Source organism: Canis aureus, chromosome 28 (assembly GCF_053574225.1).
Source record: "Canis aureus isolate CA01 chromosome 28, VMU_Caureus_v.1.0, whole genome shotgun sequence".
Lineage (NCBI taxonomy): Eukaryota > Metazoa > Chordata > Mammalia > Carnivora > Canidae > Canis > Canis aureus.
Genome location: NC_135638.1, coordinates 127,472 through 414,405, shown reverse-complemented (window position 1 = coordinate 414,405; position 286,934 = coordinate 127,472). Strand labels below are relative to the sequence as shown.

The window sequence follows — 286,934 nt, the reverse complement described above, 5'->3', positions numbered from 1 at the left end:
CAGTGTGAAATACGAATGGAGATAAATCCAAATTCTACGTCAGAGCAAGGAGTTTGGGGAGATAGATAGAGGAAAACCTTGGCACAAAGTTTTAAAAACTTGGGCTAGGATAGAGAAAATCTAGACAGTATCCTGAGGTCACAAAGTTCTCAGGAACAAGGACAGGGTCCAGTGCACAGGGCAGCAAGTAGATGACTGGGTGAAGAGAACACTGCCAACATGGTAGACCAGAAGTTTGCAGACACATTCTTCCCCCAAAAAATAACTATTGGATAAAATAATAATTGTCTTTCTATAATACATGGCTTAATAAGGCAAAGTAAGGGAATTGCTCAGAGGTAAAAAAATGATAAAGCAAGAAATCTATAGAAGTAAGGAAACTCTGGGGCATGGCATTTCTGTGAAGGTATCTGCCAATTCCTATTTCCCTGGACCATGGTTTTTAATGAGCGGTGTGCATCTGGAGACCGAGGGGCGCTAGTGTAAGATATTAATTAACTTTGGCACATGTGAGCTATGATTTCTAAGGTCTCTACTGTTGGAATTGAAATAAAATGTATAGCCTCCAAACTAGTAGGGGTTGGGGGGGGGGGGAAGGAATGATGGGGGGGGGAGGAATCAACACAGAGAAAGGCAAGAAAGAAAAGGGGGAAAAGCCAAACCTAGAAAACAAAATTAACAAATAGAAAGCAAAACTTAGGATGGTATAAATGAATTTAATTTAATAGTAATAACAATCTTCATGAAGAAACTATACTGTCCAGTTGAGATTCAGACTGTTAGACTAGATTTTTAAAATTCAACTTTAAAAGTCTTCATAAGAGAAACATCTAAAAACATAAGGATCGAGGAAGAGTGCAAGTAAAATGATGGAAGAAGACATAATAGGGTAAAGAAAGAAGGTATGATTATATTAAATATTAGGAAAAGCTAACTTTAAGACAAAAAGCATTCCTAAAAATAAAGAGGATGACTTCAAATTAATAAAGATGCTCAATTTACCAGGAAGCTGTAATTCTAAATTTGTGTGCCCCAATAGTGTGAGTCTGAAATATATAAACAAAGAAATTGCTGGAACTACAAGAAGAAAAATCCAAAATCACAGAGGGACATTTTCACAGATCCCTCTCAAAATTGATAGCTCAAACAGATAATAAATCAGTTGGGTGTTAAAAGATTTGAAGAAACAAGCTTGATCTCACACATATATACAATACACAGAAAGCACATTATTTTCCACACATGAAAAAGAACATTTATAAAAATGGATAGTACAATAGGCCACAGAGAAAATTTCAGTAGGATAAAAAGAATCTGAAAAGATTCTCTCAGTAGATTGAAAAGAATCTGTATCATACAGCCTGCATTCTCTATAAGCTAAATTAGGAATCAGTAATGAAAAACTAAGGAAACCACCCCCATACTTTTATTTTATTTTAAAAGATTTTATTTATTTGTTCATGAGAGACACAGAGAGAAGCAGAGACACAGGCAGAGGGAGAAGCAGGCTCCCTGCAGGGAGCCCGATGCGGGATTTGATCCCAGGACCCCGGGATCATGACCTGATCTGAAGGCAGATGCTCTACTACTGAGCCCCCCAGGTACCCCACCCCCATGCTTTTAAAAATTAAAAAAAAAACACATTCTAACTCATGAGTCAAAGAAAAATTGGTGAATATTTCTTACTGATGATCATGAACTGGTGGTTAGAGCTGACGCAGCAGTAGGAAGGAGATTGTGGTCTTATTGCTTACACTGGAGACAGAGGGATGCAAAGCAATAAACTGAACATTCAACTCAAGATGTTAGAAAAAGAAAGGCAAATAAAGCCAAAGAAGGCAGAAGGAGGGGAACAATAAATATGAGTAGAAACCAATGGAAGAAAAACCAGTATATAGTAGAGAATGTTAAAAAAAATTGTCTTTTTTTTTCAAAAGACTAATAATACAACTGATAAAGTGCTGGAAAGACTGATGAATGAAAGAGAGAGAAGACACTGATAACTAATATGGAGAATTAAAAAAATGCATTCCTGTACATACAGACATAAACAGAGATAAAAACAGGATATAGCTGATAACTTTATGCTGATTATTTTAAATATTTGGCCAAAAATCACCCATTCCTAAAAAAATTATAATTTCCAAAGTTAATTCATGAAGAAATACAAAACCCTAATAGCTCAATAACCAGGGTAGAAATCAAATCATTTGTTAAAAATTTTAACATAAGCAAAGTATCAGACTTAGATGGTTTTGTACAGAGTTCTACAAAATAACCAGGAAATGAATCACTCTAATCTTACACAAACTATTCCAGAGTGTACAAAAGAAGGAACACCTGCCTTTTTATGAATCAGATGTATCCTTGATGCGAAAATGGATAGCCACAAACAGAAAAATGCAGCCTTTTAAAATGTATACTTTACAATTAGCAACAAAAGTATAAGCCTTGGAGAAAAGAAAACTAACAAACGGTATAGAAACTGTATTACATAACTTTAAAGATGCTATAGAAGACTTCAATAAATAGAGACATACCAACACACCATTTTCATGGATAAGAACACAATATCCTAATGTAAAGATGTGACTTCTCCCCAAATAGACATGTAGATTAACAGAATTTCAAAAAATAAAAAATAAAAAAAAACAGAATTTCCGTTCAATCTAAAAACACTTTTTTGTACAACTTTAAAATGATGCCAAACTTTATCTGAAAGAGCAGACATGAATAAGAAGACATTCCATGGGACACCTGAGTGGCTCAGTCGGTTAAGTATCTGTCTTCGGCCCAAGTCGTGATCCCGGAGTCCTGGGGTCGAGCCCCGTGCAGGCTCACTGCTCAGCGGGGAATCTGCTTCTCCCTCTCCCTCCGCCCCTTTCTGCTTGTGTTCTCTCTCTCACTCACTGTCTCTCCAAATAAATAAATAAAAATTTCTTAAGAAAAGAATAGTAAGACATTCCTGAAGGGGAAGGAAGAGAAAGTGAGAGGATTTGCTCTGTCGATTCCAAGAAATAGCAGTAGTAATTAAGACATTATTGTCTTGCCACAGGGATACACAGTACATTGGAATAGAATTATAAAGCCCCCCAAAATAAACCCACATACATAAGGAAATTTGATATGTGGCAAAATTGATACTGCAGATCAGTGGGGAAAGAGGTTATAATAGTCAATAAATTTGCTGAGACATGTGAAAAATAAAAATATAAGCCTACACTATACAAAAATAGTGAAAGAGAATAAAGGGGAAAGGAGAAAAAATGAGTGGGAAATATCAGAAAGGGAGACAGAACATGAAGACTCCTAACTCTGGGAAATGAACTAGGGGTGGTAGAAGGGGAGGAGGGCGGGGGGTGGGGGTGACTGGGTGGTGGGCACTGAGGGGCGCACTTGATGGGATGAGCATTGGGTGTTATTCTGTATGTTGGCAAATTGAACAGCAATAAAAACTAAATTAAAAAAAAAAGAAAAAATCAGTTTCAATTCTAAATGGATAAAGAAGTTAAAAATGAAAGGCAAGATTTTAAAAATTTTAAAATAGAACACCTGAGAATATTTTTATGATATTAGGGTAGGGGAGAACTTCTTAAACAAGATATAAAAAAGTGAAAATCATAAGAAAAGATTCATAAATTCAAGTACATTAAAAGTAAGAGCATCTATTCAGCAAAGCATGTGGTAAACAGAGTGAAAAGACCCAAAAGCTGGGAAATTATTTGTATAAACTTTGAGAAAGGATTGGTATCTAAAATATTTTAAGAATTCCTACAAATCTATAAAGAAAGACAAATCAATTGGAAAATGGGCAAAAGACATGAACAAGCATTTCACAAAAGAGAAAACATAAACGACCAAAAAATACATATATCAAAACATGTCAATCTCATTAATAATTTTAAAAATAAAAGCTAAAACCACAATGAGATAATATTTTATACCAAGGAGAATAGCAAATATCACCTTTACAATACCAAGTGCTAGAGAGGACGTGAAATAAGAGGAAGACTAATACAGTGACAGTGGAAGTACACGTTGAAAAGGGTTACGTTTTGGAATTGCATGATAAAATTAAACACACACATACTCTATAGCATAGCAATTCCATTCCCTTATCTAGAGGCCAGAGAGCAACATATAATAACAGAAAACCGGAAACAATCTGAATGTCCACCATCAGGAAAATGGATAAATACATGCAACGAAATAATGTACAGCAGTAAAAAAATGAAAATACTACAGCCATACACACTCAGTGGAAAAAGCAAGTCACAGGACTGTAGCTAGTGAATAGGTTTCCGAGGCAAAAGTGTTAAACAATAAATATTTATTTATTTATTTATTTATTTATTTATTTATTTATTTATTTATCTATTTATTTATAATGCCATATAAATATATAATAAAACTTTTTTTTTTTTTTTTTAAAGCAGGGAGTGGGTGCCTGATGCCTCAGTGGGTTAAGTGCCTGCCTTTGGCTCAGGTCATGATCCCAGGTCCTGGGATCGAGCCCCACATCGGGCTCCCTGCTCAGCAGGAGCCTGCTTCTCCCTCTCCTTCTGTCCCTCCCCCCTGCTTGTGCTCACTCTCTCTCTCTGTTTCTCTCAAGTAAATGAATAAAATATTTTTTAAAAAGCAAGGAGTGATTAACACACAAGCAGAAATGGGGAAGGGTGTACCTCTGGAGGAAATAAAGGATCTACAAGGGATGGGGGAATTCATAAAATGGGCCTCAAAGGCACCGGTAATATTTTCTTACATTGGATTGTGGACATATGCGTATTTTTTATGTCGTCACCCATCATGATATGCATTTATGTTCTCTGCAATCTTGTGTATGTGCAGTTTACAAGGAGACACCATGTATGTGAGTTAATAAGGCCAGATGGTAAAGAAGTGCAGGTGGAATCCGGACTGGACCCAGGGGGTTCTGAAGGATGACTGAGGGCCAGCGAAGACTCCCAGGTCCGGGGCCCATGTGGAAGCTAGAGGAAGGCTTCACTAGAGAGAGAAGGAAGCTCTCAGGTGGGGCAGAGATGCCTGCTGGTGCCTTGAGAGGTTACTGGGAAATGTCATGGGAAGTGTGTGAATGATTTGAAAAGAAAAGCTTGAGCAAGGGAGTACGGGCTTTCTTTTGCATCCAGGAAGGTACGTAACTTGCAATCTTACGGAGAACAAAAGCAGACATTGTCGTTTTGTAAATAAATAGGACATTCGTATCTGTTCCTTAAACAAAGAGAGATCCGTTTGCTTTAACGTGGCGTGGCCCAGAAGTAGGCAGTGCCGGGCCAGGGCCGCGGGCTGGCGTGCGTCCTAATCCAGGCTCCTGCCTTCCTACCCTGCCGGTTGCAGTGCGGCCTGTGCTGCTCCGGCCCGCTCGCCTACCTCCATGCAGCACGCGGGCATTTGCCAGCGACATAAAGGCCTTCCTTGGCCTCTCTCACCGCCTGCCACCAAATCCTGGTAGTATGAGTGCTGTCGCTTGGCCATGTCTTGCTGCCGGAGAGCCTGGGGAAGTAACGCTTCGGGCCCTGCAGCCGTGGAGCAGGAGCAGCGAGCTGGGGCAGGGGGAGGCTGGGGGGAGGCCGGGGGGAGGCCGGGGTTCCTATCAGCTGCTCGGCGCCTTGGCCCAAGCACTGAGAGTTTCCTCTGTTTCCCCAGGAGCCAGCCTGCTCGACGACCTCTACAGGTACTTCTCCTTCCATCACTCCGACGGAGACACCATGACCGCCTTGGATCCGAAGCAAATGAACGTGGCCGCCGCCGTTTGGGCTGTGGTCTCCTACGTCATCGCCGACATGGAGGAAATGCTGCCCAGGTCTTAGCAAGACGAGCAAGCCCTTTGGTCTCCTCCGGCCAGGAATGCTGGCTCCCACTTCAACTGACGGGCCCATCGGACCTGATCCGTTCCCAAAGCACAGGACTTTCTCATCCTTTCTGTTACCATCTTTCTTGATACTTTCCAAATTCTCTGTTTCTACAGGAAGAAATGATCCCCAACCCCACATCGAATCAAAATATGGTGGGGATCACGTGGGGACCTTTCTTTATACCATCCATAAAAACTTACGGCTTCTTCTTTGAAATTAAATACTGGATAAATGTCTGGAAGATCTCTGGGCTTTATGTGTGTATTAATAATCATTAAATCAAATGCAGTGACACCAATTTTTTATGTTATTTATTGAAGGAATAGAGGAATGCACAATTATAGTATGGTCTTAATTACATGTGCAGGGGCATTTGGCTTTCTAATTTGTACATTTTCATCTCATTAGAATTTTAAAAATGAAATGTGAATTTTTTTTTAATTAGCAGGAAAAAGATACCATTTGGAGATAAAAACCAAGTGTGTATAATCTAGTCGCCTTATTAAACATAAGTACTAAGGTCTATCACCCGGTAAATGATAGTATTTTACATTTATGTCTTATATATCTCACACACTATTTCTTGGAGTTGGGGCTTATTTCCATTTTTCTGTTGACATGGTTGAGACCCAGCGAGGCTAAATAATACTTATAGGGCCCATTAGAGTAAAAACATTGATCCTCTTCCACTCTGGGAATGACACCTACTCTTCTTCCACACACAATGCCTAGTATAAATTCTTTTTTTGATTTTTAGAAAGAAAAAAAAAATGTATTGTCAAGAGTTAAAGCAAATAAGAGAGCCAGACCAGAAGATAACCTAGACGCTGGAACTACCAGCGAGGGACCTTAACATAAATGCAATTGATACATTAAAGATATAGGACCACGTGTGTGAAGAGAAGGAGAATTGGAGGAGAGAGATGAAGACTGTAAAACCGAGTCAAATGCCAATGTTAAAATAAAAAGCATAATATCAGAGATGAAGCATTTCTTTGTTGGGTGCATTAGCAGACCGAACAAGGCTGAGGAAAGAATGAACAAACTTGAGAATAGGCCAATAAAAATTACCCAAACTAAAACACAAAGGGAAGAAATAGTGAACAACGAGCAAACAAGCACCAGAATGGAGCTCCCAAGAGTTGTGATCTAATATGTACGTGGTCCGATATACATGTGATTGGATATCAAGGGATCTAACACACATGTAATTGAATTTCCAGAAGGAGAAGCCAAAGTAGTAGTTTTATTCATGCCAATAATTAAAAGGATTGATGGACACAGTAGGTCTTTCATTTCTGGCAAGACAGCAAACTGGTACTTTGACCCTTACACTGAAAACCAAAAATTCTGGATACCATCTTAGAAATACTTTCTTAAATATATGAGCTTACTGGTTAAAAGGTAAAGAATGGTAAACAAACAAACAACAAAAAAAAAACACTAAGTAAAGGTAAGAACCAAGAAGGAGACACAGAACATTAAATCAATTTTCTCTTTGAGAAAATTTGCAGAAGATAGTGAACTTCCCTTCCATTTTCACTCCCTTTCAGGGCTCAGGGGACTGTACACAAATCCCAAATCCTGCCATACTGAGGATACTAGGGAACCCCCAATAAAATTGGCGCCTCAAAGGATTATACTTCAATACCGTGGTGAACTAAAGATAAATTTGAAGACTGCAGGGAAAATTAGTATTATTCAATAAGTGCTGAGTGGGAGTCTGAAGAAAATGATAAAGTTACAATAAATATGAACTCACAGGCGAAAGCAAAAAAATTTTAAAACAAAAACAAAGAACCATAACATTCTGAGCAAAAGCAAACTAAAACTAATTAATAATAATAATAATAATTAACCCACAATGTCCTCTGATGTTGGAATTTTTATTTTTTATTTTTTCTAAAGATTTATTTGAGAGGAATAGCATGTGTATCAAACACAGAGGGAGAGGGAGAGGTAGAAGCAGACTCCCCCCCTGAGCAGAGAGCCGGACATGGGGCTGGATCCCAGCACCCTGGGATCATGACCTGAGCCAAAGGCAGATGCTTAACTGACTGAGCCACCCAGGCATCCCTGATATTGGAATTCTTAGATTGAGAATTTTCTAGACTGTATTTTGTTTAAGAAAGTAAAAGAAGAGATTGAAAATTGAGTAACAGAGCACAGGGCTGTAACAAGTGAACAAGCATAGGGTAAAAAGAACCAAATAGAACTTCAAGAAATGTAAACAACTGTAAGTGGAATTAAAAAAATTGGAGGGCCAGTTTAACTGCTGATGAGAGAATTCATGAACTGAAAGAAGGATGGAGAAATTAATGAGAATTTAGCACAGAATGAAAAAGATACAGAAAACACGAATGAGAGATTAAGACATATGAAGGGTAGAGTTAGATCATCTAATATATATTTAATCAGGGTGGTAAAAAAAGAAAAAAGTAGGAAAAAGAGTTAATAAATGAGAGAAAATAATATAAGAATAAGAAGAAATGATAAAGTGAAAATCTTCCAGACATAATGAGAATTATCAGTTCACGAGTCAAGAGGCTCAGTGAATCCCAAAAAGAAGAGAAGAAAAGAGATCTACAGTAAGACCCGTCGTAGAGAAATGACAGACTATGAAAGAGAAGATCTTTGGGCCAAGAGAGAAGAGATGGACTATTTTTTTTTTTGTAAATTTATTTTTTATTGGTGTTCAATTTGCCAACATATAGAATAACCCCCAGTGCTCATCCCGTCCAGTGCCCCCCTCAGTGCCCATCACCCAGTCACCCCATCCCCCGCCCACCTCCCCTTCCCCCACCCCTAGTTCATTTCCCAGAGTCATGAGTCTCTCATGTTCTGTCTCCCTTTCTGATATTTCCCACTTATTTTTTCTCCTTTCCCCTTTATTCCCTTTCACTATTTCTTATATTCCCCAAATGAATGAGACCATATAACGTTTGTCCTTCTCCAGATTGACTGACATCACTCAGCACCATACCCTCCAGTTCCCTCCACGTCGAAGCAAATGGTGGGTATTTGTCGTTTCTAATGGCTGAGGAATATTCAAGATGGACTATTTTAAAAGGAAAAACAGCTAATAGCAGCTAACATCCCACAGCAGCCATGCAAACCAGAAGACACTGGAGAGAGAGCTTCCACACGCGAAGAGACCGCAATTACCAACCTGAAAACTCTACACTCTGCAAAACAGTCCTTCAAGAGGGAGAACAAAATAAGGATATTTTCAGGGAAACAAAAACGGAGCGCTTGCCACCAGCAGACCTTCGGTACAGGAAACGTGAAAACGTGAACTCCTAGCAGAACTAAACGGCCCTAGAGTGAAGACAAGAAATGAGGGGTCTGGCTCCGCACGAAGTCTATGCGCGATCTTCTAGGCCCCACCGCAGGCAGGGCTTTGCAGGGCCTCCCCGGGGAGAGCTGTCCTCCCCACGCAAGGCTTGGGGCGACCCGGAGCACTAGGGGAGCTGTGGTCACAGCCACAGGACCTCGGGGCCAGCTGTGCTCATGGACACCCCGACTCGCAGGCCCGCACCTCCATCCGGGGCCTCCTAGACTCAAACTCTCTGCTCCTACTGGGCTCTCCCCACTTCTGGCCATCTCCCACCCTCTTCCCTCTCTCACCCCCCCCCCCCAAGTCCCTCTTTGGCAGCAAGAGTCCCCTCCACCTGTGCTGACTCACCTGACTCTTACCTGGCACCTCTGTGGCGGGAAATGGAACACTGGGGGCAACTGGTGCCTATTTTCACCTCCCTTTTACACTGCGTAAGTGATAAAGGCGTGATCGTGAGCATCATTTTGGCTGGCCGTCCTAGTCGATCGCCTCAGTCTGGCAGCTCAGTGGAAATGAAGAGCAAAGAAAGTGGCAGACATTAAACAAAGACGAACTAAATAATACGATAATCTAGAATCTGAAAAAGAAAGAAGACACTGGGCTAGAATAGCTTGTGAATGAAAAGGGAAGTTACTGGAATTAGTGTTGCAAGGTCCTTCTGCTCTGGAAGAGAATAGAGGTACTGACTTTAGGTTTTGCTAAGTTGAATATAAAGGTTATGTTTTCTAGGGTAACCACAAAAAAAAAAAAAAAAAAAAAAAAGCAGAGGTAGAGTGTAAAACAGCAGAACCACCTCCCAAAAATGGAGTAAGGGGAAAAAAAGGCTCAATGAATTTGCCATCATATTCAGTGACCACAGTGGACTAATCAACTAAAAAAAAAAAACAAAAAACAAAAAACAAACAAAAACAAAAAACAAAAAAAACACAAGTTGGGGAAATAAGAAGCTACTTAATGAAATGAAGAAACGACCACCAAGTGACCCACGAGCCACAGAAGAAGTAATAATTGAAATTAAAACATTTCTGAAACTGAGTAATAGCAAACGCACACACACACACCCCAAAACCACCTTGATAACAGAACTTGCAAAATTCAGATTTAGGGGAGGCGGCGGGGACCCCCTGCAGGTCTGTGGCCCTCGCTCTGAGGCTCTCCCCTTGGCGGCTGTGTCCTGCCAACACCAAGAGCCTTCAGATCGCTCCCCTGGACTCACAGAGGCTGGGCTCCCCCTGGGCTCCCCTCTCTGGGCTGCAACCGGAAACCCTCAAAGCAGTGATCGGGGCCAGCATGGAGCCCCCCTCATTCATCCTCTGTCCCTTGGCACCATTGCCCTTCATGTTCCTGATGTCCACTCTCTTGTTTCAGACATTTTATTTGGAATTTTAATAGTTTGCTACCTAAAGACAAGGCTGGTCCTTGTTACTTCTGCCCGGTCGGAAGGGAGTGTCAGGTCAATCGTTTCTGTCCGACGTATGCAGCCACATTCATTTTATGTTTTGTACATTTTGATTCATTCTTTTCTCACTACTTGATTCCACTTTGGGAACGTGGATTCTCAGAGATTTCATGAACCGCACAAAGACTGGGATGAAAAATAAGTGGCATCTATGAACTATCAGAGCCATTGCCTATAGCCTAGAAATGGCTCTTAGGAAGGTGATTCTTATTACATCTCTTTGCCTTTCGCCAGAGAGTTGTTTATTTCCCTGGGAGGGGGGTACAAATAATTACATGGGGCCAAGTGGGAGTAGAATTGGCCCATTTTGTAACTGGCCCCCTTACTGCCACCTTGGGTCGGGAGACAACGTGAAGATGTGCAGGCAGGGAGGTGTGTTGGTGAGCGTGGTTATCAGCAGCACTAAGATAAGAGAAGTACAGAGGAGTTGGGAAAATGGAAGGTGGAAGAAGGGACATGAGAAAAAACTCACAACAACCCGCCTACCATAATTGCTTGGGTCGACCAGCAGCCTTGGAGCCTGGCACATGCCATTGAGTAGCTATAGCTATAGGATTTGATTTTGTTTCTTTTTAGTAGAATGACCTTATTTTCCATAAATCGTTGTAAAGGGAACTGTCCGTCCGAAAAGAAATGGTGTATCATTGGAGTTTCCTGCACATGGAGCAGCTCTCCAATTGGACTTCGGGGTCAAGTTGCTTTCCTGATTTGTTTGGCTGAGTAGACTTAAGTGAAAATTGAGAAACGAAACCCATTTAAACACTATACAGTGTGGAAAGGGTGAATTCCGCAAGAGAAAAAGGAGGGGATTCAGAGAGAGGAGGTTGATTGCTGATTTTGCCCTTGACATTGTTTTTTTTTTTTTTATACATTTATTTTTTATTGGTGTTCAATTTGCCAACATATAGAATAACACCCAGTGCTCATCCCGTCAAGTGCCGGGCACTGAGGTGGGCACTTGCCCTTGACATTGTTAAGATGCGGCTTCGAGGGTTCCGACGCGTCTGCCAATGATCTGGAGTTTAGGTTCCTGGGAGTGTTTCGCCTTCCTCGCGATAATTACACTAATGACACCGAGAGTGTTTTGAAAACCCCCGTGACTCTACACCGCATGCACTTCACCGCCACACAGTCCTATCGCTCCGTGTGCCCCCTTCATAATAATTCGAGATGCTCCCCATTGACCGCGAGGAAACACCAGACGGATCTTGATTCTCTGTCTCATGCAATAGGCCTTCTCCGTGTGTGTGCCCAGATGATTAATGCACTGCCATGTGATGATTAGCATAAAAATCTCATCACGAAATGAGATAGAAATGTTATCGCTAATTGCCGTTTGAAGTGAAGAATTTTTTTTGCAGAGAAATAAATGAGGCATGCCCACTTCTCAATTCTCTGTTAAACCAGAAAACTCAAGACTGTTTTTGGAGCAGAAAGAAATTACCTTTGAAGTTTTCTTTTTTTTTTTTACCCCCCTTTTGTCTCCCTTAGGTCCGCAGCTCAGCAAAGAAATGACAGAAAGCAAGTGTTGTTGACTTTAGTCCACAAAATGAGTTGGGCGAACTCGGTTCTCATCAAAGCGGGCCTTCCAGTCACTCAGTCACTCGACTCCGGGTGAAGACCTTCTCCCCAGACATTAAGGCCTCCCCGCGGCCCTGAGACTCATGTATTTGCAGCATAGCCTGAGAGCGCTCAAGTTCTTCAGAGAACCGGGGTTCTCGATGCCATGGTGGCCGTTCTGGGTCCGCCAAGCAGCCACACAACTATCCAGAGGGTGCAGGGCCCCTCAGAAAGCCTTGTTCTATTTTTCAGATTGGAAGGACCTTAGCTGGGCCTCAGATCTTGACGACAAAGCCACACCCTGGCCCAAATCGTTCTCCTAATCCGAAGTCCCAGCCAGTCTACCCCGCAACCGTAAGGGGCCGCGGATCGCCCCGAGATCGGCCTTGCCGCCCGAGTCCGCAGGAGCCTGATGGCCACCCCAGCCTGGGCCAACTGTCCTGCCGAGAGCCCCGGCGTCGTCTCACTTACCCTGCACTCAACGCAATGCCGTAGGCCCTGCTTTAGGCCCCGTGTCTGAGATGGGAGCACCGGGATGGGCCACCCGTACGTGGCCTTCCCCAGGGCATGGAGCTGCTAAGACGTGGCTGAAATGCAGAAAGTTCAAACCCGAATACCCCCCTCAGACGAACAAATTCTCTGGATAGCGTGCCTTCCAGCCGTCGCCGTGTAGACAGGTGGGGCCTGACGGGCACATTTCGGCGTCAAGGGGCCGCAGGCGGGTGTCCTCAGAGCCGTGCTCTGGCCCGGCAGGGAGAGGCCTTGTGCCGTCAGCGGCCCTGCGGGTCACGAACGCACCAACGGTGCATCTGCTGGGGGCTGCCGGGTGCTTCGCTCTCCGGCGTCCGCGTGGCACAGCCTGGCTCGCTCCACGCTTCGGGCTCCACGGAAGCGGTGCCCCTCGGGGCTCGCCCTGAGACGAGGCTGCATCCGGACACTGTGACGTGGACGCCGCCCGGAGCGTGACGACTCGAGGGGCAGAAACACGCCAGAGGAACAGACAATGTATTGACTCGTGGAACCTCTCCTCCTCCAGGCAGTAGACCCTGGCACTGACGACCTGCTGCTTCCCAGGAGTACTCAGCATTTTTTCCTGATTCTCATCGTGTCCCAATTCGTGGTTCTGAGGTTGCCCGGGCCATTCCCGACAGCTGGCCGCGGTGACGTACAGCCTCACTCGATACGCACCCTAGCAAATAATGGGTATTCTTCATAAGTTTGAGGCTCTGTTGATCGAGGCCTAACACTTTGGTGGGATTTTGAAGGTTTGTTTGGTTTTTTTTGAAGAAATTTATTTATTCATTTGAGAGAGAGAGCGAAAGCATGAGCAGGGGGAGAGGGAGAGAGAAGCAGGCTGACTCCCCGCTGAGCCAGGAGCCAGTGAGGGGCTGGATCCCAGGACCCGGAGGTCACGACCTGAGCCGAAGGCAGACGCTTCACCGTCGGAGCCACCGGGTGCCCCGGCTTAACACTTTGGAGATCTAATATCCCTAACTTAACATCAGCAACCACATGGACAGTCTATGTTAGAACTGCAAGTTGTTTTATTTTTGAAAAATTAATAATTATACTTATTATTAAAAATTATTATTTACTGTTTAAAATTATTTATTAAAAAGTAATAATTATAATTTTGTAAAATCAACATTTTAAAATGTAAATTAAAATGTTCACTCTATTTTTATTTAAAATATTGATATCTGTTCATTATAATTTGTATTTCCTTTTAATTCAAGAGTTAATTGTTCATTATTTTTAACTGTGGTAAAATACACATGAAATATACCACCTTAACCGTTTTTAAGTATACGTCTCCGCGGCATTAAGTACATCCACATTTTTGTGCAACCATCGTCACCGTCTATCTCCAGAATTCTTTTTATCTTACAAAACTGAAACTCTGTACCAACCAAACAATAATATCCGATTACTCCCAGGACTCCCAGCCCCTGGCAACTGCCCTTCGACCTTCTATCTCTATGACTCTGGCTCCTCCAGGGACCTCATATAAGTGAAATCATACAGTATTTGTCCTGCCTGGCTTTTCACGTGACATCCTCGAGGTCCATCCATGTTGTAGGATATGTCAGAAATTCCTTCCTTTTTGAGGCTGAACAGTGTTACACCGTATGTTTATACCCCATTGTGTTTCTCCATCAATATTGACAGACTTGGGTTTTTTACAGTTTGGGCCCATTGTCCTATGCACATTAGCATATAAATATCTCTTCCAGATTCCACTTAAACCTGCAAGCAGAGTTGCTGGATCACATGGTAATTCTATTTTTGATTTCGTGAGGAACCCCTCTACGATTTTCCACAGATTTTGCACCATTTTACTTTCCCAGCAACAGTGCACAATGGCTCTGATTTCTCCACGTCCTAACCAACACTTGTTATTTTCCCTCCTTTATTTTTTGTTTCTCTATTTTGTTTTTGTTTTGCATTGTTTTGTTTCTCTATTTTGTTTTTGTTTTGCATTGTTTTTTTTTCTCTATTTTGTTTTTGCTTTGTAGCCATGCTAATGGGTGTCAGATGGCATCTTATTGTGGTTTTGAGTTATATTTCCTTAATTATGAGTGATACTGGGCGTCTTTTTGTGCTTATTGGTCACTTAAGCACCAAGCATGGAGAAATGTCTGTTTACATCTTTTGCTCATTTATTAATCATGTTGTTTGGGTTTTGTGTTGAGTTATAAGAGTTCTTTATATATTCTCTATACCGCCCCCTTATCAGAAGTATGATTTTCAAATACTTTCTCTCATTGCATGGATTAACTTTTCACTCTTATTCACACTTTGATGCAGAGAATTTTTTTTTTATTCATGAGACAGAGAGAGAGAAAGAGAGAGAGAGAGAGGCAGGACACAACCAGGCTCCATGCAGGGAGCCCAACATGGGACTCTATCCCAAGTCTCTAGGATCACGTCCTGGGCTGCAGGCGGCACTAAACCGCTGAGCCACTCGGGCTGCCCAGAGAATTTTTTTTAATTTTGATGTAGTCCAGTTCATTTTTTTCTTTTGTTGCTTGTTCCTTTGGTGTCTTAGCCAAGAAACCATTGCCAAATCTATTGTCCTAAAGCTTTTCCCCTAAGTTTTTCTCAAAGAGTTTTATAGTTTTAACTTTCACATTTAGGTCTTTGATTCATTTTGAGGCAATTTTATATGGTGTAATGTAAGGGTCCAACTTTATTCTTTTAAGTATGAATACCCAGTTTTCCAACATTGGTTGAAAAGACTATCTTTTCTCCATTGAAGAGTCTGGGCACCCTTGTCAAAAATCATTCAACCATCTATAAGGGAGGGTTTGTTTCCAGATTCTTTTTCCTATTCCAGTGATCTACATGTTTGTCTTTATGCCAGTACCACGCTGTTTTGATTTACTGTAACCTTATAAGTTTTGAAATCAGTAAGTGTAAGACCTCCAACTTTGTTCCTCCAACTTTGTTCTTTTTCAAAATTGTTTAATTTGGGGTCCTTTGAGATTGCCTATGAATTTTAGGATGGATTTTTTTTTATCGCTGTGAAAAACAAACACTATTGAAATCTTGATAGGAATTGCACTGAATCTGTAGACCCCTTTGGGCACCATTGATATCGTAATAGCATCAGGTTTTCTAATCCACTAATAAGGGATGCTATCTTAGCTCAGGCTGCTCTAACAGAACGTCATGGACGGGGTGGCTTAAACAACAGATTTATTTCCCACAGATCTGCGGGCTGGGAAGTCTAGGATCAAGGTGCTGGCAGCTTCAGTCCCCGGAGAAGACCCTCCTCCTGCTTGTACACAGTCACCTTCACGGTGTGCGCTCACGTGGTTCTTCCTCTGTGTGTGCTCACTGGCGGCCTCATGTCTCTTCCACTCTTTAAAGGGCAATAACCCCATCACACACATTACAAATCTGATGATGTACGGCCCTGCTTGGAGCCCTTCCGTGGTGTCTCTTCACACCTGGGATAAACTTCATAATACAAAATCCTGCACGTTCTAACCATGACTTCCTTTCTAGGCTCAGTGCACATACTACTCTTCCTCTCTTCACTCTGGCCGCAATGCCTTTTTTTCCTCATTCTTTTAACATATCACTTCCTGTCCCCAAACCCCTGCACACATGGTTTCTTCTTAGGTTTTCTCCCTTTACCCTTTTTCTTTGTCTAGTCAACTCCTGCCTGCCTCCTGGGCTCATCTTTAAGATCTCTTCCTCTGAGATGCCTCCTTTGACTCTTTGGACTCAGTAGATCCCAATAATAATAAAAATTATAATTATTTTTATGGTTAAAAAAAAGACTAATGTCTATTGTTAGCCATCCAATAGGGGGAAGTAAACATTTCACATGTATTAATTCATTCCATTCTCCCAAAAGCACCTCCCTCCATTTTTTACAAATAAAGAAATCAACACTTAGACAAGTTAAGTCACTATCAGCAGGTGGAGGCAAGATTTTAGTCAAGGCTGTCTAACCCCAGAGCTTAGAGAGTTAGCCTCAACACTACGTTGGTTTTCTCCTTTAGGAACCCTCATTTATGATTTATTCACTTGTTCCATGTGTTTTTTTTAATAATAAATTTATTTTTTATTGGTGTTCAATTTGCCAACATACAGAATAACACCCAGTGCTCATCCCGTCAAGTGCCCCCCTCAGTGCCCGTCACCCAGTCACCCCCACCCCCCGCCCTCCTCCTCCCCTTCCACCACCCCTAGTCCGTTTCCCAGAGTCAGGAGTCTTCCATGTTCTGTCTCCCTTTCTAATCGTTCCACATGTTTATCAAGTCTCTATCGTGCGCCAGACGCCATGAAGCACTGGGGCGTGGAGGTGAACAGCAAGACAGATGAGGCCCCAATACTCAAGAAACCTGGTTCTACTGAAGGAGCAAGAACGGAAAAAGTAGACGTAAACAAATAAATGAAGAGGATCACTTCTGTGGACCTGAACAGGTGCTGTGACGAGGAATAAGTCGGGCAGGTCTGCTATTGACAGGAGGGGCTCCACGGTCTCTCTAGGGGGGGACGTTTGAGCTGAGTCTTGAAGGATGAGGGAGCAGAACCAGCTAACCGTGCTTTACCATCCCTTTTACCTTTCCTACGGTAATAGACCCTCTAAACTGTAGCTGGGCTGTGGTCTCCAGCCTACTTTGTAATTAGGTGTTGCCATGTGACTAAATTCTAAAGAAACTTTCAGGAAGTCTTCTTAAAGGGGGGGTCGGGGGGCAGGCATGTTCTTCCTCCCATCCTCCCATCCTCCTTCCTGTCGGAAGGCTGAAGTGCCAGGGGCAGGCTCGGACGGCGACGGGACCTTGAGAACGGAAGTCACACGTGCAGGGGAGCCAGCAGGAAGGACTGTGCGTCCCTGATGACGGGGCCCAGCCCTCGATGGACTCCCTCGGGTAAACTTTATGGAAGTAACACCTACTACACGGGGTGACTGGACGTGTTTGTGATTCTGAAGATCTAATAGTGCAGCTCATGAAGCGCAGACGGCGGGCTCCGTGCCCCAGCTGTCAGCCGCAGCAGTGACCGGCTAACATCCTCAGGAAGTCATCATGGGCCCTTTGGTTGACTCCGACTCCCAACGGCAGGAAATGGCTGGGTTTCGTCCTCCCTGCATGCCCTGGGAAGGTGTTTGGAAGGCATTTGCTGCGCCGGAAGGGCCACTCACTTGATCACATGGCACCTGCCAAACTGACACAGATAAAAAGTGCCACAATGCAGATCTCTGAGAAATGCCCCCAAGACGTACTAGCAATTTCACAAACACATTTAAAAGCTCACATAACACTTTCGATGTCCTTGATCTTTGCACTTCCAAAGGGTGGCTGAACAAACAGAAATCAGTCTTCTTTGAAACCTTCAAAGCAGTGAAAATGCCTAAACCAGTTTGTTGACTGTTCTCTGACTTCCAAAGGTCAGGGGAGGTTTTCTGTTTGTTCATCCCTCCTGATTGATGTTCATATTCTCTTCTAGGTACTTTTGTTCTAAAAACATTAAGTCGGTCGTTTGTTTGTTTTATGTGCAAGTTTGGATTTCCAGTAAAGGCTTGGCCAACTGTTTCTGAGGACTGAAAACGGCTCTTTTCAAAATAGTTGCATAAGCATTCTGTTAGGAAATGGTAAATAGAAGTCACCAGCACGGGGGTGCCTGGCGGGCTCAGCCCGTGGAGTACGCAACTCTTGATCTCGGGATTCTGAGTCTGAGCCCCACATTGTGTGTAGAGATCACCTAAAAATAACATCTTTAGAGAAAAAGCCACGGGGATCCCTGGGTGGCTCAGCGGTTTAGCACCTGCCTTTGGTCCAGGGCGTGGTCCTGGCGTCCTGGGGTCGAGTCCCGCGTCAAGCTCCCTGCATGGAGCTTGCTTCTTCCTCTGCCTCCAGTAGACCAGTAGGTTTTATGGATCACCCCACCCAGCTTGGGAGCCCCTCATCTGGGAAGACCCCTCCCTGCCTGCGAGAGCGCCCCTCCTCTGTACTCACACATTTCTCTGCGCTCGCTTCGGTCAGGACAGAGGCCACAGAGCAGCTTGGTTTAAAGTGCAGGACTGGGGCCAGACCACCTGGACTCGGAATCCCATCCCTTCCTCTTAGGGCTAAGTCATAGAGCCCCTCAGTGCCTCCACTTCCTTACATGCAAAATGCTAACCGCAGCTACCCGTGGGATGACTGTGAAGATTGAATGAGAAAAATCTATGAAATGTGCTAAGAGCGGTGCTTGGTACAAATGAAGTGTTATTTGTACCTATTATCATGATATTTGATGCATGAATGGCCTGTTTACTTGTCTGTCTTCACCACCAGATTAGGAAATCCTTGAGTCCCAGGACCTTGGCTTTTCTGTCTCTGTGTCTCAGGGCCCCACACATTGCCAGGACTCGGCGCCCACTCCTTGGGTGATGCTCCCTCTTACTCACCCTGTGGCTTGACGCGGTATCTGGAAATTAACTGGGTTGGAGGAGAGGCTTAGGCAAAACAGCGTGGGGTGGCGGCTTTAGAAAGAAGACCTTCCTGGAGCCACCGTGCTATGCCATAGGAAATGGAGCATCAGATGCCACGTACAGCCCGGAAGGCCAACGGGTCACCCAAGACTGGCTCCCGGAGGACATCTTCACATAGCAGCTCGGTGAACTTGGCTGGAGCTCGGCCAGGAGCCAGCTCACGGCCGTAGCCAACCCCTCCTGGCTTCATGTGGGTTAGCTTCCCTCAGTGTGATCCCTACCCAACTCGTCACTCCTACAGACAGAGCTGGAAGACGCCACACTCCTTGTGTGTCTTGTTTCAGGCTCTTGGAGTTTGTGTTCATTTGTGTAGTTGTTTTCGTTTTTATTTATTTATTTGGCTTTCCAGTAGGAATACTTTGTTAGCAAGGTGTCTGTTAGAAGGTCCTAATCTTTGTAGCCTCAGTAAAGGTGGGTTCAGTACAGATTCTCTACCTTTGGAGGCTTCCTAAGATCATCATCGTTCTCAGATTAGAAGCTCGCTCGAATGCGAGGTGCCCGGCTGGCTCAGTCGGTTAAGGGTCCGACTCTTCATTGTGGCTCAGGTCATAATCTCAGGGTTGTAAGACTGAACCCCATATTGGGCTCCACGCTGAGTGTGGATTCACTCTTTTCCTCTGCCTCTCCCATCTCTCTCTTTCTCTCTCTCACTGTCTAAAAATAAATAATAAATCAATTAATTAATAAAATAAAATAATAAAAAGTTCTTGAAATTCCAGCTAAGGGGATCCCTGGGTGGCTTGGAGGTTTAGCACCTGCCTTTGGCCCAGGGCGCGATCCTGGGGTCCCGGGATCGAATCCCACGTCGGGCTCCCTGCATGGAGCCTGCTTCTCCCTCCTCCTGTGTCTGGGCCTCTCTCTCTCTCTCTATGTGTATCATGAATCAAAAAAACAAAAAAACAACAACAAAAAATATAAATAAATAAATAAATAAATAAATAATAAATAAATCCAGCTAGCAGCAACCCACACTCCGATTTTCCCAGGAATTCCAAGGCGCACCATTTATAATCACAGAACACACCTAAATGGGAATGAATTTGATCTTCTTTGTTAAAATAAGAGTGAAGGGGAAGAGCAAGGAGATCAAACGCAGGTCCCGTGGGAGTATCCTCAGTGATAACGGCCCCTCCGATTAGCCTTCAAAGCAACTAGTAGGCGGCTGCTGTGCATAGAAAGACTCTTTAAAAATGCTTTGGTTTTGTGGGAAGAAGCCCTTGGGGTGAGTGACTGGCCCCCCTACACGGAACGTCCGCTGTAACGGGAGAGGCTGATTATGAGGAGGGCAACGTGGCCTGAGCCGCGGGGTTACGGGGCTGCAGGAGGGGGCCGATCCCGAGGCCACGTTTGTGCCAACGCCGTGTCCTGGACAGAGGCTGCCTGGGCGGCTGGTTCCAGGCCCGGGCGTGGCCCGTTGGGTTCACTACCTGGGGATTGTTGCCCACGGGTCATCACTTTGTGGCAGGGAAGGGAGAAGGAGCAAGAGGAAGGGCGAGCGAAATTTCTCATTCTATAAAACTAGGCGGGGGGGTGGGGGGACGGGGGGACGGGCACTGAGGGGGGCACTTGACGGGAGGAGCACTGGGGGTTATACTAGATGTCGGCAAATCGAGCTCCAATAAAAAAAATATACAAAAAAAATTAGGACCTTTGTGAAACTTCAAAAAGACTTTGGCGGGATTAGGAAGCAGGGGGGGACAACGTTTTCCCGATCTCGCTCCCCTTCCATCCATTCTGGATAATTCTGAACCGCGCTGTGCCTTAAAACACGCTCACATGGAGAAGCATCCGGTTTCCAGGAGACCGCATGAGATTTTTTTTCTTTGAGAAGTTCTTGAGGATGCAGTGCTGTGTTGTGAGTTAATGAGTTAATATATATAAAGGGCCTGGAGCAACATAAGTGCTCAAGAAAATCTTATCTCCAGCGAGGAAGCCAGGTCCCGGGCTGCCCCTGCCAACATTGTGAAGACAAACAGGGACTCCAGGTGGGCAAGATGTAGGAGCGCATCTCCAAAAGGGATGTTTTTTTTTTTTTTTTTTAAAGATTTTATTTATTTATTCATGAGAGACACAGAGAGAGAGAGAGAGAGAGAGGCAGAGACACAGGCAGAGGGAGAAGCAGGCTCCATGCAGGGAGCCTGACGTGGGATTCGATCCCGGGTCTCCAGGGTCATACCCTGGGCTGAAGGCGGCGCTAAACCGCTGAGCCACCCGGGCTGCCCCAAAAGGGATGTTTTGACGCGATTGTCCACACACCTCGGGTTCACCGGCACTGACGTACGTGCCGGCCCCAGGCAGCGCGTCTTCCTCGCCTTGCCTCCCCGTCCCACGGCGCGCGGGGTGTGTGGTCGCTGGTCCTGCAAATGTAGACACCGGGATTCGGCTCGCAGACACACCGAGGCCACCCGAGAGCACAGCCAGCGTCCGGACGCCTGTCTTGCCCGCCGGAGGTCATTTCCCGGCCTGGCCAGCTGCTGTCCACGTCGTCGTGAAGCATGAAGGCCTGTAGCTCGAGCGAAGGCAGGTTGACCGTCCACTCCTGAGCGTGACCCCCGTGTCCCCAGCTGCCGCCTACACGCGCCTGGAGCCCTTGCCCTGAGCTCCCAGCCCCGGGGGCCCAAGTAAGCAGGGACTTCGCGACCCCTGGTGACCCCGAGGCGGCCGCTGATATTCCATTTTGGTCACACGTGTCCGGTGCGGGTACGGAGGGAGACCTGCCCCCGTCTCACCTCCACGTGGTGCTGTCCCGTGAGGGCGCCCGCCTCCGGGCCCGGGCTGCAGGCCCCTATGAGCCCCAGCGAAGAGGTCAGTCTTCGACGTCAGGTCACCTCCGAGCCACGGTCAGGTCACCAGCATAGAAGGGTGCGTTCCCGCCGTCGCTCGCTCTCGCCCCTTAGCAGCATTCAGCCCAGGCTCCCTGGCCGCTCGGCCCTTTCCCAGCTGGCGGCGTCTACAGGGCCTGAGCCTGGGCTCTACCGGCAGCGCACGGTCCTGGAAGCCAGCGGGCCACTCTGGGCGCTTCCCTGGGCCTCCTGCCTCCACCGTCGCTTCTGCTCTTGGTGACAAGCAGGTGTCTTCCCTCATCCGTGTTGTGTGTTCTCCTCCGTGAGAATGGATTAAAATGTCCCCTACCTATTATTTTATATAAAGTACTTAAAACAATGCCTGGATCATAGAGGCTCTACGTGTGTGAATCCTGTTGTCATCCCTCTTCCCCAGGAACAACGGATAGCCACGAACCTCCTGGGGAGGCAGCCACGGCGAGGCCAGGCCCAGGACGCGGGTGTGCGGGCCGCTGCGCGATGACCGCGTGGGGAACGAAAGCATTCGGTGACACATCCGGGAGTCTCCTCCCCTAACTCACCTGTCTGGCTGTGTCCCGGGGAGGGGCGAGCTTCTGAGAACACTCAATTCTGCTAAATCAGTGAGCTTATGGTTTACCAAGAAATGTGTCGTTGTTATGAGGCATCTGAGCACCAAATGCTCATAATGTACTAAGTACACATAAGACTGCACATCACGAAGCGTTAAGGATACGTGATCACTTAATATTCACCTTAATATTCTCCTAATCTGGCGACTCTTGGCCGTAGGGTCCTGGGCCCAAGAAACTCAAATAGAATTGGCAGCTGCTCAACTGGCCAAGTGGGGAGAAGCATGTTGGCTCCTACAGCGCTTTAGTGACACAAGCATGTGACATTGGCCCAGGGCACCTGTCTGCGGGCCCCCGTGTCAGGGATCCCCAAGATCCAAGTTTCAGTGATTTGCTAAGACTCGCAGAACTCAGGAAAGCAGTTGAGTTCATGGTTACGATCTATCCGATTTAAGGGATACAGATTGAAATCAGCAGCAGCAGAAGGTGACGTATCACTGAGTCCGGGAGAGACTCGGCACGAGCTCCTAATCGTCCTCTCCCGGTGGGACTGTATGGACGACACTTAACTCTCCCGGCAGTGACGGGTAACATCACTTACGAGGAATTGCCAGGCAGGAAGTTCAAACAAGTGTCCAGAACTTTTATTGGACTTTAACTACTGAGACCCTGCTCTCTGGGGCTCCTCCTGGTAACACGGAGCCCAAGGCCCCTACTGTGAACCTCACGGTTAGCGTCAACTACTGGCAGGGCCAAGGGCCCAGGTAAACAAAGATACCCTTATCAGGCGGGCTGTTCCAAGGGCTCAAGGATGACCTCCTGGGAGCGAGTCCAGGACCAGTCCTTCCCTTGGAATGAACCGAGTCTGAGCACCCAAGCCCACTGAGTCAATCCTTTACTGCACAGTCCTCTTGCTCAAACCTCAGCTCTGGTCCTAGTAAGCACACTATTAGCAGGAAGAGCTGACATGGAGGACAGAGACTGGACCTGTGGACACATGTACCCCAGGATTCATGTAGTGTGGACCTTCTGCCCCCATTGCCCCCAAGTGCATTGACCCCGTCTTTCTCCTCTTGCATACTGCCATGCGTTTCCAATATATTTAATAAACCTTATGATGTGTTTTAATTTGTTCTTGGAGTCTTTCTGGGGTAGTTTGTCCAGTGACATATTTAGGGGCAACCATTTCATGTACTTGGAGACAATTTCCCATATGGCATGTCCTCCATCACCTGTCGGGGCGGGTGGAAAGGAGATGGGCCAGGCAGCTTCTGCAGACACACTACAGGAGCAAGCAAGACCAGTGCTTACGACAACGGTGGGATGCTGTGCATCAGGAACGGTAACGCAACCCATACAAGTAGGAAGGAGAGGAGGAGGAAGGCCACAAAGCGGATTTGTGAGAATATCCATGTGGCTGTTATCTTGCTGGTGGTGTCTAGCGCTGCTGACCTCCCCTTGCCTCTAGCTCCTATGCACTGAGTGCTCACTGTAGATCACGCACCGTGCCGAACACGCTAGATGAACTGGCTCATCTTCACAGTAGCCTAGGAGATCGCAAGTCTTTGTACCTTCACTGTTTTCTAGTTGAGTAAATTGAAGCACAGAGGGACTTGTGTGAGGTCAACAATGGAGCCAGAAATCAAATGCAGGAGACAAGGTTCACATCCTCAATCACTCGACTCTGCTTGGGCTCTGAGACTGGTTTGTCTTGGTCTCGGGACCTGGCACAGAGTAGATAGGACTCTTCCATTTACAAGTGACAGAAACCCAACTTGAAATGACTTAGATGAAATGGATTTGTATTCACTGACAAGCCTGGGAAATTCAAGGAATAGAACTGAAACAGCTGGGGACGACTGGGTGGCTCAGCGGTTGAGCGTCTGCCACACAGCCCCCTGAGCTCTGTGAGAGATTGCCTTTCCCAAGAGTTCCTGCCACACACGGAGTCACACTGACTCTGATTTGCCCAATTAACCCGGTCGCTGAGGCAAGGCGGTGGCCAGGCCGGGTGTATGCACTCCTGCCGCTGGCTGTGGGGCCCATTTCACCTGAGTCACATGGGTTTCAAAATGAAGGAAGGCGTTTTCTGAAAGGGAAATGAGGTTGTTGCCAGAAGGACAGTTCTGGGCAGGCCAAAGCCAACAATGTTCTCACAGCATTCAGTAAATGCATGAATATGGGATGGACATCCCCCTGCCCCCATCCCATATGGATAGATGATGGATGGACAGATGGATGGACATATTGATGGATGGACATATGGATGGATGGATGGATGGATGGATGGATGGATGGATGGATGATGGATGAACAGATGGACGGATAGATGGATGGATGGATGGATGGATGGACGGATGGACGGATGGATGGATAGGTGGATGGATGGATGGATGGATGGATGGATGATGGATGAACAGACGGACGATGGATGAATAGGTGGATGGATGGATGGACGGACGGACGGACGGATGGATGGATAGGTAGATGGATGGATGAATGGGTGGACAGCTGGATGGTTGGATAGGTGGATGGATGGATGGATGATGGATGAACAGACAGATGGATGGATGGACGGATGGATGGATGAATGGATGACAGGTGGATGGATGGATGGATGGATGGATGGATGGATGGATGGATGGACAGATGGACGGACAGATGAATGGATGGATAGCTGAATGGATGAATGGATGATGGATGGATGGACAGATGGACGGACAGATGGATGGACGGATGGATGGATGAATGAATGGACAGGTGGATGGATAGGTGGATGGATGGATGGATGATGGATGAACAGACAGACGGATGGATGGATGGACAGATGGATGGATGGATGGATGGATGGACAGATGGACGGACAGATGGATGGATGGATGGATGGATGGATGGATGGATGGATGGAGAGGTGGATGGATGGATGGATGGATGGATGGATGGATGGATGGAAAGATGGGTGGATGGATACAAAAATGCAATGCCCAAGGCAAGAGCCTCTATGAGACACTTATAAGAAAAATACTTTCTTACAGATCTGAACAGTGAAAGACGTCAAGTTTAGCAATTCCTTTCGTTCTTTTCCACCAAAGAGACACCAGGAGATTTGGGGGAAGTGGATGGAGGAAGAGTATTGAAAAATAGGTACACGAAACAAAGAATGAGAACATGGTGGGTATAATGGGGACAATGACAGTTTTACTAGGACGTGCGCAGCAAGCAGTGTAGCTTTCTGGTTGGTGCTTTCCCTGGTCTCTGCCTTTCTCTTGGTGCAGGAAGCAGGTTGCAGCTGTCTGGGCAGTTACAGCCCAGGGCCCAAAGCGGCGCATCCCACGTGCAGAGACGTCACCACAACGGGCTGGGCCTGCGGGATCCTCAGGGAATAGGAGCCTGCCCCACGGGCCTCAGAGTCTCTCTATCCGGAATTCCAGCCGTTCCCTAGGCTGTTCCTGAGGTTCCGTCCCACCCGGGGCCCCTCAAAGCTGCCACCTCGAGGGTGGATCTTCAGATGGGGCTTGGCAGGGCCAGCTGGGAGGGAGCTTGTGCTGCACAGAGACGACAGATTCCAGCAGCAGGTTCTGGAGAGAGAAAGGAGAGCACCCCCACGGTGCTCTCAACTGTTTGAGACACGGACGATGGCACCACGGACGATGGCACCTCAACTGTTTTTTGCAAGAGGGGCCCAGGGAGCCGTCAGCGTGTCGCAGCCCCACACCCTCATCTTTTTCACCGTGTTGCTCCATTTTCAGGGACCTGCACCTGTCTGGTCCACCGGCACCGGAAGTGGGCCCTGCAGCTGCCCCGGCTGCTCTCCCGGGCCCGCGACGGCTCTGACCCACGGCTAAGCAGACGTGCGTCCTCTGTGTCCACACCAGGGGCGTGTGGGGGCTGTTCCTGCCTCAAGGGGACGGAAGTGTATCCCCAACCCAGAGGTTTCCAAGCACCCAGGGCATGTGGGCACTTCATCCCGTGGCTCTGGGGGACCCGCACCCCGACCCCTTCCTCCCGCACCGGCCTCACACCCCCAGCTCCGGCCGCCGAGGCCTGAACGTAGGAGCAGGTCCTGATAATGGGACGGGATCGGCAACCAGAATCATACCGAACCCGAAATCCGAGGAAGGACGGAGCGAAGCGAAGTCACTTTAGCCAAGCGGGTGGGGGAGGCGCGGGCCGGGAGGGCAGGTCCCCACCGCAGCCCCCGCGGCCCAGACGGGGCGACCGCGCTGCTCCTTCCTGAGGGAGGCCTGGCCAGCGGGCCTGCGGAGCCCGGGCGCCCACCACCTCGTGCCGGGTCAAACCGACATTCCTAAGTGAATGCCCGATTGTACGTCTCCCCATACCACCCCCCCCACGCCACCTGGACCCAGCTCCCAGGGTCCAGGCATCAACACTCACAACTTCTCTCTTTAGAGCAAACATTTGAAAAGCAGCCAATTTCTCACATCCGGAAGCAGATGACCCGCCTTCCGGACTTGCCGGGCTCCAGTGTACGGCCCGGTCCCGGGCATCAGAAGTCAGTAGCTCGGACGTGTGACCAAGGCAGAGGCTGGGCTGGTTAAGGACCGAGGCCTCGCTGAGAATTTTGGATTCGAGGCAGGAAACGACACGTGATTCGAACACATGCCTACCTTTTCATTTTATTATTATTAAATTTGGGATTCAAATTCTCTCCAGTGTGCTCCCCTAAAGGAGAGGAAATCGCCGGAGCCCGAAGACCCAGATGTCAGCCGGGACACAGAGAAGTGGGGGTCTGCCGTCAGATCTCCGGCTGTCCTCCACAAAGGGAGCCGGTCGCGCTCCACCAGGCATCTTACTACCTGGAGGAGAATTTGTGAGAAAACTCTGACCCCTCGTCCCTCTATCCGTGAGAGACTAAGCGACGGCCGCTCTTTCTCCATCATACACCTTGATGCGTTGGGAACAGCCCTCCGGGGTGAGGCTCAGGGCCCTCGGCCTCCCTGGGGTCTGCCTCTGACTCGCCGAGCTCTTTCTGGAAGGTCCTGGGTGCCCGGGACCCACTTGCTCAGCCTTGCGGGCCTCATGTCCCCGTCTACACAGCGAGCCCAGACAGGACGGGCTCTGGGGCATCTCCACTCCGCCCGCTTCCATGCGAACCCCCCACTTTCAGTCTATGTTTCCATTAAGTGACGACCTATGAATGATCCAGAAGGAGGGGCCCAAGGGCGTGGACCTACCCTCCCCTGCCTCGGTAGCCGCACTGGTGCTGCTCCCTGTCCGTGGACGCTTCACGCATCCCTCGAGGGTCCACCTGCTGCCAATTCCCTCCGCTGGGCACAGCCCCCTGCCTTCCCTGCCTTCACCCTGGGGGCGCCTGGGTGGCTCAGGGGGTCGAGCAGCTGCCTCTGGCTCGGGTTGGGATCCCGGGGTCCTGGGGTCAGGCTCCATATTGGGGGTGGCGGGCGGGGGGAGCCTGCTTCTCCGTCTCTGCTGCTCCCCCTGCTTGTGCACACGTGCTCTCTCGCGCTCTCTCTGTTAAATAAATAAATAAGATCTTTAAAAGTAAATAAATTTTTAAAAATTAATAAAAATAAATAAATAAATAAATGTAAATAAATTTTAAAAAAATGCCCGTCTTCCCCTTGCCACACCGCCCGGTGGCAACCCCTCACTGGCCTGGTGAGCTCCCCCGGGCACTGGCACGGCCGCAGGCAGCAGGCCTGGTTCCGAGCTCCAGAGAGCAGGGCATCCCCCCGAGGCGGGCGTGCGAGCTGGGAGGCTCAAGGTCACACGGCAAAGGAGGTCACACGGCCTACGGAGCTCTCCCCAGAAAGCAACGAGGGAGGCCACGGAGAGGAGCAGGAGAAGCTCCTAGAAACAGCCTCAGGGGGGCTTCCAGAAGCTTCCATGAGGAGCCGGGGCCTGGGGAGCATGTTCTGCATGGCACGATCACGCCCCCCGTCGGACAGGCCAGGGCCCCGGCGTCACACTCAGGGAGCTTGCGGAGCGGGCCCCACCAGAGCCTCTGCCTGCGAATCTGGGGCTAACGTGATTGATCGATCGATTGATTGATTGACTTTTGTTCACTGCTGTATCTGCAGCCCCCAGAACAGCCCCAGGAACGCGACAGATGCCCAGGTGATGCGTGTTGAGTAAAGGGATGCCCGGGCGTATCGCATGCCCTGGGCGACGTGGCTGGTTTGAGCGACGTGGCACAAGCCCTCCGGGGCTGGGCCCAATCCCAGTTCTAGGGCTTTTGTTGAGAATGAGAAGGTCCTTTACTGATGAGAGTGGGTGACTTTGGGCGGGAATAAAGCTAAGGAGGAGGACGGGGCCACCAAGAGGCTGAGTGAGGGAAAGTATCCCGATGACACCGACCCTCCAGGTCCAGCTGCGGTTTTGTCCACGACCAGAGACAGTAAATTCCTGTCTCCCGAAGGAACGTCACAGTTGATCCTCTCAACAAGCCATAAATCGGCGGCGGCTACGACTCCTCCTCCGGCTTACGGGTGGATTGGGGCAGCCCCGGAGTCAGACGGCCAACAGCCCCAGTCAGGATTCTAACCCATAATCCTTTTTATGAAAAAAATGATAATTTCAGTGACTTTTCCCTCATGGACCCATGAACTCCAGACACGAAGGACACCTCAGATGCCCCAGGCCGTGCCGGGATGTCGCCGTGCCCCGCTGCTGGGTTTCGTACGCGAAGCCCGTCTCCAGGGGACGGGTGCTCAGGCCCAGGGTGCTTGCTGGAGCTTCGAGATGCCTGGTGGGGGGCACTCAGCTGGGTTCACCCCGACCTTCCCAGCCAGTTCCCGGCACACGCATGTGGATCAGGACCTCGGGGTCAGGCTGAGACCACGCTGTCCCCGCGGAGTTCGGCGGAGATTTGACGGGTTTCGGGACTCGTGCGCAGACAACGTCCGAGGCCCGAGAGACGCCTGTGCCTCAAGACCACATCCCGCTGCGGACCCGCAACGCTCACTCCCCGGAGGCTGGTGCTGAGTGCAGCCTGGACACACACAGGCGCTCGTGGTTTATTTATGAGGTTTTTATTTTTTATTTAAGTATTTTTTTAAAGATTTATTTTTATTTATTTATGATAGACGGAGAGAGAGAGAGAGAGAGAGAGGCAGAGACCCAGGCAGAGGGAGGAGCAGGCTCCGTGCAGGGAGCCCGACGCGGGACTCGATCCCGGGACTCCAGGATCACGCCCTGGGCCAAAGGCTGGCGCAAAACCGCTGAGCCACCCGGGGATTTATGAAGTTTTTAAAAACCGTGCCTTTAGGAAATGACTATGGACGCAGACGGGGGAAGAGGGTGTCCATAAAAAGCAAATATTAACATGATCCTAGTGAAAACTACGGTAGGATGTGAAGAGCAACCTCAGACACCACCGTGGGGGGATAATCAAAGACTCGAGTCAGGACGTAAAGGTTGATGCAGAGGCCGCCGTGCTCCGGGGGGTGAGGCTTTTACAGCGTCCTTCGTGGACTTGGAACCTGCCATTGGAATCGGAGCCATATTCACGGACTGTGACTTGGGGGCTGTTAATACTGGTGGTGACGATGATGATGACGACGATGCTGATGATGCTGAGCACGTCAGCGGGAATAAGCAACGGGTTGTAGGAGGGAACCCGCCGTCCGCGTATTGTCCAGCCTGGACACGGCCGTCCCCACAAGGCCGTGCAGCCACCGCAGCTGTCACAGATTACCCCAAACCTGGCATAAAACGATACCGAACACAGATTTATTCTCAAAGTTCCAGATGCCAGAAGTCTAGAATCCGGGTGTCCGAGGCCCACGTCCTGCATCTTCCAGCCTCTGGAGGCTGCCAGCATCCTCGGCCAGCAGCCACCGGCTACACCTCCACTCCACCGTCCCATCCCTCTGTCCCCTGCGAGTGTGACTCCTGCTCTGCCATTCTCACTCCAGGATCCCCAGTTCCCGCCCCCAGTATACCCGGTTCTCCACCGAGGATCCCCAGTTCCCCCCCCCAGGATGCCTGGTTCCCCCCAGTACACCTGGTTTTCCCCCGAGGACACCCAGTTCTCTCCCCAGGATCCTCAGTTCCCCCCCAGGATGCCTGGTTCCCCCCCAGTACACCCGGTTCTCCCCCAGGACACCTGGTTTTCCCCCAGGATGCTCGGTTCTCCCTGCAGTATACCCAGTTCTCCCCCAAGGACTCCTGGTTCTCCCCCCAGGATGCTCAGTTCCCCCCAATACACCCGGTTCCCCACATCAGGACGCCCAGTTCTCCCTCCAGTACACTAGATTCTCCCCACAGTACATCCAGGCCCCTCCAGGACTCCCTGTTCTCCCCCCAGGATGCCCAGTTTCCCTCCCAGGACACCTGGTCCTCCCCCAAGGATGCCTCGTTCCCCCTAGTACACCCAATCCTCCCCCCAAGATGCCTGGTCCTCCCCCCAGGATGCCAGGTTCTCCCCCCAGGATGCCCAGTTCCCCCCCAATACACCCAGTTCCCCACCTCAGGACTCCCAGTTCTCCCCCCAGTACACTAGGTTCTCCCCCCCCAATACATCCAGGCCCCCCCCCCAGGATGCCAGGTCCTCCCCCCAGGATGCCCAGGTCCCCCCCCATGCCCAGAGCCCCCAGAAGACGGCCCCCCGCAGCCCTGGAGCCATGACACAGGCTGTCCTAGGATGGCTGGGCCGCCCCCCCACCTCCCTTCCTCTGTGGGTGGCAGGCGCGGGACACGCCAGGGTGGACCCTTGCTGGGGGCTCCCCGGGCCACCCCAGTCCCCACGGGCTCGCCCCTGCCTTGCCCTCCCCTCCATGGCTCTAGTGGCTCTCCCCCCCAACTCTTGCACCCCTGGGCCCCTCAGGCTCCTGCTCGCCCCCCGCACCCCTGGCCCAGCCGCACCCCAGGCGCTCTCCGATGCCCGGATCAGCTGCCAGCCCTGGGACCTCGGCTCTAGGCTCAGCCTGGCTGCCCGCACCCCTGAGCCCCCGCACCCCCGAGCCCCCGAGTCCCCGAGCCCCCAGAGTGGGCAGCCCGCGTGCCCTGGCGCGCATCCCACAGGCCGGAGCCTCCCGCTTGCCGGTCGCCCCTCCTCACCCCTGGGTCAGCTCCTCCCGCCGGAAGCACGGACCCACGTCCTCCCGGGAGCTGGTCGAAGGCCGGGTCATGGTAAAAAGCAGGTTTCTCTCGCTATTTGGCTTGTTTCTCATTTTTTACCCACTTTCTCTCTCTCTCTCTCTAGAAAAGACTCCTTAAGGGCCTCCAGGACAATTTGCTTCCTTCTCCGCGTTTTGCCCATCTGCCTGCCCCCGCACCTTGCCGCCCTCTCCCTCCCCCACCCTTCCCCCTTATCCTCCCGGGAGAGGCTGCCAACGGCCCCAGAACAACTCCAGTCCGTCACTTGACCTCTTTGCCCTGCACTGAAGCCCGATGCGCCAGGCGGCTCCCCCGGGAACCTTCTGTCATCACTGGCCCCCCTTCCACTGTCGAGTCACAGTGCGGCCTCCTGAGCCAGCCCTTCCCGAGGCTGTCAGTACTTGCCTCTCTGCTCTCCGAGTCCCTTCCATTGAAGCGACAGCCCCTTGAACCCTGTCCGGGGCGGCTCAGTCTCCCTGGCTTGGGTGCCGTCGCCTCCATGGGTGACGAGCCCCTTTGCCCCGAGGGATCCATGACCTCAGTACGTATTGTCCCGCCACTGGGGTCTCTCCGAGTGTGGCCGTGGACTCGTGGCCAAGAGTAACGCTTGCTCATGTGGTTTAAAAAACACCACCGATGGGCTGCCCGGGGGGCTCAGTGGTTTAGGGTCACCTTCAGCCCAGGGTGTGACCCCGGGGTCCCGGTGTCTGCGGGCTCCCTGCATGGAGCCTGCTTCTCCCTCTGCCTGGGTCTCTGCCTCTCTCTCTCTCTCTCTCTTCTCTGTGCATTCTAATGAATAAATAAATAAAATATTATAAATAAATAAATAAATAAATAAATAAATAAATAAATAAACGCCGCTGAATATAAATAGCGATTTCAGTCACGGGGCATTTAATCCCACTTCCTCGGTGACCCCGACAGAACCCAAATTCCTAAGAAAAAGCCCTTGACCTGGGTGCTCAAAAGCGAGGTCGGTGTTTAACAGCCCCACTTTCCCAGGTCGTCTCCTACCAGGGAGTTAGGGGGTGAGGGGGTGTCTACGGCCATACCACCCTGAACGCGCTCGATCTCCTCTGATCTCGGAACCTAAGCAGGGTCGGGCCTGGTTAGTACTTGGATGGGAGGAGGTGAGGGGGTGAGGAAGGCCGCCGAAGGCCCGGGTGCTGCAGCCACACAACCCTGGTTTACGTCCCGGTCCCACCGTTATTTTAGCTCCTGATCCTGCGGAGGTTAAGCAGGTCCTCTGAACGTCCATTTCCCCAACTGTAAAGTGGGAGTTGATAAAAGTCTACCTTGCAGGTGGAGTAAGATTAAAAGAGGTGACGCGTATCTTATTTATGGGTCACCTGTGGAGAAGAGTATGGAGACCTTCACTCTAAGGGTGGATTTCAGGGTCTCTTCTTGAGGTTCCAGTAATGTCCACGGAGAACCTGATTCAGGACAGGCACGGAGTCGACACACCTCAATAGGAAGGGGGGCTAAAGCACGCCGGTCGACGTCCAAATTTTTCATTTAACAAAATATCCTCAACAAGGGTCTACAGACCCAATCTAGCCTGATACGAATTTTTGCATGGCCTGTTTTTTAGGTTTAAAAATGTCACTTAAAAAAACGGAAGAGGCAAAGAAAACAAAAAACAAAAACAAAAAAAACGGAAGAGTATTTTTGATACATTCGCATGAAATTCGAATTTCAGCGTCCATAAGTAAAATTTTATTAGAACTCAGCCGTTTACATGTTCGTTACGTGAACTTGTTTGTTCATATATGCGTCTATGACTGACTGCTTTCACACTACAGAGAGAGTCACTGTGACGGAGAGCATATGGGCCACAAAGCCTAAAATGTCTTCTATTTGGTCCTTTATAGAAAAAGTTTTCTTTTTTTTTTAAGATTTTATTTATTTATTCATGAGACACAGAGAGAGAGGCACAGACACAGGCAGAGGGAGAAGCAGGCTCCATGCAGGGAGCCCGACGTGGGACTCGATCCCAGGACCCCGGGGTCACGCCCTGGGTTGAAGGTGGCGCCAAACCGCTGAGCCACCCGGGCTGCCCTAGAGAAAATTTTCTAATCCCTGATCTAGATCATTGTCTGATTTAAGCTTTATTAACTCTAAGGGAATGTCTTCAATTACCTCCGTCATGGGAGTCTGTTAGCTGGGACAGTCGGAAAGCAGGAGCATAAAGCATAAAGCAGGCCGCGGCCCATACCACCGACGACTTAAGGAGGGCAACGTGACCCGGTACCATATCGGAGGGGAAATCTCGAGACCTAAATTACGCCAGAAACTGTGTCTTTGGGTCTTGGATAGTCCAGATCTTCCAAAGCCTGGCCCATTTCCATTTCTTTGCCTCCCCTCTGTTGACTGAGTGCCGTCCCCCAGCTGCCACGTAAACGCATTTGTCTCTTGGAATCTTCCTGCCAGCCCTGTGAGGTCAGAGCGTAGCAATCTCCATTTTATGGGCCAACAACTGAGGCTGAGAAAGGAAAATGGTACGTCCAGGGTGACCCAGCTCAGAAGCACGGAGGTACCGCTTTCTGTTGAGGCTCTGGCTTCACGAGCCCTGCGTCCTACCCAGTACACTCTGCTGCCTCACGTACGGGCTTCATTCCATGAAATGGAGAGTACAAGCACGTCTATTTTAACGTAAAGTCTGAGCTCTCATCTGTTTTTCACCCAACAAAACGTTTGGCGTGGGATGCGATGGCGTGGTGGTCGGATCTTCGGCACGGTTGGGTAATCACACTTATAACAGGGTAAATTGCTTGAGTGGAACCTTATCTCACATCTACAAGCGTGCACCATTTCTTCCAGGGGGTCCGATGACTAACGTCTCGCACGCTTGGGATTTGGAAACTTAAGCCTCAGAGTGAGCGGCTCAGGACCCTCCAAGTTGGACTGTGATGGGACTTGTCCCCTATTGGTGTTGCCACACAGTGGAAAGCATCACCAGGACTGGGCTGCATGTAGGAACTTCTGGTTGGGTGAGAGCACTTATCACAGACCAGTCACAGTCTAGGAAGCCGTGGGGACCTGGCCGTCCATTGGGTCAGACCCCTGTGCCACCCGCCTGAGAGCTCGGGAAGCTCACCTGTCACGGGCGGGCCCCCTGGGATGGGTGGGCCCAGGGGAGGGGGCAGAGGGATCTTTCCAACATTCCTCCAAAAAAAAATAAATAAATAAATAAAATAAATAAAATGAATAAAATAAAATAAAATAAAATAAAATAAAATAAAATAAAAATAAATAAAATAAAATAAAAATATAAAATAAAATAAAATAAAAGAGTAAAATAAAATAAAATAAAAAAGTAAAATAAAATAAAATAAAATAAAATAAAATAAAATAAAATAAAATAAAATAAAACAAATAAAACAAAACAAAACACTGGGCCTTATAAAGAACATGATTGTTTTTGGGTGGCAACTTAAAGTGAGATTTCAGGTTCTTAGGACATCCCGGTAAGAAGTCCACTTAGAACACTCAAAATCAACCGGGTGATGGGCATTAAGGGGGGCACGTGAGGTGGTGAGCACTGGGAGTTACTATACCCGACTGGTGAATTGTTGAAAACCACATCTGAAACTGATGATGTACTATATACTGGCTACTTGAATTTAAGTGAAAAAAGAAAGAACATTGAAAGTCATCTTTTAGTATAAACACTCCAAAAAAAATACATTTGAAAATTTTCTGTAAAAAATAAGCAGCATATTTTAATATTATAAAACTCATCAAACATTTAAAAAAAATGAGGTATGGGGCAGCCCCGGTGGCTCAGCGGTTTGGCGCGGCCTTCAGTCTGGGGCCTGATCCTGGAGACCCAGGATCGAGTCCCACGTGGGGCTCCCTGCATGGAGCCTGCTTCTCCCTCTGCCTGTGTCTCTCCCTCTCTCTCTCTCTCTCTGTCTCTCATGAATAAGTAAAATCTTAAAAAAAATGAGGTATAGAACTAGATACTAGGGAAGGGTATAGTCTCTTTTATAAAAGAAGTAGCACTAAATATATTTCAAACACAAATGTCAAAAAAGATTCCCCCCAAAACCAACAAACAAAAAACAAATAATTAACTAAAATAAACAGAGGTTGCTGGTCTATGCCTAACGGCCGACGTAGGCTCCTATCACAGACCAGGTTGAGGATAAACCATTTCCTCTAGTGCAGCATTTTGGGAGCAGTTGGGGACACAGACCAGGCTGACGGGAGGCTGAGGACCCCCGAGGAGGGAGGAGCCGGGGGTCCCGAATCTGAGAATCCCAGAGGAAAACAGGAGCACACAAATGGCAGGTGCGTCCGGGAGACAAAGCTTGGGCCACGCGCCTGTGAAAGGTTCATTCCATCTGGACTCGAGGTGCTCAAACCGTCTTTGCATGCCTTGATTTTAAAGTCCTTTCTCTTCTATAATTAATTTTAAAAAAAATAAAAAGCCCAACATGGTGACAACATGGCCAACACCCACCCCTGTTACGTGCGAGGCCTTGGCGTCATGCTGCCCTCGCACAGCTGCAGGGGTTTTGGCCGTGGTCATGCCCTGATGTGGGTACGACCCTCCGGGTGCAAGGCCACTTTAAGCAAATCCGCTTAGATCCTAAACAAATGTCACGAAACGAAGAGCAAGGAAAGGATCGACTGCAATTGTGTTTTGAGAATTTAAACTGAAAATCCTTAAAATTTCATTTCTTCTTAAACTGGACACTACATAGGTCATAACTAAGACTCTGAGCTAACTTTTGGGACCAGGTGAAGGGGGACTGGGCATGTTCGTCCTGACGGTGGCCTGAGGCCCCCGAGCAGAGGCAGGGCAGGGTCCAGCATCCTGTCCCAGGGCCTTTATCGCCCCTTCGCAGTCCAGCTTGGAGCCACCTCCTGCCACTTCCCCTCAAGTTCCTCCCGTTTCACTGATCCCTGAGCTTCCCTGCCCAACGCGCTTGTCCACGGCTCTGTGTGGGGTCCCAGCAGCTTCCAGTGGGGCCCCAGCAGCTCCCAGTGGGGTCCCAGCCTCCCCCCAGTGTGTGGTCCCAACACTCCCAGTGGGGTCCCAGCAGCTCCCAGTGTGTTGTCCCAGCAGCTCCCAGTGGGGTCCCAGAAGCTCCCAGTGTGTGGTCCCAGCACTCCCAGTGGGGTCCCAGCAGCTCCCAGTGTGTGGTCCCACCAGCTCCCAGTGTGGGGTCCAGCAGCTCCCAGTAAGATCCCAGCAGCTCCCATGGGGTCTCAGCAGCCCCCAGTGTGTGGTCCTACCAGCTCCCAGTCTGTGGACCCAGCAGCTTCCAGTGGGGTCCCAGCAGCTCCCAGTGAGGTCCCACCAGCCCCCAGTGGGGTCCCAGCAGATCCCATGGGGTCCCAGCAGCTCCCAGTGGAGTCCCAGCAGCTCCCAGTGGGGCCCCAGCAGATCCCATGGTGTCCCAGCAGCTCTCATGGGGTCCCAGCAGCTCCCAGTGGGGCCCCAGCAGATCCCATGGGGTCCCAGCAGCTCCCATGGGGTCCCAGCAGCTCCCAGTGGGGTCCCAGCAGCTCCCAGTGGGGTCCCAGCAGCTCCCATGGGGTCCTAGCAGCTCCCAGTGGGGTCCCAGCAGCTCCCAGTGGGGTCTCAGCACCTCCCAGTGGGTCCCAGCAGCTCCCAGTGTGGGGTCCAGCCCTCAGCATCACCCCCTCCAGTTCCATGCACATCAGAGCACGTGGTGGGTGTTTGTCCTTCCTGATGCCTGAGTCGCCCCACTGTGTGCGGACCACGTCTTCGTTATCCACCCTCTGCCCGTGGGCGCTGAGGCCCATCCGCAGTGTGGCTGCCGTGGACACTGCTGCGTGAACACGGGCTGCTCAGGTTTCTGCTGGCCCCTTGTCCGGAACCCGCCGTAATTGGCCTCGGTAGCCCCGCGGCCACCAGGGAGGCCGAGCCTCGGGTGCCCGGGCCATGCTGAGGCCGGAGCGGGGGGTGCAGGCTGCACAGGGCGTGGGGAGCGCCGCCCAGCCCCTCGGGGTGCGGCTCCCAGCCTCTGAGCTCCCCCGGAAGGCCCCGAAAAGCCGAGGGGCCGGGGAGGCCACCCCTTCCCAGCCTTGCCTGCATCTCCGTGGGCCGCGAGCTCAAAGCCCAGGAGGGGACGAGGCAGTGGCAGCGGGGCCGCACAGCAGAGGGGACCCCTGCGGCGCTCAGGGAATGGTGGCCGGAGCGCACCTGCCAGGCCACGCTGGGCCCCGGTCACCCGGCGCGGTGGGGTGCACGCTCTCCGAGGGACACCTCGACGGACGTCTGTCCCGCAGCTGGCCAGGCTCCAGGGGATGATGCCGACGGCGTGCGGGTAGCAGAGGCCCGGCGGGCGGAAGAGGCCCGGATCGGCCCCGCGGCAGGGGAGCGGCGACGTGGGGGGACAGGGCCATTGTCCTCGCCCCGCGTTGTGTTCGGGAAAATACACTCAGTTTTTTCATCATAATGACGTGTCTATGTTAACGAGCATCCGGTTATTTTTTAAAAGGACTAAGACCCGGTTAGGGAACTACTGAGGGCGTCTTACTTAGTCTTCAAGACGCTAAATACTGACAAGGTGCAGCCGCACAAATCGCTTGAGTGTGCAGGTGTCCTGAGGGCCTCGCGCCCGGGGCGGGGGGATCCCAGGGTGCTGGGGGGCCCGGGCGCGCGCCCTCCAGGGCTCCCCGGCCTGCCCGCCGGGGGCTGCAGTGACAGCGTCCCAGGCCTGCGGGGTCCCTCCCCGCACACTCACACCACTGTCTCCCGGTGAGCCCTCCACGCTCACCCCCACCTCCTCCCGCCCCCCTTCCAGCCTCGCTGTCCTCTTCCCCGTCACGGAGACCACCGAAACACCCAACCCCAAAGCCCTGGCACATTCAGCAGCCCCCCCGGCGCCCCCCTGCACCCCGAGCCCTCCTGTCCCCCCCACCCCAGCCCTCCTGCCCCCCTGCACCCTACATGCACCCCGAGCCCTCCTGTCCCCACACCCCAGCCCTCCTGCCCCCCTGTACCCTACAAGCACCCCGAGCCCTCCCACCTGCCCCCCACCTCCCTGCGCCCTCTCACCACACAGGCGCCTCGCTCCAGCTGCTGGCCTCTCTCCAGTGTTGCTCATTTTCACTCTTTACAGGAACTCTCCTGCTAGCACACACATGATCGGTTCCCCCAAAGTCTCTCTGTCCACCGCACCCCTGCTGCCCCACGGCCCTGCTCCCTCCTTCCCCAGCACAGGGAGCCCCCAGGAACTCCTGCCCCCAGGTGCATCTGCTGCTGGGGTCACATGTCTGCTACGCTGGGTTCCAGGGCCATCGAGTCGCTGCTCGTCCTTCTCCTTTAAAAGTCAGGGCGTCCTTTAGGGAGAATTCATTGTACGTCCCCTAAACGTGGGGTCACGGGGTCACTCCCACGGGGTCACTCCTGTGGCTTCTCTCTGTGCGCCCCCCCACCAGGTGCCCAGAACCTGCATCACCATGAGAAATCCCAGTCCCTGGGGCCTGACGGATCCCGATGTGCTTCTCTTCCCGAGGGCCTTCGCCATCTGTCCCCACGCCCCTGAGGGACCTCGGACCTGACAGCATTTTACCGTCTTCAAAGAACCATTACGAAAGATAAAACGCATCTTAACGTCATGTGCCAACTGTGCTCAAAAATAAAATAATAAGAGGGCAGCCCGGGGGGCTCAGCGGTTTAGCGCCACCTTCGGCCCAGGGCATGACCCCGGGGTCCTGGGATCGAATCCCACGTCGGGCTCCTGTGTGGAGCCTGCTCATCCCTCCGCCTGTGTCTCTGCCTCTTTCTCTGTGTCTCTCATGAATAAATAAACAAAATCTTAAAAAAATAATAATAATAAGATATTTGGACTCAGAAAGATGGACCCTCCTGGGGGTATTTCGACCCCTAAGAGCGCTGCCGTTTAATCCACAATTACGTCGTCGTGGATACATTTTTGTACTCAAAGTACTTTCTTGAACAAACTCCATTAAGTCAACTTAATTCCTTAATCAATTTTTTTAAGTAGCCCAGTTAAATCCTTTACAATTCTTTCTGCTTTTGTTGGTACTGAATCTCACAGAAGTGATTTTCCTGGGGATTGATGCTCCCCCGTAAAGCTCCGGCCGCTGACCGCGGCGCCTTGTTTGCACCGAAGGCCGGGATCCTGCCCTCTGTTCACCTTCCAGACGTCCTCTCCCCAGGCCAGCCCGGAATCTTCCATCCTACAGGTCTGCACCACGATCAGCCTTCGCTTCCACCCCCATCCCTGCCGGTGGCACCCAGTGGGACTCTCATCGCCCACGGAGAGAGGCTCCTGAGTGGCAGCGAAGCCTGGCGGCTGCGGCTCCTGCCCCATCGGGGCCAGAGGATGACCGGGGACTAGATACCCACGAGCCCTGAGATCAGCTCGTGTGCGTGAAACTGGGCAGGCGGCCGAGCCCAGCGTCCCCCAGAGGACAGGGCCCACGGGGACCCCTAGCGCAGGGCGCCCAGGCGCTGCCCGCAGGGCCCACCTTCCCGGACCCGGTGCTTCCACAGGGCAGGCCTCCGGGCTGAGCGGCCGTGCCCCCGGCTGGGCGGGCTCGGGGTCCACGTGCAGCCCGGGCTGTTTGTCCATCCGGCCACTCGCGGCCACTGGGGCTGCTGTCACCGCTTGGCTGCTGCCAACACGGGCGGCCTCGAGGACAGGCGCCGCTGGAGTGCAGGACGTGGCCCTGACACCGGCCACCACGGTCCCCGGCATCGGCTACGAGGAGGCAGCTCACAGGCGTCCGTCTCCACGGGAACAGAAGCACTGGTGGCTGCCGGAGCGAGGGGCACGGGCTGGGGCGCGGCTGCTTCATGGCGACGGGGTTTGCTCTCTGGGTCGGGGACCGGGAAGGGGTGGGGTGCTCAGCGCCGCTGGCTTTCAGAAAGTCAATGTTGTGTGACGTGAATTCAATGGCAATTCAAAAAATTCGTTTTTTGATTTTATTTATTTACTCATGACAGAGAGAGAGAGAGAGACAGAGACACAGGCAGAAGGAGCAGCAGGCTCCATGCAGGGAGCCCGACGCGGGACTCGATCCCGGGACACGAGATCACACCCTGGGCTGAAGGCGGTGCTAAACCGCTGGGCCACCCAGGCGTCCCCTCAATTCAAAAAACTCTAATGGCAGCAATTTGTGATTTCTCAGGATCCCCTGGTGTCCTCTGCACCTGCAGGAGGAGGGCGGGCGGGTACAGCCCCTCACCCGTCCCTGCGGCCGTGAAGCCCACGCCCACCGCGCTGTGCGCTCCTCGTCCCACCGCCCTCTGAGTGTGGGCTTGTCCGGCCGCAGGGGTCACTCAGGGTCCGGGGATGCAGCCTCGCCCCCCTCCTCGCCCTTCCCTCCTCCTCCCTCCCCCTCCCCCCAGCACCCTGTGGGTCTCACACAGCCCCCCACCGACCCCGTGACCCCCAGCAGGGGCAGGACACACGGTGGACCTGGCGCTCTCCTGGCTTTTCATCCCCCCGGGGAATGAGGGGCACGACAGTGGTGAGGCCGTCCCCGCATCAGGAGCAACATGCAGGTCAGTGGGGCCCCTGGGGGCTCAGCGGTTTCGCATCTGCCTTTGGTCCAGGTCGTCACCCCAGGGTCCAGGGATCAAGTCCCGCACGTCGGGTTCCCTGCATGGAGCCTGCTTCTCCCTCTGCCTGGGTCTCTGCCTCCCTTGATGTCTCTCATGAATAAATAAAATCTTAAAAAAAAAATGCAGATCAGTTGAGTAGCCACAAGAAGAATGTCTGTGATTGATCATAGAACATTAAATAACATCCCACAAGTCCACAGTGATAATAAAAACATGTTCCCCTTCGAAACCTTTAGAGGCGATTATTACACCAACTTCTGATTCCGAAAACAGATGATAAGAGGAATAAATGAAGCATCTACGTGGCCTTTCATGTAATGTGATGCTTGACGTTGTCGAATCACAAAGGAAAGGCCTTTCTTCATGCTGAGATGCATGAAGAAAGAGTTCACTGTTGACCATGAGAGTAAGGTCTTCCCTACGGGAAAACACCAGACAGCGTACGTAAAGGAAATGCCAAGACTAGGAAGTCGCTATCTTGTGACCCACGGTGAGATAACAGATGTGGACAAATGTCATCGACGCTGCTAAAACCTGGGGTGAAAGTTTAGGGAAGCGGTAGTTTCAGTGACTGCCTGCTGACTGGAAGGGCGGCGTGCCGTGGGACCAGCTGCCGCTGTGCCTTTGGACGTGGTGTGTTGTGAAGCCCCGGCCTCACCATTCCTTCTGCATCCTCAGTTCACAAGAAATACAGGAGACAGAGGAAAACGTTAAATGACACCAGGAAGATGCCATCAGAGGAAGCCAGAATCTGGGACACCCTATAAAACAATTGGCCTAACTTCTTCAGAAAGTCAGTGCCATGGGGGAAAAAAGTGAGGGGATTATTACGGTTTTAAAAATATTGAAAAGGCCACCGGATGAATGCCTGAACGTTATTCGATCTTGATGTTAAGACTGATATCGTAAGATGATTTGGGGAAGAGTGGAGGGATCTAAATACGGACTGGATGCCAGATGGCATTTGGGAACTGTGTCCTGCAGCCTGATGATGGTCTTATGTTTACGCAGGAGAAAATCCTTTTTTATGAAATGCACACTGAGTCTTTAGTGGTGGAGGGTCAAGCAATTTATTTTCAAATTGTCCGCCAAACAATTTGAAACAAGAGAGAAAAAAAAAAGTGGCACAAAGTCAAAAATCATTAAAGAATAGATACATGGGTAATCATGGTGCTCTGTCAACTTTAATGTGTATTGAAATTTTTCAGAATAAAAAATTTTGAAGTAAAACAGATGCAGGGTCAGGTGATGGGAGGCCTGTTATGAGAGTCTTAGGATTCTGGACCTTATTCCTGAAGGTTTTGAACGGGTGCTTGACAGGGTCACATCGCTGACGTCACATAAGTGAATGTGCTCTGCGAAGCATGACGTCACAGGGACGGGGGCCATCCTGTCTTCTATTTGTCAAAGCTCGGCTGAGACCAGGTCGACAGGAATTCAGGGCTGAGCCTCGGAGGGCACGTAAGTGGACACGCGACCAGAGAACCCGGTCGGCGTACGGAAGCACCAAGGGCTCAGGGGAATGAATCTTCGAGCGGGAGCGGGGCCCACAGAGGGCAACTGCGGCTGGAGAGGGTCCCGAAAGCAGAGGCGAAGAGGCGAAGAACGAGGAGACACGGGAACCACAGGTGGACAGGCCGGGCTCTCTGCTCTTTCTTGTCTGCGCATCGGCCCTGGGGACGCACCCAGGCCCAGGTCCCCAGCGGGGAGGGCAGGAGGTTCCCGGGGGGCCACCCAGGGGAGCGTGCACCTGCCTCGCCACCTGTCGCTGGGCCGACCGGAGGCAGGGAGGCCCGCGTGTGCAGGACAAGTCAGAGGCTGACCACGCGTCCAGCGCCCGAGTGGCTGTTCTCCTGTCAGGCCGGTGGGCCGGGTGCCCAGCGCTGCCAGGAGGGCCAGCGGGACCGGCGTGGACGTCAGATGACGGCTTTGGTAACGGCACTCAGCACGGAGGAGAGGGTCGGGGACTCAGGCTCGCCAGCAGCCCGGGCTTCGGCCCCACGTCGGGGCTGAGGCGCTTCCCTCTGCTCCCCGAGGGTCCAGAGCACTCGGCCACGGTGTGGACAGAGGACGGACGGAGTGGAGGCACCGGAGGCACCCGCACCCCGGACAAAACCTCCGAGGCTGAAACCTAGGAGGGCGCATGGGTCCGGGCTGTCGCTCAGCACTGTACTTCCGACGTCGGCGACAGAGCCTGGCACATCCTGGGGCGGGGTGGGGGGTGGCCGCGAACCCCAGACCTCACAGGGCCCCAAGGAACTGCGGCAGCCCTGGAGAGCAGGCGTGTGAGCAGAGCTGGGCGCCGCCCCACGGGGACGCGTGGGCCGAAGCAGAGGCCGCGCTCCGAGCCTTGCGCCCCACGGGTCGCTAATAGCAAGGCTCTGGGTGTTTCGGTTGTTTTGTTGTTTGACTGAAAGCATTCAGAATTAAGAGACGCTGCATCGAAATCCTGACTCCTGCCCACTCCCCTTCGCGGACGGCGCACCCGGGCCCGCCCCGGCCCACAGGACGGCTGCCCGCGACCCCGACGCCCACCCGCGCTCCCGGGCTCCCACGGCCCGCAGAGGCCCGCAGAGGCCCGCAGAGGAGCCCAGCCCTGCCATCCTGCTCCCACACCTCAGCCGCCGGGGCCCAGCGCGCAGCTTTCCGTGGAGTCACACGGCCCGTGACCCCTCGTGACGGCCGCCCCACGATCGAGGACGTGTCCTCACCAAACGTGGCCGACTTTGCAAATTCAACTACCGGGCCAGCCCTGAGGGAGTTGGCTGTAAACTGTTTTCCGCTCATTCATTCACCAGCATTTGAGCGCCCAGGACGCTCGGACCCCTCCTGGCCCTGAGCGCCGCACGGTTCCGGACTCGAGCCCTTGGCCGCGGGGACCAAGCTTGTTCTTGGGCCATTTAACGGCCCACTTCTCATTTCTCCCGACTACTTTCTGCTGAGCAGCGGTAGGTGGCACTTGGCTGCCTCCGCTGACGAAGGGCATCCACCTTCTCACGGCCGTTCCGCGCAGCGTCGGAGACCCCGGTTCTCGTCTGGCCACGCTACGGAACCGGCCCAACACCTCCACCTGGGCAGCGGCCGGCGCCCTGCTGCAGCTGCGTCTGCTGGGCACCGCTGCTCTACTGGACGCCCCCTCCTCGGCTCCTGAGAACAGTTCACAACCACCAGCACTGACATCACCTGCAATTGTGTCAGGTTCCGTGCCCGACGGGGGAATCAGAGGTCACAGTTTAACAGGATTCCTCACAAAATTCAGATGTCTTCTAAAATTTGAGCAGCACAGGATTTCCGCTAAAATCACCTGGGAAGGGCAGCCCGGGTGGCTCAGCGGTTTGGCACCGCCTTCAGCCCGGGGTGTGATCCTGGCGACCCAGGATAGAGTCCCACGTCGGGCTCCCTGCATGGAGCCTGCTTCTCCCTCCGCCTGTGTCTCTGCCTCTGTGTGTCTCCCATGAATATATAAATAAAATCTTTATAAATAAATTAATTAATTAATTAACCTGGAAAATTCATTAAATACAAGAACTCCCTGCCTTCCTCCCAGAACCAACCGCAGACCCTCAATGTCTGCTGAGGGCCTCGGAATAAGAATTTCATACATTGTCACGTGATGGCCTGTCACACAAGGCCCGAGACCAGGGCGTCACTCTTCAAGGCCAACGTATGCAGCCCCTCAACTACAGGCCTCAGCTTCACCTTCCAATTCTTTTTTTTTTTTAAATAAAAAATGTAACAGAGATACAGACCTTTATTTTTCCATCATGCATGGGAGCTTACAGCTATTTGTACTGTTTAGGAACAAAGGAATACTTGCATTATTACCAGGTTGTCAGATTACCACGTGAGACAACCAGTAACTGTTTTGGGGAGGTTATTTTCACAAAACACACAAACGATCTCCAAATCATACTTCCAAGACCAGTTATATTATGAGATCAGGACACGCGGATGATACGTCTAACACCCACAGAAGCCTCCATCTTTCACAGGCAAAAAGGACTGATATCCTGGTGAAGGGTCTCAAGTAAACAGCGTATCGTGTCGGTCTTTGAAAGATTTGCAACAGAACAGTCTCTCTCCTCTTGTGGATACAGGGGAAAGGGAGCATCTTTTCCTCTCTTTTTGAGACTCCCTGTTTATCCTGAAGACTTTCATTTCTAAGGCCCACTTCTGGAACTTCATTAGTTAACATTCAAAGCAAAACAGCAGACCTGATGTGATCATGACAGTGCACCCCACCACTATCACCACCACCGAGAGTCCCGATCTCCCAAAGGAGTCAAGGTTGAGCTGGCACAGTGTCGGACTTTCCATCAGTACAGGCGGGGAGAGGAAGATGCCAGGTTGATCATAATTGACATAGCCTCTCCATTTCTGTGCACGTCTGGAAACGTCCGTAATAAAGAGCAAAACATTACAAAAAAAAAAAAAAAGAAAAGAAAAAAGCAGACCGATACAGCTACATTTTCCCATTAGGCAAAAATGGGGTAAGTGGTTAAGATTTTACTTATGGCAAAATAAGCAGCATACAGCCTCAATCTTCCGCAGATGCAAGGCCACACCTAGAACAAAAGAGAAAGCATACAAAGTAACATTATTCCGTCTTGGATTTGTTCCTGTGATTTATAAAACCCACCAATGATGAGCTAATACTGGGACAAAACCGTGGGCAAACCCTCACTGAGGCGTGACACTGGCCCATGACCCCTTCCTCCCCCTCCTCACTCCCAGGAAGGTCCCTCCCCATCCTGCCTCACTGAGAGATGGGCCTCCTCTCCCGGAAGCTCCTCAAGGTTTCTATCTGCCTCTCCAGGCCCCTCCACTGCAGACTTGAGGCAAGGCCTCCCCCGCCCTTGGGGAACTCAGCACAAGGTCTCCCCTGAGGACAGGGAGGCTAGGGGGCGGGCGAGCGTGCTTACAGTCCTACGCCCCACCTCTAGGGATGCGAAGGAGAAAGAGGGCCAGCTCAGCTCTTGCGCTCCCTGGAAATGAGCCTGGTGAGGAGCCTTGTGATACACGACAGACTCTGCAAGCCCTGTCCCCACGCCCCCAGACCAAAGCCTGCTCCTAAGGGGACCTGAAGGTAGAAGCAAAGACAGCAAAGGACTGCTGAGAGGAGAAAGCTGGAGAGTGAAGGCCAGGCGGCCTCCGCCACAGGGGAGGAAACAGTAGGAGGCAACCGGATCTTAAGGGCAAAAAAAAAAAGAGGTAAAAAAGGTGGAACAGGGAACCCTGGTCCACAGCACTGCGGCCTTAGGGCTTAGAATTCCAGCACGCGTGTAGCATGAAAAGAATTTTCAACCTCAGAATTAGAGTGAACCCAGGACTCAGGCCCAAGGTCTGCCCACAGACCCACCTGGCCTCGCTTCGTCCGCCCTGTCAGCCCAGTGTGCGAGTGTGCACGCCAGGTCCCAGCTGTCGCGCTAGCTGTACGCAAAAAGCCCTGTTTTTTTCGGTTGTTCTCTCTTTCTGAGCTGTGGCAATATTGAACCGAAAAGGGACGGGAAAAGTGGAGGAAGGAGGAGGACAGGAAAGGAGAAAGGAAAGAAGGAAGAGAGGGAGTGAAGGAAGCGCAAGTGAGGTGTGAGATGAAGTAGACACAGGCTCAGGGACCAGGAACCTCTTCGCCAGCAACCTCACTGTAAGTCTCCGGTCACGGGCTCAGAAGGGACAAGTGGAGTCGACAGAGGGCCCCGGGCTGTACGTGGGTCTGGTCCCCACCCTCACCTGGAGCCACAGCACGATGACAGCGAGCACACGTCCACACACCCGCCCCCCAGTCTGCAGGCCAGGCTCCTGGAAGGCTGGGGAGGGTGGGTGTGTGCCTCATGCACGGGCAGGGTGCCTGGGTCCACGGGCAGTTCTCGAGGTCCTCGTTGACCCGGAGGCCAACTGGGGCCGACAGTGACCCAGACAGATCTCAACGGCCAGACAGAGATGGGGCATGGAACAGACCTCGACGAATGTTCATCAGAAGGGCCCGGAGGCAGGGAGAGACATGGTCCAGAACACGCGGCACACCGCTTCTCGCTCAGCCTCCTCCATGCCCGGCAGCCGGGGACCCCGCAGGGCAGCACAGGCCAAAATCAGAGATCCAGGAGGGGGCGGCAACTGGGCTGGCGACCCCACGGCTTTGGAACAATCAGTTTGGGCTGACGGCCGACACTGTGTGCATTGTGCAGCGGCAGCAGCAGCAACACCTGCCGCGGATGAGCACGGCCAGTGCCAACACGCAGCTCAGGGAGTCACCGGCCCTGAAGGAGCAGAGCTTGAGGACACACTCGCTGGTCCTCTTGGAGGATGGCTGAGTGTCCACGTTACAGACAGCTGGGAAGGGCCAGGGCCCAGCACACGGTCCAGGCAATGCGGACAAAAGGCCGCACACACTTGAGGCGGGTGCGCCTAACGTACAAACAGTAGGGGTGAGACCCTCTAACGCGGAGCACTGATGTGAAAAAGCACGAAGGCCACGAGGAGGTGAGAGCACATGGTCGCTTATACCCTATTCTTGTAACTAAAGTCCCGGGGGGGGGATGCAAGTGTGCGGAGGCCACCATGAAGACACGGCGGGCCGGGGGGCGGCCTGGTCAGTGAGGCGCAGGTCCGACGGGAGGTGGTGGGGACACTAGGGCAGGGTCAGATGGACTCGGGCGCCCCAGGCTTGGGTGCCTCGGGGTCCGGCCTCGCCGGGCCCGGCCTGCCCTCCTTCCCTTTCTCGGCCCGGGCCCCCTCGCTCATAAGGTAGTACTGCAGGGGGTTGGGCCACAGCTCCTCGTTGATGATCTCCACGATCTTGTCCGACTCGATGGAACTGTGGTTGGAAAACCACCCAAAGAAGCTGCGGCTGTTGTCCGGGCTCCCCTGGCTCAGGGACTGCAGGTCGTGCCCCGGCAGCCACTGGATGGGGGTGGAGCGGGACACCACCTGGCCCGAGGGCCCGCAGCCGTACTCCTTGATGAGCACCTTGTTCTGGAAGTAGGGGTTGCGGCCGAAGTAGAACTTGATCTTGTAGCCCAGCCTGGCCAGGCCGAGCTCCTCCACCTCCAGGCTGTTGAGGTAGCCGAGGGCCTCCCGGTCCTGGCTGTTGAGGAAGGACGACAGCTGCGGGTGGTTCTGGAAGGCGCGGCCCCAGAAGCCCGGGATGCTCTGGATGAGCAGGTTCCTGCGCTCCAGGTGATGCAGCCGCAGCTGCCCGAACTTGCGCGACAGGCGCAGGTAGGCCCGGTCGGCCTGCGCGTTCATGGTCTCCAGCTTCAGCTGCACCGTCTCCAGCGTGTCCATGCGGCCGCCGGGGCCCGCGCCCCCCGCGCCCCCCGCCTCCCCCGCGCCCGCCCCCGCCGCCCCCTCCCCCTCCCCGTCCGCCGCGCCCGCCCCGCCGTCCCCCGCCGCCCTCCGCGGCCTCCCCGCGGGCCCTCGCCGGCCGCCGCCGCGCGCACCGACCCTCGGCCTCGCCGCCCCCGCCCGGGCCCGCAGCGCGAGGCCGCAGTCCAGGGGCAGCGCGCAGGCCTCCGCCTCCGCCGCCTCCGCCTCCGCCGCTTCCGCCGCCGCCTCCGCCGCCGCCTCCGCCTCCGCCTCCTCCGCGGGCCGCGCCGGGACGTGCACCTGCAGCTGCGCCGCCGGGAGGTCCTCGCCGGGCCCGCGGCTCCGGGAAGGCTCCGGGGCGGCGGCGGGGGCGGGGGCGGCGCGGACTCGGCCTCGGCCGCGGCCTTTGCCCCGGCTCTTGGCGCGGGACGACCTCCTGCCGCGGCTGCGGCCGCTCATGCTGGCGCCGCGGCTCCCCCGACGCGCTGCCCGCCCGCGGCCCTCGCCATGGCAACCGTGACGTCACCGACGCACGCCCGGCTCGCGCGACGGCCCGCTGCGCGCCGATTGGCTCCCGCGCCGCAGCTGCGCACCGCCGACGCCCCGCCCCCGGAAGGCCCCCGCCCCCGGAAGGCCACGCCCCCGGCAGGCCCGACCGCGACCCGGCCCCGCCCCGCAGGCCACGCCCCCGGCAGGCCACGCCCCCGGCAGGCCACGCCCCCGGAAGTCCCCGCCCCCGGCAGGCCCGACCGCGACCCTGCCCCGCCCCCGCAGACCCCGCCCCCGGCAGGCCACGCCCCCAGTAGGCCCGACCGCGACCCGGCTCCGACCCCGCAGGCCACGCCCCCAGTAGGCCACGCCCCCGGCAGACCCCGCAGGCCACGCCCCCAGTAGGCCACGCCCCGGCAGACCCCGACCGCGACCCCGGCAGACCCCTTCCCTGGCAGACCCCGCCCCCGGCCCGACCGCGACCCCGGCCAGACCCAGGCCCGACCCAGGCCCAACCCGGGCCCGCCCCCGCCCCCGCCCCCGCCCCCGGCCCGCGACCCGACCCTGCCCCCGGCAGGCCACGCCCCCGGCAGACCGTGACCCGGGCCCGACCCAGGCCCCACCCAGGCCCAACCCGGGTCCGACCCTGCCCCCGGCCCGACCGTGACCTCGGCCCGACCCCGCCCCCGGCAGACCTTGCCCCCGCCCGGACCCCGCCCTGACCGCGACCCCCGCCCGCCCCGGCCCGACCGCGACCCCTGCCGTGGCACTTGCGGCCCGGGGCGTCGCGGAAAGCCCTGGCTGCGGCCCGCGCGGTGCCTGGGGACGGGGGCAGGGGCAGGGCCTGGTCCCTGCGCGGCGAGCGTCGCCCCCCCCCCCCCGGCGGTCGCAGTGGCTCCCTCTGCGCCCCAAGGACGACCCTGAGGCCGCGCAGGGCGGGACGAAGCCGGAACGCGGGCCTGGGGGCGCACAGCCCTGTCCCTCGGAAGCGGCTGGGCCCAGGCCTGTCCCTGCAGCTCCAGCTCCGAGGTCGGAGCTTTGCCTGTAGAATAGGCATTAGCGGGGCATCGTCCCTTGGGCCTGGGCGCACACCTGCTGCCTCGCCCCGGGCCCTCAGGGCGGCGGACCCCAGGGGACGCCCCGCCGATGTCCTGTAATCCAGTAGGACGGGACCGGTCAGAGCCCGCGAGCGGCAGGGGGAGGCCCTAGAAGCTTCCCGGACCTGCACGGGAACAGCCGGGCGACCTCTCTCGGTCCCAGAGGGACTTCCAGACCCTGGTGTCCCCGGCCAAGCGGCAGGACCTTGACGTCCTGAGACCCCTGGTGAGACCAAGAGCAGTAGGAGAGCCAGCGAAGACCCTACAGGCTCACCAAGAACGAGAAGGCCCTGGCACGCAGCTGACGGACAGGTAAGATCCAGAGCCCCTGGGAACCCAGCACCTCTTTACTCTTTTTTTATTATTATTACTTTATTTACGATAGACACAGAGAGAGAGGCAGAGACACAGGCAGAGGGAGAAGCAGGCTCCATGCACTGGGAGCCCGACGTGGGATTCGATCCCGGGTCTCCAGGATCGCGCCCTGGGCCAACGGCAGGCGCCAAACCGCTGAGCCCCCCAGGGGTCCCCAGCACATCTTTACACCTGTTGTCAGTGTGGCCTTGGAGACGGGCAGCCTGGCATCACCCGCAAGCTTGTTAAAAGCAGAGAATTTCAGGCCCCAGACCTGCTAAATCAGAAGTCGAATCTTAAACGAGGGCTCGGTGTATTGGTATCCACATTAAAGTTGAAATATAAAAAATAAAAATAAAAAGTTGAAATATAGGAGACAGGGGAAAGAGAGATCCTGTTGACCCCAGCCGGCCTCGCTTTGGGGCAGCCCCGTGCAAGTGACCTCTGACTCTCAAAGCCTCAGGGCCCCGCAAGGCTCCATATGATCTAGCACGTTCCCGCCTCCCGTTACCCAGCTCACCTCTCTGACCTCACCTTCTTGTCTCTCCCACTCCCTCCAGGTACCCTGGCCTCTTTGCTTCTCTTCAGACTCCCTGGTAAGCTCCTGCGTCAGGGCCTTTGCATTGGCTCTTCCTTGCACCTTACTTAAATGCTCTTCCCCCACGATACTTGGTCATCTTGGCTGGCTCCCTTCACACGTGGCTCGAGGGTCCCTTCTCAATGACTGTCCTCTTTAAAATTGCCACCCACCCCATCCGTCTTACCCTGGACTACTTTTTCTTTATTCCTTAGCACTTACTGCCTTTCCAGCACCTATACCAGTTATTTATCCCGTGTATTGTTTGTCTCTCCTCTGCAGAATGTCCCTTCCACAAGGGTAGGTATCTTTCTTTGGTTCATACGGGCCTGCAACAGTGTCTGATGCTAACGACGAGAACCAACCAAAATAGTGTTTGAAAAAAATGGGTTTATAAATTGTCTGAAATTCAGAATACCCCTGTATCCCCCACAGAAGCAATTTTATAGATGAAGGTTTTATACTCAGATCAACAAATGAAAACTTATTAAACTCATTTTTTAGGCTGAGAATCATCTTTTGGTATGAGCACCAGTCAGGGACAGTAGGTGGGGGGAAAATCTAGATTGATACATTTAAAAATTAAGTCAGGGGATGATGTACCTTGCTGGCCCAGTTGGTAGAGCATGTGACTCTTGATGTCAAAGTCATGAGTTTGGACCCCACATTGGGCTTGGGCCCTACATAAAATTATAAATAAATAAAGGGGTTCCTCTTTATAAAAAAAATAGGTTAGGGAAATTAATATTTGATTTAAAAGGGATTAATCCAAAGATTACCTTAAATTCTTGTTGAAGGACTTTTTCTTTAAGGTTTTATTCCTTTATTTGACAGAGAGAGAGAGAGAGCATAAGCAGGGGGTGTGGGAGAGGGAGAAGCAGGCTCCCCGCTGAGCAGCGGCTCATCCCAGGACCCCGAGATCACATTTTGTGAAAGATCACAAAATAAATGTGAATTTTCATTCAGGGGTATTCTGAATTTCAGAATGAACCGAAGGCAGGTGCTTAACCGACTGAACCACCCGGGTGCCCGGAAGGCCCTTCAGTCATCACTTTCTCCCAAGGCCTTCCATGCACACCCCAGACCACGGGAAGTAGTTCTGTCCTTGATCTCACAGAGAAGTGGCTAACTGTAATATTTATCTGGCAATTAGACATGCAGTTTCGTGCCAGTCCTTGTACAGAATTCCCTCTTAAACTAGATCACCACAGTCTGGAATTGTCTGTAGATCTCAGGAAAAAAAAACAAACAAACAAACATAAAAATCAGCTGAAGCAGTCACTTTCCCCCCTGCAAACTGCAGAGACTGGTGGGCTGGCCCGCTTCTCAGAGCGCTCCCTACTCTCCCAACCTCCGTTATCAGGAGCCTTACTCCTGCATCAGCAGCTGCGTCATTTACTGCTCACCCGTGGTTAAACCCCTGAAGGTTAATGTAGACCAGGCCCCTGGGAACGCTGTTTATTATGCCTTGAACCTGTTTTCATCATGGCAAAGCGATAAGCATCAGGTGAAGGGAAACCAATGTGAGACTAACACTTGATGTAAAGCTCCTCCTCTGGTCCGGGTCACCCAGCCCACATGGCTTCTGTATTTAAGAGGCAGGTCCATGCAGTTGAACTGAACTGTCGATCTTCTTCTCAGGTATTAATATTTAACTGCATACAAGACTATACAGCTTGAGTTCCCTACTAAGCAGTAAACCGTGTAAGCATAAAGACTGTGTCTCTTTTACCCCCCAAAGCGGTTAGCACGGGCCTTGCACAGACTCGTAATGTTACTGAAAGTTCACATTTATTTTGTACTTTATACAATGTCGTGTTCTAATTCACTTAATCCCCTCAACCACCTCAGGGGCAGGTGCAGTCATTGCTCCCTTCTTAGACAAGAGGCTACTGCTATACAAAAAGGTTCAATAGCTAATTAAGTGGCTTTAACCCCGGCAATCAGATTCCAGCACCCACACTCTTTTTTTTTTTTTTTTAATTTTTTTTTATTTATTTATGATAGTCACAGAGAGAGAGAGAGAGAGGCAGAGACACAGGCAGAGGGAGAAGCAGGCTCCATGCACCGGGAGCCTGATGTGGGATTCGATCCCGGGTCTCCAGGATCGCGCCCTGGGCCAAAGGCAGGCGCCAAACCGCTGCGCCACCCAGGGATCCCCAGCACCCACACTCTTAACCACTTCTCCATGATGTAAAATTCTCATTCGGGGGATTAAAATATCAAACTCTCTCTAGTGGGTAAAAAAATACCTTTCAATGTCCAGTGTAAAATCATGCATATACATACGTGTTCTTACACATGCAAACATAATACATATGTACACCAGTTACTCAGGAGTCATTTTTCTGTGGGGCATTTACCCGGTGTGGTGAGAGACTCAACATAAGTGAGTTTCATTTCGACAGTCCATGTTGGGAATAAAACATCTCCATTTGCACTGCATTTATCAGGAGCATTCTGTGAATATCATGAAAGAGAAGTTTACTATCGTGAACTCAGAAATCTGGAAATTTTGCCCTTTTCTCAATAATTAGGGGCTTAAACACATGATAATACAAGCACTTAATTGTTTTTTTTTTTAATGTGATATATCATCATTTGTAAATTTTATTAAAAATCTGTAAAAACAGGGGATCCCTGGGTGGCGCAGCGGTTTAGCGCCTGCCTTTGGCCCAGGGTGCAATCCTGGAGTCCCGGGATCGAGTCCCACGTCAGGCTCCCTGCATGGAGCCTGCTTCTCCCTCTGCCTGTGTCTCTGCCTCTCTCTCTCTGTCTCTATCATGAACAAATAAATAAATAAATCTTTAAAAAAAAATCTGTAAAAACACTTTTCAAAATATTGAAGTAATTAGCGTTCACTTTTGTTCTCTAGAAATTGTACTTTCTCCATTCCTTTTAAGGTCTGTTTTCCTTGAATCACAGAAATTAGCAAGCTGGGAAAAAGACATTCCAGTTGGATCCAGTGATCCAACCTATTCCACCACCAAGAGACTAACATTCCCCACAGTTTCTCCCATAGAACTTTAAAATCCCAGACTTGACATTTTTAGCCACAGTGATTTTTGTCTTTCCCTGAGGAGATAGTTTGAAGCTCTTAAATGGCAGTAAGTCTTGCTTACTCTATGGAATTTTGCCAGCTAACCCTCCCACGTTATGGAGGATCATGGAAAAGAAGGGGTTGACATAGGGAATATTTTCACAGCCCAGGAGGGAGAGAAAAATCTGCTTCTTATGGTAAATTTCAAAAGCTATTTAAGGTTAATATCTTTAGAAATGTGCCTAGATTCTTTCCAGTTCCTCCCCAAAGAGCAAAATTTTATACTAGACCACCTAAGTCATTCAGTTCGTATCATATAAGTAGCTGTAAAATATTTTAAAATATTGACAAATGTATTCTTACTTCTTGGCATTTCCTTTTTACCCTACATCTTCACCATTAAAATTAGATCTTTAGGCTAAACGCTTTTATCCTAGAAAGAGAAAGGTGCTGAAGAATCCAGCAAGAGCCGAATTCAGCAAGTCAAATTCTTCACTTTGAATTTCAAACTAAGCTCTTGAGAGGGGAAGATATAATGGTACTGAAACAGAAAAAAAAAAATAGCTCTTCAAAGGGAAATCCTGGAGCACTAAGTGCATAGAGTTTATAACATAAAACAAGGAGGAAAAACATGTGATGATGGGTAAGCCATATCTCCACCACACAGAGGCAATGAGAACTTGTTCTGAGCTGGGTTTGAGGGTGTTGGAGAAAATTTAGAGAGTGTATAGCTGGTGCAGGATCTCGAGAAAAGGATTCTCACAGTTGCCCCTCCACAGATCAGAACCTTTGGGGAATTGGTAGAGACCATCCTCCTAGAAAAGACAGACATCTGAGAGTGGGGAAGGCTAGCTCCTAACTTGAAAACTGGAACCCAGACAAGAAATCCTACGAGGGCATCTTTCATCGCAGGGTAGCGAGGAGAGTAGAAAAATATGTACGGAGTGTTAACTTTAAAAATAAAACTGCCAGTTATTTTGCAAGCAAAAAAAAAAGGGGGGGGGTATTCAGGAATAGCAGAGAATTGTAATTCAGAACGTGGAAGCTATAGCAAAACTATAGGCAAGTTCAGAGAACAAAGGAGAGGAGAGGGGGAATCGGGAGGGGCTGTTACAAACAAGTCCACTGGAGTAAACTGGGAGTTTGAAGTGTGGTGGCTTTTCATTGGCTGGGTTGTTACTGGGCAAGAAGAAAACCTCCTTCCTCCCACTAACATAGCATGGACTTGGCAAGGTGTGAGTCTTCCTGTTGCATTTGCAGTTGTCAACAGGCGGTAGGGCATACAGGCTCCCCTTCTGGCCTCCTGACTTTATAGAAGACTTCTTTTCTTTTTTTTTTTTCAGATTTTATTTATGGGAGAGGGAGTATGGGCATGGGGGAGGGGGAGGGGCAGAGACAGAGGGAGAAGCAGAGTCCCCCCCTTCCACGGAGCAGGGAGCCCAATGTAGGACTCGATCCCAGGACCCTGAGATCATGACCTGAGCCGAAGGCAGACGCTCAACCGACTGAGCCACCCAGGCACCCCACAAGGTTTCCTTTATCTTCACAAGGTTAAGTGCTGCCAGAGGCATTTCTGCAGTGGCCCGTCCCACCCTCCAGCCACCCTCCTCTCCATCTCTCCCAGCCTCAGAATAGAGTGCAAGAGCAGCCATACACTTACCCACGTTTAGTGGAGAGAGGTGTGGAGGTTGGTTATGAGCATTTGGGGAATTTAAATGGGCTGCGTGTTGTTGGCAGAGATGCCGAGTAAAGGACTTGGGGATTAGAAACCGTGAGGGGCACCTTCGTCGGTGGATACTATGGGAGCAGAGGCAGACTTCAGACTCCAGGCAGGTCCAGCTGAGCCCCAGCAGACACCCGCAGAGACTGAAGACGAGATTCACACCAGAACCTCCTCAGCCCTGGAGAGACAAAAAGAGGAACAGGGAATATCCTACATGATTAAGTATTTACCTAAAAGAAACTGGAATTTTGGATGTCAAGTTACCAGGTCTCTTGAATTGCCCTGTTTAAGTTATCTGAACTTTATGAGCTGCTGCAACCATGGAAATTCATACTCAACTACAATAGTGTTAACTAGTCCAGACCCAGAACCTAATGGGTTTAGTCATGCAACTCCAAAGCTGGAGAAACTTAACAGACAGGATTTTAAAACTCTTTAGAAAATAAGTGACATTGATACTTTTATTTTTTTTTATTTTTTATTTTTTGACATTGATACTTTTAGAAAAAAATAGCAGGTATTGAAAGAAGGCCTCGTAAGACATGGTTGTGACTATAAAAATTATTAAATCCATGAAACTCCAGTCACCAAATATGAACATTTTCACTACACTTTAGGGAGGGCCCCTAAAGCAAAACTAAGTGCTCTCCAAGAAAGTCTCTCATTAATTGGTTACGGGTTGAATGTAGAGCTGTGGGTGCACCCCATTTCTTGCAGTTACTGCTTTTAATATGCGACTTCATAACTTACCACACGCTTCAGTTTTTCCCCGGTTGGGCCGCCCTATGCAAGCCGTTGTCGCCAAACAGAAGAGAAGCTCCACGAGTTGCAAACGCCAGACTTGCCTTATATGCCCGGTGTGTAAGCTGCACAGCGCCTTCTCCTTGCATTGCCCCACAGCCATTCCAGTACCGAGCCACCCTCCCTTCCCAAACCCAAACAAGGTGCCTCTGAGCCAGCGCCGTCTCATGTGGTGCAGTGCGGAGAACGGTGGGATGCAAGGTCCCTCTCTGCGCACTCAGGAATGTTTTGTTCGTGCCACGCCCTTAGTTGTCTTCATCTCAGTTCTCCCCTTTCCCGTATAGACACACAGACACACCGTTAACATCCGTACCCCTCCTTCTTTCCCAACAACACGGTAATAATTCAGAAATGTTCTAGAAAACGAGGTGAAGCTGGTAGATTTTCACTTGGGAGACAAATTGGGAGGAAAATATTCCAACGGGACCTGGATATGAATCTTGGCGTATCCCAGGAAAAAGTCATTGACAAAGGGCAACATGGAAAACCCAACACCGGAACTCCCTACACTTCATATAACCTAAGACCCTGCATGGTTTGCAGGAGGTCCTGAGATTGAAGAAGGACAGTATCTTCACGGAGGATGACCAGAGCCTGCATGGAGGTAGGGTCCCTGGGATGGAGGCGGGGAGAGAACCCTCTCACGGCCCCCAGCACGTCTCCCACACCAGATGAGTAACTGTGGTAGTGAGAGGAACCAACTAGAGACCACCCCCCCCATTTTATCAAACAAGCCATAAATCTTCATGGAGCTAGGAATTTACACCAGAGACCTGGGGGAAATGAACAAAGATAAAATTAAATAGAATTTTAAATGAATGGGCAAGCACTGTGTGGTTAAAATGTTCAATTTTATGTTGTAATCAACTAGTGCCCATAACATGGGGTTTTGTTGTTTCGTTTCCCTTTACCCGAGCCAGTTTTACCGCAGATACTCCGTGCCCTCTGGAATACCCACCTCGGTTATTCATTCTGTCTGTGTAATATCTGATAGCAGCAAGACATTTTAAAAAACACTTAAAATTAATAAATGGTCAAGATAAAGATCAAAGGCAAATTAAGAACAAGAAAATTAAGAACAAAACAAACAGAATGAAGTATCCAGGTGTGCCCCATTCCTGGGTGCGTGCTGTACCTGCGGGAGGCTGCCCACGTGTGTGATTCTGGCCTTCAGCCCACAGTGCAGAGAAGTCAGATGTGGCGTCGCCTTTATAACATTTGCAATGCTTAAAAAAACAGCAACAACATGAGAAAACGGATTCTCAGAGGAAACCCATTTGTTCACAACACTGAATCCAGGAAGGAACATGGGGCCTGCAAGGGCCAGGGCCATGTTCGCGGCGGCCCAGCACCCGGGCAGGTCTCTAGCCCCGTCCGCAAGGGCAGGCGAGCGGGACGCAGAGCCACTCCGGAAGAGCAGCTCGTGGTGGGCCAGGTCCAAAGCTGTGGTGGCTTCGTGCAAGGAAATGGGGTTCTTAGAATTCAGGGGAGACGGTGGACATGCACCGCGAAGCCGGCCCTGCAGGCGGAGCCTTCTCCAGCTGGTGCAGAAGCTGGTGCTGGGCCAGGGCCGCGATCGCACCGGGACGGGCACCGGGACGGGCTGCCGAGCTCCACGGTGGGTAGGCCTGCCACCAGGCGCCCATGAGGCTTCCCCGGGAGCCCCCCCCCCCAGGTCTTCATCCATCTCTGTCTCCATCGCTTTCCTTTCTTGGCCCCCCGCCGCACATCACTGCGCTTGGAGAAACCATATGGTTGCCTTTGAACACTATTCCCCGCTTCGGGTCCTCTCCTAGTCTCACACTCAGAGTTGAGTCCTCCGGGACTTCTGTTGTGTTGCCTTGCGGAGTGCTCTAAGCCTCAGTTTCCCCATAGTGTGAGCTGGTTATGCAGGTCGGGCTCAGGCAGAGGACCAGGCAGCTGGTGACGGCGAGAGGCCAGCCCAGGGCGAGTCTGTGGGCAACTGAAGGGTGCGTGAGGCCCTGTCTCGGGCTGGCAGTTGCCACTTACCTCCAGTTGGTAGCAGCCGGGGGGAAATCTGCAATTTTATGTGAAATTTCTTAAAGATCCTGTGAGAACCAAATAAAATAACTCCACTTTTTAACCCCTGTTCTACACCCTTATTTTTTTAAATTAAGTCTTTAAATGAAATTGTGAATGAACGTCTGGAAAATCACTTGAATTCGTCCAAAGAAGAGAGATGTTCATGGCTGTCAACGGACAGAAAGCTTTGAAAACACAAAGCAGCCGTAGGATCCCAAGCCGGGTCTATCCCGCACCATCAAGGCAAGCCCCGAGCTGATGGCAGCTCAGGGACAGCTGCTCCTCAAGGCAGGAACAAGTGAGGGCAAGATTTATATATATATTTTTTTTTTTCTTCCATTTTGAGCTTCCAAGAGGATGATCATTATTTTTAATTGGCTTTATTTTTTCAGGCACAGAACCCCATGCTCCCTCTAATTCCTTAATGCACGTAATTTAGACTTCAAGAACATTTTCATCTTCCTACAACAGGAAGGCTTTGCAAGACCAGCTCAGGGGCACATCGCTGCTGCTCGGGTCCCCCAGCAGCTGCTCCTCCAAATCTTCACGGGGCAACTAACACGCTTCTGACACGAACGGTAGACTTGAGTGACTAACTGTGTGCCTCCGGATTCTTTTCTCCTCCGCTTCTGAACACCCACACGTTGATCGGGTGGGCCATATGGCCTCTCTGATTCACACATTAGGACAATTAGGACACCAGCCAGTTAATTGCTCAAGCTGGCATTTTCATAACTAAAGCAAAACAAAACAAAAAAAGAAATCTGATGCTTTGTCTTCTTCAGGAAAAGCCAACTCCATCTGGTGTTGGGTATGATTCAGATATTAATTCATATAATATCTAGCTAAAAATGGGTATAAGACAGCCCTGTTTCGACAAAAATACCGAATGGAAGTCAACTACGTGGCCGTAAGTTTTCCCCCGCAGAATCCAGACTGGAGCGTAATGGTAGAAATCTAACACGGGGATCGTGAGCACACTGTCGGTGCCAGGATTGTATACACACCTGTGCCGGCCCCTGGACAGCAACCGGACCACCCTTCCCTAGCACCAGGTATCAGAGAGGAGGGGAGTTTAGAGGTGGGGGATGGGGCAGGTGGCTCACAGCTGTGACCCCTACAGTGATGGGGGGACGCTCCAGGTACAAGGCCAGGTATTAAGAAATCGAAAGGACTTATTTTCCGGCACCAGGACTCGTAGAGGGCACCCCTCCCATACTGCAACCCTACTCTAACAGTAAAAATAATAAAGCTAATCAGCATGGTGTGCTTGAGGAGAGTTCTGGAAAGTTGTCTACTCCCAGCCTGGACTCCGAGTTGGGAGCCAAGGAGATGCAAAAAAAGTAGCACTCTGAGCACAGAACTATTGTTTTCTTTAGACCAGAGAGAGAATAGTTACTGTTTTGTGACTAGACCTATGAACTCTAGCTGGAGGGGTCAGGAAGTTTCCACTTCCCACGTGACTCATTCTCCCACCCCAGGCAGGAGCAATGGAGGAACCAAGGACCCCTGAAGCAGAGATCGTCCTGGAAATGACAGCACACTGAGCGGGCTTCTTCCAGAAGGGTTAGAAGCATAACGGAGACCCCTGAAGCACCCGCACAGCCTACCCACCACGGGGGGGGGTGAGCTGAAATTTTTTGCCAAGTGCCTGTGGCAGAGATGACCAGTACTTCTCTTGTCTCTTGTCTGCCATCACTAAAACCAATAAAAAGGAAACTGGAATGGATATTCCTAAAAAATTAAAACTAGCACTACCCTGTGATCCAGTAATTCCTCTACTGGTTATTTACCCAAGAATACGAAACCCGTAATTCGAAAGGATATATGTGTTCCCGTGTTTATCACAGCATTGTTTGCGACGGCCAAGATTCGGAAGCAACCCGAGTGCCCATCGATGGGTGAATGGCTGAAGAAGGCCTGATATGTGGAATATTACTCAACCATAAAAAAGAATGAATTGCCATTTGCAACAACATGGTTGGAGCTGGAGAGTATTAATTACGCTAAGGGAGATAAGTCAGAGGAAGACAAGTTCCGTATGGTCTCACTGATAAGTGGAGCGTGAGAAACAAATGGACAAAGGGAAAAAAAGACAAAGCAAGAAACAGACTCTTCATTATGGAGAATAAACATGGTCCCCAGAGGGGCGGCTGGTGGGAGGGTGGGAGGGTGGGTGGGGATGGGTGATGGGGCTTCAGCAGGGCTCTCCTGATGAGCACTGAGTAATGCATAGAATTGCTGAGTCACTGCACTGTACACCTGACACTAATATAACACCGTGTGTTAAGTGCACTTGAATTTAAAAAGAAAGGAATTTACAAAGTAAAAATCTGTCTAAAATATCTAAAAGAAGCAAACAACAACAATCAATTCTCCCTGTTTAGGATCAAACGAGATTTCAGCAACCAATGATGGTAAAAAAAAAAAAAAAAAAAAATTACTGCCATATGCCCCATGTATTACTCTAGTAAATGAGTTCTTTCATCATCAAGAGAGTTTATGTTTATATGACATTCTCTTGATGATGAAAGAATTCACTTACTAGAAGGGAATTCTGGAAAAAAAGTCATGTTAAGAATCATGCTGGCGTAATTCACATTTATCTACGGATCTGGCCTTCTGGCCTCAATTTTATCATTTAGTAGGGACTGGAAAGTATTACAAACCACCCCTGAAACTACACAAAGTGAACAAAAGTATAACATGCCATTTTAAAAATTATCATAGAGAATTCCTTTTATGACTTGAAACTATGCATGTGGGATTGATAGGGCGGGCTCATGTGAGATGGGGGAGGGAACTAGCAAGAAAGCATGGCCCCAGGCAGGGGCCTAATTTATGAGTCAGCACGCTTTGGGATCTAAAGAAATCCTACCCAAACCGTTATGATTTTGGACTCAGGAAAATGAGACGACCTGCTGACAAGAAGCAGCAACGCAGAAACAACAGAAAAAGGCAGTTGGGCCTGAATTTGTTTCCTATTGATGCTACAACAAGTCACCACACACTCAGCGGCCTAGCAAAACAGAAATGTATTATTTTACAGTTTTGTAGGTCACAGTGGACTGAACTCCAGGTAGTGAAGGTCTGTGCTCCTAGCGGAGGCCGGAGAGAACACTCGGTCCGACGGCTTCTCCGTCTGCGGGAGGCTGTCTGCATTCCTTGGCTCTTCCAGCCAGTGGCTGGATCACCCCTAACTCTGCTCCCATCCTCGCGTCTCCTTCTCTCACCTACTCTCCAGACTCCCTCTTTTGCCTATAAAACCCCTTGTGATTGCATCAGTCCTACCTGGACCATTTGGGATAAATTCCCGTCTCTAAAGCCCTTCACTTAATCACACCTGCAAAGTCCCTTTTGCTATAGAGGGTGACAGACTCATCGACAGGTCCTGGGGATTGAGATGCGGACACTACAGGGACCGTAGTTCTTCCAACGTAGAGCCATAAAGGCTGATTTAAAAATTAAGTGTTAGGGGATCCCTGGGTGGCTCAGCAGTTTGGGGCCTACCTTCGGCCCCAGGTGCAATCCTGGAGTCTCAGGATCGAGTCCCACGTCGGGCTCCCGGCGTGAAGCCTGCTTCTCCCTCTGCCTGTGTCTCTGCCTCTTTCCCTCTGTGTGTCTATCATAAATAAATAAATAAATAAATAAATAAATAAATAAATAAATAAATAAACAAACAAACAAATAAATCTTCAAAAAAAATTAAGTGTTAAAAGAAGACTTACGACCAATTACCCTGCTCCATCATCGTTCATCTCTTTCATGTGCACCCATATTTTTTATTCCTGTGCCCTAAATATATTTTATAATAATAACAGGTAACATGTATCAAGTGTTTTCTAAGTACTGGGTACTGCGCTAAGCACTGTGCTTGAATTTTTGTATTTAATCCAACAACCCAGTGAGATAAGGGCCGTTCCTGTTCCCATTTCACGAATGAGAAAACGGAGGCTCTGAGAGATTACGTGATTTGTCTTCGGTCCCACGGCTGAAATTCAGGGCCAGGTCCGCATGGCCCCGAAGCCAAAGAAACGATGCAGCTGGAGCGAGGCTTCGAGCGCACAGGTCTGCGCCTACCCCGTGTCCGCCTGGGGCCTGCTGCCCTGTCACATCCCGCTCGTCCGGAGGCCCAGGCGGTGTGGGATATTGCCCCTTTCAGACGTGGCCCCTCGTTAGCGGAGAGAAAAGCGGCGCAGTAGAGCTTCATATGGACTTTCAGAGCGTTATCGTTGACTACGTTGAACGTCCTCGCGGTCAGGAGCTCGTAACCTGTCACTAAACAGGGTGGCAACTATGTGCAAAGAATAAATCAGTGTATAAAAGCTTCGGGTGCAGCGCTGCACCGTTCCTTGAGGATGAGAGGAAAAGTGCTGGTCTGTCCACACGGCCAGGACGCCCTGGACGTCCCTCGGGGCCCGCTCTCCTCTGCAGGCCGCCGCACAGCTGGGCCGCGGACGGAACTCACCCGCATGGAGGGACGGACGGTCTCTGATGCTGCAACGCTGCTCCAGGTGCTTCGGGCACCTCACCCTGACCGTCGGAGAGAACGCTGTGTCCCCCGGGGTGGCTGTCCGGTGCTGGGAGCTTGTCTCCACGGGCATAGACTCCCTCCGAGGAGCACTTGGGGAAGACTGGGAGACCCGGAAGTCCTCGCTCATCCAAACCTCCAAGGCCGCTAATCCAGGTGAAGAACACTGTCCTCTGAGCTGTTAGGACCGAGGATTGGGAGTGATGATTACAGCGTGTGCGGTGGCCCCGCAGTGCCGTAGGGAGCCATCGAGGCTCAGTGAAGCCGGCTCAGAGGTGGCTGGACGATGGGACCCACAGCACAGTCACCCTCACCTCCGTGGGCCTTGGTGCAAGGGCTGGGCCGAGGGTCAGAAAAGGGGCTTTTGGGGGTGAGCCTCCACCTGGAAGAAGAAAGAGAAGAGTTCCCTTTGCTCACATCTGTTCACAGAGGCTCCAGTTAGTATTCCAGAAGGTTCTCAGGCCAAGTGTGCATTCATTCCCCCTGAGGTTGTAAGCGGCTCTGTCCCAGGCCTACTCCTGGGAGGATGGAGCTGGATGATGGGACATCCCAGCGGGAAGCTGAGGACGGGGTAACAGGAGGGAGGACGGAGGAGGAAGGCAGCCTGGGCCAGGGGAGGAGTGGGGACGAGAGCATCTGTGAGGGGCTTGTCCTCAAGCCAGGAGGGTGGGCAGGTGGCCGGGTGGCCGAGCCGCGGGGCTCCAAGCACCCGGATGCCACCTCCGCTACCTGCCCCTAGCGCCCTGGGGCCCAGCCTGCGCGTAGGGCCGCCAGCAGCAGGTCTAAGCACCTGGTGCCAACGCGGAGACGCCACCGCACAGCCGTGAGGACTCAAAAAGAAAGAAGCTTGAAAGCTCACCTTTTAGCTCCATCTTCAATGTCTGGGCGAGGACTGAGGATCCTGGCTGAGGGCTTGCCCAGGGTCGTGAGGAGGCAGGAGAAAGTTGGACCCAGGCCGGACTCTGTCCCTCCTGGCAGCAGCTTGGCCCCGATCCCCGCGGGGGGACAGCCGTTGGCTGCGGACGAGAGGAGGGACCTGGAGCTGCAGCAGCACCGCGTGCCTGGGGCGCCCCACCCGGGGTGCTGGGCCCGGCCAGGACCTCCCGCCCCTCCGACCCCTTGAAATGCCCCCCGCCCGGGCGTCAGGGCGCTGCTGCCTCTCGCAGGTGGGCGGGCTTGGCACGTTGCGGGGACAGGACCGTGCCGAGGCCCAGCCGCTTCGGCTTAAGTGACCAGCACATCTGGGACCTGGAAGGAGTCCAGCTGCGCGTTACAGAAAAGTCTGCGGTGGAAACAGAGCCAAGCGACACACAGCTGGAAACCGTGGAGTTAGGAGTGAGGTGGAGACGCAATCCAAGAAGAGGGAGAGAAGAAACGGGAAGGGAGGGAGACGCGTCAACAGGGATTTCTGCGTCCAGGAGGCTCCGAGTTACAGTGGCTGGGAAACAGCCGTGGAGTAGGGCCGTTGAACAAGAGCAACCCTACAGAAACGACGGTTGGCACTAACTGACCCCGAAGCGGAGGCTGAGCAGGGCTGGGAGGCTCGGCCGCTGGACTCCGCAGCCTCGGATGGGTCTGTTGGGCCGCGTCCTCCCGTCTGAGTCTCTGCGTGGCCTTGTGGTGGGCCTGGCGGAGGGGCTCGGGCCGCCCTGGTGAGGGAAGACCTTGGGAAGCCTAGTGGGTTCCCAGGCCCCGGGGCAGCCCCGGCTGGACACGCCTGCTTCAGACATGCAGGGGATGAAAGGGGAGGCCAGGGATGGGGAGGAGGAGGGGGAGGAGGAGAGGGAGGAGGGGGAGGAAGGGAAGGAGGAGGAGGGGGAGGAAGGGGAGGGGGAGGAGGAGAGGGAGGAGGGAGAAGGGGAGGAAGGAGGGGGAGGGGAAGGAGGAGGGAGAGGGGGAGGAGGGAAGGGGGAGGGAGAGGGGGAGGAAGGAAGGGGGAGGGGAAGGGGGAGGGAGACAAAGGGGAGGGGGAGGAGGGGGAGGAGGGGGATGTGCACAGACATCTCCCTTCCGGGCGCAGAGGCCCGGGCAGGTGACCCAGCAGCAGGAGCCAGCAGTGGCTGCGGGGGGAGCCCCCCTAACACCTGCACCCCCGGGCCGGAGGCCAAAGCTCCAGTGACGTCACTGGGCAGAGGAGAGGACCTTGAAGTAAAGGGGAAATCAGGACAAAAAGAAGAGAGAGAGAAAAGACTGTTCTCCCTACTACTGTGACCTCCGGGGATAACAAACGCCCCAGATGGAGCCTCATGGAGCCGCGGGGACGCCGCCCTCTAGGCAGAGCCGAGTGAACGAGGTTCCCCGGCCTCCCGCGCCCCCAGCCTGGTCCTGGCGGGGAAGCAGGGACCCCGGGCTCGGTGTCGCCCCCTGAGCCTTGTCATTTGCAGTCAGGCCGACGACTGGCAGGACGGGCGCCCGGCGACTCTTGGCGGGCCGGGGATACCGAGCGCCGTGCACTCACAGGGATCCGAGGGGACAGGTGACTTTCTTGGGTCTCAGGGAAACACTGTGACTGGCAGCAACTCCGTTTGAAGACCTCTTACTGACTGGATCGCACGCGGGACTCATCGCAGATGCCCAGTCCCAGGCCCGCGGTCCCACTGTCCAGCCGCCGCGGTACCACGGCGGCGATGCTGACGCCCGCGACCACCATGGCTCAGGGAACAGGGTTAGAAACAGGCACGATTCGGTTTCGAGCTATGCAAGGTGTTAAGAGCTTTGTTCGCTTAGTCAAGAAATGGTCATGGAGTCCTTTCTCAGGACCGCGCGTTAGGCCAGCAGCGGGCGAGGTCGTGGCAGGTGACACCCTGGCCCAGGTTCTGCAGCCAGCGGGGGGAAATGCTGTGAATTCTGTTCAAAGTTAATTTCTCGGAGTACCAGTCAATTCTAGGAAGGAGAGGAGAAGGCTGCGCAGCACCGGACATGTCCCCTCCCCCAAAATAACCATAGTATTGAGAAAAATTCTTAATTTTGTGGCTTTTTTTTTTTTTAGATTTTTTAATTTATTCATGAGAGGGAGAGAGAGGCTCCATGCAGGGAGCCCAATGCAGGACTCGATCCCGGGACTCCAGCATCACAGCCTGGGCTGAAGGCAGGAGCTAAACGGCTGAGCCCCGCAGGGATCATTTCAAGCACATGGAAGCTGCATAAGCAGAGGTGAGAAGGAATTCTTTCTTGCAGCCTAAAATCTCCGGTAGAAAGACCCCAAACCTACATGGTATTTTGGAGACGACGGTGGCCTGGGGAGGTTGAATTCAGTGGAAGGCACGTGTCCTGGGAGCATCTCGTAATTCACGATCGGTCCGATTCCGTCCTGAGGGCCGACCGAGGGTTGGGGAGGGCGCCCTGCTGCTGCTGTGGAATTCTGTGGTTCCTGGCCCGGTTTTTGGCTTGGTTTGGGGATCTTCCCGCTCCCTGCAGGGAGTCGATCCATGGTTTTGAATCAGCAAGTCCCCCTGCCTCTGGCTTCCAGCCAGTCCTACCCGTGGGCAGCACCTGCGGGGAGGCAGGGACATGGAAAAGAGAGTTAGGGTACCGACTCCTGGGGGCCCACCTGCTGGGCCGCACTGCTCAGCGGGGTCCCCGGCTGAAGGCCCGAGCCCCCGAGGGCGGCCGTCCCCATTCTCCTGTCCCTGCAGGTCTCCCTGCACCCTGCCCACACCTCTGTAAACAGTCCTTTCATCCGTCTCAAGTGAGCTATCCATTTCCCACTGGGAACACGACAAATGAGGGGAATTTACATTATCCAAAATGTGGAACCTAAAGGGAGGCTTTGCTATTATTTTCATATTGCACGATCTCAAATTCGCATGAAAAAGTAACAAATCTCAAAAGATCCACAGGCCGGTCTGCATCAGTAGCAGGGTCGAGTCAAGGTTTATAGCAACCTGCCTTCGATATCCCTCTCGAGCTTGAACTATTATCCTTCACGACTTTGGGGACCTTCCTTTTCTGCTTTACTTTGAGCTTAAAAAGCGGATGTTGTGTTGTTCAGTAACAATCCCTCGCACCTCAGCTTCGTTAACTCCCTGGCGGAAGGATGAGCAGGATTAACGGGCAGCGCATCAAGGCCGTCATCCCTCTGCCTTTCAGTCACTGGAACTCCATTCCCAGGCAACGATGATCCCTGAAATATTCAGCAACGGGCACGTGACAGCCCTTCTTCTTCCACTGCGGCAACGCACGGGGTTTGATTTTTATTTGGCTTGATTTCATCATTTCAGCCCCTCTTGTTGGGTCGCCGATTCAGGACTAGGCAGTTTGGCTTCCACTACGGCTCAGCAAAGCCAAAGCCAACGGTTCAGCCGTGGGGCAAACGGGTGTCTGTCACCAAGAACCATACACATGGGCCGATTTATGGACACGACCCATCATTTCGGCATTTCTCACCTCCATCTGGAACTCCCTACTCATCCCACTCATTCCTACCCATTTCCACTGCATTGTTTGCAAGGGAATGCATCCTGGACGCATAGCAGGAAAGGGAAGCCAACAATCTCGTGAGATTCGTGTCCAAGGAATATGGATTTAAATCAAAAGGCAGGGACGGGCAGCGGCCCACCTCCTAAGGGGTGCGGGGCCCAGGATGAGAGCACTGCCTCTGGGTCACATCTGCATTCCCATCCTAGTTCCACCTCCTATTACTCGCATGACGTGGGCTAGTTGCTTAGTCTGACTCTTCCTTTGCTTCTCTGTGGATATTACTGATACCTAGCTCAGTGGCTATCCTGGAAATTAAGTGAAATAATGGCAGCGAAGCTCTTAGCCTCGGGTTTGCCCTGAGTCTGTTACCTACACAAACTCCGGCCGTCGCCTTACGCTTCAAGGCGACGCTCCCAAAGGGAGGTTGGTTTCGGTAATGAATATGTCAAGGGGAATAGAAGCCGTTGTTGCAGAAGAATATTCCGTCTTCCTGGATTTAGATAAAACAGATCAAAGAATCCCCCTCCCCACCTCGAAATGCTCATTGAAATCATTATCAACCCAAGAGTTAAGAAGGCAATTTAAGAGGCGTAATCGTGGAGACAGGTTTGCTCCGTAAATCAAGGAGGAACTGGACTGGTCGTCAACATATGCGTTTGTCCTTTTGTCTAAACAGGAACAGAGAGAAAGACCAATGAAAGCAGATGGGCGGCTTGAGCAAGAGGGAAAGGAAGGTCTCCTTAGGGACACAACTGGGGTTTTAGACACAAGGTAGTGGGTTTAAAGGGAATAAGACACGCCCAGACCTAGGTGCTCGCAAAGAGAAGATTAGGAGGAAGAGCCAGCCCTCCCCGCGCCTGCTCAGGGATCCCGGGTTTGGAAAGCATCGCGAGCCGTCCTCTTCCAACTCTCGGAAGAGAGTCCCTGGTAAGAGCGACCGGACACACGACGGGCAGGAGGTGGTGGCCCATCTGCTGGAGGGTGACGGCGATTGTGGACGTACTGAGAGGGGAAGGTCCGTGGGTGAATTAGTGGGTGGGTTTGTGGGTGGAACCATCCTTGTGGGTAAAGATGCAGATAAAGGCCTGTGACGGGAAAGAACGTGGCCAGGAAACCCATGGAAAGACCCAATGGAGAGGAGGCCTCTTACAAAGAAGCAAAGCGGGACCAAAACACAGATGAGGTGCAGGCCTCGGGCTGTGGGTCTGATGGAGCTGCGCCTCCCGGGTTGGACTGCGCCGCTCCCGGAACCAGTGAGGTGGGATGAAGCGAGTGAAGACGGAAAACTTCTTCTAGAACAGGGCAGGCCGGCAAGAGCCTCATCTCTGACTTCCCAGGCCTCAGCGTGGGGAGCTCCCAAGGCAGGGTCCGAAGGGGTGTAGTAGAAAAGCAGTCCCAAAATGTCTGAGTTTCAGTCGATTCCCCGGGAGAGAAATACACGTCGGATGGGGCGTGGTGCCTGGGGCCTGACGAGGAGGAGGAATGCTGCGACGTCCACCGCTCGGGGGGCAAGGGCCCGGCCGCTCGCCCTTCCAGAAGAGAAGAGGCGACCCTTTCGGTGTTGTCTAGTCCTTCCTTAGACTTACTCAACCAGGGGAATTCGGGTTGGATGAATTCACTTGAAGACCCAGAAGGAGAGGCCTTGAGGGAACCGCCCCTCCCCGGCCTGCTGCTGCCCCTCCTCCTGTCCCTGGGCCCTGCGCACCCCGCTGCGTGCCCCCTCCCTGCCGCCCCTCTGCACCCGGCCCTCCGGGCGCTCTGCGGGACCTGAGCCACGCGCGGCAGCTCGACACTTGGAACACAGCCCTTCTGCGCTGCCATTTGCTGTCAGATTAAAACACACACTGGATTTTGAAGACTCGGCATGAGAATGAAAGTAAAATATCTCACTAATCATTTTTATTCCGATTACCCGTTCAGACGATAATCTCTAATATGTTGGGTTAAATACATCAAAATCAACTCTACCTGTTGCTTCTATGTCTTCCAATGGGGCTACTAGAAATTTCCAAATGACAGAGGTGGTTGACATTACGTCTCTAGTACAAGTGCCCTGGGTCCCAGGCATCCCGCTCCCTCCTCTGCCTCAGGTGCCCCTCGGCACCCGGATCAACCCGACTTTCCTTCTTCGGAACAAGCACGTCTCAACCACGTGCTCCAGTGTTCTTAGCCGAAGACTTGTTTGATGAGTGAACCGTCCTCTTACGGTGCCAGGGGTTGACCACGTGTAGGCCCGGCTCTCCACGCGTGCTCATGAGACGCCTGCCATGTGTAGAGATTGTGCTTAAGCCAAGCAGGTGTCCTGGGAAGCGTAAGGCAGCTCTGCCGTCCAGCCGCTAACAACCGAGGTGGGCATCACCCCTCGATCAGAATAATCTGCAATGTTGGCGTATCTCCGTACTTTCCCAGGGCGACGGATCGCACAGCAATTCTAGGCCCAACGGCAGAATGGCGGGCCCTGCATCGTGATCACAGCGGGATTTTCATGGAGGCTTCCGACGCCTACCGCTTACGTCCATGTGCTTCTGACCCACCGCATTATCAAGCCCTTGAAGACTTTTTTTGTTTTTCCCCTCCCTGGCAAGAAATACAGGACATACTTTTCTTTGGCGTAGGTGGCGCCGCGAAGGGAGGTAAATGACTTGAGCCAACTTACAACATTTAAAACAAAATGTCGAGACACCTTCTGCTTGTTTGCTTCTGTTTAAAGAGGGAGAAATCTGGGGGGCTCTGCTTCTCCTGGGCCATCCCGCAACCTCTTCTCCATTTCTTCCCGCAGGAAAAAACAGCAAAACCAATTAAACGGGACGGAGGCTGGAGGGAGGAGGTACTCCTGGGGAAGTGGCTCTTCTTTCATTGAGGAAGCCAATCATGGTGGTGGAAGAAGCCAACGATAACTTCACTTATAAATTGCACACCCTGGCCACGTGGTTCTTAGCACAGATTAGGGACGGGGTTTAGTTTCGATTCTCTTTCTTCTGAATTTGATCATTTTGAAAGAGGAACGTCTTTCCCGAAGCATTCCGTATCTGCAGCCCAGACGTTTCTGCTCATTCTGCGTACAGAGTGGCCTTTTGGACACAAATGCCCCCAAGAGATCGCAATAGACTGAAAATGGCCATGTTTATCCCAAAATGTTTATTTCCTCCGTCCTTCTATAGACACTATAGTCCATTTCCTTTCCTACCGTTTTTTTTTTATCTCAAAGAAAGCAAGTTTTATCATTTGAAAGTATCTCGTGCCGTAAAAGCAGATCAATATTAAAACAAGGGCATAATCATACAGATCAGTCTCAGGCAACAGATGCGGGATTTAGGGTAGAGAAAAATGAGACCTTTGCCACCACCGTGATCAACTGCAAAGAACAAAGGAAGCAGAGCCCAGCTTCAGGGCGGGGACCTCCCCGCGGGCTCTGTGCCCTGGGCCCGGGCTCCCTCCGTCCGCAGGCGGGAAGGGCTTGACTCTCTGCCTTCAGCCGCCAGAGTGAAGTGTGAGTCCCCGGCTCTGATTATGGTAAATCGTGGGTGTATTTTCCACGTCAGCTGTGGCTCCACCCCCACCGTCACATGCCCCCTTGTATTCATGGACACACTCTCCCCTCTGCCCAACGCCCTTCTCCTGCCAGCACCACCACCCTGCCCCCGCAGCCGCTCCTGCCAGCCGCATGCCCCCACCTCCCTACTCCAGCGGGAGCCCCTCTGAGGACACTTCCCCGACCAGCCTCCCAGCCACCTGCACCGGGCCCCCCTCATGTCCTTTGCACAGATCCCACTTTGGCACTTGCTCGTTTGTTTATTATTTGCCTGTAGGTCTGCCTCCTCCCTGGATGGTAAACCCTTGAGATAAGAAACTGGATCTTACTTAAAATGGTACCTATAGGGCCTAGCACAGAGCTAGCAATGCTCAGCCTGTGTTTTTTTGAATGAACACATGCCCTTATGGGCTCAGGGTGATGATGGGAACCGAGGATGATTGGACAAAACCCCTTCCTTACGGAGTCCAGAGTATCAAAAAGGTGCACACACCTGGCTTCACGATGGAGCGCGTGATGGTTAAGCTCTAGACCGGGAGGGGCAGCTCTGCGGCATTGCAGAGCCAGGAGCCCATCTGGAATACCAGCCCCAGCACAATGTGAACGCCCATCCCTTCATCCCGTAGGTGGTCGTGGTGGGCTGATGCCGATGTAGGGGCTGCAGGCACATCAGAGAATTAAAGTCTGGAGCACCTGGGTGGCTCAGTTGGGCAAGCATCTGAGTCTTGATCTCAGCTCACTTCTTGATCTCGGGGTCGGGAGTTCAACGCTGGATGTGGAGCCTACTTTAAAAAAAAAAAAAAAAACAGGGATCCCTGGGTGGTGCAGCGGTTTGGCCCCTGCCTTTGGCCCAGGGCGGGATCCTGGAGACCCGGGATCGAATCCCACGTCGGGCTCCCGGTGCATGGAGCCTGCTTCTCCCTCTGCCTGTGTCTCTGCCTCTCTCTCTCTCTCTCTGTAAGACTATCATAAATAAATAAAAATTTAAAAAAAACAGACAAAATTTGATGCCCTCATGAAACAGGAGACAGACCAACAAGTTCAAACAACCCCGAAGAAAGCAAGAGATGCCACCGAAGGCCGAGCACGCGGGCAGGTAGTGTGGTGGGGACGCTCGCACGCCGGAGAACAGTCATCAGGCAGATCATCACGCAGACGAGCTCCTCGGCCCTTGAGACCCAACGAGAAAGACTGGAATGAGACGAGTCTCCCTCAACCTCCTCGACTCCTCCAAAGCACACACCCTCCTCACGCCTGGGGCCTCTTCTCCCTCCACCCACCCAGGCCTTCAGGGTGCGGCCCGGCCTCCTCCTCCCTGGGGAGGCAGCATCTCCGAGCCGCTGCTCCTGCTTCCCAGTGTCCTCGTCCTCGGGAGAGGCCGTCTCTAATGTGATGCACCATAGAATCACTGGGGACGCTGATGCCTGCCCCCCCCAGCCCAGGCCCCGGCCGGCACAGCCACACACCCATTAAACCACATTCCCGGGGACTGAGACCTGCAGACTGGCACAGCCAGGTTGAGAGCTCACAACTCACACGGGTCCCCGCACCGTCGCCTTCCATGTCCCCGGCCACAGCACAAGCCCCGGCCTACCGTCCCCTCCCCCCGGGAGTGCGTTCCATTCCCTAAGACCCCCTGGGTTTTCTCAGGGACCATCTCACTTGGCATTTCTCCAGATCCTGACACTCTTGCCCCTTCTCTTCTCTTGAAGCGACCTTCCCCCGGCTTCCAGTGTCCCATCGTCACCCCCGTGCTCTGGTTGGTGCCTCTTTGACTCCTTTGTCCCACTTTCCTTACCTTTTCCTCCTTTTTGCTTCTACGGTGCGGGTGTTTCCAAAGAAGCATCTCAGCTCAGTCTGCGCACCATGCGCCCACCACGAGGCTCGGCGGCATCCCTCTGCTGAGGACCCCCGATCTGTCCAGGCGAGACCCCTCCCCAGAGCACACGGTCTCGGCTCTGCCTGCCTAGACGCCCACCAGTTGGCCTTTCCCCCCCCTGGGTCGCCCCCGCCCACGTTTACCCCGGCCCAGTCTGCAGCCGGCTCTGCAGCCCCTGCCCCCGCCACCCCGTCTCTCATCTGGACTATCCCACGCATCCTGTTTCGTCCCAAACCCCCTAACCTGTACCTCGCTATAAAACACAAATCCAAGAGCCACCCCGGGCGCCCCAGATTGTGTCGGGACACAATGCGGTTTGGCTGGTGGCCCACGAGGTCCCGCATCCCCCCCCCCCTCCCCGTCTTGCCGCAGCCCTACTGAAGCGCTCGTGCTTCCTCAGATGAGGCCCGGCTGGAGGCCCAGAGTCCCTCCCAGACCCACCTCTTTGTCTGGTGACGTCTCTTGCATTCTTCTCAGGACTCCACTCAGAACCCGCTTCAGGAAGCCTCTCGTACCAGTCAGGATGCTTTCAGCTTCAAGCTAGAGATTCAAGACGGTAAGACGCAGGCTTGGAATCCTCCTGGCAGGCCATGCACCGCAGGCAGCCCCCGAGCAAGTTAATTCAGCAGCCTGCCCATGTCCGCGCCGTCGGCGGCCTCCTCCGTGCCTCGGCTTTCCCCACGTGGTCTCACACCGCAGGCCTCGACTCGGAACATCAGATCCACACGAAACCACATCCAAAGGCAGAAAGAAATAACAGCTTCCCCCTGCCCCCCACCCCAGGACATCTTTTATCAGAGAGGGAAATCCCTCCCAGCAGACTCTCCCGCTGGGCCCATTAGGGGGGTCTAGGCTCCTCGCTCCCCCTGGAGAAATCCTTGGCAAAGGAGAAGCATTGCTATGGTTTCCGTGTGACTGGGGGACGGGGGAGCCCCTCTTCTTTGAATACATTCTTCCTCTTCTTAAGCAAGTTCCCATCGACAAGGATGAGCGGGGACATGGCCGAGGGATAGGCTGTCAACGGCGTCAGCCATGCGCTCTCTCCTCGCGTCCCTCCTCGCCACGGCCTCACCCCTGTGCCCAGCGCCTTCGAGTACTCGGCCTTTGGGCTTTCCCAGCTGTCCCGTAGTGCTGGTTCACCTACCGGCCCCTACACCCGCCTCCGTGCGGCTTATTCCTCTCTGAGTCTGCAGCACGCAGCAAGGCCGAGTGCAGAGCGCCAGTGAAAGCTATTGCTTGAGTGTTTCAGTGGTTGAATTAGTGGCATGTTCTAGAACTGTGCTTGTGTCAATGCTAGTAATTTGACCCATCTGTGGAGCGATGGTTTGCCCATATGAAGAGACTTACACGTGACCGCACAGTTTGTACCTTTAGCTGCATGTAATTTTTTTTTTTTTTTTGGTTTTGTGACTTAGTCCTCTGCAGCATCAACCAAATGACTACTTTCTTCCTTAAATAGAGTTGATGTTTCTGGATCTCCAAAGGACCATACTGGTGTTGAGCCGTTTTCTTTTTTTTTTTTTTTTTCCCTCTTGCGCCATTAAGCGTCTGCCAAGCCAGCGTAGATCAACACCATCTATCGGCGTCCCAGCCTCAGAACGGAACTCCAGAGGCAGGGCTTCCTCTTCTGGGTCAAGGTGACCCGTAACTTGCATCTTCTTCGTGCTAACCCTCGGTCCGCACAGCTGCAGCGTCTCTGTGACATGGTCAGCGGCTTCTCGCCCTGTGCCTTAGCAAATATTTATTGAGGGGATTAGTGAATGAATCATCTGACTCGCGTGTAATCTTCAAAAACAGCCATAGCAGACAAGAGTCTTATTTAAGAGGTGTCTGCCTCAGCTCAAACAGCTTTAAGAATCACCAAATTAGCAGCTTTTATCCACGTTGACACTCCGTTCTCAAACTAATTACCTGCTTATGCAACTGACCTTATGAAGGGCTGTTGACACCTCCTTAAGTTGTCTTTGGAAATCAGAATTGAACCCAAAAACAATTATGATCTTGCCAGGTTCAAAAACTGCCATTTTGACACGGCCAGAATCTCCCCATTGAATTCAGAAATCGGATTCAAACCCTAAAGTCGGGAAAAGAAGGGATGCGAATCAAACCAGCAGAGGAATAATGAACAGAAACAGCCATTGGTTAACTTAGGCACGGAAATAAGAATAGAAGTGTCCACGGAAGCACACACCGCCACTATTCTATCATAGAATGAACGTTAGCTGGTTGATGGAAATTTTGCTTTTGACGTTTATATGGACAATGGTTCCTTAGCAAAAAGAACTGCAGAGCACTGTCACGCCAATGTCCCATGTGACAATAAGCATCATCCCTTCAGCAGAAGTCACCGCTAGCGTCCTAGACCGTCCCTTCAGAGCAATCAGACATCAAACAGGGTATCCTATTAGACGTTAGGGTCCATGAAAGCAAAGTCATGGCATCATGGTGTCACGGCCCAGACTGCCAGGCAGGGGTACCTTCCGTCACGGGGCCCACGGGCAGGACTTGTCGGAGGATCACAGAGACCACGATGGCAACGTAACCAGAGGCCCGGTAACTCCTGCTGGAATGGAGCAGCGTCCTCACGACAACATGCTCAGGCACAGCCTCCAAACTTCAGCAGTCAGAAATGGGGCTCCTTGGGCCCAGGATTCGGCCTGGGAACGAAGGAACAGAGCTCCCAGCAAACGTGGCCCTGTCACAACAAACCAAGGGCCGATCCTGGCTCACCGGGCCATAAATTCCTGGGGAGCAGGAACAGCTCGGTGGTGACAATATTATTCATAAATAATATTCAGGTTTGGGCTGACTCTGCAATGCACATTCATAAAATCATCAAGTGAAGGTGAGCTTTAGAATCTGTTTAATCCAAAACTCCTCATTTCACTAAAGAGAAATCAAATTGGTTTTGTTTTGTTTAAAGACTTTATTTATTTATTCATGAGACACAGAGAGAGGCAGAGACACAGCAGAGGGAGAAGCAGGCTCCAGGCAGGGAGCCCGACGCGGGACTCGATCCCAGGACCTCAGGTCACGACCTGAGCCTAAGGCAGATGCTCAACCGCTGAGCCCCCCAGGCGTCCTGAAGAAATCAAGTTTTAAAGATGGGAAGGGCAAGACCCTTCCCACACAGTTTTGGACTCCATATGCTCTGATTAACTCTTCATACAATAACAATTGTGTAATCTTTTCTAAAGAGAAAAAAAAATTCAGCGTTTTAGCAAAAAATATTTTTTCTCAACATTTATTAATGGTATAGAAAAGTTACTTTCAGCTTCATAAGTTATTGTATTGAGCTGCATGCTTGTGCAATGAATTACTCTTATGCTGCACAGTGAATCAGAGACGAATCTGGGTCGGGCTTTTGTTCAGGGAAACACGTCTCGTCGGGCTGCTGCTTGCATGCTGTTTCCTCTGCAACCAGCAGGCTTCCTCAGAACCGGATAGATCAGATGCACAAAAGCACAATCTGATATGCGTGCAGAAAACACAACTTCACATTCAGGATGGGCTCAGCATTTGTAGGACACGCAGGAATTCAGGCTAAATTCTATTTTTTGAGGCTTTCCGTCATAATATGAAAGACTGTAAGGGCTGTTTATCCGTGTCCACGCTACCTTCCCAAGTACGTTTCCGACAGCAGAGAACTTCCCTTCTGACGAAGATGATTAGCACAGAATTCTCCAACTACAGTTTTATCCATCCATGATTCAAAGAATGCTTCGCAGCCTTGCACTGGGTACGCTTGGAGCCTTGCGTCTCTTGAGCTCCTCCTAGTTCCAGAGTGGGAGCTGGGGCCTCGTGCAGAACGTCAGCGCCTCCGGCCCCCACCCCGTGTCACTTCACTGCGTCAGCACAGTGAGTGGGAGACTTCCAGGAAGTCCTTTGCGGGGGGGGGGAGCTAACACCAGCCCAACTATAGGTTCAGGGGGCTGGAAACCACGTACATCCCACTAAACCACACTCGGATACGTCCTCGTTAACCTCTGTCCTGTCAGCGGGATCCCACGGAGTTCACAGCTGTGATGAAGTCACCTGACCCAAGACGACAGGCAAAAGACAGTGGTCTTAATTTATTGTGGTTAAAACACTATTTAAAATATTTTTACAAACACAGTCATGGGAACATAGAGCTGGTGACCCCATGAGGGGCCCTTGAAGCTTTATGACCTTCGCGCTCCTTGTGACCTCTGTATCCTCCTGGAAGAGGCATAGTGAATCATAGTAATTAACTTTCTAATGTTAGAACTTCACATTTTGTGGATAATTACAGCTTATTCATGATATATTATTAAATTTCACATTGCTGAGTTAAGTCTGCTAATATTTTTGTGTAGAATGTATCTGTGTTCATAAATGACACTGTATTAATTTGCATTTCTTGTACCATCCTTGCCAAGTTTGGTATTAAGACAGGTTACATTCGCATGTTCTGGAATAATTTTTATAAAATTGACCTTTTTGTTCCTCGAATGTTTGATATCACTTAGCAAAACTGCCTGGAGCTGGATTATTTTTTTTTTTGTAGGGATATTTCCTGTTATTTGACTATTTTTATTGATTATGGAACTATTTACATTTTCTATTTCCTCTTGAATCAGTTTTGGGGTTTTATATTTTTCTAGGATTTTCAATTTTATCTAATTTTTTTTTCAATTCGTTGGCATTAAGTTGTTCAAAAGATGGTATTTTCTTTTTAATATATCCAGTTATGTTTTTTACATTTTTACATTACATGATTTTTACATTTACGTTAGAAAGTCAGTTACTATCGTTAACTTGTGCCTCCTCTTTCTCTCTCTCTCTTTTTAAAGATTTTACTTATTTATTCATGAGAGACACAGAGAGAGAGAGGCTGAGACCCAGGCAGAGGGAGAAGCAGGATACACGCAGGGAGCCCGACGTGGGACTCGATCCCGGGACTCCAGGATCACGCCCTCCTCTCTCTCTCTTTTATTAATCTTGCAGAGAATGTCAATTTTATTAGTCTTAAAAACAAAACTTTTGCTTTGTGGATCTTCTTGATTATGTGTTCATTTCCTGCGTTAATCTTTGTTGTTTCCTTCTACTTTCTTTGAGTTTATTTCACTCCTCTTTTTTAACTTCTTAAGAAGAATACTTAATTCACTAATGTTCTACCATAATTATTATCTGACTATCCTCCAGATGACAAAGGCATAAGAATTAGAAATAAAGGTATCCTGACAATATGATCATGTAGAAAATACAAAAGAATGTACCTATCAATTATTAAGTGACTAAGTGGATTTAGTCTGATTGTTAGATAAATATGCCAAGATCAATCTAAAAAAACAAGTTATATTTCCAAATACTTGCAAGAAATGATTAGAAAATGTATTCTTTTTAAAAATATGATTCCTGTGCTTGCTTCGGCAGCACATATACTAAAATTGGAACGATACAGAGAAGATTAAGCATGGCCCCTGCGCAAGGATGACACGTAAAAATATGATTCCTAAACTAGTTTCAAAATCCTCCAATATCTGTAAATTTAACAAATATGCACAAAGCATTACTGATGAGAAATTTTAAAGACCTAAGCAAAGTAAAGAACTCTTACCCACTGATCAGGGTTACCCGCTTATGTTTATACCACTGTGGGTGGAAAATAAACTTGTACTAAGGCGATGAAATTCAGAGATTTATTTGTTATAAGTATTTTGGCTAAAAATGCATGCCAGTGTGACATGACTTTCTCAATTCAAAGAGTTTTAATTAAAAATCATCCTCTCTTTCTTCAGCCTTAACTCTGCTCTTTTCAGAAGCCGAGGGGCTTTCCCGTCTGCTAGGCCTCAGGGATAGCTTGGATTAAATTGGCCCCAAGACCACTTTCAAGTCTAAGGCAGGGAGCCCTGGCAAGAACACCCCTTTCATCGTCTCTCTGTCCTGATTCTCTAAAGCAGTTTTATTAAGGGGCAGAATGTCAAAGATAAATCTGCCACGCTTGCCCATCGGTGCTTCTTAGAATATCTACTCTAACCTCAGCTTCTGGTGAGTGGTCCTTCCCCTCCCCCAGCAAGTGAGCAAGTACCCAAATCTAGTTGATTTATTGGTTTGTCAGGGACGAGTCAGATCCTGGGGCTGGAAGATCATCGAGATCTGTTTTTAACCACATTCAGGCTGATAAGTAAACAGGGAAACCAATCTTTAATGAAGCCAGAGAGTGGTGCTCCTAACCAGAGAGAGCACTTGGAGTGGGGGAGTGTGAGGCCTGGCTATCTTTCCCAGAACGGAGTCCCATGAGACCCTTCCGGGCTTCTAATGAATTCCTTCTTGTTTATGCTAATTTGGATCGGCTTCTGTTGTTTGTAATAAATAGATGGAGACAGAGTGTTGTGACAGTAGTCAGCCAGGAGTCTGAAGAAGACATGGGGCCTGTCTTCTCTCAGTTATCCTTCTGTCAAAGTGTAATTCCCAAAATATTAAAAACCTGATTTTCATATAGATAAGTAAGCACATGTCAGAGTTTTATTTAGTTCATTAATGAGGGAACCAGGAAGATGGCAATGCTGGATCAGAAGAGAAAATGAGAAAATAGGACTTCTGTCGTCAGTGGGGGAAGCAAGGAGAGCTGAGGTAAGATTCCAAAATCAGATGCAAAACTGGTTTATAGCCAAGAAGGCAGTAAAACCATAATATTTAGGGTTGTCCTTTCTATCTGGGCAGGAAATAAAATCGTCACCATCTTGCTAGTATTGTACAAGGTCTGAGCCCAAATCAACGGTACAAACTATGTTGCATTCCCATAGAGAGGGAGAGGACCCTTGGGCAAACTGCTCCGATCAGTGCTTCCCAGACTATATGAAAAGACAGACTTCTGGGCCCTGCTCCTAGAAATTTTGATTTAGTAGGTCTTGGGCTTGGCCTGAGAATTCGCATTTTAGCAAGTTCCCAGGTGACATTGCTAGTCAGCAAACTACATTTTAAGTAGCATGACTAGATGACATCAAAAGGTCATGAAATAACCCTTTTGCTTATTACTAAGGTTTGACTAGGTTTTCTCAAACCTCCACCCTGCGTTCCCAAGAGAGCTAAACCTCTGGATGAAGAAAAGCAAAGCGAGGCAGACAGTTCTGAGTCCAAAACTGAGTGTAGGACTGAGATGAGCACAGTGAGGTCATAGAGGGGAGTCGTGTTTCCCTGCGCTAGGTAGGTCTCAGTAGCACAGACCCGCAGGCAGGCACTTGCAACCCCCCCCCCACCGCCCCCCCCCCCCCCCCCCGAGCTCCCATCTGCACCTTTGGTTTTATTGCAACACAAGGAAAAGCTTATTCAAGCCACACCAGCCAGTGACAAAGAAGAAGAATCTAAAGAAAGAGGCAGAAAGCAAATTCCTTTTAAAATCAGGAACTCTGCTGGCCTCGGCTGCCTTCCCAGGAGGTCTCAGTAGCACTAAAAGGAAGTGCTAGAGGAGAGAAGACAGTCGCCTTCTCCCGAGGCAGCAGTCCTGAGCTCACTGCAACAGCCCCTTCTTACCCTTCTGGCTCCAGGAGATCAGGTTGCCAGAGAAATCACAGGGCGCTTGACTACATTTGAATTTCAAATAAATAACAATTTTTAATGTAAGTATGTCTCAGATATTTCACGGGACATATTTATACTCCAAAAAAAAAAAAAACACACATTTTTTAAATCTGATTTAACTGGGTATTTATTTGCTGTATTTGGTGTATTGGTATTTTTTTTAAATTTTTATTTATTTATGATAGTCACACAGAGAGAGAGAGAGAGGCAGAGACCCAGGCAGAGACCCAGGCAGAGGGAGAAGCAGGCTCCATGCAGGGAGCCCGACGCGGGACTCGATCCCAGGACCCCGGGGTCACACCCTGGGCCGAGGGCAGACAATCTACCACGGAGCCACTCAGGCGCCCAAATTATTACATTTTTGCTGAACTAGGCCCTAGTTGCGCAGCAGTGTCACTCGGCAACTTTTTCAAAGATGACGTTTGTTTAGAAAAACTGGCGTATTTCACTGACGCTCCCCGTATTCCCACAAAGCACTTTTGAAACCGCGGAGGCTTGTCAGCAGGACGCCCCACACCCAGGGGTGCCAAAGGTCTCCTCGGCCCTGGAGGCCACTGCAAGCGGTCGCTGTACCTGGCGAATACACCTGCTGCCTAGGGCGTCAAGGAGAGCGTCCCCGTGAAACTGCCCGGTGCGACAGGACGGGGGACGCTACGCCCCTCCCGCCTCAAACTTTTCACGTTTAACTTCCTAAAAGGGAAATCGGAGCCTTAAAGGAAAATACCCGGACGACAAATCCACTCCATCTTCCAAACCCCGATTCGGTGATTGAGCCCGGCCCGGCGGGTCCGCAGGATGAGCCGTCGGCGCTCACCCGTTCACACGGAGGGAGGAGTCGTGGACCCCGGGTGCTCGGCCCTCGTGCGGCCGTCGGACTCTGTGAGAACGTCTTGGGTCGAGTGTGAAAGCGCGTCCCCGATGTCCTCCCCACAGTCACGTCTGCGTGACCTAGATTTCAGCCGCGACCCCAGGTGGACCGTCCACCTGTACGTGCGGGTCGGGCCCACGCGTGTCCCCCGGTGGCTTTAGGATCCCCGGGCAAGCGCAGCCGACTCATCCCACCATCTCCAGCTGAAATTATGATTCTTACTGTTCAGAGCTGTTTCAGCGTTGCCCTGGGGGACGAACCTCAAAGACCCTACGGGGTAGTGCACTTTACCTACAAAGCAAGGACGGGATGTTCCGTGGGATGGCTTGTGTGCATGGTGCAGGCAGCACCGGGTGGAATGAGAGTGCCTGTGCCTACCGGGGGGATGAGTCATGCCCTCAGGCCACCCCGAACCCTCCAGGAGAGCGAGAAGGTCGCCACCTTCACACAGGCTGGGGCGGGGGGGGGGGGGGGGGCAGGCTGCGCAGCCGGGGGCGGCGTTCAAGGCCGCAGCACGGAGCCAGCAGCTTGGAACTGCGACAGCATCATCGTGTCCTGAAGCTTCCCGCCACCCGGCCTGTGCCTGCCACCTGCCCCGTTCCCGCCACCTGCCCCGTTCCCGCCACCAGGCCCCTTCCCACCACCCAGGCCCCCGGCGGGCGCTGCTCCTCACTTCCCTTTGTGATCCCGTCTCCTCACCGTCCCCCCAACCCACCGCCGCAGGTGCACCCGGGAACTCCACACGCACTTGCACTTCGCTCCAGGAAAGTGCATCCCCAGCTCTCCTCACCACACCCCTGCCCCCCAGCAGTCCCGAACCACTCAGGTTCTCAGCTCAGCGAGCACAGGCCGCTTCCCTCCAGCAGATCTCTGCACCTTCACATCCTCAGGCTCCAAACCCGTGGGTCCATCCCCCCTTCGGTCAACCTGGGGAGTCGGGTCCTTGAACAAATCTTGAGGCCACTGTGCCTTATCCTCAGGCCCTCTTGGCTCGTCCTTGCCCTCGCAGCCTTGCCTCTCTCTCTTCTCCCCCCAGGCCCTCCCGCGATGTCACCCGTAACCTTCAGTGTCCTGCAAAGGGCCTGCCCGTGAGAAACCCCCCTCCACGCACCCCGGGCCACTCTGCCCACAGCCGCTCCCCTCGACCTGCCCTGAAAGTGGCTCCACAAGTGACACTCATGGGGCACTGAGCTCTCCAGACGCCACGTGCTTTACACACATGACCCAGCAGCCCAGCAGGGGGATTCGCTTAGTTCCAGGGTCTCACTGGAGGGACACGCGAGGCTCCTGGACACACGTGACTTTCCCATTCGTGCGACCTGACCTGACCTCGGCCGCTGCACGTGGGACCGCCCCTGCCTCGCTGGCGGCCGAGCTACTAAGGCGGCGCCTCCCGCCGGGACCGTGCCCCGGGGGAGGGGGGCAGCGTGGTTAGCACCCCCAGTGCCGAGCACCCAGCGTGGGGCCCTCACGCCGCGCTCACGTAGGCCGGGCCATGTTTTGGGGTCCAGGAAACCCCAGGTCAAGGTGCCAACCCGTTCCGTCCTCAGGAAGACTCTCCTCCTGGCTGGGAGGCGCCTGCTGCACCCCAGACACCGCGCTGGATCCCGCAAACTCAACCAGCCCAAGCCGCTGCCGCCACGGAGAGGCGGAAAGACAGGGAAGGAAAATAGGTGCTGGGGGTGCTACAGGACCACGGGGAGGTAGGCGCTGCTAAGAGGAGCGGAGGTGGGACGGGATGGGCCTCGGAGGGGGATGAGCGGCGTCCACGCGGCCTCGTGCACCTGGAACTGATGACGCTCTGTGTTAACTGCGCTGGGATTAAAGTCCCAAAGACTTAATTTAAAAAATAAATACAAGAATAGTAGAGTGAGGGCTGTTGCTTTGCCCAGGGTGGCGGTGTGTGGGGGCGGAGGGCGCAGGCGGGGCGGGCAGTGCGCTGGCCCAGGCGGGTGTCCCCCCCGCCCCACCCCGTGCCCCGGGCCTAAGGGGACGCTGCTGGGCCGCCCGGGGCGCTCGGTCTAACAGCCCGCGGGGTGGGTCGGTCCAAACCGGGACGTTAAGTCAGCAAACGCGCGCTTCCGTGATGATCACCAACATCGAGCACTGCAGACGCCGCTGCCTGGAGCTGCACGAGGGACAGGAGCAGGAGGGGGGGCGGCTCCGGAGCCCCACGTGGCGCAGCCCCCAGGCCTGGGAGAGGCGGGGCGGGGACCCAGGACGGTGCCTCAGGGCAGGGACGTGACATGTGGGGTGACCTCAAGACCTGAGACAAGGAGGGAGTCATCCCCTGCATCGGCCAGTGTAGACGGAGGGCGGGTGGAGTGACGAGGCGTGGGAGCCGGGGGGCAGACTGGGGAGAGAACAGGTGAACCAGTGGACACAGCCAGTGGCCGCCCCTGCAGGAGGGCCCCGGGTGAAGCCGCCCGGAGGACGCGGGGACGCTCGAGGTGCCGCAGCGGGGCCAGCCCTCGGCTGGGGGAGGGCTGGGGGGGCCTGACCCCGAGGCTTCGGAGGTGGGGCCGTGGGGGCAGGCCTGGGGGCAGGTCCAGGGAGAGGAAGTGGGGGTCCGTGCGGGGCCGGGGCTCAAAGCCGCGGTGCTGCTTCCGGCCTGGGTTGTCCTGTTTCCTACCGTCCGTCTGTCTGCCACAGGCTCCCGCCCCGGCCTGGCCCCTGAGCACCTGCTCCTCTGACCAAGGGCACCAACCTGAGCTCACGTGCGCGATGAGACTCACTGCCAGCACCAGGGAGGTGGGTGGGCGGGTGACCGTGGGGGACGGTGTGGTGGCTGTGCCATACCTGTCCTCACCTGTCCTTACCTGGCCTCACCTGGCCTCACCTGGCTGCACTTGGCCCCACCTGGCTGCTCCTGGCCTTACCTGACTGCACCTGGCTGCACTTGGCCTTGCCTGGCTCCTCCTGGCCTCACTTGACCCCTCTTGGCCTCACCTACCATCACCTGGCCTCATCTGCTCTAACCTGTCCTCACCTGGCCCCACTTGGCCTCACCTGGCCCCACCTAGCCCCACCTGCCCCCACTTGGCCCCACCTGCCCTCACCTGGCCTCACCTGGCCCCACTTGGCCCCATGTGTCCTCACCAGGCCCTGCCTGCCCTCACCTGGCCTCACCTGGCTTCATCTGGCCCCATCTGCCCTCACCTGGCCCCACCTGGCCCCACTTGACCCCACCTGCCCTCACCTGGCCCCACCTAGCCCCACCTGCCCTCACCTGGTCCCACCTGCCCTCACCTGGCCCCACCTGCCCTCTCCTGGCCCCACCTGGCCCCACCTGCCCTCACCTGCCCTCACCTGGCCCCACCTGCCCTCACCTGACCCCACCTGCCCTCACCTGGTCCCACCTGCCCTCACCTGGCCCCACCTGCCCTCTCCTGGCCCCACCTGGCCCCACCTGCCCTCACCTGCCCTCACCTGGCCCCACCTGCCCTCACCTGACCCCACCTGCCCTCACCTGGCCCCACCTGCCCTCACCTGGTCCCACCTGCCCTCACCTGGCCCCACCTGCCCTCACCTGCCCTCACCTGGCCCCACCTGCCCTCACCTGCCCTCACCTGGCCCCACCTGCCCTCACCTGCCCTCACCTGGCCCCACCTGCCCTCACCTGCCCTCACCTGACCCCACCTGCCCTCACCTGGCCCCACCTGCCCTCACCTGGCCTCACCTGGCCCCACCTGCCCTCACCTAGCCTCACCCGGCCCCACCTGGCCCAGCAGTCAGGGCCCCTCAGGGCTCCGGCAGCAAATAAAATCCCTGAGCGTTATTCCCAGTGAACACACCCACAGGGCCTGCAGCGGGGAGCCGGGGAGCCGCCGCCGGAGGCCCCCGTGTTATTCGCCTTCTCTCCCGAGGGATCGTGGGCAGGGACTGTGCCTCCCAGCGCGTCCCGGCCCCTCTGCCCCCATGAGCCCCTGACGCCCTGACACCTGCCGCTTTGCCTCTTCTCCCTGGAAGTTCCTCCTGAGGCTTCAAGGTGCGGGTCGAACGCCACCTCCTCTTGGAAGCCCTCCTTGGGCAGCGGCTCGGCCCTCGGCCCGGGGGCTTCTCCCTCAGCCCTCCCGTCCGCCCTGGTGAGGTGGCGGCGCCGGGGCTCACCTGCCCTGGGTGCTCCTGGCCTCACCTGCCCTCACCCTGCCCCGCACCCCCACCCCTTCCCCAGGCCTCAAGTCCGCTCACCTTCAGGCTCCTGCTTAGGCCCGGCCCTCCCGGCCCCTGCGCCCCCCGCACCCCATCTCAGTCCCCGGTGTCCTCCCGGCCGGGGTCCCTCACCTGCATGTCCCCCGCCCGGCTCCCGCCCCCGGCCCGCCCCCAGCACAGCCACCCACACCGGAGCCTGCGCATCCATCTCCCGTCACCCGACATTGCGTGTGAACCTCCCCGTTCCCCGACAGCTGAGGAAGACACACCAGGTCGCCGCCACCCCCCGGTCGGAGCCCCGGTTTGGAGGAGTGTGCGGCCCCCGGGAGGGCCGGGTGCCCCCAGGGCTGAGGCTGCCCCCGCCCGAGGGGGGCCCCGCGCGGACCATCCCCAGCCCCGTCCCTGCGGTGAGGCAGCGAAGGAGCCGGGGGTCCCCGAGACTTCCCTTAGCCCTGGTGGAGGCCGGGCCCTCGGCGGCTGCAGCGCGGCGGCCCCTCCCCGGCCCAGCTGGTGGTGGCCGAGGGGTCCCACGAGAAGACGCAACGAACTTGGCGACGCTTCTCAGCACGTTTTATTTCAGTCCATAAACGACCCGTGCGTGTGTTTTCAAGACGGCCATTCCCGAACGTGGCCGCCCGTCGTGCACACGTGCCGCGAGGCCGCGCTGCTCCCAGGCTGCGGAGGACGGTTCCACGGTGAGCCGTCCACATGCCGCCCCCGTGTGTCCCCGCGATGGGGACAGCGGGGTCTGGCGGGGGGAGAGTGGGACGCACGAGACCCAGAGGGCGGCCCCTTCCCCCATCTCGGTGGCTGACGGGGTCCCGCTGGCCCTCGAGGCCCGGGGTCCCTTGTCTACAGGACTTGTGAGCGGCACGTGGGACTCGCCACGGCCCCCCAGCCTGGGCTCCGACTTGACGGGTCTGGGGACGTGATGGGTGTCGGGGGTTTGCAAGGCCCCTTGGGTGACTGCAGGCCGCAGTGGGGTGGGAGCCAGCGCCGCCGGACGAGGGTTGTGCCCACGAGGCCCAAGGAGCAGGGCCCGACTCGGGCCACCGCCCCCGGTGCAGGCCCTGCCCAGAGGAGCCCACGGTCTCGGCCCGACGCCCCGCACAGCCGCCCCGCCAGGCCACAGTGGGCGCAGGTCTCCGCCGGTCGGCGTCAGCGGGGCCTCTGGTCCCGGCTCTAAATCTCCGGGATTCTGGGACCCCCGGAGCACCGAGACCCAAGACGGAGCACGGGGTTCTCGAGCGACCGGGGCCCCGGCTGTGGTGCCGACACGGAGGAGCCGACCCGGCGGGGGAGCTGGGGGAGCCCGGGCTTGGGCCGTGGCCGGTCTTCTGCGGCGGAGGCCAGGCCGAGCCCCTGGCAGGCGGTGATGCGGGAACTGGCCCTTCGGGGGCAGAGAGTCTAACCCAACGACAACAGGAGAAAATAATTAAGGGCGTCGCGCCCAAGTCTGTCGGAAGTTCCCTGACATAATGGGACTTTCTGGGCTTGAAACACCGTTTCCCGAAGTTTCTTTTGCTCGGTGTGTTCTGTTTCCGGAGACGAGCGCCGTGGCCTGTAGGTGACGCCGCAGCCGGGCGCGGGAATAAGGGAAAGGTTTGACCTTCCGTGTCGGCCTGACGTGGTCCTGGGCGCTCCGTGGCTCTAAGCACAGGAGCGCGTGCCCGGAACGGCAGATCGTGACCGACAACGTCCTTAACGGAGTGACGAGAACCCGTGGGCTTTCTCACTTTAAAAGTCTGCAGCGTTGGGCGAGGATTGCCAAGGCAGGGATTCTAGACATCCATGTCTCCGAGGCCCCGCAGGCGGTCACTTCGGACCCGGGCTTTTCCTGGTTCGATTCATTTTAGGGAAGAGAAACTGCACGGTCTGGGCCCCTCGCTCGGCTCCGCTGGGGACGCGTCGGCATCACTGGGGCCCTAAGACACCGGCTCTCGGCCTCGGCTGCGCTGGACGATCACCTGAGAAGCTTCACGAAACCGTGGACGCCCGGGCCCCATGCATAGGGGCTGCCCGGAGCGTCGGATGGACTCGGGCTCGAGGGCAGCCTGGGCATCGGGCGTGCCAGCGTCCGCAGCTGGAGCGGCTCTCAGGGCGCGGTGCCCAGGACCAGGGCTCAGGAGGCCGTCGTCCTTACAAGGAGGGGGTGGCGGCGGCGCAAGCGGGACCAGGCTCTTCACCCTCCAGTGCTGGGCCATCCCTGCCCCCTATTCGGCCAGCGCAGAATTAGGAACCAGGAGGGAGGGAAGTCCGGGAGAAAGAGCGATGAACAAGCCCAGCACCGTGAGCTGCACCGCGGTCCGGAGGGCACCCCCCGCCCCGTGCACTCTCCTTGGGACCTTCCAGCTGGAAGCCAAGGTCCTGGGTTGCAGCACTTGGGGCCTAGACTCAGAAAATGCAATTCTTGGGTCCCGCGGGGTCAGAAATCCTTACAGAGAGAGCGAGAGAGGGAGCTGCAGTCTTCACTGGCTCCTCGGCCGACGAGGGTCCCCACCCGGAGAGGAACCGGTGCCCGCGCTGAGAACGGGGGCCGAGGGAACGGAATAAACTCGAAAACCTGGAAACTGGCGACGGGCGTGTTTGTTTATATTCTGCCCCCAGAACAGGGAGGCCTTTGAACGTCTCCTCTGCTCAGAGCGTCTGTTTTCCACATGTCCCAACGGTGCGTAAAGGGAAAGAGGAAAAGGGAGAAAGGGATTTTAAGAAGCACGGGCCATAAAGCCCCGTTGGCCAAACAACCCCCGTGCCCGGTGCCAGACATTTACCTTTCACGTAGTCCCAGCAGCTTGGAATGAAAAACCCTGACCTATAAACATCGCTTTATGGGTAACAGTCCCAGAGGCAAGCTCGATGGCATAATTCCGCCATCATCGGGGAACTGTGTTTTCCAGAACCAGCACCGAGTTCATTTAAAATAAACGACCAGTTTGTGGAATTCGTGCCACGCAGGATGCGGAGTCATTTCACGCAGGAAAGGTAGATGCTTAACGGAGCGGGGAAACCTACACCGGGCTGACACCTGTTTCATACAAAAATTCTGGGCTTTCTACAAACGTATCACTGAGTTGCAAATATTTTTTATTTGGGGCCGGGGGGGGGGGGGGGGGAGCTGCGCTTTTGCTCTATAAACAACCGAGGTTGTGAAGGCCTTCGAGAGAGTTTTCTTGATTTGGAAGCAATCCGACATGCCGCTGTTGGGTCTGACTCCGATCCCCGCTTTTTTAAAGATTTTTAAAATTTATTCATGAGAGACACGGGCAGAGGGAGAAGCAGGCTCCCTGCGGGGAGCCCCATGCAGGACTCGATCCCAGGACCCCGGGGTCACGCCCTGGGCCAAAGGCAGATGCTCAACCTCTGAACCCCCGGGTGCCCCCACCTCTGACCCCTGTAAGCATCTCGAGAGCAATGAGGTCTCCCAAGTATCCAGGTTCCCACCGACCCTAAAAGCCGCATCGCTCAGGCAATCCAGTTCAGCCAAAGGCAAATCCATGCAATAGGGCTCTGCATTATCTTCCCTCAGTTGATTTGCCCCCTGGGCTGTGGCTCCCATGGGGCGGGTCCCCCCATAACTCCAGGGCTGTCCTCCCCTGCTGCAGGGGTGTCCCCAGGCGCCACCCCTGCTGCACCCCCCCCGGCGGAGTCCCCTCCTGTGGGCCCCCCACATCCTGCCCCAAGCTCACCCCGTGCACGTGCGATGCCCCCATGGCCTCTGGGACTGCAGGTGCCCTGGGCCCGCCTCCCTGCGCCCGTGGGTCGGAGGCTCCTGCACCAGGCGCGGCCACACCGCGGGCTCTGACACGCAGGGGGAGGCTGGACCTGCAGAGCATCAGTGCCCGCGGGGGACATGTGAGCCCCCTCCGCCAGGGGCCCCTTCCCGCCTCTGTGGGGAGCCTGCCTGGGGACGGGGCGCCCACCTCGGGAACCCAGAGCGACCCCCCCGACGGTGCCCCAACCTGGGAGCCGTGTCCTGCAGGCAAGGGGTGGAGACCCTTGGTGGCCCCGGTCGTGGGCTCTGCCTGGAAGGAGGACAGGATGGAGGCCCACCCAGCAACCCCCCCAGGTCGTGGGGCGCACCCAGTCTCCCCCGGCCTCCCCCTGCACCTTGGGGAGGAGCAGCAGGAAGCGGGCGGTGCTCCTGGGCAGGAGGGAACGTCGTTTCCAGTATCAACGCGTCTCTGCCGAAAACCAGTGGCAAAGGCACCAGCTTCCTTGTCGACCTGAGGTCTTTCGCCCAACAGCTGTGGTTCCCCCTTGGGGGGTGAGGGGCGCCCAAATGTGAAGGGAGCGGGCCCTCTTCCCACCGCGCCCACGCAGCCCCCGGCTGGAGCACCCAGCACCCCGGGCAGGAGGCCGTGCAGCCCCCCCACCCCGCCAGGCCAGGCCGCCCCCGCCTCCCGCACCCCTGCCCCGGCCTCACCGGGAAGAGCGTCCCCTGCGCTGGGCTCACTGATGGGGGGAAGGCGGTGGGAAGCCTCGCTGTGCTGGGACAGCAGGAGCCCTGCCCCGCGTGTCCCCTGTCCCCAGTCCCCAGCCGCACCTCTGCACATGGGTGTCAGGGGCCTGAGCACAGGCCGGCCTAGATCTCCTAAATCAGGAGACTCTGGAGTCACTCTCTTACTGTGTGTGTACGTGTGCATGTGTGTATATCTGTGAGAGGGTGTGTGTGTGTGTGTGTGTGTGAGTGGGCATGTGTGTAGGTGCCCGTACATGCATGTGTGCGGGTATGTGTACATGTATTGTGCAGCTGTGTGTAGGCGCACATGCATGTATGTGCAGGTATGTGTACATGTGTGTGCCTACATGCATGCATGTGGGTGTGTGGCTGTGTGTTGATGCAAGTGTATAGGTATGCATGCATGTATGTATGTAGGTGTGTACATGCATGTGTAGGTGTGAGTACCTGTATGTGTGCAGCTGTGTGTGGATGCATGCGTGTAGGTGTGTGTACGTGTGTGGGTGTGCGTGCATGTATGTGTGCAGCTGTGTGTGCCTGTGTAGGTGTGTACACGCATGTGTAGTTGTGCCTACATGTATGGATGTAGGTGTGCCTACATGTATGCGTGTGGGTGTGCATACACGTGTGCGTGTAGCTGCGTGTCCGTGTCCTACACTCCCCTGCTCTTCCACCGCCATCAGACTCCCTGCTTCCTGCCCCCAAACGGCTGCTCTGTCTACGGGGAGACAGTTTCTAGAGCATCGACAACCTGGGTTGGGCCTGGACTGCTCGCCTTGGCCATGTGCCGCTTTCATGACCTTGACAATATGTGCCCTGTGCCTCAGTTTCCTCGTCTGCAAGCCTGGCAGTTGAACCATTGTCTTCATGTCATTGGAGCGGAGCCCAGCGTGCCACACAAGCTGTAAGTGTCCGCCGCTGTCGGCACTAGTGGCGCTCACGATCCTCCGAGTCAGGGGCCCGGTGAGAAGACGGCTCAGGGCCCGTGGGGGCTCCCCTCTCCCTCCTGCCTCACGCTTGCCGCAGGGGTGACGGGAAACCGGGGCCTGGGCTCCTCGCAGCCCCGAGGGCGGAGTGTGGGGCAAACGCAAAATAGTCCGAGGCCCCAGGTCCCCACGGCGGGTCTCACCCGAGCTTCCCCGAGGTTTCCGCGGGCGCACGTCTTAATAAAGCAGCTCTTTGCTCTCATTTGTCTCCTGCTCTCGATCCCTCAGAAGCCTGGGGGCCAGACAGGGGCTGCAGGCGGAGGTCAGGTCGGGCGTCCCCGGGGCCTGGCCGCAAGATCAGCAGAGAAGCAGCAGGGGCACCGCTTGTGCACCACGGGCCGGGCGCCGGCAAACCTCCCTGGACTCGTGGGCACCAGGAGAGCTTATGGTCTCACAGGTAAGACCATTTCTCCCGGGGGGGGGCGGGTGTCTAACCTTAGCAAGACTCAGAATCCCCGGGAGGGCTTGTTAAAGCGCAGATGGTCGGCCCCAACCTCACCTTTCAGGATCCTGCAGGCCTGGGGCCTAAGACTTTGCGTCTCTAACCACTCCCAGTGGTGGTGACGATGCCGGTCTGAGAACCACGGTCCGAGCCACCTGCCTCCTGTGGTGTGGACGGGCACGCAGAGCACCGGGTAGACACCTGCCTGCACTTCGGGGGTCTCCACGGTGCTGCAGCCCCACAGAACTCCACAGGGGCACGTGTAAGAGCCAGAAAGCGAGGGTCCACACCACTGACTTTAGGTATTTAAAACAAAATTCTGAGGCCACCCCCGGGCTCAGGTACACATACACGCTGGGAATCCGGGAAAAGGCCTGCAGGGAGGGACCTAGAAGCAGCCCCATGAAATTTGCACAAGGAATTTCAGCGTCCCGGGTTCTCAAAGTTCAGTCTAGACAGAGTACGTCTTCCTAGATCCGTGGACTCGGACTCCTTGCCGGGGGGGAGGTAGAAAAGCCCGGAAGGATGCCCTCCAGAGCTCAGGGCAGCAGTGGGAGAGGTGTGGGCGGGTGACCTGGCACGGAGCCGGAGGTTTTCCAGAAGTCGCCGCATGTCCTGGTTTCGGGGTGGGGAGGTGGGGAGAAGCAAGGACGGGTGGTCCTTGGGCAGGGGCCTCGGGACTGACTCGGCCCACTCACCCCACCCGTCACTCTCCGACCCAGGAACCTCAGCCAAGACACCTGGCTGCCCAGTGGCCCCGGGAGAGCGGAGACGGTCGCTGCCCCCCAGGACCTCGTGAGGGTTCACCGAGGCAGGCGGCGGGGCACCTGGCATTCCCTCGGCTGGGAGCCTTCGCTCTGCCCCCAGCCCTCTGACCCGCCCGTGGGACCCCCCTCCCCCGGAGTACCCTGGCCCCACCATCGGCCGGTGCCTTGCCCGGCTGCGAGCTCCGGCTCCCCACCAGGCCCCAGGCGAGGCCAGCAGCTCGCGGGGACACGTGGGGCCCAGGAGGGGCTGCAGGAGGTGGGCCTCACAGGAGCAGGGCCTGGGGGCTGCTAGTGGGGAACCTGCACTTCCCGGGGGCTCCATGCACCTCCGTGAGCACCTGTGGGCTGCACGGCCCTCCCTGAGGCCACGGCCGAGGAACCTGAGCCTGTGACCCAGAGCACGGCCGCCCGCCCTGGGGACCCCAAGGGGCCATCGCTGAGGGCGCCCCCCCCACAGACCCCCAGGGGCCAGCGCTCAGGTCCCCCATGGACCTCACATGGCTGCAGCACCCCCAGGCCTGGACGCCCCCCGCTCACTCGCCCCCAGAGCCATGACGGGAGCAAAGCACCTGAGCTCTTGGCTCAGAAACCCAGTGTCTTTCCTTGTGTGGGGCGCACGGGACAGTGCACGGGACCCCTCCCGACCTCCATGGACCATTCCAGTGACCCGTGCGCGAGGCGTGGGGTCTGTCTCCGACTTAGACCCCGCGTGGCCAGGAGGGGGCTGCCCTGTGGACAGGGTGTCCCGTGGGTCAGGGTGTCCCGTGGGGCTGCCGTCGCGTCAGTCCCTGTGTGTCCGTGTCTCACACGTCTGCACGTCGCTTCCTCGAGGCTCCGGGCCCCTCCCGAGCCGCCGAGGGTGGGCGTTAGCCCCCGATGCTGGGCAGAGGTGCCACCTGTCACTGCCTAGGGCGGCGAGGCAGCTGGCTACCCCTGCGGGACGGACGTCCTGGGAGGAAAGCCTCAATAGGGGGGCGTCAGGCTTCTCGACAGCTGGGCTTGTGCTCCAGCCACAGGGTATCAGAAGCAGTGACTCCCGGGTCTCGCTGCAGGGCATCCCCACGGGGTCGCCGCAGTCCCGTACCTCGGGCCCACCCTCCCCAGGGCTCTAATCCAGTTACCCTGGGGTGCGGCCAGACCACGGCAATTGTTTTGGGCTGCGCCGGGCGACTCCGACGCGCGGCCGGGGCTGAGGCCCAGCAAGGCGAGGACCCCCTCCCTGATCCGTGTTCCATCCCTCTGGGGTCGGGCGACCCGGGAGCCGGGACGGGCTGGGCGAGCGGCGCCTCTGCCTCCAGCGGTTGGGGCCAGTCACCGCCCGGTCGTGAGCCCCGGGGAAGGCGCCCGGAGTACATGGGGGCGAAGGGATGAAGGATTGGCTTGGGTCATCTCCTTCCCCAGGAGCCCACTTGGAGACCCCGCAGGAGCCGCGGGGTTCGCACTCCTCTCCTTGAGGACCTGCAACGGCGACGGAGACGAGAGGGCTCCAGAGGCCGGTCCCTGCCGCTCTCCTCCAGTGCCCGAAGTGTCCCCTCCCGCCCGCCTTCCCCCGCCCTCCCCGCCGAGGCCCCCTTCCCAGCCAGGCTGCACCGCTCTGCTCCCGTGGCCCCAAGTCCTCCGTTTCCCCCACGGGGTGGGAGCCGGTCTGCGCTCCAGCCCACGCTCCGGGTCCTCAGCACCAAGAGCCCGCGTGTCAGTCACCTCTGCACCGCGCTGGCCCCTACCCTGGTGCCCCCGGATGACCCGCCCTCAGCAGGCATTTACCCAATAGGTACGGATTGCCAGAAGCGTCTCCAGAAGTCTCATTTATCGTGCTGCTCCCGGGGGGGAAACACTTGACGCTTGAGCTTCTCGGAGAGCCTTTCAGATCCACTCGGACACTTTGGCTGGAGACTCTTCTTAGGCCTGAACAGGATCAGAAGACTCCCTGCGGACGCGCTCGCGTTACTTATGTTCACTGAGACAGCGGTCCAGGGTCCCAAGTGGCTCCCTTCCAGCCGCCGCGACTCATCTGACATTTCAGAATAAAGCAAACATCCCTCCTAAGGAAGAAAAAGAAAAATCCTAAAGTCGCTCTTTAGGGACCTTAGGGTTCTTGGGGAAGAAGGAAAAAGGGAAAAAAAAAACCAAACAGGGGCAGGTGGGCTCCACTGGTCAACAGTGAAAGACAGACAGTCGTTGCAAACAACAGCTTTTAATGATAAAACCTAAAGAAAGGGGAGGAGGGCGGGGTGTGGGAGTGAATGGGTGACGGGCACTGGGGGTTATTCTATATGTTAGTAAATTGAACACCAATAAAAAATAAATTAAAAAAAAAAAGAAAAGAAAAGATGCTTTCCAGACGCCGAGTCGTTCTTCAGTGGCACGAGACTGTCCGTCTCCAGGGAGCCTGGAGGACGCGGCGGAGAACAGGCAAAGGACGTCGCCGCCAGACACATTTCCTGCTTTTTTAAAACTGTAAAGACGCAGCCGAACACTCCGCCTCCCGGGCAAGAGTCACGTGAGGTGTGGGCACGTTTGCGGGGTCGGGGTCGACAGATCCATGGTATTCTCGTTGTGAAACCCACACAACCGCCAGGAACAGCTGGCACCTTACGCACGTTTCCTGGGCCCCGTGTCCCTCCGGAGCCGCGGGAACCCCCGGGAGGAACAGGAGTCGCGACCCGCCTTCCACCGAGCACGGAGCTGGGGCGCTGGTTCCGGGAGGACAAGGGGCCAAGGGCCGCCTCGTGGTCGTGGCCGGGGTCACGCGCGGGGACTCACCAGCCTCACGTGGCGACAGGCTCCTCCACCGTAGGAGGACGTGGTCCCGCCCGCGGGGCTCCCCGAGGACTGGACGGACCCTCAGCGGGTGGCAGCTGCTCACATTAGCCCGAGCTTCGCACACGAGCAAGAGCACAGCACCTGCCGCCAATGCCCCGCGGCTACGGCTTCTGGCTAAACGCACAGCCTAGTGTGAAAACATCTGCGGTCCCTCTCCGGCCGGGAATAAACACTAATTTCTTTTTTTTTTTTTAAGATTTTTATTTATTCGTGAGAAACATCCAGAGAGAGAGAGAGAAACAGAGGCACAGGCAGAGGGAGAAGCAGGCTCCATGCAGGGAGCCCGACACGGGACTCGGTCCCAGGACCCGGGGTCACGCCCTGGGCCAAAGGCAGGTGCTGAACCGCTGGGCCACCCGGGGATCCCCGATTTTTACCTTTAACAACCCCTCGTCCTCAGCAGCTGGACGTGAGGGATCTTTAACACCTTCCGCCCAGTTGGCAGAATCGGACGCATCTCTTTGGGATCGGAATGAATTTGGGGAGAGCGCTTTCCTTTCATTACAGACTCCAACAGCTCGGAATGTGTAACAGGCGAGGGAATCACGTTGGAAATCAAAGCGCTTCCACCAGGCTTGGCCCCTCTGACTCCCCGAGAAGAGCAGAACTAAGTCCTTCCTTCGTTTTCAGAAAACACGTGGGTGCTCGTCCTTCACGAAGGATTCCGGTTCATATCAGTTTATTAACCAGCATTCTTCTCAGTGGCTCGGGTGCTCTGTCCTCGCGTGTGCACCACGAGGCTCGGCCTCCCCCGACAGCCACTGGGGTGGGCGCGCAGGGGCAGAGGCTGACGGGAAGGTGGGTCGGGGAGCCAGGGGCCGGCAGGGGGGCCACGTGGGGGGCCGGGAGAGGCAGGCGCCGGGGATTCCCAGGCCCCACGTGTCCAGAGAAGGAGCAACAAGATGAGAAGGTAATGCCTCCCCTTGGAGATATTCTCAAGAAATACAGTAACTGGGGATCCCCGGGTGGTTCAGAGGTTTGGCGTCTGCCTTTGGCCCAGGGCGTGACCCTGGAGACCCGGGATCGAATCCCACGTTGGGCTCCCGGTGCATGGAGCCTGCTTCTCCCTCTGCCTGTGTCTCTGCCTCTTTCTCTCTCTCTCTGGGTCTTTCATAAATAAATAAATAAAATCTTTAAAAATAAATAAATAAATACAGTAACTGAGCCCGACTAGATGACTGACGAGATAAAGGTGGACCTGCCGACAGCCCGAGTCAACGCAGGGGATGGAAGCGTTGGGACGTGGGAAGGCTTGAAGGGCTCTGGTGGGTTCCCACGAGCGCCTGCGGGGTGGAGAGCCCCGGGGTGCCCAGGCCGTGCCTGGCTGCCTCACATGCTCGTGGAAACCCGGAGTGGGGCCGGCCCCGTTTCCCTGTGGGGCGCTCTGCACACGCAGCGGCATCCACGAGGTCAGCGGCTTTGAGCCCGGGGCTCAGAAGAAACCGTCTTGCAGAAAGCAGCCCTGGCGCCGCTCAGCGTCCTCGGCCCTTCCGGCTCCCGCATCTTGGCTTGGGCTTCTCGGGCCCCATGGCGCTCACCAGGAGGGGGGTAACCGGTGTGTGAAGCCCTGGGAGGTGGGGTCCAAGGAGGAAGGCGACCCACACGGAGCCGCCACGGGAAAGAGGGAACAGATGGTTTCCTGAGGGTGGGCTCGGGCACTGAGGAAGGTGTTGGTCGAAATGCTCTGCAGCCCCGTCCTCCTCTGGAACCCACGTCCCAGCAAACGTAGCTCAAAGCAGACACGGAGAGTCGGAGTACCTCGGTGGCCAACGCCACAGGCTGCAGCCTCGGAGCTGGTGCGTTCCCGGCTCTGCCCTAGGCCCGCGGCGTGGCCCCGGACTCCCCCGGCATCCATCTGGCTTCTTTATCTGCAAAATGCGACCGACGCCCGCTCTTACCTCGAGGACCACCATGAGCGCTAGATGCGAGAAGTGTAGGTTTCTGCTATTATCTTAGCCTGGCCCCAATATCTGACTTATGTAGGTTTTGCATTGGGCACAAAACACAATTTATCTTATCGTCGCTAGACTGCAAAACGCGACAGTAGACGTCAGGCTGACTTGCACGAGCCCGCTTACCTTTCCGGGCAGCTCTCCCCCCCTTAGAGACTTTGGAGTTCCCTGATATGCCGAAGTTCTCTTGGGGAAAGCGGCGTCTGAATAAGTATTTATGGTTGATCGTTCACTTCTGGAGCAACTACGGGGTACCGCAGCCGGAGCTACGTACTCTGGTGTGGGTGCGGGATAGAAAAATAAATCAGACGCGGGCCTTGCCCTCAGGAAACTCAACCTTGGGAAGAGGATGGAAGATTGATGGGTACTTTTTTTTTTTTCACAAAAGGACCAGTCCACGTCCACTCATTAGTTAATATTTTGGGGGTAAATGTCCACCCCTTGTTATAGTTTGAATTATGTTCCCCCCCAAAAAATGTTAGAGGCCTAATCCCCAGTCCCTAAGAATATGACCTTATTTGGAGATAGGGTATGTAATAAGACGTAAGCAAGTTAAAATGAGGTCATTAGGGTGAACCCTAATGCAATGTGACTGGGGTCCTTATTAAAAAAAGGAGAAATTTATACCAGAGAAAGATACAGAGGGAGGACGGCATATGAAGATGAAGGCAGAGGTCGGGGTGATGCTCCTGCGAGCCAAGGATTGCCAAAGATTGGCGGCAAACCACTAGCAGCCAAGAGAGAGGCGAGGACACGTTCTGTCCTTGGCCTCCCAGAAGGAACCAGCCCCGTCGACACCTTGGTCTCAGACTTGGAGCCTCCGGACTGTGAGGCGGGCCCTCCTGTTAAGGCTTCCGTTGGTGGTACTTCGTTGCTGCTGCCCTGCGCCAGGTCTCTGCGAGGCATTTGGGGAGATACCAAGTAAGAGGCGCAGAGAAAAGATTCGCATTTGGTCGTCACACAGTGTGATGTGATAATAAGATGAACAAGGGGGATCCCTGGGGGGCTCGGAGGTTTGGCGCCACCTTCAGCCCAGGGCGCGATCCTGGGGTCCCGAGATCGAGTCCCGTGTCGGGCTCCCTGCATGGAGCCTGCTTCTCCCTCTGCCTGGGTCTCTGCTTCTCTCTCTCCCTCTCTATGTCTATCATGAATAAATAAAATCTAAAAAAAATAAATAAATAAGCACATTAAACAGGGGAGCCCAGCGGCTCCGTCAGTTAAGCGTCTGCCTTTGCCTCAGGTCGTGATCCCAGAGTCCTAGGATCCAGCCCTACATCAGGCTCCCTGCTCAGTGGGGGCATCCGCTGGATCTCCGTCTCCGTCAGCCTCTCCCCTCACTCGTGCTCTGTCTCAAATAAATAAATAAAATCTTAAAAAATAAAGAAGCACATAAGCAAATAAACACAGTTTCAAATAGAGCAATGAGGAAACTAGGATAAGTTCCATGGGACAGAAGATGCCAGTGCTGGTCAAGGAAGGCCTCTCGGAGGAGGTGGTATTTTTGCTCGACTCCAAAATTATGAGGGAGCTGGCGACGCGAGGATCTAGGGGAGACTTCCAAGCCCAGCATGCATGATCCCCAACGTGGGGGTGAGTTTGGGATTTTAAGAAACAGGAAGAACGAGGGCACGGCTGGAGGCAAGGGCCGGTCCTCAGGGTCCCCCAGGCCTCCTGAAGACGCTTGCATTTATTCTGACTGCAATGAAGCCGGCAGGAGTGAGCCTTGTAGTGAGAGGATATAGGTGACGTGACTAATCCGTGACCGTGCACGAGTGGACGTCGGAGGCGGAGTTAGGGGTGTCGTGGTGGAGCCGGCAGTGGACGAGGTGACTTGTCCTGGCAGGCGCCGCGGGGACCGTGAGGAGCCGTGGAACTGGGGACGTTCCCTCCAGGGAGAATTGCAGGCCTGGCGTGCTTGATGATGGTACTTGAGGCTGCGTAAGGGGTCAGCCCAGGGGGCGGCGGGGGAGGAGCAAGTTTGGTGGGAGCGGAGTAGGTGGGAAGCTCTATTTTGAATGCTTTATTTTTTATTTTATTTTATTTTATTTTTTAATTTAATTTTATTTTATTTTTATTTTGAATGTTTTAATTTTAATTTTACCCAGGGGACAGCCGAGTGGAGACTTCTGCTCTACGCACCCAGCGTTAGGAAGCATCCCGTCGTGTCTACTCGGTTATAACCAGTCTTATCTACGGGCCACTGACAACTAATTTATTCTTGACTTTCGAGCATTCATCATCACAAGTCCTGATGGTCTCAGCGCAGTAAACACTTGTCCTGCCTGAACATTCCTGCCGCTTGCTCCTCCTCCAAGTCATCGAGTCGGGTCACTACCCAGAAGGTCTCTGGCTGCTGCAGAACCGGAGGCACAGGCTCCCCACCCAACAGCTGGGGTTGAATCCTGGGGCAGCAGCAGATAATTTCTTGCTTTCAGAATTCAGAGAAAAGGCCTATGGAGCAGGAGGCTGGCCCAGGGGTGGACCAAGAAGCCCGTCAAGGCGGCCGGAGGGAGTGGGTCACCAATAGCCGGCAGAGAGGAGGGCCCCCCCGCAGCTTGACACCTCCGTGGCCTTCGCGCCTCCGAGGGGAGCCAAGCGCCCTGGGAAGCAGAATGCAAACTCTCACTCGTAAGCTCCCCCTTTTTAAAAAGTCTAAGAAATCGACCCGTACGTTGTGGAAAATCCTGCGTCACGGGCCAGGGAAAGCCTAACACTGGGCTTCGTCAGGCTGGAAGCAGGGACAGACCATTAAGGGAAACGCAACCGTGCACCGTGCGCACAGCTGCCCCAGTGAGCTGGTCCGCCAGCTCGGCTCCCCTCCCTCTTCCCAGTCCTCGTTCCCTCTCGCTTCCTTCCCCGTCTTTCCCGCTCACCTGCATTGGTTCCTCTTTCTTCAGGAGAGGCTCGGTGCACGCACTTGACGCCTTTCTGAGTGTCCGCCGCGGAGCCGTCGCACTGTCTCCCGCTGGGGGGCCTGTGCTGCTCGGCGGCAGGACCGGGCACGGGGCTCCTTCCACGACCGGGGGCCTCGCGCACACCTGCTGGCTCCCGAGGGACCGACAGACAGCATCTCTGCTCTCCGCCGGGCTCCGAAGCAGCCTGGGGGCAAACACAGACTCTGCAGAAAGGATGAAGATGTCACCTCGACACAAACGGAAGGCTCTGTCGGAGGACGTGGCGCCGGCCTGCGTCGGCAGCAGGTGCAGCTGGGACGTAGGCTTCTCCTGGGACACCAACCCGTTAGGACTTTGCTCATAACCAAGAGCAAATGAGACACCGGCCCCTAGTTAGCGGCCTAGCGATCAAGTGTGAGCCTCCTTTTTTTAAAAATTTTTTTATTTATTTTTTATCGGTATTCAATTTGGCAACATATAGCATAGCACCCAGTGCTCATCCCATCAAGTGCCCCCCTCAGTGCCCGTCACCCAGTCACTCCAACCCCCTGCCCTCCTCCCCTTCCACCACCCCTAGTCCGTTTCCCAGAGTTACGAGTCTCTCATGTTCTGTCTCCCTTTCTGTTATTTCCCTTTTTGGGGAAGAACGACATAGGAGTGGAGGGGGCAGGGTGTTCCCGTGCTCAGGAGGAGCCGCCAAGCCTGGAGAGCAGGTGCTCCCCCTCTCCGTGCCCTGCAGCAAGAAGAGGCTCAGCCAGGTGGACTCCTGATCTCCTCCCCCCCCCAAAAAAAATGACACTAAAGGCAAAATTGTAGGCATCAGTGGAGGAGAGGTTTGTGCAAGGTTTTGGACAGTTGCCTCCTCCTGCGTGAGACTAGCACACCTGTCATCTCACTATTGGGTAGCCCGTCACTCTCAGAAACCTCCCGGGGGGCACTAGATGGCATTTGGAACCAAGCTCGACCACTTCTTCCCCAAACTCTCATCAGGTCTCAATGTCCTATGAGACCAAGCCTAAACACTTCAGGCTGGTATGACATAATCAGCTTATTTTCCCCAATATTCATTTTCTCCCTCTTGCTTTTTTTTTTTTTTTAAATACAACCTTCACCCCCCAAACCTGCCGCTGAGGTTTAACGGGGCACAGGCCTGCTCAGCAAACGACGGTTTTTCCCAGCTTCCCACGTGGCCACTTCTAGCCTGTGGGATATGAGGCACCGTGGGCAACATCCGATCTCCCCCTTTAGGGAAAACCATGTGCCCTCAGCCCGGAAGGGAGACGTGGTGGAGGTAAAGCAGCTTGCACCCGGCAGCCGGCATCTCAGGGGGCAGCGGTTCAGTAAGGTGGAAGGAACGCGGGTCCTTAGATGACTTGTGGAGTAGAGCCAGTTGCTCCTTTGGGCCTCCTACCAGTGTAGACATTTACGCGATTTAGAACTCACCCTTCTACTCTGCTTCCTGCTAAAATGACCAAGCGAATAGACCACTACCGGCACGTTAGCCTCTATGATTTCCACTCACCGTCCTCCCGTTTCCCTGCCCAGCCCTCTGGGAACCTGCAGACGTGCTCCTGAGCTTGACACGTGCATCCTTGCTCTGTGCCCCCAAGAAGTTTGCACGGGGGATGCCCTCATCACCTCTTCTTCCTCTGCCCGGGCTCCCCCATGCATCGAGGTCCAATTCACACTCACTTCATTTTACCCGTTTAACAGATAATGATTAAATCCCTACTCTGTGTCAATCACTGGGTGATTCTCACCTACAATTTAAGGGCGGTTGTTGCAAAACGTCAGTTACTACGTGCAACTCACCTGCCCCACAGATCCCAAGTCCCCATGTGGACCTCCTGCCACGGGCCCCGCTCACCATATTGACTCCTGGTCAACGGCATCCAAATTAGGTCTCAAAGCGTTTCTTACGCAGCAGGGAATTTGACTCTTTGGGCCTTTGTTCCCAGTTCCTGGAAGGTAGCCTCTAAATCCTTGAAACCTCCCAAGTGACGAGGTGTCTTTGTTATTCATGGTGAGCTGTGACAGTCTATGTTACCCGTGTGACTCGTGGTGGGCCTATTTAGATCTAAACATCTTGTGCTAACGCCTGCCTCTGGACTGGCACCAGCCATGCCGGAAGGACCCAGTGTGATTAGAGGTTTGACGCTTTGAGCTACGTGATAGCAGCCTGGCCTCTGGCGAAGGAAGGGAGCAGAAAATTGAGTTCCATCATGTGGCCAATGATTCAATCAATTACGCTTATATGTCAAGCCCCTGATAAAAACTCCAGACACCAACCCTTGGATAAGCTTGGTGGACCACGCCCTGTGCGTTTCCTTCGTTGATGTACTTCCTGGGAAGGCGATGCGTTCTGACTCCACGGGGAGAGAACATGGGAGGTTTGCCTTTGGAACCTCCCAGATCCCACCCCATGTGTCTCTTCTTCTGGCTTGTTCGAATTTGTATCCTCTTTGCTATTAAAAAAAAAAAAAACTCATAATCCTTTATTGCATTTCCTGAGTTCTCTCAGCAGTTCTAGCAAATTATCAAACCTGAAGGGGTAGAGCGACCCCCTATATTCGTAGCACTTGATCAGAAATGAGCTTGGTGTCTGGATCCCCGGACTCGCACCTGGTACCTGAAGTGAAGGCGGTCTTGTGCAGGGCTGTGCCTTTAGCCCGTAACGTTAGATTTGGGAGTGGTTAGAAGCAGAAGTCAGCATAGCATTCTTCCCTTGGGCTGGAATCTGAATTACCCAACTGTGTGCTGTATTCGCTCAACCAATGAGCAAAACTACCCTGAGCATTGGCTACGTGTCATTGAATTGGGGGCTGAGTAAAAATAGATGAATTAATTCCAATCCCTGCCTTCAAGGGACCTGGAATCTAGCACAGAAGGAAGTTGTAAATGTATGATAACTCTTCATAGAACCACGTGCAATGGGTACCATCAAAGGGAGGATCAAGGGCGGCCCCAGTGGCCCAGCGGTTAGCGCCGCCTTCAGCCCAGGGCATGATCCTGGGTCCCGGGATCAAGTCCCACGTCGGGCTCCCTGCATGGAGCCTGCTTCTCCCTCTGCCTGTGTCTCTGCCTCTCTCTCTCTCTCTCTCTCTGTGTGTGTGTGTCTCATGAATAAATAAATGTTTTTTTTAAAAAAAGGGAGGATCCATTATAACACGTGGAAAGAGAGGAGTCCAAGAGAATTTCATAAAAGAAGGGGACCTCTGAGCTGGCTCTTGAAAGAAAGATAAGCGTCTGCTTCAGGGACAAAGAGAAAAGGGTCCACTATCCCACAGGAAGTGCACGTGCAAAGGTGCAGCATGGTCAGGCCCACCTAAGCTCATTCCTATCATCAGAGCACAACGTGGCAGGTGAAGAGGGGAGTCGAAGGTAGTAGGTCCGGGGAGGTAGGAAGCAGCTTTCTGTTCCATGCTAAGCAGCTTGAACTTTACCCTGAAACTTTCCCAAAGTGCAGCCGAGGGCCCAACTAGAAGTGAGTAATTTTCAACAAGGAAGCTATTCTGAGAATGACCCTAACAAGTGATAAGAAGAACTTGCATGGACTTGCATTTGAAAGCCTGTCTTCCAGTACCCAGGAAAAGTGACCTAGGTTACTCAGATCAACTTGCCCGCCAAAATCAAAGACAAATGGTGGATAAAATGTAAAAATAAAAACAACTTAAAAGCATTAAAGACCTGAAAAGACATGAGGAACTTCCTGGCTGATGATTTTTGGATGAAATCCTGTAACCAGAAGAAGGCTAGGCCAAAAATGAGACCTACAAAAAAAAAAAAAAAAAACACTTGAGATTTGGGGGTCTTTGCCACTAAAACAAGTGTCTACACTCAGGTCACCAGGAGAGAGACAGACCTAGAGAGACAGGGTCCGGCTCAAGCCCACCGAGGGGGAGGTGTCCTGGGAGACATTTCCCCCACTGAACTCAGGCCCAAAAGGACAGACACCACACTTGATTTTTGCCAAAAGGCCTAGAAATGAAACTAAGGCCCAAAAGGGCCGTACTCTCAATGCAGAGCAATCCAATCTCCCCAGAACCTCTGAAAACATCACAAAAGGGCTGTTTTGGTGATAAACAAAAGGGGAGAGAGAAAAGAGAAAAATGAGGAAAAGCATCTGTTCTCGGACACCTGGGGGGCTCAGTGGTTGAGCATCTGCCCTCGGCCCAAGACGTGACCCCGGGGTCCTGGAATCGAGTCCTGTGTCGGGCTCCCCGCACGGAACCTGCTTCTCCCTCTGCCTGTGTGTCTGCCTCTCTCTCTCTCTGTGTCTCTCATGAGTAAATAAATAAAATCTTAAAAAAAAAAAAAAAGGAAAACAAGACAACCTGAACATAAACTGGAACGATCAAAAATCACAGACCATAGAAACAGACCCACACAGACTTTCGGCAATGGAATCATCAGACTCAAACTCATTTTTAAAACATGACAAACCAAAAAAAAATTTAAAAATAAAAAAATGAATAAAAAAATAAAAAATAAAATAAAACATGACAAACATGAAAATAGATGAACTTCCAAAATAAAAGAAATACAAGGACGAAAAATACGATCCCTGAACAGTGGTATCTGACTGCATCTTGGACGTATCAGGAAAGAAAATAGCGAGCGGAAAGAAACTTTGGACATTTTTCGGGGTCATGAGGAATCTCATTTTCCAGGATTTTGGGGCAAAATCATTTTCTCGTCTCTCAATGGCATTGGGTGAAGTGTCACGGGCTGGGCTGTTCTTTACAGAGCCTGTTGGATAATTATTACCTCCGTTTCCTTGCGGAGGCCGCGGCTCTCGAGATGTTTGCCGGGTGGTTGGCTGCCCTCGAATCTTTGCTGCGCAGCTCAAAGAGCGCCGCGGTTCATTTTCCCATTAAGGAGCCGCGCAGCCTTGACATTCGACCCAGGCCTCTGAAAGACTGAACATTTGCCGTCTCTGGCAGGTGGACTTATCAGCAGGTGCTTGATGAGTGCCTACGAGGTCAATTTGATAATCGTTCCCTTTTTGATGAAAAGCCAGCATTCTTTTGTTTCTCCGCATCCCCCCCATCCTGTGTCTGGGGTGCTGCACGGGTACGGAAGTCAACGACCCTCCTCCCAGCCCCATATGGCACCTGCAAGGCTGGGGAGATTTATCTGAAGTTTCCAGAAGCAAAATCACGGTAAAGACCTTTTCGTCCTTCGTGAATTAAAGCTCGACTAACTCTTTTTTGGAGATGGAGCCAACCCTCTGGGAGCTGCCGCGGAACCCTACAGAGCTGGAGGCGGCGGGAGAGTCTCTTTGAAGGGAAAGGCAGAGCGTGGGCACCTTTCATCCTCCCAGTTGTCCAGAAGCCAGAGCTCTTGGCCACACGGGGGGAGAGCGCCCGGAGCTGGGGGAAACGCACGGTTGCCAGTGCGACATGTCCACGGTCCAGGAAAGGCGAGGAGACGCGGCCACGTGGGTGAGTGACCGTTCGTGACAAAACCGGCCCCGGAGCCCGGGCTTCTGGACGTAACGGCCCACGCTGAGCACCCACGAGCCCGTCTCGGCCCGGCTTCCCGGCGCCCACCAGCCCGCAGGTCCTGCTGCGACGACAGGGGACAGGGCCTCACCCCCTTGACCGGGACGGCAGAAGCGGCCCGGGGCCTGCGCCGAGCCCTGGCAGGGGCGTGAGGTGGGCGGCAAAGCCCGCGTCACAGCTGCGGGCTCCAGGCCCCGAGCCCGAGGCCACACGGCCGGCCGGCAAGGACTCCGGACGCAGCCCCACCGCGTCTGACCCCGGCCCGCTCACCTTCGCGTTCCACGGCCTCCCACGACTATTCCCGAGCTTCCTACTTGGACCCCGGGCGTATTCTCTTTCCATCTCAAACCGCCCTGCGCTCTGGAGCCAGGTAATCTTGACACCAGCCTGTGACCACGTCCCTCCCTTCCTCGAAGCCACTCGAGAGTGTCCACCACCTGCTCCGACCCGTGTGTCCAGCCTCGGCCCCAGCACCGGCCTCGCCGGTCTGCGGACGTGTCCCACTCCTGCAGTGCCCGCCCTGCCGTTCCCTCTCCCTCAGAACACCCGCACCGATCCCTTTCTTTCCTCACCACTAATTGAACACCTCCTGATTTCTCCCCAAGATTCATCACCAAGAGGCAGTATGGCTCAGTGGGTAAAGCACGGCCTGGAACAAGGTAACTGATTAGCTACGTGACCTTGGGCAACTTTCTCAACCTATCTGAGCCTCGATTTCCCAAATCATACAATGAGGATCCTTCTGGCTCATATCTAGAAGACGGTTGAAACACTTAAATTACTTCATACGTAGGAAACGCGTGGAACAGAGTAATAGCTGCATGAGCAGGAGCCAGCCCCAGCAGGATGAACAGGCGCCAAGCCCCGGGCTTGTTGCCGGGACACGGAAATGCATGGATCACAGCCCAGTAAGCGAGGGGGGCACGACCGCCAGGAATCACCACCCGGCGCCGAGGGCTGGAACACGGGCAGGTACAGAGGGCGCGGAGAGGGCTGCGTGATGGAGGGGGTAAGGGCTCTGCGAAGAAATGACGCTTCGTTGCAGAATTCAAGACGTGTAGCCCTTGGCACCTACTCCTTGTGGCATCAGAACAAATAGGGCACAACACGCGGGACCGCAGGGAGGCCCAGGGGCTGGCACGTGATGCTGGTGAGCCGACAGCACACGCTCCACCGCTGAGCCCCGGGCGATGCCAAACACCCAGAGAGGAGAGGAAAACAGGCAGAGGCAAAGGAAGCAGAAAAACCCACTTCGCCACATTCTACCCCGAACCGTCAGCCACGGCCCAGATGCCGTGCCTGGTCTTCGGGCAGTTTGGCACTGCAGTGATTAAGACAATTCTCTGCTTTTCCCCATTCCCTGAGCATCCTCAAAATAAATCCCAAAACCCCCTGAGCAAGTGGCTTCCTTGCTTCCTGAATGAGAGCAGCGTGGCAGGGACGTGTCCTTCCTGCGCAGCTAGAGGTCACGCTCCACGGGTGCTTCCTCGGGGGGCAGAAAAGCAAGAAACAACCCAACGTGTGCAGACGGCTTCCAGGGCTCTCAGGGAGGGGACGCTGAGCGGGAAAGGACCAGCTTCCAGGCACCAATCCGGGCCTTACCCTGACATTAGGGGGCTCCCTTTAAGAGATTAGGAGACAGTATCAGGCCGAGCTCAAGAGTGCTGGGTCATACGTGACTTCACCCAAGGAGCCGCTGTCACCATCCGGGGGAGATTCAAAGTATTCGGGATTCCCGGGAACTCTCTGTAGCAATGACCCACCCTCTGGACCAGAAAGGAAATCAGCTTTCGGGGAACACTCACTGGCCAAGGAGGTCGACAGAACTGAGACGAGTCACATAGTCCAGTGTCCACCGGAGGCCCCCACACAGCGACCCGCCCAACAGTCACTTCCCGAGGAGGCACAGGAGGAAGGCCCGGGGCTGGGAGGCCCGTCCTGAGAGCGGCTGTGACCTGGGACGTGGGGTCTCCAGGATCCGGGGAGTGACGGCTGCAGCGGCATCCTGGGGGCCCCGCGGGTTCACCCTCCTGCCTCTACTCCCCACGGCCGAGCCGTCAAAGCCTCCAGAAGCCTGCGCTTCAGCGATGCCCCGGAGCCACGGACACAGGAGGCTGCAATGAGAGGCCGGGAGGGAGGGACCGTGGGGCTGCTGGGAGGGTGCAGGCCGTGGGGTGGGGAGCACAGCAGGGAGGGCGCAGGCCGTGGGGTGGGGAGCACAGCGGGGAGGGCGCAGGCCGTGGGGTCACAGGGAGCACAGCGGGGAGGGCGCAGGCCGCGGGGTCACAGGGAGCACAGCAGGGAGGGCGCAGGCCGTGGGGTCACAGGGAGCACAGCGGGGAAGGTGCAGGCTGCGGGGTCACGGGGAGCACAGTAGGGAGGGCGCAGGCCGCGGGGTCACAGGGAGCACAGCAGGGAGGGCGCAGGCCGTGGGGTGGGGAGCACAGCAGGGAGGGCGCAGGCTGCGGGGTCACAGGGAGCACAGCAGGGAGGGCGCAGGCCGTGGGGTCACAGGGAGCACAGCGGGGAAGGCGCAGGCTGCGGGGTCACGGGGAGCACAGCAGGGAGGGTGCAGGTCGTGGGGTCACGGGGAGCACAACAGGGAGGGCGCAGGCTGTGGGGTGGGGAGCACCCAGGGAGGGCGCAGGGCCTCGGAAGCCGCTTCCCAGCACCAACCGCAAGTGGCCGCAGCCCCTTTGCTTCTGTTCCTACAGGCGGAGCCCTGCCAAGTGCCATCAGGTTCCCACCGGACTTCTCTGTAAGGACATGATTGCTAAGCCCCAGCCAAGGGCAAATTGGCTTGGGGACATATTGGATACAGGGAGGGGCAGAGGGCGGGTGCCCGGCCTGCGCTCTCCCGCTGTCCTCAGGTCCCGTCTAGTCTCCCTTCCACGTCAGCTCTTCCCAGTTTCCAGCCTTTGTTTCTGCTTCATGGTCTCCATGTCTCCTCGCCCTCTCCTGCTACCTGGAGCATGATCCAGAAGGTTCTCTCCTTTGCTACAGCCGGTGGCTTGTGGGGAAGAGGGAGGGGGCAATGAGACACCCTCAGGGTGTTGGGTACTTACTGTCGCATCAGCCACTCGGAGCTATTTAATGACCGATAGGTCCCTACGAGGGTTTCCCAGCTTGAGAGCAAGAGAAGCAGCCCCTGACGTGCAGGAACTGCCTGGTTCGGTCGCCAGGCCGGGGTTGCTAGGAGCACCCCCCCCCCCACCCCGCACACAGCAAGGCCTTGTGGACTGTGAACGATTCCATGGAAAACCAGAATCAGACGGGGCCACCCTGCCCGTGGGAGGCCAGAGCAAAACCAAGACAGCCCACGAGCGTGTCGGAGAACGCACAGAGATGTGAACGTCGTCCGAGGCACAAACGCAACCCAGCAGCCCCACTGCACAACCAGCCTCCCTCCTCGCCCGGGTTACGTCCCCGAGTGCGCTCCAGGAACTCCAGCATTATCTTCCCTTTCAGCCAACACAAGGGAAAAGGCTTAAAGCCAGCAGAAAACCTATGAGCGGCCCTGCGCCCCGTGGTGCCCGGCTGCGCCCCTGAGGCCCGGCTGGATGCCCCGCAGCGAGGCAGCTGGAGAGTCCGGAGAAGAGCTTGGCATCCGCTCTGTGGTCGTTAAAGGGGCTACGGTTACGGGGAGAACTGAGCCACTATGACCAACAAACCTCAAATTCCGGGGACTCGGGGGCGTAAAGGTTGCTTTCTCTGCCCAGGGACATTGCAGCGTGGGTGCTCCTGGCGAGCTCCCCTCCCCACGATGACTTCCGTCCCCGGCTCACACCCCGACCACCAGTTAGGACACCTGACATCCTGCTGCTCGGCCGCAGCCCGGCCCACTGAGTTAGCATCTGGGGGGCAGCTGGAGTTCTTAGAGCTTTTCAGATGATTCCCCCGGACCGCAAGGCTGAAGCCACTTCCCCAGAGCTCCCGAGTCCCCCGTGACCAGCCGTGAAGGCACTCGGGCCCCCTAGAGCCCGGCACCTGTCTGCCCACGCGGCATCCCTGGGGACTTGCCCCACAGCCCCTCACGTGTGCAGGGGCCGGAAACGCATCCCCGCCTGGCATGTCTCCGCCCAGCGACATTCCCGCACCAGGAAGGAGGCAGGGGCCATCTGGATGGTCGGCTGTGCTCCATCGGGCAGTGGCATGTGCGAGGGGCTCACAGGAGGAGGAGAAGGGGAGAAGGAGGAGTGGAGGAGGGGAGAGGGGAGAAGGGGGAGGGGAGGAGGGGAGGAGGAGACAAGGGGAGGAGGGGAGGAGGCGAGGGGCTGCGGCTGCCCAGTCCCCCGGCCCTGCTGCACCTGCAGCCGCGCTCCCGCGTCCTCCCCCCCCCCCACCCCGGGCTCCCTGCCCTCCTCCCTCCCCCCCACTGGGGTTTTGTGTGGGGTTTGGGCTTCACTTCTGTGGTTTTCGGGAGGCAGACCGTCCGCGAGCAAGCCGCTGTGCCTGACGTGATACTCGGGGAGGCGAGCCGGACCCGACCCTGCGGGCAGGACAGTGGGGAACCTCGGCAGCAGGAGGCTTGGTGCAGCCTTTCTACGTTAAATCACAGGTGCTGGGACCCGCTGCCCGCGTGCCCAAGGACGGTGCCCTGGACGCCTCACCCAGCTCGCGGACGGTCCCTGGTTTGGAAACTGAACCTCCTGGGATGTCATTTGCTCGGAGACGGTTGTGGGCCCTACGAGTCCCGGGTGACATCGCCCCGGAGAAGAGGGATTCGGCCGCAGAGCCCCGCACGGGAGGGCGGGTGGGTGGGCGACGAGCGTCAGAGCCTGGAGCACCCTGACCCCAACCTCGGGCCTGCAGCCTCCAGGGTGCTGTTGGGGCGGCCCGGGAAGGCCCACAGCCCCGGAGACCAAGGACGGCCACCGTGCATCCGGGCGGCCCGACTCCACTCACCCTGGGCTCCAGGCCGTCCCCTGAGCCTGAGTGGGGACCCCTGGCCCTGAGGGCCTTTTTCATTCAAACGCTCCTCAGTCTTCCTCCTTTTAGCATCTGCTGGACCCTGGAGCCGTAAAAGCGATGCCAGGCCGCGGTCAGCGTCCTCCCCAAGCCTCACGCACACTCGTGTCAGGGAAAACTCGATCTTCACGCGTCCTTCCGGCGAGCGTGGTGCCCACTGCCCCCGGCTACGGCCCGGCGACAAAACCCGTTGGGGCCCCGCGGGATTTACCTTCGCTCCTACGGGGACCTGACACTTTATTCCTTAAACTACTCCCTGGAACACATTCCTAAATCATTGCTTTCCACCCGGTCGGGCCTGGTTTTCATTGCTGAGTTTCAGCTGGAATGGCTTTCATAATGAATTCCTTTTTTTTTTTTTTCTACATTAAAACCTCCGCCTCCTGAACGTTTAAAAGGGAAATTCAGGCCCTTTTTTTTCGTCGGGCCGTTTATCACAGCTCGCAAGTCCTCAAATCCATTTCCTTTGGAAAAGGTTTGTCTTTCTATGACAGGCGTATAAAAAGGCTTCATTACGGGTTCTCTGGGCATCAGAGCTGCTCCGCCCGGAGATAAAAGGGAATTCATTTTCTGGATTTTCCTTGAATGTCAGCGCCATCGTTCCCCTTCCATCATCGGAGCTCTCCCCCCGGGAGGAGCGGGAGGGAGGGAGGCTTGGAGTCAATACACAGCATCGAGCCCCATTATTGACAAACAGGAATATCAAAAAAACCCAAACAACATCTGAGTTCACAGGAAAGAGGCTGTGAGGACAGAGACGGCCTCTACGGGGTCTAACAGCGGGCGAGCCCGGGGTCCCCGCCACCTCCCGCGCTGCAGAACCGCACCAGCACCCCCTCCAGGAGCCGCAGCCGAGCTTCCCGGGCTTCGATGAGTCTGCAAGTCCCCCGGGCATCTGGTCAACATGCAGGCTTGCCCCCAGGTTGCGGGGCCGGGCCTGGGACTCTGCACCTGAGTGGCAGGTGCTCTAGGTCAGGGCGACCCTGCTGGTGGCCGGGCCGTGGAGCTAGAAGCAGCGCGTTCGGGCTGCGGGGAAGCTTTACTTCGCTTGCCCCCTTGGGCTGGATTTGCCTGCAAATCGCCCCAGCATCACACCCCCGGGGCGCAGTTTCTCGCTAGTTTGTGCCCACACCGGGACCCACGGCGGCCGGCCCGTCAGAAGGGCGGCGGGAGGCCACGCCGGAGACTGACCACAGCCAGCGCCTGTGGAGGCTGCAGACGCGAGTCAAGGTGCCGTGTGCAGGGGCCTCCCCCCGCCCGGAGACTCGGAGCGCCTCGCCTCTGCACAGGGAGCTGCTGCGGGGGTAGCAGAATCTGCAGGCGGCCCGGGCACCGCGGGCCCCGCAACGTCTACCACTTGGGAGCATCAGAAATGGCACAACGGAAGCAACAAGGCGCCGCCCTGACGCCAGAGGCTGCCAAGATGGTCCAAAGTGGAAAGGGCGCTCGCGAGCTCCCACGACGTGGCCCGGTGGCTCCCCGTAGGGGCTTGGTGGAAGCTCGAACGGAAGCGCACGGCGGCCGCTACACAACAGGTGCATGAGCCGGGCCCCCGAGTCCCCCCACCCGGGGAAACCCAGCGGGCTTGAGGAAATGTGGGTGACATCTGCTTCCGGGGCCGGGCCCGGGGCCCAGGGCAACGCACGAATGGAATCCTTGCAAGGCCACGCTTGTGACCAGGAAAATAGCTCGGATGCAGGTAGTAAGGCTTCCAAGCACGTTTGCATCCTCTGGTCTCGGCCGCCTCTCACTTCCTCAGCCCCCGAGACGGCCAATCCCCCCAACAACTAAGCCTCGTATGGGGACAGGGAACTGGGGGAAGGAACCAGCGGTTTAGTATCAGCAGCAGCATCCGAGGAGCTGTGTGAGCTCAAGTGATGTCCCATAAGGGATAAAGGATCTAATCAGCCCCGTTCCATCCTGCCCGACCAAAGACACGCTCATACCCTCTGTCCCCGAAGCGACCACCCTGGCCCAGGGCCTGAGCCTCTCTGTTGTCTTGAGATGCTGCTTTCCCCGACGTCTACATTCCACTGGTTGCTTGTTCCCCTTTTCTTGCCTGAAAAAGGTGGACCCTAATATTGGTAACTGGAACCTGGGGACACAGAAGAGCCCGAAGGTCCCTCCTTGCTTTCCTTGCTTACGTACCACCACAGCCCCGCTAAGCCGATACGCTCTCCCCGCACACACCTGTACCCACAGGCTTCCCACCCCACAGGCCCAGGGCGGCGAGATGCTCAGAGCAGCAAGACACAGGTACGGCGGGGGAATTCCCTGCGGTGGGGGAGGCGGGCAACCTCCGCGCTACCCCGGAGTGGCCCACGTGACGGCGAGAAGCCGCACATTTTGCACGGTGTGGACGTGCTCGCAGCCAGTTACGCGAGACCCTAGATCAGCCTTTCTGAAAACGGGTGTAGGTCCCTTGCTAGCGCTTTAGTCACTCTGATGGCACCTGTAGCAGCTCAAGCCCGGCTGATGCTGATGCTTCGTCGACACCACCACACCAGCTCCATCACCCTAGTGGTGAGCTGTGCCTCAACTTCCCCTTCTGCAAGATGGGAATGAACAGAACTGACCTCATAGTGTTGTTAAGAAAGTACGTGAATAAAGCATGGAAGAGACCGAGAGCGATTCCTGGCATGTAGTAGGTGCTCAATAAATGCTGCTGTGCCTCCCACTGCTAGGAGACGAGGTGGTGCAGCAGTTAGCAGCAAAGGCCGAGGCTGGGTATGTAATCCCATCTCCACTAACCATCGGCAAGGTATCGGGTCTGTCCCTCGGTCGTCTCACCTACGAGATGGGGAGAACAGTGACCTGGCCCCAGGGGTGTTCAAAGGCTACGGGGGATAATCCTGGGAAGCGCTGAGCTCCCGGGAGCCGACACCCGGTGTGCACGTTCACTACCCCGCTCTTCCTGCTGCCCCACACCTGTAGGGAGACAGGAGCTCCCTCGCGAGCTTCGAACCATCTGCCATCAACCGACACCGGCGCCAGCACCCTGGAGCGCATCGCTCGGCCTGGGCACCTGCCCCTTCCTACCAGTCAGAGGTTGGCCTGCTAGTCCCGGTGAGGACGAGAGGCACAGTCGCTCTCTGCAGCTGCACGGCGGGCCCTGCTCCGCCCCAGGCAGAGGCCGTTGTCCGGGGGAGACGCCACTCTCTGGGGTCTCGAGAAGCCTTCAGGGAGGAGGAGGGGCCTTGAAAGCAGGTCCCGGGGGCTCCTGGGGGCTCCGGGGTGGAGCGTCTGCCTTCGGCTCGGGTCGTGACCCCGGGGTCCCGGGATCGAGCCCCACGTCGGGGTCCCTGCGGGGAGCCTGCCTCTCCCTCTGCCTCTCCCTCTGCACATGCTCTCGCTCTCATAAATTAATTAATTAATTAATCTGTTTTACAAAGCACTTGACTGGATGAGCCCTGGGTGTTACACTATATGTTGGCAAATCGAACCCCAATAAAAAGAATATACGAAAAAGTAATAATATAAATAATCAATGGAACAAAGCCATTGGCCAGGCGAGCAGGCCTCCCTCCGACAGCCGACAGCCGGCTTACAGGGAAGCAAAGGCAGAAGGGGCCAGGACTAAATCCCATGCGTCCTGTCAGCCTCCCCTCGTCCCGCCCCTCGTGAGCTCCTTCCTAAAACCAGCCAAAGCTCGCACTTCCCTGCGACAATGCCGTGCCTGTGGGCACCCCGCTGGGCGGCAAGGCACAGGCTCCTGGCTGGTGGGCCCCCCCCCTCCGCAGGCCGTCGAGCCACAGCCTCTCATTCTGCGCAGGCCTCTCTGCTCGGCTTCCCTGTGACCGCGGCCCTTCGTCCCTCGTCAGCTGTGCTGAGCACCTGCTGCACACCAGGCTCCGGAGATCCAAGGGGCCCGTCCCGACCCCAGGGCGTGCTGTGCTGGTAACCAACCCTCCCAGCGTCACAGCCCGCACTTTGCAGCCTTTGCCAGATTCCGCGATGCATAAGGTATTGTCACCACAGTCGATCCAAGCTGTAGACGACGGGCCCTGTCCGTCAGCTCCGGCCCCCGTGACGGTCGGCAATCTCCCTTCTGGTACCAGCGGGTCCAGGACCACCCCGGGACCTCACAGCTGAGCCAGGGAGACCAGCCGCCCCTCGGAATACGTGGGCAGCCACGGGGAGCAGAGGCAGACTCGACCCGCAGAGTCTGGTCAAGGGAAAGCGGAAAAGAAAGATCACGAACTTCAGCCACCGGAGGAGGAGGGAGCTTAAGGTTTTCAATGTCCCACCAGATCCTAAGCACAGACTGCTTTCATTTTTTTCTTTTTTTTTTTTTGCTTTTGTTTTTTCTGTATCTCCCTGGTCGCGTCTTTCAGCGGACTCCCCCGCGTATGACATTCGTATACATCACAGCGATTAACTTGAGATTTTGAAGCAAAGGGAATTCATGGAAGTCAACGCTCGCCTCCTTTTCCTGGTGACCATCCAAGTGGTTTCCAGATTTCACAAAAGGAAACCTTGCCGTTGCTAACTGCGCCCTGAAAACTCGTTTTATTATTTTGACTTCGGTTTTAATTAACTGTACATATGGCTGCTTGCTCATTAGGGTCAGATGGCCCAGCTGGGGACGGATCTTCATGGCATCTGGGCTGCGTTAGCGTGTGCCTTTGGGATTTGGGTCTCTGACAAGAGTTCGTGAAGGAGAAATTCGGGAAAGGTTACAAACTCAGGTGCCAAAAGCAACTGCATTGGCTCCTCCACAGTGAGAGCAAAGGAACAAAGAACCATAGAGGAAAGGTCCAAGGGAACAAACCAACTTGCCGTGAAGCAGAGTTTGATCGAGGACCAGTCAAGCTCCCTGGGGAGCCGGATGGGGGCTGGCGCATCTGCTGGTTTGAAGAGTTGGCAATTTCCAAAATAAGAATTCAATGACACGCCACCAAGTCCAAGAGCAGCGAATGCCAGTGGCCTGGAAAACACCGCTGCCCAGAGATGCAAGTTTTGTTTGTGTTACTGCTGACTCTCGTGTTTTTAATGCAAAGCCCAAAAATCACTTAGTGGAAAAAAACAGTTTTGTGACCCTGGTGGGCCCCACGCTCTTGCCGCCTTCCAAAGAGCCTTCCCTCCCGGAAGGTGTACGTCTCCCTGTATTTATTCAGAGTGTATATCAGGTCAGTTTGTTGTTGTTCAGTTATTTGATCAGGTCAGTTGAGGGGGAAAACCCACCAATCCACTATTGGTCTTGAGCATGTAAACAACATGGTTGAGTCACCACGTTTCCAGCGCGGCTAAAGCATCTGGAATGAAGGCGCCACTCCAGAACATACGTAAGAAAGGAGAAAACGGGAAAATAACGTGATTTGCAAAAGCCTCTAGCATCCCGAAACATCGATTATAAAACGCCAATCAAGTTCTCTTTGGTTCCGTCACGGAAAATGAATAATTCTTTACCAGTGGCTCCCAAACCCAGCCCTTCCCTTTCAATAAAAATCTTTGCGTGAACTCCCTTAAATTCAAATTTTCTACGACATAAATACATCATCAGATTGCTCCGCGGGCCCCACAGACATATCCTTAGTAGCAAGAGACAGTGCAACGAACATCACATTTACAATAAGTTTGAGCGAAAAAGTCAGTGGCATAGAGACCCCATAAAACACCAAAAATCTCCCTGAATTCATTAGCATGTACTCTACTAAGTAGCAAGGTTAATAATACGCATCGGATCGTATATATCACTTGCATCCTAGTTACTTCCAAAAGTACTTGAAGTGGTAAAGACATCACACACATACACTTTTCAATCATTAAAGGTAAAATATCAAAAACATTTACTTGGGAGGAGGAAGATTATTACACCAGCAACCAAGGCTAAAGCAAGTCACCGTAACTGAATCCTAAATTTTGTTTGATTTTTCTAGTAGCAAACAGAAAATTTGGTGAATTATATAATCGTCACTCATTAAAAGAGAAATAAAGTTTTTCCCCTGGTGCTAAAATCTAAGAGGAAGTCGTCACATGAGGCTCAGGTAAGGGCCATATAGTAAGAAGCGACTCTTCAAACAGTTTCAAGGATGGGAGTACATACCTCATGAGCGCGTTTCCCGTATTTGACCCCAAGGTCTGGTGCTGGGCCGGGACCCCGCTCGGGCCTGTGCCCGGAGCAGGAAGCCGCCGCCACCCCGGTAGCTGGGTCTCTCCTGCTGCGTCTGATGCACAGAGAGCCTGGAGAACCGAGGGCACTGGCTGCTCCTGAGGCGTGTTAGGGTCCCCCTGTCGAGCGTGACCTCGCAGCCCAGACGCAGCCATAGAGCACGGCAGGTCTACACCCTCTGGGCCCCAGGTCAGGCCTAAGCTGTCAGCGGCGGGATCACGGGGAGCATGACGCCGGGTGGCCTGAGGCTCCAGGAGCAGAGCCAAGGACCCCAGCCTGGTCCCTGCCCTGCCCTGCGGGGGGGCCCGAGGCACACGTTCAGAGCTCAGAGCTCAAGGGTCCACACCTCCTGACTCCGTCAATGGGCTCGGAGTGTGTCTGCAGCTTCCCGGGTGTGTGCAGCCTTAAGTGGCGACTCCCTGCAGGTGACATTCTAGGTCCCTGCCCCTTCACCCAGGAAGGTGAATTAAAGGGCGCTGCTGCTTCATCTATGGAAAGAAATGTGGCTTCCGGAGCAGGTCAGCGCCAGAGCTCCCAGGCCTCCAGCAGCTCTGCCCGCTGGCCCTGACACACTGAAGTCACCTGAAGCCCCCGAGCTCTAACATGAAGGACAAAACAAACAACTTGGGCCCCAGAGAAATATTTAAGAGGAAGCATTTCCAGGGTTCCTTCTTGGGAGGCAGGAGGGGGCCTGCACACCCCCCTTGGGTACATGTCTGACTCCCGCAGCCCTGCTCCCTGGCCGGGCCCAGCGAGGATGGATAGGGCGATGAGTTCATCCTAGACATCTCCAGGATAGTCCATCGAAATGTTGAAAATCGTCAGCTCAGAACATCAATTTTGATTTGGAAGAACCAACAGAAGATAAAAAGAAAAAGATGAAAGTAATTAATGACGTCTTCTGGGAACAGGCAGCTGGGTGTGAGTCTGGCCCCCAGGTCTGCTGGACGGTGGAGCTTTCTGGGTCCTGTGCCTTTGTTTCCTCACTTGTGAAACACGGTGAGCAGAGCACCTCCCTGGAGGTCACGGGTCTTACATGAAGTGGCTGCGGTGACCAGGGAGCACCCAGGTGCAGGGCTCGTTACCGTCCCTCCTCTGGGCGCCACGCTCCTCACCTTCCAGTCACTTTGTTCTCAGACGTGACACTTAGGCGTTGTCTTTGGGAAAAGGTGCCCCGGGAAGGGGGTGCCACTGACACGGTGACATGAGCCTATCCGGGGGCCAACTGCACGGCGGTGAAAGGCTCAGGTTCCAAGAGGTTGGTCAAGGTTGAAAAGCCATTTTGTGACAGCCAGGCTCCAAATGCCCAACCAAACATCCTGCAGACGGGGCGAGAACATCTGTTCTAAAAATACAAATGAAAACACTAATAAACCCATTTGAAAACGGCCTTCTGTTCCTTTGTTCTTTGCACACTCACTATTACAGGGCTGGTGCCCCGTGAGCTGGCTTCCGGGGAACGTCTCTAACTTCCCAGTGAAGTCCACTGCGAGCCCAGAGCGGAGGCCTTCGGGCGTCTGAGCCGCTGACAGGGCAGCTGGTGCTGGGGTCCCCGGGGCAGCAGGTGCGCCGAGCCTCTGGGCTTCCCCGGGCCACGTGGCCGGCCAAGTGCCAGGACTAAGGACCCTTGGGCGCAGCCCCGAGTGAAGCCCCTGGGGGCCTGTGGAAGCACCCCAGGCCTCACCCGCAGGTGGGATAGCGCGGGGGCCGGTGCTTAACCCACCGCTCGGTTTCTTAGGGTTGAGGCCCCGTTGCCCACACGTCCGTGCTGTTTGTCGGCTACCTTGGGCCTCAGTGTCTCCTGTCCACCTCCCTTCCCCATATTCCCCCTGACACACCCCTGCACCTCCCAGGTCAACCCCTTGCCCTCGAATCCCTGTCTTGGGGTCTGTCTCGGGGGAAGCCAAGCAAAGGCAGCCTCTCTTCCTTAGGAAGAAATCTAAACTGTCTGGAGAGCAGCTAAGCCCCAGTCTTTCTCCCTTCTGCCCGCGGATTTGCCAAACTGTAGGACCGTGCGGGACCGCAGCCCAGGCACGGGAAGCCTCCAGTGGGTGGGTGATGAAACCCCAGGGCCGCCCCGCAGGAGGCAGCCTCCCTGTCCGTGGACACTGCCGGGGGCGGGGGGGAGGGAGAAGGAGGTCGTGCTCGCCCCTCGGTGCCCCCTCCAGCCCCGCCGGCCACATGGCCTCCGCCCAAGCAGCAGAGCTCCCGGGATGAGCACGGCCGCGCAGTTAGGTCCTCGCTCTCCCCGAATTTCAATAGGAACGCAGAAGTTTTATTTTTAACTGTGCAGAAAGGCATCGCCATGGTAACATAATGAACTCCAAGAGCAATTTGATTGATTGATGATGTGCTGGCGAAGGAGGATTGACATGAAAGGCAGAGGAAAAAAATCATCCAGCTTTATGACCCTGGGCTGCCTTTATAGATCCCGGGTACTAGACGCTAAGAGTAAATGATAATCTACTTATCCCTATGCAAAGGGAAACACCGATTTTTCTTACTCTGGTCCTCAAAGGAAAGTGATAAAGAAAGAAGCTGGTGAGCTGACCCTCAGAGAAGTGAGCTGCTCTCATTAATGTAGGGGCCGGGGACCAACGCAGCTGAAGGCACATGGTATTTGCCAGGCCGGCGCAGCAGTGGCCGGGTGCCCGCCAGCAGGTGCCCGGGGAGCCCTCCGCCCCTCCCGGCCCCTCCCGGGCCCCCACGCAAATCCCGTCCAACCATCCTCTCCTTGACTCTTGCCCTTAGTGGAGGGGGTAACACATTTGAAATAATCCTGTAAGTATTTTCCCTCTTAAAGAAATTCCACGCCTTTCCTTCCAGCCCAGACACCGTCTGGGGTCCAGGGAAGAGAAAGGAGATGGCCAGCAGGGAAGGAGGAGGACGGGACCCAGGAGCTGTTCCCATCCGACAGGGAAGGGACGGTGGCAAGCTTTTCCTGGTAGGGGGGAGAAAGTTCTAGAGCAGCAATTCTCAGAATGGTCTGGATCTTCCTGTGGGCCCTCGAGATCCTTCCCGGGGGCCACGGTCAAGGCTAACTTCATGGGGCGCCCGGGTGGCTCAGTCCGTGAAGGGTCTGGCTCTTGGTTTCGGCTCAAGTCGTGATCCCAGGGCCGTGAGATCGAGCCCCACGTCATGCTCCATGCTCAGCGCGGAGTCTGCTTGAGATTCTCTCTCTCCCTCTCCACCCCCACTCCTCCTCTTGCTCATACTCACAATCTCTAAAATAAATAAATATTTTCTTTTTTAAAAAAAGCTATTTTCATGATCCTGCTAAGACACTGCCTTTTTCACTCTCGCTCTGTCGCAAAGGTACAGTTGTTTTTAAATGGAGCAATGACATTTTTAAATTTCTAATACAGGACATATCAGTAGATACAGATCTTCCTCGACTTTCAATATAGTTATGTCCCAATAAGCCCATTGAAAGTTGAAAATGTCATACGTCAAAAACGTGTTGAGTACGCCTAACCTGCTGAACGTCACAGCCTGGGAAGAGAACAGAGGAGAAGCCGGAAGAAACTCTCTAGGAAGATTGTACTTTAAGTCAGTTATATGTTAATTAAGGACTGTTTTATTTATGCTGCAGAGACCAAGTTTCTAGATTTGGGCAAAAAAAAATTTTTTTTAAGATTTTATTTATCGGGACCCCTGGATGGCTCAGTGGTGGAGCATCTGCCTTCGGCCCAGGCCGTGACCCCAGGGTCCTAGGATCAAGTCCCACATCGGGCTCCCTGCATGGAGCCTGCTTCTCCCTCTGCCTGTGTCTCTGCCTCTCTCTGTGTCTCATGATATCACGACCTGAGCCGAAAGCAGACGCCCAACTGCTGAGCCACCCAGGTGCCTCACTTTGGGCAAATTTAAACTGTGTTTTTTTTTTTTCCACATCATTTGAAATTGTTGTTCTCAGCAACATGAGATCAACCGGGGGTGGGGAGTGTTTATATTTTGACTCCGACTAGATGTTTTTTTTCTCTATTCCTTTCCTATTAAAAAAAAAAAAAAAACACCTTTCCCTTTACCAATGTTTTCCTTCCACTTTTTCCTTCTCCATCCCTCCCCACTCTTCCTCTGCCTCCTTCTCTCTCGTCCATCACTCTTTTTCCTTGCTCTCTGCCCTGAGTTGCTGGTAACCCAAACCCACACCCAGCAGAATTAGCAGCTGTTTCCTTACTGTGGGCATACTACAGTTCCCCAGGACCTTTGCACGGAGGATTTCATGTCATCCTCACAGTGACCTCTTCAAGGTCATGCTTGCTAGTCTACTGCTGCTCAGAGTAATTAGAAAATTTGCCCAAGACACGCAACTGGTTCTGTGTCAGGGCCAGGATTCTAATAGGTGTGGTGCGCTTTGGATTCTTTGGTCCATGGGGTATCTGTGGGTCACCAAAGACCTCCCTGGTGATCTCCCACATGAGTCCTTAATTCATGTGATGCTCCCTCCAACCAGCCGCTCATGACCACCTTCAGCAGGCCACTCCAAAGATCCTGTCGTCCAGGATCCTGACACCCCTCCAGGTGACCCTCTTAAGCAGAGTCTCTAAAATCTCTCCAGGCTGTGGTCTACCCGGGCTCTGTTGGAAATACACATCCTTGCCCTACAAACTCATCATGCAGGCCACCCCCTGGGCTGCCACTTTTCTTTGCTCTGTCATCAGATCAGCTGGCCCCGAGTCTTCTGGCCTTTAGGTTTTCTTGTGTGTGTCCAGCACCGGCCTCTGAATCCCATAGTCTCCAGAGCTGTCATGCCCCCCCTTCCAAGTCTTCCCTTCTACAAAAGCAATATCATCAGTTACTTTAATAATTCTTACAAGATGTGCTTTCAAGGCTGCATCAGTGAGTATTGCTGACAAACCAAAGTCAATAATTTAAGAAACAGCCCTTTTCTTTTAATTTTTTTTTTATTTTTTGTTTATTTATGATAGTCACAGAGAGAGAGAGAGGCAGAGACACAGGCAGAGGAAGAAGCAGGCTCCATGCACCAGGAGCCCGATGTGGGATTCGATCCCGGGTCTCCAGGATCGCGCCCTGGGCCAAAGGCAGGCGCCAAACCGCTGCACCACCCAGGGATCCCGAAACAGCCCTTTTCTATAGCTCACGGGTCTAAGGGTCGGCTGGGTCACTCACTTATCTGGGCTTAGCTAATCTGAGCTGAGCTCATATATATATATCGGCAGCCATGTGTCAGGTTAGCATGGGGCTGGTTGGTCTGATATTCTCCTCTTCAGGGGGGGAAGGGAGCAGTTGGCTTTCTCAGCGTTGAGCAGAATGGCCTGAGTTTGCTTGTGTGGCAGAGGCATGATTCTAAGAAAAAGCATGAAAATGTCCAGGGGCTCATGAAGTCTAGGCTCAGAGCAGTTTCTACACAGGCCAAAGCAAATCCCAAGGCTTGACTCAAGGCATGGAGACATAGAGTTGACCTCTCGATAGGAGGAGCCACGTGGTCAAATTGCAAAAAGGATGGAAACGGGGAAGAGGTTGAAAGAGATTGGGGACGTTTTTGTGATTAATCTGTCACACAGGCAATTTTCTGTACTGGTCTTTACAACGAGCTCTGGCTCATGTGGGTCTCACTTAGTCCTGTTTCTATTAGTCTAGGCTAAGATGGACATTAATGTGTAAGGGAAGCCACACAGAAAAGTTCTGACTAGCACCGATGTTAGTGTTGACTCGTTTCTTTGCCCCATCTCCTGGTACTGCTAAATCACCTGAACCCACGTCGCAGATTCCTGGACTCCCAGTTCAAACCTTTGCATATATAACAGAGGAAAAACAAGCTTTCTTCCTCTACCCTCTTAGATTCAGTAGCTGGGGACTGCAAAGTAATAAAAGGCAGATTTTTTTTTAATTTTTTTAAATTTTTATTTATTTATGATAGTCACAGAGAGAGAGAGAGAGAGAGAGGCAGAGGGAGAAGCAGGCTCCATGCACTGGGAGCCCAATGTGGGATTCGATCCTGGGTCTCCAGGATCGCGCCCTGGGCCAAAGGCAGGCGCCAAACCGCTGCGCCACCCAGGGATCCCAAAAGGCAGATTTAATAGGAGAAAAGGAATATGTATTTTTTAATGTTGATTTTTTTTTTAATGTTACATGCATGGGAGGTTCATAGAACAGAAGTGAAAATCCTCAAAAAGTAATTGGACTCAGAAGCTTATATACAATTTTAACAAAGGTTGAAAAGTTGCAGAAAAGTGAGTAGGCAAAGGGCTCCTAGGGGTGGTAAATTATGGAAAGGTAAATAAATACATGGGAAACTTAGTGATATTAAAAGGGTTTTTTAGTAAGGTTTGTTACGCAGACTTGAGTCGGTGTCCTCTCCACAGAGAATTTTCTAGAATAATTAAGAATAGTTCTCCTCTTTCTAATACAGGAGAGGGGGACTGTTTTTACAAATGGGATTTTCTGTTACCTTTATAAAAGGTATTTTTAAGGATCCCAGGGTGGTGCAGCAGTTGAGCGCCTGCCCTCGGCCCAGGGCATGATCCTAGAGACCCGGGATCAAGTCCCGTGTCAGGCTCCCTGCATGGAGCCTGCTTCTCCCTCTGCCTATGTCTCTGCCTCTCTCGCTTTCTGTGTCTATCATGAAAAAATAAATAAAATCTTTTAAAAAAAAAAAGGTACTTTTAGACAGAAATGGAGAGGGCAGAGAGTTCCTCCTGAGTCTGATGTTTCCTAATTGCTTTCAGCTCTAAATATCCTTTATGTCAAATTGGCATGTCCTGGGGTGGATATTCTGATCCCCTCCACATATACCCCTGCTAAATTTCATCTTGCCAATTTAAGCTCCTATCTTTGTCCCCTGGAATCCTTCAGATTTCTTGGTTGAGAAGCCTGAAAATGTCATCCAGGCTATTTCCTGCCAGAAAGTCCAGAAGATCGGGGTCTGATTAAACCTGAAAATTCTGACTCAACTCAGCAGCTCCGTTCACACTTATGAGACCCTCTGACCCAGGGCAGCTCCAAGAGGAAGGAGAATCCACAGCAACGGGCTCTGCAGTTGGTGGTGAGAGAATTCTAGTCCCCGTAGAAAGACCTTCCTTATCCAGAGCAAACCTCTACGACCAAATCCAGATGTGTGGGGAGGTCCGTCCAGCAGGCCCTGTGGACACAGCCTGAGATGATTCACAAGGCCATGCCAGAGGAAAGAAAGGAAATCAAAGAGCAGGGACAGTGAAGAAATAAATCAAAAGGAAGAAATCAGAAAAAGAAGGAGAAATCAGCCCATGATAAAACTTATTTTTGTGAAGGGGAAAAATAGGTTGGGTTATGAGACCATGGAAAGGAGTGAGAGTATCTCCAATGCATTTCCGGCCCATCTGTTAGGGCCGAAGGCTATTGCGCATTTGGCGACCACTCCAGGGGGCCCTCCTAACTGCAGCCCCAGCAGGTGGATGCGTAAGGGTAAGGCTATGGGACCAACTGGGCGGATGGGCCGGATCTGGAGGCCTCTGGGGGCCACTCCCACCTCTCCTCTAAGGAAACCGGTCACTAGTCCAGCCCCACAAGAGCGCATCCTAAGGACCAAAGGTCCAGACCACACGGAACTGAAATGGCCTCTCATGGGGAGACCGGTAGGGATCGCAGCTGCCGGCGTGGACGTAGGGGCCCCTAGTGGACGAAGACCCACGCGGCCTGCACGGATTGGCCCCGTTGGGCACCCAGCCCGGCGCTGACCCGAGGGCTGATGGGCCACCACCCGTCTCCGGGCCGCAGAGCCCTGCTGGCCTCCGTGGGCCTCGGACTGGAGAAGACGCGTGCTCTGTGCAGGCTGAGCGATCTCGGGGAAAGGGCTGGAAGGACGAGAGGCCGCTCGGGACGCCTGCAGAGCTCTGCACTCGCAGCCTGGAGGCCGAGGGGAGCGCGCTGCCAGGAGCCGGGTGTCCCCGTCCTGTGACAGCTGCCGGCCACCGACTGCAGGCCAGGGCCACCGAGCACCTACCGCCCCAGGGTCCTGGAGGCCGGAGGTCAGCTCCGTCAGGGGCGGCCGCCCAGACACCAAGTACAATTCGTCCTCCACTGCTCGCTTCCGGGGCTGCTGCAAACCCTCGGCGGCCTACGGCACAACAGACGTGGGGAAGGCTCACAGGTTAGTAAGCCGAGGGGGAGACACCTCCCTAACGATGAAGCATCCACATAAAATGCCTTGAACAGCAGCGTGCACAGGGGTGTGCCCACGTGGTTGGGCCACGCCGAAGATAGGAAGCTGGACGGAGCATCACTTTCACTCCAGCAACATGAAAAACTTGGATAAACTGAAAAAATCATAGTATGTTTTGAACCCTTCGGAGAGCCAAGGCCTCAGCACAGCCAAGGAGCATGAAATCCAAGGGAAGGAAGCCCGTCCAAAGAGACGGCCTATGAGCCTTGGCTCCCCTGGAGCTCTCGGCTTGGGGCAGGCCAGCCCCCAGACGAACGGGTCGGAATCCAGCTAAGAGCCCTTTGCTCTCTTCCAGTTTTATCGAGACGTAACTGCCAAACAGCACTGTGTAAGTTTAAGGTATCCATCAAGACGACTATGCATTACAGTGCATGTAAATATTTGAAAGTTGCTAAGAGAGTAGATCCTAAAAGTTCTCATCACAAGGGGGGAAGAAAGTGTGGATGTTAACTTATTGGGGCAAAATCTTTAACAAGTTGCTAACAGCCAAACTGTGGGCTTCCCTGAATGTGTGGACTCCTGGGAAGCTGCAGCCTCAAAGGGAGCCTCTCTCACTGGCTGGCTCCTCTCTGCAGATGCCCACCTCGTGGCAGAAGACCAAGAGGACGTAGGGACAGACCTGAAACCAGCGCAGCAGTTCTCCCAACAGACAGTTTTCTACAGCTTTGACTCTTAAAATAATAGTAAGGTGTCACATACATTTCATATATCTTTTTTTATGAATTTATTTTTTTATAAATTTATTTTTTATTGGTGTTCAATTTATTGAATCCGAATATATTCTTTTTATAAATTTATTTGTTATTGGTGTTCAATTTGCCAACATATAGAATAACACCCAGTGCTCATCCCGTCAAGTGCCCATCCTCAGTGCCCATCACCCAGTCACCCCCACCCCCCGCCCTCCTCCCCTTCCCCCACCCCTAGTTCGTTTCCCAGAGTTAGGAGTCTCTCATGTTCCGTCTCCCACCCTGATATTTTATTTATTTATTCATGAGAAACACACAGAGACAGAGACACAGGCAGAGGGAGAAGCAGGCTCCCTGCAGGGAGCCTGATGCGGGATCAGGACCTGAGCTGAAGGCAGCCGCTCAACTACTGAGCCCCCAGGCATCCTCTCTCCCAAATTAAAGAAATAAGTAAAACTAAATGAGATGTGGGGGGGAAATCCAAGACAGAACACAAAAAAAAGTGAAAAAATGGCTCTCGCTGTATTACAAATAAATAACCACATGGCAAGGGGTAGAGAAGACAAGAACCAACCTGAGTAAGTATGGAAAACAGCATCTTGACTGGACACCATAAAGCCAAAGAGAAGAGGAATGATGCCAAATGCTGAGACCTGAATGTCAAATGTATTTCTCCCAAAGGTGTGGGTTAGTGGTTCTGAAGCTCATCACACATGAACTAGAAGTGAATAACTAGGTTCCATACCAAAGGTCAGGAAAGCCAGACTTCTTCCCATGACAGAAAGAAAGAAGTTACAAGGAGAAAGGCTAAAATGAACACTCTGGTGTTGGATTGGGATCAGAGGTATCAGGATAAACTCAGTTTTTAATGTCTCTACGGATAGTTCCAGAAATAGAGCTGTGTGAGGATGCATGCGCTACAGTACACACCTGTGTCCTCTAGCCCAGGCTCCTGGGAGGGCGGAGAAGAAAGGACGTTGAGCAGCAAGCAGCTCACCTAGGGCCCAGATGTTTATTTCGAATGACCGTTTCTCCAATCCAAGGAACCCGGGTTCCTCGGAAGTGATTCTAGGACTTGGTCAGGGAAAGTACGTGAGATCAATATCTTGTGGGGGCAGATTAATGGGAATTGCTCAAGAACACATTGGGACTTGTCAAAAGAACACAAGAACTAGCCAAAAGGAGCCCAAAGAGCTAAAGATGGAACAACTTGAGCAACAAAACAATGCCAGGATTAGATTTTAATTAGTAGAATAAAATAAATATAAAAAAATAATAATAAATAAATATCCATGTGTCCATGCTGAAATAACTAAATAGGAAGTAGGGACACTTCTTCTCCTATAAAATAGAACCCCAATAAAAAATATACAAAAAATAATAATAAAATAGTATTCCATAAATGTTGAGAAGAGAGAAATGAAAAAAAAAATCCCTACTTGGTAAAAAACAAACAAACAAACAAACAAAAACACAGTAAAAACTGCTGTATCCATGATCCATTTACAAATGCTAAAATTGCTGGGTGAAATTTGAAGGGAACAGGGATATTCTCATAGTCTCAAAATAGCTACTCAAGACATTTATTAACTGAAAGGGAAAGACAATCTTAGAAGGAAAAAGCTCATCAGACACCACGTTAAGGTGGTCAAGGTTGGCAGCACCAGTAGTAGGATTTATTGACATCACAAACCTCTTGATATGCACGGAGGATGCAATATCATTTTTTTTTTGGTACTTTTGACAGGAATACACAACTTCATTCCTTTTTTTTTCCAATATGTATTTATTTATGTGTGAGAGAGAAGGGGAGAAAGAGCACATGCAGGGGGAGGAGCAGTGGGAGAGACAAACACATTCCATGCAGAGCATGGAGCCCAGTGTGGGACCTGATCCCATGACTCTGAGAACGTGACCGGAGCCAAAAACCAAGAGTCCGACACCTAACCGACTAAACCTCGCGGGTGCCCCACAACTAATTGTAATTGTGAGAAATCATCAGGGAGACCAAACAAAGGAACAGCCTACAGCACAACTGACCAAGAGCCAAGGTTCTGAAACACAAGGATAGTCTGAGGAACCATCGTGGTTCATGGGAGATGAAGAAAAAATAACCACAAAATGCAAAATGGGATTCTAAGTAGACTCCAGCACCAGAGAAAGGATATTAGTAGGAAAAGTAGAGAAACTCTAATAGGATCGAATAAGATCTTTGAAACAAAATGTTTTTTTAAAAAACAGAATCTGATGAAAAATAAGGGCAAAATATTTGAACACTCCCTCGCTAAAATAAACTCATGAAAAGGTGTTCAACGTTATGCATCGTTAAGGAAACGCAAATTAAAACCACATTGAGATACACACGTACTAGAGTAGCTAAAATAAAGAGACTAATAATGTCAGGTGCTAGTGAGGATGTGGAGACACGGCCTCTCATACATTTCTGGTGGGAAGACACGTGGGTAATCAGGGCATCTGGGTGGCTCCGTCGGCTGAGGGGACAACTTTTGGTCTCAGCTCGGGTCTTGATCTTACAGTCATGTGTTTGAGCCCCACGTTGGGCTCCATTTCAGGTATAGAACCTACTTTTAAAAATAAAAATAAAAAAAGTAGTCTTTTTGGAAAATAAAAGTGACGTATACATTTAGCATATGACCTAGGGATCCCACTCCTAGGTATTTACCAAAGAAAAATGTATGTTTGCCCAAAAACCTATTTGCAAGTGCTTATAAAGGTCTTATTTGTAATAGTCCCAAACTGAAAGCAAACATAATGTCCTCATCCAGTGACCGGATGAATAAACCCTGGCACATCCACATCCAGGAGGTCCTGGGAATGGTTGTGAAAGCTGGTTCTTGGAGGATTTTTCAAAAAATGACAGGAATCAATTACACACACACACAGCTAGACCTCAGAGGATGAGAAAACGCACGTCCTGGCAGTTCTCACTGAGTTACCCTTTCTGGGCCTTATGGGATCCATCCTTTATGGGATCCCAGAAGTGTCTCCTCCCTTGACCGCCCTCCCTCTGCCCCATCTCTGCCTCCAGGTCTAGACTTCTCTCTTCCGACACCTGCAAGGTCAAGACCAAGGATCGTCAAGGTGCCTTCCTGGTCCCCCGTGGGATGGGGGCGGGCTTCTCGGTTACCTCAGAGTGGATCCAGAAGAGAGGCAAGTAATATTGTTCCTAGAATAACTTCATGCGTTCAATTAGACATTTGTTGAGTACTGACTGTGTGCCAGGCAGTGGGGAAACAAAAAAAATTAATAAAAAAATTATATCTGCTAAAACAGACAAGATTCCTGTCCTAATGAATAATGACAATAACTTTTAAAAAGAAAAAAAAAAAAAAGACAAGAATCATCATGTTCTCCCTTGAGCAACGTGAGGGCCTCAGGGGAAAGAGATAAATTGAGTGGTTGCTTGCTCTTCTTCAAATATGATGCCTGCTTATCTCCTTAGGACTCTTAATTTTTATTTTTGAGATTTCCAAGGTTCTTTCCAATTTTTAATTTTCTTTAAATAACCCGTAGAGGATTCTCTCAAATTACAAACCATATCGGATATGTTGAAGAATTTCTCTAATTTCTGGAAGGTATGAATAAGTTTTAATGATGACACCTCCCAGTTGGTAGGATTGGAAGATGTGAGGTGGAAAGATTCATTTTTCAATAAATACCCTGATAGGACTTGAAGTTTTACCATATGTGTGTACTACTTTCATAGTATGAATAATATTTAAAATTGTTTTTAAGTTTTCATCTTTCTGTGGCCCTAGGACAGGAACTGCTGTCACTAGCACTTTCTCTTAAATGTCAATTCATGAATCAAATCCCTCCAAAATACCTGACATTTGAAGAATGGTGGCTCAAGCAGAAATTCCATTTCTAGAAAATTATCCTGCAAAGGTAGTAGAGCATCTCAGTTTGGAATGTGGGCAGCAGAGTCAGACCTGGGTTTAAAACCTAGCTCTGCCACATTCTACCTGCCTGACCCTGAGCAAGTTACTTATCCTCAGTTTCTACTAATTCTTGCCTCAAACTCCTTCCTCATAGGCCTGTTAAGAGGATTAATTGAGATAATGCATATAAAGTTCTGAGCCCAGAGCCTAGCACAAAGGAAGTACCTAATAAATTATGGTAATTACTGTTATTAAAGGATTAATCACAGGAATGGCTAAATCATTAGTGCAGTGTAGTTGTTAGTCCTTGGAAAAATGCAACTTTCTACCACTAGTACACTAGGTAAATAAAATGTGATTTATCTGTACAATGAAATACACAGTTATTAAAATGAAGTCACAGAAGACTATTTAAAGGATAGAAACGTGATATTCGTGAAATACTGTGAAAACTAGTTGGAAAATAATACACGCAACACAGCTTTGAGTTTTAAATAATACAATATATGTAAATGCATGTGTTAAGAGAGAGGACAAAAAATCAACAATAAATGGCTTAGTCATTAATTCAATAGATACAGCACCTACCCTGTGCCAGGTCTAGAAATGTAAAAGTGAACAAAACAAACAAAAATAACTGCCCTCACAGAGCTTACCTTCTAGTGGGTGGAAACCCCAGCAAAAAGCGAAATTTAAAAGTGAAATATATAATTTATCTGATGGTGATAAGTGCTACATGGAAAACAAGCAAGGAAGACGGGGATTGGGAGTGGCCATAGTTGGAGGGAGACCTTTGGTGCTTCAACGAAAGTGTCCAGGAAAGTTCTCCCTAATTAGATGACAGCAGATTTGTGGTGCCAAGTTGGTGGAGGGAGCAAGTCATAAAGACATCGGAGAGAAGAGCAATTCAGATTGAAGCCATAGCGAGCAGCACGCTGGGAGCCTCGAGCAGGCCTGCCACGCTCAAGGACCAGCAGTCAAGCTGTTGTGAATGAAGTGAGCATAGGGCCAAGGGTAGGAGAGAGGGCGGGAGAGAAAGGACTGCGGGAGAAGCAGAAACCAGATCTTGTAGGGCCTTGGAAGCCACACAGAGAACTTTGGCTTTAATTCTAGGTGAAATAATAAGCCACTGCATGGCTTTGACCAAAAGAGCAACACAACCTGACATCTTTTAACTAGATCACGTGGGCTAATGTGTTAAAATAGATTGGAGGTACAGAAGCGTGGATATCAGTTAGAAAAATACTGTAATAATGCAGGAGAGAAATGATGGTGGTTTCGACCAAAGTGGTAACAGGAAGAGTGGCGCGGAGTAGTCAGATTCGAGATAGATTTTGAAGGTAGAGCCAATAGGATTTGCTGACAGATGGGATATAGAATAAAAAGGAAAGAGAAGTCAAGGATAAATCACGGATTTGGGGCGGGGGCACTAGAAGGGCAGAGTGAGCATTTCCTGAAGTGAGAAGACCACAGGAGGAACAGATTTAGGGGAGAAGATCAGAAATTCATGTTAAATATTACTTGGTTTAGCAACCAAGTAAAGATGTTGAAAAGGCTGTTGAATATATATGAGTGTGAAGTTCAGAGAAGGAGTCCATGGTCATCAGGTATGAAAAACATTTAAAGCCAAAGCCTATATTAGGATCATTACATTCAATCATTCAGGTTTTGCACAGCGCAGTTTCGATCACATGGCGTCTCCTATAATGAGGCAGTGCACGTACAGGGAAGCCACCTGTGGTGGCCCTGGGTAAAATCACCTAGAGGGAGAGTATAGATGGAGAGCAGATCTAAGGACTAAGCTCTGGGGGTCTCCCATACTTGACCGCCAGAGAGATGAAGTAGGATGAGCAAAAAAGCTGAGAAGACGTGACTAGTGAAGAAGAGGGGTCAGGAGACGTGGGGTCCCAGAAGTCAAGGGAAGAAAATGTATTAAGAAAGAGGAAATAATCAACAAATTCTTCTGAAAAGTCAAAGAAGAGGAAGGCTAAGAACCGACCATCGCAGTTCAATCTTTAGACCCAAGTAAACAGAAGACCTACCCCGGGCTCTAGACCTGGGGGTCCGCGTGCCTCGGAGTCTTCTTCCTGTGTTCGGGTCCAGCCAGGGCCGCCAGTGCCATCTGGGCACGGTGCCCCAGGTCTGATTCTTGAGCCCTAGTGACCACCAGAAGTGCCTCCCTTGACTTTTCTTGTCTCCTTTCAATGCCTGGGCCATTGGCCAGGGCCAGCAGTACCACCCAGACGGAAACCCCCAGTCTTGGACAGGGGCCAGCATAGATTCTGGTGTCTGTTTTCCCTCCATGGCATTCTTCGTTATCCTACCCCGCCTGTGGAATCCATCTGCTGCCCCAAAGAGCTCCAGGACCTATGCCTGTGGAGGGATTCTGGAGACCCAGAGCCAGGCCTCAGTTCCACGCATTCCTCCCACTCACCGGAGCGGATTCTTTTGCAGGATTATGCAAGATTAGGCCACTAGAGTGGTGCTGACGGGCTGATTTCGGATGACTCACATAAGATACAGGATAAATTCAGGGGTCCGGGCCACCAGTAGTCTAGGGCCAGCTCTTGGGCGTGTATGGGTCTGTATGACAACTCTCACTAGTCCGTGTTGCAACTACAGTCCCACCTCCAACTCACAGCAGGGAAGTGGTGACAGGTATCCTTTACCCTGTATGCCCCTGATACTGGTACCCAGGACCTCCATCCTATCCCTCTGCAGGCTCCATGTGTCAAGGAGTCCTCACAGGGGACATGCCTGTCTCTCCCAAGGGCCTCCAAGGCAGCTGCTCTACAGCACCAGTGGGCACCTCCAAGTGATGTCCTTTCTCGTCTCCAGTCACTGGCAATGTCACGCGCTCCCAAGTTGATCTTAAGTCATGTTGAGTCAGGGGCTTACGTGTGGGTCTGGGATGAGTGGGACCACTCTTCTCATTCTGCTCATGGGCCCCTCTCCTATCCTTCCTCCTGGGTGGCAGTGTGTGGGCAGGAATAGGGTCAATGTTGAAAGACATCACATCCTAGGAATGCACTGAGTACAACCTAAAGTGGTCAAGAGAAGACTGTGCTCTCCACTCATTCACTACACTTCTGAGCGGCAAATTTCACAGAACCAGAAAACAAAGGACAGTTCATATTTTCCTGCACGGTCTGCATTTGTGGTGGCGGCAGTGACGCACAGGAACCGTCTTTGAGAGCCCTCGGAAGGGAGCACCGGCAGGCAGCATAATGGATGATGCAGCTTTATGAGTAATAAGATAACCAGCGCTAAATAAATAGGATTAGGGAAATGCAGAGGCAAGAAGGTCGATCCTATCTTCACACAAGCACGTTCTGAAGGGCCGCAGCAAAGTAATTACACATAGCCTTGCTGCCGTTGCTTCTGACGGGAGATGTGAAACCAGGCAGAAGCCTCGGCCTGACAATCAAAAACACAAAGAAACGGTCCCTAGATCCGAACAGGAAGAGAAAGGGTGTCTGGACACTATGTAATCTCTTCATTTATGCTGATGGGACCAAAAATAAATACATAAGGACTTCTCTACCCATTACCCTAAAGTCCCCATCAACAAATAACTGTATGTCACATGGGCCCATGAATTCTGAAATACATCTTTTAATGAAAAGTTTTATATAGACAGAGCCCTCCCCCTAATTTTTTTTTGTAGTATCCTGAGTAGGTGAGAGCGTGGGAACTTATGGTAAAGTGGAAGTGCTATTCAGATGGAGCAGAGGAAAATTCATCCACCGAGGAGGCCAGGCAGGGCTATGGAACACAGACGCAATTAGGTGGGTAGAGATGGCAGTGGAAACATCTGGAAGTGTCCTCTTCTAAATGCTTTTATTGCTTTAGTGATAGGCAGCAAGCTGAGAGTAAGGATAGTGGAAGAGACTTGAAAAGGGAAAAATATGTGACGTAGCTCACTTGAGCAGCAGGAGCGTAAATGAGCCTGGAAAATGCAATGAGATTCCTCAGTGACAGGAAAGGCCCCCTTGGGGTTCGTGGTCGTGAGCTGAAAGGGGCTCCAGACGCCATGATCACGAGCTTTTCTCTATCCGAGGTCAGTTGAACCAACACACAATCAGCAGCGAGTTGGGTTTAAACAGAGTTTTGCCAAGAGAATATGATGAAGGAAGAAAAAGGAAATTAATTGTATTTGCAAGGGAGTGATATCATTTGGACCGTGGCTTCTAAGTATGGTAAGGAGGGAGGTGAAGACATGAGCGGGTTCAAAAGGCTTTGCAAAGAGAAAGGATCTGGGGCCTGTGCATGCCGGGGAGGGGGGGGGGGGCTGGAGAAGTTCTGCCCCTGAGATACCAGAGGGAGTAAAATGCAAGGAGAGAACATCAGAGAGGAATGCTTCAAAGTGACATGTAGATGTGCCATGGCTACTGGCAACGGTGAGGCCTAGGGCACGACCGGGAAGAGGAGGCCGAGCAAGGGTGGAGGACAAGGAAGTCAAGGAGCTGAGAGGGGAAGGTCCTGGAATAGCTGTTTACGTGACTACAGATCTACAGCAAGATCTAAGATTCCTAGCAAGAGTGGTTCTAGTCCTCGCGGAGAGTGTGACGTTGGCCGTGCTTCAAGGAATGAGGGTTGGGGAGAGGTAGGCTTGGAAGATGTCCACCACAGGAAAAATAGGGGTTACAATCTGGATTCAAAGCTACAGTTTTCAGGGAGAAGACACAAGAAGGATCTGGAAGCGGCAATGAAGAAAGACTAAGGAGGACATCCAACCCCTCTCTGTGTCCCGGGGAATGAAGAGTGTGGAAAAGGAAGCAGAGGGATCCAGAGGGGTCGGGGTTCAATGGGGGTAAAGGGAAACTTCAAAAAAGGCTGGAGAGTGGAGGCTGATGACTGGATGTATGCAATATTTGAGAATTTGGGGTTTAGGGGCAGGGACATTGAGTCAGAGAATGGGATGCAAAGAGCCCTAAGGACATTCGAGTCCTGGGGTAAGAAGGGGGGCCAGGTAGAGCGAGAGAAGTAGCTCCAGAGTGGTTCGTCCTGCCATCTCCAGGCAGGGAAGAGCAGAGAAAGCCATGGGAGCTGGAGGGGAGGCGGGGAACGGGGGTTTGCACCTGCCAGCGGACATGGAGACCGCGGGGAGCGGAGGCCTTACCTGCCACGTGTGGATTCCCAGAGCTCTTCATTACTCGTGGCCAAGGAAGTAATAGACAGAAATCTTGTTCTTTTTGGTCACCTGATTCTAAAATTTCTGTCGTAAAAGCATACCCCATTTGTGATAAGAATTTTTTTCTAACTGCAGGACTCTCCAGTTCTTTCACCTACTCTGTGACTTTGAATTACTCATTTTTAAGATGTTGAGATTGTCTCCATTTGTTTCCTAAAAATGAGAATAGAAGGTTCGAGTATTTCCTGTATCTACAAAACAGGAGAGTGCTCTATCACTCACATAGAAAAGGCTTCCACACGTGGTGTAAATCTACCCTCCTGAAACATTACCAGTTTGGCTTAGAATCAGGTCTTACCTTACTGTTACTAAAATATTTAACACCTAGGATTGACAATTTTCTACCCACTTTTTAAGTTTCTATTCTTTCTATTAACCCATGAAAGTCCAGATAATTGATGCAGAATAAGATCACAGAAAATAACCAGGAGAAAGCAATGGTTTTAATTCAATCAATCGTAGGGAGAAGGTTGTGGTAAGTCTCCCAGGTAACAATTTCTTTTTTTTCTTAAAATTTTTATCTATTTATTCATGAGAGACACACAGAGAGAGGCAGAGATACAGGCAGAGGGAGAAGCAGGCTCCATGCAGGGAGCCCGACGTGGGACTCGATCCCGGGTCCCCAGGATCACACCCTAGGCCAAGGGCAGACCCTCAACCACTGAGCCACCTGCCCTCCGCCCCCACCCCCCCGGCAGGTATCTATTTCCAGACACTGAAAATAATTCATTTCTGAGAAGCCAACAAAAGCCAATCCAAATTACGTCCAAAGCATTACAAGGTAGATCATTACCGCCACTAGGAGAGCTGTTCACGCAGCCCCCGCCCTGTTAAAATCAAAGAGCTAACGGCAAGAAGGTACATCGTGTTGCCCGGGCCCCTCGTGAATTCCTTCCCATCAAGAGAAACCCAACAACACTCCCATAAAACCCATTCCTGTATAACCAACAGACTATTCAACTCTCCACATTGCAAGAAAGACTTCGAAATGGGTCTTTAAGAATAAAATGTGTTTCGTGAAGAAGAAATTGGAATGGCCGTTTGGAGCATTGAAAGCCTGTATCTATCCAAGGCAATGGGAACGTCTCTTGGAATTACTTTCCCCTAAAATGTTCAGTCTTGCTGTTACATTTAAAAGAAAGAAAGAAGGCCTCTCAGCCCAGTACTTAGCAGCCCCCCCAAGCATTGAGTGACGACAGCAGTGAGGCCTCTGCCTGCATTGGCCTCCAGTGACCCAACAGTGGTCTCAGGCTGCGTGCCTTCTTTAAAAGGACCAACCTGAAAAAAAAAAAAAAAAAAAACCAAAAAAACAAAAAATAAGGACCAACCTGACTCCGCTACAATTCCTCTCTGACCCAAAGCTCATTAACCTAGACTCTTTATCAGATCTGTCTGTGCCTTAGGTCTAGCTTTAAAGAACAGTTTTCTGGGTCAGCAGATTATTTCCAATATTTCCTCTTTTCAGTTGCCCAAAATTCACAAACAGATGCAAACGGCAGGAAGATCACTGGGGACGGGACAGATGCCCATCTGTCTAATGAGATTTGGATGCTCAGCTTGGCTGCATTGTTGATTCTAGCCCCCATCCAGTTGGCCAGAGGTTACTTCCACAATATGTTTCTATTCCCTTATTTTGTTAAATTTAAAAGTATCAGAGAGGGAGCCCCTAATGCTTCCTCTGGAGTGAGGGCGATGCAGATCTTACCAGGAAGACTTATTCTTGACCCAGCTTAAAAGGTTTTTGTAGGCTCAGCATTGATGCATTTCCCCCCTAGATGTTTCCTCTTAGAGTTCAATCAACTATTTACCATCCCCCTGATATTTGTACTTCAAATACTTATGGACAGTCTATATATCCCCTCCTCATCCCTGTTTGGCTGCATTGTAAACATACCCAGCCATTTCGTTTCCTTCTCTTCCTGCCGCCCATCCTGCCCATACATATGCATGGTAAATCAGTATGCAAGTAGCTGTGGTTCCTTCTGAAAGTTCCGGTTATTTTTCAACAGCTTGTTACCATTTGGTGAGGTGCACTCGTGTTGGCTTGCCATTGCTGTGTAAGAAATGACCATAATAATATCTTCGCGTTTAACGTCAACCATTGTTTAACTGACACACCTGTGGATTGTCTGGGAGTCAGTGGATGGAGCCTGGGCCCCACAGGGTGATGTGGCCAGGATGCTTCAGCTGGCCTGCGTCTGCCCCACATGTCTTTTGCCCCCTCCTAGGACCAGAGGGTTAACTCAGGGTGCTCTCCTCATAGCAATGGAGGAGCTCAAACAGGAAAGCGGACGCACACAAGGCCTCTTAGCAATGGGGAACGGACACTCTACCGCTTCCATCTCTCTCTATTGACCAAGGCAAATCCCATGGCCCAACCCAAAGACAAGGGACAGGGAAGCATACTCCATCCTTTCAGTAGCGGAAACGACAAAGTCACATGGCAAATGGCATGGGTCCAGGAAAAGGTGAAGAATCAGGCCTCAGCTGCAATCTACCACACTGGCCAATGCTCTGAAACAACACACAACCTTCAGCCTAAGATGTGGTCACTCTCCATCTCCCCTTAAGTACCACAAAATATCTATCCAACTGACATTTTTAGCAGTGCTGCTAAGGATCATCCGAGATTGTAAGGGCTTCAAGTTCAATAGAACTTGATTTATAAAGTGCTAGCAGAGTGAGGATGGAGACTATTTAGGAGGAAAGCCTTAGGCCCTTCCAGAACCAAATCAGGATGATTGTTGGAGCACTGAGGAGCAATCAGTGTCATTCCAAACTCAGATGACGAGATAATAATGATAGGCACTTTTTTTGTTAAGTATCTTCTATGTTCTAGGTCACTTATATGTAGTCTTTTATTGATGGCCTCACTATAAACCTTCAAGGTGTTGTTATTACCACTTTCAAAGTCTGAAATTGGCTCTAATAGATTATGGAAATTGCCCAATATTACGTGGTTTTTAAATGAAGGAGATGAGTTTTAAACTCACATTGTTTCTAATTCCATTACCTATATTATACCCAATGCCTCCCACGAGATGAGGTTTAAAAATTCTCTTACTGCCTGTAATATATACACACACGCACACACACATGCAAGCTCACTACGTAATGAATTAAGGGGGAAGACCTCCAAGAAACATAGTTAAGTGAACAAAACAAGTTGCAAAACATATTACACAGTCCACTATCTTTGGGGTTTAAAAACAGGCAGGGGCTGAAGGTAGGAAGGAAGACAGTAAAAATCTGTGTTGGTATTCTCTTATCTGTGCGTGCAGAAACTCTAGAACAATGCACCGGAAACTAAGGATGGTGGTTACCTATGAGAAAGTGGAATGGAGACAAAGATGGGAGAGAGAATTTCATGGCTTATCCATTAATAAGATAAATAAAGATAAGTACATAAATATTAGGCCAGACCCATACTGCTGGAAATGAGACAGAAGGGTGAGATAAAGCTTTGGGGAGTTTTGTGTAACGTCTACAAAGCCTCATTAAAAGGGCGGCAATTTGGAGGGGCATTTAGATATCCCAACGGCCTTCCGTCCACTGTCAGACTATTATTTGAATAAGAAAAGGTATTGCGTAGACAACTCATCTAGAACAGTGTGAGGGACACTGACTTGGAGTTATTAAAGGGAAAATTGATGCCTCCCCTCTGTACTAGCAGGTGCTGGCCAGTCCTGGCTATATTTAGCCCCAAATTACATAGCCATTTTACTTGCTGCCTCGAATCCCTTTGCATTGCACTGTGGCAGATCCCCAGTTCTCTTTCTTCCTCCTTTGGAATTCTTCTTGCCAGATGCCCCTGCTTGAATTTTTTTCATTGAACTATGATTATGTATCAGTTCCTCCTATTTATAGCTCCTTGTTACCCATTCATTTTAATTATATCTCTTGAATCGGTGACTGTTTCCGTCATTTACAGATCATTGTTAAACATGGATTTAGTGTGGAATTTGGCTATAAAACTAAGTGAACATTTCTCTTTTTTTAAAGATTTTATTTGCTTATTTGAGAGAAAGAAAGTGAGAGAGAGAGAGAGAGAGAGAGCACAAGTAGGGGAAAGGAAGAAGCAGACTCCTCATCAATCAGGGAGCCCAATACGGGCTCCACCCCAGGACGCTGGGATCATGGCCTGAATCAAAGGCAGATGCTTAACCGACTGAGCCACCCAGGTGCCCCATAAAATTAAGTGAACATTTCTAACACAGGGTTTATATATATGTGTGTATATTTTTTTTTCATTTCAAAGTAATTACTTTAGGAGGCTATACCCAGAAACATTTAGGATATTATACTGAGAACTCTGTTTCCTTTGCCATGAAGTCAAGAACATGGTGATGCTCTTGCCATGTTCATCATTAAGACTCAGATCAGGGACGATCTCCCTCTGACAGCCTTTCTGGAATCCTCAGGTGTTTGTTCCCTATAATCCCATAGCTTCTGATCGGGGTGGATTATATTTTCCAAGGATGGTTGCAACAACATCCCTCACCCACCTCCCCATCCCGTTCAACAACCTTGACATTCCTTCCATTAGAAGAGGCTCTCTATTCCCTCTCCCTGAATTTGAGCAGGTTTATGACTAAGAGCAGAAGAGATGTTCTTGATCCTAGAGCTAAATCTTTAAAATTTTGCAGTTTCTTCCTGCCCCTAGAATTTATTCTTGGGGCCTGGCCATGAAACCCGAGCAGTCACAGGGAAGGGCCATGTATACGTAGTCTGGCTGACAAGCCCAGCTAAGGTCCCAGACATCAGCCAGCATCAACTACCAGACCTACAAGTGAGCAAAACTTCAGATGCTTCTAGCCTTCAGCTATCAGTTCACCTTCGGTCTTCAAGTCCTCCCGACTGACACTCACATTCAATGTCTCACATATTGAAACTGAGACAGGACGTCTATGTTTGTCCAGAATTCCTGGCCCACATAACAAAATGTTTGCTATTTTATGACACTAAGTTCAGGGTTTATAGTGCAGCCTTAGTATCTGAAATAGATTTTGCAAAGTGTTTTAAAGAATTATATCAGATATGACTTAAAAAGACAGAAAAAGGACGCCTTTGGCCTTTAAACTTCTATATATATGAAATCAGCTGAGAAAACCACTCAGTTGCAAACACCTGTGGTTTCTTACAGAAAATGAAGACAGCCCAAAGGTTGGAACTAAGAGCCAGGAGAACAGTTCCCAAGCAGTAGGACTGAGCATTAAATAAGGTACAGATAATAGGTGCCCAGATCAATTTCAAAATTGTTATGGACCAGTAACTGCTGCATGCTACTTATTTTTTTTTCCTTTTCAAATAAGAGTTCTATAACAGTTATCTAATGTTTGTACCACAAATGTACGGGGACAAATTGGATAGGGGGGGAGGGATGTGGATAACTGGTCTCCTTAATTCACTGATCTTCAGAGGAACCACACAAAAGGGGTTGCATCCACTCTGGATCAGATTTAATGATGAGATCTAGGACTTCAAGCTGATGCCATATGGGATGAGATTTGGAAGGGATGAGTGTGTTTTATGTGGGAGGAATATGAATTACTGTGGTAGATTGGATTTTCCAATCCCACATGTTCTTATAATTTGACTTTCACATTCCTCCCATTGAGAATGGTGTTTATGTTCCCTCTCCTTGAATCTGGAGTGGAGTGGGGCTTGTAAATGACACTGAATGACTTCCAAAGCTGGGTTCTAAAAGGCTAGGCAGCTCAGGCTGGCTCTCTTTGGGTCACTTGCTCTTGAAACCCAGAGAGCATGCTGGAAGGAAATTCAAGCAGCCACATGGAGGGGACACTTAGAGGTGTTTGGCTAACAGCCCCCCTGAGGTCCTAGCAGCCAGCCAGCATCAACCACAGGGTGTGTGATCAAGGTACCCTTCCAGACCCCAGCTGTTGAGTCACCCCAGCCTTTCAGTCTGCCCAGACACCACAGCACAGAGGTGCTGTACCCCTTTATGGATTCACGACCCACAAAAATCTGTGAGCACAGTAAAATGGTTGTTGTTTTCTGCCATCAAGATTGAGGTGGTATGTTATGCCTCAACAAAACTGGAACAGAGATCCCTGGGTGGCGCAGCGGTTTGGCGCCTGCCTTTGGCCCAGGGCCCGATCCTGAGGACCCGGGATCGAATCCCACGTCGGGCTCCCGGTGCATGGAGCCTGCTTCTCCCTCTGCCTGTGTCTCTGCCTCTCTCCCTCTCTCTGTGTGACTATCATAAATAAATAAAAAATTATAAAACAAAACAAAACAAAACTGGAACACCTACGAGGTCGCTGCCAGCTGTGGTAATCAGGCCTTAGACTCTGGCAATATGCTTAGATTTCAGTCCCAGGTTCATCCTTTACCCACTGTGTGATGGTGGCAAGTCCCCTAGATAATTATTAGGGCCTCATAGGTTCATCATAAGGGACCTATGGGATAATGCATATGAAGTGCAGTGCAAAGTAGGTACACAGCACTTACTGTTGAAATTATCTGACTTTCGTCTGTCTCTTCCACTAGACCATAAGTTCCTTGCCACCAGAAACTCTATCTTGCTCATCTATGTAGCTTAGTGCCTAGCCCAGTTCACTCAATAGATCATCTTAAATCTCAAATAATATGATGCATCCCAAAGCATTTTATCAAGTGGTAGACTGTTATGAAATTGTACAGTATAATCATATCTAAATAACTCCACTCTAGATTCATATCCACAGCACTTAATATGTGGTCAAGTATTTTCATACATATTATCACAAGTCATCTTCTTGGGGCACCTGGGGGGCTCAGGTGGTTAAGCATCTGCCTCCAGCTCAGGTCATGATCCCAGGGTCATCGGGCTGAGGATTGAGCCCTGGGTCATCAGGCTCCCTGGTCAGTGAGGAGTCTGCTTCTCTCTCTACCTCCACCCCTTCCCCCTCTCCTGCTCTTGCTTGCTCGCTCTCCCTCTCTTTCAAATAAAAAAAAGTCTTTTTAAAAAAGTCATCTTCTTTGCAACATTATAAATATTATTTTCACTTTACAAGTGAAGAAACTAAGACTCAAGAAAGGTAAGGACTAGCTGGACATCCCCAAATCACCAATGGGAGCTCAAACTCAGCCATGAGGACCCCACCCCCGTAGCACGTCTCTCAGCACTGAAGCTGACTCGGCTGGACTCTGCTGTCCTCTCCTGGGGCCCACCTTTCCAGTTTCTCCATCATACACAAAAAAAAAATGGTCAAAAATCATATGGAGGTCACACAAGTAAGTGAAAATGGTCTTTCTTTCCCTCCAAGACCAGACATGGCAATACAGTAATAAGCCCGGTCTTCTTGCCGGCCTTAGAAACTCTTCCAAAATGAAGGTTAGAAGGATATTTTAACCATTTTGGGTTAAATACCTGAAGGTGAAGAGACACTTATTTGCATGTATTACTTTAGGGTCGAGCCTCATATTTTCATTCTACTAAAGTGCTCTCTGTAACTATCACGCGTGGCCAAGAGGGAACACAGAGCTTTGGGCAGATATCCAGCAGCCTATGCCAGCAGCCTCGAGGAAAGCTAGGGAAGGCATTGAGGAAAAGGCAAGGAAAACATTTTGAACCACTTGTTGACTCATTTCATATTCAGTGCACGGCACTGCTACTGCCTTAAGTGGTGAATCCATCAAGAAAAGGGTATTCAAAATATATTCTAAATTGCAGTTTATGGAGGAGGGAGAGAGGGAGACTTCAAACAATTTAAGCAGGGTTTCTTCACACTGTTTTCATCTTGAAAACTATTTATATAAAAGAAATCCTAAATATTTTTTCCAGTACCTTGAAGAAAAATATTGTGACTATGTATAAAAGAGCTGGATTTCAGCCTCCCGAAAAACAATCCCTTCTCTCAGATAAAGTATGTTTTAATGAGCAAATTTCCTTTCATAAAGCGCTAACCTCTAGATGATTCTGAAAAGCTAGAAATAATTTTTTTTTAAATAGAATTCCCTCATTTTTCATGTAGTCGACAAACATTTGGAGAATGGATGCTAATGGCAGGTACCACCCCAGTTGCTGGAAATGAGTGATGAGTCCTGGAAACACCAGCTCTGCCTGCAGAGACTATAGACTAACAGAAAAGACAAACTGAGTGGTGATTGCACAACATGATGAGTGCCATGAAGGAAAAACAGAGGGGGTGGGGGACTGAATAGCAGGAAGATGCACGCCAGCCTGCAGAAGGATCTGAAGGACTTCCCCAAAAGGTGATATTTAAACTCAGATCAGGAGCCTCTGGGGGGCTCAGCGGTGCAGCACCTTCGGGCTGTGACCCCGGGGTCCTGGAATCGAGTCCCCCGTCGGACTCCCTGCAGGGAGCCTGCTTCTTCTGCCTGGGTCTCTGTGGGTCTCTCATGAATAAATAGTAAGACCTAAAATAATAATAATAATAAAATAATAATAATAATAGCTTTCCCTTCAGTCCTTCAGGTCCTGGGGGATTTCACATGTAATGTGAAGTCTCAGAATAAATTACTAACCCAAGCCTCATTTAAAAAAAAAAAAGAGAAAGAAAGAAAGAAAGAAAGAAAGAAAGAAAGAAAGAAAGAAAGAAAGAAAGAAAGAAAGAAAGAAAGAAGAAAAGCCCCTTGATAGTCTCTCTCATGGTACAAAACCAGCCGGTTCCCAGGCAGCTGTACCTGCACGAACCCCCGTTGTTTTGAAGACCAGCCCACACCCTGATGCTGCGGTCACTTTGCTTCTTTGAACCCAGATCAACTCCACATCCAACTGGGAGACCACAGTCAAGAGGCCATGGCGGTTGGGCCGTTCCCGTAAACCCGTCATCTGCTCACAGCATTTAAAGTCGCGCAGGTCCGGGGGGGCCGGGAGGGGGGGGGGCCGGAGAGCATGTGCTGGGCTAACCCCAGTGCCCAGTGTCCAAGGAATCACGGGCCATGGAGAAGCCAAGAGCTGGCTCCAGTTCTCGGCCACTGTCCTGGGGACGGCGGCGGCCACGTACGTGTAGAGGACTTTATTGTTCCCCAGACCACAGCTGACTTAGGAACAGGTTCTTCCAAGAGACGACCCGGGACACTGAGGACGTCGTGCATCCCCAGGCCAGCTTTTCCCGGAACATTCAACACAAGTGGATTGAAATCCTTCACATTCACGAGCTTCATGCAACCTCCCCGCTGGCGCGAGGCGGGAGCTGAGGCTGCTCTCGGCACAGCCTGAGGCCCAGACTCAGGGGGACACGCGTGATGTGAAACTGCGACAGCGTCTATTTCCACTAGAACCTGCTCCTGCCCCGCTCACAGCATCCGTGGCAGAAGCAGACACTCGGGCCCCACATTGGCACCTGGGAGCTTCCTGGACGTGCCCTCCTGGGTCAGGCCGGAGCAGCCCGGCCCAGGCCCCAGCAGGAGCCCCGCTGGTCAGGCCCGCCGAGCAGGTGCACCAGGTGGGCCCCAAGCAGAGGCCCCGACTTGCCCAGGACTCGGCTCCTGGCTCCGGGGGGGTGGGGGGGAGCCTGCACCTGCTGCGCCCCCCAGGGTGCCTGGCGAGGCCCAACAGTCCGCGACGGGACAGCGCTGTGGCAGCTCTGCTGTGGGCCCCCCACCTGTCCAGGCAGGTCCCTGTGCCCGGCCACCAGCTTCCGCCCCTCCGCGTGCCTGCCCCCCCGCCCCGGGTGGTAGGCAGCCCTGCCAAGGGACACGAGCGTCCCCGCATGTCCCAGACCAGCGGCAGGACCTCCCACTGGGGACCTTCCCCCCGGGCCCACCCGGCCGCATGGCCACCACCCTGGGAGCCCCCAGAGTCACCAGCGCGGGCCCGACAGAGGCTTGGGCCTGACGGCTCTGTGCTGCCTGGTGCTCACTCAGTAAAGCAGCCTGGTGACTCTAATGGTCACCACGGCTGCTTCGGGTGTTTGAATCACTGTTTTAGAGACTCACAAGCCAAACTCATAATAAGAATAACTAGACCCTGGGCGTTCACAGTGTCACCAGCGGGCGCTGCGCTCAGCTGAACGTGCATCGTCCCATCCGGTGTCAGAGGGACCTTCAGTGTCATCTCTGCAGAGAGGAGCTTCCTGGCTCATTGTGGCCTCAGGGACAATGGCACAGGACCCAGACTCGGCTGTGTCCAGCTCTGGGCTCCAGCGAGAAGGCCCCAGGACTCTGCTCTGCCTTCCCCTGAGGCCTGCTGCTTGCTACTTGCTGCTTGGTGCTTGGTGCTTGGTGCTTACTGCTTGCTGCTTGCTGCTTGGTGCTTGGTCCTTGGTGCTTTGTGCTTGGTGCTTCCTGCTTGGTGCTTGGTGCTCGGTGCTTGGTGCTTGGTGCTCGGTGCTTGGTGCTTGGTGCTCAGTGCTTGCTGATTGCTGCTTGCTGCTTGGTGCTTGGTGCTTCCTGCTTGGTGCTTCCCACTTGCTGCTTGGTAAATGAGCTGATTTTAACTGGGAAGAGGAGAGGTGAAGGAATTTTTCATGCCAGATGAACCTGAAATGCAAAAGCTGCCCGAGGCGCGTCGTTAGAGCACCTTTATTTCTCATTTTCCAAACGTACAGTTGCCCCGGGAATGCATTACCGTTGGGGGTTAATTTGGTATCGTGTTCCACGAAGCAGCTTTCTCTCATCTCAGATTTCGCGGTCCAAGGAGAAGTGCCAACGACGAAGTTTCAGGAAGGGGAGACCCAGGATCCCCAAGTCTGTCCCACTTCTAAGGAGCCCCCTCTTTTCTCTGCCTCCCTTCAGGCCACACAGCACGTCACATGCGGGGGGCTCGGGCCACCCACAAGCTAGAGAAGCTCTTGTCTTCTGTGTTTGATCAGAACGTGCTCTCGTGGAAATGTTGAGCGCTGGAGTGTTCTGTTTGGGCCCACAGAGCCCTGGGGGGGCGGGGGGGCCCGAGGTCCTCCTGGGGGCGAGCGGAGCCCATGGGGAGGGAAAGCAGGAGGGAGCTGAGGCTGCGTCCTGGCGGCTCCACCGCCACTTAGCGGGGCAAGGCGACTTGTATTTCCACGACCTGTTCCGCTTCCTACGAGCTGAGGTTTGACCCCTGGGCTGTCGCTCTGCTGAAAAGAAAGATTAGAAACCACTGAAAGCCACTGCTCGAGTTAAGAAGTCGGGCTTCAGACTCTATCCAGTTACCAGTCCTCAGAGAACTGAATGACAGGACGTGCGTCACCCCCAACGTGCACTGGGCCGGCTTGGGTGGTTCAGAGAGCACCACGGACCTGGCCGTGGACCCTGCCGTGGACCTCGCCCTGGACCTACCCATGGACCTGGCATGGACCTCGCCCTGGACTTCCACTGTGGACCTGGCATGGACCTCCCATGGACCTCGCCCTGGACCTCCCCGTGGACCTCCTCGTGGACCCGCCATAGACCTACCATGGACCTCCCCGTGGATCTCCCCGTGGATCTACTGTGGACCTTGCCCTGGAACTCACCCTGGACCTGTCCTGGACCTTGCTGTGGACCTCCCCATGGACCTCCCTGTGGGCCTTGCCCTGGACCTCCCTGTGAACCCACCATGGACCTCCCCATGGACCCTGCTGTGGACCCTGCTGTGGACCTCTCCGTGGACCTCACCTTGGACTTCCTGGTGGACCTACCGTGGCCCTCCCCCTGGACCTCCCCATGGACCTCTCAGTGGATCTGCCCTGGACCCGCCGTGAACCTCCCCCTGGACCTCTCCGTGGACCTCCCCGTGGACCTCCCCATGGACCTGCTCTGCACCCGCCATGGACGCGGTGCTCGGGGCGGCAGGTGCCCAGCGTGTGGGAGCTGCCCTGCCCGGCTTGCCCCTGCCCACAGGCCCACGCAGCGAGCCTGTGGGGAACTTGCGTGCACCCAGGGACAGTATGAAGGCCCCACACCCCGCTGGCCTCCTGTCCTCTGCGAGCCAGAGGCCTGGGCACAGAGGCCACTACACTTTGTTGGCACAGAAGGTTCTCCGTGAGGTCGAAAGCGGGAAGTTTAGTGCCAATTCTGTCATTGTTCTGACTCTAAAAGTGATCTTTGAAAAAGTAGCTGGCCTGGGGCCTCCGCCGGCCGCCCAGGTCTGCGGGGACAGAACGTCAATCGCTGTCCCAGCCAGGGGACCTCCTGCCACAGCGTGCGTGTCGCCGTCTGAGGGACGAGGCAGTGTGCAGGGCACACGCGCCTCCCTCTGGGAGACATGTTCTGGGGCCCAGGTTTTGAGGGCCGCCTCGGCCGCGTGCACCCCACCAGCCTCGCTGAGCCCGCTGCTGCCCTGTGGGGTAGCATCCACTCCCCACTCAGCCCACCTGGTGCTGAGCATCTCGGAGCATAAACCGCCACCTGCGAGGCGGGCTCCGTCCCCGCGTGAGTCACAGGGAGAAGCAGGAGCATGGTGTCCCCTCCCCCCCGTCATAGGATGCCCCACCTGGCCTCCCCCTTCCTTTAGCACTCGGTGTCCCTTTACTCCTGGTGACCTTTCTCTCCTTGGTGCCTTTAGCAATTTCCGGATATGCCTCTGGGCTTCTGTCCTGTTGTATTTTCAAAGATCCTTATGGGGACTGTATTTTCACTCCGCCGTCGCAGGTGTCCCGGCCATCAGGCCAAGCTCTTAATCGGGAGCAGGGCCCTGGGCAGCCAACGTGACCTCCGACCGCCATGCACCCTATTGCACCTCGCGAGCTGGTCCCCAGGATCTTGCAGGACGTACTCGGATCTTACGGTCCCTGCTTCTTCTAATGCCCTTGCGTCTCCAAGCATATATGAAAAAAAATCAGTTTAGGGGTCGTCTGTCGGCTACAAACGTCGGGTCTAAGGGTCAGCATCCTTCAGAAAACTCTCAGGGCTACGGCAGCCCTGGACCTGCCAGCCAACGTTCCCACCACAGCTTGCCCAGCCAGCCACCTTCTACCAAACTACGGGCCTCGTCAACGCAATGTCAGGGACGCTGCCCAGGGTGGGCCCAGTAAGCCCCTGGGCCCGGCATCCAGTGGACGGAGCTCTCGAAAAATCGCTATTCCTCTGCTCTGTAATGGAAACCGCATGAAGAGTCCTCCCCGCGCACAAGCACACCTGATAAGATTACACGGAGCGTCCACCAGGGGAACGGGGGGCACGCAGGTGCTCACCTCCTGCCACATGTCCTGCAGCATCCGTTTTAATGAAAAGATGAAGCTGACCAGGGCTGAAGTGCGGCCCGAACGCACGTGGATGACCGGCAGCTGTTCAAATACTGAAATACTTCACTATCAATTGGTAAGAAACCGTGTTTCCGTCGTGCCCCACCCCTGACATCAGGCCCCTCCTTGGGGACCCCTTATCCACCTCCCCAGGGTCAGCAACTAGAGGGGTAACACCTGGCGCAGCGGGAGCCTCCAGCACCTGAAGCCTGAACCACCGGGTAAGATCCGTTCCTACTGATGATCCAGCCCAGGAGTAATAAATATTTTGAGTATCACATTCCTGAACCACACTAATGTGTCAACTGACCACAAAAATCATGAAACTAGGGCAGCCCCGGGGGCGCAGCGGTTTAGCACCGCCTGCGGCCCAGGGCGTGATCCTGGAGACCCGGGATCGAGTCCCGCATCGGGCTCCCTGCATGGAGCCTGCTTCTCCCTCTGCCTCTCTCTCTCTCTCTCTGTGTCTCTATGAATAAATAAATAAAAATCTTTAAAATAAAAAAAAATCATGAAACTATAAAACCATAGTTTTAGTGGAATGTTATTTTATTCTCATCTTTAATTATTCAGTAAGTATTTATTAAGCACCCGCTGTGTGTGGAGCAGGGCACGGGCCTGCCTCTGGCAAGCTCGCGATCTAGTGATGAGACACTTCACTAAGTAAATAATTTCCTTTTTTTTTTTTTTTTTTAAGTAAATAATTTCGACTCCGTGTAGTAAGTGCCACTGTGGGGTGGGTAGGGCGGGCTGTGGGGGCTCAGAGGAGAGGACTCAGGCAGGTTTACAGGAGACGGTGATGGTGAAGGTGAGGCCTGGGAGCCTCAGAAGGCCGCGAGTGGGGGTGGGTGCAGGTGCGTCCTGGGAAGGGTGATGCAAGCAGATTTAACAAGCTGGCGGGGGGCCCCGAGGCCAAGGACAAGCAGGCAAGTTCAAGGAGCCACACACAGTTTTCAGTGGGACAGACGGATGCGTGACAAGAAACGAAGCCATGCGGTTGAGCTGAGGGACGACTTGCCGTTCCCATGTCACACTTGCCTTCAAGCGGGGGGCGAACTGCGGTCAGCTCTTCCTTCCTGGGTATCTCACGCTACGGCGGCCCCAAGCTGTATCCTAATCTCCCAAGGCTCTGCTGGGCGTCTCATCCCAGAGGCGGCTCGGGACGTCCACCAAGACGCCTGCACAGTCAAGGCGTCAGCTACGACCAGGTCGGGGTGCAGGGAGGGGTCGACCCAGCTCCTGGGGGAGACAGGGGCCCCATCAGGGCTCCTCCAGGCGGACGGCACCCCCACGGGCCTGTCGGACGCACACACCAACGACTGGTTGCAGGGACAGTTGTCGAGAAGGAGCTCAACAATGCCTCCGAGGTCCCTACTGGTCGTGACAACTCAACGGTCACCGCTTCCACTTACCAGTGATCCTTTTCATCTACACATTTTAAAGGGAAATGACCAAAAGCTAATGGTCTCCATTCTCCTTTCTTGTTTTTCAAAGCCTAGAAGGTGTGATAAGCTTTAAGGCTTGAGAGGGAGGAGTTCATGAGCGCTCTTCCACTATTTCCCCCTTTCCCTCGCCTCCTACCCTTTGCCTCCTGAACCATGTTGGCGCTCTCTCCTCCTTAGTTAGTTAGTTAGTTAGTTGGTTGGTTGGTTAGTTGGTTATTTATTTAGTTGGTTAGTTGGTTGGTCGGTTGGTCAGTTGGTCGGTTGGTCGGTTGGTTAGTTGGTTGGTTGGTTGGTTGGTTAGTTTGGTTGGTTGGTTGGTTGGTTGGTTGGTTGGTTGGTTAGTTGGTTGGTTGGTTAGTTAGTTACTTAGTTAGTTAGTTAGTTATTGAGTACCTGAGAGCTGGGGGCTCCAGGGGAAGGGGTAGAGGAAGAAGAGAGGGAAAATCCTGAGCAGGCTCCACACCCAGCGTGGACCTCGACTTGGGGCGCGACCTCAGGATCTTCAGATCACGACCTGAACTGAAAACGAGAGTCAGATGCTTCAGGGACTGAGCCACTCAGTTGCCCCTCCCCTTATTCTCAGGTGGCTGGTGTCCCGAAATTACCAACTCATCCCCAGTTTTCCCTTGACTTTTGTGGTTCTAACATTGAAAACCCCACATCTCCGGACACACATTTCCTACAACCGAGTCCCAGGCAACCTGGGACGATTTATGGTCCTTCTAATAAGAACTCCCCTTTAGGCTGGGAACATTTTGAGGGCAGTGGGACACTTCAGTCACTTTAGTTAGTTGTTAGTGGAGTTACTAGTTGCAAGAGAATTTCCAAATCCTTGATTTGAATCTAAAAAGGACAAACATTATATGTTCTCATTCATTTGGGGAATATAAATAATAGTGAAAGGGAATAGAAGGGAAGGGAGAAGAAATGGGTGGGAAATATCAGAAAGGGAGACAGAACATAAAGACTCCTAACTCTGGGAAACGAACTAGGGGTGGTGGAAGGGAAGGAGGGCAGGGGGTGGGGGTGAATGGGTGACGGGCACTGAGGGGGGCACTTGACGGGATGAGCACTGGGTGTTATTCTGTATGTTGGCAAATTGAACACCAATAAAAAATAAATTTATTATTTAAATAATAATAATAAATAAATAAATAAATAAATAAATAAATAAATAAATAAATATAAAAAGCACAAATCCACCAGGCGAAAAAGGCAGGAAAAGGGCATTCTAAGAAGGAACAACATATATGGAGACTCGGAGTTCACTCCCTCTCAGAGAACCAACAGGCCAAAGAGCAGCAGGAGAACCGAAGTGAGGAAACAGAAATTTCCAATTCTGGAGAGAGATTTTTTTCGGTAGCAAAAGAGCAGATCACAGCCCTATTCATATGCAAGTTGCGGATGCTGAGGAAGGAAGCCTTTGGACGGCAATTTAGATTAGCAGCGCTCTGCTCCGCTGCCATCCGCTGCTGTGAATAGTCAAGAATTCGCAGGACTTCCCACCAGCCCCAAAGGAGAATATGGCCTGGATCGGTCCTACCTCTTACACTCGTCCTGCGAGTTCCTACTGTTACCGCGAATACGTAGGAAGCCTGATGGGACTGACCCTCACCACGGGCTGCACGGGCAGCCCAAGGCTGTTATCTCTGACCTGGTGCCGGTGCACGAGCACCCGACTCGAGCGTCTTGCCTCCAGGGACTCAAGCAGCTAAGCTGATGAAACACCTGAATGTTATTCTGCAGAACTTGGACCCGTTTCTTCTCTCTTCCGACTCTTTGCTCTAAACAGCTGTTTTCCCCGCGGAAGCCTGACCTCACCAGCGGACCAGCAGCCGAGCCGTCCTATATGTAACCGAGCTCTTGGCTACGAGGACTCCGCGCCACGACCGTGGCTCCTTGACTGTCCCCATAAGCAAGCAGACGACACTAGCCTTCCTCTGTGTCACCACAGCTCACCAAAATAACTACCTGCCATCTGCACCCCACTGAATTGGGCTGGTTTTGTGTAGTGGGCACATTGGGTGCCTACCCAACACCCATTCTCCCCCGCCTTTTTTTTTCCTACTAAGACCATCTAATTTATTCATTTATTTATTTATTTACTTATTTATTTATTTTTAATTTATTTATTTATGCTACACCGTGCTTAGGTATAACACAGCCAAGTGCCTCCGGGAAGGGGGCCCCCTGCTGAGGACCATCCTACTGAGGACACTGCTGCTCCCTTGCAGGATTGGCCAGGGATTGCTAAGGAGATGTGAGTCGGCTAGGGACCCTCTCTATTCTTTTTTTTTTTTTTTAATTCCAGTTAATTAATTGAAATTCTCAGCAAAGAGCCACTGAAAGACCCTGTAGAAGGCTGTGCTGTGGCCACTTTGCTGGAGCTACGGCCAGGGCTGAGGATGGCAAGACAACGACGTAAGAACCAACCCCAGACCACGAGCTCCTGGCAGTGCTCTCCCTCTGAAGGACACTCCTCTTAGACACTTGCAAAGGATGATTTTTTGGGGAGTGTTGGAGGTACGAGGTAAAGGTCTTAGACTTTTTTTGTGGAATGAATTTTTCCCAGAATTTTTCCCACAATTCACTCCCTCACACTCCTTTCCATCTCTGCTGAAACGTTACCTCTTCAGAGAAGCCACATCCTCTGAAGGAGAGACTCTTGTCGCCCTGACATTTTCTATCTCCTTTTTCTGTCGTCCTGATCCATAGCATGGTCGATGCCTTACACTGTTTTACACGTCGATTTGTTTATTATCACTCTTTCCCCACTGGGATTTAAGCTCCATGGAGGCATTTTGTTCACTAAAAAAATCTTCAGTATAAGAAGCAGGCACGTACTAGGCACTCCAAAAATATTTATTTATTAAATCACTTAACCTTGAATCTTAAGGTCAAGGGACACTCAAATGGCAATGTGATTTTTAGCCAAAGAGGAACTTAATCCAGAGGCTTCCCGAAAACTTCTGAAAGGAGGAACGTCACAGTCATTGACACTTTCAACGTCGTCGCCTTTGGTTTTGAAGACAACGCCTCATGCATCCCTGAAATCCTTGTGTAAGATCCAGTCTCAGGCCGCTGATACCCTCAGGAGCCAGTGACCCCGAAAAGACAGGAGGTGATACAGGAAAACCAAAACTCACTACTAGTTGAAAAGAGTGGCTTTGGCCGTCGTACCGTCAGTTTGTAGAGCTTCCCTCACTCCCAATCATCCTGCAGGGAAATTACAGAAACGAACTCGGTTGCAAAGCAACAAAGGGCACTGCTGCGAGGGATCCGACTCCACGAAGTCATCCATTCGCTTATTCATGTATCCCGTCCACTCGGAAAACTTTCGTTGGGGGGACACCATGTGCCAGACTCTGCTAAGCTAAAATCCTTTCTTGAATGAGTAGCATTTGCTGTTGGTTTTGGGCCCGTGATGGTGGTCATCGCCATCCCACCACCATCATCTTCGTCATTATTCGTGCAGTGCCGGAAGCCCGTGAAGGCCACCTGGGGACCTTGGGCAAGTCATCCCCATGTCTGCACACTTATTTTTCCTACCGCGGGGAGAGACGATGACATTTATGAAGCAGTTTCACCTATGCGTCCTGGCGAGTTGTTCTAATAATTGACCTTTCTATCTTGGGACCATAGTATCTAAGTTACCTGAGTCACGGGGGTCAGGGTGGGGGACATTTGGGCTTGCATCAGAGATGCAACTCCATTCCCTACTTTGGCAATATTTTCCCACTGAGAGTTTAATCCTCAGAACTCTATGAGACCCTTAGGATGCTAATGGACAAGTGAACGGCTGCAGTGCATTAAATCCTCATATTTCTCCTAAGAACTTGAGCTGGGTAGCCACCAGTTTTTTTGTTTTGTTTTGTTTTGTTTTTGTTTGTTTATTTGTTTGTTTGTTTTTCCTGAGCTCAATGGTGCTTAATTTTTATTTGGGGAGACATAATAAAGAAGCAAATAAATCTTTTTTTAATAATAAATTTATTTTTTATTGGTTCAATTTGCCAACGTACAGAATAACACCCAGTACTCACCAGTTTTTAGCTTTTCACATCATCTTCCCAAATATATCACGATAAGACAGAAACTGCTTAGGAGCTAACAAGATGCTGACCACAATTCCATGCATTTAGAGAGAGTCCACTGATGACACCAGAGAGATTGGATAGTTAACTTTTGCAATATTTTCCAAAGACCTGTAAGAAGGTCTGACACCTTAAAAGACAAATGAGGAAAAAGAAGGATTTGCCTGTGCTAAAATTTTGGCAAAGAAACAACTGGAAGCTATCTCTGAGCCCATCCAACAACCGCCTTCCATCTGACCCTCGCCAAGGACTCCCTATATCTCCTTGGCACCTTGACTTCCTTCCAAGTATCTCTAGGACTTCCCTTCATTCCCCGAGTGGGCCCGTTGTCACCAGGAAGGTGTCAGCTTGATGCACTGGTTTCCTTGGGTGGTTGTAACAAATCACTACACACTGGGTGGCTTAACACAGCAGAAATTTATTCTCTCAAGTCTTAAGGACCAGATCAGGACATGAAGGCGTCAGTAGGGACACGTCCTCTTTGATCCCTTGAGGGAAGAATCGTTCCTTGCTTTTCTAGCTTCTGGTGGTTGCCAGCAATTCTGGGAATTCCTTGGATCATCGCTGCATCTGCAGTTTCTGCCCAGGCTTCACATGGTCATGCTCCCTCTGGGTAATCTCTTACCCAAACTCCCTTCTCCTTGAAGGACCAGTTGTTAGAATTGGGGCCCATTCCAATCCAGCGTGTGACCTCATCTTGACTACATCTGTAAAGACCCTATTTCCAGATAAGGTCACATTCGCAGGTACCAGGGGTTACGACTTCGATACATCATTTTGGAGAACACAGTCAACCCACAAAAATACCCCAACTCTGAATCTTCTAATCTGAGAAAAACCCCACAGACAGCATATAAACATGAGCCAGCACTTAGAACTCGCTGGGCCTCCCCCGTGAAACTGGAAGGACTCCTGTTTTCCTCAAAAGGCTTGTTTTAAGTTATAATGAAACTATGTTCTTCCTCCTTTCCCCCTTATTTCCTTCACTTCTTCCTTCTTTTTCTTCCCCTTCCTTTTCCCCTTCCTCTTTCTTTCCTTCATCTCTTCCTTTCCTCATTCTTCATAAATAGCTCTGAGTACTTACTATGTGTAACCCAGTGTCGGTGCCATGGAAGATAGAAAGATAAAGTGAGAGCCCCACGTTCAAAAAATTTGGATGTTGTAGGAAGATTCAACTGTACGTAAAAATCATCATGCGAGGCAGAAGGTGGTAATCACCATCACAAAGTCATAGACACAGGGACACAAAAACACGGAGAAAATAGTTCAACTCCTACTGGGGAGAATCAAGCAAGACCTGAGACCTTGATCTTGAGTGAGATCTAGGATTTGGATTTTCAGAGATTAGAAAAAGAATTTCCAGTTGAGCTGGGGGAGCAAAGATACAGAGACAAGAAAACATACGATGTATATACATTTCTCACTGTGTCAGGACCCACGTGTGTCATTGCTACAGATACATTTAAAAAGCTTTAATGAAGAAAAAAAAAGCTTTAATGGAGGGGCCCCCGGGGGCTCAGTGGTTGAGCGTCTGCCTTCGGCCCAGGCCGTGACCCCGGGGGCCCGGGATCGAGTCCCACGTCGGGCTCCCCACGGGAGCCTGCTTCTCCCTCTGCCTGTGTCTCTGCCTCTCTCTCTGTGTCTGTCTCATAAATAAATAAATAAAATCTTTTAAAAAAGAGAGAGAGAGAGATTGGAAATGAAGGCACCAAAAAGCTAACTACCAGTGATCATCTCTGGGAGGCAAAAATTTCCTTTGTCCTTTTATACGTTTTTCTCATTCCCTTCTAGCTCATGCATTATTTTTAATTAAGAAGAAAAAAGCTTTTTGTCTGGAAAGAATTTCAAATCACCTCAAAATAGTCATCAACAGAAAAAAAAAAAAAAAAAAAAGAAATCCTATCTTTCCAGATACAAAATGAGACTTGACTTGACGGAGCCGCCTCCCATCACGCAGCTATGACAGGGAGGAAGAGAGTGACCCTGAGGGGCAGCCCATCAATCAGTCAGTTCCTGCAGATGCAGCCTTTCAGGCTCTTCTTAAATGCAGAGCGGATTTAGGGTTTTCCCTTTAGGTGAGCAATGTCTGCCCTCTGCTGGTGATTCAAAAGTCATCAAAAGAGAGAGTTTCCCTTTCCCATCTTTGGAAGACAAAGTGATAAAGAGACAAGGTAGGTAGAACTCATCATTCGGATCTCAGAGGCGTCCATCCTGCTACTCTGGCCAGGTTTTCGAGTGAGTTAACCTGACCTGCACACTTCCTCATCAGAGAGATAAATTATTTGTTTGGGACCTGGAGCAAAGCCTGACCTCAGGCTGACTCCAAAGCATCTGTCCCCAGGTCAGAGCAATCAACTGGCAGAAAGGAGGGTAGCGGGAGCGGCCCCTGGGCAGCACCTGGGAGCGGGGTTTGCACAAAGTAACCTGCCCTGAGGGAATCAGAGGCGTCTCCCAATTCAAGAGAGTCGATGATGATTGTTTCTGAATTAGGCTGAATGGAGGGATAAGTTGAAACCACCATTTCTTGACTTCAACACTATGAGCTTTCCAGACTGTCTAGTTTGTGCTTATGGGACCGTCCCGTGTGTTGTAGATGCTTAGCGCCATCCCTCGCCTCTGCCCCGTAGATGCCAGCAGCATCCCCAGGCGCAGTGTGACAACCAAAATTATCTCCAGACATTGAGAAGTCCCCCAGGCGCCCTGCAGAGAGAGGGAGCAAAACCGCCCCCCTCTGAGGACCACTGCTTTAGATTAGACCGGCTTCTTTTCAAAACCATCACTCAGGGATCCCTAGGTGGCGCAGCGGTTTGGCGCCTGCCTTCGGCCTAGGGCGCGATCCTGGAGACCCGGGATCGAATCCCACATCGGGCTCCCAGTGCATGGAGCCTGCTTCTCCCTCTGCCTGTGTCTCTGCCTCTCTCTCTCTCTCTCTCTCTGTGACTATCATAAGTAAATAAAAAAAAAAAAAAAAACCCATCACTCAGGGGGTGGGGGTGACTGGGGGACGGGCACTGAGGGGGGCACTTGACGGGATGAGCACTGGGTGTTATTCTGTATGTTGGCAAATTGAACACCAATAAAAAATAAATTTATGGGCCTTGCTGAGGGTTTTTGCATCTGAGTTCATCGGGGATGTGAGTCTGTGGTTCTGCTTTTTGGTGGGGTCTTTGTCTGGTTTTGGAATCAAAGTAATTGTATACATGAACCCCATCTTCTTTATCCATTCATCTTTCGATGGACACTGAGGCTCCTCCCACAGTTTGGCTATTGTGGACATTGCGGCTGGAAACATCGGGGTGCAGGTGTCACGGGTCCCGGTGTTTCACTGCATCTGTGTCTTTGGGGTAAATCCCCAACCATGCAATTGCTGGGTCGTAGGGCAGGTCTATTTTTGACTCTTTGAGGAACCTCAAACTAGCAAAACTGCAACGGGAAGAAACAGAAAACCTGAACAGGACAATAACCTGAGAGAAAATTGAAGCAGTCACCAAATATCCCCCAAGATATTGGGAGAAGTCCAGGGCCAAATGGCTTCCCAGGGGAATCCTATCAAACGTTTAAAGAAGAAATAATACCTATTCTACTAAAGCTGCTCCGAAGGATAGAAAGGGATGGAATACTTCCAAACTTGTTTTCTGAGGCCAGCATTACTTTGATTCCGGGGCCGGACGGGGACCCCACCAAAAAGGAGAATTATAGACCCATGTCCCTGATGAGCTCAGATGCAAAAATTCTCAGCAAGGCACTGGGAACAGGATCAAACAGACCTTAAGAAGATTATTCACGAGAGGCGGGGCAAGATGGCGGGAGAGCAGGGTCCCCAAGTCACCTGTCCCCACCAAATTACCTAGATAACCTTCGAATCATCCTGAAAACCTAAGAATTCAGCCTGAGATTTAAAGAGGGAACAGCTGGAATGCTACAGTGAGAAGAGTTCAGGCTTCTATCAAGATTTTATTTACATATTCATGAGAGACACAAAGAGAAAGGCGGAGACAGAGGGAGAGGCACACTCCATGTGGGAAGCCGGATCTGGGACTCAATCCTAGGACCCCTGGATCACGACCTGAGCTGAATGCAGAAGCTCAACTGCCTAGCCACCCAGGTGCCCTGTTGGAAGGCATGCCAAGCATGGTCTCCACAGGACCTTGGGATGATGCCGACCCACACTGTGGAAGGTCACGGACAATCAGAGCTTTCTGCAGAGCACAAGGGGGCCCAGGAGGCTGCGGGGAACTGCTGACCTGATGCTTGGGGTGACACCTCCCAACAAACGGCTGGCGCCGAGATGGTGGTGGATGGCCTGCCAGCTAGTGTTCCTGAGAGCTTGGGGCAGACCGAAGGTTCCTCTTAGATTCCACAAGCACAACACCAAAGTGAAAAAGCAATGAACTGGACTTCATCAAAATTAAAAACTTACGCCAGCAAAAGTGTGACCAAACAAAAAAAATAAAATAAAATAAAATAAATAAATAAATTTATGAATTAGAAGAAAAATAAATAAATATGAGAACAAAGCAAAGCAGCCAAAAATGTAAAAAGGAATTTAATTCAGGCAAGAAAGAAACCAATAAAAATATCAGTAAATTAAAAAAAAAAAAAAACCATCACTCATATTGTGCACAAACAGCAAGGTTGGTGAGGACAGAGCGCCGGGAGCTCAAGGCTCTGCATCACCCTGGGCCAAGCCCCTGACCTCCTTGGACTTGGTTCTATCAATGTAATACACTGTTATCATGACTTTTAATTTGCAAGACTGCTTTTTGTTTCGTTAACAAAAACTCACCAATTTAGGCTGGTGGCCTGTGGTAAGGCCAGCGGGTGGACAGGTCAGAACGTGACATTACTGATCCGAGCATAAAGCGCCATTCAGATGTGCCTCTGTGACCAAATAAATGATGACTCTTTGGAAGATGGCACTTTAGGAAAGACCAAATAGAGGCCGACAACTCGATTCACATTTCTGAGATTCAAAAAACTCTGAAAACGTTTTTTCCTTCCCTTCCCTTCCCTTCCCTTCCCTTCCCTTCCCTTCCCTTCCCTTCCCTTCCCTTCCCTTCCCTTCCCTTCCCTCCCTCCCTTCCTTCCTTCCTTTCTATTTCTTTCTTTCTTTCTTCCTTTCTTCCTTCCTCTCTTCCTTTCTTCCTTTCTTCCCTTGTAATGCATTTGGCATCAAAATCTATATGGTGGAAAAACCTGCCCTGACCTGAATGAGGTTACTTATAATCTTCATTGATCCTACTGATTGTGAATATTCACATTTTTCTGCACAAATTTCAATGGATTTGGTCAAGGGGTGCTTCCCCAGACTGTGCTGGGGGCATTAGGTTATATGCAACACCCTTTACCTCTCTATATCCCAGAACAATCTGAAAGCCAAGATCACTTATGGCTCCAAGGGTCTGGATAAGGGACTGTGGACCTTGCACATGGAAACTTGCAGGGAAACAAGCAAGACAGAAGCTAATGCTTCTCCTCGGAAGCATTAATTCTCGGTGGTGTCTTGAAGCGTGCCAGGCAGACCGAGAGCATGAGCTCTGTGGGGAAGGACGGATATGTGAGAGGGCATGAAGGGTGTGAGTTTTGTCCTTTGATCAGCAGAAGTCGCCTGTCCAGAGACCCTGCTCACTATGTTCATTCATCGCCCGGGGAGGAGCAGACAACGCCTTCCTTCCCACAGGCTCCTGGTCGCAGATGTGACCCAGTCTCCCTCTGCAGCCCCTTGAGGCAGCCCCTGCTGGAAATGGTGTCCGCCTCTGGTTCCGTGCAGCAGGGACCCGCTTCAGGTCACCGAGGTGGACAGCCCCGGTCCACACTGTATTCGTGCTCATCCAGCCCAGCAACCTGGACCAAGATAAACAGCTCCTCAGTCCTTGGGACCTAGGCTCTCCTCTGAGTGTCTGTAGGAATTGAAGGGGATGCTTTCATCTGTGTCCAATGTGCAAGAGATTGTATCAAGACACGGATTAATCTGCCCAGAAAATGAGAAATTTATGGTAAATTCAAGTTTTGCAACCCCTAAAGGGGTTTCTGCTTTAAAAAATTTTAGTTGAAACCGGAGCTCACTGTCTCACTACCACCAACTTCAATCTCTCAGCCTTCAAAGGATTCGTTGCCTCCTTGACATGGTGCTTTACTCTCAGTTCTTTATTTGAAAATAATACATGTCGGGGGCGCCTGGGTGGCTCAGTTGGTGACGCATCGACCTTCAGCTCAGGTCATGATCTCAGGGTCCTGGGATGGAGCTCCGTGTCAGTCTTCCTGCTGTGCCTGCTTGTGCTCGCTCTCTCTCTCTCTGTCAAATACATAAATAAATTCTTAAAAAAAGAAAAAGGAAAAGAAAATATATGTTGAATCTATATTATGTGTTAAATGCTCTTCCGGGTGATGAGAATATACAGAAAAGTCATGGACCAAGAGGGGAGACATGGTAGACAACAGGCGACCCCGAGCACTTTGTGAACAAAAGTGATCTTTCATCTCCCCTAAGTTTGTGGACTAAAAGTTTGTGGTCAGCGAGGGGGGGCCTGCGGGCCAGCTGCACAGGCGTGTGATGACCCGGCCCATCCTGCTTTCTGCAGCAGCCGCGGGTTTGCCCTCAGCGCAGAGCCCGGCGACTCACGCAGCCCGCGACACTCGCCATATGGCCCCCAAGGAACAGGCTTCTCGATGCCTGGAGCTGCGGACAGGTGAAGGGCTGCAGCAGGGGAGCTGTGAGAGGAGATAAAGGCAGTGGCTGGCTCCAGCCCCTGAGAAGAGCAGCAAAGTGCAACGTTTAAGTAGGCATCCGGTCCAGCGGCCTCTCACAGAAAGTCCAATTTTAGGCTTAAACAGAATAAAGGTTTCATTTGTCCCACATAAAAGACACCAAGAGCTGGGCCAGTCCCATCGGGGGCCTCGTCCCCCTTCCCTCTCTGCTCCCCACCATCCTCAGCAGCAGAGCATCCTCCTCCACGTGGCCCCTGTCCAGCGTGGCTCGTGGCGCTCTGTCACATGCCTGTGACCCAGACCGAGAGAGGGGAGGCCAAGCAACCTGCAGCAATTCAACCCCCTTCGGGAAAATGTTGGAACCCCCCGTCTACGCTGCCGCTGCCGACCCACTGGCTGCCCGTCGCTATGAGGACGATGGCAATGTGGTCTCCCTCGGCACCCTTCTCTGAAGCCTTCGCGTTTTTCCCACTGAATCATCCACAGAAAGGTGGTTAGAAGCTAACGTGCTCCCGGCTGGGACGCCGGGCCTTGTACTGAATTTCCAAATGGACATTCTGAACAGTGCTCACGTAAGAAATGGGAAAATCCCTTCCCTCTTCTTGCTGTTAATGTACTTGTTCATTTCTCCAATATTGTGGGGCCTCTGCTGTGTCCTGGACACCATGCTCGCCCCTGAAGCCTTCTGGCTTTCTTTTCTTTCCTTTTATATATATCAGCATTTTTTTTTATTTCAGAAAACAGTGGAACAGAAGGAAACTTTTAAGGTTATCATCTAAAACAGTGAATTATTCCATGATTAATAGAGGTGAGTTTATTTTCCTTTATATATAAGTGTGTAACTGCTACCAGATGGTATATGTCTTCAGATAGTTTGTCCAAATCATTCGGGTTAAAGTGGCTTTGTGTTATTGTGAATATAAAGGGAATTTAAGATTTAAAAAAAAAAAAGATTTTTACTTATTCATGAGAGACAGAGAGAGAGAGGCAGGGACCCAGGCAGAGGGAGAAGCAGGCTCCATGCAGGGAGCCCGACGTGGGACTCAATCCCAAGACCCCAGGGTCACACCCTGGGCTGAAGGCAGATGCTCAACCACTGAGCACCCCAGGCGTCCCGAATTTAAGGCTTATAAAGGTGCTCACACACTATAACTATTTGTTAATGTTTCTCTCTCCCCCAGCAGACTATCTACTCTTTAAGAACTTCTTCATATTTGCTGACTACAGGTGCTTAATAGATGTTTAATGGAGGAATAAAAGAATGATCTTCCAACCTTCTGGCTGAGGATTCTCTGCCTTTATAACTGAGCTTGGTGACTGTTCCCTGTTCCCTTGAGACAGATGACAGAGATGCAGGTAATACTTAGATATGTGCAGGGTTTTACAATTTTTAAGTCTCTCACATACGTTAAAAAATAATGTTAAAGTTAAATTAATCCAAAAAAACACACCTTGGTGTATAGTGAATTTCCCTTTTACACTGAATGAAATTAGGAGAAGTCATCTCCTCCCTTCTAACAAGTCCACGAAATATTAGTCCTTAAATGCAGGGTTTGAAAGTGTGTATTTCAGGTGGGAGATGAAGCATCACTACCTGCTTCAACTGAAGAAAAACCAAGTGAAGAGTTTAAACAGCATCAAAGGCAACGCAAGTTGCAACTTGTAAAATATGTGAAGCAGTAGAATGCTTTCCGAAAAGAGGTGCAACACCACAGAAACAGTCCCTCCGAAATAACTCCGCTCACGGAGTAAGGGTCTATACTCCTGCAGAAAACCTGCTGGGGGACGCCTGGGTGGCTCAATGGTTGAGCCTCTGCCTTTGGCTCGGGTCGTGATCCCGGGGTCTTGGGATCGAGTCCCGCATCGGGCTCTGTGTATGGAGCCTGCTTCTCCCTCTGCCTGTGTCTCTTCTTCTCTCTGTGTCTCTCATGGGTAAATAAACAAACAAAATTTATAAGAGAGAGAGAGAGAAAAAAAAATCAAAGAGAAAGAAAAAAGAAAAAAAAACAAACCTGGAGCCACCAGAGGGTGCTCCACCAAAATCTAGAGGAACTGCGTCCATGAGCTCCCTATAGAGCACTCAGATTTTGCGGACTACTATGGGCCAGTCTCAAAGCTATCGCGGTTGCTTTCCCGACCAATTCTCCGTGAGCTGCTCCGTGGAAAAGCACTGTGTCTTCAGCCCTAGATTTCCAGATTGGGAGACCATTTCTTCCAGCCACTTGGGATTGCTGTTGCCTCATCCTGGAGTTCTATGTCAACTATAATCCCCTGCAGTAGTGAAACCTGTCCTGTTCTTGCATCTGCTCAGGAATACAGAAATTTATATATGGTTAATTAATGTTTCCCACTTCTCTCAAGTACACTGATGATGAATAAATCAGAACAATATGAGAATATATGAGGCTGTAACATTTAATTTAGCAATTAATAATTAAGATTAAGAGAACTGTTTGTCATTTAGAAACACCAGGATTAATCCTTTTAATTACCATCTGGATTTCTTTTAAATTATCTGATTTGTTTAATCCTTGTTTACTTTCATTTAGAAGCCCTCAAATTTCCCTAATTTTGCACACCAGATACTCAGCTAATCGCCTTAGTAGAAAACAAAACAAAATATGAAGGAATTTAGCACTGGAACCGCTCTAGTGGTGGAGAAAGCATGGAGAATGGGAGAGACCTACCTCTTGATCCACGTTAGCCACCTACTTCCTGCAGGACCCGGGGCAAGTCGCTTCCTGTCCCTCAGTTTCATCCCCTTTCTTTATAAAGGGAGAGAGCATGGATCACAGCAGGGGATTTTACTTTTAAGTGAACCCATTCTTCTGTAATGGAAAGAGAATATTCTATCAATATCCTGGCTCTAGAAAGATGGCAGGTGGGTCCCATTTGATTTCACCCAAGTGCTGAAGGTTCTTCCTTCCTCACTGCACCACCTCTGCAGGTCTCCAGAAATATGTCCCCTCATCAGTTGTCAGAATGCGAGTCATGCATGTGGGACACATGTTCCTATTCAAGTTGTGTACATGGACTAAGAGTCATGGGACCTGTCCCAAATATGCTCATTTACATGTTTTGGAAGGTGAATAGTGGATTAAGTGAGGGATTTATTTCTTTCATTTAACAAGGAAACTGAGTACAAGGCAAGCCAGCTCTAGTGTGGCCAAGGACTGGGCTCCTTCTACATCCCTGCCCCGCCGTCCTTAGCAAATGGTCACAGAGTATCTGGACATTTGCAGGCAACATGTCTCCATTTTAGGCAGAAAAGTGAGAGAAAGGAGAGGGCAAAGGGTTCATGCCAGCTGGTTTTCTCTAAGGCTTTCCTGGAAGCCTCATCCAGTGGAACATGGAAGCCTTTCATTCATATCTCATTGACTAAGAAACTGTCCACGTGGCCTTGAAGGAAGCCTAGGAATTTTTTTTGATAAACACATCACGACCCTGAACCAAGCTGGATATATAAAAGCAAGAGGAAAGAGGTGAATGGAAATTGAGTAGGCCACTAGCTATAGGTGCCACAGGAAGGAGACAGTATTGGCACACAGATGGAGGTCCTCACGCTATTCATTAGATGACATGCAGATAGTTGTCTAAGAGGAAGTCCTCACCAGACATCAAGAAATCCATTTCCAAGCTCCTCCTTGAAGGGGACATAGTGCTCACACCAATGGAGACCTGGCTTCCTTTGACATCCAGCATAGGTGAGCCATTCATCAATGGCTTAGGACTCACCCAGGCCCAATGACCTCCCTGCCTATTCATTCCCCTGCTACCTTTTCCTTGCTCCCATCTCTGAGAGTCTTTCCCAAGGCAGGAATCTTTGCCTTTCTTCGCTTCCCAAATCCCTATCCTACGCACAGAAATCTGCCTTTTCGGAAACCCAGATTTTTAAAATTTACAACCCAAGAATGCCTTCCCGTTTTGTCCCTCTGACTTCTCTGAGTCGTCTTTCTCCTAAGGCAATGGACACAGAAAGCCATGCTCACTGAATGGGTCAAGGACCCAAGGGTACAAGGAAATACCAGATGCAAAAACAATTTAAGTTTTAAAAAATCATTCCTCTGCTCATCATGGGAAATCTTACCCTTAAACCCAAAATGTAAAAGAGGTAAAAATTAGAGCCAATATGATTAAGGGGTGGATGGGATATGGGAGGACCTCAAGGCCTTCCTCATGAGGCCTGAGAGAAGTCAGTCAGGGAAAGCTTGAAGATTCACCAAATTGTAAAATCTCTACAGAATCTTCCATCTTGAATGTTCTACAATTCCATTTTAAGGGGCAAACTTTTAGTCCATTTTCCTAAAACTTGAGAATAATCCCACATAATAAATGTGACAGATGAAGTAAACAGTAATTAAGGTGGACATGGTCCCAGCCTTTCCTTGACCCTTACCCTACTCCTTGACCCATTTCCAGCTTTCCAGCTTCCCCACACTCTAAGCAGGGCTTTGTGATGAGGAACCAACATGGAAGAATGAGAAACAAGAGATGCCAGGTCACAAAGTTAAACATAGAAATAATATATGACCCCCCCTCCCAAAAAAAAGAAAGAAGGAAAAAAGATATAATATATAAGCCAGCAATTCCATACCTGGGATTATACCCAAAAGAATTTTAAAAAGATACTCAGATGTGCACTTGTACCTTCATGTTCACACCAGCACTAGTCACATTAGCCAAAGGTTAAAAAATATAAAATAAAATAAAATAAAATAAAATAAAATAAAATAAAATAAAATAAACAACCAAATGTCCATCAACAGATAAAGGGATAAACAAATCGCGGTAAATACATACAGTGGACCGTCATTCAGCCATCCAAATCGTGCTGGATGAACCTCGAAAACAGCATGGGCATTGGAAGAAACCAAACATAAAAGGCCACATAGTGTGCGATGTCACTGATGTAAGATGCCAGAGTAGGTGAATCACAGATATGGAAGCAGGTGGATGGGTGGTTGCCAGGCGCGGGGGAGGAGGATGGGGAGCGACTGCGTCACAGGTCAGGGTTTTCTCTTGGAAGGACAAAATGTTGGGGGACTAGATGTCATGGCTGCACTATCATGAGGTCATTAGATGCCACGGAGTTGTTCCCTTTAAAGTGGTTCATTTTATGTTTTGTGAATTTCACTTCCCTTTTTTAAAAATCAGTTTTCTAAAAAAGAGGAGGTAGCACTACGGGAGCACTCACAGGGAGGGCGTCGGGGGCGGTGGCTGAGGAAGGAACACGTGGGGGAGCACCGTGGGCACTTGCGGCCCTTCCCTCCCCTGAGGTCCAAGGAGGAGACCCCGGCACGGCCACAGTTAACACAAGCTCTGCGAACAGACTACTTGGTTTTAACCCCACTCCTGATACATACACACCGTGACCTGGGCTGTATCTCAGTTTCCTCCTCTGTAAGGCGGAGACTGTGACCCCTAACTCACGGGAAGGGTTAAAATGGTGAATGAGTTCATCCACGTAGAGCTCTTCGAAGAGCATGGACCACTACAAGCTCGCAGTGAACATCACCCAATGTTCTTTAGCCTTTTGGACTCATGGACCTTCTTCTTTGGCCAGACCATTCCAGAAATGAGCTGTGTCAGTTGTGCTTTATAAGTCATGTACCAATGTTTCCCTACTCTATGATTTTTTTTTTTAATGCAAACTGTAAATAGTACCACCTGCCCAGAAAGCTGTTTAGCTTCCTAGGGCTGATGTGACAAAGTAGCACCATCTGGTTGGCCTAGAATAACAGAAACCTACTCCCTCACAGTTCTGGAGGCTAGAAGTCAGAAAGCAAGGCATCGGCAGGGCCATGTTCCTTCCAAAGACTCTAGGGGATGATCTTTCCGCACTTCCAGGTTCTGGTGGCCCCAGGCTTTCCTTGGCTTGTGACAGCACGACTCCTGTCTTGCCTGGGTCTTCACGTGGCCGACTTCCTGTGTGTCTTCATATCAACTTCCTTTTCTATGTGTGTGTGTGTCCAAAATCCCCCCTTCTCCTAAGGACACCAGTCACATCGCAATAGGGCTCGCCCTCCTCCACTATGACCTCATCTTAACTAATTTCATCTGCAATGACCTTATTTCCAAATAAGGTCATTCTGAGGTTCTGAGGATTGGAACTTCAGTATATTACCTTGGGTTGCACAATCCAACCCATAACAAATCACTGTCGCTCTCCTGATGTGTTCATAAGCTCCACTGCCTTCCTTCTGTGGTCCATCCCAGGCCAGTTAGCTGCCGGAACAATCTTGAAGGAGCAAACGCTTTCCTCCTGCAGGCATATCTCCTATTTGATACACTGCACTTTGTACACTCTCTACAACGATTGGTCACGTTTGGCTCCTCTGCTAGTTCACGAACTCCCTAAGTGTTGGGACTGTATCATGTTCAACTCTGAAGAGTAAAAAAGTACCAACCAGAAGAGTACCTAGTGCCTGCATGGAAGCTTCAGCAGTTGAGGAAAGAAAGGAAGAAAGAAAAGAAGGAAAACAAGATTCAAATGTCCACTGGCTCAGCAGCCCCCACCTCCAAGTGACACCAGGCCCTCAGCTCCCCCCGCCCCTTCTCTGTTCCACCTTCTGTTTGTCCCAGTGCCCCCCTACTTTGCCTCCATCCAGGCTCTGCCCTGGACTGCCAATGGCTACTCTGACCGCAGACTGGAGGTAAAAGCTCTCTGTGATTCCTAAAAGACATGAACTTCTTCTGACCACTACAACCAAGACTGTGATGGCCTTAGAGTCCCAGCACCCTCCCTCACCAGGCCAGGACATGGAGGACACGGCTCCTCCCCTGATTACCAACAGTTCAGCCTAACGCCCGCATAAGGAATAGTTCTAAGCTCTATGAGCCTTGCTGGAGGCCGGGCGATCACATTCCGTTCCATTCTCCTCACCTGGGTCGGCTCACTGACAACTCACAGTAACCCAATGTGGTAGGAACTATTTATTGTTAACTCTACAGATGAGGAAACTGAGGCTTCGAGAAGTTGAATATCTTGGCCGCAGTCATAGCTGGTGAGCGTGGGGCCAAAATTTGACTCCAGGCAACCTAATGGCAAAAACATCCAAAACTTGGCAGTGGACAAAAAGGTGGCTGGCTGCCTTGTCAGTGTCATCCTGAACATGGTACAGACCCGCTCCACAATTATCCTGTCCTCCGGGGGTTTACTAGTGACTCACTCTTTACCACCGATTAGGGTCTACTACAACTTTGTGCGGGTAGATGTTAACTTGTACAAAGCTGAGAGTGACCTAAACCGTCCCTGACCCGCAGCAACGCAAGAGAGCTTCTCTCCAGTTGGAAAAGTTAACTCCAAAGGGGACAGCTCTAGCATCCCCTGGGAGACTAGCCCGTTTCCAACTACTGCAGCAGTCGATTCCAGCATCCTCTTTCAGTGACTATAAATCCTTCCATCTCAGCTGTAATCCTTTGAAGCAGGTTTACCACCCTGCTAGTTCCCTCATTAATGAGTTGATTAAATCTGTGACATATGTTCATTCTATACTTATATGAGAGTTGTGTTTATAATACACTGAAATTTTTACCTGGCACACCAAAGCCCCCAGGTTTACCCACTACACTAGAATGAATGAACGAACATTAAATCAGAAGATACATGTTCAACCTAAAAAAACTAAAAAACGAATGATAAAATAATAAAAAAAACGGTTTAAGAGAAAAGAAGATATATGGTGATTATGTTTAGTAAGGAGGTACAAACCACAATCAGAGCCTACTAGTCCCTGAAAGAGCAATGAGTAAACTGCTACAAAAGAGTATTGTTGGGGATCCCTGGGTGGCCCAGCGGTTTAGCGCCTGCCTTTGGCCCAGGGCGCGATCCTGGAGTCCCGGGATCAAGTCCCACGTCGGGCTCCCTGCATGGAGCCTGCTTCTCCCTCCTCCTGTGTCTGCCTCTCTCTCTCTCTCTCTCTCTCTCTCTCTGTGCCTATCATAAATAAATAAATATTTTTTTAAAAAAGTATTGTTGTACAAAGGAGTATTGCCGGCCTACTGTTCTCCATGTGCTAATTCCCCACAAAAACTGACTCTAGCCAGGACAGAGGCTGCTCGAGAATCCTGGCTGTTGGTTGCTTTGGGAACTTGGTGAAAGTGAGACAGACCTTTGGGACGAAGATTGGACCTTACCAAAGAGCCAGCCACTCCCAGGAGACTGATCTATGTGTCTCTTAAAGGGTGTGACCTCCTGGGGATTCTGCGAAGGGCAACAGATCCGTTGTACCAATAGCCCGGTTCAGCGCACACCAAGTACCCCAACTCAAGTCCACTAAGAGAAATTCATAAATGAAATAACTACGACACGGCGCATCATTGGAATGCATTGTCACTTGCAATATAGAAGCTGCTTAGTAAATATTTAACAAGTCAAAAACTTGCCCCCGATGCAGAGAAATCACTTCTGCGAAAAATAAAACCAAGCTGAACCAATTCCATTGAACATCTTTCAAAGCTATTAAAGTTATTTTCTTTATTTGGGGAAGGATTATGACACACATACTTAGTTCCAAGTCACTGCTAATAACTTGCTAATGGTGTCAATGGAGTTCTTAATTATACAAGAAAGACCATGAATGACCTATTTTTCAAGTGTTCAAAAATGGAAACATACATTAAAAACCCATTGCATTTTTCTGTGTTTCTTTTCTGGGGTCGTCATGAGCATTTACAGTTTCTATTTGTGAAAGGATTCCACGAGCACACCATTGGGTAAGGGCACCCCGAGGCAGTTTTAAGGGTCCGCGTGATCCAATATCGATAGGCTTCCCGAAATGAGGCACGAATGAGGAACATACTGACTTTTTCGAGGCATTCTTCTGAGTAGTGGGGATACAGCAGTAAACAAAACGCACGACGTGTCTTGCCATCTTGGAGTTCAGGTGCTACTAGGGAAAAACAAGACATGGAAAAATAAAACAGCAATGCACACAGTAAGATAGAGGGTGATGCATGCTGTGGAGAAGGAGCGGGGAAGAGGGAATCCCAGGCGGGGATTGGGAAGGAGCTTGGGATTGCAAATAGGATGGTCGAGGATGGCCTCACCAAGTACAGGCTTTAAGGACATGAGAGAGTCAGTGATAAGGTATCTGGGGAGAGCACATTCTAGGAAAAGAGCAAGGACGGCAGGCACCCAGAGGCAGCAGTGCAGCTGGTGTGTGTGCAGGGATAGTAAGAAAGTCCCTGGAGCCAATGGTATGAGTGAGGGAAAAGTTGTGAGGACTGGGATAGAGGGGGCGAGTAGACGGGGTTCAGTTTGGGGTAGAGGGCTGATCTGACCCCTGGGGGTCTTCCCAGGATCACCGGGCCGTGGATCCACAGGTTGAGAGGGGTCGGGGCAAAACACGAAGATGAGTTCCATCCCTGTGGCTGGAAAGCGCTCTTCCCAACCTCCATCACCTCCAAAGGTCAGGCCACTTGAAAACGTGTCCGTCACCTTGTAGTGACCAGTTTTAATCCCTGCTCTGTGAGAACATCAAAAAGGAGAGACGGGAAAATGAAGCTGGACATGAGAGTTCTAGTTTCCCAGGAAACAAGAAAAAATAAAATTGCAATCTGCATTTTTTGACAGAGAAATCGAGTGGACTCAAGTCTCCTTAGGAAGAAAAAAAGCTAATGTTAGTGAGTTAAAAATAACAATGCAATACAGAGTGTGCTGGAATAATTAGCCTTGGAAAGGGGTTGCCCCACTGATCTCATTACATTTCCTCAGATGACTTTCCCAAGCTGTGGCAGGTGAGTAATAGGAAGCTGCTGGATGGCCAGGCACAATGGTCTGGTTTTAAAAACCTGTAATTTAATATTGAAATAAACGGCAGAGCCCCAAAACGTCAAGACCAATCAGATGATAGTTAAAGAAAGCGACATGCGCCCGTGTCCTGTAAATGGCTCTCTGGGGTGCAGCATCACGCCAGCCTTCGCCGTGAGTCACCACTGTGAGCCACGGCATCCGTGGACACCTGCCGGACGCATACGGGGGGAGTTTCCTACACGTTTAAATTGTACGACACTGTTCAGCTGTTTGTTTGTTTCCTCCACCGTTCACTTGGGATGCGGAAGGTTTGTAGAGCTGATTTCTGAACCGCACTGGGGAAGCCGAGGCCTTGCTGGGAAGGCGGATGCTTCGCTGCAGGTCAGCGCTTTTCTCACCCTGCCTGCTGACTTGCATGAACAAAACAGAAACCAATTCAAAATCTTCAGATGCCTCAAGAGCAGTTTTAATTTGGTTTTAGAGTTGTGGGCTGGCTTTCTCCCTCGCTTGTTAGCGTCAGATAAGCCAAATTTAAAACATTGCCAAGTAATGGAAAGTTACTTGAATCCTCTCTTATGACTGTTGCCTGTTTATACAACCATTAGGATCATTTTATGGCTGCCCACAAACTTTTTAAATGGAATGTCCCATGGCTCATTTTTTTTTTTTTGTCCCGTGGCTCATTTTGAGCTATTTTTCTCATCCCCTTCATTGACCTCTACCCCTTTCTCTCATTCTATTGGAAGCTTGAACCCCAGTTCTGTAAATACATTAAAAATAAAAACCAATCCCCTTTGGAATGAGGTCATATTATGGAATTTATTCTCAGATTGCAGAGTAAACAATTCTTGTTTACTCTGATTATGGATAGAATTCATGTGTGGCCAAGCTTTAACTTCCTGGCATTCCTAGTGGCTCCCAGTGAGGAGCACTCAAGTTGTACTATTCCTTCCTCATCACAGCTGATTCGAGCTTTGGTCCTGCCTGTGCCTCAGGATAAACCATCCTCCCATCTCTTAACAGGTGGGCTGAACCCACCCATTTAGTGGCCACGAGCAGTCACCAAATAGGATACTCCTCTCTGCCCATAATACCATCTGACCCAACATCTCAACCTCAACTGACACTTCAGTGCTACCCAAGAATCTTTCTAGTGTGTCCTTTCATTAATTCAATTTATTTTACTGAGCATCTACTATGTACAAAGCCTTGGTCCACACACGAGAGACTCAATGTTTACCGACAGCTCCATCTTCTGTTCCTCCTACGGCTATTCCTAACCTACACTGTTCCCCTGGAGCCTCCAGCCCCAACACCTCTCTCATTCCTATTGGCAGTGATGTACACAATTTTAGAGAAGGATTCCTTTAGCTTTCCCTGACATCCTGACATCTATATGCACATCAGCCCCTTATCTAGCTTTCCTTCCTTCTTCCCACCTCAGTAGAAAAAGTATAACATGGTTCCATCCATTTCTAATTCCTTAGGGGTCTTCACCAGCTTTCCCCTCTCTCTTATCTTTATTCTCATCCTTGCTGGTGGTTCTTTGTCTCTCTGTAGCCACTTCTAGAAAGAGGAATCTCCACATTCTATTGCCACTTTGTCATCTCAGCAGCATTAACATAATTGGTTACCAAATATGACTCTATGCCCTAGGTTCCTCCATATATGAGCAAAGCCCTACTGGATATATCACCACATGGATGCCCCAAGATACCTTAAACCTCGTATGCCTGGAACTGAACCCATCAACTAGGCCACACTACAAGAGTTTGGGTCTCACTTCCACCACTTCCTGCCCAAGTGACTCTGGGCAAGTTATTGAACCATTTTGTCCTTCAGTTTACTTGAAAACTGTAAAAAGTCTGAGACGTTACCTACTAACTTGCAAATAAGCAAGTTTGTCTGCCATAGTTTCACAGACCTTGGTAGAATATATGAAACCCTTGGGTCAGAGATGAAGGAGAGCTCGTTACTGACAACAGTCACAGTAGCCAGGGTATCAGCATATATTGCTCTGGTTCCTGGAATCCCATTCCCCACAGGGAGATGCAAAAAGGGCCAGATTATATCTGCACATGCAGTGTCGTTACAGGAAAGCAGCTCTGAGTTTAGGGAAACTGCTTTCTGCTCCAAAGGGAGACGGTGTATCTCCCAAGGTTGTTTGCTTATATGTTCAATAAAATGAAAAATGTTATAATAGCTGACCCACCAGTTGTCATGGATATTAAATGTGTTTTAAAAATACTAAAGCCAAAAAAATAAATAAATAAAAAATAAAAATAAAAATACTAAAGCTCTTAGTATTTAGTATCTCTTAGGCACAGAATAAGCACTAATATTGTTTCATGGCCCTATTCTCCAATAGGTAAGTGGGTGAGGGTGTATCATTCACCTCTGTAAGCCCGTACCAAGCAGTGTGCCTCATGCAGTAGTTTTAGGATGTCTGCTAATATTGGTTGTCAAATATCTGAAGGTCTTGCAATATCACATGTACTATTTTACATTTCAGGATAGACGAAATACTACGATGGTGGAAATCTTAAATACTGACTCATCTTAGGCTTAACAAGTAAATCATGGTGTTAATGCTAATTGTGGAAGCTGTCAAGTTAACCTGAGTTGTGTAGAAAAATATCACCTAATATGCTTCTCTTTAGAATGGATTTAATAATGTCTAAAGGCTTGTTTTATGTTCCATGGAAAGCATTGTTATTCCTTTAAATAAGTAGTAGGTTAACAGGGGCAACTTTAGACCAAAAAAAAAAAAAAAAAAATCCTTTGCCCTTATAATTAGTTTGACCTACAGCGCAGTAAATCTCCAATAAGTCCGAACACCCAAAGTTCAGTGGCTATTGTATTTTAACATGAAGCTTATCTAGTAAATAAGGATTTACTGAGTATATTCCCTGTGCGGCGCCCTACCCTGCGTGGTCGGAATAGCCTATGCAGAGGAGAGAGCCAACACTCTTCTGATCCTGGAGGACTCACATTCAGGAGGGAAGGAAAGCACCAAAAACTCAAATGCGGAAGTGTTGAAAGAGTTGAGGAGATCCCAATACATAGCATTCTAAACCAATTAAGAAATAAGATTAAAAAAATAAAAATTAATTAATTAATTAATTAATTAAAAAATAAATAAGATAAAAGAGAGAGACCTGGGTGGCTCAGTGGCTGAGTATCTGCCTTCAGCTCAGGTCGTGATCCCGGGGTCCCAGGACCGAGTCCCCATCAGGCTCCCCGTGGGGAACCTGCTTCTCCCTCTGCCTGTGTCTCTGCCTCTCTCTGTGTCTCTCATGAATAAATAAATAAAATCTTTAAAATAAAAAAAAGGAAAGAAATATAAAAGAATCTGCATGTGGAGACCAAAATATCACCTTTAGTACAGACCCAGCTGACACAGAGCGCCTGGCATCAGATATAGGAGCCAAGTGAGCTTTCCACGCACAGTGGCCCTGGAGACATATCCGTGGAAGACAGGAGCGCAGACTCACCACGGCAGCACCCCCCACACCACAGGCCCCACAGCTTCTACGGGACTGAAAATGATTAGGGACCCACTGCCGTGAGGCAGACGTCAACAGAGAAGACAGTAGGAGGTCTCTGCTGCCTGCCCAGTTGCTCCTTGGACTCACTCCTCAGCCCACTTCCCATTTGTAGGGTGGAGAAAGGAGTGAAGCCAAAGGCCAAGAGTGTTGGGGATAATGCCCTCCACTGAACATCAGAAGAGCAGAGAAAAATGTTCCCCTTAACAACGAAGCAGATGCTTTCGGGAAAAGTCAAAGTGTGGAGAACATCACATCAGGCGTATCAGAAAGGGTAGGAGGGGAAGGACCTTCCCCGTCCGGGATGTTCGATGAAGGCCTCTCCAAGGAGTGGCAGTTGAGTCGACCTCAGCCCACTGGGACGACAATCTAAGCAAGGCTCTGAGATGGGAATAAATTGGGTGGGATCAGGGACCGAAGGAAGACCAGGGAGGGGCACCTGGGTGGTTCAGTCTGTTGAACACCTGACTCTTGGTTTCAGCTCAGGTCATGATCTCAGGGTCCTGGGATTGAGCCCCACATCGAGCTCTGAACACAGCTCAGAGTCAGCTTGAGATTCTCTCTCTCCCCCTCTGTGCCTCCACCTGGTCACATTAGGAAAGAAAAAGGAAAGGGACAGGGAAAGAGAGGAGAGTGGAGGAGAGAGGAGAGGAGAGGAGAAGGGAGGAGAGGAGAGGAGAGGGGAGGGGAGGGGAGGGGAGGGGAGGGGAGGGGAGGGGAGGGAAGACCAGGGAGACTAGGGCAGTGAGGTCAGCTCAATAATGAATAATGCCCCCCAACGCAGATGCCCATATCCTAATCCCTAGGACCTGTGAACACATCACCCTAATGACAAAAGGGACTTTGCAGGTGTGATTAATCGAAGACTCTTGAAATGGGGAGAGTGTCCTGAACGATCCAGCAGGGCCCACTGTAACCACAGGAGTTCCTCTTAGAGGGAGGCAGGAGTGTCAGAGAGACAGAGAATAAGATGCTCCACTGCCCACTTTGGAGATGGAATCACGAGCCAAGGAATACAGTGGCCTCTGAGAGCTGGAAGAGACACAGACGTGGATTCTTACTTGGAGCTTCCAGCAAGAACACAGTCCTGCCGACACCTTGACTTCAGGGCCTCTGACCTCCAAAACCGTAGGAGAATAGATGTGGTGTTCAGGCCACTAAAGCTCGTGGTCAGTTGCTCCAGCAGCGATAGGAAACTAATAGGAAACAAGAGGGGGTGAGGAGGTGAGGCCCAAGAGTGTGGTAAGGGCCCAATTCTGTGGGCCCCTGTAGGTCTTAGCAGAGCTTGGGTTTTATTCTGGTTGCTATGGGAAGCCATGGGAGTGATAATAGAGGAGCGATAATTTCTAGCTTCTGTTCCCGTTGCTATGTAGACAAAGAGTGAAGGCCTGGAGACTAGCTGAGAGGCTATTGCTATAGTCTAGGGGTCTTGAACCAGGGCTGCAACATTGGGGACACGAAAGGTGATCAGATTTAGGATCTATTTTTAGAGGCAAAGATGAGAATACTGGTGGGTTGACCGAATCGTGAGGGGAAAAAAAGGCAAATCAAGCTGGCCTGCCTCCCTGCATGTGCATCTGCCTTAACTCATTCAAGCTCTGACGCCCACTTCGGGTCACTGACCCCTCCTCCCACAAGGTCACCGACCTGCTCGACCCCACCTAATGGCTATTGTTCTGCTTCTGAAAATGCTAAATATTGTTTCAAAGCTGTTTTTAAAAATATCCCGTGAAAAGGTAGGTGTCCCTTTTAAGAAGAGCTATTTATAAACGTTGTAGCTGAGAGGGGACCGCTCTCCAACAACGAGTGGAATGCTCTCCTCTTAAAATTTAGCAACCTGCGAGAAGCTGGAGATGCAAGAATGGCTGAGAACAGAAATGTGTCCCTCTTTTTAGATAAAGTGGAAATTGAGTTCTTGTTGCTCAGGGAAACAAGCTTTTGTCGTCGTCCTAGCGAGCATGAGCTTCATTGTCTAATGTCTCTTTTTCTGCCTTGAAGAGATGTAGGGGAATCAGGGGCCCAGCAACCTTCAAGGCAATAAGGAAGCTAGAAGGATGAACTGAGGCTTACCTTTCAGAACCTGGGTAATGTCACCTACAGATGAGAGCCCAGGGGACTGGAGGGAGCAGAGGAGCCCCAAACTGGCCTGAATCCCAGAACCTTTCTCAGGAGGCCCCGACTCCAGGATAAGCCTTCAGAGTGAATAATGAAGATAAAGACTGGCTATGTCACCAGGGTTACTTTTGGGGAGGAGGGATGCCCCTCCAAGGGGATATTGCATTTCATTTTATTTATTTTTGCGTTTCATTTTATTTAAATTCAATTAATTAACATATAGTATATTATTAGTTTCAGGGTTACTTTAAATCAGAACTCACAGATACTAAAGACTGGATCCAACTTTTAGGAAAGTTACCAAATTGTACATAGGCACCTTCTTTTTTATGTTAGATACACGATGTGTGAACACGGTATCAGTAAACATTTCTGCCTTCAGCCATGATGGACTAGGTTATACTCAACCAACTATCTCACCAAGAACCACTAGAAAAGTGGGATAGAATTCACCGTGAATCTGTTTGAAGGCATTCAAAAGCTAGCAAAAGGGTCAGGAATTGAGAGCCACAATCCTTAGTTTATGTTCCTTCCAGAAGCAGCTGCCAAGAGAATCATTTGAGTCTAAGGAAGTGATTAGAGGAAACATTAGTAGGGTAGTGGGGAACCGAGACAAGGAAGTGAAGGCAGCCCCAGAATGAGCAGTTGTCACGCAGTGATTATCTAAAGCTCGAGTCCATAAGGGAAATGTGGAATACCTTACGTCTCCGAGCTCCCTCCCAAACAGCGAGACAGCTAGAGTATAGACACTCCAACTATACTTTATTAGACCTTCATGACCCCATAATACCAAAAATCGACAATGATATTACAAGAAAGAAAAATTGTAGACCGATCTCTCTTGTGAACATAGCTACCAAAATCCAAAACAAAATATTATCACCCAAATCTAACTATAAGAGGATAATATATCACATCCAAGTTGAGTTTATTCCAAGCAGATAAGACTGGTTTCCATATGAAAATCAATCAGTGTAATTTATCCCACGAACAGAATAAAGGAGAAGATATGACCATTCATTAAAAATGTTATTTAATATTCAGTTTGGATATTAATTAACCATATTTTTATTTTTTAAAGGAGCAAAGAGCAAACAATACATGTTAATTTCCACTCAGCTAATTATGTGGCTCATTTTAAATCTTATAATTAGGTGAAAGTGTCCAGGGTAGAAGAGAGACTTACAGTAATTATAAGATCAAGCTTTAAGGGGCCTTGGGACATCTGGGGGGCTCAGTGATTGGGCACCTGCCTTTGGCCCAGGGCGTGACCCCGGGTCCGAGGATCAAGTCCCGCGTCGGGCTCCCTGTATGGAGCCTGCTGTTCCCTCTGCCTGTGTCTCTGCCTCTCTCTGTGTCTCTCATGAATAAATAAATAAAATCTTTAAAGGGCCTGGAGGAACCTCTTGAATGGGCATATCTATACCAAAAGTAACAACGACGGTCATAAAAGAAAATGCATTTATCTCATAAACCAGTGAGGCAAAACCAATTCTTCAAAAAATGGCAGGTTGGAAAAGATTGAGAGGAGGCAAGACTCAGGCCAAATGTAGGTATACTTTTGATGTAGGTTAGAGCAGTGCCATGTGTACGTCCAGTCAGGGGCTAGAACCCTAAGGGCCAGCGTAGAAGCACGAATCAGAGGATAAGCCATCACATCAGCCCAGAGAAGGAGAGATGCTACCTTAGCAACAGTCCAAGTGAAGCCTTAGAGGCTAATGTAGGTAGAGGCAGGAGAGTGGAAAGTGAGTTACTGTGCCAGGAGAGCCAACCACATCGGTAGGAATTCAACAGCAATGAAGTGAGGCTAGGAAAACACCAAATCTAGCTGGTAGCCTGCAGGTTAAGGCCCGTTCAGGCAGCTGAGCCTGCAGGGAGAGGTCCCAGAGGCAGACCCTGGCGTTGGAAAGATCCAGCACTATTCACACGGTTGATGACGTTTATGGAACATCTGCCACGGTGCAAGCACATTCCTTTCTCTCAACAAGGACAGCATCTGGCAGAGAGAGGCAGGCAAAGGAAAACAACAAAGGCGACACACTAAGGTACATGCAAAACTAGAGCAACTCAAAAAAAAATTTAAAAAAAAAACTAGAACAACTCAAAATGTATTTCATGAACATGAAGAGGCACCCACGTCTATACAGAGCTGCACTCCCCCATATGTTAGCCATTAACCACATGTGGCTACTTAAATTTAAATTAATTAAAATTAACTAAAATTGAAAATTCAGTTCCTTAGTCACACTAGCCACATTTCAAATGCTCAAAAGCCACATGTGGCCAATGGCTACCATATGAGACAATGTAAATATAGAATACTGCCACGGTGGCAGAAATTCTTCTGGACAGCACTAAATCCTAAAGAATTCAGAGAAGGTTTTTTGATGTCTAAGTTAAGTCTTTAAAAATGTATAGAAGTCAGGTAGGCAAAAAAAAAAATGCACAGAGCAAAAAGTAAGAAATCAATCTGTGGCTAAAATTAACAACACCTGTTGGTGAGGATGCTGAGAAAGGAAAATCCTTTTGCACTGCTGGTGGGAACGCAGGCTGGAGCAGCCACTCTGGGAAACAGTGTGGAGGTTCCTCAAAAAGTTCAAAATAGAGCTACCCCACAACCCAGCAATTGCACTACTGGGGATTTACCCAAAGGGTACAAAAATTAAGGATGCAGATTCAAAGGAATGCGTGCACCCTGAGGTTCGTAGTAGCATTATCAGCAGTAGCCAAACTATGGAGAGAGCCCAAGTGTCCATCACCTGATGAATGGATAAAAAAGATATGGGATAGATGTATAGATAGATAGATAGATAGATAGATAGATAGATAGATAGATAAATAGATATCGATATTGATATAGATGATATAGATATAGATATGTTCCATGATACGGGCTATTCCTCAGCCATCCTAAAGAATGAAATCTTGCCATTTGTCATGTCATGAATGGAGCTAGAGTGTATTAACACCAGGCAAAATAAGTCTGTCGAAGACGAATACCATATAATCTCGCTTATGTGAAATGTAAGAAAGAACAGATGAGCATATGGGAAGGGGGAAAAGAAAAAAAAAAGGAGAGAGGAAACAAACCAGAAGAGATTCCTAAGGATAGAGAACAAACTGAAGGTTGATGAAGGGGGCGGGGGGGGGCTAGCTGGGTGATGGATACTGAGGAGGGCACTTGTGCCGAGCACTGGGTGTGGTGTGCAAGTGATGAATCACTGAATTCTACTCCAGAAACTAGTATTGCACTGTATGTTCAGTAACTAAACTGTAAGTTTAAAAAATAAAAAGGAAATGAAATGAAATGAATCTGGAAATAGGCAGGAGCAGATCGTTTAGCCCCAAACGCCGCATAAATGAGCTTAGATTTTACCCCACTTGTAGGATGGCTCCAAGTCTCCTTAGTTCAACTCAGTCAGACATGCAGAGACAATGTGGGCTTTGGAACTACAGCTAAGGCAGCCTCACGAGCAGGTAAGAGGGTGCAGGCACGGGCTCCGGAGGGGGCCCTCGTCCCTCGGGTCACTGCCTGTGCTAAAGGGAAGGGTGTGCTGGAGCCAGCTCGTAGGGGCTGCCAGGAACCGAGCAGACACCCCTTCGTCACTCTGTGTTCAGTAAGAGCATGTAGATAAGTTGCAATCAGTCCTCGCAGATGTATTTATAGCTCAGAAATCAGCAAATACTATGAATTGGACTTTTTTTTACCAGCTGGTCACTGCTTCCTATTCCTGCAAGTAGGCTGGTCCCTAGGCTGGCCCCTCCTTCTGTGAGGGCCATGTGAGACTGCTCCCTGGCACCTGAGGTTGGGGGAGGCCCTGGAGAGGGGTGGCCCCCCCCCCGGTCTACCCAGGATCCAGGCCCTGGGGGGCAGAGCCTGGAGGTGAGGGTGTGTTGCTGGGGCCACCCAGAAAGTAGACGGGGCGGCCGTGAGGGCCTCTGTGCGAATCGTCGAGACCCCAGCGGCCGAGGCAGAGACCCTCTCATCTATGCGCCCAGGACAGGCCGGTTGGTCGGTCCTCACCTACCTGGTGTGGCCGGCTTCGTTCCTCGCTCTCGCCCTGCGTCCCAGGCGCTGGTCCGACGCAGGCGGCCGGCTAACACCTGGAGATGCCCCGACTTTCCGCCGAACCTTCCAAGTGATTCTCCACTGGACTCGGGGGCCCCTTGCCTTTGCAATGGTGGGCCCGGGGCCACCCCCCAGCTCTCAGCTCAGTGCACGGTGTGAAGGTGGGGGCCGCCGCGGGAGACATGGGGAGGCCTTACACCAGCCCCATGGCTTCCGGGGCACAGATCTGTCGGTAGTTCTTTCCAACTTGGCCTGTTTTTCCTTTAGATGTCAGTTTTGTGGTAGTAATTCACGCCTTAAGGGTGTCTAACATTCTCTTTAGCCCAAAACATGTCCTAGTGTCCTTTCAACTGGCATACACTTGGGTATATTCCCATGTGAGAGGTTTAAGATTTATGGAATTTTGGATTTATTGGACTTAAAGATTTATAAGGTTCAAAGTGATCCATGATCCCAAGATCCATCTGAGGAATTTTGTCCATGCTAAATCCCACAGAATATAGAGAACTCCGAAGAAAAGAAGGTCACCCCCGGACCACCGAGGACGAGGCCTTGCAAACAGTGGCAAAGGTACAAGTTACAAACCCTCTGAGTCTACTTGGACGCCCCCCACCCCCACCCCAAACCCTTTTAATGGGGCCATGAGTCCGCTCTGGGGAGGGGGTTCCAGCTGAGGAGAAAGCTCACGTCGGAGCAAGAGGCTACAACACCGTGTGGCTTTCTCCAACAATTCCCAACCCAACGTCTATAGAAAGAGAGGAGACCAATGAGCTTAGGGTTTGAATTCTACGGGTAAACGATGGAGGGGGTCAGTGGGCAGAGGAATGGGCAGAGCAGTTCAGGTGAAGATGCACGGCATGGCCAGTATGGGGGGGGGGGGACTGGAAAGGGTTGAAAGGCTGAGAGAGGGTGACCAGGGTCAGAAAAGAGCAGAAGACGTAGAGAAGGAGGCCAAGCAGGAGGGAGGCCACGGGAAAGAAAAAACAACAGATGTTTGGGGTAAAAGGGTAGAAAATTAAGGCTAAATGTGGGAGCTGTTTCCAGCGACAAACAATGGAAGATGTGACCCAGATGTAAAGACGCCTGTAAAGCAGGCAGCTTTAGAGAACTAGAAGTGAAAGTCCGGGGAAGTTCAGGAGCAAGGCCAAATTTGGGACAGGAAAGCTACAGGACCTCAAATATCCCGGGTTGTGGTGGGCTTCGCCTTTAGCACGATGACTAAGCTCCATTTGGGTCTTTAGCGAGGAAGGCCGGTGAGCTCCCGCTTACCAGTGGGTCTCTCTGGGGCGGAGAGGGGCGTCCATCTGGATACCTGAGTCTCAAAGGAAAATGTCCTTTTACATGACAAGAGGGACCTGGCAACCAAGGACCAGCAGAGGGGAGTCGGGAGGAAGCCAGTCGTCCTCCCGCCCCTTCTCCAGCAGCGGTCCTCAGGCAGGAGACGAGGTGGGGGGGGGGGGACTGCAGAAGTGGCATCCGTGGGCCTTGAGCCAGTTTCATGAGGACCAGGACTCGGAAAAGCAAGTCTGGAAATATGGGAGATGTTGAGGAATTTGCGCACAAGGCCCGAACACGATGAAGAGCGTGCCGGGAAGGAGGATGGATGCGGACGACCCGGAGCTGAGTAGCTACAGAACAAGGAGGGAGGACAGAGACTGAGAAATCACGAGAGGAGGTGCGCAGCACGGGAGGAGGTGGGTTGACTGTTATGGTGATAAAGGACCACCGAGAAGGGAGGCCCGGCTGCAAGGGACGGGCAGGGCTGGGGGCCGCACAGAGCAACTGAGGCACTTGCCTGGAGCACACAATTTTAGGGGGTGCCCAAAACCCTCATTATCCAAAAATAAAATTGTATTGCAAATTTTCAAAAATCAAAATGAATGTCAAAAAATCCACAGTGGGCAAAATAGCAACATTTTTAAATGAAGACAGGCTCGGGATCCCTGGGTGGCGCAGCGGTTTAACGCCTGCCTTTGGCCCAGGGCGTGACCCTGGAGACCCGGGATCGAGTCCCACGTCGGGCTTCCTGCATGGAGCCTGCTTCTCCCTCTGCCTGAGTCTGTGCCTCTCTCTCTCTCTGTGACTATCATAAATAAATAAAAATTCAAAAAAAAGTGAAGACAGGCTCTGTGTGGTGCAGTAATGACTGTCATTTCCAGGAAGCCCACTGTTCCCAGGCCCTGCCTGTCGAGCCCACCACTGGGCGGGTTCATGAAGGTTGACACCGGGATGCAGTGGCGGGCGACACTTTGAGTACCGCGGGGCTTTACATAGAGTCAGGGGCGCTGGGGGCGCTGGGGCCTGACAGGTGCTGTGGGTGGGGAGGGGCCATGGGTTCATTTCATTTATTCAGCATCGAAACCCACGAAACGTGCTACTATGACCTAGATGAGGACAAGAGTCGCAGGGTATCCAGTAACTTAGGGAGACGGTACGGGGAGTCCCCCCCAGGCTCCAGTGGTGTCCGATGGCCACTGCGTTTCTCCTTCACCTGCCCCTCGCCACCCTGTCCCCTGGACTCTAAGCCACTCAAAGGCAGGGGCTGTGTTCCCCTCACTGTTGTCCCTTGAGGTTTAACCCTCCCCTGCCGTACGCTGGACACCCACCAAATAAGTCCGTCTTTCACGTTGCTCAGGCCAAAACCTTGGAATCGTCCTTTGTTCCGCTCTCCCTATCACATCCCATCTAACATCAGCAAATCCCACCTTTAAACATACGCAGGATCTGACCACTTCCTGCCGCGTCCGCCATCCCCATCCTGATCTGAGCCACCGTCCACGCTCCTGAATTGTTGCAACAGCCTCTACCAGCCTCTGCAGTTTCAGACCTTGTCCTCCCATTGATCTTGTAAAAACGTAAAGCAGATGGTTTATCAGCTACTGAGAACGCTCCAATAGCTCCCTACCGTTCTCAAAGTAAAAGCCCAGCTCCCTGGAGGGGCCTCCGGATCCTATAACCAGGGTATCCTCTCCACCACACACCTCAGCTCCAGCCATAGTGACCTCGGTGTTTCTTAAATGTGCCGTGTGTGCTCCTGCCTCAGGACCTTTGCACGGGTCCCTTTGCCTGGCATCTCTAGCCTCAAATGTCTTGGTGGGTGAGACATACCCTCCAGGTAACGGGGTCCACCTGGAGAGCACTGCAGGGGAAGCAGGCCGCCTAAAAAAAAAAAAAAAAAAAAGTTGGGTTGGCTTAGAATCATATAATCATAGAATGTTAAAGGAGAAAGACCTTATAAGTGAAGGCATCTTAATCTTTATGTGTCCCGGAGCCCTCGACGAGTCCGATGAAGCATGGAACCTCTCCTGAGACTAATGCTTTCAAACGTATAATCTAAATAAGCACAATCACGGGGAAACCGATTACATCAAATACAGCCATCAAGATGTTTTTAACACTTGGTGACGCTTGAGCAGCCTCATCCCCTGGGCAAAGGCCGAGGCGCCACAGACCCATAAAAGACGGGTCCCGGGTGGCTCCGCCGGGACAGTGTTGGGCTCTTTCTATTTCTTTGTAAAGTTGTTATTTATTTACTCACGAGAGACACAGGCAGAGGGAGAAGCAGGCTCCCTGCGGCGACCCGACCTGGGAGCCCCAGGGTCCCGCGAGCCACCAGGCACCCCAGCCCTGGGCCCTTGATGTCAGCTGGGGTCATGATCTCCGGGGTGGGACTGAGCCCCACATCCAGCTCCCCACCGAGCAGTCTACTACTACCCTCCCTCCCTCCCTCACTCATATGCAAGCTCTCTCTCTCTCCAAAATAAATAAATCTTTAAAAGAAAAAAAAAAAAAGAACGCCTTTGGATTCTCACGGCTTTTTTGCATCTGGGAAGACACAGGAACACCCAGGTTGGGCGGGGGGGGCCACTCACCACCGTCGCCCAAGGCGCACGCCCGCCGGAGGAGCCCCCCATCCTCTCTTGCTCTGCAGGCCTCTGCGTCAGCGCAGGCAAGTGAGACGTGAGCCAGACTTGGAAATCCTCAGGGTGTTAAGGGGAAACTTCGGCTGAATTCACAGAAGAAAAAGACAAACCCAACTAGGCCTCAAAAAGGTTCCCAACACAGTAATTACCTGCGAAGGAGGAGAGCGGTAGATCTGGGAAGTGTGTCTACTTCGGGCCGTGGGCTACATGAAGGAGGCGGAGGGGATCCCCAGGATTCAGGCAGTGGGCTTGGGGCGCCCCAGCAGCACTGCCTGGGAGGGGGACGGAGCCCCCTTCACACCCCGCTCTTTCTTCCACCTGCGGCACTCCTCTCCCTCACACCTCCCTTCTGTTCTCCACCCCAGGACCACCTAATAATGTGTGGGACTCAGAGCAGAGTGAAGACCGGAGATCCCTTGTTCAGAGGTCACCAAAAATCGTCAAGATGGCCAAAGCAGAACAGCAAGCGGGGCCAGGGCCGCTGTGTGGGTCCGCATCCCTGCAGCAGGCCCTGCCTGCCCGCCTCCCCTGCGCCCCGTTTCCAGGCATCCGACTCTCTCTTCCAGATGACATCCCCCCGCCCCCCGCCCCCCGCCCCCCCATGCAGACATTCGGATTCCAGAACCCAGGATGATCAGGGCTACGGAAAACCCTGAGGCCAGCCACTCTGCTCTCCACGCTTGTGAAAGGGGGATCACGGGGGCACACGGATGGCTCCTTGTCTTCCTGCCCACCGGCCCGCAGCCCCCCCACATGGAATCACCACCTGTTCCCTCCTCAATTCCACAACTTTGCTAATTAAACCCATCCGAGGAGGGGTTCCTTCGGTCTCCCACTCCACCTGACTGCAGAAAACACTAAGGGAAAAGAAGACAAAGCCCAGAGACAGAAATAGTCTTAAATAAGCCAACTGCGATATTGAATCTGCTTCCCCATAAGGTAGGGCCAGGAGTTGCACAGCCCAGGGGACACCGCCTTGTAGAAATGGAGGGAGAACGGTGGTAAGAAAAAAAACATGCAGATTTTAGCTCTTGCGAAATTTTGCTTGCTAAACCGGTATTTGCCAGACACCGTTGCGGATATTAATGATACAACAGTAAGTAAGGCGAAGTTCCTGATCTTAAGGGCCCCTTGAGGAAGTTAGAGTATAAAGTATAACAAAAAAAAGCATTTTTTAAAAAAAAAAAAGGCAGGCTATTAAATTGTGTATACCTGTAACCTTAATTGTGTCTCTAAAAATAGTGCAATGAAATTTACCTAAGTCAGCCCTAAAAAGTGGCTTCGCTGGCTCATGAAATAGCAGGTCATTTTATGGTTCTTATCTTTTAATGTAATTTTCATTCTTTATTACACTTGTAATACATACATACATTTGTGAGACCAAAAAATTTTTGTTTTAAACTGTTTATTTTCATCACTAACAAGCTGTGTTTTCTGATTTTTTTTGACACACCTTTATTTATTATTTATGTAATCCACAGACATTATTATTTTCAGGTGTACACCCTAGTGACTCAACCGCTGTACGCATTGCAAAATGATCACCCCAGTGAGCCTCGTTGCAATCCACCCCCATGCAAAGCTAAGACAATATTATTGACTCTACATTACCTCCCTGTGACTTATTTTAAAACTGAAAGTTTGTATTTCTTGATTCCCTTCACCCATTTTGCCCACCGCCCCCCAAACCTCCCGTTTCTGGCAACCACCATTCTATTTCCTGTATTGACGAGCCTGGGTTTTGTTCTACTTGTTTTGTTTTTTTAGGCTCCACATATAAGTGAAATTGTAGGCTAGTGAGACCAAATAATTAGTGTTTATACCTTTTGACAATGTATAGAATTTTTATGAAAATTCCCTATTCTTATTCCCTAAAGAAATGACCTTAACTATGAATAAATTTGAGGATTACAGTGTTATCATAGTGAAGAATGGACAGCATTTTGCTCAACATCCTTCCTAGATGCTGCTACTGGGATTTAGAGATCGCACCACCAGGTGGCACTCGGGAATCCCCGACTGGTGAGTCCGGCTCCGCGCCGACCCCAGCCCAGGGCTGTGGGACTGGCCACCGGGAATCTTCCTCACGCTCAATTCACCATGTTACCCCTCCCCGGCCCCGCCAAAACACATCCCGCTTTTAGAAATAAATGATTTTTAAAAGTAAATGAACAAAGGTGAATGCACACCGTAGCAAAACACGTGAGACAACCCCAATGCCCATCGGAAGAGCGTTGAGGGCAAACATTTGGTATTTAAGGTGAGGCTCTACATCGACATGGAAGATGTCCGTTATATGTTACTTTATGTGGAAAGAAAGAGCACTAATATGAACGATAATTTGTTATAAAAGCACATCCGGAGTCAGGTGGTCTGGGGTCAAGTCCCTATTAGCTGTGGGATCTTGAGCAAGCGTCTTAACCTCTCTGGGCTTCGTGCATAAGGTGGCCTCACTGAGTTTCTGTCAGGTGTTACGGGGAAAGCCCTGAGAACAGGGCCCGGCATATATTAAGCTCCTAGTAGGTGTCGGCAACCCTTACCACGTACAGTTGACCCCACTGCCTCTACGTGTCCCTTATGTCCATAGCGGACACTTGCACTTGCCAGAGGCCAAGGATCAGAGTGTTACAAGGCTCTGATATCTGGGTGGTGAGATCACAGCTGGTACTTTCGGTAAAGCGCTTAATAGTTTGAGGAGACAATTCTGTTGGCGGCCCTATAGGCCCCAATGTAAGAGATCTCTAGTGAGAGCCTCCCTAACCGTATTTCTAAGACAAACTGAAAGATTTTTAGAATTTTTTATGAAGGAACAAGTAAATCATTGTTTTAAAATAGATTCTACACTGTAACCCTAATAATTTCCCTTGTTCCCTCTTCTCGATTCCATCGCTCCCCTTGCCAGAGCTGCTCCGGGCAGCGTGTGTGTGCCCCATAGGCCAGCGGGTCCCCCGTGGGCCCCAGCCACCCCAGCCCGGCCCCACTCCTTGCACTGCCCCAAAGCCCTCCCCAAAGTCCTCCCGGCTCCGAAGGCCCCCGCGAGGCTCCCCGGCCCAGCATCTCTCCCCCTTCCCACCCCACTTCCCTCCAGCTCCTTCTGGACCAAGGAACAGCCTCTTCAAGCGCCTTCCTCTTAATTTTTCATCAGCCTGTGTCCTTGTCGCAGGGACCCCCACTCCTCCCCCCACTCCTTACGTCTTTTCTTTGCAACCTTGCTGATTCCTTCGAAACCCACAATTTAAATGTCAAAACCCTGATGTAGAGCAGAGCATTTTGTTTGGAGAATTAGCAGCAAATTGTGCATTTACGACCGCAACCCCGGGACCAAGGCAACTGCACCCCGCCCGCTCTCAACACAAAACCTGACCCGGTTACTGAGCTCCTGGCCCGTAGCTGCAGCCCGCGCCCCAACACCGGGGCCCAGTAAGCGCCCCAGGAGCAGCCTCAGCACTTGGGCCTCGGAGGCAGCGACTCGCAGCTGCAGCAGAAGCCCCACAGCAGACCCCTCTGCCCGTGCAAAGGCCCAAGTTCTGCCCGCAGGCTGCGGCACCCACAGCGGCTTCCTTGTTAGAGCCATTGGAAGCAACTACTGCTACACTTCTTTTCTTTAAAAAAAATATTTATTTATTCATTCATTCATGAAAGACACAGAGAGAGGTAGAGACCCAGGCAGAGGGAGAAGCAGGCTCCGTGCGGGGAGCCTGACGTGGGACTCGATCCCAGGACCCCGGGGTCATGCCCTGGGCCAGAGGCAGATGCTCCACTGCTGAGCCACCTGGGTGTCCCATAATTTTTTTCTAAGTGAAGTAAGAAGCAGCTACAAAATTTAATTAATAAAAATGTATATTGCAGCTAAGATAATGGAACAATTTCGTAAGGAGAAAATACAATAATAACTTCTGATTGTACTCTAATCAGCCTTAGTGATTAAGGTTGGTTTATAAAATAACTTAAAAATAAGCTTTATAGGGGCACCTGGGTGGCTCAGTGGTTGAGCATCTGCCTTTGGCTCAGGGCGTGACCCTGGGGTCCCGGGACCGAGTCCCACATCGGGCTCCCTGCATGGAGCCTACTTCTCCCTCTGCCTGTGTCTCTGCCTCTCTCTCTCTCTCTCTCTCTCTCTATGAATAAATAAAATAACATCTTTAAAAAAAAATCTGTATTTCCTGTACCTATCTGCTCATTTCTAAAAATCTGTTAAAAGCTCCAGAATATATGGTTAAGTGAAGAAAACAAGATCTGGGAATGTTGTAGACTATGCTACAGCTTATATGAAAACAGAGGACACAAATATATTTGCTTCTATTTAATAAATATGTATGTTTTTTAAACAACAGAAGGACAACCACAAAGTAAGAATAGTAATACCTACCTGGGGAAGTGGGGGAAGAAATAAGGTAGAGAAGAAACAGACAGTAACTAGACTTCCTAAGATGGGTCTTGTTTGGTAGATTTAACTTCAAGATCATGTGAATGTTTAAATAATTCATAAGGAAAAGCAATACTCAAAATTTAAAAAATGAAAGGAAACAGGGATCCCTGGGTGGCGCAGCGGTTTGGCGCCTGCCTTTGGCCCAGGGCGCGATCCTGGAGACCCGGGATCGAATCCCACGTCGGGCTCCCAGTGCATGGAGCCTGCTTCTCCCTCTGCCTGTGTCTCTGCCTCTCTCTCTCTCTGTGACTATCATAAATAAATAAAAATTAAAAAAAAAATTAAAGGAAACAAATGAGTGTAAATGTGTATCCAGTTGGTGGCAAAACCACCAAAGAGAAACCATTCTAAGTGACTTAAAAACAGTAATTTCAGTGGCGTCCTCTGTGAGATACAGCCTACAGATGTGAGAGGCTATTGAAAAAAAAAAAAAAACTAATAAGGAAGTCTTGGAAATTTTGAGTTTATGCTGTTCATATCTGAGATTATCACTTGGGATAAAACAAATGAGTAACAATGTGATGTTCCAATTCTCTCATTCCCAATGTTACTGAGAAATGGGATTCTTGGTATGGAAAGAAGGAAGAAAATACAAAATCTGAGATTTGTTTCAAATGAATATGGGGGAGAGGTGTAAGAAATAAGATGAAAACAGAATGACCATAAAGTGATCATTGTTGAAGCTGGGAAATGAGTACAGGGGGGCAAGGGGGTCATTGGCTTTCCTCTCTACATTTATACATGTTTGAAATTTTCTTTAATAAAAAGTTTTTGAAATCTAAATTGCCCACTAATAAACAGCTGCAATGTATTGAACACTTAATATGAATTTTTTTATTTGACCTAGACAACAAATGTGTGGGGTAGGCACTATTACTATCATGTCCATTTTAGAGATAAAGAAACTGAGGCAGAGAGGCTAATGAAGGTATTGAAGATTCCACAGCTGAGACAAAAAGATTCAAATTCACCATATTAACCACCATCCTGTAAGTAGGTTTTCTGGAGACTTCATAATGGTGCTGAGTTCCGGGTCTAGATTTTCACCGAAAACAGAAGCTGTCCTTGGGGACAGTTGGTATCTGGGTTTCAGTCATTTAAAAACTGTTAAATCTCCAAAATACATAACAAAAGTCATTAGGGATAAGAGCAGCTAGTCTAAGCCACGTCAAGGAAAAAGTGGATCTCGACTTCTATTCATAATAAAAGGCCATTTAAACCAGCACATTGGGACGCTGGATGGCTCAGCGGTTGAGCTCTGCCTTTGGCTCAGGGCGTGACCCCGGGGTCCTGGGATCGAGTCCCTGCATGGAGCCTGCTTCTCCCTCTGCCTGGGTCTCTGTCTCTCTTGCTGTGTCTCTCATGAATAAATAAAATCTTTAAAAAATAAATAAAAATAAAAAAATAAGTAAACCAACACATTATCCCCCAAAAGTATTTACTGAGCTTCCAAGGAATGAAAAAGCAAGCGTGATACTTAGACACAGGCAAGAAGACAACTGGTCCTTATGGGGGTACAAATTCGAATATAAAAATCTGAACAATGGCGAGCAGTCTGCTTCTTAGATCCCCCGACTGTGAAGTCGGGTCCGTTTCCAGGAGCGAGCAGAGCTGCGGCCACCTGCGGGGCCACCTGGTGGCTTTGCTGGCCCTTAGGGGACCTGGGCGACCAGGAGGAGAGCTGAAGAGGAGCGGCACCACCTCCAACCATCCACAGCTGCAAAGAGATTAAATGTCTCCGTGAGACCGTAAAGGGGACTTTTCAGCAACAGAATGAGTCAGACTTAGAATGACTTATTACCAAGTTTTTAAAAATTCGCCTGGAGAGCATCCCGGGTCTAATTTAAGGGCAGCGTTACGTGCCCCCGGACGCAACCAGGACAGCCATCCTTACGGCTCCGCTGGTATCTGAGAACCCAGACGTGACGGCTCCGACGTGGATATACAGCTTTGAGGGTGAAAACCGTTATCTCCTCTAAACATTCTGTTCTGGGAGGAAATCGCTTTTTATACAGCAAGAGGCCAGCCTAATGCTTTCCTCTTTTCTCAGAAACAATGATGCAGTATTTACAAGGATCCTTCAGACACCAGAGATAAAATACGTGATCATAAAAAAAGGAGAGTTTTAAATCTTACTAGATTCATGGGGGAAGTGAGTGTGGAATGGATTTTCAATAGCCCTTTCCCCATCTTGAAAGATATACAACCAGAGTTGTCTTATCACAATGGTATTTCAAGCCTGTCACATGGTAATAAACGGTTAAAAGAGAGAGAGAGAGAGGGAGTACAGAAAATTCAGAATCAATTGCTGTTTAATGCAAATGCTCTGGTAAAAAATGAAAACCTTAGGGGGGGCGAAAAAAACCCACATAGATTCTCTTCTAATACCTAAAGGGGTTTTAAAAAAAGAGAACAATAAAATTTGAAAAAAATATGTAGTAATATAAATGTAGGTAAATTAGGAAATCTGAAATTATTGTCCTAGATTTTCTGTTTTAATCATTTTCTTCCACTAAAGAGAACGTGTCAATACCTTGTACACGGTCTGAGGAACAAGAGCTGTTGAAACGCCCAAAGGAGAAAAGCAACCTCACAGAGGCAGAGAAGGGCTTGGAGGTTGTCAGAGGTGGGCGGTGGAGATGGGCAAAATGGGCGAAGAAGGTCAAAAGGTACAAATTTCCGGGTATAAAATACGTCAGTCATGGGGATGTGATAATACACAGCGGAGTGACTGCAGTTCATGATACTGGCTGGCAGGTGTGGAAGTTTCTAAGAGACCAAACCTTGAAAGTTCTCATCACAAGAGAAAGAATTGTAAGGGCGTCGTGTCGGATGTTAACTTACCGTGGTGATCAAAAAAAATAAAAAATTAAAAATAAATAAATAAATAAAAACTTACCGTGGTGATCATGTTGCAACACGCACAAACACAGAATCACTGTGTTGTCACCTGGGACTAATACCACGTCACGGCAATCATATCTCATGAAAGAAAAGATGAAAAATGCGTTCAAGTGACACAGCGTTGGGCATAGTCCGCGTGTATAAGCACGTGGGGCATCAATAAACAGGAAGTGACAGAGGGACTTAAAGCCCCAGATCTTTCCTCTCTGACCACCCAAAGAGAACCCTGGGACACACGAAGGCTACTGAAAAGGGCGGACAGTCAACCTCCAAGAGCTAAAGCTGGCCCCCCGTACCAACCGGCCTGGACAACAGATGCTATTAGGGTGCCTTTCCCCCCGTAGAGGTGCACGTTTACCCCACGGCTTGATGGTGTGCACCCTGAGCCTTTCTTTATTAACATGATCCATCATAATAAAAGACTTTTCCCCTCAGAAGATCCAGGAAGCTCCAAAGGGTTATTTGCCATAGTTACAGCAAATTGCCACCTCACTACGAATGTATGTGCTCAGATTTTTATTACCTTTTCCCCGCATTCCATTGTTGATTGTGTATGTGTGCTTCACCAACAGAAAAGATTCTATTTTATTTCCGCGTCTCTATGTGACAGAAGTAGCCACACAGAAAAGGGACTTAAGAAAATAATGGGGAAATGTACATTATATCCTTTTTTGAGGTCCTCAGACCCTCACTGCAGCTTGACCCCCCTTTCGAGAGCCCCAGGGGTCGGTCCTTCTATCGTGCCTGGCAAACAACACAAGATGAACGTCCAAGGGTTTTCCCCGCCGTCATTTCCTCAATACCTTTTAATATCTGCCATGCACCTGACCCGTAGCCTTTCTAAGGTGGCTCTCTTCCATCCAGGGGTGTGCCGGTAAATGTTTGACAACCAGTTATCAGGGCAGGAAAGCAGGGAGGGAGACCTGCTGTGTAGCACTTGCCAATTTCTGTGGTGTAAATACTCTCCGTGCAGCTGATTCCAAGCTGCCGATGCAACCCCGCTGAGCTCGGGATTGAGGAGAGATGCACATAATTGGCTCTCACGACCAACTCCAGCTCACCTCTGGTTTACGTCTCATCAATAGGCCAGTCGTCAGCATGATCTTGGAGTTGGACAGAGCTGGAATGTCTCCTAACTCTAGCGCTGGGTGACTTTGGGCAGCATATTTAACCTCTCTAAGCTTCCATTCTTTATCCATAAGCTGGAAGTAATAACAGTAGCTACTTCCTGGTTCTTGAGTGTTGGAAAGAAGATAATGCGTATAAAGTGCTCATCATAGTGACTAGCACATAGGTAGGGCTCGTATATCATAGATAGCATATTAGCCCCTGGGGCTCCTGGGCGGCTCAGTCAGTTACGCATCAGACTTTTGATTTTGGCCTAGGTCATGATCTCAGGGTCATGAGGTCAGCCTCACATCGGGCTCTGCGCTGGACGTGGAGCCTGCTTGCCACTCTCCCTCTCTCCCCCTGCCTCTCTGTTGCACACTCACGCCCACTCTCTCTTTCTTCCTAAAAAAAGAAAAAGATAGAAAGAAATATTAGCCACTATCATCATCACCATCATCTTTGTTAATCACTTCAGGGGTCACCATTCAGTGCTTTGGTAGATGATCAGCCACCGCCTTTCCCACCTGCACAGCCTGCCGCAGGCAACCTTACCTTACCTGGCTTATTGTACGCTTACCTGCCCAAGCATTACATACGACAATCCTGGTATATCTTTGTTATTCAACTTCAGACTAGCGGGAGATAGATTTGGAATATTTGCCATTGAGAAGGAACAGAACTAATTTTCTTCTGTAACAGGAAAAGAGAAAAGGAACCTGCATTTGTTGAGTATTTACTTTGACTCATGTGGCATATTGTGTTGGGCGTTTTGTCTGTTACCTCTTTTGATCCTCGCGATAACCTGGACACATTAAATATTAGTCTCAGTTCAATGGATAAGAAAACTAAAGCTCAAAGAGATTAAGGAACTTGCCCGAGGCCATATAGCTCGCGGTACAAGGCCAGGGTTGTTTGCACTCACCGAGATGTTAACCTCGGCAAGCAGGCCCAGGTGGTAAGACGACCGGCTAAGGCACTGGCTGCCACAACTAACCAGGAACGGATGCATTGGATAACCACGATCAAACTTAGCCTGCTGTAATGGAAACCCAATTACGGTGTCTAACAGAAAGATTCTTTTTTGCTCGTGTATCAAGAAATCCAGAAGGAGGCCGATCAGACAGGGCACCACACCTGAGGAAGTTCTCAAGGTCCCAGCCTCCTTCAGCCTTCAGCTCCTCAGTCTTCAGCACGTGACTTTCTTCTTGACAGGCATACGAGGGCCACCCCACCTCCAGGTGTTTCATCTATGTTCCAGAGAGATAGAAGTAAGAAGACGCTTATCTTCTAAGTGTGCTCCTTTCTGATAAGAGAAATAATCATTGTCCCAGAACCATCATCCTGTGGACTTTTGCTTACATTTCATTCTGGATTCTCTGGATCGTTTGCAACTAGGGGTCGCCGGAACTAGGTCATCAGGCCATCCCTCGTTGCAAAGAATCCACAGAATTATGACTTTTCAACTGGGAGCAGTAATGCTCTAACGCCACTGAGTTTCCACAATGAAGGAGAAAGGAGAGACTTGAACACGAAAAAAGCCAGCAGAGGTCCTCCAGGGATCCTCAGAGCGGCCCATAGTTTTTTCAGGATTGCAAGAAGAACACAGAAATAGCACAGAATCTTCAAGTGGAAAGAACTTCGAGATCATTGATCTAGTCTGATTTCCTGCCTAACGAAGGAACCCCTTCTACAGATTCTCTAACAAATGGTCATCCAGCTTCTGTGAAAACAAACAACGTAAGCAGCGTCCGGATGCTTAACTGTAACATGTGCAAAAACTAGGCTAGGCGTCCTAGCAATAAATTGCCTAGAGAACTGTGGTCGAGAGCCAGAAAAGAAAAATAGAAGAAACAATGCACAGTCCAACCAGACAATGAAGGGGAGTTCTACAGTCCAGGGGAGGCAGTGCAATGTTCAGCTAGTCCCAATCATGCAATAAAAAGATTCCCACCCAGTCAAAGTGTGTTCCAGGGACTTCTGGGGGCGTCTCAGACACTTTCAAGGGGCTCCATTAGGTCAACCTATTTTCACAATACTACTAACAAATTATTGGCCTTTTTCCTCTCTCATTCTGTTACTAGTATACTGTAAAATTTGCCAGGAAGAGATTTGCAAAATTGTAAAATAATGGCACTTTAATTTTTTTTTAAATTCCTTTGGCATTAGAAAAAATAGGGTTTTTCTCCCATAAAATCATATTATTTATGTTAAAATGGAATGGGTTTAATGGAATGGGTTTAAAGGAATCAATGAAAATATTTTTTTAGATTTCTCAGATTTAACTTCTATTACAGTAAATATCAGTAGTTATAACCACATAAGCAAAAGCTTTCTGCAGTTCTCCATAATTTCTAGACGTATTAAAGGATTCTGACACCAAAACGTTTGAGAACCACTGCTCTAATTCATAATCCAATTGCAGACGGGGGTGGTTGAGGACCAGTAACCCCAGCCCAGCTGGGATGGTAAATCTGCTCATGGGATAAGTGACTCTTGTAATACTTAGAAGTCACTGAAATAAGAACAAGGATGATAAAGTGACCAAATATATTATTAATTCTTTTATGGTAAGTTTGGGAATAAGTTTTATAAACATTGAGAAAATCTTTGTGTGTTTGAATTTAAAGTGAAATGCTTAAGAGGATCTGGCATATTACAGAAATTGACATATTAACCCTGTGATTTATTGAAACTTTCTTTTTTCCCCCTGATTTTAGAATGTGTAACTGAATTTGATTACGTTTATAAATAGTATTGAAACACTTAAGATATACTACGTTTAGAAATCTGTATTGTCTTAGTTCATTCAGCCTGCAAAGACAAGAATACCATACGCTGGAGAGCTTATAAACAGCAGAAATTTATTTCTCGCAGTTCGAGAGGCTGAGAAGTCCAGAATCGAGTCGCTAACGAACTCAGCGTCTAGTGAGAGCCGGCTTCCTGGGTCACAGAGAGCCATCGTTTGCTGTGTCCTCGCACGGTGGAGGGGGTAGGAGTCTTTCTCTCTAGCCTCTTTTATAAAAGCGCCAATCCCATTCATTCAATCCCGTTCGCCTCCGCAGCTACCAGAGTCCCACCTGATATCATCACCTTGGGATTGAGGATTTCAACATGGTGAATTATGGGGGGATACGTATAATCATTCCATAGCATGTGTATTAATTTAAGTGTATTTAGATTTATAAGAGTTGCTTAAATGCTTAGATTTTGATTCAAACCTAACAAAGCAAAATGCCCTGCATTTGCATTGCTTGAGATATTCACATGTATATACAGTAGTTTATCAATGCCAAGATGCACACTTTTTTCTCATTTTAACAAACCTACAACCTGAGAGTCTTACAATCAATGTGATGAGATAGCGTTGGCAGTGTTTTCCCTTCCTTGGCAGTACAGAAGCTAGTGGTGCCTCTTACAACTGCTGGCATCTTAGATTGGACACTATGACATCACACTTGTAATATTGGTTTGAAACGTTTAGGGAAACACAGTAAACTAGTTTTATTGAGGAGAGTTTAATCTGTCGAATTTACAAATCAATGGAACATTGATTTTAAAAGCAAGTGAAACCAATTTTCTTCCATTTTTACAAAAATTCACAAGATATATTTAAAAATAACAAGGCTTAAAAAAACAAATACTTCCAGTTTTTTAAAGATATTTATTCATTTATTTGCTTATTTATTTGTTTGTTTATTTATTTATTTATTTATTTATTTATTTATTTGAGACACAGAGAGAAAGACCATGAGCAGGAAGAAGGGGCAGCAGAGAAGGAGAAGCAGACTCCTTGCTGAGCAGAGAGCCCGGCTCCGAGCTCCATCCCAGGATCTGAGATCGTGACTTGAGCCGAAGGTGGACACTTAACCCACTCAGCCATCCAGGTGCCCCATCCAGTTTATAATCCTAATAAATTAGACATTAATTCAATGCAACAAATCTGGGCAGTCCTTCCCATGCACAATACCACGTTAGATAATAAAAAATACATATACTGGCCTCTGCCCCAGTTCCTGGCAAAGGGCTCCTGAACGCCTTGTAAACTCCTAAGCCGTAAGACCACTAGGAGCATCTTTTGTTCTAATGAGGTGACTCTGGGGCTCCTGATAGGGGCTGGTCACCAGACAGACCAAGCCATGATTAGAAGCTTGAAATGTTCGGGGATCCCTGGGTGGCTCAGCGGTTTGGCGCCTGCCTTTGGCCCAGGGCGTGATTCTGGGGTCCCGGGATCGAGTCCTTCATCGGGCTCCCTGCGTGGAGCCTGCTTCTCCCTCTGCCTGTGTCTCTGCCTCTGTGTGTGTGTGTGTGTATGTGTGTGTGTGTGTGTGTGTGTGTCTATCATGAATAAATAAATAAATCTTAAAAAAAAAAAAAAAGAAACTTGAAATGTTCAATTCTACTCCCCTACACACGCTTGTCTAGAGAGGGGAGAAGGGCTGGAAACGGGATTAATGATTGACCATGCTTAAGTGATGAAGTCTCTATAAATCCCCCAAAATATGAGATTCAGTGAGCTGCTAGATTGGTGGACAAATCCATGTACCAGGAGGGTGACACTAACTCCATGAGGACAGAAGCTCCTGTCCTCAGGATCCTCCCAGACTTCACCCAGCATATCTCTGCATCTAGCTGTTCTTCTCTATCCTTGATCACATTTGTTAATAAACTGGTAAATGGTAGGTGAAGTGTTTCCCTGAACTCTGAAAGCCTCTCTAGCAAATAGCCAAACCCAAGGAGGAGGACTTCATGGAAACCTCCAACTTGTAGCCATATCTGACAGAAGTTATGCGTGACCTGGGGACCTTCTACCTCTGATTGGCATCTGAGGCCCCTAACCTGTGGGAGCTGATGCTATTTCCAGGAAGATAGTCCCAGAATTAAATTCATTTGTGGGACACCTAGCTGATGTCACAGAGAATTGCTTGACCTAGCTGATGTCGCAGAGAATTGCTTGGTGGGAGAAAGCCTCCACACGTTGGTGACCGCAAGTGTTGGAAGCCAAGAGTTCTGTGTAAGTAGTAAATGGAACACAGAGGAAAAGGAACTGGTTGTTTTTTGTTTTTTGTTTTTTGTTTTTCTAATACAACCACCGCCCAGGACAATCACACTCAACAAAATGCAACCAAACTCAAAGGACATCACGAAAGGCATGCAGAATGAGAATAACAATCTCCATCCAAAGGGTTATATATATCGTTGGCTGTATATACCTGAAATATCTTAGTAGCGACCAATTACCGTTCTCAGTGTGGACTTTGAAGTCAATCAACGGGGGGGCACCTGGGTGGCTCAGTCGGTTGGGCATCTGCCTTCGGCTCAGGTCATGATCCCAGGGTCCTGGGATCAAGCCCCACGTCAGGCTCCCTGCTTGGTGGGGAGTCTGCTTCTCCCTCCTCCTCCCCTCGTTCGTTCTCTTTCTCTCACTATCTCTCTCTCAAATGAATAAATAAAATCCTTGAAAAAAAATGTTTGAAGTCAACCAATAGGTTAATGTGATCAGCTTTACACAAACTCAGGAACTTTTCTCCATAACAAAAATATTCTGTGCAAGGAGTCCATTTGCACTACGTCGTGGTGCTTTCAGAGGTTACCCCAAGAGCGTTGTCACTGTGAGCACCGCTAACATGGAGGGACGTCGTCTCACTAGAGGCGATGCTCTGACTGTAATGATAGTATCTACCAAAGCAGTAAGTGTGCGAGTGACCACGCCTTGTGTAAAGTGTGTAAAGGCCTTCACTTGTCCATCGTTCGTGTTACCTGCCCTTCGAGCTCTAGAGCCTAACTAACCCCTTTCCTATTCCCATATCCAAGCAGGATCAAACACTGCTCTTGCTTTCCTGCGGTCCTGACTGTAGGATGCTGGCAATGACGTGGGACGGGGAGGGTGGGAGCGCGCCCTCCCGCCGGCCACCCCCTACTCTCACGGCCACCACCACACGGTCCAGCCTTCGCTCTCTCTATGGCACGTCTTCTAACTGGGGAAATACTTACAAATTCAAACCCTGAGTGCGAGAGGCATCTCTCTCTCGATTATTGCGGGATTTAATTGAAACAAAAGGCTGGTTTGGCCCAAGGTAGGTCCTTTGTCACCATAAATCGTTGAAGGATGAATGCAGTGGGGTATGCGGAAGTGCTAATTTAAGAGTCCTGCAGTTCTCGCCGCAGTGCCCCGCCGCTGGGCTCCTGCCGGTGCCCCGGGTGCCCCTCCTGAAGGCAGCAGGGTAGGCCCCGGGTGGCCCACGCAGTCTTTCTTAGCATGACCAGCTCAGCCTCAAGGCCTGTGTCGGAACCGCCCACAGGGCATTCTTTGGGCTCCGTTTGGGTCCCCACCTGCACTCTAGTTAAGGGGCTGAAGGTTAAAACTGACCCAGAGAAATAGCAGGTGACAGCAGCTAAGCCTTTGAGGCTTTAAATAGAATAAGACACCGACCGCCCAAGGAGCCGCCAGGGAGTGTTCCCATGCGGAGGGAGGGATCTTTCAGGAAAGTCCCTCTGTCACCACTTGGGCTGCACTGGACTCCGGGCCCCGTGGCAGGTGGCAGCCGAGTTAAGCCAACGGTGGGCAGCGGGGCCTCCCCCCGCCCAGGCTGCGCAGGAAAATGCCATTCGTTAGGCTGGAGAAAAACAGGCAGAGGGATGTCCCCAGTGATGGATTATTACTTCATCTGATGCTAGGGATTGTGGAGCTTGGGACATGGGACCCTTCACACAGCAGACCTTAGACCCCAAGGAGCCCTCCGAAGGCCGGGCCACGCGCGGGAGGGGGTGACTGCCAAGTTCACCCCCACCTCGAAGCATTCACATTGTAAAAGATCATAAAACCCTGAACTGGCCCTACAAAACCCAAACACAGCTGCAGGCCAATCTGGCACCCACGCTGCCCTCCCCGCCCGCTCTTCGGTTAAGCAGAGATTATAAAGATCATCAAAGCCTTGGAAATCCTGCTGCTGGTTTGTTTGTTTTTTGTTTTTTGTTTTTTTTTCCCTAACTACGTAGCTTAATTTTAGGTAGCATGAACTGACTCTCCGCTCCCAAGATGAAGGGACACAATTTTGTTATTCCTCCCACCTACGCTTTGCCCGGTTCCGTTTTTCATTGCTCATATTTTCACTTTGCCAGGTTGTAAAGCATCACGTTGTGTTCCGTAATTGGGATTCTCAGAGTTATTTAATCTTTGTTCTTTTTAAAAACGGATTCAGTGCTCATTTTTCTCTCACCACTCCTAAATTCTTGATCTTGATCTTCATTTGTTTCTTTGGCAGAATTTCACTGTCAAATGTGTTTTTGTTTTTTGGGGTTTGTTCTTGTTTTTCAGAAAGACTCTCAGGTTTTGTATCTCTTATACACCAGATTCTAAATATGACTTTTCCTGTGGTTTTTTTTTTTTTTTTCAGGTTTGAAAAACCCTGCCTGCTGACTTTATGACTAAATAATTTCTGACTGGGTCAAAATGACACTTTCTCATCCCCAGAAGTTTGTAAACATTGTGCTATCATGTTCTGGCTTTGAATATTGCTGAGAAATCTAAGGCAACCCTAATTTTCCTCCTTACGGGTAACTTGCTTTTTCTTCCTGTACAGCTAAGGATTTTTCTTCTTCTTTAATTTCAATACTTCAACCAAAGTATATCTGCATGTTTATTGTGCTGTATCAATTTTTTTAGGGTACTGAGTGCACTTTTAGCTAAAGACTTAGTTTCTTAATTTCAGGGAAGTTTCTTCTAACATATCTAACTACTTTGCCTATTCCATTTGTTGTCTATGTTGACTAGACTCTGTCCTCCGTCCTGACTGCCTTCTACATACTTTAATTTCTTTGTCCCTTTTCTCTGCATTAGCTGATTAGTTCAAGCATTTCCTCCATTCCACTAATTTTATTTTCAACCACTGCCCTCTTGTTCCCTGCTCTTCCTAAATAATTTACTAGATCTATGATGGCGCCCTTTGGAGTTTCAACGAGTTTTCTTAGCTCTGCCATGGCCTCGTTCGTTTTATTCAGTTGTATTATTATCTCATTTTAAGGCCTGGGTTTTATAGAATAATAGTATCATAAAGCAATTCTGTACCTTAAAGCTTCCTTGGGGAGTCCTGTTTGTTTGGAGAAGCTATGTTTTTATTATTTTAAAACCCATTCTCCCCCCTTAAAACATCTGCTTTTTTGTACCGTGTTCTTTCTGTCATTTTCTTCTCATTTTTCTTTTCCTTCTCCCCTTTCTTCTCCTGGTTCCAAGGGGTTTGCATACTGCCATGCCATTTCTTTTGATGTTTCATCAGACAGCTCCTCCCGGACTTCCAATCTGATCTCATATAATGCTTCCACCCTGTTTAGGGCCAGTCTGTCTACCCCATTTGGAGCTCCAACGTGTTGGAGTCGCTTTGGAGCCACTGACTTTAGTGGGTAAGATCCACTTGCCCACCGAGGGCACTTGGGAGGCGCGTGAGGGAGGGCCGGCCGTCCTACTGAGGGGACCTCTGACTTCTCCCTTGAAGTCCCATGAACACCTTGCACCTGTGCCCGCCCGCCAGCCATGGGGACATCCCTCCGGTCACCGCCTCCGCCGCCCAGGGACCCGGAAGGTCAGGGCCTTGGAAGCCCTGCCTGCCTCGGGCCAGGCCCTGCAGGGTGCAGAGCCGGCGACACCCAAGGGTCTCCTGTACCTTTCCAGGGCTGACCACCTGCCCCCTCCGCTTGCTGCTACCCGACTGGTGACACCAGTCCCCGTCCTCAGAGTGCTCAGTGCCGCTCCTGCTGAGCGAGTGCGAAGAAAGGGGCTACAGCACAACCCCTCGCACCATCCTTAGCCATCACCTTAGAAGTTTAGGCCCTAAAGTTGTCCTTTGTTCATTCATGCATTGTTGCCTTTTTTTAAGATCATTTAATCTGGCTTTGTTTGGCCATTTGTATTCAGAGGTCACTGTGCCCTTCTGTTTTCAAACCTTATAAACTTATAATAATAGGCATACAGAAAATATCTGGAGAAATATTGCCACTACACAATTTGTTAAAAGTAAACATTGTTGGGGGCACCTGGGGAGCTCAGGGGTTGAACGTCTGCCTTGGGCCCAGAGCGTGATCCTGGGTCCCGGTATCGAGTCCCGCATCGGGCTCCCTGCATGGAGCCTGCTTCTCCCTCTGCCTGTGTCTCTGCCTCTCTCTGTGTGTCTCTCATGAATAAGTAAATAAAATCTTAAAAAAAAAAAAAAGGAAACATTGTTGATTGGACTGTTTATTGCTCTTGGGTTCATTCCTCAAAACCACTACTGCATGACAGTTAAGAAGCAGTCTTCAGCCCCCAAACCCTGGAGCCTCACGTGCCGTGTTCAGAATCTCAACTCCACCACTCACCAGTTGTAGGACATTGAGCAAGTTCCCTAACGCCTATAGGTCTCAGTTTCTTCATCTTGTAAAAAGGGGATGATAACAATACCTACCTCATGGATTGCGAGGAGTAAACGAAATAATGCACAGTAAGTGTTCATCACTGTGCCTGCCACTGAACTCATCTACTTTCCAAAGGCTTCCCTTCGCCCCGATGCAGACCATGCAATAGGAATTTTCAAAATTAAAAGGAACTTAAAAAGTTGTCTTATCCAAACCTCTAACATTACAAAAGATAAATTAAGATCAAGACCAGGGATCCCTGGGTGGCGCAGCAGTTTAGCGCCTGCCTTTGGCCCAGGGCGCGGTCCTGGAGACCGGGGATCGAATCCCACGTCCGGCTCCCGGTGCATGGAGCCTGCTTCTCCCTCTGCCTATGTCTCTGCCTCTCTCTCTCTCTCTCTGTGACTATCATAAAAAAAATTTTTTTAAAAAAAAGATCAAGACCAATTACATCAGAAATACTATACCAATTTCCCAATGCCCTTAATACTGGGATTAGACCCTCAGTCATTGGTCATAGACCCCGAGATGATTGTTCTGATCATGGGGAAGGTGTATCTCTCATTGTAAGTTAATAGCTAGGTATCCAGTTGATTAAAAATACAACAGGTCATTTCAGCAGGACCTGTGACAACAACCTAGGACCTCTGGGTGCAGGTGCAGGGCTCTTTCCCTGTTGACAGTCTCTCTTCCATTATTAAAGGAACTATCTTCAGTCCCACAAAGGCTTATAAGAATATTTATACTTAAAGAAATGTAGTTTTTTAAAACTTGTTTAACTTAGATAAAGAGACATAATATCATTAAAGATCTGTACTATTGGGCAGCCCCGGGGGCTCAGCAGTTTAGCGCCGCTTTCAGCCCAGGGTGTGATCCTGGAGAACCAGGATTGAGTCCTACATCGGGCTCCCTGCATGGGGCCTGCTTCTCCCTCTGCCTGTGTCTCTGCCTCTCTCTCTCCCTCTCTGTGTGTCTGTCATGAATAAATAAATAAAATCTTTAAAGAAAAAAAGAGATCTATACTATTCATAAGATACAGATCACATAGAGATACATTAAGCTCATTGAAGACTATAGTAAAAAGCTTTAATCCAAATTTGTGATTCACCATAATATATCTATTTAAAGATCACAGTATTAAAATGCAGCGGTATGACTAGCTAAAAAATTATGAATCCTTAGAGGAAAAAATATCCCGCTTTATAAACCACAGTGAATTGGACAACCATAATAATGTATGCTGCTCCCAATCCAGACATTCTAAGCCTAGAAGAAGTCCGAGCAGGAACAGCCTGGAGGATGTCTTGCTGGATGACACTTGTGTGTCATTCCTACTTTTCTGGCCCACAGCCACAAGGTATCACCTCTGTACAAGGCAATTCCCAGGCCCTGCCCTCCTTAGCTCACCCCCCGCCAAACAGCTCCTGGCCGGTCAGACTGGATAGTTGCAGACAGACTTGTTTAAGCTTCTCTTACTTCCAGTGTGGCAAGCGGTTAACTGGATAAACAGGTCAGTTATACATGACTATGAACTAAAGAAAACTAGAGCTACAACATCCCACTCCTTTGTCCTCCCAGAAAATATAACAGACTGTGGCTTCTAGAGACAGTGTCTTCACTTCTTTTGCTCAACCTGAAGGATTGCTTTCAGTAGTAGAGAATTCATGTCCCTAGAGCCAGAAGGAAGTTTTGGTATCTCACATTTGTTAGCATCCCTAAGGACTGTAGCAGACTACCAAATGAAATATGAAATGGCTGGGGGACACGTGGAAGACCCCTCAAAGGATCCCAAGCAGATAGCTATTTAAACCTGGTCTGGTATATTAAACCCCTCAGCCATAGTGGCGCTGGAGTCGAACAAGATGGCCATCCCAGTGGCCACTGATTCCTTACCACCGGCTGAGAGGTTCTGAGGCTCTCAAATGGACCAGAGCAGAAGAGCATCATGTGATTCTTCTCCCTACTAAGTTGGCACAATCTCTTCCTGACCTTTCCCATAGTCTTTCTCTTCAGGCCACCAGAACCCAGGCTGGTGCATGGGCCCTCCACGCTTCCTGACACTTCACTTGTCCTCATGCTGTGTTCTTCTCCCTTTCCCAGGCAGGCGAACCGTCCCACACCAGAGCACCTGCCCGGATACTAGAAAACACTGCTTCCCTTTAGAGAAGCTGTGGCTAAGCTGGACGCTGATGATGCCCGATGACCAAGTCTTCCTTGTAAACAAACTCAAAAGCACTTTCTAAGGTTCAATAGAGAAGCTTCAAAAAAAAAAAAAAATAGAGAAGCTTCATCTAGAAAGCCTTGACACCCACCACATTACACTCTTTACTGAAAACTTGGATACTCAAAGCATCTAGTTTTTACAGTAACACTAATTCAACCATAAATTCGCAAACAAAGGATAAGGCAGAAATTATCACTCAGATATGTTCCTAATTGTTCTCAAAGGGTGTTACTCTAAATAAAGCCAAAAGCCAATCTTTGAAAGTCAAACAATAAACTTGCGAGTTATAAGCAGAGCTTCCATTACCGAGACCCATAAATTTTATAAAATATTTATAGTACATCTTTGGGACTTGGTATTTGACAACGTATTTTCAACATTTTGCTCAGGATGCTTACTTCTGCCTCTGTTTCTTTTTTCTCCCCTCACCATTGAATCCACGTCCAACCAGCTTAATCCAATGAGCGTTCATCTGAGACTGAAGAGTCACAACCTTTGGCATGTCATATCTGTCTTCCCATATTCCCTCAGGCGATGGAATCCCAAGTTTTGCCTCGGTATTCACACCCTCTCTTGTAGCTAAGTGTGGCCATATGACTAATTTCTGACCAATGCAATGTGAGCAGAAGCGACAACTTCTGAGTTGTTCTTAAATGGAAAATATGTCTTTTCATTCTGTCTCCTCTTCTGCCATCCTGGTGCCTGGACATGGCGGCAAGCCGTCTAGAACAAGCAGATGGGGCTAATACTTGATGGATACTTGTGGTACCGCAGGATGGAAGGAGCCAACACATCAATATTAGGTGAGAAATAAATCAGACTATTAAACGAAAATAAAATTCTATATTGTTTAAACCTCTGTAAGTCTTTGTTAAAACAGATCAATGTGTATCTTTAATTGAAACACCCTACAATTTCAATTTCAATTAGATTACATTTAGAATTTTTGCTTTTGGTGACTCATTGCTATTTCATGTTCACTAGTTGTTGAGAGTATTTAAGTTAAGGAGCAACAACACATTCAAAGAATTATACAAATTTCTGTACAAAGAAAGGTGATAACTTTGCTAAAATTGACGGACATTGATATCATCTAATAATTCAAAAGGATCATTTTATTGGCTGATTATAAAAGTCCACATCCAGTGAACAAATCCTATGCTAAAAGTTATGCACAATACTGTTTATTCATGAAGAAAATGAACATAGGTTATGGGGGGGATGCACTGAAACATTTTACTTTTGGTGGAATTAGGGTAAAAGCTAAAAGACTGTGTTTCCATTATCTGAGATAATATCCTGTTGCTAAATCCTCTTAGTAGATGTAAACAAATTACTCTAATTCTATATTTAACAACCTGTTGAGTTTCAGTTGTGAAGTTGGCTAAGAGTAGTTGGTTCAGAAGAGGTAATGAATATGTTCAAAAAGTCTCAGACCTAAACTGAGCTACTGTAACTACCAGCAATTTCAGAAGGTAGATTGCTTTTCGATGCAAATTTCCACTCCCAATAACTCAGCTAGAGAGAGAACTAGGTGTGAAAGGACATTATGAGTCATTTCTATTAGAATTATGAAGATAAGAAAGCAGTCAGGAAAAGAGGAATCATCTTAAAGCAAAAGGCACTCAGGACTAGAAATTTTATTCACTGTGATGCCCACTATGACTATAATTTCTATTTTCTATTGTAGCTCCCACAAATGAAAGCAGTAAAGGGAGAAGTAGGATTATTAAAAAAGGAGAAGAAATGTGTGTCTCCAGTCTTTCCAATTCACTTTGGGCTACCAAAAATGGGGTGAGAGTGCTAAGTCAGAAAATAAAAGCCATGAATGTTGCTGGAAGAGAAAGGAATCACATGGCCTCCAGGGAAACCTTAAGGGACACCTGGGAGAAGCTACAATAGCTTTCAGTTTCACAAACTGTGAGCAAATCCTAAGAGGCATCTCATTTCAAAATGAGGATTCATAGTAATAAAGTCTCTCAATTTCTCTATTTTCACCAATGGGATAGTGATCACCATGTCACTTAATCACTGGATGTCAGTCCTCTATGATTCTTGCCTCCCCTTTATCCCATCTTCTTATTGTCACACTCATTGTCTCCCTTTCCCTTTATTTCTACCACCACTAAGATAGGCATTTGGTACTTCATGCATCAGACCATTGAAACAGCGTCCCTTCCACTTTTTTCTCCAGTCACTATGTTCATTAATTCATTAATGGAACAAGTATTTATACTAATAGGCACTGCAGTACGTGCTGGGGTATCACAGGACACAAGTCGGACATTCGTTCTGACCCCATCGGGCTTATGTTCCAGCAAGGGGAGAGAGTAAATCAACTTATGGTATCTTGTCCTCCAAGACTCTACAGAACAATCCCAGATCTTTTGTGTTTTGAACTGAATTCACCACACACACTCACACACACCCCTGCCCCACTCCAAATTCCTATGTTGAAGCCCTATATTTGGAGATAGGGCCTTTAAGGAGATAACTGAGGTTAAATGAGGTCATAAGGGTGGCCACGATCCTGTAGAACTGATGGCCTTATAAAGAAGAGGGGTGCCTAGCTGGCTCAGTGGTAAAGCATGCAACTCTTGATCTCAGGGTCGTGAGTTCAAGACCCACATTGGACATAGTGCTTACATTAAATGAATAAATGAAAGTATAAATAAGTAAATAGAATAGAGAATAAAAAGAGGAAGAGGCGCCAGAGCTGTCTCTCCCTCCACGCACACACAGACAGAAAGGTCATGTGAAGACATCAGGAGAAGGCAGCCATCTACAAGCCAAGGAGGGAGGCCCCAAGACAAACCAATCCTGCTGCCACCTTGGTCATAGACTTCCAGTCGCCAGAACTATAAGGAAATTAATTTCTGTTGTTTAAGCCACTCATCTGTGGTAATTATTTATGGCGGCCCAAGCTGACTAAAGACATCCTGTCACTCTTTTCCCCACCGCACAGGCATTGTTCTTAAACGCCAGGTCTCCTCTCCAGTTAAGGAAAAGCCTCCAAAGATACCCCATTTCTCTATTTTAAGCCTTTGTTCATGTAGGTCCTCATCATCACTCTACTCGACTGTTTTAATAAAGAATTTCATCATTTCTTAAGGCGCAGTTGTGGGCAAAGTTCGTTAATCTCTCCCTTAGCGCTTCCGGCCAGTGACTGAAGTGTCTTCAGAAGAGGAAGCTGTAACTAAAGCACTAGTGGGGGTTTTCCCACTCTCGAGGCAGACAGAGCGCACAAAGGCAACTGGAGAACCTCTTAAGGGCAGGAACCCGAAGGTGGTTGCCTGCTTGGTAAGTTGGCAGATGTCCATCCCTTTCACAAACGTAGATTCATTCGATGCCAACAGAAGAGCAAGAAGCTGACCGTTATTTTGGACAAACTAGATACAACTATGAAATAGTATTTTAAAGTGATTACGTATTCCATTTTACAACTTTTTGTTTTTATTTTCCAGGAAAATAATGCCATAAAATATTTATCTGAAAAAGATATGTTATTTATCAAAAAATATTCTTTTTTGTACTGAAGTGGTTGACGTTGTCATATAGTCACAACGTGACGCAACAGGGTGATGAGGATTAAGGGTCACAACATGGACAAAAGGAATTTCTCCAAATAGCAACCATACTTCACATTTGCAATTCACTTGCACTATATTCTAAACTTTTTTTTTTTTTAAGATTTTATTTATTTATTCATGAGAGACACAGAGAGAGGCAGAGACACAGCAGAGGAGAAGCAGGCTCCCTGCGGGGAGCCCGATGTGGGACTCGATCTCGGGACCCCAGGGATCACCATCTGAGCTGAAGGCAGCCGCTCCACCGCTGAGCCCCCCAGGGATCCCCATATTCTAATCTTTAACAAAGCATAGCGTGCTCACACACTCCCACACACACGCACACTGACTTCAAATAAGTCATCAACTTTAGGACTTATTAGATGTTAGTAAGGCCACATTGGAGTAGTAAACTTATTAACTGACAAAGTTTTGTTTTGTTTTTTTAGATTACAGTATCGGTTCCTTTGTGAGCTTTTGAGTATTTGAGGTTCCTAATTTACATAAACACTTTGGCCTTTCCCAGCAAGCACACCTGTGTCTTTCCTTTCTGCTCAGCCACCAGAATAGCTACTCATTTTTATGGACATGAGGTCTCAAATGAGGTTTGAGGTATTATATCTTTTTCCTCTCTTCCGGCAGAGGCTACTTATCACCTTCTAAAGAAGTTTTCCTTTAAGTAAGAAACGTTTCGCAGGTTCAGAAATAAATCTTAAAATTTAACTGGAACTTTAGTAGCCACTGGTTATATTAATAAATGACATGGGCTGGCATATCTTCAAATTTAGTACTGGCATTATTCAGCAAAGTGGGCCTCAATGAAACATAATAAATATTCTAAATATTTATTAAATAAATATTCTAAATAAATATTCTAGCTTTTATGAAGCATTTCCCAAGAAGGCTTTTTAAATGTAAATTATACTAACTAATATATATTACCCAGAAAAGATCATCCTCTTGGGAAAAATTTTCTAGGGGTTAATGATAAACTTCTTTCCAATTTTTAAAAGGTAAATGAAAACTTCTTTTAGGAAGAAAGAAGAAAAGAATATTTCAGAGGTTGGCCTCTCTGGACAGATCCCTCTTGTGATCCTGCTCATGTGTGAAGCCCAAACATGTGCCATATAAAAGAGTTCCCACTGCTTCAGCCCTATTGGGTAGAGAGACAATGAATGATTTTGTGTGATTCAGAGTTTGTTTCCATTCTTAGTCACTGTTCAGGTTTTAAATGTCACCAAAACTCAATGGCTTCTCTGAGCATATTGACACAGCTATGCTATTCTGTTTCTATGATTTTTGAGATTATATATCTGATGTGGTGCACAATCATTCTGTAGGTTAAGCTTCAACAAAGAAAAAAAGAACTTATTTTATTCTGATTAAAAGGGTAATATATGTCCATATAAAATATTCAAACAATTCTGAAGATTATATAGAAAAATGTAGGAACCACCTAAAAACTCTAGTTCCTAAATGTGACTGTTGTAAACTCTTGTAAAGATTTTGGGGACTATCTTTCCAGATGTCTTTCTATTCATGTATACACAAATACACATTCTAAAATATTGATGAGCTAATATTAAGCATATTAGTTTGTAACCTGGTTTTTTTCACTTAGCATGTGGCTTTCCATGTCAGTGGATAATTGATATGCATAGATATGTTATTTTCTTTAATGGCTGCATAGCATTCCTATCCTCGTATATGTCACAATGTATTCAAATAATCCTTCTTTGGGTTGCTTCTAATTTTTTGAGAGAATAAACTACAAGGTAATGACTATGTGATTTCACTTTTGTGTACCTGTCCAATTATTTCCTTTGGACAATTTCCTAGCAATAAACTTTGCTGGATCAAACATATCCACCCTTCAAGCTTTTGATTTTTCTTAAATCCATATTGCCAAATTGCCTTCAAGAAGTATGCACTCTCAAAAAAAAAAAAAAAAGTTTGCACTCTCACCAACACTTTGTGAGAATGTGTGTTCCCCCACGGCCTTGCAAACACTAAGTTTTGTCCATCTTTCCAACTCCGGCAATGTAATAAGTCTATTAGTTCTATTTCTGTCTAACAAATTACCATAAACACAGCAACTTAAAACACATACATTTTCTCTTGGGGTCTGTGAATTGGGGGTTCAGGCACAGTTTCACTGGGCCCCCTAAGTTCCCTCACAATTTTCGCTGCAATCAAGGCATGAGCCAGGGCTGGGGTCTCGTCTGAAGGTTTAAGTAAGGAAAGGTTTGCTTTTAAGCTCACTTACATGGTTGTTGGCACGATTCAAATCCTTTTGGGTTGTTGGATTGAGGGCTGCAGTTTGCAGCTGACTATCGGCCAGAGGCTGCCCTCAGTTCCTTGCCACATGTGCCTCTCCAACATGGCAACTCACTTCATCAAAACCATCAAGGGAGTAAGTCAACTAGACAGATGGAATTCAGAATCTTTTGTAATATGATCATAGAAATGACATTCCCTTGGGGCACCTGGATGGCTCAGTGGCTTAAGCTTCTGACTTGATTTTTGGCTCAGGTGATGATCTCAGGGTTGTGAGATCAAGCCCTGAGTGAGGCTACGTGCTGGGTGCGGAGACTGCTTGAGATTCCTCTCTCCCTCTCATTCTGCCCCTCTCCTCCTCCTCTCTGTCTCAAAAAAGAAAGAAAGAGAAAGAAGAAAGAAAAGAAAGAAAGAAAGAAAGAAAGAAAGAAAGAAAGAAAGAAAGAACATTACCTCAATGTTGAGATCGTCTATTTGTTCTTAGAACCAAGTTATTTAAGAAGATGGGATTATACAAAGCCATAAATACCAGAAGGCTGAGATCATTAGGGACCATCTTGGAAAATGTCTACCGTGGTCCACCCTCTGTTCCCCAATGATTCACATCACTTCCACATGCAAAACACATCACCCTCTCCTAAGGTCCTCATGAGCATCATCCCATTACAGCATCTGCTCAAAGTCCAGAATCTTTTTATCTAAATTAGGTACAGCTACAGATGAAGCTACTTAGGTGTAGTTTTGTTAATTATACCTCCTGGAGCATGACTCTTTTTAATTTGGGGAAACTCTGAAAGAGATGATTTTTCTTCCTCCTCAACACCTATCATACAATGGTGTGACAGGCAAAGGAAAACAGCTCTTGGCATTCCCAATCAATGTGGGGGAAATGTAGGTATGAGGGCCGCAGTGGTGCAGAGCAATTCAGAAATACATCTCTGCGAATGCTAGATGTTCTCTGATTAGGCTTCAAGGTCTAGGTATAATTCTCTGTGGTTCTCGGCTCCACCCTCTAGACTCTTGGTTCCATATTCTGAATTTCTCTGTTCCTTTTCATGAAAGATAGTACAAGTTTGCCGTGCACATAATTTTTGTCAGCCTGCCTCCTGCCAGTAGAGTTTCAGAAGCCCAACACCTTCTCTTCATCTTGTCCATCTTCTCTCTGTCCCATTCGGTCCAAAATGGCAGTGTTTTGGGTGATGTAATTTTCTCAAAAACTGTGTGGGTCAGCTGTGAATTTCTGTGGAGTTGATTCCACTGGACAAAAGTCAATCCAAAATCTCTTCGGGGTAAGACCTTCTCTACTTTGGGCCCCTGTTGATGTTGCTGAAGAAAAAATGCCCATGAACTTCCTAGAGGACCTACGGGTTGAGAGGTTTCTTGAAGCTTACCTTTAATCTCTCCCAAATCTCCTTTATGTGACTGAATTGTCTGATCTCTTGATCTTTCTGAGGGTCTGTTGTTGTTGTTGTTTTGTTTAAGATTTTATTTATTCATGAGAGACACAGAGAGAGGCAGAGACATAGGCAGAGGGAGAAGCAGGCTCCCTGCAGGAATCCCGATGTGGGACTCGATCCCAGGACCCCCGGGTCACACTCTGAGCCGAAGACAGGTGCTCAACCACTGAGCCACCCAGGCATCCCTCTGTTTCCAAATTCATGTGGTTCTTGGCAGACTTAGTTCTTTCTGGTTCTTAAAACTGAAGGTCTTGTTTTCCTGCTGACTGCTGGTAGGAGGCCACCCTCAGTTTCTTGCCCCATAGGAAGAGCTTTCTCAGGGAAATTCACTTTACCAAACTAGCAAGCAAAGAGAAAAGAGTATCTTCTAGCAAGATGGCAGCTATAGCTTGTGTAATATGATCATCCTTTACCATATTCCATTTGTTAAAAGTAGGTCATGGGTTTCTCCCAAGCTCAAGGGCAGGGGATTACACTTACACAAGGATATGCATACCAGGAGTCAGGATAACTGGGGGGCATCTTAGAGTCTTTCATCCACCAAATACTTACGCCTTCAATTAGGGAGACATTTGCATCATGAATAAATGTCTATTGTGTTTTCATTCACATTAACCTGAGTATTGGGGCACCTGGATGGCTCAGTTGGTTAAGCATCTGACTCTTGATTTGACCTCAGGGCCATGAGATCCAGTCCTCACCAGGCTCCATGCTGTGCATGGAACCTGCTTAAGAGTCTGTCTCTCTTTGTCTCTTCCCCTCTCCCCACCCCACCTCCTGCCTGCGCGCGCGTGCACACACACATTCTCTCCCTCTCAAATAAATAAATAAATAAATAAATAAATAAATAAACAAAACCCACAGAAACAAACAAACAAAACTCCATGATTTAGTTGGTTAAACATCTGACTCCTGATTTCAGCTCAAGTCATGATCCCATGGGTCCTGAGATCAAACTCTGTGTAGGCTCTGCTCTCAACAGGGAGCTGGCCTGAAGGTTCTCTCCCTCTGCCCCTCTCTTCATTTGTGCTCACTCTCTCTCTCTCTCTCTCCTCCCCCTCAAATAAATAAATAAATCTTTCTAAATAAATAAATAAGTCCTGACATTTACCATGTGCTAGGCATTATACTAGTTATAAGGTGAAGTTCAATAATGAGCAAAGTTTCCTGTTCTCACGAAAATCATAGTCAGAGGAAGAGAGAAAATAATTCTATGAATAAATGTGAAATTACAATTTTGACAAATGCTATGAGAATTTGTGGTGCTATGAAAATATGTAACATGAGGAAGTGACCCAATCTGGTGGTTGGGCACAGCCTGTAGGAGGATGTTTCGAGATACGAAGAATGAGCAGGAATTAACCAGGGAAAGCCCAATGAAGAGCAGATAAAAGGGGCTTATAAGAGCAGAAAGCATCAAGTGACTAAGCAACGAAAAGTGTGATTAGAGCAAAGAAACCAAGAGTCACCTCCAAATTCTCATCTGTCCTTTGGAATTTACACCTATATATTCACCTGATTATTTGATATCTTCATCTGGATATTTTGCACTCCTCAAAATCAATGCATATAAAACCATGCTACTGATTTTGGCTTGCCAAACTTAGCTCTTTCCCAATATTCTCTAGTTCAGTGAATGACATCACCATGTGTCCTGCTGGAAGTGGGGAACCTAGGAGTCACTCCTGACCATTCCATCTTCCTCAGCCCCTCACCAAAATCTGAAGGACTTGATCACTAATCACAGCAGCCTCACCACAATCCAGATATCCCATATTCTCTTATGTCCCAAGCCTTTACTTTTGCTGGTGTCCATGCTTAGAAATTCATCTCCACCCCCTCCCTTCTCTTCTTAGCAACATCCTACTCGTCCTCCAAGACTTGCCCTAAACATAACTGCCGTGGACGTTCCACCTTCCACCACGTCTGTGCAGAAATAATCTCCCTCTCCTTGGTGATACCAAACACTGTGTGTACCTCATCACCCCTGTTACAGGTTAGGATCTCTGGGAAGCAGACTTTGAGATAGATCAGCATATAAGGAGGTGCTCTTGGGAACAATGCCTGTGGAAGGGAGAGAAGGAAGTAGGACTGGGCAGAGGAAAAACTGAGCTGTGATGCAGTGCTAACAATTCTCAGTCGAGCCATGGAGTGCTCTGGGGCTGGGATAGTCTTTAAAATTGTTCCAAGTCAGAGCAAGAAGGCCAGGACTTGATATCCCCCAGGCTGCTGAGTGACTGGATATGGGCCATCCCTGGAAGGAGACATGACCATGGCTGAGGATCTTTTGTTTTCTTTCTTTCTTTCTTTCTTTCTTTCTTTCTTTCTTTCTTTCTTTCTTTCTTTCTTCTTTCTTTCAGATTTTAGTTTTCTATTCATGAGGGAGAGGCACAGGCAGAGGGAGAAGCAGGCTCCCCGCGGGGAGCCTAATATGGGACTCGGCCCCAGGACCTCAGGACCACAACCTGGGCCAAAGGTAGATGCTCAACCACTGAGCCACCCAGGCGTCCCCCAGCAGGTTTTCCTTAGTAATCTTCCCAAAAGTCGGACACCTAACAGATGTCTTCTGTTAATGCTCCCAGAGTTGAGGAATAAGTCCCTCATTATTGAAGGGGCATCTGGGAAGGCATCACAACATCCAGTATAATCCCAATGCTCAAATCGACTTACTACAGCAATACTCTCTTGTATTTTTTTAAAGATTTTATTTATGTTTAAGTTTATTTCAAAGCAATTTGAGAGAAATAGAGCCAGAGAGCACAAGTGGGGAGTATGGCAGAGGGAGAGGGGGAAGCAGACTCCCCTTTGAGCAGGGGGTCTAGGACCCCGGAATCACGATCTGAGCTGAAGGCATAGACTTAACCAATGGAGCCACCCAGGTGCCCCAATATTCTCTTGTATTAAGACTATTTAATAAAGGGACCATCATACTCACTAGGTTCTGAGATTTCTGAAGACAATACACATTTAAATCAGAGTTGTGATTTCATGAAAGTACAGTGAAGATACGATTAAAGAAATGACCCAAAAACATGTGAGCCTGATTGATGAAACCAAATGCCAATTTCTTCCTATACACCAGGATTTTTCAACTTCTTAATTATCATTTCTCCAAAAGCCTTTTTAGATATTTTTCCCTAATTACCACCTATGAAATTTTAATGCTATAGATACATTGCATATCTATGCATCTAGTATATTTTATCTCTGTGTTATACATTCTTAAAAGTATTTTTTTGCCCTGAGAACCAGTCATTTTCACCCCCATGGGAGCAACATTGGTCCTTTAAGAATGCATGAGTTATACCAATAAGTGTAACTTAAGAGGATCAGAGAGTATTTACATCAGCTCTTCGATCCATTCTCTGTTATATAGCAGAGTCTATATGAGAGGCCACACGGGTGTGCTGTGCAGGCATGAAATCAGTGCAAAGGAAGTTAGGTGACCTTAGCAGTTACTTGTGGAGCTAAGATGGTCTGATACCCTGTTCCCTCACTGTAAGATGATAGTGACCCAAGAGTTGAGTAGTCAAGGGAGCCCCCATTATTTTGTCAAGCTTCTGTGCAAATTATTGCTTTAGTCATTTAATTTTTGTCACTTATATTTAATTATAAAGTATTTCTGGCAAATAAAAAGTAGGGATAATATAAGGAGACTCTTGTACCCATAACCTAGTTTGAGATAAAACATTATAGATACATTTGGCGTGCCCCCCACACCCTGTATACCTCAACCCAGTCTCATTTTTCTCTCACTCTCCCTAGAAATAACCACTATCCTGAATTTGTTGTTCATTATTCCCATGCATGGTTTTACATTTTTATCTATAAACCTGTTTTTTGAACTTTACATCATATATGTTATCAGAATGTAAATTCCTTTGCTACGTTTATTGTGGCATGGCATCTCACTGGGTGAACCTTTGGCGTTTGTTATCTTGTTCAGTCTTCTCTGCTTCCCTGGCCACTACATCCATGCCTCAATCAGTTTTTACTTTCATACAGGTTCTTAGCATATCTTCTGATCTTTTAAAGAGACTTTGATATATCCTGGCCCTTTGAGCAATGCATTTATAAATCATCTTTCAGCTTAGGACAACTTTTTCCCTTAAGATTTTATTTATTCATTTGACAGAGAGAAAGAGCACAAGCAGGGGGAGTGACGGGAGAGGAATAAGCAGACTCCTTGCTGAGCAGGAGGCCTGATATGGGGCTCGATTCCAGGACCCTGGGATCACAACCGGAGTCAAAGGCAGATGCCCAACTGACTGAGCCATCCAGGCGGCCCCTCAGTTTAGGACACTTCTGCAGATAATTTCACTATTTACTAATTATGACCAATTTATCCTGAGGATAACCCTTTCCTAACTATAGTTCCAAAGTCTTGGCACACTCAACTGTAGTTTCCTGGTTTACCATAAAATCACCCTCCTAGGTATACAATCCTGTGGGCCAGGAGTTTATAATGGCAACCATCTACATTTTGAAGACCCAAGTCTACATCATCCTTTCATCAGCCCTCAAAGATAAGTTACTTGAATGGAAGCTTCATGCCCTGTTATAGACTGAATGTTTGTGTCCCTGCTTCAAATTCATATGTTGAAGCCCTAACCCGCAATGTGACTGTAATTGGAGATAAGGCCTTTAAAGAAATAATTAAGGCTAAGTGAAGTTATAGGGTAGGGCTCTGATCTGATAGGATTAGTATCTTTATGAGACACAAGAGAGCTCACCGGCCTTTTATTCACCTCTTGGGACACAGCAGGAAAGTGACCATCCACAAGCCAGGAAGAGAGTCCTTACCAGAAACTGACCACGACGGAACCTTGATCCTGGATTTCCAGCCTCCAGAACCGTAAGAAGATAAATCTTTTGTTTTACGTCCCTAGTTTATGGACTTTTATTATAGCAGCCTGAGCAGACAAATACACATTCTAATCCCAAGAACCCATCACACAGTATACTGAAAAAGAGGAGAAGCCAAAGGGTCAAAGGCAATGGGAAGACTGGGCTCAAATCTGAGCTTGGCCACTCCAACTCTAGGGTATGACAACCTTTTAAAGCCTCCTTTTTCTTTTTCTATGAAATGAGAGACTTTAAGTAGAACCTCTTCAGGTCCCTTGAAACTTCCTAATTAAAAGGGTTAGATTACATATTGTGGGCTATGACTCAGGCAATTACACTGCCAGGATGCTATGCTTAAGAAGTAATTATGGATAGTCACAAAGATTTAGTTATAAGTATGTTCATACCAGAGTTGCCATCAATAGCATAAAACAAAAACATACACTAGACCCTGTAATCTAACTATCCAACAATAAAGTATGTTAAATTACAGTAGAGCCAGATGATAGAATAAGTGAATACTTATTGTGCTTTTGTTTATAAACATCAAGAATAGGGGTGCCTGGGTGGCTCTTAATCTCAGCACAGGTCTTCATCTCAGGGTCTTGAGTTCAAGGCCTGTATTGGGCTCCATGCTCAGTGTGGAGCCTAGTTAACAAAGAAGTATCAAGGATATAGTATTGAGAAAACTTGTTTTTCAGAATTATAGATTGAGGGTGCCTGGGTGGCTCAGTCGGTTAAGTGTCTGCCTTCAGCTCGGGTCATGATCCCAGGGTCCTTAGATTGAGTAGCACATAATGCTCCCTGCTCAGCAGGGAGCCTGCTTCTCCCTCTGCTCCCCCTCGTGCTCCCTGCTCAGGGTCCCCACTGGTGCTCTCTTGCTATCCCAAATAAATAAATAAAATCTTTAAAGTAAAATAAAATCATAGATTGGCAAAATTTAGTTAGAAGTCTTCTCAATAAGAATAGAACATCCCACTGTTATAAGGATCTGGGCTATGCAGGTCACTTTTTATAAAGTTCTTTGAACTAGGGATCCCTGGGTGGTGCAGCGGTTTAGCGCCTGCCTTTGGCCCAGGGCGCGATCCTGGAGACCCTGGATCGAATCCCACGTCAGGCTCCAGGTGCATGGAGCCTGCTTCTCCCTCTGCCTATGTCTCTGCCTCTCTCTCTCTCTCTGTGACTATCATAAATAAATAAAAATTTAAAAAAATCTTTAAAAAAAAAAAAGTTCTTTGAACTGCTTTATTGAGGTACAGCAACATAAACTATAATATTTAAAGTATACAATTTTATAAGTTTTCACATACATATATATATAACCGTCAAACCATCACTGACTCCCTGAGGTTTCCTGGTACCCCCTTTGTCATCCTTCCCTCCCACTTCTCGCTCTCATCCCTTCCCCTGAGTAACCCTTGATTTGCTGTCACTACAGTTTGCATTTTCTGGTTTTATATAAATGGAATCATATTATATATACTTTTTTTTTTTGCCTGGTATAATTATGTTGAGATTCATCTGTGTTGTTGCATGTATTTATAAGTCGTTCCTTTTTATTTCTGAGTGACATTCCATTGTATGAGTCACTTTGACACTTAGAAAAAGCAGTCTTTAATTCCAACCCACGTTTCAGGTAAAAGGTTTCAGAAAAATTCCACATTTATCTTCATTTTCCGAGGAATTAGGATTCTGAATAGATGGGCTTTATCAAGTGACATGAATGTTCATGACTACAGTAAGTGCAAAACAGTAAATAGTGTATGACCTTATTTCTGTTTTTAAAATATAAATATACGGGCAGCCCGGGTGGCTCAGTGGTTTAGTGCCACCTTCAGCCCAGGGCCTGATCCTGGAGACCCGGGATGGAGTCCCATGTCGGGCTCCCTGCGTGGAGCCTGCTTCTCTCTCTGCCTGTGTCTCTGCCTCTCTTTTTCTGTGTGTCTCTCATGAATAAATAAATAAAATCTAAAAAAAAAATGACAATAAAATAAAATATAAATACTTGGAGAAATGACTACAAAATCATATATGAAAAATGATACTTGTATTACTAACTATATTTTTAAATATATTTTCACCTTTTTTTAAAAAGGTATTTTTAGGGACAGTCACAGCAAAAAAGGAAAGGTGACATTATTTTACATTAACCAATACTTGCTAGGCTGTCAAAGGAACAGGCAAGCCCTGCTACTACCATTTGTATAATAGCTTAGTTCACAGATCCACAGGTGTAAACCTAGAATGGGCAGCTGAACTTCTTAGGACAGTCATCATCTTTCCTGTCTCTGGAGACAAACTGTTTATTTTCATACATACAAATGGAATTGGGAACCTTTTAGAGTTAAAGCAGATCCCAATGTCATCTGCTAAGTTTTTGGCCTTGTAATTTACACTGCCTTTAATTATAAGTCTCTATAAAGCTCAGCAAGAGTAGTGGTTCATTTTTATTATTCATCACTTACAAAACTCCCTTCCACCCATTAATCACAACATGCATTACAGCACTGTTGCAAAATACTCTTTAATAGGTCAAAATACTCTTTAATACCTTTTTTGGCCTTGGGTGCTTATTATATCTTACCCCCTTTTTCTGTTGAGAGAGCCTGTACAATTGACGCTTGAAGAACGTGAGTTTGAAATGCCTGGGATGCCTGGGCCCACTTACACAAGGATTGCTATCAGTAAGTACAGTGCTGCAAGTGCATTTCCCTTGGGATTTCCTCAATCGTATTTTTTTCTGCAGCTTACTTCATTATAAGAATATAGTGCATAATGCATGTAACACACAGCATGCGTTAGGTGACGGCTCCTGTTCTTGGGAAGGCCTCGAGGCATCAGCAGGCGGCGGTGCCCCGACCCCCGAGTTGTTGGAGCGTCATCAGTGTCCAGGCCACTCTCGGCCCTTGCTTACCCGCTGTTTGTTGCTCAAGCCCGGCCAACCCCGGCCGACCCCGCCTCTGTACCCCGTCGCAGGGGGCACTGGGAGAGCGCTGGGGCTGTGCAGGGTGGGGGCCAACTGACCTCCGATATAGATAAATAAACTCACACGCTGCTAAAAAAAAAAAAAAGAAAAGAAAAAAAGAGGCACTTCACTTCTTCCTAAGCACCCAGAGATGGTCAACACCGGTCAGAACAACGGCGCTTTTGCAAACTCCTCGTGCAGAGCTGCACGAAAGCTTAACCCGACCCGCGGGGAGGCAGCGGCCCGACCCGTGAGCAGCCGCCGCCCCGGGTCCCCCGAGGCTCCGCAGCCGCAGGACGGCGCCGCCCCGGGCTTCCCAGCCTCCGGGGCCCGGCAGAGGCCGGCCAGCGACGCGCCGGTGCTGGACCCCGGGACCCCCGCACCCCGGGACCCAGGGCAGCGGCCGAGCCCGCCCAGCGCCGCTCCCCAGGGAGAGAGGAGGGCGCAGCCCCGCCCCCGAGGCCGAGGCCCCGCCCCCGCCCGAGGCCCCGCCCCCGCCTCCCCCGAGGCCCCGCCCCCGCCTCCCGCCGAGCGCCACGTCTCTCCGCGCCCAGGCCCCAGCGGCCCGCAAGACTTCCGGCGCGAAGCCCCTCCCAGGCCCCGCCCCTCCCTGCGATCCCCGCGCCCCGGACTCCGCCCCCCGCCGAAGCCCCGCCCCCGCCCCCGCCCCCGCAGAGCGCCACGTCTCCCCCTCCCAGGCCCCGCCCCTCCCTGCGCTCCCCTCGCCCCGGGCTCCGCCCCCCGCCGAAGCCCCGCCCCCGCCCCCCGCAGAGCGTCACGTCTCCCGCTCCCAGGCCCCGCCCCGCTCCGCGGTCCCCGCGCCCGGACTCCGCCCCCCGCAGGAGCCCCGCCCACGTGACCCGCCCGGGGCCCACGTGACCCGCGCGCCCCGCCCAGGGCGCCCACGTGACCCGCGGCCGTCCCCGCGCGCGGCGTGGATCGCGGCCCGAGCCGCCATTGTTCCGCGAGCGCCGGCTGCGGGGCCCGGCCCTGGCGCCGAGACGCCGCTTAGCGGCCGCCGCTGGAGACACGCCGTCCCGCCGCCCCGTGCCCCCGGCGGCCGAGCGAGGCGGACGCGGCGCGGCTGCGAGCCCCTGTCCCGGCGGCGGCTGCCGACCCCCGGCCCCGGCCCCGGCGCGAGGGGCGGCCGCGATGCGCTGGGCCTGAGGCCCCGGCCCGGCGTCCGCGCGCCCGCGAGCGGGGGAACATGGCCGCGCAGGGCTGGCAGGACGAGCTGGCGCGGCGCGCCGAGGAGGGCTCGGCCCGGCTGCGCGAGGTGCTGTCGCTCGGCCTGGGCTTCCTGCGCAGCGAGCTGGGCCTCGACCTGGGGCTGGAGCCGCGGCGGTACCCGGGCTGGGTGATCCTGGTGGGCACCGCCGCGCTCGGGCTGCTGCTGCCGCTGCTGCTGTGCTACGGCTGGGCCGCGGCGTGCGCCGGCGCCCGCAGGAAGCGGAGGAGCCCGCCCCGCCGGCGGGAGGAGGCGGCCCCGGCCCCGGCCCCCGCCCCGGGCCCCGACGACGCGGGCCTGCCGCGGAGCCTGCGGGGCGACGAGCCGAAGAAGCGGAGCCGCAAGAAAGCGCCCGACAAGCCCAAGGTGAGCCGCGGTGGGGCGGCGCGGGGCCGGCCGGCAGCGGGGTTACGGGCCGCGGGGGGGGGGGGGCTGCCCGGGCCGACTCGCGCCCCCGCCCCGCCCCCGCCCGGGGGCCCGCCCGCCCTCGCGGTCACGGTCGCGGTCGCGGTCGCGGCCGGGCCCGGAGGGGGGGCGGGTGCGGCGGGGATGACGGAGCAGAACGGGGCCGCCCCAGGGTCGGGCACCGCCGGGCCGCGCCGTCCTGCCGCGCTCGCCGTCTTCGCGTGGTGTCCCCCGTAGCGGTGTGTTCCGGGCCTTACCGCCGCGCAGAGTTCGGAGGCCGTGCACAGCCACAAGCCGCCCCTGGCCTATTTTTATACGCACCGCAGTAAGCTCTCCGCCCCGCAGCCCGGTAAAGTAAGTGTGACCCCGGCCGTGCTGCGTGGGACGCGCTGGTGTGTGTCGGCGGTGAGAGGCCCGCGCGTAGGAGGAGCCAGCCCTGGAGACCTCGGGGAGTAACGCTCAACGCCGCAGCGCACAGTGCACGGACCGGACGGCGAGGGTGCTGATGAGGCCTGGACCCGGGCGGACTGATTGCATTGAAGGGATCGAGGAAAGGCGCTGGGGAAAGTGCGATTTGAGTTCAGGCTAAAGCAGTGAGTGTGTTGTCGATGCCACGACCAAGACTGAAGTCGGTACTGAAGAAGGGACAGGTCGCGGTCAGTGCACCCTGAGGCCCACCTAAGTGGTGACGCTCTGCCTGCTGATTACGAGGACGGAAGAAGCTTACAAAAGCTAGAAGACCGTACAGCTTTATCAACATGAATTATTCTACCTTGATTAGGAGAGGAACTAGAACGATGTGGAACATGATATGATTAAATTCATTGAGGTTACCGGAAAGTAACGCTATGGTCGACATAGAGAACTTGGCTCCAAAGTAAGCAAAGAAGGTGATCTTGGAAAAACTACATGCATTAGTAAGGCCAGACGCTGCGTGGGTGAAGCAGGTTGTGAAAATTTCCAAGCCCTGTTTGGGAGGTCTAGAATTTCAGATAGACTTGAGCGGAGAGACAGGTGCTCCAGGAGCCCAGCCGGAGCGCCTCGTAACACTCAGACGACCCTCTGCAGAAGGAACAGACGCCTGTGAAAACTTGCACTGTGAAGAATACTCATCAGACTTAGGACTCGCTCCTTCTCTTTTTCACTTTAGTTAAGAAGTGGGGCAGTGAATGAATAAATAAATCTAACATCGAGCTTCGGGGAATGGAGAATGAGACCACTAAGCAAATGGTTGAGTGCTGAGTGAGAAAATACTCTGCCTCTCCTGTGCTGCAGAGGTGTTGGAGAAGTTTGCCGACATTAACAAAATTCTAGCTTTCAGACTTTTGACGGCAACTTAAAGTAAGAAACACATTTTACACTACAGTACCTGCCCTCCACCCCACATATCAGACCATTCTGTTTTTCTTTAATGATATTTGTGACCCGTCGGATTAGCTTCACGTTTTATCGCGAGGCGTGACCCACAGAACAGTCCTGCCTATGGGACTGAGAAGCGGAAGCACCCATTTGTGTCCTGCTTAGATGCTTTGTACTGCGAGTGCTAAGTATTTACTTGGAGAAAAGCACACTGCTTGAGAACTAAAGGCAGTAAAAAGGAATACAGTATTTGTATGTCTCATTGTGAAGGGGTTACAAAAGTAAAAGCTCATTTGCTCCCCAGGGAGCTTTTTATTCCAGTTGTGGAAAAAGATAACACTAAAAAAACAAAAAGTTGACAGTGCAAACCCAGTGTGGGCCCAGGAGGCTGTGTATGACCTTATCACACAATCTGGCTTTGAAAGTGGGTGGGAGCAAGGTCGTGAAAGAGGCTCAAGTAGCAGAAAAGGAAGTAGAGGAAGACTTAATTCTGTCAGCCTGGCAGGAATGGAGAACCACAGTCAAGTAAGGCATTTAACCTTGCTCTGGTGGTTAGCTTTATAAATTGGGGATCTTAATTGCGTTAAAATACTGCAGAATTCCTCAAAATGTTACCTCCAACTACTTGGGATAGAGTTACTTTGAATGCTTATTAAAATTTACAGATTCCTGAGCACCAGAATAGATCTTTAAAATTCAGAAGCTCTGGGACTGAGTCCAGGGAACCTGCATTTTGAATGAACTCCCTTGGTAAATCCTTGCTATTAGTTTAAAAATCACTCACTGGTATCGGACCATAATATCCTTAGTATAGGAGAGCTTTCTAAGTTGAGTCATGTTTAATCTTAGACTCCATCTCCTCATTACCACATCATTCTGATACACATTTTAGGATCTACCTTACTCTGAGCCAGCTAAACTACTAGTTTTGTGAAAGGATATTACATATTTACTTAAATATTTTATTTTCGTCTTTTTATCCCATTATGTTTAGTTCTCTCTTAAGTCATTCCAAATTTTGCAACTCAAGTTTTTAAAGTTTGTTTCTAGTGGCTTATTTTTATCTGTAGAGTGGCTGGTATTTAGTTCTTTAAAATCTACCCATAAGCACTTTTTTTTATATCATTTTGGTTTTTATCCCCTAAGAGTATCCTGGCATAGGTCTTTTAGGGTATGAAATGCAGGTTGTTTCCCTATTGAAAGTGACGGAGGTGGCACTTTTTGCTGGGCTTATTTCTTGGCATTTTTGGAAATTACTGATAATTATTTCCAGTGACACCTAGTACAATGTGAATATTCAATGGGCACTCAGTAAGTATTTTTAACTTGACTTAATCTGAGCAGTGATTTAGGTATATGTAAAATCTCAGATAACTGGTCTTGAACAATTGCTCTGAATTTTAGCTGGAAGCCTTTAACTCAGGATCAACTTTGACGAAAATTCATCTTAGTGAAAAAGTTATTTTTATATTAGCATAAGACTTCTCATCAGAATTAGCCATGGTGCAGTTGTCGATAGCTGTAAGCTTGCTGAATAGTGTTTTGTCTCGTTTGTTCTGTGTAACCTTGCATCGTAACTGGCATTCAGTAAGTAATTACTGAATGCGTAAAGTAGTCAGATGTCCTACCGTTCCCACCCATTCTTCATGCCTGGTAAGTAGCCATATGAGCCACCGTTTTATTTTTACGGTGGACGATGGCTATCTTTGCCTCTTCTGGCTAAAATCCTGTGAAGTCCCGTCATTCTACAGCCAATAAATCATTCTGATAGTGGGTGGTGTCTTTTGTAGTTATTACTTCTATTCCAGTTTCATTGCTACTGCCCTACTTTTGGACTTTCTTGTCTTTTGCTTAGACTATACTAACAGCATCCTGACTGGTTTTCCTGCTTCTAGTCTCTTTGTTGCCATTCCTTTCTACCGACTCCTGCCAGTTAAATCTCTTAAAGCCCAGTTCTGATCATGAGTTTCATGTTCATATCTTGTCAGTAGTTTCCCCATCATATGTTGAGTAAAATCCAGTCTATGACATGGCCACAATGGAACCCCATCTTAGATTTATCTCCTAACCATTATGCCAAATGCATTCTCATTAGCTAGACTACAGTATCTCTTTATTCACACTATTTTGTTCCATTAGAAAGTCTGTCTTTCTGTATTTTTCTACAAGTTCTACTTATCCTTCAAGGCCCAATTATCTCTACCATAAAGCCTTCCCTAGCTAGAGTTAGTCTCTGTGTTTTGTATGTTTATTTTATGTTCTGTTACGATCTCTAAAACAAGAAGACAGAGCATGGTCTAGGAATGTACCTGTAGGACAATTCCACATTTTTTTTTCCTAGCTCTGTGCATGCCCCTGAGTGATCAGGAAAGTACCTCGAGTATTGATTTTGAGATTAGAAATTAATCTTAGTAGGTGAACTTGCCAATGGGGAATCTCTGAATAATGGGCATCAACTTTGTATTTATCTATAATTGGACCATTCCTCTCATCTCCTCATATGTAGGTGTGTATACTTAACTTCTCCACTTGGAAATCTGACATTTGCCTCAAATTTTAATATCTGCAAAACAATTCACGATACGATTCCCTGCTTTCTCTCCTTGTCTTCCTCATTTCTGTAAATGGTAAAAGACTGCCACCCACTCAGTTATTCAAGCCAGAAATCTAAGAATCATTCTTGATTCTTCCCTTTTCCTCACCTCTTTATATCTTCCCTACCTCATGTCTAATCTATGAGCAAATACCATCCATTTTATTTCCAAGATGTGTATATTCAGTCTGACAACTCTCATTCTTTTGTCTGGCACCTTAGCTCACTTACATAGCAGTAGCTTCTGCAAGGCTGCCTCCAGTCCTAAAGCCAACACTGATCTAAAATCAACACTTCAGTAGCTTTCGCATTTAAAATCTAAACTTCTTTCCTAAGTGGCTCAGCACCTGGTTTTCTTTCTAAGCTGATTTTAAGTTAATTTCCTCTCATTATAACCTCCAGCAATGGTGATCTTTTTTTCAGTTCTGCAGACTCTTTCACAACCCAGTGCCTTTACATGAACTATTATTAACACTTCTGGAATACTCCCCCCCCCCCCCCCCCCCCGTTTTCATCAGCCTATAGATCGCACCTTAAAACTCTCACCATCCTAGGAAATCATTTTCTGATCACCCTATTTGAAATAGGCATCCTCTTTTATTTTGTCTCAACCTTTTATATGTGGGTTTTTTGGTTTTTGTTTTTTTTGTAATTATCACAGTTTGTAAACTGTGTACTTGCCTATGAATTTTTTTGAGGTCTTTTGCTTCCACTGGGGAAAAGCCTTGCTCACCTTGCTATGCAGTTGCAAAACAGTGCCTGGCATGTAAGAGCCTTTGATAACTTTCTGTTGGACTAAATTCTGAATGAAGTACTATAGTGATATCCCACAGTTCAATTGGATAATTTATTTCATTAAATAAATTTGTCTTTTAAGATATTCCTAAAGAATTATATCTTTTTTTCTTAGGTAGTAGTTTTGCTATATTATTTCAGGTATTAGTAAAGGTGTAAATTATATCACTTGCCACCTACATACAGGATTTTCTTTTTACCTTTAAATCACTAGCCCTCTTAGTTGGTTTTTGTTTTTGTTTTTTTTTTTTTTTAATGAGTGGAAATATATTTTTCATGTAGCATGGCTTCTGAAAATAAGCCAAGTATCTCCTATGTTTCCCAGCTGAAAAACAGCCACTTACTCCAATGTCAGGACAAGCTGGCTGTTTTGAGTGTGTTGAACTTCCTGAAATAAGTCATAATACACTTTAAAGTGATCAACATTCTTTTTTATGGTGACTTGCAGGATTATTCAAGGGAAAATTTGACAATTGTTTTTTTAAATTTAAACACAAAGTTTATTGTAGTTTCGTAACTTTATGATTAGGAGTTTGACAGTTCCTAATGTTTGGAGTTTGGACTTAGCCCTCTTAGTTTTAAGTAATAAAAGAATAATCATTCGGTTAAAAAATCGTAAGTCATAGTTAAAACAAATATTCCCGATTTTACAGAAAAGGAATCCTGAGATTCATAAAGATTAAATAACTTACTCAAAGTCACAGAGCAAAGGAGTTTCAAAGGCTAAATAAACAGCATCCTATTTTTTAGTCTACTGACTGGGCTGTTATTTCCACTGTGGTTTCCGTAGCATGTTCAAGGATGTTTCATTCATAGAACAAATCCAGTTTTCCCAGTGATTTGAAGCTCTCTGTATTTCTTTTAAAATTTACTTTTAGAATCAGAAATTTGTGCTGAAAATTGTGAAGACTTTTACCAAAGCTCCAGCATTTTGGCTTGTTTGGTTTTATGACAGGACTTTTTCATCTTGTCATTTTATCCAGCCAGTGGCCTAGTAGAGAAGACCTTTAATAGTTCTGCTTATTTTAGATACCAAGAGCAGCAAGCAGTAAGCCCTCTGAACATCTGGGTTTCTTTTACACTTGGGCATTCCTGATTAATGTACTACTTCTCAAGGTCATGAAAGCTTTGAAAATATTTTTAAATTAATATTATTATTCAGGCAAAATCAAGAGCTCTAAGTGAGGAATTGGGGTTATTTGACCACTTTTAAAGTTTGCTTGCTATTATACCAGAGAGCATCCAACAGGATCCAAGAAAGTATTTGGCTGTGTATCTGCTGTATCATGTGTAGCCCTTATCTCAGTACCCATCAGAGGTAAAATCTTGAAAATCAATACTGTATTGAATTTTTCAGAAATCCTCTTAGCATAATTTGGCCAGGTGACAGATGTGGAGTGTCAGGTCTATCTTGTGAAAGTAGCTCTGAACGTCAGTGATGCAGTCAACAAGTAGATAGTTTGGAATCCCTGAAGAGTTGAGTCTTTGGCTGGATGCTTAGAAGGCAAGAGGGATCTTTACCACTAAAGGAAATATCTTAGGGTATACAACCAGGATTTCGCAAATTTGAATTATAGGCCATATTTGTAAGATTGTTCTCAGTTATTCAGAGTTTAAAATTGGAGTTGAATTTAAAAATAATTTGGTAAACTACTGTCACTGAAACTGTAATTTATTGTATGTTTAGTTTACGTAATTGATATATTGACATTTGACAGAAAAAGACACAGTTTTATGCTTTCAAATAAATGACAAGGAATTGTTCTATCATGAATTTGTATCAGAACTCTTCAAACCTAAAGTAAACTGAGACAAGGTCTCAGTTCATTAGATTAAGTGTTGATCATGTAAAGCATCTGGCAAGGTGCTTGGCACTTGGCAGATACTTGGAAATTGTTATAGACTGATCTATCAGCTATCAGTGATATTCCTTGAATTTCCGTAACATCTTGCGGAAAGATGTTTTAATCTTTTGTATGAAGGGAGTAATATGTATATACGTATGCCTTCTATGTGTTCAGTATAACTTTGAGCTAGGAAGGTTGAAACTCCAGTGAAGTAGTAACTTGTCCAAGGTGGCGCACATTTGGGAATTCAGCCCTGATTTCAGCTTGCCTTCAGATCCCATACTGTTTTCCTTTAAGGGGTGAGGTTGGAGGGGTAGGGAGAAGAGGTAAGAGTATACCTTTTGTCTTGTATTTTAATGTTGCCTCCTTCTTTTGCTAGGTTCTAGGCTTTTTGAAGGCAGAGATTGTGCCTCACTTGTCTTTGTTTCAAGATTTTAAGGGTTCTACATACTACTCTATTATGTTCACTTACTGTATGTCGAGTGAATGAACATAGTGAATATAATGTAATTTTCAACTATAAGCAGGTTTTTTTTAAAAAAAAAGACATGAACATATTTCATTTATATTATAGATAATGAAATCAAAGGTTAAGTCAAGGAAAATGCTTATTATAATCACAGTATAGAAGTTTTTTTTAAGATTTTATTTATTCATGAGAGGCACACAGAGAGGCAGAAACACCGATATAGGGGGAAGCAGGCTCCATGCAGGGGAGCCTGATGTGGGACTCTATCCCAGGACCCTGGGATTATGACCTGAGCCAAAGGCAGACACTCAACCACTGAGCCACCCAGGCACCCCTAGAAGTCAAGTCTTATTTATTTATATTAGAAGTTAAGTCTTAATGCCAGCTTTGTGCAATTCCAAAGCCCGTGGTCTTTTCATACTCGTTTTTTCTTTTCTTTTCTTTTTTTTTTTTTTTTTTTGGTAGTTGGTAGACTGCCCCTCTAGTTTCTAAACTTAAGATGTTTCCAAGTAATTTGATGTTAGGGTTTTTATATATTTTATATATAGAAATAAAATTTACATAGGTAAATGAAAATAGTGTTCTAATTGGTTTCATTTTAGAAGTCAAATGTTAAACTTTATATATGCTTATCTTAGATGTAGATTTTTTTGCAGTTTATAATCAGTTTAACAAATATGTATAGGCTGTTCAAATGGAGTAGATGGTTTGTTATTAAGCACATCATCTTATTCTGAACCTCAAAACTCCTGCTGGAGGAGGGGGCATTTGGGTGGCTCACTGCCTTTGGCTGGGGTCGTGATCCTCGGGTCCTGGGATGGAGTCGCACACTGGGCTCTCCACAGGGACCCTGCTTCTCCCTCTGCCTTTGTCTCTGCCTCTCTCTGTGTCTCTTGTGAATAAATAAATAAAATCTTTAAAAAAAACTCCTGGAGGGTAAAGTCTTTTATTTATCCTTGTTACTGAGGTCCCTAGCCCAGTGCCTGGTATTGGAGTACTTAATAAATGTTTATGGAATTGTATAGAATTAATAATTTGAAGGTTGACTAACATGAAGAATTTTAATGTCTTTAAATCAAGCATTATTAAATAAGAGCTCCTACTCCACTGCTATGTGTCCCCCTCCTGCATTTTATTTTCTTGATTGTCAGCTAGGTATTTTCATTCTGATATATCACCACCCCTCCAAACACACACAGTGTTCTTTCATGAATGAGTTTTTAAAAGAACGTGGCGTAGGAGTTGGGAAATGTATAATAATAAGGCAGATAGAGCATTGCCTACAAGGAGTTTATCCATATAAGAAATGATTATATTACTTTTCTGTTACTAGTTGATTTTCATCAGAGTTGGAGGATGTTCTTGTCTAATTTAAAATACAGATTGTATGCTGTATATGAAATTAACTTTGGTTAGTCCTGGAAGGGACCCTCGGAGTTTTCTAGAAAATTTTATACTAGGGTACAATTAGAGGCCCGTGTAATGGTTAATCTGTAGAAACACACCATATATATTAAGGCTTTATGATGAGAGAAGATAATACCTTTGTGTAAAACCCAGATTGGCAGTCAGGTTGTATTTAAAGTGTTGGTTTGCAGTTAGTTTTCATGTGAGCAGATCTACGTAATATGCTTCCATTTCTGGATTTGCTGATTTAAGTAAGCATGGTTAACTATTTTCCGGGACCAGGCCTTCTTGACCAGCTAGTGGCAGAGTAAGAGGACAGATTGGTGTTGCTGGGTAGAAGAGGCACAGCCACCATAATGTGTCCTTTTCTCCTGCTGCCAAGAGCTCTGTTGACTTTATTCTTGGGATAGGATGCTTATTGTTTCATGTTATCAGGCATTTTGGGGGAGTTGTTGCTGACTTACGGACTCCCAGTAGTAGTAAGAGCTATAGAAAGCCCAAGAGTTAGCGGAACAGTGGGAAATCTGCACGGACCAAAGGAACAGCTGCAGTTACAGCAATTGCTTGTTTTTGTTGCAAAGAAGGAAGTAAAATGGTCACAGGTTGGTGTGGGACCACCTCTGGCTTGGTGGTCATTTCAGAGTCTATGAAATGGAAACGGGGTCGCTGATTAGAGGACTCCAGATTTCCTATTTGTTCAAGAGGAAAGATTATTTCATCTTTCATCTGGGAGGCTATATCACAGTGTTTGCAGTTGGTCTCAAAGGAATTGCATTGAACTTTTTATTCACTTTTAACCACTTAATTTCTCACCTTTTAGCACTTAATAAATAAATTAAAATGACTCAGTGTAGTCATTTACATGAATAGAATGGAAGTGCTGTATAAGTGACTATGATGGAAAGTTTCCTGAAGGGTTTAAGTTAAATTTTAGAAAGGTAAACCTGTGAGCTGCCAGTTCGGGATGGGAAACTGGAATTAGAGCTGCAGGATTACTCAGATGGCATAAGGCTTGTATAGAAAGGTAAAGCCAACCATAGGAAATCGGGACAAGTTTGGCTAAAGAGGACAGTATGAACTAAAACTAGCATATGAGAATTGACAGGTAAGATGGTGATGTTAGAAAGTAGAATTAAGCAGTTTTATATTCCTGCTGTGGTTATGGCTCTAAGTCCAGATTCCGCTAAGGGTTTTCTTACCTTTTTCTGTGTAGTAACCCCTGCCACACAGGCATATACCTGTACAGAAAGGTCAGCTAGAGGAAGCAGCATGAAAGTGACAGAACAACACGGGAGAGAGAAAACCAGACGAAGAGTAAGGAGACCTGCGTTTGGCATCTGACTTCCACAAGTTTGTTAAGAGCCAGCAGATTGCATTGGGATTAAGTACGCAATCCATCAGCTAGAAGACTGCTTTTGTTTTAGTTTTTCTGCCATTAATCTGAGGAAGCCTACCAATTGGGATTTAGAATATTAGTAGTCTCTCTAATTGTATATACCTGATAATTTTGAACGAACAGAAGTTACATTATAGAAACTTGAACATTCATATTGTTCTCTTGAGTATGGCTCTACTATAACGAGTAATCTGGTGGAAGTCTATCCTGCAAGAACTGGAAGATAAGGCAACTGAAACTCGTATATTGATTTACTGACTCACTGTGTTGGAATATGAGGATAGGCAAGTGAGCAGAAGTAGGATCCAGGGACGCCTGGGTGGCTCAGTCAGTTAAGTGGCTGCCTTCGGCTCTGGTCATGATCCCAGGGTCCTGGGATCCAGCCTGTGTCTGGCTCCCTGCTCAGTTGGGGGTCTGTTTTTCTCTCTCCCTCTGCCCTCCCCCATGTGTGTGTGTGTATACGCATGTGTGCACACACATGCTCTCGTTCTCTCAAATAAATAAAAATCTTAAAAAAAAAAAAAAGTAGTAGTAGTAGGATCCAGAAAGAAGAGGTGATGAGAATACAGATACCTGGACCTCATTCTTCAAACTCCTAATTCGCAATACATCTCTGGTGATAGGGCTCAGAAATGTTACTGGGGGGCGGGGGGGGGGAGGTTAACCCCCAAAACTTAGTGATTCTGATTAAAAGTCAGATTTAGAAGAATTCACAGACTTAATTTATTCATGAGCACCTCTAAGAGCTATAATTTTATTTTAGAAGTATTAAAGCTGAGGTGGACTTTTTAAGTTGTAGCAGCAGATTGGTAAATTTCTTAATCCCACAACAGTAGAGATTTAGGCAATAGAATTACAAGAGACACTAAAGATAATATAACAAACTGTGGTAAGTACATGGACCAAATCTGGCCCCCTACCACTGTTTTATAAATAAAGCTTTATTGGAACACAGCCACACTCATTAATTTAGATCTGTGGCTGCCATTGTACTACAATAGCAGAGTTTTGTAGTGCAACAGAGATGATGTGGCCTACAGAGTGTAAATATTTCCTGTCCCTTTACTGACAAAGTATGCCAACTTTTGAGTAGATCAGACCTATCATTTTATCTATATGGAAATAAGATTCAAAGATAATGAGTGAAACATTCTGAGATTATACAACTAATTGGTGGTTAGAGCGCAAATACCGTTTGGTTCCCTTTTTTCCTGCTTTTGTTCCATTATTTTTTGTTGGAGGAACTGATATATGGGTAAGATCGGAAAATATATTTGTGGTACAGTATTTTATTTATAGGTTCATTATTAATTATATTATGAAACACAGTTACCATGAACAGTAGTCCAGGTGTTAGATAACATGGCTATACAAAAACCTTTTAAATTTGGGTCGGGCGGTGGAATTTGGTTGTAGTATATTCTGTTTCCTGAGTACAAATCTTTGTTTGATCTATCAAGCAGTTTGATAACAAGATTCTTGTATATTGCTCATGCAGCCAAATGGACGGACTGTTGAAGTGGCTGATGAGGAAGTTGTCCGAACTCCTCGAAATATTACAGCAAAGCAGCCCTTAGAGACAGATAAGAAAAATGAAAAGGTAAGTTTGGGAACATATGAAATTATATGCAAGGCTCTTAATAAGAGAGTAACATATAAAAATGATGCTTTTCTGTTTCACAAAAGTGTACCTATAGAGCCCATTTAAGGATAACTGAAAATCTGGATTTTTCATAGCATATAGGTGGTGAAGGTTTAAGTAAGTTGTTTTGTCTTTTAACTTTTAAAAGGAAGGATATCACTAAGTATTTTAAATATCATGTGACATTACTATTCATTTTGCCAAAAGTTTATTCATGACTTGAACATCTTTTGTATGAGTAAGGTTCCAGGTATGTGACATGCCTCTTATTTGAAAACAGAATTGTGTTATCTTTGTTAATAGTGCACTTCTGACATAAAAAGCTTACCACAATTGTTCTGTAATATTCAGTGTTGAAACAGATTGCTGTTCTCATGGAGACATAATTGTCTATTTACTGTAGACAGTTTGACTTTGTTTGACAAAAGGGAATATTCTATACTCAGGTCATTATTAAAATGTTTGGATGTGCACTCTTAAGTTTTCAAATAAGACAATATATCATACCTCATAAATGATACATTCCTGGGATTTTATTCAGTTTTCAGTGTTAGAATTGACCCTTTTTTTTTCTTTTTTCTTTTTTACTCAATTTAGTTTGTAAGTAGGCAAAATGTAAAAAACTGTTAACAGTGGGTTGTCCTGCTATAGGAGAAAGACTTTTCATTTAAGTCTTTTGGTACATTGAATACTTGTGCCCCGCCCCCCCTCCCCTTTTTAAAACCCTACGCATGCATAACTCCTTTTCAAGAAAGACAGACAAAACAAAAGATAACCAGAGATAGGTAAGTGTTTTCCAGTAACTGGAATACAACAGTTGCAGTCCTACAGAATACTAGTAAGAAATGGTTGCTGCAGTTTCTTAATGCTTGCAATTTTATTATTTTTAAAGATTGTATTTATTTATTTATGAGAGACACAGAGAGAGAGAGAGAGAGAGGCAGAGGGAGAAGCAGGCTCCTTGTGGAGAGCCTGATATGGGACCCGATCCTGGGACTCCAGGATCATGCCCTGGGTCAAAGGCAGGCAGTAAACCGCTGAGCCACCCAGGCATCCCATGCTTACAATTTCAAAATGTCTTTGAAGAATTGGCAAGATAATTCTCCCTCTGTAGCCCAGTAAAATTGGTCTAGGGCCAAGATAGCTCCAGGTAGGATGGCTTAAAATGAAGGGTAATTATAGAAAAGAGTTAAATTTATGCCTTTATTTTGCCTTTAGCAGAAAAATAAAATAGTAAATGATTTGTATCAGCAAATAAGCATATGATTTCGGGATTGCGAATTTACAGAATGCATATCTTATATGTCTAATATGGATATATACTTCTTCCATCTAAAGTTTCCTTGTGGGATCCCTGGGTGGCACAGCGGTTTGGCGCCTGCCTTTGGCCCAGGGCGCGATCCTGGAGACCCGGGATCGAATCCCGCATCAGGGCTCCCGGTGCATGGAGCCTGCTTCTCCCTCTGCCTGTGTCTCTGCCTCTCTCTCTCTCTCTCTCTGTGTGACTATCGTAAATAAATAAATAAATAAATAAATAAATAAATAAATAAATAAATAAAAATGAAAAAAATAAAAAATATAAAGTTTCCTTGTTTCTGGGCTTTCTGTGTAGTAGTGAGCATTTTATGTTTATTCTTGCTTCCACTTGCTGAATTGTCTTGAAGAATTCATAGCTGGAATAACCGATGAACTACCATTCATCTCTGATTGATGAATCATATGTAGATTGGGTATATTACGCTATAAAACCACAGTTGAGTTTATAATCATTCTGAAATTTTTGATAGGAATTAATGATAATAATTGACATTTGTTAAATATCTGTAACATGGCAGGCACGTTGCAAGGTGAGGTATGTGTATATGTATGAATATATTTATGTATGTCTAGTAGAGACAAGTTATTGGGTACTTACTGGGTGTACTTTTAAGACTTCACAGAATATCTATACGTTACTCTATGTATGCTCTACCAGGGCACTGAGGAGGTGGTATTATACCTATCTTACAAATAAGAAATCTGGGGCAGCTGTGGTGACTCAGCAGTTTAGCGCCACCTTCAGCCCAGGGCGTGATCCTGGAGACCTGGGATGGAGTCCTACGTCGGGCTCCCTGCATGGAGCCTGCTTCTCCCTCTGCCTGTGTCTGTCTGTCTGTCTCTCTCTCTCTCTCTCTGTGTGTGTTTCTAATAAATAGAAATAAAAAGTCTTAAAAAAAAAAAATCTGAGGCAAAAGTTAATCAAACCTATTGAAAGTAGTCACTTGTAACCCAGACCCATCTGACTTCAAAGTCTGTGCTTTTTACTGCTCTGAATGATCTCTGATCCTTTTATAAACTCTACCAGACAGACAGTAAGAGCCCCATTGTACAGATAAGGGCTCTGAGACATAGAGGGATTTTGTGATTTCATTCGTTTCATAGTTTCTGAGGTAGGATTTGAATCCAGCTCATTCTGATGCCAAAGCCCATGTACTTGTTAACTTGATGGTACCTCCTCCTTTCAGTTGCTGTTGCTTTTTCAGGACGGAGCTTCTGCCTTTGGTTTGCTGCCTATTTGATTTGACTTTTGGCAAAATAGTAAATGCTGCAACTCACAGCTAGTGTTTCTTTTTGCCATCTGCATCTTGGATTTATGCTTTTTTAACTTGGTTCCATCCAAGAGACCTCATTTCAATTAATTTTTTATGCTCTTGCACTGTGTGTGTTTTTGTGTGTTTTAAATATGTGTTTTTAAAGACTTTTTAGTGCTTTTATTGTAAAGATGCTTACCATAGATCTTCTTAAGAACTTTCATATACATTATTGTACATTTGTTTTCCTCTCAGAGCTATATCTTGGGCACTTTGAGAAGTACACTTTGCCTATGGAATAATTACACTCTAAGCTGTAATGTTGAATCCTTGCTTTGTCACTTGAATAAACCTTATGAAGACAGACATTGTCTAAGAACCATATATGACAGGAATTCTAGATCTTGGGCCTGTAAAGCAAGTTAAACTTACCATAGTTTTCTAGGTCTTTATTTGGCTCTGAAGGTCAGTGCTTCATTGGTACTGGTTTCTGGTGGAGTATACATAGGACCATTAGCTAGGCTTAATGCATTGTGCTAGTAGATGCAGAGGAGAATGGAAGATGTACCTAACCCTCAGAGAGGTTGCAGTCTAGTTAAGGAAATGCAAGCACAAGAGAAGATAACTGGTAACAATTGAGTGCCAATTATTCAGAGAAGTAAGATTGTCCTGTTTGGGTGGCCAGAAAAGATTGACTTAATTGGACTTCTAAGGATGAGGATGGTATTTCAGTAACTAGAAGTGAGGAGGCCAGTTCTGGCAGGTGAAAGAAACAAATGAACACAATCAGACATTATTCAGCTAAAACAAAAGAACGTATTCAGACATACTCAATGGAAAGCCAACCCTAAATGAGTTTGACCGGTCAGGGTCAGGTGGGAGTATGATAAAAATAGATACAGCTAGCAACAACACTTATGAAAGCAAATCAGGCTTGTATCAGTGATTTATGAGAGTCTGAATTAAGATGAAGTGCAAAGGTTGTAAGAGAAACAACAGAAACAAAAATATATGAAATTTGGTCACCAGGTTTTCAGGATGCAGTGGTGTCCTGCTAAAATACTAATATCACTCATTGTAAGTATTAATACGCTCCTACTTTTTTTGATGCTATATAATACAAATATTTTCACATCTCTTAACACTGATAAATAACTCTTGGTTGGGGACGGAGGGGAATATTATCATTTTTTTAAACCAATCTCATTAAAAAGAGTTTAATGGATTGCCCAAGATCACATAGCTAGTAAATAATGATCCCTTAATTTTGCTGCGGCAGCATTTCTCTTAAAGTGTAGTTTGTGGACCCCTGAGAAGGAGTCCAGGGGACCTTTTGCTGAGTCCTGGAAGACAAAACTGTTTTCATAATAATTGAGACATTATTTGCCTTTTTCACTGTGTTGATATATGCGTGAATGGTACAAGAGCAATAGCAGGTAAAACTGCTGGCTTGTAGCACAAATCATGACAGTTTACTATAGTAACTACTACAAATTACTAGTAGCTGTAATCTTTATTGCAATCCACTCGCAGTTAAAAAAGAAGAAAAAAGCCAATTTCACTTAAGAGTGTCCTTAATAAGGTTGCAAAAATGATCATTATTGGTTTAATTAAATCTTGACCTTTAAACACATGCTTTTTAATTATTTTGTATGATGAAATGGGAAGTATACATACAGCATGCTGTATACTGAAGAAGAGTGGTTGTCTTGAGGAAAAACACCTGTACAATTGAGTTACAGTCTGGACTAGCCATTTATTTCATGTTGCTCCATCTTAACTTGAAAGAAGAGCTGATAGGCTGTGGTTATTTAGACTTAGGGTATTTGTTTTCTTAAAAACAAGGTGATCCTGTCACTTCAAGGAGAATAACAGTATTTGTTGCAAATGATACAATGATATATTTCCAAGTGAACATTAGAAATTTGGAAAATTTGTATCTGTCACCATGAGTTTGACAGCATCCCAGTGCTTAAAGAATTTCTGATGAGATCAGTTAGGATATTAAAAACATGATTTTTATTTTTTAAAGATTTTTATTTATTTATTCATGAGAGACAGAGAGAGAGAGAGAGAGGCAGAGACACAGGCAGAGGGAGAAGCAGGCTCCATGCAGGGAGCCCGACCTGGGACTCGATCCCGGGTCTCCAGGGTCACGCCCTGGGCCGAAGGGAGCGCCAACCAAACATGATTTTTAAAAATACTTTATACAGTGGAATATTTTAACATTGTAGAAGATGTGTGTAACTCACTGAACCAGTATTTTCCAAATGAGCAATGCTTGCATGTTACAAAATCAGGCAAGTGTAAAAGATTCATTCAAGGTGCAAGATAGACCAATAGAGTATGGGAAACTTCACCAATACAGATTCCACATTGCAACAGTTTTTAAGAAACTCCCACTTGACAAATTTTGGCGTAATATTTTTTTCCTTCTTCTCTTAAAACCCTTCAAGACTTCCCATTGCTCTTGCTCCACAATCTGTGTGTGTGTGTGTGTTTTAAGATTTTATTTATTTATTTGAGAAAGAGAGCACAAGTAGGAGGGAGGAGCAGAGAGAAGCATATTCGCTGCTGAGCAGGGAACCTAACACGAGCCTGGATCCCAAGACCCTTGATCCCAGACTCTGGGATAATGACCTGAGCTGAAGGCAGACACTTAACTACCAGAGCCACTCGGGTGCCCCTCTTCTTCCACAATCTTAATCATAACCTAAAGGCCCTGCCTGTGATTCAGGTCTCTTTTCCTACCCCTACCCTCCCTAAGGACACACACATTGGTTTTCTGTCTTTTGTTTTGTTAAACAGCTTTAAGATATACTATAAAATTTTACTTTGTTGAAGTGTATGATTTTAGTGTACCTGCAGAGTTGTACGGCTCTTACCACAGTGTGTTTGAACGTTTCCTCTTTCCAAAAAGAATTCTTGTGCCCATTACCAGTCATGCCCCATATTCCCCTTTTCCCCTAGCCCCAGTCCCTGTTAATCACTAATCTTTGGTGTAATATTAAAGAATGATGCAGTTATTTGGAAAATTATTAAGACAGTCCTCCTTTTTCCTGTTACATATGTATGTGTATGTAGCCAGATTTCCTTCATATGCTTCAAATAATGTATCACGCAATAAAATTAAATGCAAAAGCAGGTACGCGAACTCAGCTGTCTTTTATGAAGCCAGACAATAAAGATATTTGCAAAACGTAAAGCATAGCACTGTTCTCACCAAAGTGTTTTTTTTGTTGTTGTTGTGGAAAATATTTATATAGGTGTAATTTTTTTAATGTAGGTGCAATTATACAATATGTAATTAGTCTTATTATTTTGAAAGAAGTTAATATATATCTAAATAATATCTTTGTTTAAATTTATAATATGGTAGATATCAGTAGGTATAACCCATGTAAACAAAGGCTCTTTGACATCCTCAGTCAGTTTTAAGAGTATCCTATGAATCAAGCAGTTTTAGAACCACTACTCTAGGAGGAATCAGTGTTTAGAAGACCAAACACAAACTTATTAAACTTATAGGTTTTAAGCAAGTGTAAGGTATAGCAGCTCTTAGGAAAACAGAGAACACCTGCACGCCAGTGAGCTTACATACATTTATGGTTTACCTTCTAAAATACATCTTAGAAACTAATTTAAAACCAGGGATTGGCAAACCATGACCCTTTTAACATGTCTAGTTCTCTGCCTATTTTTAAAAATGTATTGTAAGGCAGCCACACTTATTTACTTACTTACTGTCTTTGGCTGCTTTTGTAACAAAACAGCAAAGTTGAATGGTTGCAACAGAGGCTTAAAATATTTACTGCCTGACTTATTTTTTTGCTGAAACCCTGTTTTAAACTCCTAAAGTAGTGTTTTTGGATTCCTTCAAGTGTTTCATTATCTGGAATGCTTTCAGTCTAATTGTGTAGGTCTTGGACTCTTGACCTTTTGGGCTCCTTACGCCCAAAATCTGTAGCTTCATGATTCTTGGGTTCCTATCTAAGGAATTACTTTTCAATTTCTTTAAGGTAAATACAGTATTTTCTATAAAGGAGGGAGTATCTTACCAGAGAAACCTCATTTCTGCGCCTAGAATTTTCTGTCTAAACTCCTGACAACCAACAGGAGTGAGACCAGAACCAAGACTTCTACACTAGCCCATCATTTTTCCATGATGCTGTAGTTCTATGAGGCAAGAGGGGATGGAAATTCAGTGAAATAATGAATTTGGTTTTAAAACACTAAGATTGAGGTAAAAATGGGGTCTCCAAGTGGAATTAATTTATTAGGCTGTTGGAAATACAAGAACCATATCTGGGAAAAGAGTTCAGGACTAGATTTAAGAAGTTCTTAAGAAAGGTTTCTTGTAAATTTTTAAGATTCTGGGTTGATAGCCATGCTACTTACATGGTGTACCATAATTCATGTGCTCACACTAAACATATTTAAATACTTTAAATATGGATGGTTTGGATGATGGATCGAGTACACAAATATAATAGCCCAGGGGTTTTATTTTGGGGACAGTGAGAGTTGGACAGACAAGGCCATATGTAATGTAGTCTACTTTTAGGCTCTTTGATTGATTAACCAACTATTAATTGAATATCTTCTGTCTGCAGGGTGCACTATTCTAGGCACTAGGAATATAGTAGATAAAACGGGGGCGGGTGGAGAACTAAAAACAAGCAAATATATTCTCTCATGTCAGGTTGTGCTAAGAGCTGTGAACAAAAATATACCTCAACAGGGTAAGGAGAAAGAGGTCAAGTGCAAGTCGTGGGCACTTTCCTGCACCTGCAATCCTGCTGCTTCCTTGCATTCAGGAAAATGCATCAGAATGGTAGTGAGTTGACTAGTCTTGGCTCTAGTTTAAATTACATGAACACTAGCCATCACCACCACCACCACCTGCCCCAGAAAAGGGGGAACATCAATTGCAACTTTCCTTTTAAACAGATTTGTGACACTTTTTATAATTAAATCTCATCCTTACATTGTGTCACCAAGTTACTAAGATTAGGAACTGCTGGTATAGATAAATGTAAGTAATATGCTCTTTGGACCATCTATCCTTTGCCATTTAACCACGCTGAGCTTGTTTACATGTTTGAGACAAGTGAGAAAAATAAATAGTACTAAATGTGCAGCAGTATAGGGATTTGCCGTATTTGTTTAGGCACAAAGTGGATGAAATTGATCCTAATGCAGTAGTTTTAGATTTTTCAAGTCACGGTTGTTTCAAGTTTTCAAAACAAATTTGACTAACAGCTTTTAATTTTGTTAGGTACATACATTTTTAAAACCACCACTGTCATCATTACCAGAAAAAAAGGAATTTTGACACAATGGAAAGAGAAAGAACAAAAATCTCAGAAAACAAGAGTTTTTGCCATGAGTTAGTGGAAAATCTTACATACTAGCCACTTGTCTGCACACAAAAGCATCACAGTATCTGCATCTAACCTTTAGGAAATACTCAGCATTCCTCTTTTCCAGGCTTTATTTCCTTTACCAATCCTGACATTACCCACAGTGGCTTTAGATAATTATAGGGCTTTAAATATTAGATATGTCAGTTTGCCAAAATTTTAAGGACCAGTATTTCCCAGAATAGAGAATTAAGAAATTGAGTAAGGATTACACTTAGAATCTGACTGCTTACCTTGGTATAAATAACTAATTGCAAAATAAAGTATTCTTTCCCTTAAAATTTGTAGTGTCTCTCTTAATGTTAGTTTATGACTGTATACAAATATTAAGTTATACTCCCTAAGTTGATCTTTTCAGCATGAATTTAGCTATGCTCTGCTATATATATATATATATATATATATATATATATATATATATATATACTTTGCAATTTCTTAAAATAGCAAGATCTGCCAAAAAAGCAGTTAGCCATTTCAGTAGATTTACTTTTGCTGCTACTATATACCTTTGTTGCTCTAATAAGTGATATCACTTATTTCTGGGTATTGTGTAATATTAGAAATATTCATTCATGTTAAGAAGTCAAAGGTAGGGCAGCCTGGGTGGCTCGGCGATTTAGCACTGCCTTCAGCCCAGGGTGTGATCCTGGAGACCCGCAATTGAATCCCACGTTGGGCTCCCTGCATGGAGCCTGCTTCTGCCTCTGCCTGTGTCTCTGCCTCTCTCTCTGTGTGTCTCTCATGAATAAATAAAATCTTAAAAAGTCAAAGGTAAAAGATGAGCTAATCTGTGGAAGTCATTTTTGTGTCTTTTTTTAATAGCCAGTTTATAAGGTTTTGATATTTTAAGTTCTGTGAATTTGAATGCATATTACTTGTAGTCCTAGAACTAGAAGCATGTGCTTTTTTAAGACTGTTGTCTCCACACTGGAGTACACAAGAAGATACCCATTGGGATGTGAAGGAGGAAAATATTGGCTTTGTATTTATACTTCATTTTTTATTAAAAGAAATTAAGCTTTATCCATATTAGTGTATGGCTAGTCATTGGCATCCTCATTTGGAATATTAGAGGGTAGTAAGACACTACATGGGCCAGATCCTGAGAAGAATGGGAAGTGGTAATGAAAAGACTACTCTCATTTGTTCTTTTCTCTTAACATATTTTGACAGATTGCATTTGATGTGTGCTCAACTCCATGAGTTACTTGATTGTGTTACCCAGTTTAAACTAGACTAACCTTTAGTGAACAGGCTGCTAAGAAGCTGCAAATTGTGGATGATAAGAATGCAAATAAACAGTTAGAAAAATTGAATGGGCATTGCTATGCCTACCAAGACCTTTGTCAACCATATCATAAGGTTAAGATCATTTAATCATACCTGGTGAGAAATTGGTCACAAAAAATTCCAATCATCAAGGAAGAGTTTTGAAATAGAAATATATTTCTACTTCTGGTAGAAAACCTTGCCCATTTATACTGTGCCTTGAGATTTTAGCTAATAATATTCTGAAACTGTCTAAATCAGCAGGATATCTAAGCATTCAGAATGTGAAGATGATTATTTATGCAGTACCCAATAAGACAGAATTTAACTAAATATAATTATGAATGCTTAGAAGGCATTCTCTAGGTTTGTTACTTACAGGAGGAAAAACATACGTGGGGGAAAAACACTTTTTCTTTTCTGCCATGAATAGAATTCGCAAAAAAACAATATGACAATCAACCAGAACACATTCTTTATCAGTATTTACTGTTGGGTACAGCATAAAAACATTGCTGATGAATTGAGTAAATCAGTAGCAGAGCAAAATTCAAATTGGAAAAATGTACAGATTATTCTGACATTGGAGAACTTGGTATATTCTATTTCAGTAATGAAACGCATAAGAACTATTTTTGTGAACTACTAAAGATTAAAAAAATACCTACAAAGGTAGATTCTCAAGAATAGATCACTTAATTTAAATTTTTTAGTGTGGAAAAAGTAAATAAAAACCACTGATGAAGGGCCTGTGTGAACTGGAATGAAATTTAAAAAAAAATAAAATTTGGGGAGTAGGGAAATAGAATTATAGAGATAGTACCATGCATGAAATTCATTTACTACATTATTTCTATAAATCAATGATGGCAAAAAAGGTATAAAGCCAGACTACAAATTGGAAAACAAGGCCTTTAAGTTATAGTAAGGGCAAAGTGGAAGTCATCATCTTTTATTGTACAAAGAAGAGATTCATTGACTATATTTCTCAAAATACTTTTATAAAGTTGACCAACTTAAAAAATGAACCACACATTTTTCTTTTACTAAAATTCAAGCATTTTAAATGTGTTGATCTTTTTTACAATAACAAGTGATTGTCTACTTAGCAGATCTTTTTGGGAAAAATTTGTGCTTACTAATCTGTCCCTTCGGTGTTAAGGAAACTTTAACAGATGTGTCACAAGGTAGCTGATTTTTTTTTTTTTAAGAAACTCATACAATCAAGAGTATATTCTGAGAAAAAAAATATATTCTGAGAAGTTTACATCATTGTGTGTTTTGTTATTAAAAATTATTTGTTGTGAAAATTCTCATATCTGCATAATTTAATAGCTTTGGAGTAGTTTTCTAACAGAAAGGTTCTGGAGCATGCTTATCAAATCCCAGCTCTGGCATGTAATAATTATGTGATCTTGGGGTTGGTTAGTTGATCACTCAGTGCCTCCCCTTTCTCATCTGTAAGGTGGAAATAATAACATCTGCCTCATAGAGTTATTTTGAGACTTGACTGGGTTAATTAGAAAGATCCATATAAACGATAGCAATACAGGGATCCCTGGGTGGCGCAGCAGTTTAGCGCCTGTCTTTGGCCCAGGGCGCGATCCTGGAGACCCGGGATCGAGTCCCATGTCGGGCTCCCGGTGCATGGAGCCTGCTTCTCCCTCTGCCTGTGTCTCTGCCTCTCCCTCTCTCTCTCTCTCTCTCTCGTGTGTGGCTATCATAAATTAAAAAATAAATAAAAAATTTTTAAAAAGTGATAGCAATACAACCAGTTTTTTATTTTTTTTAATGGAGGAGATTTTTAAGATTTTATTTATTTGAGAGAGCGAGAGAGAGAGAGCGCGCACAAGCAGGGTGAGTGGCAGAGGGAGAAGGAGACTCCTCACTGAGCAGGAAGCCAGTCTCAATCCCAGGACTCTAGGATCATGACCTGAGCCAATGGCACTTGCTTAACCAGACTGAGCCACTCAGGCGCCCCAATACAACCAGTTTAAAAAAAAAAATTTTTTTAAGTCTTTTTAGTGAATCCATGTGTTAAAAATGCCAAAATAAAGTAAAACCATCAGATTCAATTGCAGGAAATATTGGTGTTGAGTACATATCCACTGATGTATGTACTCCATACACAACAACTGTATGTTGACTGCATATCCACAAAAACCTTTGCATACTTAGACTTAGAAGATAAGGTGGAAAAATTACTGTCATGTTTTATAGTAAACATGGCCTTAATTTAAATGGATCTCAGTACCTTTGTCAGGTATGATAGTTTTTAATATTAAAAATATTAAAGTATTAAAATGCATGAATTTAGAAGATTATTAAAAAGTAATGAAGCATATTCAGTTATACTGCTTCCACTAAAAATAGTTAGGTTTTGGGCACTTGGGTAGCTAAGTGGTTGTGCATCTGCCTTCAGCTCAGGGCATGATCCTGGAGTCGGAGATCAAGTCCTGCATCAGGCCCTTTGTGTGAAGCCTGCTTCTCCCTCTGCCTTTGTCTCTCATGAGTAAATAAATAAAATCTTAAAATACATTATTGTAGTAGGATATGTGTAATAGCCTTCCAGAATATACAAATAAACATTTTGGAGTGTATGTCTTGCATATTGTAGATATTTAATAAATTTTTCTTGCATGCTGCCCAATCAAGAAAGGCTAAGGCCAGCTCCATGGTAGTCTGACAAAAAATGGGGGGAAAGAACTGTGTTTAACAAGGGAGCCAGGACTTTGTATTTGCAGTTTTCTTCAAAAGTGTTAACTGTAGTAAGGTGTTTTATCTCAGTAGGATGGCTTGGGCAAATAGTAGCATGTATGCATATTTATTTTAACGCTTTTTATAATACGTTCTTAAGTCTCATCTGAGTAAGCGTGATTTTTTTGATTAGTGACTTTTAAAGGTAACTAAAAATCAAACAATACCTAGCCTAAAACCAAGATAGTTGTCTTTATTTTTCTGCAGATTTCACTTTAGAGACAAATGGCAGTATTTCAGTGTGAATATAATTTCTATCCTTTTATCATAGTTGCTCTCTCCTTGAAAAAGTCTTATTTATGTATACTGCTTCATAGTTAGCAGTCTGCTTTCATATCTTATTTAATCCTTAAAAGAACCTTATGTGAGGTTAGGAATTTTTGTCGCATAAGGCAGTTGGGAAAGAGGGTTTAGAACTACTTGGCCTAAAATCTCACATAGCTAATACATGATTAAGTTTGTATTTAGAGTTCAATATAGAGAGACAGCATAGCAGAGTATTTGTGAAGGCAGGATCTAGGGTCAGAACTGAATTTTAGTTCCAGTTTTACCACTTAATAACCCTGTGATCTCAGGCAATTTATATAATCTTTTTATGGTCTCAATTCTCTTATCTGTAAAAAGGGGGTACTTTAGTTAGTTTCTATAGGTCTGTACTATTCAATGTAGCAGCTACTTGCATGGCTACTTAGCACTCTTTCTCATACTATCTTCTTAATAGTTTTTTATATTAATTACATTTTGGAATAGTATTTTGGACTTGTTGGTTTTACATATATTATTAAAATTAATGTTACTTATTTCTTTTAACTTTCTAACCTGTGTGCTAGGAAGTTTTAAGTTACAAACATGGCTTGTATTATATTTCTGTTTTGGACAGTGCTGTTCTAGACCAGGGGTTGGCAAACTCTGGCTCCCGAAATCCAGCCAGGTGCCTGTTTTTGTAAATAAAATGTTGTGGGTACACAAGTCATACCCATTCAATTATATATTGCACATAGCTACTTCTATGCTATAGCAGCAGAGTTGTACAATTAATTGCTACGTGTAGAACTATATATGCTTTGCATAGCCTAAAATATTTACTATTTAGTCCTTTATTGAAAAAGTTTGCTGACCCCTACGCTAGGCTGTAATTGAAAAGTGCTCAGTGTATTATCTTTACTTGAGAGTGGTTATGAGAGACAGACATACAGAAAGTAGATTGGTGGTGGACGCCACTGGGAGAAAGGTGGTGAGGAATGACTGATAATAGGAACCACGTTTCTCTTTGGTGATGATGAAAGCATTCTGGAATTAGATAATGGTGATAGTTGTACAACTATTGAATAACCTTGAATACAAAAACTACTGAATTTAAAGAGGGTAAATACTATGGTATGTAGATGATATCTCAATTTTTGTAAAGTGAATGTGAGCCTGGCGTGGTAGATGTAATAAAGCAGTACATGAAACATGATATGTGTTGATGAGAACATGCAAAGAAACAAGTACAAGTCAACTGTGGGGAATATAAAAAAAAAATTGTTTTTGAATTGTTTCTTACATACTCCTGTTGTCAAAGAATTTTTTAATCACTCTTCAGAGCTGTCGTTTATTGCTTATTCAAACTAGCATTTACTGCTTTACTCATAAAAAAAGACTTAATTATCAAGATATAATTTTTTTGGTGGTAAACTTAGAGATAGTGTAGAAGAATACATATGTAGCCAATCTCAATAAATAGTTGAATGAATGAATGAATGAATGAATGAATAAATAAATAAATAATAAAATCACTATTTTATGAATGTTAATACTCTTCAGGAAGCACTAATCTAAGTATAGAAATCATGGCTTTATAAAGTTTTAATGAACTTTTGAAAGGAGAAAATATTAGCAGAAGGGAATTGGTAGGCTATTTCAGAATATCCATATCTTGCATGCGTGTAGGTATTTTTTTTCTTTAATGAATTATTAAATATCTACCATATGCAAATCCTAGGTATTTTCACATTGCTCTGAAACTGACAAAATATTGCCTGCTTTGTATAGTTGACTCGCTAATTTGTTATACCATAGGGATTCCAACAAGTGTTTTATAAAATCCGAACACCAATAATCAGTGCATCATTTTATTTTTGAACATTAGCAGTAGATTTTTATTTTATTGTTCTGAACCCATTATATTATAGTACCTTGTTTTATGATATGTTAGGGTAGCATGTTTCTAAGGGCACAGACTTTGGAGCCAGATAGACCTATTTCCTAATTTGACTCTACCATTTACTAACTCTTAATGTGACCCCAGACAGCCTGTTTAATATTTTTTAACAGCTCTAAGTCTCTGTTTCCTCATCTCTAAAATGGGAATAATACCTTCTCTAGTGGGTTTTTTGTTTTTTTTTTTTTTTTTAGGGAATAAAGAAGAAAATGAGTGTAAAGTACTTAGCACAGAGTAACCCACTCAATACATGGTGACCTCATATTATTATTGCCATTTAATGTTAAGGTTTTTAATCAAACATTAAATTTTTTGGTTGTCAGCATCATACATTTCATTATGTATTTTACTGACTCCTACCTTTTCAAAAACATAATGAAATATTAAGTAACATTCTATTTTACTTTCAGTCAAAGAAAAATAAGAAGAAATCAAAATCAGATGCTAAAGCAGTGCAAAACAGTTCACGCCATGATGGAAAGGAAGTTGATGAAGGTACTTGAGCAAGTGAAAGGACTATAGTGAAATTTTAAATCCTTTTTTACCATGGTGCATTATATAAAAGCTGCATTTGTGTCGCTTGATCTTGTATCTAGCTTTTCTTTTAATAATTACAGATTTTACTGTGTAGATCTGTGACCTTGTTAGAAAACACTTTTTTAAAAAATCTAAATTATTTAAGGATCTAATAGTGTTTTTCCTGAAGGGAACCACCTTGAAATTTAAGGTCTAGCTCAATATTTTGAGCAATTGTTTTGTCTTTGTTTCTTAGAAATATGGTTTGGACTTTTTCCTTCTTGTTTATTATAAATATACTATCCCTAGAAGGCTGTGTACAAAATTCTTGAGGAAGCCCTTTATTGTCATCGCCAAGTAAACCCATTTATTAGTAACTATTTATAACACTTTCAGTTCTCTCCAGCAGGATAAAAGATATACAAGATGACCTACCTATTATTTTTCCTAATTCATAGATGACAGAGTTGATAAAAATGACCAGAATAAATAATAATGGCAGTTAGCTGCCTAAAACAACATACTGGAATTAGAATAAATTCTTAGGATAAATTAATATAATCAATACTCTTGGCTTTTAGTTTACTCTCTAAATTTATCATGATATTTTATGTGCCCCGCCCCATTTCCCTCCTCAAAACTACAGCTTTTTTTGTCTTCCCCTTTACTGAATAACACTTTTTTTTCTGGGGCTATGTCAGGAGCCTGGGAAACTAAAATTAGTCACAGAGAGAAACGACAGCAGCGTAAACGTGATAAGGTGCAGACTGATTCTGGTTCATTGGATTCAACTATCCCTGGGATAGAAAATACCATCACAGTTACCACCGAGCAACTTACAACTGCATCATTTCCTGTTGGTTCCAAGAAGAATAAAGGTATATTAGTGGAACATAAGAGTCATACATCAAATCCAGCTCCTTTTAATCAGATGTACAAAATATGATTACGTCAAAATTTGGCTATTTTGAACTGCTTACATGATTGTGCTGATATACCCTTCTTCGTGAGAGCACTGTGGACCACGTATTGGTTTACCTGAAAACCAGCAGTGTTACTTGTTACTTACTACTGCCTAATGAATGGCCTGCTAAATTAAAATTGCCTTTCTGCCTTGAGTCACATGAGAAAATGATGTTGCCTTTTTTTCTTGTGTGCATTGCTTTGCCCCAACTCTCTTACATCTCCATTTCTTATAGTGGATGAGACATTTACTAAATAAAATTATTTGTCACCGTTCTGCATGTTGAGTGCTTTCATTCCAATATGAAACAAGCATGTTCTGGATAGTGCAGGCTCTATCTGGACTTCTTATCACCCTGACTTTTTGAGAATGCCATAGGTGTTTGATAAACTAGACTGGAACTTCAGAGGTTGTTGAGCTAATGTTCTTCCCATGTATTTAAAGTGCTCACACTATCCAATACTGATGGCTTCTTAGTAGCTCTTTACATTGCCATCACTTTTACCCTGGAGACATCAGTCAGGGTACTGTTCAACTTGCACATGGACTTTTCTTCCTCCTTTTTATTAATTGCCTACCCTGCATTTGTCTCCAGACCACTTTCTTAGCCTTGTTATCTTTTACTTTTTTTGCTTGATGACTTGCCAGAATTTATTGCTTTGGTATAGCAGTGGCTTCTATTTATGCATTTTCATCGTTACATATTAGCCATGCTTTAGTGCTTCTTTCTGTTGGTGGCCCTCTTTCACTGTCTTGGTGCATGCCTTCCTTGCTAGCACAATCCTTTGTCATGCTGGTTTTTTGATACATTGTAATCATTATGCTTTTTAGTGTCAGAGAAATGGTATCTTTGTTTGTAACGTCGTACCTCTTGCTGTATTTCCTAAGTCCTGGTCCCAAATACTGGCAGTGTTCTTAAGTTGGATGTGTTTGCTTCCAGGATTATTGAAAAGGCAGCTGGTATTGTTGAGAGGTGGCAAAGTTGAATCCAATTACAGAGCCCCAGTTCTCCAGTTCCTACTTAAAAGAATCTTGATAAGCCTTACAGAACAGCAGACTCTATGTATACTTGAACAGTTTTCCAGGTCCTATGTTGCCATTTTAGTTGACTAAGAATAGGGTAACTATAGAACTCAATTCCTTAAGGACATGTTAGATATGTTGTAAAACTGACTCTTTTCCAGTGTAAGAATTTAGTACTTGAAGAAGCAAGTTATTAAAATTAACAAGTAAAAATTAATGTGTTTGTTAACTCCTAATTTAATGTGCATAGTGTGGCCTATTTAGTATTAAATAAATTTTATTTCTATTTCAACCAGGTGATTCTCATCTAAATGTTCAAGTTAGCAACTTTAAGTCTGGAAAAGGAGATTCTACACTTCAGGGTGAGAGAAATTACATGTAACTTAAATTGAAGGCCCATCAAAATAGAAACTTACATACATGTCTCTTTCCTCACATGAATGATACAGAAGGAAAAAAAAAGACTTAGAAATGATTTTTAATTACTAAAGTAACATAATCACAATCCAGAGATTTTGGAAAATGGATAAAAAGAAAAATCATTCCCACTTCTAACAGTCTTTGGTATGTTCTAGTTGTTTCTCCCTCTCCCCATATGTAAAAACATTTTTTTAGTAATAGTTTATACGCAATTTTTATTCTAGCTTGCATTGTGTAAGCCAATACAGAAAAAAAAAATTTGGGGTTGGGGAGGACTTGGTTTTAATATAGGCATATATGGGATAAAAGACTTTACCCCTGTTTATTAGGGAAAAATCCTTAATACCTATAATCATTTAAATTGATTCCTTAGCAAAATCAAATATTTTACAATAAATGGACTGCAATCTAAAGTTGTACTGTGCTTCACAATTAGAAAATACTTTATTTACTCGTTTATGGTAAAGATTGAATTAAGTAGAGTGGTATACCTTACCTAGAAACTAAAAGTGTTGTTGTAAAATATAAATTGAGAAATGAAAAAGCACTTTCTTGTTTCAGGTTTGTTTTCACCTTGTCAGCTTCCTTCATTCCCATGGTTCTTAATCCTGGCTACACTTTACAGTTGTCTAGGAAGCTTAGAAAAACAGCATACACACATATGTACATATACCTGCATACAAATATTCTGATTTGATTTGATTTTTATTTTCTTAAGTAATCGCTATGCCCAATGTGGGTCTTGAACTCACAACCCCAAGATTTAAGAGTCACATGATCTACTGACAAGCCAGTGAGGCATTCCTAGAGATTCTGATTCTAATTAGTCTGGGCTGAGGCTCTAGTGTCTATTTTCAAGAAATTTTTCAGTTGATTTTAATGTGCAGCCAGGTTTTAGAATCACTGCCTTATTATACATTATGTGTGTGTGCGTGTGTGTGTGTGTGTGTAAAAAAGAACATATAACTAAAGAGAAGTGTTCATATTTTTAGTGGGTGAGTATTCTGAATATAGCAGAATATGTGTTGTTTTCCTGTTTGCTCTGTTGTACTTTCTTTGAGCAAGTCATTCTGCTGTTGAAAACATCATTAACATATAAAGTTCAAGCCTACCCTTAGTTTTTAAATTAAAAGTCATCCATGATGGTCATGTCACTTTGAAGAGTTTTCATTTTTATCTTTAAAGCTCAGGCTGTTTAGAGGACAGGACAGTAGGGGGGAAAATGAGTGATAAGTATAAGCCAAGCAGTCATAGAAATTTGAAAATATCCCAGTTTTAGAATAAGGAGTCATGTATCGGTTTTTAATCTTCTTTTCTTTTCTTTAAGTTTCTTCAGGATTGAACGAAAACCTCACTGTAAACGGAGGAGGCTGGAATGAAAAGTCTGTCAAACTCTCCTCACAGATCAGTGCAGGTGAGGAGAAGTGGAACTCCGTGTCCCCTGCTTCCGCAGGCAAGAGGAAAAGTGAGCCATCTGCCTGGGGTCAAGACACTGGAGATGCTAATGCAAATGGAAAAGACTGGGGAAGGAGTTGGAGTGACCGTTCGATATTTTCTGGCATTGGTAAGAAGTGTTAGAAAATTTTAAGTTCACTTACAGTTGTTTATTTCTGGTACATTTTGAATTTTCAAGGAATGCAAAAAGAAAAAGTAGAAAAATGAGTGAAGCTATACAGAAATAATAGTAATAATTAATTCATCTTAACCTTCACGGAGAGCAAAGGGGAAACTAAAAAAGTCAATAATAGCATGTAATACTTCCTCTTAGTGCTCTCACACTTATCACATCTGATTATCAGTGTAGCTAAGGGGTATAATTGTGTATTTTTAGTGATGTTATAAATGTAACATGTGAGTAGGTTTTTTGATTAATTTCAACAGTTCTACTGAGTTTAATTAAAAATAATGAAAGCGGTTTACAGCATCTACTTTGATGCTGTTTTGCAGTCCGCAAAATGACTATTTATAATTAATTTCCCCCCTCAATTTTAAAAATACAGACCAGTAGTTGAGAAAGCTTATTCTTGTTGAAAGCAATCAAATTAAAAGCAACTTAATTCCGGGGTGTGTGTGTGTGTGTGTGTGTGTGATGGAAAAGAAATCCATGTTTAATATGGAAAACTACAAAAAGAGAAGGAAAAAGCCACTGTTACCACATCACCCAATGACAACCACTGTTTTTTTTTCACTGTTTTTTATAAATCTTTAATGACCTTTTATTTTTTTTCTGTGTACAGTTGTTTTTTGTTTTTGTTTTTGGTTTTTTTTTTGTTTTGTTTTTTTTACATAATACAATTTGGATATGCATTTTTATGTCCCCACTTGTAACATAAACATTTTCCTCTTTGTAAGTATTTTTATTTGAAGACCCTATGATATATTGTATAAACATAGCATATAAATTATTCAACTATTCCTATATTATAAAGATAATTTTTTAAAAAAACATTGTAAATGACATTGCATTGAATATATTTGTTTTTGGCTTATTTGGAGTGAGGTTATTGGGTTAAAGGGAGTATAAACATACGGTGCTCTGTGACACATTGTCAAGATATTTTCTAAGAGAGTAGTTCTAATTTATACAGTCAGCATCAGTATGAGGGCCAATTATCATGTGCTGACCAAGATTGGTATTTATACATCTTTTCTAACTTGATAAACAAAAAAATACATAAAGTGTTCTGGTTAACTTTTTAAATCACTAATGAGGTTGAGTATTTTTCACGACTTTCTTGATCATTGCTATGTTATGAATTGTCTATGTTCTTTGCCCATTTGTCTAATGGCCTGTTATTGTTTGTTGTTTTTTTTTTTAATCAAGTTGTAACTCCATACATTAAACATACACTTTTTTCTGTTGTGCTTGTTGCAGATACTTTTGTTTTATTTCTTTTATTTGAAAGAGCAATAGACACTACAGAGTGTTTAGTGTTTAAGTAGAAAAAAACTTTCTTCCAATGTTATTTGCTTTTCCCATCATTTTTAAGCCTAGAAACTCCTGTTGACTCTTGTCCCCGAGAATGCAGTTAGTAGCATTTACTGATAATTATTTTTAAGCTCATTCTTCCATACAATGTCAAGAAATTGTGTAGAAATATCAAAATTGGCTTGGAAGAAGAAGAAAGCCTCATTTTCAATAATGAAGAAAGCATAAATGCTGTAAAGCATCTTTTCATATTTAACAAAAGATAGTCAAATTTTATGGAGTAATGTTAAAAACTATGGCCTTTTCAGATATTTGCAATTTACTTATAAAAACTATGTAGCATTTTTATAGTTAGGACATAAATTAGATGGTACTTGCTTAATGTTTGCTGCAGATAAAATTAAGCAGCAGGTTAGAGTTCCTGTCTAGGTGGATTAGGACCTTTGTTGAAATTGAAAGAACTATATTAAACTGGATTTGTAGTAAATCACTAAGAAGAGACTGGTGTGACTGGTCTCATGGATGTATATGTTCTTTAAAATACTCATTTACAAGTAAGAAATATCTTGAAAATGTTGAGGAAATAGTAAGTATAGTAGAATGAGTGTGGACTAGTTGAAACAGACCTATTTGGCATGAGTCCCTATTTTCCCACATACTAACTTCTGTGGAAATCAGGCTAGTTCTTTAACCTGTGTGAATTTCCTAGTTTCAGTAGTTATGAGGATTGGCTATAATGAAGGTCAAGAACCAAGTTCAGTGCCTGTCCCAAAGTAGTAGCAGAATGATGGTAAATAATAAGGTAGCTTGTTAAAGTGGAGAAAGGTTTTGAAGATAAACTTAAGTTCCAGTCAAGGCCCAGCTGTTTTCTGGCTGTCAGCTAGTCACTTAAGTACTCTGAAATTGAGCCTTAGCAGGGTTACCCTACGGATTAGAGGCACTGGTATGAAAAGTTTGGCCTATATTAGACATTCAATAAATAGTAGCTATTGCTGTATTGTCCTAATCTCTAAGGTTATCTTTAAATATTATTATCATAGTTTAAGCCTGTACATATCTTTCAACTTTTCTTTTGCAAATTGAAGGTTCCAAGTGACGTTCTTTATTTTAACAGCTGCTTGGTCTAGTGTGGATAGGGGAATGAATACCTCTGAACAGAATTCTGCTTCTTTTGCATCTCTCACACTTAACTCTGCTGTTTCTGGTATGTGAAAACAGTCTTTCATTTAGTTAACAAAAGAATTTCTGTTTCAATTCTTTTTAGCTCTCGCTATTTGAAAAATAATCGAGTCAAGTACTGCTATCAACATAAATAATAGATATATAAAGTAGCAGAGGCATTAATAAAAGGGGAGAAAGGAAGACCTAAATTCTTATCTGTCAGTAGCTTGGTTCCTTTCTGTAGTGAAGATAGAAGATTCTGTGGCCTAACATAACTGAAAGTTCCTTGGCAGGCAGACAAATGCAAATAGAAGGCCTTCCCTTCAGGCTCATGATACTTTTCTGTTACTCACATATTTCTACCATACTTCTACTTGCAGTTTGCTGTTTCCTTTCTATTTGCCCCCATTATCATGAGTTTACAACTAATCCTTTTCGGTTATGTAGACCATCACATAATAACTTAAGAGTATCTGTTGATTTAGAAAATACATTATTACTAATAAACTATTATGAATTCAGCATTAAAAATGGATATGCCTTTTATTAATCACATAGAAGTCATATCTACTTAACAAATATTACATAAACGTGGGAGGTGTTGTTGACAACATTTTTTTCACGTTGGAATCCATGGACCCACTGTACTAATTATGTAGCTCCACAGCGTCTGGAGTCCCTAGAATTATAGGTCAGCAGACTTTTTCTGTAAAGGGCACAATAATAAATATTTTAGGCTTTGTGGGTCATACTGTCTCTGTGGAACTATGTAATTCTGACATTGTAGCCAGAAGGCAGCCAGAGAGGATACATAGATAACTGTATCTGGTTTTGAAATCCTATTCTCTGGATTTTTTAAATCATTTGTAAATATAAAAAGTGATCTTGACTCATAGGTCATACAAAAAGAGAGTGTTTGCATTTGGCCTATGTGTCGTTTGCCAACCCCTGCTCTCATAGACTACATTTCAGTTCCAGAGATAGAAATTAATTGCCTCTTTTATTTGGTGACTCGGTACAACACAGATACTGTTCTCTTCTTATATTCAGAGAAAGAGAAAGCAGCATGGGCTGCTAAAGAAATAGCAGTAGTGTTGTTGTGGTGCTTATAAGCAGCTAATATGCTGATTATATGTGAATTTATAGGGTTATTCTACTTGTTAAAATTTATATTAAAAATACATAACTATTTTGAGTATGTATCAAGCCATTATATTAGTGGACGGCTGTTAAGATCATCTACAACCAGGTGAAAATGTGTAAGCTAGGAAGGACTTTTATAAGAGGACTTGATTGCATATAAGTGTTTTACACTAACAGATTTTTTTAACCATTTCTTTATATCAGTGGCCCTGAGTCCAGAGTGAGTATCAGAGTCTCCCAAGGATTCTAATACATGTGGAAATTCTGATTCAGAAGGTCTGGGGTGTATGTATCCCACATGGAGAATCCCTGCTTTATGTTCACATTCTAAAATGAATTAATAGCTAAAGAACAGAGGTTTTAGACCTGGCACCCATGAATTTCTGTGCCACCAAAATTATATGCAAAATTTTATGTAAGTTCTAGATGATATAGTCCATCACAGTTTTCATCAGATTCTAAAGACTGTGTGACCCCATTCTCACCCCTGCCTCCTCCCCAAAAAAGAAAACAGAAGAAACTTAGAAGATAATAGTCTCTTCTCTCTAAGTGCACCTGAACTTAACTTGGCCTCTAAACCACCAGCTTCCCTCTGTCTCACCTCTCTAGATAATCATGTTTTTTTAACTTTTTCTTAGGCAGAAGGTTTCAGAAAACTCAGACATTTTCTAGCTCTCTTTCAAGGGTCTCAGGTTATAGGCATATCCTGAAACCTTCAGGATTTCTTTTGTGCTTTACTATTTTTCATTAAGAACAAAAATAAAATGACTTTTTTTCAACTTCTTGAAATTTGTAGATAATCAGTTTCAAATCTGTATTATAAATGACAAACACTAATGGATTGGTACTAAGGACAAAATATAGTTCTGATCAGTGAATTCAGTCAAGTGATTATCACGCTTAATCTGAAATTACCCTCAACTCTACTTTTCCTTAACTCTTCTAATGTCTGCATTTTTCCTTTTAGGGGAAATAAATAATTTAGACTCCGTGTGCAAAGTATAGAACTATTGTTATGAAACATCATTAGAAAATTCCATTTTTAATTTTATTGCATTCGTTTTCATTTAAGGGTCTACTGCTGAGCCAGTTTCTCATTCTACCACTTCTGATTATCAGTGGGATGTTAGCCGTAATCAACCCTATATCGATGATGAATGGTCTGGGTTAAGTATGTCCTTTTAAAAATTATGCTTTTGTTTTGTTTTTTCAGAATTTTCTTTCTAACACCCTAAATTCATTATTTATGTTTTAATTTTAACCCTAATTTTCACCTCTTAGGCCATAATATAATTTAATACCAAATGTGTAGTACTTGTAAACTGATTATTAAATAACTGTAGAATTTAACTAAATTTACACTTTTCATGACTCAGGCAGTATTTAAACATGTTGTTTTCTTACAGTTGCTCTATAGTTTTTTATTTTTAAATTTTTTTGTTTTACATGAATGTTCTGTTTTTCTTCTTAGTTTTAGTATAATAGAATGAATATAATAGACAGAAATGGCTTTCAGTTTATGAGGTATGCCAGTTTTGTATTATAAAACCATTTTCTTAGCCTGATTCCCAGTAGAATCTACTTGGGAAAATTAAAGACAAGAGTTATTTAAGGAGGCAAAAAAAAGAGGAAGGGAAAAAGAATTCAGTTTTTATGTTCAGAAAACTTATACTTCACTTGGAAAAAAAAATCCAAAAACCTGAGGGGTTTTTTTTCCCCACCACAACCTCAAACCTCTATACTACTTTCTCAGAATTTTCATAGGAAATCCTTTTCTAATATTTACTTAGCAATTATATGTTACCTTGTGGACTTCTCTACCATTTGGCCAGTGCAAAAAATAAAATAAAATTCTTTTGTTTCTTCAAGTAGAGTTGAAATGAAACCCTCTAAAAATAGGAACTCTCAATAACTCTCACATCCTGGGTACCTGGTGTAGTGCTTTATACACTACACTACTATATACAGGTGTTCAATAGGAATAGTCATAAGAAAAGCGAACAGTTGGCTATGTGCCAGGCACTAGTCTAAGTCTTGTGCATTTTATTAACTTATTTTAATGCCTATAACAATTCTAAAAGGTAGGTGATTTTTTTTTTCCCCACACTTCCCAGATGAAGAAACTGAGGCAAAGAAAGTTATCTCACTCAGATCACACAGCCAGTTAAATGGAGGTGGTGGTATCAAACTATGGTAGTCTGGCTCCAGAGTTCATGCTCTTATCCACCACGTGGTCCTACCCTAGTGATGATTGTAATCATGAAGGTAAACTTGCAGTGCAATACAAACATTAGTCTGTCGACTACTTAGTCTCTGTAGATTAGCTGAAGCACAGTTCTTACAGATTAAGGGAAGTGAGATGAAAAGGTAGATTAGGCTATAAGAAGTCTTGAATTGCTGGCTAAAGATTAGGGTGGTGGGATTGGTGTACTACTTGAAAAGGTATTTCCTACTTCTAGCCATCACTTTAAAACATAGTACCTCGTATGGCTTGGACTTCAGCACTTATCTTGGAATCTAGATTAATTGAGCTGTAAGATGGAGCAAATAATCTCTTATATCTACTTCTCTAGATTGTTGTGAGGTTTTAATGCGATAATGAACATGAAAGCTTTTTGCAAATTATAAAGCATCCTGTAAATCCAAGGTATTACAAGATGTGAAAATAACAATGCTGGAAAATATAGTCTCTGTACTTTGGGAAGAATGATCAGCTCTGCACAGAATAGAATCTTATAACATGGAAAACATGATTGGCTGCTAAAATAAAAGACTGAAGGAAAAGGATGTATCCACAGGACTCTACTGAAAGCTAAAGTATCAGAAACCCCATCATTCATTGATTAGGCTGTTGATAGTCTTGTTAAATCCAGTTTCTCTTTAACCTCTTTTTTTCTGTGATTTTTTATTTTTTGTGTTACCATCTTTAATGTGGCTTATTTTAGTACTCCATGAACTTAATCATTCCTTCTACATTTACAAAATGAATGATTTAGTATTTGAAATTACTAATCCACAGAGTATGTATATATGTGTGTATGTATGTATACGTAGATACATACATACACACTAGCGTTACATTTAATAGTGTGATATGATTAATATATCGACCCTCTGGTTTGAGGCATAAACATCATTATCTGACAAAAGGCCTTGGATTTAGCCAAACACTTGAATATAAAGTTAAGATGCTAAAGTACAGAAGGTAACGTTTTTTAAGACAGATGTTACTCTTATCGATTGTCTTGATCATAAAAGAACATCATCATAACCCCTATAAAAGTCAGATTTTGAATAGAACTCTGTTCTTGTTGGCATACCAGAGTGAGTGAATTTGCTGCAGCATAGTTAAAGGGGTTGAGAGCATGAGCTTTGAGGACAGACTACTTGGGTTTGAATCTTAGCCTTGGCCCTTGGACAGGTGCGTGGTTTGCTTCAGTTTCATCATCTGTAAAAATAATAGTTCTTCTTCCACAGTTGTTGAGAATTAAATGATAAAGTCCATATAGAACACTTAGAACACTAAGAATATATTCAGTAAATACCCAGTACGTGCAGTGGAGCTGTTGATATTCTTCTGGGGCGACATTCACCTTCTCAGTGGAGTTCGTTAGTATTGTCTGTTTGAACACTGGAGATTCTTTCTGACATAATTGTTTTGTTGTATTAAACTTAATATTAAAGTAAGTTCTGACCAGAAACATCTGAGCAAATTTTTTACTGATGTAAAACAAGAGATTAGCTGTGAGATGCTTAAACCTAAAATATTATTTAAGCAAAGTAAATAAAGAAATTCCTTACCATTTTGAAAAGACACTAATAGGGCTCTTTGAAAAGATATTGGCAAAGTAATGGGAGAATTTTGAGAAATGAGAAGTTACTCTGTTTATAAATGGAGAAAATGATATAATGAATGACACTATACTGCATAGTTTCTTAAAGGAAAGTGGTTTGTTAGCATATTAGGCCCACGAATCTTAAGAATTATTGTTGAGAAGTCTCCTAGTGACAACTTTTATGTTTAGGTGATCTGTTGTTTTATAAAGTGATTCTGTTTGATCTCAGTTAACACAAAACAAACCTCCAATCAGTAAACCTGGAAAAATCACCATAAAGCTTTATAGAGCCAGTAGAGATTTGTGCTTCTGTTAATGTTCTTACAGAAGTTAAACTATAGGCTGTAGTCATACCTCAGACTTTCTAGTTATCTAAGCCTTTAAAAAAGTAATGTTACTAAAATACTAGATTTTTACCCATTATTCCTCCACACCACCATATTTATTAAGAAAATAGTTTATATATCAGTATATTGCCCACCCACTTGTCTAACCTTTTTTATTCTAATAAGAAAAGACCTTACAGACCTGGCATATGGAGAGCAGTTTTCCAAATCTGCATTCAGATCTCCCAACAATGTTGTTAATGAAAGCTTAATATAAGATGAGCAGTTGGTTCTCAGTGTATCTTATTGAGAGATTTATCAGGTTTGTAAGAAATAAATTCTTAGCTATATATGCCTGATAGCTTAGAAACGGGCTTTCTATTGTTAATATCATCAGTGATACATAAACACAATCCCTGCCACTCATTGAATACTTACTGCATTGCTGTGCACTGCTTTATATGTATCTAATATAATCTTCTCAGCAGTCCTGTGAAGTTAGTGTATAACCCATTAAGATTATGAAATTTGACCCATATCATGTAGTTATGAGGTGATCAGTATTCAGATGTAGATCTGTTTTGACTCCAAGGTCCATGCTCTTAACCCCTGTGTTAAGTTAATACTGCCTCTGGATGCTTGCTCATGGTAGTAAATTTAGGAGTGGACTTCCTTTATTGTAACAGACTTCACACTTGTGATCACTTGTTCCATGTTTTTCTCCCACTAGACCATAAATTCTTATGTTTTCAGTCTCTCCATCCTCTACTGTTTTAGCCCCTCTTCTCCCTTTACATACCCCTGTGACAGATTGTCTCACTCTGTACTTGTCTCTTGTACTTACCTGTCTTCATCTCTGAAGAGATAAGACCAGGAGCTCCACGTTGGCGGGGGGAGTACATTATACTCAGTTTTGTATGTCTAGCATCTACCCCACTCCAGTTCTGGTATATAGTAAGTGCTTAATAAGGTGAAATTCCTGTAATTCCACTCTTAAGATATATCTCGTTACTGTATTATTTTCTCCAACCTCTTCCTCATATAAATTTGGGATCATGTTTTACAGACAATTTTGTCTCTTTTTTTTTTTTTTTTTCTGTGAGCCTTTTCCCAGATGATTATTTTCTTCCAAAACATAGGTTTTAAAGCCTTCATGAGGTATATAATAATACCGCCCCTTTAAACAAAAAGAGAGTTCACAAGAAAAGAACAGCAAAGAAAATAAGAATGCAGGCAGATTCATCATTCTAGTTACTAAAATGAGTTACAGTTATATATGGCACCATCCCAGGAATATATTTGTGAAATAGGATAAAAATTCTAGAAATAGGCTGAAGTGTATGTGAAAGAACTTACTAGTTAATAAAAGTAGCATGAATGGGACATGGGAAAAGATTGCATTTTTCAACAAAGCAGTGTAGAATGACTTGTTAACCATTTAGAAATAGAGCTTAACCCTTCTCATCTTAAACCACTGGAAATGAAACCTGGCTGTAAGTAGTTGCTGCAGAAGTAGATGTGGAAGCATTTATGAAATCCAGGGAGAGGAGAGAATTGACTTTGAGAGCTACTTAACCAGGATAAAGCCAAAGATTGTTTCTTCCTTTTTAGAATGAGCAAAGGAGGTAAAGTTCAGGGCCTTCTAGAGTGAAAGAAAGGAATCTTAGATTCTCAAGAATAGAGGATAGAAACCCTGAAAGTGACTTGACTATTTTGGAATTCTAAAAGTAGCATTGAATAATCTGGAGAATGTAAGAAAGTACAGGTTAAGTATTAAAGAGGAAGTTACAGCCATTAAATGTCTTAAAGTAATTATTTTAAAAAAAATAGGAGGAAAGAAAACATTAAATATCCTGTCATGACTTGGATTGGAAGACCCTAACCTTGAGGAGCTCCTAAGGAGGGTAGAGGGACAGGCGGGGGGTTGGGGGGGGGGAGTATAATAAGCTCAACTAATTCTAGGAACTAAAGTCAAGTACAAAAATGGAATGACCAAGGGAAAAAAAGGAGCAGGTCCCTGACCAAGTTAGACATATAAACAGTACAAAGAGCTGAGTCGGGAGGTTGGTCACCAAGGAATTAGGGAGTTAAATGGGTAATTCTTAAGTTTCCGGGAGTTTTTTTAGAAATTCCATTTACTCAGCCATATGAGGTGCCTAGCAGAAGTGGAGCAGCGGGTTTTTTTACCATCATGTTTTTGGGTTTTCTTCTAGCTCTTAAAATGTGCTTGGGAAAAAGAAGGAAGAGCAATAGTTTAAAATTGCAGCTTAGTTCAACAGAAGGAATTGTAGTTTTTGCATCTTAGCTTTTGGCAGAAATGATAGATACCTAATTCACACTGTTAAATTTTAGATGGTCTGTCTTCTGCTGATCCCAGCTCTGATTGGAATGCACCAGCAGAAGAGTGGGGAAATTGGGTAGATGAAGAAAGAGCTTCACTGCTAAAGTCCCAGGAACCAATTCCTGATGATCAAAAAGTGAGTAAAGGCATTGGCGGGTATGTCTGTTTCTCTGTGCACCCCAACTACATTAGAATTATTAGGGGTTACGTTCTCTATTATAAATGTATCCCGTGGTAGAATTGCTTCTGAGCCACTCTGACCCTGTTTGCTTCAGTCCTTATGCCTGCATGCCTTCTCTATATCACTGTTTATTCTTTCCAAAAGTTATTGAGGATTCAGATATGTCGAAAGCATTATTAGGCACTGATCAGGAAATACAGTTCCTTTCTTCTTAAGAGAATTATTATAATAGTTGTGATGTATCAACTCTGAGTGTGTTTAGCAAAGAATAGATCAGTTGCCAATGATAGATTAAGGAAGGCTTCATAGCAACAGACAAGACTGAGAACACCATGAAAAAGACATCGATGCAGGAAAATAGGTAATGTTTAGTGGAGAGGTAAATAGTACACATGTGTGGAGTCCGTTGATGATAGGATCTTACCCTATTAGGCTGTATTCCTTAAAGAAAGGGACTATGAAGTGTTTATGTCTGTAGCTCTAACAGCATGCTTGGCATGCAGTAAATAAAGGAATGATGTGTACCTTGCCACATTTTCATGAAATTCTGTAAGTGATAACCTGATGACAGCTTTTAAACAAAGGATAACCTAATCCTCATAGGATTAGGAACATTTGGGCTGGATACAGTGGAAAAACAAGAAGCTTCAGAAGCTATTTTGGGATAAGTCGTAAAGAGGCAATTACATGAATCAGGTAGGAGATAATGAACTAAATTGATAGCTTCGAAAAATAAATGGAAGTGGTGTTTACCAGAGACCTAAAGCTACTGATCAAAACTTGACTAGTTGTAGGAATAAGGGTGAAAAGCCAAAGAGGCTCTGAAGGTAGTAGAGCCACTGGTATTCAACAAATACTAATTGAACATCTGCCATGAATCAGGTATTAGTGGAGAAGATAAATAAGACACAGTTACTGCCTTCAAGGAGCCTACAGTCTGGTTAGGAGAGGAAGGGGACCAGCATGTCAGCAGATAAAAGTAAGGTTACAGTTTGTATTAGGTATTAGGGAAGCACTTAGGAGTTTTAGCAAAGGCATCCTAGAGATAGAGGCAGCACGTAGAGCAAAAAGCAGTTAGAAATTAAACTAGAGAAGGAGGCAGAGATCAGATGCTAGCGGTTCTTGAATGACGTATTTAAAACCTGGATTTTATCCAATAAGTAATGGAAGGATTTTAAGCTAAAATGTTTTTTTCGACGTGGGCTACACCGGCAGCCCACGTAGGTAGGAAAAGGAGCAGAGGCACATGTGAATAGAGGCGGGAAGACCAGGTTAGAGGTTGCTTAGTAGTCCAGGACAGTCACTCCTAAGAATGGTAGGTGGAATACTGAATAGACTTGAAAAATACGTTGAAATAAAATCAACAGAGCATGTGGTTAGAGTTGAATGGAGGAAGAGTCATCAAAATGACTTCCAGGATTTTTGCTTGGGTTACTGGGGAAGGTAGAAGTGGTGCTCCCAACAGAGAAAATGTAGGACCAAAGGCTAGTTAATTGGGGGAAGGATGATTGGCTCCATCTGGAATATGTTAAATGCCTGAGAAAAGTTGGTTTTGTGCCAGGTTAAAGCTTAGGGAGAAAGATCTGTTTGGAAGTTCCTAGTATACGGTGGGTCAGCACCTTGAGAGTAGGTGAAATATGTAGGAAAAATCTAGAGTTGAAAAGAGCAGTGGAATGAACATGGAATCTGGGAAACCACCAGCTTTTAAGGAGGAAACGAAAGCCCACGAAAGACTGAAGGAAGAGAGCGCTGGGTGACAGAAGCGTGCCGCTTGCGCTCTGCTGATTAAGAGTAGCTTTGTTAGAGATCCTAGACTCAAAACCATGTTGCTGTAGGTTGAGAAGTTTTGTTTTTTTTCTTTTAACTAAGTTTGGATGGAAATGAAGGTGAGGTGGTAGTATCAGGAAGGGTTTTGTTGAGGGTTGTTTGAGTTTTGCTATAGAGACTTTAGCCCAGGGTAAACTTTAAAGTTCCATACGGTAGTGCAAAAGCAACCATCAGCAGTAAGGAAGTGAACCTTCTTTACAAAAACTGGCATCAGGGCAGGTTTGGAGTTCGTCAACCCGTGATTTAATGTATCTGTAGACACAGAGAAAAGGGATCTAGAATCAAGTAAAAGTTAGACATAAATGAGAGATTTGGCTCATAGAGTAAGATCCTGACAGTAGAGGTGGGGGAGCCTTAGGCGTGAGTGGATTGTCGGCTGGCCTTTGATCCAGTTAGGATGGTATTACCTCCGATCTATAGAGACCAGAGAAAGGAATAGGTGGCCATGGGACTTATACTAAAGGTGTAAATAAATGTAGAGGGGGACAGTTAATAGGTGATACGAAGGTTGAGGGGTTAGGAAGAGAGAGGGATAAATGGGCAGAGCGTAGGGCGTTTTAGAGCAGTAAAACTATATAGACACTGTAGCATGGTGAATGGATGTCATTATACATTTTGTTCCAAAGCTGTAGAATGTACGACCCTAAGGTAAACTGTAGGGGCTTTGGGTGATAATCCTGTGTCCGTGTAAGCTCATCAGTTGTAACACCTGTACCACTCTGGGGAGGGAGCATGGCAGGGGTGGGGAGCACATGGACATCTCTGCCTCCTGCTCAGCTTTGCTGTGAACCTAAAATTGCTCTAAAAATAAACCCTGTTAGGATAGAAAAGCTTCCTGGTACAGTCCCGTAACACACAGTAATCATTCTGGTATTTGTTGAATGTTTAATGAATGTACAACCAAAAATCTGTTTCTCTACCTGAAACTTCCTGGTGCCTGATGATCAGAATTAGACAGTAGAACCACTGAATGGAGTAAAGACTGTCACGTACAGCAGTTCGTGTTCTGAGTATACTCCAAGATTGTCTTTCATTTTTCTTAGAAAAAATGGGACACCTTGGAGGAATGGAGAAGTAAAATGTGATGGGTTTGTACAATCACATGTTAGAAGTTAGAAATTTATGAAATAAGTTACATTGATATCAACATGAATAGACTCAGAAACATGCTGAATGATGGACAGGTTTGCAGAAAGATACAGTATGATACCATTTATGTAAATTTTATATGCGTGGACACCCCAGAATTTATTTAAAAAACTTAGTTGGATAGACAAAAAAGTTCTTGGTAATTAGTGGTTTACCCCTAGGGAAGGTGGTGTGGACTGGGAAGGGGGAGTGTAAAGGAATTTTATGAGTAATGTCTTTTACATTTAATGATCTAAAATAAATTTGGCAAAATGTCAATTTGATATGAGTTAAAAGATGTTATGGAATTGATTTCAGCCTTTTCCCCATGAACAAAAAATAGTGTTTTGCCATGAGGAAATTTCTCTTATGATTGGATTATAATTGGCTGAGAAGCAGAATGACCAGAGTCCTTGTGACCTGAATATCCCCCATAGGATGCATTTTTTTTTTTTTTCCACGTATTTCAGTCATTATGAGCTTATGGTGAAAACTTCAGTGGAGAGGCACCTGACTGGCTCAGTGGTTGAGCATCTGCCTTCAGCTCAGCTTATGACCCTGGGGTCCTGGGATCGAGTCCCACATTGGGCTCCCTGCATGGAGCCTGCTTCTCTCTCTGTGTCTCTCTGAATAAAGAAATGAAATCTTTAAAAAAAATCTTTAAAAAAAAACTTCTGTGGAAGTTTCTCCACAACTGGCATCCAATTTGTACCGGACATCTCTTAGCTAAGTTTGTGTAGGATTTTGTTTTTTCCATCTACTAGTAATTTCTGTGAACTAGTTGGTGGTTCGTGAGACCTCCAGAATCATCCTAATGACTGTTCTGCTGAGCAGAGAAGTAGTAGTTACCCCATCATCTCTTCCTATAAGGGTAGAGTAGGAATCTTGCCTATCATGGAGAAACAAAAAGCACTTTGTCATAGAAAAGTCAACTATATGCTTTGTGTGAAGGCATACTATGAATATTAATTTAAGTCCTAAGTCACTATTTTTGTCATATGGGATGTTATTTTCAGTGACATTCCGTCTCACTCTGTTTTTTAAATTAAGCCTTTTATCTTGAGATAACTGTAGAGTGAAAAGCATTTGTGAGAAATGATACAGAGAGATCCCTGGACTCTTCACCCAGTGTCCCCCAGTGGTAACATCTTGAAAAACTGCAGTACAGTATCACAACTAGGGAGTTGCCATTACTGCATCAAGATATAGAAGACATTCCCATCCTGCAAGAATCCCTCATGTTGCCCTTTGTTACGGCCACTCTTCCTCCTGTCACCAGCCCCATGGTAATGCCTGGCAACCAGTAGTCTGTTTCCATCTCTATAATTCTGTCATTTCAAGAATTTTCTATGAATCGAATAATACAGCATGTAACCTTTTCATACTGTTTTTTTTTTTTTTTTTTTTTCACTCAGCATAATTCTCTAGAGACTCATCCAGGTCGTTGTATGCATTCATTAGTTGGCTCTTTTTTACTTTTGAGTAGTCACAGTGTGGATCTGCTTCAGATTGTTAAACCATTCTCCTGATGAAGGACATCAGGATTGTTTTTAGCTTGGGGCTGCCATGAATAAAGCTGCCATATACATTTGTGTACAAGTTTTTGTGCGAACATAAGTATTTTTGTGGGATAAATGCCTAGGAGTATAATCCTTGGGTTGTAAATAGTTACATATTTAGCATATTAAGAAACTGTCAAACTATTTTTCAGAGTGGCTGTATCACTTCCCATTCCCACTTACAATAAATAAATGATCGTATTTCTCTGAATCCTTGCCAGCTCTTGCTTGTCACTATTTTTTATTTTAGATGCAGATAAGTGTCTAGTGAACTCATTGTGATTTTAATTGCATTTCCCTAATGATGAATGATACTGAACATCTATCTCTGCATGTGCTTTGCCATCTGTCTGTCCTCTTTCGTGAAATATCTGTTCATATCTTGCACATTTTCTAATTGGATTGTTTACTATTGAATTTTGAGTGTTCTTTATATAGTCTTAGATACATAAGTCCTTTGTTGAATATATGGTTTGCAAATATTTTCTCCCATTCAGTAGCTTGTCATTCTCTTTAACAGGGTAGGATTCTGTTTTACTGCACATAGTTCTGCATTTAAACTATGAAATAAAACAGAATGACCTAACCAGTGAGTTTTTAAAAACCAAGGTTTGCACAGCTCTAGTAATTTATCGTGGAGGGGATGAAAGATGTAAAAAAAAGAGAGACGCCTGGGTAGCTCAGTGGTTAGGCGTCTGCCTTGGGCTCGGGGCGTGATCCCAGAGTCCCGGGATTGAGTCCCGCGTTGGGCTCCCTGCGTGGAGCCTGCTTCTTCCTCTGCCTCTGCCTCTCTCTCTATGTCTCTCATGAGTAAATTAATAAAATCTTTTAAAAAAAAAAAAAGAAGAAAAAGTGGTCTGTCATAGACATAGGAGAAGGAAATTCCATGTACTTGTTCTTTTTTAATGTGTAATTTTAGATATATTTCATTACTCATTACTAATTCTTAGCATTTAGAAGATAAAGACCGAGCCTAATGAATGAAATTATTCCATAATTCCTGAATAATGAAAACTTAACCAATTGGTTCACTTTAATATTTTGCTTTTAACATCAGGTTTCAGATGATGATAAAGAAAAGGGAGAGGGAGCTCTTCCAACTGGAAAATCTAAAAAGAAAAAAAAGAAAAAGAAGAAGCAAAGTGAAGATAACTCTCCTGCACAGGTAGGGTATCAGAACAACAGACGTCATTCATTAAGCACCTACTGCTGAAATGTGAAAGGCTAATATGCAGATACTAAGAATATGTAGAAATAAAAGACATAATAGGAGATAGCAGGTTTACTTGTATTGGAAAAGTCACAGAATGTTTTAAAGATCTTCTATATCCTACTGTAATAAAAACTGTTGTTCTAAAAAAATCATAACCAAAGATGTAAAACCAAAAGTTACTAAAAATAAAATAAGATACATTTTGGTTTATATTAAGGTGAAATGGAAAAGGAGATAACAGTGTTTCTCACAGAATGTCTTTTGAATAACTGGAATTTATTAGCAAGTTAGAAGTTTAGTTCAATTAGAACAACCGTGTGCATCATGAGTGAAGTGTCATCCACTCTGAGTTTGCTCTGTTTCACTTAGTATTTTCTGCTTGTTTGGCTTCTGACAGGAGCTTTGTTTATGTCATTCCTACATTTTCCTTCTTTTTTCATGGTCTCTCCTATTAGGAAAATTTTTAGATTATAATATGGGTGAAAGCAAAGCTATTTTAATTTCAAACATACTAGATTACTAGAAGTATGCATGGGTTTCTATAACCATTACATTACAAATTACGGAAATCTTACTCCTTACTTACAACATGCGGCTAGTTGTTCTTATTCCTCTAAATGTAGGAGATAGGGGCACCTGGGTGTCTCAGTCCTTTGAGTGTCTGCCTTCAGCTCAGGTCATTTCACGGTTCTGCAGTCGGCCCATGTGCGGCTCCTTGCTCAGCAGGGAACCTGCATCTCCCTCTCCCTCTCCCTGCTGCTCCCCCCGCCCCCTCCCTGCTTGTGCTCTCCCCTCCCTGTCAACTAAATAAAATCTTTTAAAAAATAAGTTAGTAAATAAATGTAGGACATAGCCAGAGTTTCTATAGAGGATAGCCCACATAATAATTTTCCTGTTTATTGTTTTCTTTGGGAAAATTTGCTGCATAAGGCTTTTTTAAAGGAAATATGCGTTGCATTCATTTTTGTTAAGGGAAGCACAGCCCATCATAAATGACACCAATCCATTTTCAGTATTAGTTTTTTCTCACAAGTAGTGGTTGGGTATTAAGGTTAACGCAACTGAGATCAATGGATATGAAAAACTAAAACTATGTAATAGAGGTGCTTCTCTTGTTAGCTGAGTGAGCTAATGAAAAATGTTATTGACAGCTTGATAATACTGTCTGAACTCTTTTAAGCCAGACTTTCCTGGACTTTTGTGATTTTCTGGTTTGTGAATTAGATGAGTTCTTTTAGAAGAAATTTTGTGCAGTAGATGTAATCTGTAAAGTTCAACTTACTGGCAGAGGTCGTTAACTTGTGAAAGTTCTTTTGGTATTCTGATACTCCTTTGATCTGTTTTTAAAAATAATAGTGAGTATGGGACACCTAGGTGTCACAGTCGGTTAGGTGTCCGATTCATGGTTTCAGCTTGAGTCATGACCTCAGGGTCGTGAGATGGAGCCCCACATGGGGTTCCACACTGTGCGCTGAGTCTGCTTGAGACTGTCTCCCTCTTCCCCTCCCTCCCTCCCTCCCTCCACCCCAAGGTCAATAAATCTTTTAAATAAATCACAAGGAGTAAGTATACAGGATTTAGAGTCAGATCTGTATTCAAATTTCAGTTTTGCCATTTACTAAACTAGTAGTTTTTGTTTTACTTTGCAAAAGTGACTTAACTGCATAGGTTGCTTTGAAAATTAAATGAGACATCATGAAATTCTTTGCCAAGTATATAGAACATAGTAATCTACCTATAATACATTTGGGAATTTGTCCATTTTACTTGTGTGTACGTGGTTGGTGGGCGTCTTTACTGTTAGAGTACAGCTTAGAGGGGCACCTGCGTGGCCCAGTTGGTTAAACGTCTGCCTTCAGCTCAGGTCATGATCCCAGGGTCCTGGGATCGAGCCCCATGTCGGGCTCCTTGCCCTGCGGGGAGCCTGCTACTCCCTCTCCTTCTGCCTGCTGCTTGCTTCCCCTGCTCATGCTCTCTCTCTCTCTGTCAAAATAAAATATATTTTTAAAAAGAAAAGAGTATAGCTTAGGATAGAACTAACTGATGTGTTCACATTAATTTTGTACAGATTGCAAATCTTACATACATACTTCCAAAGCTATTCATTTAACTTAAAATCACAACAAAATTTGTTTTGCTGTCTAAACCCACTACCATCCTGAACAAGTTTTATGAATTACCAGTATTGGCAGAAAACTTTCAAGATAATCCTAGCCAGTTGTTTGTATGTATGTGTACACTAAAAAACAATACAATTAACAGTGATAGTCCTGTTCGATATATTCTCGTTCATATTTATTTCACACACCCAAGCATGTAATGTGCTTTAGAATTACCTTGTTGGGGATCCCTGGGTGGCACAGCAGTTTGGCGCCTGCCTTTGGCCCAGGGCGCGATCTTGGAGACCCGGGATCGAATCCCACGTCGGGCTCCCAGTGCATGGAGCCTGCTTCTCCCTCTGCCTGTCTCTCTCTCTCTCTCTCTCTCTCTCTCTCCATGACTATCATAAATTAAATTAAATTAAATTTAAAAAAAAAGAATTACTTTGTTGGAACTCCTTTTTAAAGTCTGCAGGCCTAAGAATGGAAATGTTACAGCTTAGATAGGACCTTAGAAATTATCTAGGCACATTGTATTTTATAGTTGAGAAAACTGAGGTTCAGGGAATGAAATGATTTGTCCTTGACCATATGCAGCTAGACTGCAGGAGGCCAAAACCGCAATGTCCTTTCTATGTCAGCCTCAGTTATCTACAGAATGTGCATACTTACAAATATTTTGTTCATTGAACAATTCATTAAGTGAAATGTTATTTCTAAAGTCTTGGTTTGAGTATCACCTAATTCACTGTGTACTTTGTTTAAAAGAAAAAAAAAACAGTTTATTTTGTTTGAGTTGGTTTAGTAAATTAGAATGGTTTGCATTTGGGGATGGGAGTGTATTGGTTTTTAATTCCCAATTGATTGAAGTCCCTGGGGATAGCAGGAGTGATCACTGTTGTTCCAGATGAACTTGTGTATTTTCAATCTTTGAATGCTTGTTTTTATATGCTCTGCTAAGCTATTTGGACAGTTATTGAAGTTAAATTACTTTCTTGGACTATCTTTTGGATATTACAAGCCAAATAGATTTTTAATTAGTAAAAAAAGAGTGATTTGTATCATCTAATAGACTACTTTTCTCTGTAGGACACAGAAGAATTAGAAAAAGAGATTAGAGAAGAGCTTCCAGTGAATACCTCTAAAGTCCGTCCAAAGCAGGAAAAAGCTTTTTCTTTGAAGACCATAAGCACTAGTGATCCAGCTGAAGCACTCATCAAAAATAGCCAGGTAATTTTTTGATATTTAAGTAATAAAATTTTGATGACTTAAGAATTGTGCCATAACTTGTATTTTATTGAAGCACTAAGTGCTAAGCATCGCTAATCACTAAATGCTGAGCATTTTAAATACACTAAATAAGTTAGCCCTCATCACAGCCCCACAAGAGAGGTAAGATCTATTATATAAATGAAGTTGGGGAAGTTGAATACCTTGTCCCAAGCTGCATAACTATCTGTGGTGAAACCAGGATCACAAGAATGTATTTTCTCCTATTACATATCTAAACATACAGAGGATAGATTGCTTAGAGGAAATGAAACTGGTTGCATCTTGCTAAAAGCAGGCACACAGTATATAATAGGACTCTGGTCCAACTTCTCAAAATGTAACATTTGTTTAAAATTTGGTGACCGTTTTTTTTTTTTGTTTTTTGTTTTTTTTTTCCTTTTTTCTTTTAAACAATTTATTTATTTGAGAAAGAGCACAAGCATGGGGAACAGCAGGCAGAGGAAAAAGCAGGCTCCTCACTGAGCTGGGAGCCCAATGTGTGGAGCTTGATCCCAGCACCCAGGATCATGACCCGAGCCAGAGGCAAGACTCTCAGCCACTGAGCCGAGCCGCCCAGGCCCCCTTGTGACAGGTTCTTGAAATATGTGCCATTCAGTAGAAAATTTTAATATGTCAGAAGGGACCATTTTAAAAGTCTAGGCCAGTGACACAAGAAGTCATAGTTTTTAAAAATCTGATTTCTAGAAAGGCAAATTATATAGAAATATATGAAATCCTACTAGAGTTGCATGGCTCGTTTATGTGCTCATTCAAAAAAATGTATTGAGAACCTACTACACGCCACCCACTATTTGAGGTTCTAAGAATATATCCAAGAGCAAAGCAGATAAAAAACATCTCTGCCTTTGTGGAGCATACATATTTAATGAAACAGCTTCAGATAGGAACCTGAGTTACTGGGGCACCCGGCTGACCCAGTCAGTGAAGCATATGCTCTTGATCTTGGGGTTGTGACTTGAAGTCCCGTACTGGAATTAGAGCTCACTTAAAAATAAAGTATTTTAAAATAAAATAAAAGAAAAGAAAAAAAAAGAAAAGAATCCGAGTTACCACTAAAAGAAGTAATTGGTAATGGTCTTGTGCTAAAATAAAATCTTAACCATACTTCCTATTGGGATTTGATGCTTTTAATTCCCTAAGAGAAAAATTCCCTTTTGAGATGAAAGGATGTGATCTCAGTACAAGCATAGATTTAATAGTAGGGCTGCAAAGGGTCATTTGACATTTTGATGTTTTACTTATTAGGAAGTCATTTTCAGAAGCCATCTGGTAAACTATTTCTGTTCTTCTGGGATTTAACATAAATTAAGTGAGACAATAGAGAGGAGAATACTGGAAATAAATACTAAAACTTTTGAGTATGAAGTAAATATAGAGAACATTAAGAAAGCTGAACTGAGCAAGACAAATGCATATGTGAAATAGGAGGGAATCTAAGTAATTACCTGCATGTACAGAGCTTCCTCCGGTTTCCTTTTCCTTTGAGCTTTTTTAAAATTTTAATTAATTAATTATTTGAGTGAATGAATGAGAGGGAAAGAGAATCTGAAGCAGACTGTGCACTGAGCACAGAGCCTGATGTGGGGCTCAATTCCACAATCACAAATCCATGACCTGAGCTGAAGCCAAGAGTCGGATGCTTAACCAACTTCGTAGCCCAGGTGCCCCTCCCAGGTGCCCCTCAGTTGAGCTTTCTTAACATCCACAGAGCCTGGAAGAACTAGGGGCAGGAGAGATGTCACCTGCCCTGTTCCCGTATTCACATCATGTTGATAAGTAACACCAAAGGATTAATGGATCTCCTCCTCCTCTGGTACAGCCTCAGGGCACTCCAAATACTGGAGCTTCCATCCTTACCTCTCCTAACCACCCATTCAGTTAGGCCTCACTTAGGCAAATCAGTTGACTTGCCCCCTTTCTGCTCCCAGGTTGGAGAGGAGAGGCAAGGTCTGAGTCTAGGCCCTCAGCCTTACAATTTCACTACCAGACTGGATAGAACTGGAAAATTTGGATTATTGCTTCCTTTAATGGATAGGACTAGTAGCTACAGTCTGCTTTTGTCTGATGCCATCTTTTTCTGTGGGTAGGAAACGGAAGTGCTTGCTGCCCTGTTTGAGTTACCTCTCAAGAAACAGAGGAGGGAATGTCACCCACTGGAAGTTCAGAAATTAGCCATTTTCTTCTTGTCTTTCATTTGAAAAAGTTTTGAGGAATTGAGAGATGGTGAAAAGTGGACAGAACATTGAATCACTAGAACATATAAAATATATTTGTAATGCAAAAGAAGAACATAAAAGCTCATGGAAATGGAATTATTCACTCTTATTTGAGATTCAGTAAACATCTTGTAATTTTAATACTTTTCATCCATTTTTTTTCTTGACCTTTATTGATGGATATTGTAGGTAAAGATTTACTTGGTTATGCTGCTAGAGGGCAGGCATGAGTTGTGTTTCTGCCGATAATTATTTGGAAACCGTCTTGGTGTATTTACGTATTCCTAAACAGCCTCTTGGTATTACTCTGATACTTAATTTTATCTGAAACTTTTTATAAAAGAACCTAAAATAATTTTATTCCAAAATAGCCTATCAAGACTCTTCCACCTGCTATTTCTACCGAGCCATCCGTTATTTTATCAAAAAGTGATTCTGACAAGAGCTCTTCCCAAGTGCCACCGATATTACAAGAGACAGATAAATCCAAGTCCAATACTAAGCAAAATAGTGTGCCTCCTTCACAGAGTAAGTAATCCTCATTTTTTTTTTTTCTATGTTCTCATACACTTATAAGTGTTAATATCTTAGAAGTCTGAAATAGTAGACTTCTGATCTTAGAAGTCTGATGGATTAGTAGGGCAACCCTCCCTTCCTTTGCAAAGGCTAGACTCCTTGGAACCTTGTGGACCTCAGCTCTGAGGGCCAGTGGGCTGACACCACTCCAAGCAAGAGGGGTGGCCGGTGACAGCGGAGGACTCGATGCTTGCCTGTCCGTCTGTCTGGTCCCGCTTGTTTTCCGTGCACATGTTCTTGGGACTATGAATTGTTCTTTGCCTCCTTTTCCCTCCTTTTGTCCCTTCAGCTACCTTCAGGGTCCATTTTGCCCATTATCACTTTTATTACTTAGATTGAGCCATATTAAATGATGGGTTTTCTAGATCAGAATCAGTGAAATATCTTCCATGTGATTAAACTAAGTAATACATTGGGATTCAAAGGAAAAGAGGAAGGCAGCCATAGAATAATCTAAAAACTTGTCACTGAAACTTGAAAACTTAAAGGTTGAAGCATTATTAGTGGATTTCAAAACATGTTTTCATTAATGCTACTTTTGTATTTTTGAGACATTGGAGTATTTACTCCTGTTTTTTCTTTCTTTTTTTTTCTTTTTCTTTTTCTTCCCCCCCCCCCCCCCCCCCTTTAGCCAAGTCTGAAACTAACTGGGAATCTCCCAAACAAATAAAAAAGAAGAAAAAAGCCAGACGGGAAACGTGAATATATTTTTCCTGAATTGGACATGTGTTTGCAAACACTGTCTGGAAGATTATGCTGTTTATGCAATAATTTGTGAACATGTACAGAGTTTTATATAAATTTAAACCAATTTTTAAAACAAAACTGTGAACACAACCACCGTAAAAATGGAATCAAAGGAAAGTTAATTTATGAAATCAAGAGGTCAGCAGAATATACTCCAGTGCTGGAAGACACGTGGGGAGAGTCTTTTCAACTGAACAAGAATGATCTTAATTTAAGAATATATCCTGGTTTTACAGCAGTGCCCTGTTTACAACAGCTTGTCCCTGTCGCCTCTGCAGCTGAGGAATCCAGGGTTCTGAGGAGAGGGGGCTGTCTGCAAGTGGGCAGTCTTCTGCACGGAGCTTAGACCATCTGAGGCTGTTTATGCTTAAATCCAAGTGCTTTGATCAAATGCATAATCTGCCATCTCCTACATCTATGTTGGTAGCCGTTTGTATTAAAGGAATCACAAGTGCAAATAAAGGTCATTTATCATTTGTTAACTAAACTCCTGGTTTAGTTTACAGTTTTTAAAAAGTTCTTAATTAAAACATTGAACATGCAGTTGATGGCTTGTATGGCTTACGAAGTTATTTTTGATAGTCTTACATTACTTGAATTGTTCAAAGTTCAGTATATTTTAAATTAAGAAAGGTAAACTATATGTATTTGTTTTATACTTGTAAGGTTCAGACTCACAAATAATGCTCTTGTTTAGAATTTGAAAACTTTCAGGCAAAATCCACGTTAACATTTTTCCTTTTCCCTAGCAGTTTCTTTTTTCCAGCATCGACTCTTCTGCATTGCTAATACTTCAACTTTAAAAATGAAATCTCACAAATTAGTCATACAGACAGAACTTTGAGTATGTGATGGAGAATGAAAAACTAGAGTCAGACAGCTTTAATTGACATTGTCAAGACCTCCAGTTATCAGGAATACATTTTTTTACTGCCTTAACCTATAGTGCGTAGAATATGCATCAATTTCTTGAGGGGGATTCGTGTTTTTATAAGAATTTTCATGTAATTATTGCAATCGTGGTCAAATAAGGAACGTTTTCTGCTTGAGACTATTGATTTAAATGACGTGTGAGATGTTTCACCATTTTCAGGCACTGTGTAATTCTATTGTAATAAACTGGCAGGTATCTTTGTAACTATAAATAGTGCATGCTCAGCCATGTACACTGTAAATAGCCTTTACCAAACGTGTTTGACAAGGACCATAATTAACATCACTTAGTGAATTGTGATAAAGAAAAAAAAAGCCATGATTTATTTGATGTGATTGGCTTGTTTTTACGTGGCGCCAAGAATGAAACTGTTTAACAGCTGTAACCAATGGTACTGACCTGTCCATCCAATCTTGTCCTTTATTATATCTGATTGTGGTTTGATAGTATTGCATTGTCACACCAGGAAAGCTGAAGAAGCAAAATGGTTTTAGTAACTGCTGAAGACCGGCCTTACTAACGGACAGCTTTCCTGCCGAGGATTATTAGCTTTTATCAGGTGTTAACATCTGTTTCAGGAATACGGCAGTGTGTTTACATGTCAGAAGTCTCGTTTCATTCTATGATATTTCTAAATTGATTTCTTTAAATAAATTCAGCAAATGGATAGCATTGTTTTTATTTGCTTCAATATTGGGGTAAAATAAGCTCACCTGCCAGGAATTCATTTCTTCAGATGACTTTCTTCTGTTAGCTTTGCATAGATGTTTCTTAAATAGATCCGAGGGTTCCTAAGTTGCCAGCACTTTGTAAAGGTGTCCCAGAGGAGGATTTGAGGAGTCTGTATAAGTTTTTAGAATGTGCCAAAAGATCTATGCTCAGAAAATTGAACTCTCTCAACTCTACCTCACCATTTCTTTAGCTTAGGATTTTGTTGGCCGTGTCAGGTGTTGGACTTTATTTCTCCAGCTTAGCGTCTCCCATACAGCCACCGACAGCGGGCGTGAGAGACACTGTCTTTCGAGGAGAGATCTAGTGTGGAGATGAAGAAGTGCATTGCTAAACGGGTGGACCTGGAGTGGAGATGCCTCTGTCTCTCCTCTCCAGCTCAAGAGCCAGGACGTGGATTTTATGTTTTTGAGAGATGGCAGCTACGAGTGATAAAAGTATTATTTTCTTTCATATGCATGAGATGAAAACTCTTGCACAATTAAAGTATCATTGTTTGTTGCTCTTTACCTGTTCCAGAAGATTTTTGTATGGCACTGCCAGTTTCTGGAATGTGAACACAGGAACTGTTCTCCATCATCAACCTCAGAAGGAACTAAAATGAAGGTAGTGATTCAGGGAGGAGGAGAAAGAGAGGAGCCTGTTGTCTTTTGGAGGCTTGGATTAGATGCTTCCCAGACTGTTAGGAGGGTGGTAGCTGATCCCTTTAGGTGTCCTGAGACCTGAAGGGAAACCTTGTTCTGATTAGCAAACGAGGCCTCCTATGTAGAGATCCCCCTGACCCTGACCCGTCGTTCCCTATTCTGTAGAGGGGCTTGGGATTTCCCCAGACTGGAATCCTACCTATCTGTACCCCAGATTGAGCAAAAACAATAGTTGAGAGAGTAAAAAAAAAAAAAAAAAAAAAAAAAAATGAAATAAAATGTCATTAATGTAATTTACCATGTTTACTTTGTGCATGCATGGGAAGGGGGGTGGGGGGCAGTGGAAATAATTTATCCAGATCTAACGGAATTATTTCACAGGCTAATCCAGTTTGTATTTGGGTTAAAGATAATGGAAAGGCAACATTTAACTACAGAGTTTAGTTTTTCTGAATTTAAAAACAGTCCTCTATTAACATAGTGTGAAATATCTTTCAAAATTGAGAATTAATTAGGTTTAAGATGTCTAAGAGATGTCTTAAGACTTTCTTCTGTGAACTCATTGCACAAACTGGAATTACTTTCCAAAAGGCTTAGGGAATGCAAATATGTTATTTGTAAAATGCATTGAGTTTTGTAAATAAAACAAACCATTTTTTTGTTTAATTGCTCGTTACAGTTCTCTTATGGGAAGGGATTTCAGTCATTTAGCATCCGAAGCAGCTAGCCTAAGGGCAATTACTTTTTGATGTTCTTGATGCTTCTTTCGAAAAGCCTGGGTGCACTTGGAGGCTTTACTAGTGGGAAGTCAAATGTTTGGAGTTAAGCACCCTGTAAAATAGCCGTTGGGACACATGATGTTCTCTATGGGAAACTGCTTCCATCTTAGCAGTAGCTGTAACTGCCACCAGGTTCAGTATATGACTTGCATCGGGTTTTTAAGTTAAGGAACTGAGACTCAAATCTGGCACTATTTATTACTTTTGGCTATGTCCCCAAACAATAGTGACTTAAACAAGATAGAACTTTGTTTCTTGTGCGTGTAAAAGTCCGGAAGGCAGTCCACGGCTGCTGTAGCGCTGCGGGGTCGGGAACCCAGGTTCCCTCGACATTGGTCCCCCCCCCCCCCATTACTCAGTATGTGGCTTCCGCATCAAAGTTGCAGGCAGCTGCACAGCTAGAAACCTGTCAGCATTTCTGCCCTCTTCCTTTAGGAACGCTTCTTACAAGTTAGCACCACATAGGCTCATCAACTCAAACTTGATCCCACTAGCTACAAAGAGAACAGGAAATAATCGTCTTTATTCCGGCTGTCACGGGCCAATTAACATTTCAGGATTCATAACTGAGGAAGCACAGCTAGCAGTCGCCGTCACGGGGCTGGACGTGCACTGCGTTTGTCCTGCACCCAAGCATCACTTTTAAGGTTGGGTTTTAGTTTTTCCAACTAAAATTTTGAAATCTCTTGGGTACCACTCAAGAGTAGTAGCTAGTAATGTTCAAACTTCTATGTAATAGCTTTCTGTAAGAAATTCCTGCCACTCGACTGCTTTAAATTGCAAAGACAGGCTGAGAGAGACTGAGCAGCCTGCTATCATGCCTATGTTGCAACTATAACAAGTGTCAATAGAAAAATTACCCTGGTGTATAAAGTAATTAAAAATAAAATACATCACTGTTTTTTCTAAATGCTTTAACGGAAGAATAATTTCTAACTCTAGCATCAAGATGGGGTGCATTGTGACATGCTTGCTAACTCATAATAGTTACATTACTGAGATTGGTGACAAGGCTAATTGGAGAAAAATTTCAGCAGATTCAAAATCTTCCCCATGAGAATGATATTCTTATTTGTATATGTGTGCTTTCCTTTATTTATTGTATCAAAGCATTCAGAACGAATATATGTAACATGTACATAAACTATAAAGCATAATAAAGTGAACGCCTCTGAAACCACCATTCTGCTTAAGAAATAGAACATTATCAGCCGAGGGGATGTTGGGGGTGAGCCTGACTTCCGCTGTTGTTCACTAACAGGATCAAGGGGGAAAGGCGTGGATGAAGACCGCTGCTCTCAGGCCCCCAGGCTTGCACGGGTCTTTTTCCCTGCCCCAAACTAGCTGCGGGTTCCAGGTAACTTAGCCAGTCTCGGAAGGGAGTCCCGGCCTTCCTGGCGCCCCCTTCGGGCCAGTCCACTGCCATCCGCTGGGAAATTGTAATAAATTTACGTAGGCACAACGGCTGAGAGTGAATGGTGCCCCCAGAGCTGTGTAGTGCACAGGGCAGCCTTCCCGTGAGGAAGGAGGGTAGTGAGGCCCTATGGGAATCCCCGCCCCCAGCCCCAGGATTCAGAAGAGCAGCAAGTGGCCTGCTGAGGGCGAGGATTCCTTGTCAAGTTTGTTGAGGGGTTGCAGACGGACAAACACAAGGGGGTTTGTGGCCAAACAGCAGGAGCTGTAACTTTTAAAGAGAGTGTAATTATGAATGATTTCTTTCTCTTTGAAACTATATAATAATTTTAAAATATAGGATCACCTGGAGAAATTGACAGCTATTCCCATTTCTCATCAAAATCAAAATGATCATAATAATGCGCGACGGAAGAAAACCTGCCGTAGTGCCAGAAGTGGAAAGGGGGACACCCAAATGCCAAAAGCCTGGGGGCATTTCTGAGATTAGCCAACAAAACCTGGTAATTTGTCAACAGTAAAACAAAGATACAAGTGTGGGCCGATACCTATTAACCTATGTCAGCACAAACTTAAAGCAGAAGAGGCCTATGATCATGACCGTGCTGAAGAAACATTTTATAAAATCCAATAGCCATTCCCAATTTAGATTTAAACAAAAAAATTTAAAATAGGGGAAATGCTGAAGTCCTCTCAATTGAAATCAGAGCAAAGCAGAGTTACCTGCTAGCCTAGATTGCTTTGGAGTGATATTAACAGATAATAAAATTTTAAAATTGGCTTAACGTCATAAGAGAACTTATTTTTTCCTGATTGTACACCTACAGAGCTCAAGAGATTTTTTTTTTAAGATTTTATTTATTCACAAGAGACACAGGCAGAGGGAGAAGCAGGCTCCGTGCAGGGACCCCAGTGTGGGACTTGATCCCAGGACCCCAAGGGTCACACCCTGAGCTGAGAGCAGACCTTCAACCGCTGAGCCACCCAGGCGTCCCAAGCTCAAGAGATTTTTAATAAAAAGCTATGATCTCTAGGAAGAGAATATACTCAAGCAGCAGACATACAAAAACTAATAGAGTTTTCTGAACTAGAATCAGAATCTAGAAAAAAAATGGGGAAAAATCCAATTATATCACAACTAGAAGCATCGTATGAAGAAATAAATATTTCAAGAAAGATACAAGACTAAATGAAAACTAAAGTCTTTAAGGACAGAAAATAACCTGAGAAATGAAAAGGATAACACTAAACACACCTGAAGGAGAAAAGGTGAGCCCAGCAAGGCTCAGATCTGCCAGCAGGGATTTATTTGTTGTAGACACAGCACTGAGTAGACACCGTGTCTGTGTAGCTCACTTTGGCCCCTAGAACTACAAGCCTCAACTGCTCAAAAAACATCTTTTCGATGAGCAGATAAATCAACGGACCCTTGCCAAATGTGTCGCCCATTTTATAAAGAAGGTGTGCTTAACCGCCTGGTGTTGACATGGGTCGCCTGTGTTCCTAGGTTAGCCGTCAACAAGCAGCGCTTTCCTCCCCGGGTCTGAGCACCTCCAAGGTTCAAGGCTCCGCGTAGGGGGCAGGGATGCAAATCACAAAGCACCACGACAAATCAGCTCCTCGTCTTCCCAACCTTGAGGACAAGTAAGCGGGTAATTGTGAACAAGAGGAGAAGCCTGGAGCGCCGGGAGAGCAGCAGCAAGTCCACGTCTACGCGTGGTTGTCACGTGCACTTCCCTGATGGCTCATAGTCTCTTCACTTGCTCATTTGCCACCCATGCATCTTCTTTGGTGAAATGTCTGTTGATGTTTTGCTCATTTTCTGGTTCAGTGGTGTGTTTTGACTACCGAATTTTGAGAGTTCTTCATATTTTCCAGAAGAAAAATCCTTTGCCGGGTACATGATTTGCAAATATTTTTTTGCAATCTATTGCTTGTCATTTCATTTTCTTAATAGGGCTGTTTACAGAAGAGTGGGCATTTTAAATTTTGATGTAGTCCAATTTATTGACTTTCATGGGCCATGTCTCTGGGGTCACGTCTAAGAACTCTTTGCCTAGCTCTAGCTACTGAAGACTCCTGTTTTCTTCTAAAATTTTTAGTTATATGTTTTACATTCAAATCTGTAATTCACTATGAGTAATCATTGTAGAATATGTGAAATTTTTTTAATCCCAGTGTAGTTAATCTATAGTGTTATATTAGTTTCAAGTGTACAATATAGTGATTCAACAATTCCATATATATTCACTCAGTGCCTTTTATTTTATTATTTTATTTGCCTATGGATTTCCAGTTGCTCCAGCAGTAATTATTGAAAAGACTATCCTTCCACTGAATTGCTTTTGTACCTTTATCAAAGCTCAATGGCTGTACTATGTGGCTAACCATGTAAAAATTAGAAAATTTTGTATGGTAAAAGATAGCATATACAAAGTGACTAGTCAGATGGAGTTTTAAAATGTGCAGTAAAATTTACAGATTATGAACTCATACCTATAAAACATAAAAACAGTTGACAAAAGAGGAAAAAAAGAAAACAGCAGCAAAGGGGAAGAATAAGTATATAATTCATGAGTAAGCAAATACAAAATTAAAATCAAACGTATTCAAAAATGCATGCCAGGAAAATTTAAAGTAAGAATGACTGTCTCACTTTGTAACTATTGGACTGGCAAGAATTAAAAAGAGCCAATTGCTAATGGGGATACAGAGAAGATAGCGTTTTCATTTACTGCAACTAGCAGCATATATTACTAGAGCCCTTTAGGAGAGCAATCAGGTGCCATTTTTAAAGTTAAAAATTATAGGTGACCCTAACAAGCTGGACAAGTTGATACTGAAGTTCATGCAAAAATAAATATTTTGCATGAAAAAATATTTTGCATGAAAAAAAAAAGAATAAGAAAACACTGAAAAAAGAAGAGTAGGAAGAGAAACTAGCCCTCCCAGGTACTGTAACAGATGCCAAGACATCTGTATTTGTGGTACCGACACACAAATAGACAAACCAAACCCCAGGCACAGAATAAACCCCAGTGGACCAGTAACCCAAACATAAGAAACCAAACTATTCAAGTACTAAAGAAAACATGGACCAATTCCTATATAACGTGGATACAGGTAAAGGCTTTTCAACATCTTTTAAAAGAAATTACAGATAGCATCACATGAGCAAATCCATCAACTCAAAGTATTGATAAGTATTGATTTTGGGGATACGAGACATCAGAAGTGTTCTGAGAGCTGCAGAATGGGACCAAGACAGTGTCTTCTCATCTTGTTAGAAGGGGGGCATCTTATGGGTCCTTTGAGGCAGGAAGCAAAGGGAAATGGAACCGAGGATGCTGCAGGAAAGAAAAGCCAAAGACACACTTTGGCTGAGACTCTAAGCTCCAATATGGGCCATGCTGCTCCCTTGGCTGGGCCTTAACGCAGACCGGAGCAACCGGCGGTAAGGCCGGAAGTAGCAGATGGGCTGTCACATTCAACGTGACAGCTAAAGAAGACAATGGGGCTGGCAGGTACCGAGGGCATCCTTGACTCCAAGCCAGCAAGTGCTCCTGACTGACCTCCGGTCCTCCGGCCCCGGCTGCCTGCCGCTGCCCACCTTGGGGCAGGTTTAAAGACTTCCAGGAGGAGAGGCCCCTGGGTGGCTCAGTCAGTTAAGCATCTGCCTTTGGTCATGGTCCCGGGTCCTGGGAAGGAGCCCCTGCATCCAGCCCGGCATCGAGCTCTCTACTCGATGTGGGGGTCGGTCCTCCCTCTCCCTTTGCCCCTCCTCTTGCTTGTGCTCACGTGCACGCACATGCTCTCTTGCTCTCTCTCAAATAAATAGTCCTTTAAAAAAGAAAAGAAAAAAGTAAAAAAGAAAAGGAAAGGAAAAGAGGAAAAGAAAAGAAAGAGAAAAGAAGAAAAGAAAAAAAGAAAAGAAAGAAAAGAAAAGAAAAAAAGAAAAGAAAAAAGAAAAGAAAGAAAAGAAAAAAAAGAAAAGAAAGAAAAGAAAAGAAAAAGAAAAGAAAAAGAAAGAAAAGAAAGAAAGAAAAGAAAAGAAAAGAAAAAAAGAAAAAAGAAGAAAAGAAAAAAAGAAAAGAAAAGAAAAGAAAAGAAAAGAAAAGAAAAGAAAAGAGACAAGACAACCTTCAGGAGGAATCTGAAGCCACCACAAGATGGTGACTTGAACACAGCACTGTCACCCCCAGCCCATCCATCCGGCTGCTATTTTCGAAGGGAGGAGGAGCTGGAGGAGGTGACAGGCTGGCCCCCAGGAGGCCACCATCAGAAGCGCTGGGTTCCAGGGGACGATGCCAAAAGCGCCAAGTGTGTCCCCCATTCCTAATGCATTTGCTTGTATTGGTGAGACTGGGGAACGGCCCAGGGCCCAGGACGCCCTGGGGCAGAGCCCGCTGGCAGCTAGAGGGAAGGCGAAGGAAACCCCTGCCCACCGATCTCCCGGGGTCACCGGGGACTATTCGTTCAACCACGAAAAGAAAGGTGCTGCGGTCCGACCCCTGAACCCCAGACTCTCCCAATTCCCTTCCCCACGGTGTCGCCCACGGCTGGCCTGTCCTCAGGCCCTCCCGGCGGTCCTTGCTGCCTCCTCCCCAAGTGGTCTTCCCCATCCCCACGGAGCCACCTTCCAGGCCAGCACAGCCCTACACAACCTTCTCGGTGACAGAAATGTCCTATATCTGTGTGGCCGCTGGCACGCGGGGTTAGCGGGGACCTAGCTATTGCAAGTGAGGAACTAAATTTCTAATTCAGTTCTATTGTATTGTCTTATATCGTGTTGTGTCGTGTCGTGTCGTGTCGTATCATGTTGTGTTGTGTCATGTGTTGTGTGTCATGTCATATGTCCTATCTTTTATCATATCGTGTTGTGTCATGTCATGTCTTGTGTCGTGTTGTGTCCTGTCATATTGTTTCGTGTTGTGTCATGCTGTGTCGTGTCATGTCCTGTCGTGTCGTATCATGTCATGTCTTGTGTCATGTCATATCGTGTCATGTCATGTCGTTTTATATTGTGTCCTCCTGTGTCGTGTCATGGTGTGTTGTGTTGTATCGTATCATGTGTCATGTCGTGTCGTGTTGTGTTGAGTTGTGTCGTGTCGTGGTATATTGTGTCGTATCGTGTTGTGTTGTGTTGTGCTCTGTTGTATTTAAAGAGCCAGAGGCAATCACTTCAAGATCAGTTCAATGGCATCTCCTGTAATCTTTCCCTTATCTCCTTAGTCTTCATCGCTAACACGCGCCGCGGAGCGTCCTCTTCACGGCCCTGGCCTGTTCACAGGGTACTCACTCCATTCCAGACCAGGTTCACAGGCAGTCGTAAGAAATAACACAGAACCCTTTATCCAGTTTCCCTCAAAGACAGCATCCTGCAAAACTGTGATAACAATATTGCAAGCTGCAAACAGATGTTGATACGATCCACCACACTATTCAGATTCCCTTGGAGTCAGGTGCCCTCCTCTGTGTGTGGTTATTACTGTGCAACTTTATCACACGTAGGTTCATGCAGCGAGCAGCAGTGAAGGCGCGCAACAGCCCCTCACCACGGGGCCCCTGCACTGCCCTGTATAACCACACATGCCCTCCTGGCACCAGCCCTGCCCCCCCATGGCAACATGTGCTCTGTTCTTTATAATGTTGTCATTCCAAAAATATTGCATAGGGACATCTGGGGGACTCAGTGCTTGAGCATCTGCCTTCAGCTCAGGTCATGATCCTGGGATCCCGGGATCGAGTCCCACGTCTCCCCGCATGGAGCCTGCTTCTCCCTCTGCCTGTGTCTCTGCTTCTCTCTCTCTCTCTCTCTCTCTGTCTCTCAGGAATAAATAAATAAAATCTTTTTTAAAAATGTTATATAAACGGAATCACATGGTATGTACCTTCGAGGCATGGCCTTCTCCACTGAGCATAATCCCCTTGAGATCAATCAAGTTCTTGTATCGAAAGTTCATTCCTTTTCCTGCCACTGTTGTTGCTGCCTAGCATCCCGGGGATCCCACGCACCAAGGCCGCTGAACTGTTCGTCCACCGAGGGGCAGTGGGCTTGCTCTCCAGGTTGCGGCTCCTGTGAGTGAGCATTTGTGTCCACCTTCCTGTGTGGACGCATGTTTCTGTCCCTCTGTGACAACGGCTGGAAGGAAATCACTACATTGTATGCTCACGACTTACTTAGTTTTACTAAGAAACTGCTAAACTCTTTTTCCAAAGTGGATGTACCATTTTACATTTCCAAAAAGCAAAGCTTTCAAGATAAAGACCTCTTCGAAAACAACTTCAAGTTCTGCTGAAAATCATGTGTCTTTTTAAGGTAAATTAGGTCAAGGTAAGGCTTTAGACCAAGGTAAGCTCTGATTTGCATATGAGATTCTGCTGATGCCTAACAGACCATAAATGCCCTCGCGGACGGTTGGTTGGGTTTATCACCTGAGTTCGATCGAGTCAGAATAACTGAAGTGAATGTTAGGTCCTGAGCATCCTCTCCAACGCACCCACGGGGAGCTGCGGCGAGGCCAGTGCGTCCGGGTGACGCGCGCACAGGAGATACGCTCAGCAACGCAGGTGCCTCTCGGGGTAAGTGCATGCGCTGTTGGCTTCAGTGCTGCCCCCCAGAGAAGCCCGAACACGGCCTGAACCCACCTGCAGGAACTCATAGAAACAAGGGCGGGACGGTGGTTGCCCGGGGCTGGGGGAAAGGAGAAGTTGCTGTTGGAGGACCAAGCTTTAGTGAGGCAAGGTCTGCTGTGCAGCCTTGCGCCCATGCTCCACAGCACTGCACTGTGTACTTAAAAATTCATTCAGGGGTCCAGGGGTGCCCGGCTGGCTCAGCCTGTGGAGCAGCAGCTTTTGACCTTGGGGTCATGAGTTCGAGCCTCACACTGGGCATAGAGATTACTTAAAAATAAAATGCTTAAAAACTTCTGTCCAGAGGGTTAGATCCCATATTGTGTTCTTACCACAGTAATAACTAAATACATCCTTAAGACAGCCGTGATGAAAATCAAGAGGATGAGATCCTGACAACAACGTCCTTGAGAAATGATTGAGAATCTTTGAACTGTTATGTTAGACTCTGGGGTGGAAAGCATTGCCCCAGCCCCAGATGAGGATGAGAGGCTGGAGGTCATTACGAGTCACATGGCTTGAAGACATCAACAATATAAACAGTAGTCAGTTTGGTGTAAGAGTCCTGGAAAAGGTATATTACTCTGTATATTATCATCGTAAATTTAAATATTTTATTTGCAAGAAGCTCTCTTTCTGAGAACTTTAGTGATCACATATTATACAGCTTTTAACTTCAATGCTGTGTAGTAAAGTATCGATGGATGTGTGGACTCCAAAATATTTCGTCCCATAAATCACATAAATTGTGAGGTGGTAGTATTTTTTGCAAACTAACAAAACACACTAGCTCTCAGCCAATCATACTGTCTCATAGAGCACAAAGGTAAAGGTGATGGGACTCAGCACATCCGACCAAACCCCGCACCGAGGCTTTCAATGAGCATCATAAGGCAGTTCCTCCTCAACCTCCCTGCAAGATGAGCACGCCCCTTCACAGTCCCCTCTTGCCACCTGAGAAGGGGGCTGGGCAGAGGATGAGAACGATCTAATTATATCCCAACTCCTCTTATCTCAAGTGCATGTCATGTTGTAGGAAGTTGTTTATACTCATTGCATGTTTGTAATAGGAAATCGAATTTCCTAATATTTAACCCAGTCTCTGTTAATTTGAGTAGTATTAAAACTGTCCAGACCTTGCCTTAGGAAAAATGCATCACACTTCCTCCACGTACCAATTCTGAAACAGAGAGAAATAGTGATGATAGCAAAAATACTTTTAAAAACACAATTCAGGGACCCCAGAGTGGCTCACTTGGTCGAACAGCTGACTCTTGGTTTTGGCTCAGCGAGGAGTCGAATTGAAGAATGTCCCCCTTCTGTCCCTCTCCCACCTCCTGCGCGTGTGTTTGCTCTCTCTCTCTTTCTCTAAAATAAATAAAGAAATCTTAAAAAAAAAACACACACACAATTTAGAATTTAGACCCCTTAAGAGTACACCACACATTCGATTGTTCTTAGAACAAAAGAGCCATTGGGCAAAACATCTACTCAGGGTAGGATGGGTTTTGAGTTGATTCCATAACCATGAACATTACATCTCATTCATGGTAATAGCTAGAATTCATGGAACATTGATTCTCTGGTAGGTGCTTTGTGCATATTCTCAGACGCCTCGGGGTGGGGGCGCAATGGTAATGCGAAATACTTAAATCTGAGAAATGAGGGGTTCTTGAATGTGGGTTTCAACAAGCCCCTCACATAAGGGAGTTAGATACATGGGAAGTTAGATCCCCACAGAAGGTGTGGAGGGGCGGTACCAAGTGCTGGAGGGCCTCTGGGACACCTCAGCTCCTTGAGTACAGCTCTCCACTGGCCCCTTCCCTGAGGAAAGTAGAAACTTTCAGCCCAGCGGATGAGCCTGGGCAGTGGAAAGGCTGTGGGCCTCAGGCTGAGAACCAACCCTCCCAGTGGGTACCATTCATCTCTCCTCTCACATATGGGAAGAGGATCCTATCTCTACAGTGGGGTATATAGGGTAGGTATACAAGTATATGCAGTAGGGATGTACCCAGGCTTTCAACTAGCCTCACGCAAAACAGAACATGAGAGATAAGGGGGTGCAATGGAAATGGACTGTAGAGTACGCCTGGGACAGGGGTAGGGAAGGGAAAGGTTTGAGGTAGGGTTAAGATTAGAATCACGATAGAGTTGGATTAGGTACAGGAGTAGATGTAGGGTTAAGGTTCAGGGTTAGGGTTCGGGTTAGGGTTTGGGGTTAGGGTTCAGGTCAGGGTTCTGGTTTGGGTGAGGGTTCAGGTTAGGGTTTGGGTTAGGGTTCGGATTAGGGTTCGGGTTTAGGGTTAGGGTTTGGGTTAGAGCTCAGGTTCAGGTTCAGGTTAGGGGTTAGGTTTAGGGATTATGGAGTAGCGGTTAGGGTTAGAGTTAGGATTCGGTTTGGGATTAGGGGTTAGGGTTAGGGGTTAGGGGTTAGGTTTGGGGTTGGGGTTAGGGTTGTGGTTGTGGTTATGGATTAGGATTAGTTTTACAGTTAGGTTAGGGGTTAGGGTTAGGGTTGGAGTTGGGCTTAAGGGTTAGGTTTAGGGGTTAAGGTTAGGGTTAGGT

General features: G+C 47.7%; 3 protein-coding genes, 6 long non-coding RNA genes and 1 other non-coding gene across 32 annotated transcripts in view; 6 read left to right on the top strand and 4 right to left on the bottom strand.

Annotated features, from left to right (window-relative positions):
- CPQ (carboxypeptidase Q) overlaps nucleotides 1-5,974 on the top strand; it is a 319,086-nt gene extending 313,112 nt beyond the window's left edge. For 3 of the 4 annotated variants that reach the window (XM_077876166.1, XM_077876164.1, XM_077876170.1), the window contains one exon: nucleotides 5,665-5,974. In XM_077876166.1, the coding sequence (XP_077732292.1) occupies nucleotides 5,665-5,828 (164 nt within the window). In that variant the 3' untranslated portion in view covers nucleotides 5,829-5,974. The remainder of the gene's footprint in view (nucleotides 1-5,664) is intronic. The other variant, XM_077876168.1, reaches the window with a different exon arrangement.
- A 39,004-nt stretch (nucleotides 5,975-44,978) lies between these two features.
- On the bottom strand, nucleotides 44,979-49,024 carry TSPYL5 (TSPY like 5). The gene is made up of 3 exons (XM_077876123.1): nucleotides 48,620-49,024; nucleotides 46,976-48,568; nucleotides 44,979-45,810 (listed from the first exon to the last, which is right to left on the bottom strand). The coding sequence occupies exons 1-2, from the start codon at nucleotides 49,007-49,009 to the stop codon at nucleotides 47,885-47,887; spliced, it is 1,074 nt and encodes a 357-aa protein (XP_077732249.1). The 5' UTR covers nucleotides 49,010-49,024; the 3' UTR covers nucleotides 44,979-45,810; nucleotides 46,976-47,884.
- Nucleotides 49,025-49,782: 758 nt separating this feature from the next.
- On the top strand, nucleotides 49,783-81,895 carry LOC144300283 (uncharacterized). Of its 5 annotated transcripts, none has more exons than XR_013366862.1 (4): nucleotides 49,783-50,448; nucleotides 51,051-51,086; nucleotides 66,195-66,358; nucleotides 80,766-81,895. It is a non-coding gene; the product is annotated as an uncharacterized LOC144300283 (long non-coding RNA). The 5 variants fall into 5 exon arrangements; XR_013366863.1 differs by lacking the exon at nucleotides 80,766-81,895 and adding an exon at nucleotides 72,181-73,501; XR_013366860.1 differs by lacking the exon at nucleotides 80,766-81,895 and adding an exon at nucleotides 73,513-78,049 and having other exon boundaries at nucleotides 49,784-50,448.
- LOC144300698 (U6 spliceosomal RNA) lies at nucleotides 78,417-78,524 on the top strand. The gene has a single exon (XR_013367502.1). It is a non-coding gene; the product is annotated as a U6 spliceosomal RNA (small nuclear RNA).
- A 77,332-nt stretch (nucleotides 81,896-159,227) lies between the features above and the next one.
- Nucleotides 159,228-162,632, bottom strand: LOC144300151 (uncharacterized). Its single transcript, XR_013366747.1, has 3 exons — nucleotides 162,497-162,632; nucleotides 161,822-162,112; nucleotides 159,228-159,396 (listed from the first exon to the last, which is right to left on the bottom strand). It is a non-coding gene; the product is annotated as an uncharacterized LOC144300151 (long non-coding RNA).
- A 5,627-nt stretch (nucleotides 162,633-168,259) lies between these two features.
- LOC144300282 (uncharacterized) lies at nucleotides 168,260-183,786 on the bottom strand. 4 transcript variants are annotated; one of them, XR_013366858.1, is made up of 5 exons: nucleotides 183,365-183,786; nucleotides 183,165-183,272; nucleotides 182,274-182,451; nucleotides 174,170-182,136; nucleotides 168,260-168,700 (listed from the first exon to the last, which is right to left on the bottom strand). It is a non-coding gene; the product is annotated as an uncharacterized LOC144300282 (long non-coding RNA). The 4 variants fall into 4 exon arrangements; XR_013366855.1 differs by having other exon boundaries at nucleotides 183,165-183,298; nucleotides 183,587-183,786; XR_013366857.1 differs by having other exon boundaries at nucleotides 168,260-168,697; nucleotides 183,165-183,298; nucleotides 183,587-183,786.
- A 4,667-nt stretch (nucleotides 183,787-188,453) lies between these two features.
- LOC144300279 (uncharacterized) lies at nucleotides 188,454-220,629 on the bottom strand. 6 transcript variants are annotated; one of them, XR_013366847.1, is made up of 6 exons: nucleotides 203,693-207,351; nucleotides 192,793-192,905; nucleotides 192,581-192,694; nucleotides 191,610-192,348; nucleotides 190,544-190,626; nucleotides 188,454-189,361 (listed from the first exon to the last, which is right to left on the bottom strand). It is a non-coding gene; the product is annotated as an uncharacterized LOC144300279 (long non-coding RNA). The 6 variants fall into 6 exon arrangements; XR_013366846.1 differs by having other exon boundaries at nucleotides 190,544-192,060; nucleotides 192,236-192,348; XR_013366848.1 differs by lacking the exon at nucleotides 203,693-207,351 and adding an exon at nucleotides 220,328-220,629 and having other exon boundaries at nucleotides 190,544-192,348.
- On the top strand, nucleotides 198,087-200,851 carry LOC144300280 (uncharacterized). Of its 2 annotated transcripts, XR_013366852.1 has the most exons (4): nucleotides 198,087-198,608; nucleotides 199,053-199,212; nucleotides 199,987-200,055; nucleotides 200,324-200,851. It is a non-coding gene; the product is annotated as an uncharacterized LOC144300280 (long non-coding RNA). The 2 variants fall into 2 exon arrangements; XR_013366851.1 differs by having other exon boundaries at nucleotides 199,987-200,851.
- On the top strand, nucleotides 203,809-208,694 carry LOC144300281 (uncharacterized). Of its 2 annotated transcripts, XR_013366853.1 has the most exons (3): nucleotides 203,827-204,066; nucleotides 206,414-206,563; nucleotides 207,843-208,694. It is a non-coding gene; the product is annotated as an uncharacterized LOC144300281 (long non-coding RNA). The 2 variants fall into 2 exon arrangements; XR_013366854.1 differs by lacking the exon at nucleotides 206,414-206,563 and having other exon boundaries at nucleotides 203,809-204,066.
- MTDH (metadherin) lies at nucleotides 219,566-276,210 on the top strand. 6 transcript variants are annotated; one of them, XM_077876156.1, is made up of 13 exons: nucleotides 219,566-219,967; nucleotides 231,371-231,472; nucleotides 246,150-246,234; nucleotides 246,957-247,133; nucleotides 248,539-248,604; nucleotides 249,990-250,226; nucleotides 252,706-252,795; nucleotides 254,968-255,066; nucleotides 260,410-260,534; nucleotides 266,151-266,258; nucleotides 269,495-269,635; nucleotides 272,286-272,442; nucleotides 273,122-276,210. In XM_077876156.1, the coding sequence occupies exons 1-13, from the start codon at nucleotides 219,581-219,583 to the stop codon at nucleotides 273,190-273,192; spliced, it is 1,845 nt and encodes a 614-aa protein (XP_077732282.1). In that variant the 5' UTR covers nucleotides 219,566-219,580; the 3' UTR covers nucleotides 273,193-276,210. The 6 variants fall into 6 exon arrangements, with proteins under 6 accessions (XP_077732282.1, XP_077732283.1, XP_077732284.1 ...); XM_077876157.1 differs by lacking the exon at nucleotides 248,539-248,604; XM_077876158.1 differs by lacking the exon at nucleotides 252,706-252,795.
- Nucleotides 276,211-286,934: the final 10,724 nt, after the last annotated feature.

Coding starts and splice junctions, on each gene's coding strand:
- MTDH (XM_077876156.1), top strand. CDS start 219,581: ATGGCCGCGCAGGGCTGGCAGGACGAGCTGGCGCGGCGCGCCGAGGAG. Junction 246,235..246,956: donor TGGAAAGGAAGTTGATGAAG/GTACTTGAGCAA, acceptor GGGCTATGTCAG/GAGCCTGGGAAACTAAAATT. Junction 248,605..249,989: donor AGGAGATTCTACACTTCAGG/GTGAGAGAAATT, acceptor CTTTTCTTTAAG/TTTCTTCAGGATTGAACGAA.
- TSPYL5 (XM_077876123.1), bottom strand. CDS start 49,009: ATGAGCGGCCGCAGCCGCGGCAGGAGGTCGTCCCGCGCCAAGAGCCGG. Junction 48,569..48,619: donor GGGCGGCGGGGGACGGCGGG/GCGGGCGCGGCG, acceptor GCGGGCGCGGGG/GAGGCGGGGGGCGCGGGGGG.